Source organism: Bufo gargarizans, chromosome 4, assembly GCF_014858855.1.
Source record: "Bufo gargarizans isolate SCDJY-AF-19 chromosome 4, ASM1485885v1, whole genome shotgun sequence".
Lineage (NCBI taxonomy): Eukaryota > Metazoa > Chordata > Amphibia > Anura > Bufonidae > Bufo > Bufo gargarizans.
Window position 1 is genome coordinate 113,444,515 of NC_058083.1, and position 277,555 is coordinate 113,722,069.

General features: G+C 45.3%; 2 protein-coding genes across 3 annotated transcripts; both read right to left on the reverse strand.

Moving 5' to 3' along the window:
- Positions 1 to 57,051: 57,051 nt before the first annotated feature.
- ACSL3 (acyl-CoA synthetase long chain family member 3) lies at positions 57,052 to 190,282 on the reverse strand. Of its 2 annotated transcripts, none has more exons than XM_044291486.1 (15): positions 190,237 to 190,282; positions 134,051 to 134,446; positions 114,098 to 114,275; positions 97,525 to 97,634; positions 88,096 to 88,228; positions 83,978 to 84,128; positions 82,244 to 82,367; positions 81,691 to 81,762; positions 80,174 to 80,313; positions 79,172 to 79,344; positions 77,914 to 77,988; positions 67,887 to 68,078; positions 60,981 to 61,095; positions 59,369 to 59,526; positions 57,052 to 57,920 (listed from the first exon to the last, which is right to left on the reverse strand). In XM_044291486.1, the coding sequence occupies exons 2-15, from the start codon at positions 134,399 to 134,401 to the stop codon at positions 57,763 to 57,765; spliced, it is 2,130 nt and encodes a 709-aa protein (XP_044147421.1). In that variant the 5' UTR covers positions 134,402 to 134,446; positions 190,237 to 190,282; the 3' UTR covers positions 57,052 to 57,762. The 2 variants fall into 2 exon arrangements, with proteins under 2 accessions (XP_044147421.1, XP_044147420.1); XM_044291485.1 differs by lacking the exon at positions 190,237 to 190,282 and adding an exon at positions 178,579 to 178,691.
- Positions 190,283 to 236,351: 46,069 nt separating this feature from the next.
- On the reverse strand, positions 236,352 to 265,420 carry LOC122935739 (diacylglycerol O-acyltransferase 2-like). The gene is made up of 9 exons (XM_044291604.1): positions 265,291 to 265,420; positions 263,131 to 263,242; positions 260,659 to 260,749; positions 256,501 to 256,608; positions 255,695 to 255,765; positions 254,099 to 254,303; positions 252,131 to 252,305; positions 247,478 to 247,680; positions 236,352 to 237,080 (listed from the first exon to the last, which is right to left on the reverse strand). The coding sequence occupies exons 2-9, from the start codon at positions 263,212 to 263,214 to the stop codon at positions 236,926 to 236,928; spliced, it is 1,092 nt and encodes a 363-aa protein (XP_044147539.1). The 5' UTR covers positions 263,215 to 263,242; positions 265,291 to 265,420; the 3' UTR covers positions 236,352 to 236,925.
- Positions 265,421 to 277,555: the final 12,135 nt, after the last annotated feature.

The window sequence follows — 277,555 nt, forward strand, 5'->3', positions numbered from 1 at the left end:
AACTCTCTTTCTGGCCAGAACGCTTATTGCCTTGGGGTGGATGGATAGAAGATCCCCCTTCTCTTTACATATGAAGAAATATGGTGAATTATTAGATTCATTTTAATTTAATTGGGTATAAGGGCAGGGTGGTGCAGGAAAATTTAATACGGTCTGAGGCTTGTGATGTGCCTTTCCAATTACTCTTTCTATTGCTCAGTCCTTTTCTGCATCTCTGTCATCTATTTACATATGTTTTTCCTTCCTGTGATCTGACTTGGCATGGAATCCATGTCCTCTATGCGTTTTGTTTTCTCCTTTCTACTCATATGAGTTGCTTATTTCCAGGAACTTTGGGAATGACTATAAAAGGTTTGACACTGCATGCGTTCTGTCTATGTGTTCTAGTCTCTATTGTTAAAATTGTGCTTTCATGTTTCTTTACATGTGTGTACTGATATTATTTTGGTATTTGTACTGAATGTGACTATTGTAGGAAACAAAATATTTGGAGCCTCAGTATTTTATGAAAAACTTTAGATCTGGAATAGGATTCCTCTTTTATTTGGGCATCATATATCAGTTAATTAATTTACCAAAGGTACATTATGTTATTTGTAACAGTCCAACATGGACTCCAAATCATTCTTTTGATATATTAGAGGCTGCAATTTATGAATTTATACAGGGCGTTACAGTAGTAAGAGGAATATGGGGGATTAACCCTCCTCAATCTTAGGTTATCTTACATTGATGGACAGTTGCAATTATTAGTAGGATGATGGATTGATTTTCAATTTTTGTGAAACATGGGAGGAAGAAGTTGGGGCATTACAATATTTTTAAGGCCTTGGAATCAGAGGAGTTAGCTAAGAATTGATTCCCTATATGACGTATGAAGAATAAAGCAAAGGAGGCTTAGGGAAGAGATCTAGCACATCTAGAACATCTAGCACAAAACATACTGCATTGTGAGGTAAATTTACACAGCAGGAAATGATTACAACAAAGGCAGATTAATTTTGGTTAAAGTTTGGTGTTAGGGTACTTTCACACTTGCGTCAAAGTTTTCCGGTATTGAGTTCCGTCCTAGTGGCCCAATACCAGAAAAAAACTGATCAGTTTTAACCTAATGCATTCTGAATGGAAAGCAATCCATGCAGGATGCATCAGGATGTCTTCAGTTCAGTCCTTTTACGGTATTTGGACGGAGAAAAAACCGCAGTATGCTGCGTTTTTCTCTCCAGCCAAAAATCCTGAATACTTGCTGAAATGCCGGATTCAGCATTTTTTTCTATTGAAATGTATTAGTGCTGGATCCGGCAATAAAATTGCCGCATTGACGGATCCGGATTTAAAAATGTAATAAGAGGCGGATGCGGTATTGCAATGCATTTGTGAGACGGTTGTGCATCCGGATCCGTATACAAATGGTTTCCGATTGCATACAGATTGCCGGATCCGGAAGGCAGTTCCGGCGACGAAACTGCCTGCTGGAATCCAGCAACGCAAGTGTGAAAGTAAAGTAAAGTGACACAAGTAATGGAATCAAATAGGGTAAAGGAGTTTGAGATTCTTAAATACATGTATTCATTTTAGAATAATCACATATTTTAGGTTTTTTGAAAAAAGTAAACTGTAGGAAAGGGTTTATATCCAAGTAGAGATGAATGAACCACTCGATATTCGTTACAGGTCTATTTCACCGAATTTTTTTTAAAGTTTGGTTCGGGCCAGACCAAAGTTGCTCCAGTTGGCCTGAAAGTTGGTATACAACCCACTCTCCTATCTAGGACTAGTTTAAAAACACACCGCACAGGCACATGTGCTATGCTTTCTCATATTCCAAAGCTTCCAAAAATTGTCCCTTATCAGGGCAGATGATGTTTAAACACACATGGTGTTATGGGATAAAGAAAAAAAAAAGAAAAATCGTGCCTTGACAGGGTCGGAATGCGTGCCCGTATGACACGCACAAGTGTTGATTGTCAGAAGAAAAAGTTTCTTGTTGTGAATGAGTCAAAAAAAAAAAAATCATCCCTTTTAAATGGAAGCAGCAGAAGTGCAGTGTGGATATGGAAAGGGTACAGTACGGCTATAGTGGCCTGCAGCCACAGTAGTAGCGGCAGCAGAAGCAGCATAGCATGGAACATACAAGACAGTAGGTCGGCTGTCTATGGGTAGTAGTAAAAGTAGTGGTCATGGCAGTGGTAGTAGGGGCAGATGCTTTGCATTAAAGGAGGTGGCAATAGATGGTAGGCAGATCGCAGCAGTGGCATCATGGAGGTGGCAGCAGCAGATACAGAACGTGATGGTAGGCTGGTCGCACGTGATGGTAGGCTGGTCGCACGATGGGGCACCGACAGTAAGGCTAGTACTATTCATCGGAATCAGACGTAGAAGTGTGAAAATCCTCCTGAATCCAGGTTTTGTTCATTTTGACAAAAGTAATGTTTTCAACACTGGCAGAGGAAAACTTGGTCCGTTTGGGTGTCACTACGCCCTCAGCACCTCTGCGGTGCTGAAAACCCTCTCTGAGAGGATACTGGAGGCTGGGCAAGAAAGACGAAAGAGAGCGCGCTGTGACCGTTCGAGCCACTGATTCAGTCTGCCTGCCCAGAAATCTTGGACGTTGAGTCAGGAGCGGCTTTCCGCTGCTTCTACAGATGCTCAAGCATGTGCAATGTCAAATTCCAGTGAGTTGGAATGTCATAGATTAAATAGTGTAGCTGCAGGCATTTCTTACACCACAAATCCAGGAGAACGTTCCTCACTATGTGAGAATGGCTGAAAAGAAGGAAAGTCTCCTGGACATTGTCAGCACTTGCACAAGCCAGTGCATTTTTTTTTTTAGAAGGCCATGCAGGTAGCATGTGTTAATTCCCCCAAGTTCAGGGCGGCCAGGATGTTGCGGCCATTGTCGCTGACCTCCTTTCCCAGTTGAAGTTAGCAGGGTGACAGCACTACTACAATGGTAGTACAGCAATTACACCACCAGCAACATGGCCAGGTAGGGGTTCAGCTTGTAGACAAGCTAATTGCTGGCAGAGAAAAGTTTTTTCATGGCCAAACATTACATCACTATGGAGCCGAGGACAAGGGAGTCGTCTTAGCAGGAGAAGAAGAAAGTGATGATGACAAAGATTCAACATTGCTTGGTGATGGCGGTTGGCTGCTACAAAGACGACCAAGCGACAGACTTGTTATGATTGGGAATGCTGGCGAGTTGTATTTTTCCAGCTAGGAGGCACACCAACCACAGCTCCTCACTTGCTGACAACTTCCCTGCTTGTCCCTATCCTTTTCTACACACCCAATTCTTCTTCTTTGTAATTCTATTCCTATCCCTGGCAGTAGAATACAAGCTTGATTCATTTCTGACTGTCCGATAGTTTTTTCACTCTCCCTGACTCCCTAAGATTGTTTTTCTGACAGGATGTATGACCCAACCACCCTCGTTCACAGCCCAGCACAGAATGATGTTTTGCTTGGGCACCCCCCTGCCTGCTGCAGCACTGATTGGCTCCCAAGCTGACAGACAGCCTGGATGTACCAATCAGGGCAAACACCCCCCCACACTTTCTCTCAGGGTCATGTGAGAACCCAACTTCTTCCTCCCTAGTGGCTTTTTCACTCAGACATGTGCACTAGAATAACATTAAGCAGTATTTTAGTAGATTCGTCTGAAACTAACCTGAAAATTTTCTTGTTCGTCTGCCTTCCGAAAAAAAGCAACGTTCAGACTGAACCCAGTTTGGTCCGAACTGGTTTGCTCATCTTTATATCTAAATTATATTCCAAACTTGGAAATGTATGGATCGCGGTGGTTTCAAGAACAAAAAAAGTGTAGTGATGAAAGACGGACAGCACTCCAAGTAAAAAGCAAATGGTGTTTATTCACCCATGTGGATGGCAACGTTTCAGCTCATACAAGAGCCTTTTTCAAGCTTGAAATAGGCTCTTGTATGAGCTGAAACGTTGCCATCCACATGGGTGAATAAACACCATTTGCTTTTTACTTGGAGTGCTGTCCGTCTCTCATCACTATCTATATGGGGTAAGCTGCTACATCCCTGGACCTAGCACCCAAACTGCTTTTTTCCGGTGCCGCCATCATTTTCTTCATTTTATATATATATACAGTACAGACCAAAAGTTTGGACACATCTTCTCATTCAAATAGTTTTCTTTATTTTCATGACTATGAAAATTGTAGATTGACACTGAAGGCATCAAAACTATGAATTAGCGCATGTGGAATTATATACATAACAAAAAAGTGTGAAACAACTGAAAATATGTCATATTCTAGGTTCTTCAAAGTAGCCACCTTTTGCTTTGATTACTGCTTTGCACACTCTTGGCATTCTCTTCATGAGCTTCAAGAGGTAGTCACCTGAAATGGTCTTCCAACAGTCTTGAAGGAGTTCCCAGAGATGCTTAGCACTTGTTGGCCCTTTTGCCTTCACTCTGCGGTCCAGCTCACCCCAAACCATCTCAATTGGGTTCAGGTCTGGTGACTGTGGAGGCCAGGTCATCTGGTGCAGCACCCCATCACTCTCCTTCATGGTCAAATAGCCCTTACACAGCCTGGAGGTGTGTTTGGGGTCATTGTCCTGTTGAAAAATAAATGATGGTCCAACTAAACGCAAACCGGATGGAATAGCATGCCGCTGCAAGATGCTGTGGTAGCCATGCTGGTTCAGTATGCCTTAAATTTTGAATAAATCCCTAACAGTGTCACCAGCAAAGCACCCCCACACCATCACACCTCCTCCTCCATGCTTCATGGTGGGAACCAGGCATGTAGAGTCCATCCGTTCACCTTTTCTGCGTCGCCCAAAGACACGGTGGTTGGAACCAAAGATCTCAAATTTGGACTCATCAGATTAAAGCACAGATTTCCACTGGTCTAATGTCCATTCCTTGTGTTCTTTAGCCCAAACAAGTCTCTTCTGCTTGTTGCCTGTCTCTGCTGCTTGTTGTAGCAGTGGTTTCCTAGCAGATATTCTACCATGAAGGCCTGATTCACACAGTCTCCTCTTAACAGTTGTTCTAGAGATGTGTCTGCTGCTAGAACTCTGTGTGGCATTGACCTGGTCTCTAATCTGAGCTGCTGTTAACCTGCGATTTCTGAGGCTGGTGACTCAGATGAACTTATCCTCCGCAGCAGAGGTGACTCTTGGTCTTCCTTACCTGGGGCGGTCCGCATGTGAGCCAGTTTCTTTGTAGCGCTTGATGGTTTTTGTGACTGCACTTGGGGACACTTTCAAAGTTTTCCCAATTTCTCGGACTGACTGACCTTCATTTCTTAAAGTAATGATGGCCACTCTTTTTTATTTACTTAGCTGCTTTTTTCTTGCCATAATACAAATTCAGCTGTGTATCCACCTGACTTCTCCACAACGCAACTGATGGTCCCAACCCCATTTATAAGGCAAGAAATCCCACTTATTAAACCTGACAGGGCACACCTGTAAAGTGAAAACCATTTCAGGTGACTACCTCTTGAAGCTCATCAAGAGAATGCCAAGAGTGTGCAAAGCAGTAATCAAAGCAAAAGGTGGCTACTTTGAAGAACCTAGAATATGACATATTTTCAGTAGTTTCACACTTTTTTGTTATGTATATAATTCCACGTGTTAATTCATAGTTTTGATGCCTTCAGTGTGAATCTACAATTTTCATAGTCATGAAAATAAAGAAAACTCTTTGAATGAGAAGGTGTGTCCAAACTTTTGGTCTGTACTGTATATTATATATATATATATATATATATATACACACACACACACACACACACACACCAGTCTAGTTATTATGCTCTCCCCCACCTTCTGCGCAGGGATTGTTTATGACATGGGTGTGTGTGCTGCCATGGTGTATCTAGGGGGTGCTCTAATTTACACATTGGGCAGGAATTCCTTTCTATCTTTGTCTGTACAGATCCTGAGCTAGCCTCAGGGGGCCAAATGGCAGTTATCTGTTACAGTCTGAGTGCATGTATTCCACGCACAAGATGATGTCATATCCCTGCGCCTTAGGTTGGGGAGGGGGGAGGTGGGCTGCTATGGGCTTATATTAGCCCAAGCCAGGACAAAGGGTCTCTCTCTCTTTAGGGCTCATCACCAAAAACAGACTATGAAGTACTTCACACATGGAAGAGTGGACATGAGTTGAGCCCTGCAGCCCAAGCAAGAACCATCCCCTGGAAAACGAGCCCAAGCAAGGATCATCCCCTAGGAACGAGCATTAACCCCTTAAAAGCTGTCTGAGTATCTTTAACCCCTGTATCTCTGCATTTACCCCCACCTTGCTACCAACCCTGTGTTTACCCTTTCCCACTGCCACCAATCCCTGATTAACCCTTTCCCACATATATATCCCCATTGCATTGATGCCTACCTTGCCATTACAAACCCTTTCCCACTGCCATCAATACCCTTACCTTGCCCTGCATTTACCCCTACAATATCCCACAGTTACCCCAGCATTACCCTATACCACCAACACCATATCCCTTTAACCCCTGCCATCCTGGTAACCCCTGCATTGCCCGTATTGAATTAACCCCTTTTATCCCGTAAGTTTATAGCCAGGTGGGTGGGTGCTGCTATTACGTGTGTGTGTGTGTGTAAGTGTATATTTAGATAGGAAAATCCTGAATTCCACCTCAAAATCTAAGTCATTACGTAAAGTCATGATTTTATGAAAGATACGGAGGCGAGTATTTGCTTAACTCTTTCTTTACTGAACATATAGCAGCAAAGACAACTGAAGAAAAAGACATCAGTGTAACCATGGTCATAACTCCACCCCAATAGCCCCTATATAAGGCGCATCACCAGACGGACACCTCCTCTTTCTTTGTGGACTTCAACTGACGAGAACCTAGAACCTGGAACGGTCAACAAACAGCCCGAACTTCGACTGCGAACAACAGCACTGGATTGCAGCAAGGTGAACACCTGGAAACAGCTGACAGAGAGTGATCAACCTGAAGAGAAAATAAGACATCATGGTAATATGGAAACCAACAATCCGAGTGTGGACAACCATACACGGACTCATTCCCTGCGAAAACAATAAGGCATTAAATAAATACAAATAAGTAACATTCCATGAAGGTCACGAGACACCACAGACCAGATGGGTGGGGCATAAAAGCAATGGGTGGGAAATACTCGCCTCCGTGTCTTTCATAAAATCATGACTTTACGTCATGACTTAGGAAAATCCAGAATTTTATATCAAGACACGGAGGCTCATATTTGCTAGTTTAAAGCTGAGCAATCACGGAGGAAAAAGCGTGAGGAACAGGTCTAAAATAGAATTCCCGAAAGGTAGCTACTCGGGACCAATCCGCCAATCTCAATACATCCTCCAAACGAGCACCAGCCACAGACATAGAGGTAGCCGCTGCCCCGCGCACCGAATGCACGGTAAAGATGGACGTGTCGATACCAGATAGGGACAGGATCCATTTAACCCAACGGGACAGCGTGACGCTCGAAACCGGCGCAAAGGGGCGGCGGAAGGAAATGAAAAGCTGAGGATCATTCCCAGTGCGAGAAGCCAGCGTGCGAGCCTCATACTCCCGGAGACAAGCCACCGGACACAACTGCAGAGAGGAAGGGAAAGACGGATAAGCAACGGACTTAATGCCCGTCTTAGTGCGCCGAGAGATATTGAACAAAACCCCCTCCAGCGTAAAATAGCGAGCATCAATATCCAGAGCCCGGACATCAGAGACACGCTTACATGAAATTAAGCACAAAAGGGTCACTAACTTGGCCGAGAGCTGTCGGAGAGACAACATAGAGTTGGAAGGCAAACCCTCTAGAAACCTGAGAACTGTAGCCACGTCCCAAGTGGAAGAGAAGCGAGGTCGTGGAGGCCGCGATAAACGACAACCGCGCAACAACCTGCACACTAAAGGATGTTGGCCGGCGGGAACACCGTCAAAACCCGAATGCCTGGAAGAAATAGCAGACCGGTACACATTGAGAGTACGGTAAGCCTTCCCCGCCTCAAACAGAGATGTGAGGAACTGAAGAACGTCCGTCACAGGGGCAAGTACGGAATCCAAGTCCCGAGAATCACACCAACGACTCCAGACGTCCCATGCCGCGTGATAGGCTCGTCTAGTGCCTGGAGCCTATGCAGACTCCAACAGCCGTCTAGTCGCCGCCGAAAAGCTGGAGGGGTCCCAGGAACCCCTGAAATTCGACAGGCGAGAAGATGGAGCGATCTGTCCAGAAGTAGAGGGTGTGGACGACCGTAAGGGTCGAGCAGGAGGAGTGGAAAAGATGGCAAGAGCTTTGGTTCCTCCGACAGAAGGCAAAGTAGCTGGGGAAACCAAGACTGCGTTCTCCAGTAAGGTACTATCAAAACTAACTGGGCCTGCTGGCGACACACCTGAGCGAGTACTCGCGGGATGAGTGCGAACGGAGGGAAGGTGTAGAGTAGAGAACCGCCCCAGGGCTGGAGGAAAGCATCTACCGCTTCGGCCTCTGGGTCCGGACGCCAACTGAAGAACCTGGGGAGCTGTGCATTCAAACGCGACGCGAATAAATCGATGGACAACGGGCCCCAGAGAGATACAATATCCTGGAAAACCCTTGAATCCAACTTCCAGTCGCTGGAATCTGAAAGACAACAAGAACTCCAGTCGGCCAACGTGTTGTGTAACCCAGGTAGGTACTCGGCCACCACTGATAGTCCTCTGGACAGGCAAAACTCCCAAAAATCTTTGGCTAGAGAAGACAGGACTCTGGAACGCGTCCCTCCCAGGCTGTTCACATAACGGACAGCCGAGACATTGTCCATCCGTAAACGAACACACGCCCGAGCCGAACCGTGAGCAAAGCTGCGGATCGCAAAAGATCCCGCTAAGAGCTCGAGAGCGTTGATATGTAGATGTGATTCGTCCTGAGACCACGCTCCTCCCGTGGACACCCCCTGACAATGGGCCCCCCATCCCATGAGGCTGGCATCCGACTTGATGACAAGGTCGGGACTGGGGCCGAAAATGGCTCGGCCATTCCACACAGACAAATTGTGGATCCACCACACCAGTTTGTGTCTGGTCTCCAGAGAGTCCGAGAATGAAGCCCCCGCCCTGAGGTGAGCAATTTTGAGTCTCTGAAGGGCTCGATAGTGGAGGGGGGCTGGGAAAATCGCCTGAATGGATGAAGTTAGAAGTCCAATCAGGCGAGCCAGCTGACGGAGAGACACCTGCGGAAGGGCGAGAGAATGGCGGATCTCTTTGCGGATCGCCTTGACCTTGGTCGCAGGCAAGCTGAGCGTTTGACTCCCAGAATCTATGGTAAAACCTAGGAACTCTATGGAAGTGGCCGGCAAAAGGCAAGACTTCTCCAGGTTGAGAATAAACCCTAAGCCCTTGTCATGGAACCATGAACCAGACGTACAACAAGAGATAAGTGGAAAATAAGAAGGTTTTATTGAAGAGCAAGCCGTAGCAAAGTCCGAACGGATGGCTAAACCGAAGCAGGGTCTTGCGGAGACAGAGGTCAGGAACCAGAAGGGTAGTCAGACGAAGCCAGGAACAGGAACCAACGGGGTAGTCAGACGAAGCCGGAATCAGGAACCAACGGGGTAGTCAGACGAAGCCGGAATCAGGAACCAACGGGGTAGTCAGACGAGGCCAGGATCAGGAACCAGAAGCAGCAGCAGTCTTGGAAGCATGTGAACACAGGAGGACCAAGCAAGGAACTGAAGCCACAGACCTCCTATATATATGAGCTAGGCATCCAGCTCCTCCCAGTGGGAAGGAGGAGCCGCAGGGTGGGAGGCTACAAGAAAACCCAGAAACCAAGATGGCCGCCAGCACATGTCAAACGAAGGGAACAGCAAGGAGGTAAGACCATGACAGTACCTCCCCCTCAAGGGCCCCTCCTCCGCGGAGTAAGGAACGGTTTCTGAGGGAAGCGTGCGTGGAAGGCTCGGAGCAAGACAGGAGCATGGACATCTGCGGAGGGAACCCAGGAACGCTCCTCTGGACCATAACCACGCCAATGGACCAAAAACTGCACCCGGCCGCGGACCAGGCGTGAGTCCAGGATATTGCTCACCTCATACTCCTCACGATTGCCCACTTGGACCGGACGAGGCCGAGGAATCGAGGAAGTGAAACGATTACACACCAGTGGCTTCAACAGGGAGACATGAAACACGTTGGAGATCCGCATGCCAGGAGGAAGCGCAAGGGCATAGGCTACCGGGTTTACCCTGCGAAGCACTCGGAAGGGACCAACAAAGCGAGGCGCCAGCTTGGGAGTGGGCACTCGAAGGTTGAGGTTGCGGGTGGACAACCATACGCGGTCTCCGACCTGGTAGGAAGGAGCGGGCGCTCGTCTGCGATCAGCCTGGAGTTTCTGGCGCTGCGCAGAGACCTCAAGGGACCTCTGGATCTGTACCCAAGAAGCACGTAGGACGGAAAGGTGATCCTCCACAGCCGGAATATCCTGGGGAGAGAATACCTCCGGTAACACGGCAGGTTGGAACCCATAATTGGCCATGAAGGGAGACGTCCCAGACGAAGAGTTCACCGCCGTGTTCCTGGCAAACTCAGCCCAAGGCAGGAGGTCAACCCAATTGTCTTGGTGATCGGAGACATAGCAACGAAGGAATTGCTCCAAGGCCTGATTGGATCGTTCTGCGGCCCCATTGGACTGAGGGTGGTAGGCCGAGGAGAAAGAGAGATGAATCCCCAACTGGGAGCAAAAGGCGCGCCAGAACCTGGACACAAACTGACTCCCCCGATCCGACACAATCTCCTTGGGCAAACCGTGCAACCGGAAGACCTCCCTGGCAAAAATCGAGGCCAACTCTTGTGCAGAGGGTAACTTCTTGAGAGGAACACAGTGGCACATTTTGGAAAACCGATCCACAATCATGAGAATGACCGTATGGCCTCGGGATGCAGGGAGGTCCACAATGAAATCCATCCCCAGGTGTGACCATGGACGCTCCCCGGTGGCTATGGGTTGCAAAAGGCCCAACGGAAGGTGCCGAGGGGACTTACTCTGGGCACAAACGGAGCATGCCGCTACATATGCGGCGATGTCGGAACGTAGAGAAGGCCACCAGAACAGACGTGAAACCGCCCAGGACAGCTGATTCTTTCCAGGGTGCCCCGCGGCCTTGGAGTTATGGTAGGTTCGCAACAACCGAGTGCGCAACTCCTCAGGCACAAAACATCTGCCGTTGGGTCTCCCAGAGGGAGCACCAGATTGAGCCGCCAAAATCTGCTCACCCAGAGGAGAAGTCAGGCTGGTGCGAATAGCGGCCAGGATCTGATTCGGGGGTATGACCGTAGTCGGAATCGACTCCTCCCCGGACAGCTCGGAGTACTGCCGTGATAAGGCATCCGCTCTGATGTTCTTGGAGCCGGGTAGGTAGGAGACCACGTAATTAAAACGTGACAAGAACAGAGCCCATCTGGCCTGACGTGGTGTCAATCTCTTGGCCTCAGAGAGGTAGGTCAGATTCTTGTGGTCCGTCAGGATGAGAACCGGAACCACCGAGCCCTCGAGCAAGTGCCTCCATTCTTTAAGGGCCTGCACGATGGCCAATAACTCCCTGTCACCAATCTGATAGTTGCACTCCGCGGAAGACAGTTTCCGGGAGTAAAACCCACAAGGAAGCAGAGGACCCTCTGGTGTTCTACGCTGAGACAGGAGGGCGCCTACTCCCGTCTCAGACGCGTCCACCTCGAGGACAAAAGGCAACCCAGGGTTGGGATGCGACAGAATCGGAGCCGACACAAAGGCGGACTTTAGAGCCTCAAAAGCTCGGATGGCCTCGAGCGGCCAGACCTGAGGATTACTGCCCTTCCTGGTCAGATCCGTGAGAGGCTTGGCTAGCATGGAAAAGTCCCTGATGAACTTCCGATAATAATTGGCGAAGCCCAAAAAGCGCTGCAGGGCACGAAGCCCACTGGGCTGGGGCCATTGTAAGACAGCCGAAACCTTCTCAGGATCCATGGAGAACCCCTCAGCGGAAATGATGTAACCTAAGAAGGTTACCTGGGATCGGTGAAATTCGCATTTCTCAAGCTTACCGAACAGCTTGTTCTCTCGTAAGCGTTGCAACACTCGTCTGACATCCAGAATGTGGGCCTCCATGGATGCAGAATATACCAAGATGTCATCCAAATAGACCACCACACACTGCTGCAACAGGTCACGGAAAACATCGTTGATGAATTCCTGGAAGACTGCGGGCGCATTGCACAACCCAAAGGGCATAACCAAGGATTCATAATGACCGGTCCTGGTGTTAAACGCGGTCTTCCACTCATCGCCCGCCTTGATCCTTACCAGGTTATATGCCGCCCTCAGGTCGAGTTTGGTAAAGACCGTGGCCCCTTTGAGGCGATCGAACAACTCGGAAATCAAGGGTATCGGGTAAGCGTTCTTGATCGTGATGCGATTGAGACCCCTGTAATCGATGCAAGGCCTCAACTCGCCGCCCTTCTTTTTCACAAAGAAAAATCCAGCCCCTGCCGGGGACGAGGATTTGCGAATGTGTCCGCGTGAAAGCGCCTCCCTCACGTACTCCTCCATGGCCTCATTCTCCGCTACCGACAGTGGATAGACTTTGCCACGAGGAGGAACGGCACCGGATTGTAACTCTATGGCACAATCGTATGGGCGGTGCGGAGGTAGGGCAACCGCGCGCACCTTATCGAATACATCCCGGTACTCTTCGTATTCAGGAGGCAACAGAGAGTCCGAGGAAGTACACAGCAACTTGACAGGCCCATGGATGCAACTAGCCCCACACTGCGGTGACCACGAGAGGATCTCGACCGATCTCCAATCGAAAGTCGGATTATGCTTCTGGAGCCAGGGGTACCCCAAGACCACCGAGTAGTGTGGAGACGAAATAACCTGGAGACAGACCGACTCTCTGTGAACGGCACCAATGGCCATCCCCACTGGAAGGGTCTCATGAGTCACGTGTGGCGGCAGAAGGGGTCTGCCGTCTATCGCCTCAAGAGCCAGTGGGGAACCTCGAGGCTGCAGAGGAATGGAATTGGCGGCAACGAACACTCTATCAATGAACAAACCACCAGCACCAGAGTCCACCAACGCCTGGGTCGTCACCGAGCCCCCGACCCAGGAGAGGACAACCGTGATCAGTGGTTTGTCAACACGGGAAACCGGGGACGAGGAGACTCCACCCAAGATCTGCCCCCGACAGGACCTCAGGTGCGAGCGTTCTCCCGGACGGTTCGGACATGCCAACCGAAAATGCCCACCGAGACCACAGTACATGCATCGGCCCTCGCGTCTCCGGAGTACCCTCTCCCCCTCAGACAGGCGAGCAAACCCCCGCTGCATGGGTTCACCCCCAGACAAGTCATCCCCAGGAGGCGTGGGAGGAGAGGGAGGCACGGGTGGGACAGCAAACGTAGGCGCCAATCTGTTAGGAGACCTCCGCAGGCTCTCCTTAAAGGAAGGTCTCTCCCTGAGTCTGGTGTCAATCAAAATCAGGAAAGAAATAAGAGACTCGAGCTCCACTGGTAGGTCCTTAGCTGCAACCTCATCCTTCAAGGCATCCGAGAGACCATGAGAGAAAGCAGCGACCAGAGCCTCATTATTCCAGCCCACCTCTGCTGCCAGGGTACGAAACTCAATGGCGTATTCAGCTACGGATCGTGAACCCTGTCTGATGGACATAAGGAGCTTCGCAGCAGAGGCAGCACGAGCCGGCACATCGAATACCTTCCGAAGAGAAGCAACAAAACCGGAAAACTCGGCAACCACCGGATTGTTGTTCTCCCATAAAGGGCTGGCCCAGGCCAAGGCCTTGTCCGAGAGCAGCGAGATCAAGAAGCCCACCCTTGATCTCTCAGTAGGAAAGGCATGTGGCAGCAACTCGAAGTAAATGCCCACCTGGTTAAGGAAACCTCGGCACTGAGTTGGCTCTCTCCCAAAGCGCTGTGGAAGGAGGGCAGAACCGGTCATACCCTGAAACACCACAGGCGCAGCAACAGGTGTCAGGGTAGACTCTGGCGCAACAACCGGAGCGGCAGTAGGAGTGGGCCCAGGAGCGACAACCGACCCATCGGCAACGGAAGCTAAATGAGCCGTGCGTTCAAGCAGGGTTTGCAACGCCACAGCGAACCGACCCAACAGGTGATCCTGCTGATCAAGTCTGGCAACCAGCGTAGGTAGCGAGGGTGGCCCTGTACCGTCAGAATTCATGGCTTGGTCCTAATGTCATGGAACCATGAACCAGACGTACAACAAGAGATAAGTGAAAATAAGAAGGTTTTATTGAAGAGCAAGCCGTAGCAAAGTCCGAACAGATGGCTAAACCGAAGCAGGGTCTTGCGGAGACAGAGGTCAGGAACCAGAAGGGTAGTCAGACGAAGCCAGGAACAGGAACCAACGGGGTAGTCAGACGAAGCCGGAATCAGGAACCAACGGGGTAGTCAGACGAAGCCGGAATCAGGAACCAACGGGGTAGTCAGACGAGGCCAGGATCAGGAACCAGAAGCAGCAGCAGTCTTGGAAGCATGTGAACACAGGAGGACCAAGCAAGGAACTGAAGCCACAGACCTCCTATATATATGAGCTAGGCATCCAGCTCCTCCCAGTGGGAAGGAGGAGCCGCAGGGTGGGAGGCTACAAGAAAACCCAGAAACCAAGATGGCCGCCAGCACATGTCAAACGAAGGGAACAGCAAGGAGGTAAGACCATGACAGCCCTGAAGAAGGTCTTGGGTCAACTTCAGGTGACCAAGTAAAAGAGGCGGATCCTGAGCCATAATCAGGATGTCGTCCAAATAAATGATCAGACGAATTCCCCTCCCTCTGAGCCAGGCCACCGCCGGTTTCATGAGTTTCGTAAAACACCATGGGGCGGACGACAGACCAAACGGGAGGCAGGTAAAATGCCAGATGTGGTGGAGAAGACCCCTGGATGCAGGGGCCACTGGGACTGTGAGATATGCATCTTTCAGATCTAATTTGACGAACCAGTCTCCTGGTTGAAGCATATCCCTTAACAGATGGATGCCCTTCATTTTGAAATGTCTGTAACGAACGAAGACATTCAAGTGTTTGAGGTTTATGACTGGACGGAATTGGCCGCCTTTTTTCTGCACCAGGAAGATACTGCTCAGTATTCCCGTGTGAGGAACGGGGGATAACTCTATTGCCTCCTTCCGGAAGAGGGATGAAAGTTCTGTATCTAAGAGTGTCTACATCTGGTTCGAACAAGAAACCCTTGGGATGGGAGGAAGGTTTCTTGGGGCGGACACCAACTCGATGGTGAACCCCTGGACTGTGGAGAGGACCCACTGGTCTGAGGTGATCCTTGACCACGCACGGGAAAAGAAGCGGAGTCTTCCCCCAACCTGCAGTGAAATCGGATAAGACACACAGAGATGACTTACCATATGGGCGTCTGGATCCTGGAGCGCCTCGGAATCCTCTGGAGCGGAAAGAACCTCCGCGAGACGGGAAGAAGGTTGGCTGGTATTTGGGGTCCTGAAGGGACTGACGATAATTAAAGGAGCCTCTGCCCGTGCCTCTGGGCTGAAAATTGGAGCAGCCGGACAGTCGGCCCCTGAGACTGCCGGCCCTGGAGGAAAAACGAGGCTGGAAAACACGGCGCATAGAACTCTGCGCCTTATCAAGGGCCGTAAAGGCCCCAACATATTTCCCCAATTCTTTAATAAAGGGATCTCCGAAAAGGAGGCCCTGCGCCTCCTTGCCAGACTCAGATAGGGACAGATTAGCTAACTTGGGCTCTATCTTCATCAAGATGGCCTTTCTTCTCTCAATGGCAATTGTTTACCTTGCCCACTAAACCTTTGGGCCCAGCCGCTGAGATCCTCTGGGTCGACCTGCGTGCCAGCTACCCTAGCGGCCTCGGCTAAATCGAAGATTTTTGCCAGTGGGCCGGTCACATCAAGCAGTTTATCCTGGCAAGCCTTGAGCGCAGAATCAAGCCCTTTGCGTGGGTTGAAACCGATTTTTGCCAGGAATTGGACCACTTTAGGATCCACGGTAGGGGTTTCACATATCCTGTTAGGGATTAGGGGACGGGGACATTCCGCGCGCAGCTTGCTGCGAGCCTCCTTGGAAAGAGGCGTGCGGATCCTAGCCTCAAGATATTGAGTCACATGGGTGGCAGGAAGCCACTCAGAGGACCGTGGATGGTGTAATTGGTCAGGGTTAAACAGAGGATCCCCCATGGGGTCTATGATTGCGTCCTTGACGTCTTCATGCGGCTCAGAAATGACACCCGTTGTCAGAGACGGGTCATCTAAGGCAGTGTCAACTGCAATATCAACTAACTCATCCCCCGAGTGAGTGGACCAATTCTCAACTGCCTCCTCAACAGACTCTGCGTCTGAATCAGATACCGGATCCGGTTTTCCATGATCGCACCCTTTCTGCCGGGCGCGGGTTAGCCCTCTTACGCGACTTATTCGCGCAGTCAATGGATGGGCCAGAGCCATCATTCAGGAGTGTTCTGGAGGCAGGAGGGGGCATATCAGAAACGGGATGCGCCCTAAGGTCCTGTGATATCGACCGCGTCAGAGAAGCTGACATGGTCCCCATTGCAGCGACAATCGCATCAGAAATAGACTGCTGCAAATGTGTAGCCTTCACTACAGGAGCAGGAGCCTCATTAACCCTGTGAGGAGTGGTGGGGGCTACCTGAATTGTATGTCTGTCCTGGGTAGAAACGGCCGGAGAAGCTGGTACAGAGGACATGATGAACTTGAATCTGAAGGAGTGAGTCACCCCAACAGACAACAGGAAAAACGAAGAAGAGAGACAAAACAGTAATAAATGTGCGGCGCAGAGGAGGCACAGTAGGTACCGATAGCAGGGACACACTGAAAAAGCCCGGGAAGCAGAGGGGGAGTGGAAACAATAACAATAACAAATAAGGACCGAGGGCCACCTAATAGGGGAAAGAAAAAGAGGGGAAGGAAAGGAAATCCCACAGAGAAGTGTGAGACTAACGGGCAGACAAATGAGCCCTAACTAGTAAACGGTGAACCCTGCCTTTATAAAGGGTTAATAATAAAATACACTAGGTAATGAAAAATACAGATTAAAATCCAGTACAGAGCAAATAATAACCATGTACTTATCTGTGAAGCAGCAAAGAAAGAGGAGGTGTCCGTCTGGTGATGCGCCTTAAATAGGGGCTATGGGGGTGGGGTTATTACCATGGTTACACTGATGTCTTTTTCTTCAGTTGTCTTTGCTGCTATATGTTCAGTAAAGAAAGAGTTAAGCAAATATGAGCCTCCGTGTCTTGATATAAAATTGTAGATTGTATTTGTGTATTACTGTGTGCGTCAATATGTATATATATATTTTTATAACCATTGATATAAATATATATACAGACGTGGACAAAATTGTTGGTACCCTTTGGTCAATGAAAGAAAAAGTCACAATGGTCACAGAAATAACTTTAATCTGACAAAAGTAATAATAAATTAAAATTCTATAAATGTTAACCAATGAAAGTCAGACATTGTTTTTCAACCATGCTTCAACAGAATTATGTAAAAAAATAAACTCATGAAACAGGCATGGACAAAAATGATGGTACCCCTAACTTAATATTTTGTTGCGCAACCTTTTGAGGCAATCACTGCAATCAAACGCTTCCTGTAACTGTCAATGAGACATCTGCACCTCTCAGCAGGTATTTTGGCCCACTCCTCATGAGCAAACTGCTCCAGTTGTGTCCGGTTTGAAGGGTGCCTTTTCCAGACTGCATGTTTCAGCTCCTTCCAAAGATGCTCAATAGGATTGAGGTCAGGGCTCATAGAAGGCCACTTTAGAATAGTCCAATTTTTTCCTCTTAGCCATTCTTGGGTGTTTTTAGCGGTGTGTTTTGGGTCATTGTCCTGTTGCAAGACCCATGACCTGCGACTGAGACCAAGCTTTCTGACACTGGCTAGTACATTTCTCTCTAGAATTCCTTGATAGTCTTGAGATTTCATTGTACCCTGCACAGATTCAAGACACCCTGTGCCAGACGCAGCAAAGCAGCCCCAGAACATAACAGAGCCTCCTCCATGTTTCACAGTAGGGACAGTGTTCTTTTCTTGATATGCTTCATTTTTTCGTCTGTGAACATACAGCTGATGTGCCTTGGCAAAAACTTCGATTTTTGTCTCATCTGTCCACAGGACATTCTCCCAGAAGCTTTGTGGCTTGTCAACATGTAGTTTGGCATATTCCAGTCTTGCTTTTTTATGATTCGTTTTCAACAATGGTGTCCTCCTTGGTCGTCTCCCATGTAGTCCACTTTGGCTCAAACAACGACGGATGGTGCGATCTGACACTGATGTTCCTTGAGCATGAAGTTCACCTTGAATCTCTTTAGAAGTCTTTCTAGGCTCTTTTGTTACCATTCGGATTATCCGTCTCTTAGATTTGTCATCAATTTTCCTCCTGCGGCCACGTCCAGGGAGGTTGGCTACAGTCCCATGGATCTTAAACTTATGAATAATATGTGCAACTGTACTCACAGGAACATCTAGTTGCTTGGAGATGGTCTTATAGCCTTTACCTTTAACATGCTTGTCTATAATTTTCTTTCTGATCTCTTGAGACAGCTCTTTCCTTTGCTTCCTCTGGTCCATGTCGAGTGTGGTACACACCATATCACCAAACAACACAGTGATTACCTGGAGCCATATATATAGGCCCAATGGCTGATTACAAGGTTGTAGACACCTGTGATGCTAATTAGTGGACACACCTTGAATTAACATGTCCCTTTGGTCACATTATGTTCTGTGTTTTCTAGGGGTACCATCATTTTTGTCCATGCCTGTTTCATGAGTTTATTTTTTTACATAATTCTGTTGAAGCATGGTTGAAAAACAATGTCTGACTTTCATTGGTTAACATTTATAGAATTTTAATTTATTATTACTTTTGTCAGATTAAAGTTATTTCTGTGACCATTGTGACTTTTTCTTTCATTGACCAAAGGGTACCAACAATTTTGTCCACGTCTGTACATATAGCACAAATAATTGACTCTAGACTTGTAATAGTTTAATAAATACTTTATTGTTCAAGCACAGTTTATAGTCTTTTGTCGCCACCGTAATTCAGCGCATGCAGTTCAGGAAAAGGTAGAGCAACAGGTAGAATAAAGAATAAATAGGTGGAGGCAGCAATAGATGATTTACGCCTATTTATTCATATTAATGATTAATATTAACTCCAAATAATAATATTCCCTTTTACAAGAACTAAAAGAAATGTAAAATAAACTATACAATTTATGATATAACAGGCTATAATACACACCATAATTACTGTATAAAATAAAAAGAAGGGAGGATGATCTGTATCTGAAATGTATGATGCATGATTAAGACTTCATTCATTTATGATGGTACTGCCCCAAACTGAAGAGATATTCGGAGAATGTATTTTTTTTTATTACTAACCGATTTTTAAACTTAATATATTTTTATTCCTATAAGATGCACCTGCCCATAAGACGCACCTAGGTTTTAGAGGAGGAAAATATTTTTCATTAGACCTCAGATCAGACCAGTAATCAGACCCCCAATGTTAATCAGACCTCAGCTCAAACCCCCAATGTTTATAAGACTCCCAATCAGACCCCAATGTGAAAAAGACCCCCAATCAGTTGTCAAATCAGACCCCAATGTGAAAGACTCCCAGTCAGACCTCAGATCAGACCCAAATGTGAAAAAGACCCCCAATCAGATGTCAAATCAGACCCCAATGTGAATAAGAACCCCCATTTAGATCTCAGATTAGACCCCCATGTTAATCAGAGCGCACACAATTTTTTTTAATTTTTTTTTAACGAAATTACCTCTCCTGCTCGGGATGCTGCCGCCACTCCTGAAATCCAGCTCTCTTCCTGGTCTTCCTGCAGCACTGTGCTGTGGCCCAACATTGCAGTGTAAGGTCACCAAGCACGGCGACCTCCTCATGCTATGCACAACACAGCATGCGGCTGATGCAGACCAGGAATCGGTGAGTACAGAGCCTACATGGGAAGTGGTGAATTCACTGTTCCCCGGTCCTCCTGTGCTAATGAGTGCTTCCATAATCGAGCAGAATGCAGAACCATTCATTTCTATGGGTACGCAAAAAAAACTGAAGTAACTCCCTGTGCATTTTGTGTCCGTATGTCCTATTATTGTCCACATTACGGACAAGGATAGTACTGTTCTATTAGGGCCAGCTGTTCCGTTACTCAAAATACTGAATGCACACGGACGTCATCTGTATTTTTTGCGGATCCGTTTTTGTCATGAATTGGATGTCCTATCAGTCCCATTCTGCCTCTGCTTGAAAACCCCTGATTAATATGATATTTTTGCGAAAATCCATTCAGGTGATATGGGGGAAATGGAGTGCAGAGTTTTTCATGAAGGAAACCTCAAGGATATAAATCTTTATGGTAAAGAAAAAAAAAATTTTTTTTGGTCATATGACAGCTAAACTATAATTTAAAAATATACTTTCTCCCCCCCCATCCCCCCCTTCCTGCAGGCAGCTGGGGAGGGAAGCTGGATAGTGCCAAGCAGCAGGTGTGGACCCACTGTGTCAATTGAACAGATTTGGCTTGGGGCTACTCCCAAGGGTACTATGCATTGACTGGGGAAGAGAGAGTTGTGCGCTGGCCTTTAAGAGCTAAAAGAGTTAGCACATACACACCTACGGGCAGCAAGGACCAGTGCAGGCAACAAGCAGGCCGCAGCCTGCACAAGGAGCCTAGAAGCTATTCTGGTGGTCAGGCCCAGTATGAAGGAAAGGGAGAAGACTTGCAGATCCAGGCTGCCGAAAGAACAGAACGGGGGAATCAGTAACCCAAGCAGACAACATGCCCGAGTCAACAGAGTAACCGCCACTGTAAGAGATTAGAGAGGGTGGAGTGTATATTGTCACTTGAATTTGTTAATTGAGTTTACTCATGTAATTTGGATAACTGAAATGAAAAATAAATAATTTTTATAAAGTTAAGTAAGCCCTCAGTATCAGCTCAGTTTCTGAGGTTAGAACGGCTTAAGGACCTGTGATAACGTTATGATCACATGACCACAGGTCCTTCACCCAGTCAGCCATATAGTGGAGAGTTTGGAGGAAGAACAAGAAAATCTGTGCTTATGTTCTGCCAGGCTGAGAGGGGTGAGCAATTAAAATTGTAAAAGTGTTGCTACAAGTAATGGAGAGTTTGAAAGTTGGGGGAGTGATAGGAATGGTTACAATGCTGCCAGTGGGGAGACATGCAAAGACACAACGCTGTTGCCAGTGGGTGTACGAGAAGGAACAATGTTGCTGCCATTGGGAGGGGACGGGAGCAATGCTACTGCAAATGGGGTAGGGTGTGGGTGGGGTTACAGTGCTGCTGCCAGCGTTGCAGCACTGTGTATTTTGTGCTGTACTTTCTGATACACTGTGGTATTTTGTGCAGCACTGTATTTGTTTGGCACTGCTGGGGAAATATTTTGTGTTCCACTGTGGCATGTGGGCCTATTGGTGAGGGAACATCTGTCCTTGACCATATGATTAAGTGTTTCTATGTTCCACTTTTGTTTTTGCTTCTTTTATTCATGATGTGGTTTACACATTTAAGTGGTGATGGACACAACTTAAGGCATTGTCCACATTGCAGGTCTCCGTGATTTTTTTTTTTACGACCCACGGTCAGTAAAAAAAATATTGAAATGTGAACAGGCACATTTAAATCATTGGGTACGTGTGCTGTCCGTGAAAAATGCGGACAGCACACACCAGTAAAAAACAGAAATGTGGACGAAGCCTAAGTAAAGCAAAATCTGCAGCATGTGTTATGCGTCACTAATTTCCATGATATGGGGATGGTGGGGTTTCTATGCCAGGACTGTTTTTTTTTTTGTTTTTTTTTTAATACCAGTCTGACCCTGACATGACAAACTATACATAACTATAAAACTATGAAACTATAATATAGTATACATTAGTGGTGGACGATATGGCCTAAAATCTATATTGCAATATAATTTTAAGCATGTGCGATATGCGATATATATTGCGATATATTCTATATTTCGGGGGGTTAAACACTTTTTATTTAATAACTATTAGCCTCCTTAAGGGCTAGAACCCTTGTCCTATTCACCCTAATAGAGCTCTATTAGGGTGACTAGGACTTCACACTCTCCCTGCTGCCCTGTGCATAGTACACACAGCAGCAGGGAGCTGACTATGGCAGCCAGGGCTTAAGTAGATTTTTGATCAAGCAATCCCCCATCACCCCGGTATTATACATTTTACCTAAAGTGCACAAGACCCTTATAGACCCCCCTGGACGCCATATTGTGTCCTCAGTAGATTCCATTCTCAGTCCACTGGCCATGGTATTGGAAAAAGCCCTGACGCCACTTGTTAGAAATACAAAATCTTTTTTATTGGATACACCTCATTTTCTACGAATGACTAATGATTTAGGTCATATTCCTGAGGACAGCCTCCTTGTGACTATCAACGTTGTTAGTCTTTACACGTCGATTAGCCACAAGGAAGGGATTCAGGCAGTTTCTAAGATTTTGGAGACTAGTGAATATACTGCATCTTTTACGTGATTTTTTTTCTACATCTGTTGAGTATTGTTCTGATGGAAAATTATTTTCTATTTGGGGATAATTATTATCTCCAGAAGCGTGGGACCGCGATGGGGTCAAACGTGGCCCCGCCCTATGCAAACATATTTATGGCTGCATTTGAAGAAGCATATGTCTATACTAATGAATTATATAGTGAGAATATTTTGATTTGGAAAAGATTTATCGTTGATATTTTTTGCACATGGGCAGGGCCACATGAGACCCTGATGGCGTTTATGGATCATCTGAATGTAGCATGTGAGGGTCTACAGTTTACAATGACATGTGATAGAGATAAAGTCAGCTTTTTGGATACACTGGTCATAAAAAAACAGGATGGTCAATTATCCACTGACCTCTATAGGAAGGAAACGGATCGAAATAGTATTTTGCACTATTCAAGTGCACCCCCCCATCCTTAAAAAAATCTATACCTAAATCCCAATATCAGCAGGTGAGGCGGATTGTTACGGATCCGCTTTTACAGAACCAGAGGCTGGGGGAAATGACTACTAGATTTAAAGAAAGAGGATATCCCTCAAATGTATTATCTAATAGTGGTGCTGATCAATCAATTGTGAGAGTTAAACAAAAGAAAAAGGGATGATGCTAGGATAGCATTTGTTCATAAATTTCACCCTTTTAATACACAGATTGATAATATTGTAAGAAAACACTGGCATTTGTTAGGTAAGGCCTATCCAGAGGTCTTAGAATTTAAAAGTTTACCCCTGATCTGCAATAGGAAGAACCCCAGTTATAGGGACATGCTAGTCAAAGCGGATATAGGGGGCACTAAACATCGGTTGCGCCAAAGTGTATTATCGACACCACGTAGAGGTACGTTCCCCTGCCTGCATTGTCTCCAATGTTCACACATCATAAAGGGCCCTAAATTTTATCATCCACATACTGGGAATCAGTTTGAAGTAAAAGGTTTTTTTTACATGTGAGTCTTCAAATGTCATTTATCTGATTAAATGCCCTTGTGGTCTGTCTTGAGGCAGACAGGGAAACCAAGTCACTTTGAAAAGTGTAGACACTATTGCCCAGCTGAAATTTCAGGTTATAGAGCAGGTGACCAGACCACGGAGGGGGGGGGGGGGGGGGGGGGGGTGACATCAAAAAGATGTTGCTACGGAGGGAAGCCTTTTGGATCCATACATTGGACACATTGCACCCTAGAGGCCTCAATAGGGAATATGAGGTCATGCATTTATAAAGGAACAATTTTGTTACGCATTTACAATACATTATTTATTTTTCAGACATTGAATATCTGAACATTGTACAAGAGAATTATCTACAAATGTAAGACGAAATATCTATCTAGGTGCTCTTTAACTTTTTTTTTGGCTTGTTCATTATCAAATTGATTGCACCTTTATTTTTGTGGCCATTCCCCTTATGGGATGGACCTTAGCCCTTGTGGGTGGTGACTGTAGAGTATATATAGTTTGTTAAGATTGTATTTGGATATACCTGTTGACGAAGGCACATCGCCGAAACGCGTCCTGGTCATAGGACTATTTTCATTTATGGAATAAAAGATATCTGATTTGCATCAAGACACGACTGCTGGGTCTCTTCTTCATAGGGCTTGAGTAGCGTCCCGGCTGCCATGGTAACCGGTCGGAGCCCCGCAGTGCCATGGTAACCGATCAGTGATTACACTGCTGGGGCTCCGATCAGAAGCTGCCACCTTGGGGCCACTGCCACCAATGATTTAATCGTGTGGAGGGGGGGCCCGCAATTAACATAATACTTAAAAGAGGGGGAGTAGAAGGGAGGGCTGTGGCCACTGCGCCAATGAATATAGTTAAAGGGGTTGTCCAAGTTATATTTATTGATGACCTATCCCCAGGATAGGTCATCAATATCAGATCGGAGGGGGTCCGACACCCGACACCCCCTCCGATCAGCTGTTTGAAGAGGAGACTAGCACGGTATCAGCGCTGCCTCCTCTTCACTGTTTACCTTCTAGCCGTTGCATCTGCAGTGGTGAGCAGATGTCATTACACCCAAGCCTTCCTATTGAAATGAATGGGACGGCTTGGGTGTAATTACACCTGCTCACCACTGCAGATGCAACGGCTAGAAGGTAAACAGTGAAGAGGAGGCAGCGCTGACACCGTGCGAGTCTCCTCTTCAAACAGCTGATCGGAGGGGGTGCCGGGTGTCGGACCCCAGCCGACCTGATATTGATGACCTATCCTGGGGATAGGTCATCAATAAATATAACTTGGACAACACCTTTAATATGGAATAAATTGAAATGATATATTGAATATACGCCTATAAGTACAATAGAGCAAATAACATAGGGATAGGCGCTAAAACAAAATAATAATGTCTTTATTAATTGTCTGATTTAAGAAATAAGGGGTATCAACCGTCAGTATAATGTGCAAAACTGACTTTAACAATTGTGAAAACACTGATATATACCAAATAGCACCACCATCTGGATTGCCAGTGTAATCTCACAAGCTACTAGCATAAGGGGCTCATTCAACCACAGGGTTCAAGATGTGTATCCCAGGGTGAAAGGTATCAAGGGGATGTATTGGTATAGGAATTTCACCAAACACCACTCCAAAACAGTGAGAGCCAGCGCGCAGACTCTCACTGCACTAATAATCACAGGTGCTGGACTATGGCAGAGCAATAACAATCACTCCAGGTGGATTAAAGGAGCAATGGTTGCCCTGACATGTCCCTTATTGGCAACAGCTCAACGCTGCGTTTCCATGCATTGGGGATGCATTTCATCAGGAGCTATGTGCACCAGGTTAATACTAGAGCCCAGAGCCTCAGTGTTGTTTTAATGACCGAGGTAATGGACAAACAAACAGTCAGTGATAGAGATCCCTGCCTAGCACCGTTTTCCTCTAGTGTGAGGTACGGAGCTTTACAAACAGTCACTATCCTGCCTGAGCTAGCAACCTCTAGGCTGAGGTGCTGCGTGCTAGTGTGCATGTAATCCGGCACTGTGATGGCCGCAAAGCGGCCCACAGAACGCCGAGCTTTACAGGGTGAAGCCCCGCCCTGTTAGACACGCCTCCGTCAATCAGCCAATCCGGCCAGGAGGCACGGCACAAGGCAAACCAAAGGCTGAGGGGAGGAGGAACACGGTGAGTCACAGGGAAAGCGCAGCAAGCGCCACATAAACAAAACAAGGAATTTACAAAGCGGCTTTATATATTTATCGCAGCATGGACATCTTTATTGTAATTATACAGTAAAGGAGAGTCACTCCAAGAGAAGTGTGTAAAAACGGACAGACACATAGATTCATGTGTGTAGCCACTTGTATCAATGATCACACACATGAATCCACTTCTCATAGTGCATTGTACAGTAACACAAAGAAATCAGCCTGGTCACTAGATGAACGGGACGTATGAGATCGCATCATTGAGGCCGGATGGTTTGATGGTATTCAGAGAAAAAATCCATCTCGCCTCTTTTTGCAACAATATGCGATCATAGTCACCGCCCCTTGGTGACGGCTTCACAGAGTCGATCACTTGAAATTTGACCGATGATGTATCCCCCCTGTGAAGGTCAAGAACATGACGAGCAATTGGCGTATCTTTGAGATTGGTAATATCCAAAATATGCTCCCCAATCCGTCTTCTTAGCTCTCTGATGGTTTTACCCACATATTTGATGCTGCATACACATGTCATTAAATACACAACACCAACTGACTTGCAATTGTGGAAAGACTTAATGAAGAACGTTTTATCCGCAGTGCTGTTAGTGAAGCTTTTGGATTTTTTAATGAACCCACAAAATTTACAGGATCCACAAGGAAACGTACCTGTAAGTGGGTTTCGCAGCCATGACTGCGGACGGGGGCTGATGTACAGACTATGTGTCAACATGTCACGTAAATTATTGTTGCGGCGATAAGTGACTGAAGGGTTGGCTGAAATCATCCCACCAATATCCGGATCGGATTTCAAAATGTCCCAGTGCTCGTTAAGGACATGGCGCACCTCGTCATGGGCGCCGTCAAAAGTCCCAATGATCCTCACAATATTCTCACTATTGTCCCTCTTTTTCGGAGACAACAACCGATCCCTGTTAGTACTCATTGAGTGCTGGTAAGCCTGCTTTAGACACTGCTGAGGATAACCACGACACTGAAACCTCTGCTGGAGATCTTTAGCAGCCACCCTAAAATCACTGAGATGAGAACAATTCCTCCTAACCCTCAAATATTGGCCCTTAGGGATTCCTCTCCTAAGGGCTACAGGGTGCGCACTGTCCCATTTCAAAAGGTTATTGGTAGCTGTGGGCTTTCTGAAAACGTTGGTACTAATATGCCCATCAGCAGACAATGAAATGGACAGATCCAGGAAGGAAATGTTCTTCAAATCCATTTCTGAGGTGAAAAAAAGTCCCACGGTGTTATTGTTGAGGACCGCAACAAATTCACGGAACAATTCACTATCGCCCCCCCACAGGATCAGCACATCGTCGATGTACCTGATCCAGAGGGGGACAACATCCGTGAATCGCTCCATATCTTCACAAAACACTACCTCCCTCTCCCACCAGCCCAGGTAGAGGTTCGCAAAAGTCGGGGCACAGGGACTGCCCATTGCGACCCCCCTGAGCTGGTGGAAGATAGAGCCATCAAACAAAAATACATTGTGTGTGAGTATGAAACTCAACAATTCCATTACAAAGGCATTATGGGCCCTGTATTGTTCACCCCTCTGCTGAAGGAATGTTAGGATCGCTCCACAGCCCAATCCATGAGGGATTGAGCTGTAGAGCGCCTCCACATCCAAACTGGCCAGATAGGTACCACTGTCACATTGGACACCATCCAAGCGTCCCAGCACATCCATAGTATCCCTTACATGTGAGGGCAAGCTGTTAACAAATGGACGCAGGATGGTGTCAACATAAGTACTGATATTGGCTGTCAAACAATTGTTTCCAGACACTATCGGCCTCCCCTTTAGAGGTTCATACCCCTTGTGAACTTTGGGGAGACAATAAAAGGCCGCAGTGACTGGGTGTGAAGGTAACAAAAAGGCCAATTCAGTCTTGTCAATGAGTTTCTTCTCAAGGGCTTGGTTCAAAATACAGGACAATTCCACCTTATAAGTTGGCGTGGGATCAGACGGAAGTAGTTCATATGTAAGCTTGTCCCTGAGCACGCTCATACACATATTACGATATTGTTCGTGCCCAAGGACAACAATATTTCCGCCTTTGTCTGATGATTTAATCACCACTTCTTTGTCCTGTTGCAATAACCACAAGGCCCCTCTTTCTTGGTCATTCAAATTGTCACTGTTAAGTCCATGCATGTCAATCTGACTCAACTTATTAGACACTATGGACACAAAAGTATCAATTGGGGTGCAATCACCAATAGGTGGCATTTTTGTTGAGGGTAATCTAAGCTTGGTGAACGGACCATCACCTGGATCCCTTTGTCCCTCAGCAAGAAGATCTGATAAGATTTGGACATCTGGCAAGTCTGATATATCAATTCCTAGCTCTTCGCATTTCCTGCGGTCATTATTGACAAAAAAATTTCGCCACTTGAGCTTACGCGCAAATAAATTCAGGTCTTTGACCCACCCAAAACAATTAAACCTGCGCATCGGGACAAATGAAAGGCCCTTTTGTAGAACATGGGTCTCCATGGTAGTTAGAGTCCGTGAAGACAAGTTAATAACTTGTAACTCGTCCTTCACTGATCTAGATGGAAACAGGGATGTAGTTTGGGACGTACAGGGGGATGTCAATGTTTGTTCCTCAGTAAGTATTGGGAAATCAGCGGGGTATCGTCTAAAAAACCCCCCCTACCGTATTGACCTCTACCTCCTCGTCCTCTTCTACTACCCCGACCTCTATTCCTACCACCATACGGTCTTCTAGCAGACTGGGACCTTGTTCGCTTATCACCAGTAGCGTCTGAATCTATTTCACCCTCTGAGGAAGAGACTTCGGTATCTAACTCAAGAGCATCCGAATGTTTGATGCTATAATCAAAGATTTTGCCCTCTTTAAAGTCTCTGATATCTCTATTGAAAAGGGAGTGTTTCTTTTCTTTTAACTGGGCAGTGTATTTTTCCACAGAAATTTGGAGGAGTGACTCCTTTTTATTAAAATCAGTGTGACTATTGAATTTTTTTGTTGCCTCAATAGCTTCCTTCAGGTCACTTTCCAGAGATGTCACAACACTCTTTTCCTCCTCCAATAGGAGTTTCATCAATCTCAGAGAAGAATCTACGGACTCCTTCTCCGACTTTTTCAGGAAGTCCGCAGATCTCAATCGGACTGATGGTGTGATAGGATTCCTCAGGCCACGTGGGACAATTTTATTCCCAATATACGTTTCCAAAGACTGCACCTCCCACCAAGATCTAACAAAATTTTTGTAGATCTTAGTGACTTGTTTGAAAGCAGAAGAGATGGTAATTGTCTGAGAGGCAAAAGATATGTCTCGCTCAGAAAACACCTCACTAGGATCTCCCATCCACTGTGCGGTGTCAATGCCGCTAGATAAAAAGCCTGCCATTCCTTGTATAATAATTAAATGGAATAAATTGAAATGATATATTGAATATACGCCTATAAGTACAATAGAGCAAATAACATAGGGATAGGCGCTAAAACAAAATAATAATGTCTTTATTAATTGTCTGATTTAAGAAATAAGGGGTATCAACCGTCAGTATAATGTGCAAAACTGACTTTAACAATTGTGAAAACACTGATATATACCAAATAGCACCACCATCTGGATTGCCAGTGTAATCTCACAAGCTACTAGCATAAGGGGCTCATTCAACCACAGGGTTCAAGATGTGTATCCCAGGGTGAAAGGTATCAAGGGGATGTATTGGTATAGGAATTTCACCAAACACCACTCCAAAACAGTGAGAGCCAGCGCGCAGACTCTCACTGCACTAATAATCACAGGTGCTGGACTATGGCAGAGCAATAACAATCACTCCAGGTGGATTAAAGGAGCAATGGTTGCCCTGACATGTCCCTTATTTGCAACAGCTCAACGCTGCGTTTCCATGCATTGGGGATGCATTTCATCAGGAGCTATGTGCACCAGGTTAATACTAGAGCCCAGAGCCTCAGTGTTGTTTTAATGACCGAGGTAATGGACAAACAAACAGTCAGTGATAGAGATCCCTGCCTAGCACCGTTTTCCTCTAGTGTGAGGTACGGAGCTTTACAAACAGTCACTATCCTGCCTGGGCAAGCAACCTCTAGGCCAGTGTTTCCCAACCAGTGTGCCTCCAGCTGTTACAAAACTACAACTCCCAGCATGCCCGCAAAGCCAAAGGCTGTCTGGGCATGCTGGGAGTTGTAGTTTTGCAACAGCTGGAGGCACGCTGGTTGGGAAACACTGCTCTAGGCTGAGGTGCTGCGTGCTAGTGTGCATGTAATCCGGCACTGTGATGGCCGCAAAGCGGCCCACAGAACACCGAGCTTTACAGGGTGAAGCCCCGCCCTGTTAGACACGCCTCCGTCAATCAGCCAATCCGGCCAGGAGGCACGGCACAAGGCAAACCAAAGGCTGAGGGGAGGAGGAACACGGTGAGTCACAGGGAAAGCGCAGCAAGCGCCACATAAACAAAACAAGGAATTTACAAAGCGGCTTTATATATTTATCGCAGCATGGACATCTTTATTGTAATTATACAGTAAAGGAGAGTCACTCCAAGAGAAGTGTGTAAAAAACGGACAGACACATAGATTCATGTGTGTAGCCACTTGTATCAATGATCACACACATGAATCCACTTCTCATAGTGCATTGTACAGTAACACAAAGAAATCAGCCTGGTCACTAGATGAACGGGACGTATGAGATCGCATCATTGAGGCCGGATGGTTTGATGGTATTCAGAGAAAAAATCCATCTCGCCTCTTTTTGCAACAATATGCGATCATAGTCACCGCCCCTTGGTGACGGCTTCACAGAGTCGATCACTTGAAATTTGACCGATGATGTATCCCCCCTGTGAAGGTCAAGAACATGACGAGCAATTGGCGTATCTTTGAGATTGGTAATATCCAAAATATGCTCCCCAATCCGTCTTCTTAGCTCTCTGATGGTTTTACCCACATATTTGATGCTGCATACACATGTCATTAAATACACAACACCAACTGACTTGCAATTGTGGAAAGACTTAATGAAGAACGTTTTATCCGCAGTGCTGTTAGTGAAGCTTTTGGATTTTTTAATGAACCCACAAAATTTACAGGATCCACAAGGAAACGTACCTGTAAGTGGGTTTCGCAGCCATGACTGCGGACGGGGGCTGATGTACAGACTATGTGTCAACATGTCACGTAAATTATTGTTGCGGCGATAAGTGACTGAAGGGTTGGCTGAAATCATCCCACCAATATCCGGATCGGATTTCAAAATGTCCCAGTGCTCGTTAAGGACATGGCGCACCTCGTCATGGGCGCCGTCAAAAGTCCCAATGATCCTCACAATATTCTCACTATTGTCCCTCTTTTTCGGAGACAACAACCGATCCCTGTTAGTACTCATTGAGTGCTGGTAAGCCTGCTTTAGACACTGCTGAGGATAACCACGACACTGAAACCTCTGCTGGAGATCTTTAGCAGCCACCCTAAAATCACTGAGATGAGAACAATTCCTCCTAACCCTCAAATATTGGCCCTTAGGGATTCCTCTCCTAAGGGCTACAGGGTGCGCACTGTCCCATTTCAAAAGGTTATTGGTAGCTGTGGGCTTTCTGAAAACGTTGGTACTAATATGCCCATCAGCAGACAATGAAATGGACAGATCCAGGAAGGAAATGTTCTTCAAATCCATTTCTGAGGTGAAAAAAAGTCCCACTGTGTTATTGTTGAGGACCGCAACAAATTCACGGAACAATTCACTATCGCCCCCCCACAGGATCAGCACATCGTCGATGTACCTGATCCAGAGGGGGACAACATCCGTGAATCGCTCCATATCTTCACAAAACACTACCTCCCTCTCCCACCAGCCCAGGTAGAGGTTCGCAAAAGTCGGGGCACAGGGACTGCCCATTGCGACCCCCCTGAGCTGGTGGAAGATAGAGCCATCAAACAAAAATACATTGTGTGTGAGTATGAAACTCAACAATTCCATTACAAAGGCATTATGGGCCCTGTATTGTTCACCCCTCTGCTGAAGGAATGTTAGGATCGCTCCACAGCCCAATCCATGAGGGATTGAGCTGTAGAGCGCCTCCACATCCAAACTGGCCAGATAGGTACATCGGTCAAATTTCAAGTGATCGACTCTGTGAAGCCGTCACCAAGGGGCGGTGACTATGATCGCATATTGTTGCAAAAAGAGGCGAGATGGATTTTTTCTCTGAATACCATCAAACCATCCGGCCTCAATGATGCGATCTCATACGTCCCGTTCATCTAGTGACCAGGCTGATTTCTTTGTGTTACTGTACAATGCACTATGAGAAGTGGATTCATGTGTGTGATCATTGATACAAGTGGCTACACACATGAATCTATGTGTCTGTCCGTTTTTACACACTTCTCTTGGAGTGACTCTCCTTTACTGTATAATTACAATAAAGATGTCCATGCTGCGATAAATATATAAAGCCGCTTTGTAAATTCCTTGTTTTGTTTATGTGGCGCTTGCTGCGCTTTCCCTGTGACTCACCGTGTTCCTCCTCCCCTCAGCCTTTGGTTTGCCTTGTGCCGTGCCTCCTGGCCGGATTGGCTGATTGACGGAGGCGTGTCTAACAGGGCGGGGCTTCACCCTGTAAAGCTCGGCGTTCTGTGGGCCGCTTTGCGGCCATCACAGTGCCGGATTACATGCACACTAGCACGCAGCACCTCAGCCTAGAGGTTGCTAGCTCAGGCAGGATAGTGACTGTTTGTAAAGCTCCGTACCTCACACTAGAGGAAAACGGTGCTAGGCAGGGATCTCTATCACTGACTGTTTGTTTGTCCATTACCTCGGTCATTAAAACAACACTGAGGCTCTGGGCTCTAGTATTAACCTGGTGCACATAGCTCCTGATGAAATGCATCCCCAATGCATGGAAACGCAGCGTTGAGCTGTTGCCAATAAGGGACATGTCAGGGCAACCATTGCTCCTTCAATCCACCTGGAGTGATTGTTATTGCTCTGCCATAGTCCAGCACCTGTGATTATTAGTGCAGTGAGAGTCTGCGCGCTGGCTCTCACTGTTTTGGAGTGGTGTTTGGTGAAATTCCTATACCAATACATCCCCTTGATACCTTTCACCCTGGGATACACATCTTGAACCCTGTGGTTGAATGAGCCCCTTATGCTAGTAGCTTGTGAGATTACACTGGCAATCCAGATGGTGGTGCTATTTGGTATATATCAGTGTTTTCACAATTGTTAAAGTCAGTTTTGCACATTATACTGACGGTTGATACCCCTTATTTCTTAAATCAGACAATTAATAAAGACATTATTATTTTGTTTTAGCGCCTATCCCTATGTTATTTGCTCAACACCTTTAATATGCCTGAATACAAACTTAGCCTGCATGTGCCGGCCATATACCATACTTAGCCTCTATTACTGCGCGCCGTGATTGTGGCGGATCATGGCGCGCAGTAATAGAGGCCAGGTATGGGATATGGTCGGCAAATGCAGGCTACGTTTGTATTCAGGCATAGTAACTATATTTATTAGTGGCGCAGTGGCCACAGCCCCTCCCCTCCTCCTCCTACTCTGTTCTCATTGGTGGCAGAGTGGCCACAGTCCCTCCCCTCCTCCTCCTAGTCTGTTCTCATTGGTGGTCAGCGGCAGCCGCACACAGTGGGGAGGGAGGGACTCCCTCCTTCTCCAATGTGCCGGCTCAGGAGAACATGGTGCGCGCCGAGAGCGGCGCATGCCATGTTCTACGGCAATATAAATGAAATCTCTATCGTTGGCCAAATTTATATTGTTTATATGGCATATCGTCTATATTGCCCACCCCTAGTATACATTTGAACCTAAATATACTAGGATATTATTTATCAGGAGTCAAGGCACAGATAAAATAATCATCCTGTAGACAACAAATCTGAGCATTTATATATCACTGAAAGCATTGATACCCGGAGAAAATAAATAATATTATCACTGAGGGTTGCACACTGGTACAAACAAATATCCAGATATTAAACAGAGGACATGATAATCCAACACAATAATAGTCTTTTCTGACTTACAGTTTGATGAATTCAGGTAGAAAGAAGGAAAGCAGGTTAGCAGTGAGGTCAGGATTAAAAAGGACAAAGCACCCCTATTTTATCCCTGAAACTACCCCTGCCTAAATGGCGGAGCACCCGCCACAAAAGGGTCGACCCCACTTATCGTGGCTAAACCCTCACTATCACCTGATAAAGCCCTGAAAATGAGAAAAATTTTGTTCTTGGATGTAGATCTATCCCAAAACTGTCCCGACGCGTTTCCCCAATATATAGATATTCTGGTTCATCAGCGGACGATTTTATAATGTATAGAGATAAATAATGAGGTGGCCTCCAGAAAGCAAAAAATGAGCATAACACCTCACAATGGATGGTTGGAATCTTGACACGGAGTTAAGCAAGCAACAGACAATCTAATTGGTATAGCACAACTGTTCCTCAACACACTCCAATGGTGAAAACAAGGATAGGGACTATTTGGATTCTATTTGCCTTGTTGATAAATAGTGCTAAGTTAATTTAACTGCCGCTAAATTGTATATTAAATGTTGATTATCATTGGTGGCTCAGTGTGCCCTCCCCCATATCCCCAGTATTAAAAACAATGGTGGCGCAATGCACCCCCCGCCCTCTCCCCAGTATTGAAATCATTGGTAGCAGTGGCCATAGAGTTCCCTCACCTCCTCTCATTGTTGGCAGTGGCAGCTTCTGATCGGAGCCCCAGCAGTGTAATTGCGGGGCTCCGATCGGTTACCATGGCAGCCAGGACGCTACTGAAGCCCTTGCTTCCATGGTAATCTCCCTGCTGCTGTGTGTACTATGCACAGGGCAGCAGGGAGAGTGTAAGATCCTATTCACCCTATTAGAGCTCTATTAGGGTGAATAGACAAGGGATTAAAAAAAAAAAAACACGTTCGATCCCCTAAGGGGGAAATAGTTATTAAATAAACACACACCAAAATATTAAGTATAAATGACCCCCCTTTACCAATTTTACATATAAAATATATAAACAATAAAATATTACATATCGCAACGGCCGAAAAGTCCAAACTATTGAAATATAAAAAAATATCTCCTATGCGGTGAACCCCGTAAAAGAAAAATAAATAAAAACTGCGCGAGTCGCCATTTTTTTTTAGTCACCTTGTCCCCCCCAAAAAATAGGATAGGACTGTTCAATTATGGGCCGGACGTTCCATTTTTTTTCACGTGGTATCGAATGGTATCGAGTATCGCAATACTTTTTTATGGTATCGAAACCGAATCCAAATTTTGGTATCGACACAACCCTACTTCAAAATACTAAAAACACATACAAGGCCGTCCACAACCTGTCCCCTCCCTACATCTCTGAGCTACTTTCCCGATACATCCCCACATGCAATCTCCGATCCTCACAAGACCTCCTTCTCTCCTCTCTTCTTATCACCTCTTCCCACAATCGCCTCCAAGATTTCTCCGTGCATCCCCCACACTCTGGAACTCACTACCCCAACATATCAGACTCTCACCTACCGTGGAATCCTTCAAAAGAAACCTGAAAACCCACCTCTTCAGACAAGCCTACAACCAGTGACCCTGCTGCCTCTATACCGCCATGACCAACTTCACCCTCTCCTACTGTGTCCTTCTCCCATACCATGTAGATTGTAAGCCCTCACGGGCAGGGCCCTCTCTCCTTCTGTACCAGTCTGTAACTCATCTTGTTTATGATTAGTACAATTGTCTGTATTATGTATGTATACCCCTTATCATATGTACAGCGCCATGGAATGAATGGCGCTTTAATAATAAATAATTGTGTACAAGTCTCTCCATATGTGATATTTATGTCTTTCAACTATATTATCAATAATAAAAATAATATCAATATTTCCACACTATACCTATTTTTATCTTATATATGTAATATATATATATATATATATATATACACACACACATTTCTTACATGCTGACCATCAGCATTCGAACACTGCCACTTTTTCCTCTCTTTTGGGGGGAAAAAGTGTGTCTTATAGTCTGAAAAATATGGTACTTATCCTGTACAATAAACACTGTGACGGAAAAAATGTAAATATAGTCAACTCGGTTTTTTTGCCGCTTCACCTCCGCCTAAAAATTGAATAAACTGTTATCAAAAAGAGTATGGCAATGAGAAGAAAATATTTTCCAAAGCTCTTATTTTTGTCAGTATTAAGGAAAAAGTATATAAATTGGTATTACTGTAATTGTTCTGACCTGGAGAATGAAGCTTACATGTCAGTGTTACTGCATAGGAAACGACCTAAAAACAAAACCAAGAAAACTGTGGTGGAACTGTGTTTTTCCAGCCTCCCACTACATTGTATGCAATATTAATCCCTTGGTGACCTCCGCTGTATACGTACTAAAGGTTTTTTCGTTTTTCATTTTAATTCCCAGTCTTCATGGAGCCATAACTTTTTTTTATTTTTCCATTCACATATCTATAGGAGGGCTTGCTTTTTGCGGGACAAGTTGTACTTTCTAATGCCACCATTTAATATGGCATATGATGTAGTGGGAAGCGGTAACAAAATTGCTAATGGGGTGGAATAAAAAAAATTAAAAAAACATTTCTCCACAGTTTTATGGGTTTTGTCCCTACAGCATTCCCTTTACAGCAAAACTGACCTGTGCCCTTTATTCTCTGGGTCAGTACAATTACGATACCACATATGTGTAGGTTTTTTTAAATCTAAATACTAAAAAAATAAATTAAAACTTTGAAAAAAAATATTTTTGGGAGATGATCTGTAGTTTTTATTGATACTATTTTTGAGTGTTTGACTTTTTGGCCACATTTTATTAACATTTTTAGGTAAGAACCAATGAGAAAATGGCGAATCGGCCATTTTGATACTTTTTTCCGTTACACCATTCGCTGTAATATTGGAAGAATATTTTAATATCACGGGCGTTTTCGGGCGCGGTGATCAAGATATTTATTTTTTATTATGTATTTTTTTTTTTATTCTAAGGAAAGGGGGGGGGGGCGCAATTTACATTTTTTATATATTTTTTTTTAACATTTTTCGCAGCCCAAGAGGCTACATTGTTCACTACTTAGATTTTTATAGAATATTACTACACTCCAATAGGGAGTATAGTAATACATGGATTGCTGATCTCCTAAATTGGCCTGCAGACCAACATAGGTACTGCACCTCTAATACGCTGGGTCTCTTTCAGAGAGACCCAGCCTATTAGAATTAATGACCGGCATCCCCGATCGCCTTTTTTTTACCCTTTAGATGCCATGTTCACACTTTAACGGCATCTAAAATGAGGTAATGTCTGTGATCAGCATTACTGCCAGTTGCCGAAATTAGTCGTGGGCTACTGCTATTTGAAACAGCAGAGACACGCCGACTATGACGTCTGCTGCATGCGCGAGCAGGCACCATGTTTAAAGGTGTCGTACATGTAGGCTGATCGCATATATTTAACTCCGATGCCATGGTCACTGTTGTGTGAATTTTACTGTTAAAGATGTGTGAATTTTATTCTATGTTCTTGTATATCTAGGACTGTAATGAGTTAAACTTTTTCTTCTCCAAGTGCCTCCCTCCCACCTCTCTCTTTGTCTCAAGCAGGAGAGGAAAGGGGGGGGGGGGGCAAAGTGCTGCGGGCAGTGTCTGATTTCTCACCTTTCTGCAGGTGTCCCATGGAGTGTGGTGGAATGTGTAAACCAATCATATGACTTGATGATATATGTTGTTCACTGCCTATAGAGAAGCACCTCTTTGAAGTGTCACATATGACGTGTGCAGTAGTAGTGTTAGACCTCCACCATTACAAAATGGAGAACCTTAGATGTTTACAATTAGCTTAACATTCCAAGGTGGTACCCACTGCGCAGATGTTGAGTGTTATCTCTGTTTCTCTTATCTCTTTTTCCCTTTGACCAATGAAACAATGGTTTGTGTCTCAGTGAGGACTGCCCTCTTCTGAAGATATATATATGTCTACCTCATGTAATAAAGTTAGAGAGTGAGATTGCTTTGACCAACTTCTGTGTCAGTGTTCAGTCTTTCTACCACGCGTGGATATTAACCCCCTGAGGGTACATTGATTCGGAACACCAGAGTGTATCTTAAATGCCCTAATTAAGTGTGGCTTTAACAAGTGGCGCCCGAACAGGGACTCTGAGCTTAAGTAGCTTCCAAAAGCCGACAAGACGGGCCCTGAGCTTGACGAACGGTAGAGGGGAGAGGACTGCAGCCTCAAAGAAAGGTGAGAAAACTTTTATCTTATCTGCCTTTCTGCTATTTACTTCGTCATGCTCAGATAGCTCAGTCTGCTGTGGGGTGGTACTGATGTAAGTATAGTAGTCGGCTGTAATGCTGAAAGCTTAGAGTCTATTGAACCAATAGTCTGAAATCATAGATCACTCTGGTGTGTATATGTTTTGTGTGTGTCTGTGATTTATGTAAGGAGTGAGTGAAGCACAGACGGTAAAACCACAGACAAAGGGAGGGGACAATAACCTCCTGGTTTGGAAGGGGGCGCTGTAGCGCCGAAGGTGTGGGACAAAGGAACTCCGGCTGACCTGAACAGGAAGACGGTAGATCCACATGACTCATTGATCAAAGGGAAGACTGCGGAGACTACCTGACCCCAGGAAGACGCGACGGAGCCCGCCTGACCCTCTAGGGGGAAGACGTGCGGGGAGTCCCAGCTGACTAGTCAGACGTGATAGTCAGATTTGAGCAAACCAGTGGGGAGGGTGAATCCTTTGTCTGCGGAGGAAAGGGTTAAAGGTGCTGATCACTCCTCTGTTTCGGGTGTGTGTCAGTTTGAAATACTGTTGTAAAGATGGGCCAATCCCACTCACATGGAGGAGGAGAATATACTGCTCCTCAGATTGTAGCGAGAGAAGAAGGAAGTCAACATGTGAAAAGTTATAAGAAGTTAATGAAGATTGCAGGATGTGATATTAATGGAGAATTGAATGTTGAAATATTGAAACGGCTGATACAGCGATGTCGGGGAAAGTTGAATGATGAAGGATTATTAGGTGCAGCACAGGCATGGCACCGAGCGGCAAGTCGATTTATGGCAACTGGAGGGACAGAAAGATGGGATGAAAAAACAAAGATGTATATGTATGCTGTGGGACCAGATGAACCACCACCATATCATGGTGCTCACAGACAAAGGAACTCACAGCCCCTGTTGAAAAGTGCCCTCCCCCAACAGAGACCTGAGGGGTGGGTTTGTACTGGCTGCAGGCAGAAAAATCCAGATGCACATAACACTTGCCTGGCATGTGGAGCCCCCATGCTTCGTAACGCCTCCTCTCTGATAGCAGTAGCTGCAAACCACTCAGCCCCCCCCTTGTGGCTGCAGATAATGTACCGCCTCTCATCTCCCTTGGGGAAACAAAGGAGACAACTCAGCCCATGACCCCCCTGCCAGCGTCAATATATCCAGTCATAAATGCTGACGGCACCTACTACGTACCAAACAGGGGAGTGTCACAAAGGGAAATCAGTGGTGTGAATCATGATGGGGGCAGGAGAGGGGAGTGAAAAGAACAGGAGCTGCAAAATCGAACAGAACGGAGGATCAGAAAACAGACGATGAGGACAAAGGAGAGTACAGGTGTACCAGAAGATGTAGCAGAAGAGGAACCACCTGAGTTGGATGATATGTCCAGAGTAGAGAAAGGGAAGGAACTGGATCTGATGGTAGCCAAACTGTCTGACCAAATAGACATCCTAACACGACAAGCCCAGACCTCAACAGCCAGGTCCAGTGAGGAGTATAAAACAGGAGGAAGATATGTTACGTTTAGCCCCACCCAAGCCACAAACTTAGTGAACTGACTCCCGGATCCAGAACTGCACCCTATGCCTTTCTACAGAGCAAAAGAGCAGATAAGGAAGACGCATTCAGCTGCATGGAGGGACTTGTCTGGGCTGGTACAAATCAAAGCATGGGACTCCTTCAGGCCCACCATGCAGCGAGAATTGAATCTCCCACCGTATGCATCAGAAGAACATTTAAAGACATATGAGTCAGGGGAGGAGTTTAGTCAGAAATTGGAAGAATGGGCAAGGGGGAGATTAGCTGATCAAGCTACTCAGATACAAGATATGAAGCAGGATAAAAGTGAATCCGTAGCAAAATTTGCTAACAGGATGGAACAGATGTTCCGGGATCTAGGATTCAATCGCAATGATACAGTGCAAGTAAGAATGTTATCCAGTGCCTTTGTGGATGGGCTAAAAATACCTATCCAAAAAGCCTTAAAAATTGCCCGCCCTGAGTATCGGACGGTTGACCTGGAAACACTTGTAGTAATAGCAAAAAGCATTGAGGCGGCCCCTCGAACTCATCCTGTCATGGTTAGCAGGGTAGGGCCCAGGAGAGCAGAAGACAGATTTCAGGATCCAGCCTGGAGAGCCCGTATCACCTGCTATGGATGTGGACAACAGGGACATTTCAAACGGGAATGCCACCATCGGCCAAGGGAGGGGCAGAGGAGACCTTCCCAATTTCCTTGGGCACCGGCACAAACTGCCCAGGCAGTTCAACAAATGGGGGCACCCCCAAATCAACCATAGGACGGGGGCAAGCCAGATCCACAAGTCGTAGAGGCCATTAATACTATGGCTTTGTGTCCTCCCCAGTGTGGCCCTACACCAACTGTGCAGCTGCAGGTGGGGGGGAACCCACACACCTTTCTTGTGGATACTGGTGCAGCCAGAAGTGTGCTCTGACTTGAAGAGATCTATGACCCGTCCTTTCTGGACAATATTACTGTACAATGTATTGGCATTGATGGAGAGGCAAGAACATCTGTGCTGACTAAACCATTGCCTGTGTCCTCAGGTTTAGTCCTTTCTGCCACGGTCCTATCACATTTTGTAGTGTCTACTACCTGCCCTCTCAACCTCTTGGGGGCAGACCTACTCCAGAAAATGCAAGCAAACATCCAGTTCCATGAAGACGGAACAATTACACTTTCTTCCCTCCTACAACCAGAAGAGACAGTTATGCTTGCTGCCCTACAAATAATACAGGATGAGATATCTGGAACAGCTATCCCATCAGATGTAATGAAGCTGATACCTCCCCATTTATGGTCCTCAGGGCCACAAGATATTGGAAGACTAAAGGTCCAGCCAGTAGTAGTCACGCTCAAGCCAGGTGCCATCCTACCACGCAAACCCCAATATCCATTGTCAGTGGCACAAATAGATGCGGTGACTAAGCAAATCTTGGCATTCCAGGAAAAGGGAGCATTAATTAAAACAACCTCTCTGTGTAACACGCCCCTTTTCCCAGTTAAAAAGAAGGGGGAAAAAGGACAGCCACTTATTGTATGGTACAAGATCTACGGGCTGTCAATGTAGTTACAGTCCTGGAAACACCAGTGGTATCAAACCCATATACCCTTTTGTCATGTGTGCCTCCAGAAGCCACCCATTTTACTGTCATTGATTTGGCAAATGCCTTCTTCTCTGTGCCACTTCATCCAGACAGTCAATATCTGTTTGCTTTCACACATGCTGGATGCCAATATACCTGGACGGTCATGCCACAAGGAGCACAGAACAGTCCTTCTCAGTTCAGTAAAGCCATGTCTTCCATACTGGATGAATGGAGAATGGAGCATGATACAGTGACACTCCTGCAATATGTGGATGATTTGCTCTTGTGTGCTGACACTGCACAAATATGCAGAGAAGCTTCTGTTGCATTACTACTCTTCTTGGCACAACAAGGATGCAAGGTCAGTCTTGCGAAAGTACAGTGTTTGTCAGTACAAGGTGGTCTTCCTGGGCCATTGTCTCAGCCCTGGGGCTAAACACCTGACTGAAGATAGAAAGACAGCGGTTATGAAGATGACTGAGCCTACAACACCAAAACTACTTCAAGCCTTTCTAGGACTAATCTCATACTGCCGACCATGGATTCTGGATGCTTCAATCCTCATGCAGCCCTTGTATGATTGTGTTCCTACTCAGCCTTTCTACCTCAACTCTGAGGCCAAACAATGCTTTGAACTGTTAAAACAGGCAGTCATATCCTCTCCAGCCTTGGGTCTCCCGAACTACAACTTACCATTCAGACTCTACGTCATGGAACGTCAAGGATATGCCACAGGTGTGCTAACCCAACTACATGTAGGCCGCAGTCATCCCCTGGGCTACTACTCTGCCAGGCTTGACCCAGTGGCCAGAGGAAGTCCATTATGTTTCCGAGCCATTCATGCATGTCACTTGCTATTGGACAAAACGGCTGATGTTGTCCTGGGTCATTCACTTCAAATCCTGGCCCCTCATGACATATCAGCCATCCTTCAACAGACTCAGCCAAAACACTTGTCTGCAGCCAGACATCTCAGAATGCAGTGTTCTCTCTTACTTCCGGATACGGTCACTATCAGCAGATGCCATGTCCTCAATCCAGCCTCACTCCTTCCTTTCCCTCAAGGGGGGTCTCAAGAAGGAAAGGACGACAACATCGATGTCACATACTCAGATGATGAGTTTTATAACGGGGAAGCCCATGATTGCCTACAATTAATTGAACAAGAAACTGAGCCCCTATGGAACATCAAAGAAACTCCTATTCTGGACCCGGACTTGACACTGTTTGTGGATAGATCTAGATACGCAGATGAAACAGGAAAATTCCACACAGGATATGCAGTTACCTCAATGGAAACAGTATTACAGCAACAACGCCTTCCACCGGATAAATCAGCACAGGAGGCTGAATTAATAGCTCTGACTGAGGCTTGCAAGATGGCAGAAGGGAAAACTGCAAACATATATACTGATTCACGTTATGCCTTTGGAGTAGCCCATGACTTTGGACCAATATGGAGAAGCAGGAAGTTTCTGACAGCAGGAGGCACACCTGTGAAGAATGCGGAAGCTATGCAGGCCCTGATGGAAGCTCTGAGCCTCCCCATACAAGCTGCAATTTTGAAGATCAAAGCTCATTCAAAAGCGGAAACTCCAGAGGCCCAGGGGAATGCTCTAGCAGACAAGGCAGCTAAAGAAGCGGCAGTGAGGGAAATGAAGGATCTCAGCACCATAATGGCTTTCGCTCCGGGTAAAGTGGCCAGGAAAGACAGTGGAATTACAAAAGGAATCTTCCTCACTAAGGAGATCTTGGAAGACAGACAACGTGAGGCTACAGATGATGATTATGAGGTGTGGGCTCGGAAAGATGCTGGCCCAGATGAAGATCGAATATAGAGACTGGGCCACCTCCTGTGCCTACCGAGAAGTTTATATCCAAATGTAGTCTGTTGGGCCCATGGACCCACACATCTAGGGAAGACAGCCATGAACAATCTCATATCCTCGATATGGTTTGCAACTGCCATCTCCACTTACACCTCTCGATATGTGAACAGCTGCATGGTCTGTGCCAAGTGCAATCCAGGGAAGCTGGAGAAGGTTCCCACAAAGTGCCTAGCAAAACCCTTGTACCCTTTCCAAAGGATCCAAATCGACCACATCCAAATGTCCCCGACACAGGGGTTCCATTATGCTTTGGTGGTTGTAGACATGTTCTCTGGATGGCCAGAAGCCTACCCCGTGAAGAACCAGACAACAAAAACTACTGTGAAAAAGTTGTTGAACGAAGTGGTTTGCCGGTTCGGGGTACCTGAAGTGATCGATACTGATCAAGGGACTGCTTTCACTGCGGACATTGCAGAGGAAATATGGATAGCTCTGGGAACGCAATTGGCCTTTCATACACCATACCGACCACAAAGTAGCGGAAAAGTAGAGAGAATGAACAGCACTCTGAAACTAAAGATGCTGAAGATGGCCCAAGAGACTGGCAGACCATGGCCAGAAACCCTTCCAATTGCCTTGGCCAGTGTTCGCCATACTCCCAGGGGAAAAGAGAAACTATCCCCCTTTGAGATCCTATTTGGTAGTGCCCCATAAGCTAGGACAGTATTTTCCAGAACAGCTTGCATTACAGTATGACTGTCTAGCTGATTATGTGATTGCTTTATGTAAACATTTGACTGATCTACATTTTCGAGATTTTTCTTCAATTCCAGATCCTGAGCAGATTCCTGGAATACTTGTAAGGAACTTGGATCCAGCTCACCTGTCCGGTATATAATGAAATCCCGGCTCCTGGGGCCCAAGGGAAGTGTTCCCTTGGCAGGCTTGAAGTAAAAAAGGAAGGAAGGTCCTGGAGACAATTGAGATCCTCTTTTTAGCTCTTCTTTATTAAGCAATGAATAAAAACAGACATAGACCACTTCTTACAAGACAAATCGTTGACGCGTTTCGGGTGAGTACCCTTAGTCGTAACAGTTTGTCAGACCGTGACCCCACAATTTAAAAGGGATTGAAGAGCTCCTCCTCCAAATCCTGGGAGCGAGTCCTCAGTCCCATTGGTTGCCACACAATGACACACCTTTTACTCTCATTGTTTCAATCACAGGTGTAATAGGGAACACATTGAGCGACCATTCTCTGAGTATGTTAACCCTGGCATTGCCACAAGACATGATCATTGAACAGAAAAAAGTCGCAGAATGTGAACACTCTTTTACCTTCCAAATTAAAAACATATACTGATAGCAACGGATGGCCTTCAGTTCTGTCTCAAACTCTGAATCATAGAGTTGTAAAATGTTACATAGCATTTCGTTACAATACATTTCATGGTTGCAGTCTATAAATACAAGTACTTGATGTTAAATTGGACTATGGTTGAGATGGTTTGATACAAATATATCAGTAAATGATTATAACTAACTTTAAAGGACCACTCAAATGAACTTGTATGGCAGTTATCTTCCATTAACCCATGATGCACTATATAAGGGAATCTCCATTTTTGGGCCAGGGTAATGTGGACATATAGCTTATTTAAATTAGTGCCATGTATACAATCGGGAAAAACATATGTCTCCTGTTTGATCATGTTCACATATAGAATCATTGTAGATGGAAGGAAAATGAATAAACAATTATAAACCAGACCATTCCTATTTTACTTTATATAGTAGTATTGGTCTGAATAGGCAATGATTCACTGGTATATATACATTAATTCCTTCCTTAGATTGAGACCCATTGGAACTCTAGTTCCAAGTCTAAAAATCCAATAGGCCTCACGTAAAAGGATTTTTTTCCGATGATCCCCCCCCCCCCCCCCCTCCCCCGTCTGGATGTCAGGACTCTCTCAATGGCATATGCCTGGAAAAACAGATTCCTGGAAGTCACAAGTTGCAGCCCGGAGACTGGGTCCTGGTAAAGAAACACGTCAGAAAGACACTGGAACCCAGATTTGAGGGGCCTTACCAAGTACTGCTCACCACAGCTAGCTCAGTGAAACTTGAGGGAAAAAAGACTTGGATACACGCATCCCACTGTAAAAGAATCACGAATCCTGACCCACCTCCTGAATAATGATGATATCCATTTTCATTCTATTCATCATATGGAGGGGTTATGTAAGCTCAGACAAATGTTTCTACAAAGATGTGTGCCCAAAACCTCCACTGAAATGTCATTATTGGGAACCACATTCAGACAGAAGTCCTTTGGTCTTCTGGGTCAACTTAACCAAAGAACTTCCAGTATATGACTTTGATTACTGTGATGTTGCTGATTGCAGATGTTATGATTTGATGACCATACAGGAGTATAAACTGTTCCAATACTATATCTGTGCTACTGAAGCAGGTAACTCTTACTGTTCCTCCTGATCTAATGTCATCACTAACACAGGGGAAGATTGGGGATATAGGCCCCAAAAGGCTTTAAAAAGTAAGGATGAACAGGGAAAGAACCTAATACATAGAATGCGTTTATTTGACAGAAATGTGGGGAAAATTCGGCCCAGTGGTCGTCAGCTATATCCAAATACAATAACGTGCAAGGGTCCCCAAAAATGTTACCCCCTGACCCTAACATTGCAGAACCCAGGAACACATAGGGACGAGGGGAAAACGGGAGACTATTCCAGGTGGTAGTTTGGACGCCCATGTATATATAGATGCTATTGGAGTCCCGAGGGGGGTCCCTGATGAATTTAAGGCACAAAATCAAGTTGCAGCAGGATTTGAATCTATATTCCCAATAATTGTGGTAAACAAAAATGTGGATTGGATAAATTATATCTACTATAACCAGCAACACTTTGTGAATTACACTCGGGATGCCCTAAAAGGTATAATAGAACAACTGGGTCCCACTAGTACTATGGCATTCCAGAACAGAATGGCTTTGGACATGTTGCTGGCAGAGAAAGGAGGAGTTTGCAAAATGCTAGGGGAATCCTACTGTACTGTTATACCCGATAATCTAGGGCCCAATGGGCAGGTAATGAGTGCTTTAAAAGGGATTGACCTCCCTATCTGAAGAATTAAAAAGGAATTTGGGAATAGAAAATTCATGGGCAGAAGGGCTAGAGAACTGGTTCAAAAATTGGAAGCAGATGTTGTTGCAAATTGGTATCATCATCATTGTTGTTTTGATTTTGTTTGTTCTAATTATCTGCTGCATTATTCCCTGTGTAAAGAAATTCTTCAACAAGGCAGTTGATGAGGCCACACCAGAGATGATGATGGGAGAAGTGTAAGAAGGCTTCGGTCCAGAAAATCCAGAGCACTGATGACCTCCAGTCCTCCCATATAATGTCAACGCCCGTTAGGGAAAGATCATCTGACTTCCCCGTGCTCAAATCCAGTGTCACGGGAGGTTGTTCGCTAGGAATGACTTGTCGTGGAAGCTGGTGAAGAAGACGTCGGAGCATTGGGACAGATGGTTAGGTTTAGGGAGAGAATGAAATTCAAGGGGGGACTGTTAAAGATGTGTGAATTTTATTCTATGTTCTTGTATATCTAGGACTGTAATGAGCTAAACTTTTTCTTCACCAAGTGCCTCCCTCCCACCTCTCTCTTTGTCTCAAGCAGGAGAGGAAAGGGGGGGGGGGGGCAAAGTGCTGCGGGCAGTGTCTGATTTCTCACCTTTCTGCAGGTGTATGGTGGAATGTGTAAACCAATCATATGACTTGATGATATATGTTGTTCACTGCCTATAGAGAAGCACCTCTTTGAAGTGTCACATATGACGTGTGCAGTAGTAGTGTTAGACCTCCACCATTACAAAATGGAGAACCTTAGATGTTTACAATTAGCTTAACATTCCAAGGTGGTACCCACTGCGCAGATGTTGAGTGTTATCTCTGTTTCTCTTATCTCTTTTTCCCCTTTGACCAATGAAACAATGGTTTGTGTCTCAGTGAGGACTGCCCTCTTCTGAAGATATATATATGTCTACCTCATGTAATAAAGTTAGAGTGAGATTGCTTTGACCAACTTCTGTGTCAGTGTTCAGTCTTTCTACCACGCGTGGATATTAACCCCCTGAGGGTACATTGATTCGGAACAACAGAGTGCATCTTAAATGCTCTAATTAAGTGTGGCTTTAACATCACTGAAAAGTACAGATCTTCCTGCTAAAAAAATGACACACACAAAGCAGTACACATAACTAAAAAAAATTATACAAAAAAGTCAGAACATGGCAATGAAAAGAAAAAAAAAAAAATATATACATTTTTTTTTTTTTGTATTAAAATGCAAGAAAGACTATAAAATAGTGGTATTGTTGTAATCGTACTGACCTGGATAATGAAGGTAACAGGTCAATTACCACATAGAGAACAACGTTAAAAAAAAATCACTACATCATATGTAATATTAATAGATGCCATTAGAAAGTACAATTTCCCATAAAAAACAAGCACTCATATGGCTATGTAAACTGAAAAATAAAAGTTATGGCTCTGGGAAGGTGGGGAGTGAAAAACAAAACCACAAAAATCACAAGGTGTGACACATTTTATGGCTGAAGAAGGCAGGGATTGAAGAACCAAAATGCAAAAATGGAAAATTGCCTGGCTAGAAAAAAGGTTAAAGAATAACGGTGGTTTCATATCTTCCGTAAATCGATAGTACAAGTTGATAAAGTTTGCAATATATTTTGTTTAATAAAAAAAATATATATATACTTCCAACTTAGACTCCAATCCTCCTCATCCTTCACTGATCATTCATGATCAATTCACTGGTAAAATCAGTCTTCAGAGAAGCAGGGATGAAGAAGGATTATCAGCTCACTGAAGGATCAGGTTACAGTTGCTGCCCACAAAACTCTATGGAGGGTGAGGAGGGAACAGCAGCAGAAAAACATTCACCCTGATGTAAAAAGATGACCACCACACAACATTTATTCACATAGTTTATTTGAAAACCGCAAACCATTTACATTAAACCAATAAATAAACAAATTAATCCAAAAGTGACATTTGCCTCGATTCCTAGCAGATCCAACGCCTTCATATCCTTACACTGACAAAAGCTGTGAAATCAGGCAGCGACTGGGCTTGCTAAAAACAAGAGGTCATATGTAACAGATCACACTTAAGTAGTACATACGGTAAATATTAGGAAGGTGTTTCATATAAAAAGATTTATTGGTTTCATAGAAAGAGACACCACATCATGACCTCTGTCGTATAAAAACCATCCTGAATGTCAATCATCAGCCAGGATAATGGACCTGCTTCATAGAAGCATAAGATAATCTGAATACAATATACAGAACCAAATATAAATATAGTTTTTTTCCCTGCAGGTGATCTGGCAAAATAGTTTGCTCTAAAGAGGAGAGGCACTGAACAAGGGAAGTTCGGATCCAAGGAGACGTAGGATACTCCTCAATATGGAGATCAGGAGAATAATATTAGGGCTATGTTAATCCCATTATACAATATGAACCTTCCAGCGATTTAGTTACAGTGCACCAAACACAAGTCCACATTAAAGTGGCACTCCCTAAAAAAAAAATTTTAAAAAAATTCTCTGACTTGTTAGAAAGGTCCTTGATATAAACTGTAGTGATGGTAGTCTTCTTACCAGACTGTATTTGTGAGTTACCACCTCCCTTCTGTTCTTCATCTGTGTCATGTGACCAGCAATCAGACTTTCCAAATAACACAGCATCTTATGTGTGGGCAGAAATCCAGTTTCTCTTTGTATTCTTAAAGGAATGAACAGAGAAGTAACAGTCTTACTGTCCTGTGTCAGTTGGAGAGGCAGAGTGCTGGTCACATGACACAGCTGAAGATCAGAAGGGAGGTTATAACTCACAAATACACTACAATGTAGATAATGTACCTTTCTAACAGGTCAGAGAATAAACATTTTTGTGGGAGTGCTACTTTAATTCAGCTGGCATGGAAGATGTGCGCATTTTGCACATGCACTGTATAGGGATGGAGACCTGTACAGTGTGTGCACTGTACGCGCTCCAATGAGAGGTCAGGGCACAGTATGAAAATGTTTTCAGTGCGTGACCAGTCAGTCTTGGCTGTGCGGGCACGGCCCTTGTTGCACCCAAGGGCTTAATTATGCATTATAAAGCAGTGATTTTTTTCTACAGATTAAGGCCACCTAAAGAAATGGGACCAAAAGCATTATATTGCATGTCAGCTGGATTAATGCAGATAAATTCGGTGACAGATTGCCTTTAAATACTTTAATGGGATTGTCCAGAACTAGAAGAAAAAAAAAAAAAAAGTTGTGTAGTCCATTGGTTGGTTCTGGAATTATAGGCTATCCTCATTAAAGGGGTTGTCTGGGTTCAGAGCTGAACCCGGACATACCCATATTTTCACCCAGGCAGCCCCCTGATGTTAGTATCATCATGCTCCGATTTAGCGTAGGGCAAAGGAGAGCATCGGAGCATGAACTGCTCTTATGCTCAAGTCAGGGGGGCTGCAGGGGTGAAAATGGAGGGATGTCCGGGTTCAGCTCTGAAACTGGACAACCCCTTGATCCGGCTGTACCATACACAGTTCATGATGGAAATTAATTTTTTATTCTATTCCTGGACAACCCCTTTCGCAAGCTACTAATCCGCTTCTAAATGCTTACAGTTTAAAGAGATGGGTGTGATGAAAGGCTATAACATTTTACAGATTCAGGTTACCATATACTGTATATCAGCTGACCTGGTCTGTAACGGCTGAACATTCACATTTGGCATCAAAGGTTTCTTAAAACTATTCTCTTGTCATTATGGATGTCCCTTGGATTGCTTTTAAGACACAAAATACAATAGCAAAATACATTATCAACACGTAAAAAGGAAAAAACATACTTCATACCATCCACATCATAGGACCGATAACACCACTAGCGCCCTCTAACCTGGAATACAGATGTGACATAACGATCTAGAAGTTTCTCTACAGGTATGAGAATCATATATAAAAAGATGCTAAAAAAAAAAAGCTATCATGCCAGAAACTACAACTGACCACAGGACACGTGCCGTATTAAGGACAACAGGTATGCACTTAAAGGTTTATTGGGGGTTTTCATCATTAGTACTAATTCTTTGCTGATAGCAATAAAATAAATTCTGCCAGTGCGCAAAATGGAAATATGCAATTGGACGTGGATTTTACTGCAGACTTGCTCCAGATTTCACCCCGAGCATAGCAACGGATGAAATCAGCAATAAGAATTCACATGCTGCGGATTTCAAAATAACAATTCCTGCATCATCTATATTAGCGAAGTGCATAAAAAGCTTAAAGGGGTTCTATACTTTTTTTTGTTATTTCCTTTAGATAGGTCTGACTGGGGGATGTCCGACACCTGGGATCCCCGCCAATCAGCTTTTTGAGAAGGAAGCGACACTGGCAGTAGCGCTGCGGCATTCTCGCAGCCCAGCAACGTCACAACTATGTATTTGAAAAGAATGGGGCCGAGTTGCGCCCGGGCCAGTGAAATCGGCTTGACGTCACAGGCCTGTGGTAAGTAGTGTTGTGCGAACTTTTGTTTTAAGTTCGGCGTCTAAAGTTCGGGTAATCAAAGTATCCTGTTATGGATTCTAAATTCCGTTATGGTTCGTGGATACTTCGATAACCCGAACTTTAGACGCCGAACTTAAAACACAAGTTCACTCAACACTAGTGGTAAGCATAAAGTTACTGAGAGCGCTGCTGCTGCCGCCTTCTCAAACAGCTGATCGGTGGGGGTCTCAGGTGTCGGACCCCCGCCAGTCAGATGCTAATGACCTATTTAAAGGATAGATCACCAGTAAGAAAAAAGTAGCCACTTTTTTAGACATTTTAAACTATCCTACAATTTAGAGTTTAGAGCTCCTAGTAGACTACAAAACAAGCCCTGTGTAGACGGGTCTACAACAACACACGGGCACCGGCCATGTGCACCCCGCATCACGTATGTGGACCCATTTACTGGAATGGGTCTGCAATCCAGAAGGTCGGTGCGGAACGGAGGCGCAGTACCCCATGGAAGCACTACAGAGTGCTCCCGTGGGGTTTCTGTCAGAGCTGTCGCTCAGCAAAAACATAGTGCATGCGCTACTTTTTTTGCAGTGCGGACTGTCGGATGCGGATCCCATTCAAGTGACTGGGTCCACGATCTGCATGCGGTCCGCAGCACTAGCCTGGCTGGCACACGTTTGTGACAATTTGAACAAATTGCTCCCGATTTATTAAAAGGCAAATGAGTTGCATCTCTGGCACTCCTGTGCACAAGTCTACGCCGGCTAGGAGCCGGAGAAAAAGTTGCCGGCCTAAGTTCCAGTAAAGGTGGCGGGAAGCCTTGCTGTGCAAGTCCCAAACTATGGAGCACATATGGTGTGAACCACAATTTGTGACTTTTTAAACACCACAACAGTGACATAAAGGCTTTAGTAAAAATGACCCAATATACAGTATTTAATATAGTTTATCAGTATGAAAAATATATTTTTTTCTTTATAGAGGTGATCAATTTTGTTAAAAAGGTTTTGAGTGTTTGATCTTGATGATGACCTATCCTCAGCATCGGTCATGAATAGCAGATAAGCGAAGGTTTCAACACCGGAGAACACAGCGGCTTCCTCGCAGCTAACCAAGCACATCACCATCCATTGGTTAGCGGCTGTGCTTGGTATCGCAGCTCAACCCTTCACTTAAATGGGACTGAGTTTTTACCTAGGCCACGTGACCAATGAATGTGACATCCCTGGCCTAGAAAGAGGCCGCAGGGTTCCCCAAAGCGCTGCGGTCTCTTCAGACAGCTGGGGTGCCAGGAGTTGGACCCACTGAACGGATATTGATGAGCTATACCAAAGTCTTAGAAAACCCCTTTAAACCATGATCATATGTTTATCTGCTTGTAAAGTATAGTAGTTAAAGTGGCATATATATATATATATATATATATATATATATATACACATATACACTTGATGGTTGGAGCTTTGCAGTTTTACGGCCTCTCCACGTACGGACCTCTAAGTGGAAACAGGCATGTTGGGCAGGTGATGAAATTCACACTATATCAACCCCGTCACTGACTGGGCCCATGTTGCACTACAGTTAAAGTGCTAAAGTATACTTTATCATATTATAAAAGGTCAAGTCATGGAGAGCAAGTAAAAAAAAATATATATATATAAAACTCTGCATACATTTCTGGTCTGCACGAAAATCCACAGAAATTATCACTTTCTAGTAATCTCAAACATAAGAATCCGATGGAAATAAAAATCTACAGAACTCATGACGGGTCTTGTTGTGGCCATGACTCATACAAAGGCTATGGACTTCTTTGCAACTATTTTTATTGAATGTCATCTACGGTATTATATGATAAGTTAATTTTAAATAAAATAAAAAAATTATTAACTGTTTGTCTTCTGTAGCCTGCACATATTTTCGTACATTATAGCCTGTCGAGTCCATTTCAGTGTGAAGTCAGACACACAAGTTCTCGGACGGCTCTCTCTCTGCTCCCCTGAACGATCTGTTAAACGCAATTTATCGCGTTTAACAATCTCTCTTTATTTTCTGATTGTAGATTTTTTTATTCTATTTTCTGAACATGATTATGGGGTGATCATCTTGCCTGAGCTGCTGTTAACAGCATTTAGAGATACGCTTTACAACAGCCATATAGACCACAGGCAAAGTCTGGAAGAGGCTCACTGACTTCTATGGGAGAGTTTTCTAGGCATGCTCTGTAACCTGTGCAGAGATCAGGAGGGAACAGAGAAGCTGTGATATAACCTATTGTGAGCAGTGGATCCTGCATTATCTATACAAAGGTACTATATTTCATTGTAATCCTGCCTGTAATGATAATGAAATGACTGCTGAAAAGTAATCTTTACAGCACAGAAGTGTCAGCATATATGCTTAGTAGTCAGTGCTAAAACCGCAACATAAAAACTGGTCATTTTCTGATTACAAATTCCCATTAGGGCTCATGCACACGACCATTGCTTGTTTTGCGGTCCGCAAATTGACGATCCGAAAAACACAGATACCGGCCGTGTGCGGTTTTGTGTAACAGACCGTATGGTCCATAATAGAACAGTCCTATCCTTATCTGTAATGCGGACAAGAATAGAACAAGCTCTATATTTTTGCAGATGCCATGGAACGGACGTACACACAGCACATGGTATGCTGTCTGCATCTTTTGTGGCTCTGTTGAAGTGAATTGGAAAGCATCCGACTCGCAAAAAATGTGGATCGATGCGGACAAAAATAAATAAATTATTGTGTGCATAAGCTGACATTTTTGGTTAAAGTTTATTTTGTCAGGCTCTAAAGAAATCAGCAGAGATAAAAGCTACAAAGTGAGCTGTCTGACAGTTCTCATCCGACAGATTTCCCTCTGAAAGGGACTGCGCAGCCTGCAATGTACGTGATCACATGCAGGCTGCAGAAGACAAACGCTAAACATGTTTATTTAAGACCAATTACAAAAATTATTTATTGCATGAGATGTATTATTTTTTTTTTTATGATGCAAAGGGTGTCCATAAAACAGTTTTCTGGGTTAATACAGTAAAGGCTGAATAAATGGAGGCAACATAAAATATAAGTAATGTCCGTGAGCACAGATGCTTGTAGAATGGGACTGATACAGCTGTAAACTAACAAACAGTCAAGCTGTGAGAAAAGTCCTCATTTGACTCAATGGGAAAGCGAGTGTTCTTATCTCTGAATTACTCAAATTATATTAGCCATGAACACATATTGGATGCGACAGGCCCTCCAAAACTAAACAGGAACCAATGACATCAGTGAAGCATAGTGTTAATAGTGAACTGATGCATTACCATTGGCCCAGCAAGACAGCTGCTGTTGCTCAACCCATATCATGCAAGCCTAAAGTCAGTTTACTGTGCAGATGTGCTGTTTCCATAGGCATGAAACAAACTAATGACCATGGCAGATTACAGATTTACGGAAATAATGTCGCGCATTATGTCATAATCTAGCACTCATTCAGCTGTACAAAATCCTGCAGCACTGAAAATACAGGGTACACTTTGAAGGCAGCGGTCTATATAAAGTAAAGATTTGGTGAAGGAGCATTCCTTGGACGGGTTTTATTTTATACCCAACCTGACAGAAAGGACAAACCGCACACACGCTTTACAGTACACAACTCTTGTTCAAATAGGTCTTTTTAAAAAAAAAAAAAAAAATGACCTAGACCCCCTTAGTGGGCTTAATAAATTATAAATCTTTCCGATTTTTCATCAATGATTCAGGTACAAAGTTCATGTTATGCACTGTACAAAGCAAGTTTAGACTACAACATTAAAAAGGATTATTTAAAGCGGAAGCCCATGTAGAAGAGGACCAAGATACTTTATATGTAGTGTAACCGTGGAAGCAAAAGGAAATAAAAGCACTGTGCCATTCGTAGGTTTGACTTCTAGGAGCACTCGGTTATGTCACACCAAGCTGAAAGGTCATTCAGCCGGCCATCGTGAGAGGAAGGGAGATGTACTACTGTATTGTAGCAATCATATGACATTAAAAGCATACCTCCAATGAAAAAAAAAATTCAATTTCACAGTGCTCTTAGATACTCATGTACAGTATCTCATGTGAACTCCTTCCCTTCTACGGGCAGATATTCGTATTGCAGACAGTTCCTTGTTATTATTGTTTGCCATGTTACAGTGGAGTGGTAGTCTGGTCACGCTCACTCTCACTACTTCTATAAGCCTGCTGGCTCTCATTAACTTGGTCACCCCTCCCCTGTTGGTATACTCCTATAGTCAGACCCCTCCCACAGTGCAGTGATCACTTGAAACAGTGCTGATGCTGCTGTGATCACAAGGCATTCCTGGAAGATACAGACACACAAACAGCTTGTAATTCTCTGTACAGGCAACACATTCAAGTCATTATGTCCGACACTTTTGAGCACGCGCTGCAGTGTTTCACGTCTTCATCTAACTCTGCCGCATACTGATATGAATGGAACATGTAGCTTGTAAATCAATGGAGCTCAAGCAGCATATGGCAATATTCTAGATTACAAGCTTTCATTGACACAAGGAGATGCTTATTTTAGAGATTATTAGGTGGATCACTGGAAGTACAGATAACCGGTTTGCTGCTGGTTGAGCATGGTCGACAGAACATAAGATATTAATGCACTGACAGTATAGTCACACTAAAATATAAGCTCATTCCTTACAAAATGGTTTTCACTGAATGTAACTGCCTACAAAGATATTGCACGAAACGATGCTGTACAGGTCCTTCTAAAAAAATTTGCATATTGTGATAAAGTTCATTATTTTCTGTAATGTACTGACAAACATTAGTCTTTCATATATTTTAGATTCATTACACACAACTGAAGTAGTTCAAGCCTTTTATTGTTTTAATATTGATGATTTTGGCATACAGCTCATGAAAACCCAAAATTCCTATGTAAAAAAATTAGCATATCATGAAAAGGTTCTCTAAACGAGCTATTAACCTAATCATCTGAATCAACTAATTAACTCTAAACACCTGCAAAAGATTCCTGAGGCTTTTAAAAACTCCCAGCCTGGTTCATTACTCAAAACCGCAATCATGGGTAAGACTGCCGACCTGACTGCTGTCCAGAAGGCCATCATTGACACCCTCAAGCAAGAGGGTAAGACACAGAAAGAAATTTCTGAACGAATAGGCTGTTCCCAGAGTGCTGTATCAAGGCACCTCAGTGGGAAGTCTGTGGGAAGGGAAAAGTGTGGCAGAAAACGCTGCACAACGAGAAGAGGTGACCGGACCCTGAGGAAGATTGTGGAGAAGGACCGATTCCAGACCTTGGGGGACCTGCGGAAGCAGTGGACTGAGTCTGGACTAGAAACATCCAGAGCCACCGTGTACAGGCGTGTGCAGGAAATGGGCTACAGGTGCCGCATTCCCCAGGTAGAGCCACTTTTCAACCAGAAACAGCGGCAGAAGCGCCTGACCTGGGCTACAGAGAAGCAGCACTGGACTGTTGCTCAGTGGTCCAAAGTACTTTTTTCGGATGAAAGCAAATTTTGCATGTCATTCGGAAATCAAGGTGCCAGAGTCTGGAGGAAGACTGGGGAGAGGGAAATGCCAAAATGCCTGAAGTCCAGTGTCAAGTACCAACAGTCAGTGATGGTCTGGGGTGCCATGTCAGCTGCTGGTGTTGGTCCACTGTGTTTTATCAAGGACAGGGTCAATGCAGCTAGCTATCAGGAGATTTTGGAGCACTTCATGCTTCCATCTGCTGAAAAGCTTTATGGAGATGAAGATTTCATTTTTCAGCACGACCTGGCACCTGCTCACAGTGCCAAAACCACTGGTAAATGGTTTACTGACCATGGTATTACTGTGCTCAATTGGCCTGCCAACTCTCCTGACCTGAACCCCATAGAGAATCTGTGGGATATTGGGAAGAGAAAGTTGAGAGACGCAAGACCCAACACTCTGGATGAGCTTAAGGCCGCTATCGAAGCATCCTAGGCCTCCATAACACCTCAGCAGTGCCACAGGCTGATTGCCTCCATGCCACGCCGCATTGAAGCAGTCATTTCTGCAAAAGGATTCCCGACCAAGTATTGAGTGCATAACTGAACATAATTATTTGAAGGTTGACTTTTTTTGTATTAAAAACACTTTTCTTTTATTGGTCGGATGAAATATGCTAATTTTTTTAGATAGGAATTTTGGGTTTTCATGAGCTGTGTGCCAAAATCATCAATATTAAAACAATAAAAGGCTTGAACTACTTCAGTTGTGTGTAATGAATCTAAAATATATGAAAGTCTAATGTTTATCAGTACATTACAGAAAATAATGAACTTTATCACAATATGCTAATTTTTTTAGAAGGACCTGTATGTCTGGGTTAAAATTAATAAATTATCAATATATTAAAGGCCTCATTTTACAAACCGAATACATTTTTTTTTAAAGTTTTCTGACTGGCTCAGTGAGGCGATCATCCCAGAAGCTCCTTGTCTATCACGTTCAAGTACCTTGAGCAAAGAAATAAAGAGCATGTGCTTACCCGAGAACCCAGAGGAAATACTTTAAAGAGAAATAGGTTTAAGAGAAGGAAAAAAAATACTAATGTACTGAACTGCCGCTTTAAATAATCCACCTTAAAAACAAAACTAACATATCTATATATATTATATACACACCCACATAGACCAAGGACATCTCCCACACCATATTACATAAGCATGGGCACATCATAATAGATTTACAGCATGAAGACTTATGTTGTAGAGTTCCTGGTGCCAACATTCATTCCAACTGCATGGTGGACAGTCAGATCTCTAATGGACTTTGATAAATAGGACTACCAACTACTAAAAAAAAATAAAAAATAGACCAAGGTCCGAGTCTCGCAGATACATTTAGATACAGGAGAGATATTCAAGCTTTTCCATTAATCCCAGGTCTTGTTGCAGACAGGCTCTTAGTCTAATCTACTGCAGCAAGGTCTAGAAGTAACTGTTTGTTCCAAAGGAAGAAAGGAGAAAAGAAAAAGTTGGTAGAAAGCCTTCCAAGGCTTCATTTCCCCCCATACATCCTCTCAATATCTTCCTGGTAATGACTCTTAAGCTCCTTGCGTTTCAGCTTGAAGGCATCGGTCACCAATCCTGTCTCAGGAGTCCAAGGCTCAGAAACAAGGCGGAGCTTAGCAGGGATCTCAAACTTTTCAAGGGTGGCTGAAAACAAAGAAAAAAGTATTATAAAGCGTTCAGTATAGACTCCAAAATGTTGTAGCAAACATCCAAATGGACTGCTGCATATGTAAATAGGAGATAGGAATAGTTATAGTCCCCGGGAATACCATGATATTCCATTAATGGGGTTGTCATCGTGTAGATAAAATTACTACAAGGCACTTATTAATGTACTTTGATTGTCCATATTGCTTCATTTGCTTGCTTGATTCATTTTTCCATTGCATTATACACATCCCGTTTCAATGGTTATAACCACCCTGCAATCCAGCAGCGGTGGCCGTTCTTGCACACTATAGGAAAATCTCCCAGCCTCTCTGGTGGCCGTCATCATGGGAACGCTCATAGGACAGCCTTTTCTCCTACAGTATGCAAGCACGACCTCCACTGCTGGAATGCAGGGTGGTCGTAACCATGGAAACGAGAGGTGTATAATGCAATTGAAAAATTTATCAATAAAGCAAAGGAAGCAATATGGACAATTAAAATATATTAGAAAGTGTCTTGTATTAACTTTGTCTACATGATAAATGCAATTTGCTGAAGTGAGAGAACCCCTTTAAATGCAACATTTATGAGGTTTTCATGCGATGTATGTGTGATAATATCAAAACACATGATAAAACAAAATGTGATTCATGAAACCAAGTTGCATTGTAGTTCCCATCGCAGTGCACACTGACGAAAGCTTTCCTTTATACTGTATGTCTCCTTTCCTTGCATGTGATGAAGTATTGAGGCATTCAGGTTAAGGTTTTGCAATTAAAGTATAGCTTTATTTTACATAATCTGCATCATCCATTTGCCCAGGGGTACATGTCAATAACAGAATATTTTTGACCGGACGTTTCGGTCACGATGGACCTTCATCAGCAGTCACATTATCTGTGAAGTGGGTAAAGGCATCCAGCCAGCACCCCAAGAATGCCTTTACCCACTTTACAGATAATGTGACCGCTGATGAAGGTCCATCGTGACCGAAACACCGGTCAGAAATATTCTGTTATTGACATGTACCACTGGGCAAATGAATGATGCAGATTATGTAAAATAAAGCTATACTTTAATTGCAAAACCTTAACCTGAATGCCTCAATACTTCATCAATTGGATGGTGGCTTAACAGCCCTTGATTGGCACCAGGGACACTTTGATATAGTGCGGTTCCTCACTTCACTACAGATCCTTTCCTTGCATGACCTTGGTCCTTTCTAGATGGCGTCACCTGATATCAAGGTGGTCAGGTGGACACACTGATTGATTTGGACCTAAATCTAGGACTAAAATACAATATCCCATCATAATGCACTGTACCCACTTAAAAGTGCAAACCTCAGCACATAACCTGCTAGATTTTGTCAGAATCTGTGTAACAGATAACATGAAGAACCAGTGTATGTTGAAAAGTTTAACCTTGAGTAAGTGACATACCTGCTGCGGGAGATTCTGCCAAGACTCTGAGCACTTCCTTCTCCATTACTGGGTTATTGCACAGAGACTCAAAGCTTCCTTGCACTCCTTTCTTCTCCGCTAGCTTTAATAGATCCTTCTGATTTGGCACCACAAAGCCAATCACATATGACTGATCGCTGGAACAGAAAGCAAGCATGAATATTAAACAGGGAGATCTAAAAAGTCTTATTACATCCACCATTACTTACATTTTCTCAGTTACCCCTCATTTATTGTGGTTGCTAGCCCATTTTTTTTTTTTAATAGCACGAATTCCCTCTGCTCAAGTGACACCGCTCCAATCTGCCCAGGATTTGTTAACAGGACTGCATTGGTGATGTGCCCTTATACCGCACATGGCTGTCGCAGGTAATCAATGGTCTCACTGGTCTTGTTCCGTACATAGTTGAGACCAGTTAATGGCTGGAGTGGTCACATACACTTCTTGGGCGACAAGGGTCACATTTGGTATATGGACAGTCACCGCCACAGCCAAGAACATGACACATGGCTTTTTACACCAAAAGAAAAAAAAAGAAGAAAAAAAAGACGCAAAACTGTTGATAAATGCCACCCCAACCCTCGTGTACGATGGTTCTAAAAGACATAAAAGGCATGATCTTTGCAGGGCTACTCCAACTATTCTAGAAAATAATTAAAATGGTTGTTTTCTGGAGGAGTGAGCCTACAAAGATAAAAAGGATCAAGGACCAACAAACCTATTCACCAGCAAGAATGCCCTGCTCAGAATAACGCATTTTATAGTCATCCATCGCATAGAGCATTTATCATCTAGACGTAAATATCACAGAAGAAGTCAATTGTATTGGAAAGCAAATGACTCATCTGCATGCAGGAGAAGAAGAGCATGACGCAATACTAGCACAAGGAGAACATTCACAACCCAATTCTAGATCATTACTACTTGGAAATGTTTCAGAGGTTATTAGATCAATGGAAAGGATGACTCTTCTACCAGGAAGGATGGGAGGGGAGAAAACAGACAGGGAGTCAATGAACCATGCAGCCTAAGAGCTACATTTTCTAAATGGTAGATCCATAGAATTCAGACAGTCACTTATGGCTTTGATTGTCATGACGCAAAATGTCTACATCAGGACACTGAAATATAATAAGATCAGAAAGAAACTACTTAAGATATATATATATATATATATATATATATATATATATATATATATATCTCTTCTAAACTAGGTTTCCAAAATGAGGATCAATCTGACCAAAAATAACACCTGGAGGCTGGACCTTGTGTGGTGCATTAGCCCTGGAGACAACCTATGAGATGCATTAACTCGTTAAACAGTCCGTACGCTGCAGGAAGGTATCTGTATTCTGCATAAAACCAGTAATGACATACACTGGAGCAGGCCACAAATTCTTTTTTCATGGACTTATATGAATTCTGTAAGGAGAAAAACCCGCATGCAACCTAATATAGGGAAGCGTTTTTAAGATGATAGTAGGTGCCTGTGCATCAGCACATCATACATATAAGTCGGCACCTGTGCCCACCCCACCTAGTAAACCCCAGAAAACTCCAGCCATGTCAATAAAGAGGTGCTCTCACCTGTTTGCATACGCACAAATGTTGTCCACAATGGAGAGATTCTTCAAGGCCGCTTCCACCTTACCAAGGGAAACATATTCACCTGCTTGAAGTTTTACCAGGTCCTTTTTCCTGTCTGGAGAACATAATGGAGAATATTAGAGCAACATCTACCATCCTTTCACCTGGAGCAGTTAGATTAAGGCTCTTATGGTAGAAACCATAGGGCACTGTTGGATCAGTTGTATGAGACACCACTGACTTAGGCTACATGCACACGAACATTGTTAGTTTCCATGTCCGTTCCCTTTTTCATTGCGGATAGGATGCGGACCCATTCATTTCAATGGGTCCGCATCAGTATGTCCGTTCTGTTGCCCCGCAAAAAAAATAGTGCATGTCCTATTTTTTTTTGTTTGTGGACAAGCATAGGCATTATTACAATGGATCTGTATAAAAAAAAACAAAAAAAACGGATGCCATACGAAAAGTCATCCTTTTTTCGGCCGATCCGCAATTTGCAGACCGCAAAACACATACGGTCGTGTGCATGTAGGTTTAAAATAAGGTTCTTAACTGGAGTAATAATGCTGCAAGCGACACCACTGAAATATGGCAAAATCTGTGCTAGAGTCCCTGATGTAGATGTGAACAGGGCCTACAGGAGACAGTTATGAGCGCCATCCTGAAACACACAGACCCCAGATTTCTTCTCTAATGCTACAAAACATTAGAAGTTGGGAAACATAGCAAAAAAAATGCAATTGAACGCAAGATAAAAGTCCATCACTTTGTCAAGGACCAATGTCTTGGGGAAATCACTAGTTCCAATAGAAATGGCCGCAGCCTCTGTGTGAGCATTATGCAGGTTACTTAGCTGATTACATAGTTACATAGTTAATACGATTTAAAAAAGACATAAGTCGATTAAGTTCAACTGAGGGTTAGGTGGGGACGCGGAATCCAGAAGGAAGGGAGACTCAGATTTATATACCTTTCATAAGCATTAATGTTGTTTACTTTTAAGAATTCATCTAAACCCTTTATAAACCTGTCCACTGTTCCTGCTGTGACCACGTCCTGAGGAAGTCTATCCCACAGATTCACTGTTCTTACAGTAAAGAAGCTTTAACGCTTCTGGAGACTGAACTTTTTCTTCTCCAGTCAGAGGGACTGCCCCCTTGTCTTTTGAGGGCATTTTACATGGAACAGCTTTTCACCATAGTTTTTGTACGGCCCATTTATATATCTGTACAGGTTATTCATGTTCCCCCTTTGACGTCTCTTCTCAACACTAAATATATTTATTCTTTTAATCTTTCTTCATAACTAGGACACTCCATGGACACTAGGACCCTTATCATTTTAGTCCCTCTCCTTTCTATGGACTGGTGCCCAGAACGGACCTGCATATTCCAGATGAGGCCGCACCAGCGCTTTGTAAAGTGGTAATATTACATCCCTGCCCTGCAAGTCCATGCCTCGTTTAATGCATGGCAATATCCTAGTGGCCTTAGAAGCAGCTGATTGACATTGTATACTATAATTTAATCTACCATCCACAAGGACACCCAAATCCTTCTCTACAAGTGACTCTCTCAGTGTTAGCTCCCCTAGGACATATGAAGCACAGAGATTATTACTACCAAGATGCATAACTTTACATTTCTCCACATTGAACCTCATTTGCCAAGTTGATGCCCAATCACTCAGAGTATCCAAGTCAGCTTGTAGTATATGGACATCTTCCATAGACTGTACAGTACTAGAAAGCTTGTGTCCTGTGAAGGACCTAGATCCTTTTTTGAATATGGGCCCCACGTTTGCCTTGCGCCAATCACTTAGCACTGTAGCAGTACCTAGAGAATCTTAAAAAATTATAAACAGGAGCACAGCAATGACTGAACTGAGCTCTTTAAGAACTCTTGGGTGTAATCCATCTGGACCCAGAGCCTTGTTCACATCTACCACATTTAACTTCTCTTGGACCATATCTACAGTTAGCCAATTGAGTATATCACTGGATGTACTAACAGCCCCAGCACCACAGGTATCAGCTCATTCATCTTCTTTTGTATATACAGAGCTAAAAAAACAATTTAGTAACGCTGCCTTTTCCTTATCTTTAGTGACTACACCCCCCCCCCCCCCCTTACCATTATTTAGGGGACCTACCTGCTCGGACCTTGTTTTTTTTAGCATTTATATATTAAAATAATTTTTGGGGATATTTTTTGCTCTCTCTTGCCACCTACTGTTCGTTTTGTATTTTTGCTAATTTTATCTCTATTTTACAGATTTTATTAAGCCCTTTGTAATTTTCAAATGCTACAGCTGACCCCTCAGGTCATTACTGTTATAATTACATGGTGTACAGGAGAGGTTACAGGGCTCGGGAACGGGTCAGTGTGTTTGATGGACCGCTCTGTTAGTAGTGACTGGTCAACTTATCAGTTACATAGAAGCTACAATTATAAGAGGGCTAAAAGGAGATTACAGGAATTCTACGATAGGCTTCTTGAGTAGTACACAGACTACTGGAAGAGCTTAGGACGTGTTAATAGGCATTGGATAGTAATTGTGGAAACTGGTACCTTGACAGTGTCGCCGTATATTCATATATACATTTATTTGGGTTTAACATCACGCTAAAAACAAGAGAGAACCACTATCACCTTACTGACCGATACGTCTCTGTGAATATGTTGATTATATGCTGTCCATCTCTTACAACACAAAACTTCTACTTGAGTGATACTGCTATATGTATCTTGTCTAATGAGACAACAGAGTATGTCAAATCACGACAATTATTCTTATTATAATATTAAAGCCGTCCAGTGATCAACTTATCACAAAGCGTCTGGTCTCTGAACCCGGACGATCAGCCATACTAGACGAGGAAGATCCAGCTGGTCAGACATTTTCCCTAAACAGCAGGCTATGTAATAAATGATCAGGCAATTGCACCAGAGTAAAGGACCACGTTCTTATATAGATAATACTGTGGGCGAAACGCTCCGCTATGGCTTCCATATTATATTATCGCAATGAGCCAACCACTTTAACCACTTCAGCCCCGCTAGCTGAAACCCCCTTAAATGACCAGGCCACTTTTTACACTTCTGCACTAAACTACTTTCACCGTTTATTGCTCGGTCATGCAACTTACCACCCAAATGAATTTTACCTCCTTTTCTTCTCACTAATAGAGCTTTCACTTGGTGGTATTTCATTGCTGCTGACATTTTTACTTTTTTGTTATTAATCAAAATTTAATGATTTTTTTCAGCTGTAAAATTTTGCAAAAAATAAATAAAAAATACATCCATATATAAATTGTTCGCTAAATTTATTGTTCTACATGTCTTTGATAAAAAAAAAATGTTTGGGCAAAAAAAAAAAAAAATGGTTTGGGTAAAAGTTATAGCGTTTACAAACTATGGTACAAAAATGTGAATTTCCGCTTTTTGAAGCAGCTCTGACTTTCTGAGCACCTGTCATGTTTCCTGAGGTTCTACAATGGCCAGACAGTACAAACACCCCACAAATGACCCCATTTCGGAAAGTAGACACCCTAAGGTATTACACTGATGGGCATAGTGAGTTCATAGAACTTTTTATTTTTTGTCACAAGTTAGCGGAAAATGATGATTTATGTTTTTTTTTTTTTTTTCTTACAAAGTCTCATATTCCACTAACTTGTGACAAAAAATAAAAACTTCCATGAACTCACTATGCCCATCACAAAATACCTTGGGGTGTCTTCTTTCCAAAATGGGGTCACTTGTGGGGTAGTTATACTGCCCTGGCATTCTAGGGGCCCAGATGCGTGAGAAGAAGTTTGCAATCAAAATCTGTAAAAAATGACCGGTGAAATCCGAAAGGTGCACTTTGGAATGTGTGCCCCTTTGCCCACCTAGGCTGCAAGAAAGTGTCACACATCTGGTATCGCCGTACTCAGGAGAAGTTGGGGAATGTGTTTTGGGGTGTCACTTTACATATACCCATGCTGGGTGAGAGAAATATCTTGGCAAAAGACAACATTTACCATTTTTTTATACAAAGTTGGCATTTGACCAAGATATTTATCTCACCCAGCATGGCTATATGTAAAATGACACCCCAAAACACATTGCCCAACTTCTCCTGAGTACGGCGATACCAGATGTGTGACACTTTTCTGCAGCCTAAGTGGGCAAAGGGGCACACATTCCAAAGAGAACCTTTAGGATTTCACCGGCCATTTTTTACAGATTTTGATTTCAAACTACTTCGCACACATATGGGCCCCTAAATTGCCAGGGCAGTATAACTACCCCACAAGTGACCCCATTTTGGAAAGAAGACACCCCAAGGTATTTCGTGAGGGGCACGGCGAGTTTCTAGAATTTAAAAATTTTTGTCACAAGTTAGTGGAATATGAGACTTTGTTAGAAAAAAAAATTAAAAATCATCATTTTCCGCTAACTTGTGACAAAAAAATAAAAAATTCTAGGAACTCGCCATGCCCCTCACGGAATACCTTGGGGTGTCTTCTTTCCAAAATGGGGTCACTTGTGGGGTAGATATACTGCCCTGGCATTCTAGGGGCCCTAATGTGTGGTAAGTAGTTTGAAATCAAAATGTGTAAAAAATGACCTGTAAAATCCTAAAGGTGCTCTTTGGAATGTGTGCCCCTTTGCCCACCTAGGCGGCAAAAAAGTGTCACACATGTGGTATCGCCATGTGTGGGGAATGTGTTTTGGGGTGTCATTTTACATATACCCATGCTGGGTGAGAGAAATATCTTGGCAAAAGACAACTTTTTCCATTTTTTTATACAAAGTTGGCATTTGACCAAGATATTTATCTCACCCGGCATGGGTATATGTAAAATGACACCCCAAAACACATTCCCCAACTTCTTCTGAGTACGGCGATACCACATGTGACTTTTTTGCAGCCTAGATGCGCAAAGGGGCCCAAATTCCTTTTAGGAGGGCATTTTTAGACATTTGGATCCCAGACTTCTCACGCTTTAGGGCCCCTAAAAAGCCAGGGCAGTATAAATACCCCACATGTGACCCCATTTTGGAAAGAAGACACCCCAAGGTATTCAATGAGGGGCATGGCGAGTTCATAGAAATTTTTTTTTGGGGCACAAGTTAGCGGAAATTGACATATTATTTTTTTTTTCTCACAAAGTCTCCCTTTCCGCTAACTTGGGCCAAAGTTGGGCCAGACTCCCTGATCACCCCCCTGTCATTGATCACCCCCCTGTAAGGCTCCATTCAGACGTCCGTATGATTTTTACGGATACACGGATCGGATCCGCAAAACACATACGGACGTCTGAATGGAGCCTTACAGGGGGGTGATCACCCATACAGACTCCCTGATCACCCGAGTCAATGATCACCCCCCTGTAAGGCTCCATTCAGACGTCTGTATGATTTTTACGGATCCACGGATACATGGATCGGATCCGCAAAACACATACGGACGTCTGAATGGAGCCTTACAGAGGGGGTGATCAATGACAGGGGGGTGATCAGGGAGTGTATATGAGGTGATCACCCCCCTGTCATTGATCACCCCCCTGTAAGGCTCCATTCAGACGTCCGTATGTGTTTTGCGGATCCGATCCATGTATCCGTGGATCTGTAAAAATCATACGGACGTCTGAATGGAGCCTTACAGGGGGGTGATCAATGACGGGGGTGATCAGGGAGTCTATATGGATAATCACCCCACTGTCATTGATCACCCCCCTGTAAGGCTCCATTCAGACGTCCGTATGCGTTTTGCGGATCCGATCCATGTATCCGTAAAAATCATACGGACCTGAATGGAGCCTTACAGGGGGGTGATCAATGACAGGAGGGTGATCAGGGAGTCTATATGGGGTGATCAGTGGTTCATAAAGGGTTAATAAGTGACGGGGGGGGGGGGGGGTGTAGTGTAGTGTAGTGGTGTTTGGTGCTACGTTACTGAGCTGCCTGTGTCCTCTGGTGGTCGATCCAAACAAAAGGGACCACCAGAGGACCAGGTAGCAGGTATATTAGACGCTGTTATCAAAACAGCGTCTAATATACCTGTTAGGGGTTAAAAGAAAATCACATCTCCAGCCTGCCAGCGCGAACGATCGCCGCTGGCAGGCTGGAGATCCACTCGCTTACCTTCCATTCCTGTGAGCGCGCGCGCCTGTGTGCACGCGTTCACAGGAAATCTCGGCTGTCGCGAAATGACGCACGGATGCGTCCAGGAGGAGTAAATCAACCACCTTCCGGACGCATCCGTGCGTTAGGCGGTCCGAAGGTGGTTAAACGTAGTTTGTCAGTACTACTAACCATCCTACACAGATGACAGAGCTAGGTAGGGGCTGGGGAGAGCAAGACAAACATACCTTTTGTGGAGCTTTTATCACTGGGAGTAGTGCAAATATGAAGTTTTATTCTGCCAGATTATGCTCCTGCAAATGCCCAGGACGGGCTCCATTTTAACTTACTTTTTGCTCACCGTCACGCAGGGTGGAGGGGCTGTGAATCAGCTCAATGCAGACAATACTTCACAGTGAAAATCAACCTCCAGTGCACTTGCAAGAGCAGAACCTGGCAGAATAAAACTTCATATTCACACTACTCCTGATAATAAAAGCTCCTCAAAAGGTATGTTTGTCCTGCTCTCCCAAGCTCCTACCTAATGCTGTCAGCGGTTTAGCACAGTTAAAACTGCTGAGAGATTTCCTTAAAGTAAGTAGTAATAGGCATACACATTGCACATAGCATAATTTGCATATGTATCAAATCGTTTTTTTTACACAATAAAAGCACACAAAAGCTATGGGGACTGGGTATTGCAGATGTGCTAGCGGCCATCTAACAACCCATGTCCTCAGCTCTATACACAAAATCCCTTCAACATACATCAGTAGTTAACACTCACCAATTATTTTTAAGCAGCCATCTGAGTGGAATTCTCCAATATCCCCAGTACAGAACCAGCGCTGGCCATTTTGATCCACTAAAAAGTCTTCTTTGGTCTTCTGCTCATTTTTGTAGTATCCCATCGTCACATTGGGACCACCAATCAGAATCTCTCCCCTGGGACAAGGCTTGTCAGTATTGAAGTAGCCACCTAAGTAATGAGTTTAGTAATACATTAGATGGCAAAGAATGCAGGAACTAATTACCAATATGACCTTTATCCTCAATACATAGCGGAGTAAAAAATAATTTGGGAAAATGACATCAATAGGAATAAGCATTTAAATAACTCCCACTGAGATCCGCCATTTTAAGCTTAAAGGGGTTACCCGCGTTATTTTTTTGTTCTTTCTATGTTCCTAACTTTCACTTACTTTATCCCCAGTGGCTGGTTTCTCAGATTTCACTGAAGGTCACATGGCCTGTGATGTCAGCTTCTTTCCCTGCTCTGATAAAGGTCGTTTACTAAAAGAGATGTCAATGTGCTGGCCACGCCCCCCCTTCACTGCAGTCTACGCTCTGCTAGGATTCTTAACCCCTTCAGCTGCACAGCTCTGCAGGCAGTGAGGAGACTATGCTGGGCACTGGAGCTGATATACTAGAGAGAGCGTTGCACAAGAAGGTAGGGGGAAGATCCTGTGTGTATTAGTAGTGTCATTACACAGCTGGGACTTATAGTCCTACACTTACAACATGCTGCAGAGTCTCCCAGCAGGCAGACATGTCACTCAGGGCAGCTCTTGTATCCACAACCTTAGCAGAGCAGGGGGAGGGGCAGAGATAGTTTTTATTGCATGTAAACAAAGGGCCATAAAAGAACCAGGGAAATGAGGAAAAAACGAGATTTTTGTGAACTCACCTGTAAAATCTCTTTCTCGCGTAGTTCATTGGGGGACACAGACCGTGGGTATAGCTGCTTGCTGCCACTAGGAGGCGACACTAGGCTAAGAAGTGATAACTCCTCCCCCGCAGGCTATACCCCCTCCAGCCTGGAGAGAGCATATCAGTTTGTGCCCAAGCAATAGGAGTAGGAGAAAAAAATCAATAATGAAAATACAGTACACAACCCACAACTGACAAACATCAGTCGGAATGCACCAGAACTGAGGACCATACTGGCCCACAAACCGCCAATATGTGCGGCAAACCGAAACTGGGTGGGAGCTGTGTCCCCCAATGAACTACGCGAGAAAGAGATTTTACAGGTGAGTTCACAAAAATCTCGTTTTCTCGCTAGTATCATTGGGGGACACAGACCGTGGGACGTCCTAAAGCAGTCCACGGGGAGGGAAAAAAAATCACACGCCCCTGGAGAAAAAACGCCCTCGAGGATGCGGCATCCGCTGCCGCCTGCAAGATCTTGCTGCCTGGAGCAGCAACAGATGATGGCTAGGAAAGACCCCCGAAACACTCGGTGAACTTGCCGGAAGACCAAGACGCTGCCCTCTAGAAGCGATGTCTGGAGTAGATGAACCCGAGAAATGACGACCGCTGGACGGCCAGGCCATCACTCCGCTAGGAAGCAACCGACAGGCAGACATCCCAGGAAAAAAAGCATCCCGTTGGAAGACGCCAGCTATGACAAGGACCTCCAAGAAAATCAGGCAGAAAACCCATACAGCGGAACGCGCCAACGCGCCAGATATGGACCAGCAAATCTCCGAGGCCAAAATAGATGGCTGATGGAGAGCCCGCCCTTAAAATACGAGGGAGAAAGAAGAGAAAAACCATGTCCGAGAAGACCCGAAAAGCGGTGACCTTCCGCCAGAAAGAAAATTCTGGCGGAGCACTGCCTGATGCCAATGACAAAGGACAAATGGACGTACAAAAAGAAGAAGAAGAAGTCCCAGAGGGGGGGCTTGTTTGTTCCTGAAACGCCCCCAGCGATATACCGATCGTCGGGGCGAAGTCGGTTGTAGACCACAACTGTGGGAGCGGAACCAAAATCCAGGTTCGCAGGATCCTCCTCTGGTTAAAAGAAACCGGTAATGGAAAAAAACCCATAATTGACATATATTGACTTCCGGGCAGAGACCAAGATAAGAGAATACTCTCCGTGGAAAAAAATAGATCCCGGATTCCATAGCTATACAACCCATTGCCACCGGTCGAGGAGACCGAAGGGAAAAGGTGGTCAGCAGTCCAGCTAGAGGAAGGACAGGAAAGAAAAATAGGGGTGTTCCGTTCAAGGAACGAAATCCCTACCAGTGGTGACAAGGTGAGACAGTCACCCGCTCAGCCTGGCTTGGGGGGACCGTAGTCCACCCCCGGAAGGAGCAGTGAAAGGAATGACCACCATCGCTTGATGTGACACAGAAGTAACCATAACTGAAGGAAGGAATCACTGTAGTGGTAGACGAGTGCCACAGGGACCAAGTAAACATATCTGACGGACAGTATCACCGTAGTGGTAGACGAGTGCCACAGGGACTAAGCTACCCAGTCGAGCGCGCCCAAGTAAGGTGCTGATAGCTATGGCACTGACGCCAATGCAAAACCCGAGTTGACGACACAAGAACAATAGTCGTCAGAGCAACGGACAGTTAACAGTAATGAAGACCAATGAGAGGTCAGGGCAAGCCCATTGCCATCAGGGACTGACACTGTACAGATCTCTTGGTAATGAAATACACCCTTGAGGAGGAGCCCATACAAAGGAAGCTGCCAGAGTAACGCAAAGGCCACACTCCAGTTGAGGAGGATGCCACACCGTACAGGATACCAATCCCAGAGTCGGAAGAAACCGCCGTCTGACGAAGGAACTGTGCAATAGGAATGTTCAGTAGGAACCCTAGCATGTAGTGGAGATGCAAATACCCTTTGTACAGTAATAGCTACCGCCTGCTCCTCCCAGCGTAAAACTGAGGGAGAGGCCTAAGGACACCCAGAAGTAGCATGGAACCAAGCTAACTCAGTCAACCAGAGCCATTCTGAGGCATTCCATCTAAAAAGGGGGCAAAACCAGAGCAACCGCCGAAGCAGTGTCAGGGTAGAACCCCTACCTGAGGGGGATGACCCTCTGCCATGAGTTCGATCTCCGGCCCTTGTGAGAACTACCCTTGCTTTTTTTTTTTTTTTTTTTTTGTTTTTGTTTTTGTTTTTGTTAGAAGTGGGATCTGAACCCACACCTCCATTTGGAGACCCGAACACCCATACACGGAAGAGATTAACTCTTGAGTCTGGCACATTAGACCACTCGGCCATCCTGACTTAGAGAACACGCTGTAGTAGTCAATGCAGAATGCCAGCAAAACACCCTCACCTAATGAGGAAGAGTGGTGGCCCAGAATACAGAGTCAGTGCAACCTTGGGCTCGCTGGGTCGTAATCCCAACATTTGTATAATGGCGTGCACCCACACGCTGTAGAGGACCAAGTTCTGACCGACCTGAACGGTGGAGGCCCATAGGGATGGGAATCTAGGGCACCTGAAGAGCTGCTGAGCGACTCCCTTAAGAGAACAAGGAACGACCTATCTGCGCCAACCACCAGTACCAGAAGAGACGGGAGGATACAGTATGGGAGCAGTCCCAGTATCCATATACCTCTAGATGAAGAGTACCAGGCACCAATGGCAACGACTGTTGCTGCGGCCCACCCGTGAAGGAAGCCACGGCATCTAGTGCGGAGGCTTAGTTGAATTAAAGCATGCATAGATGCTCAGAGATTTCCCGTAAGATGTAGAAGGGGGTAATGCCACGACTGTTGACTAGTATTCAGTGGTAGCGCAACCCTCCGTCAAGGAAGGAAGGTAGGGAGATAAACAGAACCGCATCCAACGGTAGTGTAACAACCCCCTCCCTGGAGGGGGTAACGCGTACTGTAAGCACTACCCTCAATGGAAGTGCAACCACTCCACCTATGAAGGGGAGAAAAATATATAGGGAGTACTGTATCCTGAGGTTAGCGCCAGTACCTAACCTATGGCAGGGGGTAATGCACCCAGTAGGAATTGACCCCTATGGCAGAGAATTACACCCCTATCGAAGAGGATAATGCATACGAATAGTCCCGTTCCCGGTGGGTAAAGAATTCCTCCACCTAAGCAAGGTGGTAATACTTACAGCAAACATTGCCACCCGCGATAAAGCCATAACGCCTCCTATAAGAGAGGCTAATGCATAACGCCAGTACTGTACCCAGTGGAACAGCAATCCGTCAACAACCGAAAGGGGAGACGCAAATGGCTGGCACTGACCAGTGCAAGTGCCGTCAGTCCACCTGTGGAAGGAGGGAATACAAAGGGTAAGTACTGTATCCAGTAGCAAAGCAAATGCCGCCTAAGGAAGGGGCAATGCAGACAATCAGTACTGCCGGTAGCATGGATGCAGTCTAGAAGGTTCATATCAGAGTCCGCAGAACTGTTCCCTGTTCCCTCAGAACCAACCCCTGTCAGAAGGGAGGGTTCTGAATATCACCCTAATGAGGAAGGATGGAGGTGCGGAGGAGACCGAGGAGGAATGTCCTGCTCGTGCGCAGCTCTACCTCTTAGCATCCAGCCATGGCAGTTGCAGGCTGTGACAGCGGTGATATAACCATCAAAACACCCAGGAGGTGGAATCGGCATCCCTACCTGACCGCTCACAGGATTGTGTGGGCGGTACTCAATCGACCCACAATCCAGGAGGGTGGATTGGGAACTGCCAGAGGTCCTCCATTGGATTGCGCATGTGGATTAACAACCAAATGACCCAAGAGGGTGGATTGGGAATCCAGCAGCTGTGTTCCCCTGGCTTGTGCAGGTGGAGCATTATCAACCAAACGGCCCCGTAGGGCGGATTGGGAATCCTGCATCTGTGTTCCCCCCGGATCCGTGCAGGTGGAGCATTATCAACCAAACGGCCCCGTAGGGCGGATTGGGAATCCTGCATCTGTGTTCCCCCCGGATCCGTGCAGGTGGAGCATTATCAACCAAACGGCCCCGTAGGGCGGATTGGGAATCCTTCAGATGTGCTCCCCCGGATCCGTGCATGTGGAGTATTATCAACCAACGGCCTCAGCGGGCGGATTGGGAATCCTCAGATGTGCTCCCCTGGATTTGTGCAGGTGGAGCATTAATCAACCAAACGACCCCGTAGGGCGGATTGGGAATCCTTCAGATGCGCTCCCCTGTATTTTTGTAGGTGGAGTATTATCAACCAAACGGCCCCAGCGGGCGGTTTGGGAATCCTCCAGATGTGCTCCCCTGTATGTGTGCAGGTGGAGTAATATCAACCAAACAGCCCACGGGCGGATTGGGAATCCTGCAGATGTGCTCCCCTGCATTTGTGCAGGTGGAGCATTATCAACCAAACGGCCTCAGCGGGCGGATTGGGAATCCTTCAGATGTGCTCCCCTGTATTTGTGCAGGTGGAGCATTATCAACCAAACGGCCCGTATGGCGGATTGGGAATCCCTCAGATGTGCTCCCCTGGATTTCACCTGTGGTGGCCTATACGCCAGACGACCCAGAAGGTGGTCTGGGAATTCTTCATGTGTGCATTCTCAACTAAACAGCCCCGGAGGGCGGAATGGGAAACTGTGAGCAATCCTGCCCTGTCCAGATAGGACATGGGCCCAGCCCCATACCCCACCACCAGGGTGGACATGCCGGCAGGAAGGGGTTAGGGTTAACTTCCTAATCTAAGGTAATTGGCATGCAGAAAGGGGACACTCAGATAATGCAGTGACGGCTGCAAACAAACGACTTGCCACAAAGGGTTAACCCAGCTCAGAGGACCAGATGCGGAGCTCAGCGGGGCACCTGGGGGAGGAGCGACAGCTAGTCGGGGAGAATCCGCGCCAAAAGGACGGACCCGCCCCCTCCATAACTGGAATGAAAGTTGCGGCCTAGTAGGCCGCAAAAGCCGGGACATAAAGTTCGGCGCACAGCCGACCGGGCGGTACTGCCAGCCGGTTACCACAGCGGGGCCTGAAGAGCAACCGCCGATGTCTGCCCACTGATTTGGAGGGGGAGTGTCCACTCTCGCTGCGGGAACCCATCCCGTGCCGCTAAAACAACTGCACGGGCTGAATCCCGGTAGGCCCGAAGTGGAGCCAGGGGCTAAATTTTTGGCGCCGGCCAAACGAATAGCCGGCCGGGAGTGGAGTGACCGGAAGCGGCGCTCTGTAAGTGCCCTGGCTGAACATCAGCCGCGGGAGCTCACCCCGCAGGCCGTACTGAGGAGAACCCAGGCCCCCCGTATGGACAGAAACCCAAACCTACATTGGGCCTGAGGTAATGTGGGGCCCTCACCATGAATGGCCCACCTGAGGAAAAAGGTCCTCCATCTATGATGAGGTGACCGGGGGGGAAGGGAGAAGGGGGAGGGGAAGGGCCGAGGTACTTACCCAATACGGACTACTCACCCCATCTTCATCCTCTTCTCTTCACCCTTTCTCAGAGTACCAGCAGGGTCACCTCTTCAGCCGCTGGCACACGAAGTGGCAGGAGACTGGAATGGCGGAGGGTCTCGCCGGATTCAGGTGACCCCCTTGGCTGGCGGGAAGCAGGGGAGCTGGGCTGCCCTGGTCCACTTTCGTTTCTTGGGGAGGGCGAGCGGTGAGGGATTCCGACACCGGCCTTGCTCCCGGGGTAGAGAGAGTGGCTAGGCGACTCTGTTTCCCCAACCTAAAAGAGGAAAAAAATAAAATAATAAAGGTAAGCCGCCCTGCAAAAGCAGGGAGGTCTGCCTCCTACGACACTAAGCTAAAAACTGATATGCTCTCTCCAGGCTGGAGGGGGTATAGCCTGCGGGGGAGGAGTTATCACTTCTTAGCCTAGTGTCGCCTCCTAGTGGCAGCAAGCAGCTATACCCACGGTCTGTGTCCCCCAATGATACTAGCGAGAAATATATATATTTTTTTGCATAAAACTTGCTTAGCTCAGTTATACATCAGATTTTCAGTGCTATATTATACAGTCTATCATGGGAAACTGTATTAATGACAATAAGAGTGGTAAGTCCCCTGGTAAAGAAAGAAAATCTTGTCATTTGGTGACAGAGCCGTGCTTAATGGATGTGTGGTCTTATGCCCACTGCAGTGTCTGAGGAAGTGGCGTATGACACAGGGGTCTTCCAGTTCCAGACTCCTCAGATCTTGCACAGGGCATGACATTTTGCCCAGAATGTTTTTTTTAAAGTACTGAATTTTGTGTCTTCTAAAACTGTCCTCCGGTACTCAAGTACTTCCTAACTGGTCATGTTTTCATCACCACCCTTGTACTGCACCAGGAATAGGATCATCATCAGTGAACAGGAATTAATGGGGTTCTCTCTACAGGATATTCCGAAATCATTACCAGACTGGAGAAGTTGCAGAATAGACCTGAGAAAAACTGGTCTAAAACATTAAGACATACTTTGTGGTGCTTAGACGGATATTTTTGTATTTAATCTTCGTCTGGCCAATGATAACTTTTTATTCTGGGCAAGCACCGGGCTGCTTTGGGCTCTGGTAACAAGGTATTTGGTCTATTTGATTGAGGTATATATCAGGTGTATTCTCTGGTGTGAACTGTACGTGACTGAAGTTTTACAGGAGCAATATGGTTAGCCTCACTACTTAAAGGGATTTTGTCACCAAGTTTTAGGCTATAGAGATACAGACATGCACGGCTAGATCGCCGCTAGCATGTCCACAATAGGGCTGCAACGATTAATCGATTATATTCGATAACTGGATTCGTTGTCGACGAATCCAGTTATCGAATAATCGCTGATTCGTTGCTATGCGGGCGGGCGGGCGGTCGCTGCATCTTTATTTTACCTTTTTACAATGACGCTCCTGTAACAGCCAGGCAGAGCGGACGGCGGCGTAACGTCACTCACTCACGTGACACGCCTGCTCCGCCTCCTTCATTCATGAGGTGGGCGGAGCAGGTGCGTCACGTGAGTGAGTGACGTTACGCCGCCGTCCGCTCTGCCTGGCTGTTACAGGAGCGTCATTGTAAAAAGGTAAAATAAAGATGCAGACGTGATTAGTCCGACTTATAAGCATCGGGGCCGGGGCTGTTATGGGGAGGGGGGGAGGATCTGTCTATGGCACTGCTATGGGGAGGGGGGTCTGTGTATAGCACTGCTATGGGGAGGGGGGAGGATCTGTCTATGGCACTGCTATGGGGAGGGGGGGTCTGTGTATGGCACTGCTATGGGGAGGGGGGGGTCTGTGTATGGCACTGCTATGGGAAGGGGGATCTGTGCACTGTTATGAGGAAAGGGATCTGTGCACTGTTATGCCCATAACAGTGCACATATCCCCCTCTCCATAACTACGCCACCCACAGATCCCCCTCTCCATAACTGCGCCACCCACAGATCCCCCTCTCCATAACTGCGCCGCCCACAGATCCTCCTCTCCATAACTGCGCCGCCCACAGATCCCCCTCTCCATAACTGCGCCGCCCACAGATCCCCCTCTCCATAACTGCGCCGCCCACAGATCCCCCTCTCCATAACTGCGCCGCCCACAGATCCCCCTCTCCATAACTGCGCCGCCCACAGATCCCCCTCTCCATAACTGCGCCACCCACAGATCCCCCTCTCCATAACTACGCCATCCACAGATCCCCCTCTCCATAACTGCGCCACCCACAGATCCCCCTCTCCATAACTACACCACCCACAGATCCCCCTCTCCATAACTACGCCATCCACAGATCCCCCTCTCCATAACTACGCCGTCCACAGATCCCCCATAATAGTGTCGTCCACAGATCCCCCATAATAGTGTAGTCCACAGATCCCCCATAATAGTGTCGTCCACAGATCCCCCATAATAGTGTCGTCCACAGATCCCCCATAATAGTGTCGTCCACAATTTGTTTTAATATGGCCTTTGAACATATTTTTTCAAGTAAGATCATATAAACCTCTGTTTTGTAATTTTGTCGTTTTTGCCGATTAATCGATTAATCGTAGAAATTAATCGGCAACTAATCGATTATTCAAATAATCGTTAGCTGCAGCCCTAGTCCACAATATACCTTCCCTGTGCTGGCATCAGCCTCAGGGAAGGAACTGCACATCGCGAGATTACGGCAATCTAACTGTGATGAAAGGAGGAGATTCGTAGGACATAGGCAGTGTTAGGCTCCTTCACAGGGGGGGTGTGGCTGAGCACCAGGAAGGTTAGTACAGCCCCTTGGGCACCTTACAAAGCTCATTTACATATCTCTAAAATAATTTTTTTAAACAAAATAAAAAGGACAGAGCCCTATAGGACCGGTATATTGCAGACATGCTAGCGGCGATCTAGCCGTGCATGTCCGCAGCTCTATAACCGAAAATGAGGTAACAAAATCCCTTTAACTGAGCTCTGATAATGCACTGCTTTACAGTGACATGAGGCCTACAGAATTCAGGGTTTTGCTTTTAAACTGAATAGGGAAAGGAAAGATTAACGCATTTCCTCAACTGCTACAAGAGGACATAGTTTTAAATTAGAGGGGCAAAGGTTTAAACGTAATATCAGCAAGTATTACTTTACTGAGAGAGTAGTGGATGCATGGAATAGCCTTCCTGCAGAAGTGGTAGCTGCAAATACAGTGAAGGAGTTTAAGCATGCATGGGATAGGCATAGGACCATCCTTCATATAAGATAGGGCCAGGGGCTATTCATAGCATTCAGTATATTGGGCAGACTAAATGGGCCAAATGGTTCTTATCTGCCGACACATTCTACGTTTCTACTTTATGTGAAGGTTAATTGTGTGAAATGTTGTAAAGTAATCAAAAGTTGAGCCCACCCCCCCAAATATGCAAACTAAAACGCCACACAATGACCCTCAAACATGCCAGCTGAGCCATGGGCTGAAATGACCGCGGGCATCTGACTGGTTGCTAAAGGTGTAAAAACCCATTTTCTACCTCTGTTGGCAAAGTACTTTCAGAGAACATTCATGGGAAAACATTTCACAGTTATTCCAGTGTGAGAAGATTAAAATCGTTGAAATGATTTTGTAACCGCACATTTGTACAAATATAATCTCAGTGGAGCTGAAATTACCTTCTTCCCAGTTCTTAAGTCTTATCTCACAACAGACCAAAGGTGCTCCCACTCTGCCCGTACTGTAGTCCCACACTGAAACAGAAGTAAAGTATAGGTTGGTCACAGAACTATTACCATAAAACCACAATAAAGCTCACAAATTCTAACGTCAAACCCAAATTAGGGTCAGTTTACACCACATTTTGATCACAATCTTACTTTTCATCAATGAATCCATTTCACTTTAATGAGGGAAGCCGAGGCCAAAATGTAATCCTCTGGTCTCCGTTTGAGTCATTCAAGTGAACAGATTCTTTGCAGTACATGCCCAAATACTATTTTCAGGTATTTAAAGAGGACCTTTCATCACAATAAAAAATCTAAACTAAGTATGCTGACATGGAGAATGGCACCCAGGGATCTCCCTGCACTTACTATTATCCCTGGGCGCCGCTCTGTTCTCCCGGTATAGGCTCCGGTATCTTCAGATTTTCGGCTCAACTGGGAAGAGCCTGCTCTTGTTCTCCTGGGTGTCTCCTTCTCCCAGGCTGGAGTGCTGGCCAATCACAGCACTCAGCTCACAGAGAGGTTTTTTCTCCCAGGCTATGAACTGAGTGCTGCGATTGGCCAGCACTCTAGCTTGGGAGAAGGAGACGCCCAGGAGAACAAGAGCAGGCTCTTCCCAGTTGAGCCGAAAATCTGAAGATACCGGAGCCTATACCGGGAGAACGGAGTGGCGCCCAGGGATAATAGTAAGTGCAGGGAGATCCCTGGGTGCCACTCTCCATGTCAGCATACTTAGTTTAATATTTTTTTTATTGTAATGAAAGGTCCTCTTTAAGGGTATAACCCCAATGGACAGTCCAATGGAGGTCTAAACATTACGTGAACTAACACCTTAAACGTCATGGGTGTCGCGCTGCTGGGACGGACAGCAATATGCTGCAAAGTGTGGAGGAACCTGGGAGCTAGAGTTCATTTCCCCTACAGAGCCATGACAGGACAAATTTAACATTACACAGATCTCATGAAAATCAATGACGTGCTTTGTCCTCCAAAGTGTGAGGATCACCTCGATTTACTCTGAATTACCCAAGTCTGAGGCACAGATTCCTGTAAAGAGGTTTGCTACTGACTGCACAAGATGCTCCACCTAATATTACACTAATGTAATATTACAGAGGACACTTTCTAGGCAGAGCTATTTTAATATTAAACTACAATTTAGGAGTAACTCGTACCCCAAGACTTTTGTCATAGCAAAGTCCATACTCACTTTCTGTTATTGTGCCAGCACCACATGTTTCGGTAAGACCATATCCTTGGCCAACTGGGCAGCAGAAGCAGATGTTCATAAAGCGTTGGGTGGCAGCTGAAAGAGGTGCCCCACCAGAAAGCAGGACCCTCATCTTTCCCCCTAATAATTTTCTCACTTTCCGAAAAACAATCCTGTAAATACAATGAATTTGCTAAATGTTAAAAGAAGAGGAGAACTTAAGGCCTTCTATATTTTTGGTAAATGTACCTGTTACTAAATTACACAGCATAAGCGTTTGGACCAGAATTTCTGATCATTTGTTACTTCAGAAGGCAGGTAAAATAGGTATATGGATTACATGGTACTAGAAATGACCAACATGTTTGCACTTCTATAGCGAGAGAACACAGGATTTAGAAGCCCCCGATGCTGGAGAAGGTTTATTCACCCTGCAGGGTGACACTGCCAGACAACAGCTGCAAGAGGCCACTACATAGCAGAAAGCAGAAAACACAAGGAAATGCAGATGATGGAGCATGCTCCATCTTGTGAACTCCAGACTCAACTCTAAGCCATGAAGAGATCCAGGCTGAGATATCCCACTTCCTAGAAAGCAAGTGAGGTCTTTTAGGCTGACATCTTTGCTTACAATTTAGGTCACGCCATACTGTACCTCTCCGTGGCCTCATTTTTCTAGCTTAGCTAGACTGGCCTTAGTGAACCCATATCATTTATTTCCTGCTGGTCAGATAGAATCCTTTTCAGAATAACTTCTCTGTTCACAGCTAGGAAAATAACAATAGCTATTGTTTTTATCAGATGAATAAATGAAGTAGTCCAGGTATGTGGACTAGGATCAAGATGGGCTATAAATGCAAAGATACATAAAATGTACTGAGATTCTGCCAACTTGGGAGCCTGAAGCACACAAAGGAAGAGGAGGACTGAAGGACTGATGAAGGATAAAAGAATATGAAATCACGACCTCTCACTCAGTATATTCTGGAGGGAGAGAATTACCTGTCACTCAGTGGCGTGCTGTACCCTCTCGAGATCTGCTTCATTTTGTAGTTGTATGCAAGGGAGAAGAGACCTTTCTGAACAGGACTCATAGCGGCGACTTTACTCATGACGTTCTTATAAATGCGGTCCATGATTTCCTAAAAAGACAAAGGGGGGATTTATTACTAGGGTAATATTTGAAGTTAGTTTTGGTCAAGTCAGTGCTGGTGTACTTTGCGGAAAATGTTATCAAATGTTGCACGAGCTTTTCTTTACCCAGCTGCAGTGGTGACGTCACAGACCACACGTGACCGCTGTGGCCAATGAGTGGTCTAAAAATGCTACTTCAATTTAAGGGCTCTTTCACACTTGCGTTTTTGTCTTCCGGCATAGAGTTCCGTCGTCGGAGCTCTATGCCGGAAGAATCCTGATCCGGATTATCCTAATTTATTCTGAATGGAGTGAAATCCGTTAAGGATGCATCAGGATGTCTTCAGTTCCAGAACGGAACGTTTTTTGGCCGGAGAAAATACCGCAGCATGCTGCGCTTTTTGCTCCGGCCAAAAATCCTGAAGACTTGCTGCAAGGCCGGATCCGGAATTAATGCCCATTGAAAGGCATTGATCCGGACTTAAGCTAAACGTTGTTTCGGCACATTGCCGGATCCGACGTTTAGCTTTTTTAGAGTGGTTACCATGGCTGCCGGGACGCCAAAGTCCTGGCAGCCATGGTAAAGTGTAGCGGGGGAGCAGCATACTTACCGTCCGTGCGGCTCCCGGGGCGCTCCAGAGTGACGTCAGGGCGCCCCACACACATGGATGACGTGATCACATGGCACGTCATCCATGCGCATGGGGCGCTCTGACGTCACTCTGGAGCGCCCCGGGAGCCACGCGGACTGTAAGTATACCGCTCCCTCGCTCCTACTATGGCAGCCAGGACTTTAATAGCGTCCTGGGTGCCATAGTAACACTGAACGCATTTTGAATGACGGATCTGTCTTCAAATGCTTTCAGTACACTTGTGTTTTTCCGGATCCGGCGTGTAATTCCGGCAAGTGGAGTACACGCCGGATCCGGACAACACAAGTGTGAAAGAGCCCTAAATCATGCCAACCTCCACCCCCAATCCTAGTTCCAGACTTAGGCCCTGAAAGTTCTTGTAGAATCTCTTCTACCCTAGAGCAGGGAACCTCTCTGCATCCATCCCCTGTAGGGACAGGAAGAACACTGGTGGGTGGAGGTGGGAGGGATCTTTTAACCTCTGTTTCCTGTCCCAAGAAGGTCAAAGGGGAACAACCTCCCCTGTTCTGCTGTCATGAGGGATGAGCTGGAAAATCTCACAAAAGGTGACATGAAAAGGGTCACAAGACGCTCGCTCCGGTCCAATCACTCATATCAGAAGCATGCAGAAAATTGGGATAAATATTTGTACCTAGATGTCTTCACACAAAGTCCTGCAGCTCTGAGTCAGGCGGCCTAACGTCAGGGCAGACAGTTTACTTACAGTAAAGAGCACAAGATGGGCAAACCTACCGGGACAGCGGCCATTAGAGTTGGCTGCAGTTCTGATGCATCACCCTTGCTTCCTTTCTTGATTTTAGTGGACTGCAGGATATAAAGAGAGAGTTTTTCTATACGTTTCATAGACTACGGCATTACAGATCTAGATGTATACATAAGGCTGACAGGGGCCATCGATAACGAAAATATACACAGACGGTAGTACATGGCTTGCGTCACTCCGGTGTTCTTGTCATCCAAATTACAAATGCCTTACACATTACTTAGGTCAATATACCCCTCTCCCCCATGGGAGCGACATTACCAGCAGATACACTCAACTCTATATTGTGTGTGATTTATGGACTACTGTACTGAGTGAACCAGTCGGCAGTTTCATAATGCACAGACCAGCAGTGACAGGGGCCTCATTATAAGGGGCTAAGGTTTAGACGAGCCCCAGACCAAACCCTTCTGTACACCCCGGAGCAGCCTCTGTCAGGTACAGCGTACAGATGATAGAAAGAGCTGCCGGGCCTGGCCTTAGCATATTTTATATATTTACCACGATTAAAGAACTACTCACCTGATCAGAAAGTGTCTGCGGTGAAGAATAGCCGACACGGCAGCCACGTGACAAGCAAACCAACTCCGCACTTAGCTCCAGCACATGAGCCAGAGGTAGGTAGCCAATGTATGTATCCGTCTCTCTGCAAAAGAAGATACTGGATTCAATGCGGAAGTACAAAGCTTTCCAAAAATGGGTCAGTAATTGTTGCAGTGTATCTAAAGGGTTATTTCGGAAATATTATTTTACCCCTTAGGCTACTTTCACACCTGCGTTAGGTGCGGATCCGTCTGGTATCTGCACAGACGGATCCGCACCTATAATGCAAACACTTGTATCCGTTCAGAACGGATCCGTTTGCATTGTTCATGGTAATGCAAACGGATCCGTCCTGACTGACACTGAAAGTCAATGGAAGGCGGATCCTTTTTCAAATGCACCATATTGTGTCAGTGAAAACCGTCCCCATTGACTTAGGCTACTTTCACACTTGCGTTCGGAGCGGATCAGTCTAGTGTCTGCACAGACGGATCTGCTCCTATAATGCAGACGGTGGGATCTGTTCAGAATGGATCAGTCTGCATTATATTTCTGAAAAAATTCTAAGTGTGAAAGTTAGTCAGACGGATCCGTCCAGACTTTACATTGAAAGTCAATGGGGGACGGATCCGTTTGAAATTGAGCCATATTGTGTCAACTTCAAACGGATCCGTCGCCATTGACGTTCGGGTGTCCGCCTGCTGAGCGGAGGCCAAACAGTGCCAGACTGAGGCATTCTGAGCGGATCTGCATCCACTCAGAATGCATTGGGGCCGTACGGATCCGTTCGGGGCCGCTTGTGAGAGCCTTCAAACGGAACTCACAAGCGGAACCCCGAACGCTAGTGTGAAAGTAGCCTAACATTGTAAGTCAGGATGGATCCGTTTGGCTCAGTTTTGTCAGACGGACATCAAAACACTGCAAGCAGCATTTTGGAGGCTGAACGGAGCCAAACTGATGCATTCTGAACAAATCCTTATCCATTCAGAATCATTGGGGCTAAACTGATCCATTGTGGACCGCTTGTGAGAGCCCTGAAACGGATCTCACAAGCGGACCCAGAAACGCCAGTGTGAAAGTAGCCTTATCCTGTTATTGGATTGTTGCAGGTCCTACCGCTGGCACGCCGACCAATCATAAGAAGGGGGCCCCCCCCAAGATGAAAGGAGCGGCCAGTCAGTCATGTGCTGTGCTTAGCTGCTTCATTCATTTCTATGACAGTTCTGGAGATAGAGTGAAGCGCTGACCAATCAGCCACTCTATTCATTTCGGGAGGCTGCACTGGGGCCTGTGACTGTGGGGGTTCCAGTTGTAGGGCCGCCATGATCTAAGTCAGGGGTGCACAACCTGCGGCCCGGGGGCCACATGCGGCCCTTGATAACATTCTGTGCGGCCCCCAACCATCTGGTAAAAGACATGTATGTCTATGTCTTGTGGCTGCTCACATGTATTTTTCATGTATTTCTCCCATTAGATGGGAGTCCTGGAAGTGTAACTAGACATTAATGTTATATAATGTGTGTTCAATATGCCATAAGTACAATATTTCAGTTGTTAATACACCTTTAAATTTTAATTTCGGCCCTCGGCATTGGTTCAGTCTGGCAATGTGGCCCCCAACCAGGAAACGTTGTGCACCCCTGATCTAAGTGATAACTTGATATAATCAGAATACCTCTTTAACTCAATACAGTTACCACCATAAGAACATACCCCAGATTCGTTATCCTCTGTGCCATCCCAGTTATACCAGCTATGATGTTGCTGTGAGAGATCATCACTCCTTTAGGTATCCCAGTGGATCCGCTCGTGTACATGATGACGGCAATGTCGTGTGGTAGCGGGGACGGCCGCGCCTTGTTTGCTGTGGAAAAATACCTCGTCACTTATGAAATCATCATGACATTGCTCAGATCTGTAGTGTGCATAGGCCAAACTCTATTGAAAATAACGCTAGAGTATAGTCAGGGGCATTGTACAAAATTACCAGTTAGGGTACTTTCACACTTGCGACAGAGGATTCCGCCAGGCAGATCTGTCGCCGGAACTGCCTGCCAGATCCGTCAAAACATATGCAAACTGATAACATTTGTCAGACGGATCTGTATCCTGATCCGTCTGACAAATAGATTTAAAATGCTGGATCCGTCTCTCCGGTGTCATCTGGAAAAATCGGCTTTTTTTTTTTTTTTTTTTTTTTTAACTGATCCGTTTTGCCGGAACACTCGGGGCCGGATCCGGCATAAATGCATTTCAATGAGAAAAAAATGCTGCAGTATTATCTCCGTCCTGATCAGTCAAAAAGACTGAACTGAAGACATCCTGAACGGATTGCTCTCCATTCAGAATCCATGGGGATAAAACTGATCAGTTATTTTCCGGTATTGAACCCCTAGGACGGAACACAATACCGGAAAAGAATAATGCTAGTGTGAAAGTACCTTACTCCTGTGCAATTGGAGTGGTGGCAAGTGTCACCCTAGCTCTATTCACTTTAGCTATGTCCACTAGTACCATAGAAGTGAATGGAGCAGTGGTCACGTATGACTCAAGGTGGGATTTCAGTACAGGTAGTATTTAATGGGGTTTTCAGAGTTTTTTTTTTTTTTAACTGATGACCTAAACTCTGTATAGGACATCAGTATCTAATTGGTGGGAGTCCAACACCTGGGGCCCCCACCAATCAGCTGAAGGCATCGGCGGCCGCAGCAGCACCGAGCCGTACATATGATAGCTTGGTATCACAGCTCTGCCCCCATACACTTCAATAGGGCTGAGCTGTGCCTAGGCCATGTGAGCGATGAACATGACGTCACTAGAGGGATTCGAACCTCACGATCAGATACTCATGACCTATTGAGAGTAAAGTTAATCAGTAAAAAAATAAAAATAACCTTGTGTAAAACCCCTTTAATTCAGTCATTCCACAGATAAAAGATTTATTTATCAGTGTACATCTACATTGTGTACTACGAGTACAACATATAAGAGGAATAATACCCACATAACACCATACCCAGCCATAACACACACATTCAAAATGTCAAACAACGTACAAAACACACAGAAACAAAAACGATGTACCACACATCCTAAAATTCTCTTAGACCCATCTATCACTCCCGGGTTCATTGCCGATAGAGGACCAGAGAGGTGATGAGAATACAATTACAGCATCTAAAACCTCGGCTCCACCAAATGAACATGTGTGGTAAGTGTGTCAGGCACCAGTTGGTGCTGGGAATAAAGGCCATGAATGACTTGATTATGATTCTATAATCTGTACCAGATGTTTGGGTCCTGAGACTGCGGCATCTGTTCACATGGAGAGAGAATCCTCCATACTATGGTGGGGGGGATGGGTGGGATGTACCCAGTAGATCATACTTATGAGGATTCTGGATTTCCTGCTCTGTGTGAGGAAGACCAGCCCTGGGATGTCCTGGCGTTTAAAGCTTGGGAATGATTACTAACAGAACATAGAAAAGCAGCACATACAGTAGTGTTCAAAAAAATAACAGCGAGCTTAAAAAAAAAAAAAATAATCGCAAAATTATAATAACTTACTTCCATAAATTCAAATGCCCTGGAAATACTACACGTTTAATTCAAAATCAAAACAATAGCAAAATGTATCCAGAAAGTAAAGAAAAAGAAAAATTAGGCCATTTTCACATCAGCGTTTTCCTCTCCAGTATAGAGATCCGGCACAGGATCTCCATACCGGAAGAAAACGCTTCAGTTTTGGGGACAAAACTGATCTGAACAGAGTGCACCAGAATGCATTCCGTTCTGTTTAGTTGCGTTTCCATACCGGACATAAAAGCGCTGCAAGCGGAGCAAGACAGATCCGGCGTTAAACACATTGTAAGTCCATGTCAGTTTTCTTGGATGGTTTCAGTGCCGGATCCGTCTTGGTCATTTCAGAGATAAGACAACCGGACCTGTTCAGAACAGATACAGATAGTTGTATTAGCATAACAGAAGTATTTTTGCTGATCCATGGCGGATCCAGCAAAAACGCTGATGTGAAAGTAGCCGTAGGCGGTTTATAAAAATAGCAATACCAGCACTTTTCTTTAAGAACGCAACATTTTATGTTTCAACTGTAAACATGTTTGAGATTTCCCTTTACTATGAATTGCTGAACTAATATTTAGTGGCATACCCATTGTTTCTGAGAACTCCTTGACATCTGTGCATGGATTTGACCAACTACTGGCCCCTCAGAACAGGCATTCCAGTCCAGGACGACTGGACTACATTCCACTCTATTGTTCTCTTACTGGTGTGTTTTGGGTCATTATGAAAGATCTGCAGCGCTCTTCCAATTAAAGTATGGATAACTTATTCATCAACAGGCATCAGAGCATAGCTTTAATTGGAAGAGCGCTGCAGATCTTTTGGGTTTATACATACTGGGATTCTAACCCAATATCCAATGCTACGTACACCCAGTACCCTGGGAATATTTAGCAGGTACCCTACTAGTGAAGACTGGCTTACCTACTTGTGGATTCGGATGCTGCTTGCCTGTAAACTTTCAGGTTTTGGTTGCCACTTCAAGGCATGAGATCATTTTAGCTAAGCAGCCTATAATTTGCTGCACTTCCCTATATGTTTTTCCCTCTCTAATCAACGTTTTAATCAAAGTATGTTCTTCATCAGAACAATGTCTGGAACGACTCATTTTCCCTAGTAGTTCAGAAGGAAATGCAAAATAACCAACATCTGCCACCCTCCTACCTTAAATAAGGGTCAAAGCTGACACCTGTTATTCCACAGAATTAATGACTTCACCAATTTAAAGAGGTTATCCAATTCTAAAAAAGCCTAGGCCCTTCCTATAGATCATACTTTCCCCACTCCCCAGCACCCACGTCACTCCGGATCTCTGCACGGCCGCCGCTGCATTGCCCCATGCGGATCAAAACATCCGGTGGGACGTCACCCACGGCCTGCTATCGGCTGCACCCCCCGTCACCGGATGTTTTGATCCATGAGACGGGGGATCTGGAGTGACGAGGGTGGGATAAGTATGATCTATAGGAGGGGTATTGAGGGGGGCATTTTTAGAATTTGATAACCCCTTTAACTCCTCACTGCTATTATTTTGAGTACCATTCTATTAATAAATCAATTACTCTGAATGAGCGGCATGCCTGTCCTAATGGTTGGGTCTGGTTTTTTCTATCATTCTACTACACGTGCAAGTAAATTATTTGCCATGTAGAAATATCACTTCTACCAAAAACAGCGATCAGGTTAATAATGTTGGGCTGCCGCTATATTTTTAACACCACTGTAGACACAGATTACAGATAGACTGCAGAAAGTGTAATCTCTTCATAGATGACACATGAGGAGGGTGTGTGGGGGGGGGGGGATGACATGCTATTGGGGCCTAGTTTGCACAGGAGATGGTGCTGCACCACTTTACAATGCAATATCGCTTTCTTTTTCCTGCTACTGAAGTAAATGCAAGGGGTGACGGAAACTGAGAGTCCAGACTTTTCCTATAAATGAACATGTTCTAAAAATGAAGAAAATGTCCCCCAGTCGCACCAAGACCTGCTACTTTTTAGATTCAAAGTAATTCCAAATGCTGCAGTAATTTGACCTAAATCTGCAGCAAAATCTGCATAAACTACATGTGGATTTTGCTGTGGAGTCATTGCAGATCTCATCCCTGCTACGCTGAAAGCGATGAAATCCACAATGAAAATCCATGGCGTTGCCACAAAGAAAGTGGCTGGTACTGCAATCCACAGCACATTTTACCACCATGTGAATTCCTAGTAATATCTATTATTCCCCAACTCCCCACTTACCCTGCCTGGCTCCCAGGGCCTGCACGGAGGCCATACTGTGCACGGTGACATGGTCGGGGTAAGCAGTTTGCTGGGTGCTGCTGCCATCCACAAGAATAATATGCCTTAACAAGGGAACCTGAGGAAGGATGTTCTATAAAAGAAAACAGAAATAACTGCATTAGTACTCACAGACAAATACAAGAAAATCTGATTAGCACAGTGCCCACTGTGCAGACTCTAAACGGTTCTCTCCTACAAGCACCTGGCTCTAGCGTCACTGATGGCACATGACACTTTTACACTATCCTGTCAGTCAGCCCCCCCGACGTGTCTGTCTTAGGGCCCTTTCACACTTGCGTTGTCCGGATCCTAATGCGTTCTGAATGGAGAGAAATCCGTTCAGGATGCATCAGGATGTCATCAGTTCCGGAACGGAACGTTTTTTGGCCGGAGAAAATACCGCAGCATGCTGCGCTTTTTGCTCCGGCCAAAAATCCTGAAGACTTCCTGCAAGGCCAGATCCGGAATTAATGCCCATTGAAAGGCATTGATCCGGATCCGGCCTTAAGCGAAACGTCGTTTCGGCGCATTGCCGGATCCGACGTTTAGCTTTTTCTGAATGGTTACCATGGCTGCAAGGACGCTAAAGTCCTGGCAGCCATGGTAAAGTGTAGCGAGAGCGGGGGAGCAGCATACTTACTGTCCGTGCGGCTCCCGGGGCGCTCCAGAGTGACGTCAGGGCGCCCCAAGCGCATGGATCACGTGATCACATGGAACACGTCATCCATGCGCACGGGGCGCTCTGACGTCATTCTGGAGCGCCCCGGGAGCCACACGGACTGTAAGTATACCGCTCCCCCCTAGAATAAGGATAATAGGGGGCTAGGATTTAAGCTGAATCCATACTGGCTTACTATTATGGATAACCCTCAGCCTATTAAACTATTGATATCCTCCTTTTGGGAGGTGAACTTCCCCTCTGCTGACATCAATATAGTATGGGACGCCCTGAAAGCATATCTGAGGGGGGTGTTTATAAGTGAGATTGCTGCAGCAAAGAGAACATTTAAGAAAAAAGAGGAGGAACTGGTCAAGGTTGCTGCAGACACAAGTGAACGATTTACCAGCCAACCTTCCGAGTATAACAGGGAAGAGATGCAGAAGGCCAGTTGTTCTTTGGAGAAATATATAATAGAGAAAGCAAACCATAGAGTATTCTTTAAGGGTTTAAAATATTTTTCGGAGTCCGGACGCCCTGGTAAGCTTCTAGCCAGGATAATTACACAACAAGATAAGAAAAATCAATCTATTGTCTCGATTCGTAACACAGTGGGGGAAATTATAACAGACCCAGAAGGAATTAGAGATGCCTTTTTAAAATATTTCTCTCATATATATAGCTCCTCTCCTGGCTTGTCATCTGATCTGGCGACGCAGTTCTTGAGGAAGATTCCACTTCCTACTTTAAGTGAAGCCCAAATAGAGTATCTGGAAGAGGAGTTGTCTCTTTCGGAGCTCCAGGAGGCCTTGGGGTCTATCTCGGGGAACTCGTCGCCAGGGATGGATGGCCTTCCATACGAGGTTTACCGCAAATACAGCGATGTGATTCTCCCTCAGCTACTAGAGGTTTTTTCCCAAGCAATACAGGGAGGGGGTTTACCCTGCTCTATGATGGAAGCTCTTATTGTTCTAATTCCCAAAAAGGATAAAGACCCTATAGAAATGAGTTCCTATAGACCAATTTCTTTACTAAATACTGACGCTAAGCTACTATCAAAAGTTTTGGCTAGGAGGCTTTCGCGGGTTATGTCCACTATTATCCACCCAGATCAAAACGGCTTTATGCCAAAGAGAGGCACCCATCATAATTTGCATAGGTTATTTATGAATATTCAATCACCGGGGTGCGGTTCCCGCTCCATCCTGTCGCTGGATGCTACTAAAGCCTTCGACAGGGTGGAGTGGATTTTTCTCTGGGAGGTGATGAAAAAAATGGGATTTGGTCCGAGATTTATGTCAATGGTGCAGTTACTATATGGCTCTCCAGTTGCCAGGATTAGGATCAATGATACGATCTCTGAGAGTTTTTCCCTAGGAAGAGGTACCCGTCAAGGATGTCCTCTTTCCCCCCTCTTGTTTAACATTTATATTGAACCCTTAGCAGTTAGCATTAGGCAAGACTTGCAGGTGTCCGGCTTTGGTGTAATGGGAAAGCATGATCGTGTATCCCTCTACGCAGATGACATCTTGGTTTTTGTCCATCAAACAGAAACCACTCTCCCTCGAATAATGGATTTGGTGGGTTCTTTTTCTGCTCCGTCTGGTTTGCAGATTAATTGGGAGAAGACTGTTCTCCTCCCTATAGATGAGCTGCGAGGCGACTGGGACAACCAGCTAACAATTTCCGATTCAATAAAATACCTGGGGATTTCAGTCTCTGCCGAACCTCAGGAATTCTTACAACTCAATTTGATTCCCCTTTTGAAAAAGCTGAGGCTAAAAATTAAGATATGGCAAAAAATTCTGCCCGCAAGAGCGGATAGAATCTCTCTAATAAAAATGGTAGTGCTGCCCCAGGTTCTTTATGTCCTGCGCAACTCGCCTGTATGGATCACGGACAAGTATTTTAGATTGATAGAGCGGATGATTAATGATCTATTATGGGGGAGGAAGCGCGTGAGACTGAAGGCACTCTATTTTTCTATGCCCTATAATCAGGGAGGTCTTAACCTCCCTTATTTTAAGGGCTATTTTGTGGCCTCTCAACTTTGTTTTTTTAATGATTGGGAAAGTAGCCATTTCTGCAACAGAGTGGTGAAAGACTCAGGTTTTTCGGATTTTTTTACTGTATTGGAGTCCGATTATTTAGCAAACCCACAGACTGGGTATACACTTTTTTGCAGAATGGCTATAAAGACGTGGTTAGTTATAAGGAGCTGGTGTGGAGTCAAGGCATCACTTATTTGTACTCCACTGTGGCATAACTCAAAGCTCTTGGAGTTAGGGGACTTGCGTTGTTGCCAGTATTGGAGGACTAAGAATGTTCAGTACTTATATCAGGTGGTCAGCGGCGGACAAATCCTGTCTCTGACGGAGCTAAGGCAAAGATCAAACCTGGGCGAGGTGGCTTGGTATGCATACTTTCAATTGAGGTCAGCACTTTCTACTACTTTGAATAGCCACCTTCTTTCTATAGATACTCCGCAATTCTTACATGATTTATTCTGTAAAAAAACTGTCACGAGAATTAAAATATCACATTGTTATAGACACTTAATGAAAGAATTTTTTTTGGGTGTTCTTTCTCCAGGACAAAGATCCTGGTCTTCTGTACTTTTAGATATGGGTCCCCCAGATTGGGAGAATATAGGGGAAAGTTTAAAATCCGTTTCACACAACTTTAATCACACTGTTGTACAATTTAATATTTTGCACAAAATATATGTGACACCTAGGTGGTTATATAGGAGAGGACTTAGAGCCTCCTCTGACTGCCCACGCTGTGGCAATTCCGAGGCAGATCATTTACATTTGTTTTGGGATTGCCCAATGGTGAGCAGCTATTGGAGATCGGTCCAAATTAATTTGGCTCGTAAACTCAATATTGATGTCCCTTTGTCCCCCAGGATATGGGTCCTGGGAGATTTATCAGAGGTTAATTACCAGCCTATAAAACGCCAACTATTGATCAAGGTAATGTTTTTGGCCAGGCTTCTCATTTCCAGATTATGGTTTTGCTCTTCTGCTCCAGACTGCAACCACTGGTTAAGCTTGGTCGAGAAAGTGAAAAGTTACGAGAGGATTTTGTATAAACAAAGAGGATCCTATCTAAAGTGGGGCAAATTGTGGGCAGACTGGGACAAGCCTAAATAATTAATTTTTTTTTTTTTTTTTTTTTTTTTTTTTCCTGCAAGGTGGGGGGGGGGGGTTTGGCGGGGTGGGCTGGGGATGATCCTATTAGTCCGGCCCCATCTATATGAATCATAAATAGTTAAGGAGGTGAAGCTGCATTTGGGTACTGGAGTATCTCTAGGAATGCTGGGGGATGGCGGTACCTTCCGGCATTAAACTATGATTTTTAATCGAACCACATTACCGTGCCGGTTATGGGTGGGGACCCGGAGCCCGGGATATTGGGCAGCCCGGCGACTGGGTGTGCCCTGGGACGCGGCTCTCTCTGTCAGACATGCGGCTCGACTTCAGGCAGGGATATGACACACGTTGTATGGGCACCAAGAGGTGTTTTCTCAGCGGGACAGAGCCGGTTTTAGGTAGTGCTCATGTTTACATCTTCCCTAAATGCCGGTGATCACCGAGTGATACTCAAGTTGAGTCCCTTTATATGTGAGACACTAAGGTGGATATATGTGTGGTACGGTTAAGGCGGGCATTAAACTCCTAAACTAACTATATGGGGATGAGGCAGCAAAATATGTAAGAGTTTTCTTTTCCACTGCGAAAGAAGACTGCTGGACCCCCAAACTTGTTTCATGAAATGCTTGCGATCAAAGATTGCAGTAGGCCCGCTACGTACGGTTAATGTGAGTATCGGATGAATGGTGATATGGCTGTCAATCCTGTCAATTTCTTGCCCATGATCGGGGGAGAGAGCGCGGGGCACATGCTCGCTCCCCGGAGGCCGCCCGGGCTGCGGGCCCCTTACCTTTTTTTTTCCCCTGTATAGACAACAACATGTCAAGTGGGATGTTTTGTGTGTTTGTTTTGCCGTATTAGGCTGTGGATGACGGACGTATCCCGCATTTCCCCCAGCAAGTGAGATCTCCATTTGTATTCTTGATGTCTCCATAAGCATGGATACTTGTATGAAATTGTTCTTAATCATGTTGTAAATTACAAATTTCACGGACTGTAGGATTTTATAATATTATAATTGTAATATGGATATGAATTTTTGTATTATAAACTAATAAAATATATTAAAAAAAAAAAAAAAAGTATACCGCTCCCCCGCTCCTACTATGGCAACCAGGACTTTAATAGCGTCCTGGGTGCCATAGTAACACTGAACGCATTTTGAAGACGGCTCCATCTTCAAATGCTTTCAGTACACTTGCGTTTTTCCGGATCCGGCGTGTAATTCCGGCAAGTGGAGTACACGCCGGATCCGGACAACGCAAGTGTGAAAGGGCCCTTAGCATAAACTTGCATTCCACACTAAATTCCACTTTGGTGTCACCTTTATGTAGAATTCTGCGTTGTGTGGTTCCTCTGTTATTCCTCTTGGAAGTGTATGACTAAGTAAAAGGTTTATCCAACACTATAAACTGCCCCCCCCCCCCCCCAATATGCCAGCCCCTCACATAGAATATACTTAACCCGCTCCCTGCTGCGCTGCTCCTGGTACCCGCACCGCTGCACAGGGGGGCAGGACACAGAAAGTAGAGGAGAATCTACTTCCTAACCTTCTCTAAGGCTACATTCACACGTCAGTATTTTCCTATATCCCGATTTTCGGTCCGTTTTTTGCGGATCCGTTGTTCCTGAAAGTGTTTCCGTATGTCATCCGTTTTTTGAGGATCCGCAAAAAACTGAAACATGTATAAAGTTCAATAATCAAATAAAGTTGTTTGGATTTCTTTGAAAGAAAATTGAAAAAAAAAATATGAAAAAAAATTTGTTATGTGTTTCCAGGAACGGATTCCGCATAAAACGGATGACATACGGAATGACATCCGAATGTCTTCCATTTTTTGCAGGACCCATTGAAAATGAATGGGTCCAGATCTGTTCCGCAAAAAAAGGAACAGATCAGGAAAGAAAAAAACGGACGTGTGAATGGACCCTTACTCAGAAGCAACCCCAGGATCAAGGAGCACATGGTGCAGGAAACCTTTTAGAGGAGATGTATGGTATGATTTGCTGCAGTTTCCCCATGATCATCTGGCCTGAGGGGAGGCCAGGTGCGATAATCACTTGGGGATAAAGGAATCCTCAGAGTAAGGCCTCATGCACACGAACGTTTTTTTTTCCCCCGTTTCCGTTCCGTTTTTTTGCATTGCATATACGGAGCCATTCATTTTAATGGTTCCGCCCAAAAAAGGAAGGTACTCCATATGCCTTCCGTTTCCGTATTTACGTTCAAAGATAGAACATGTCCTATTATTGTCCGCATAACGGACAAGGATAGTACTGTTCTATTAGGGGCCAGCAGTTCCGTTACGCAAAAAACGGAATGCGGCCCGCAAAATACTAAAAAAAAAAAAAAAAAAAGCCATACGGTAGTGTGCATGAGGCCTGCAAAGGGTCTGTGTGGTCCAAGCCAGGAGGGCTGGGCAGCCACAAGGCTGAGGAAGCCTGAATTTGGGGGGCCCAGCGACGCCTGAAGAAAAGAGGTGTCGCAAGATCAGGGTCAGGAGGACTGCTAGACCATATCCCACCCAAGGTATTTCACTGCTTCCACAGGAGGACTGGTGGGTTGCACTGGTTACAGCTAAAAGGCTGTCTGACCGAAGCCGAATACCACAGTGTGAACACTGAGCTAGAGAGACCTCTGTATAGTGAGCACCTAGGCGGGCAAGAGTTATTGTTTTGTGTGGATGTAACACGTTGTGATGTATAGCTGCGACTTCATTGTGCCAAGTGATGCTAAACTTGGAAGTGTGATGTGCGGTGTGACAAATAAAGCACTGTTTGAGCTTGAAAACTCCGTCTGATGGGAAGTCTGTCATGGCCGACCCCTGAGAGTGATCAATCCCTTACATCGGATACTTGAGCGGAACTCATTTCTCCTGGAAGGTTTCAAGACAAATTTTTAACAAAAAGGCATTTAGAGGGGAAATAGGTGGTGGTGGTGGGTAAGAGAGAAATTTCTAGTTCTCCTGTTAAGCTATATTACAAAGTTTCTTATGGTCGCTTGTACTATTGTGCAAAGTTGTGAGAAAAGTTAGTGACAATTTAACAACTGAGTAGTAGCATACTGCTCCTACACAGCACCGATTAGGCAGTGCCTCCATGGAAAGGGACACATTGACAACTGGGTATGGTGGCACCCATTTGTCAATATAGTCATACATTTCAAGGAGGAATAACAAAGGAAAATGTCTCATGGAGAATATACATATTTAACAGACATGTTAGAAGTGGTGACAGGTCCCCTTTAAGCTAATGTTACAACTGAGAACACTTCTTTAACATAAACGTTATCTAGTCAGTCTTAGAAAACTCTGTTTGCACTGGTAAGCTGCCAAAATATACATACAATACACAAAGCAGGAGGCTGAGAATCCCCTGGCTGGAGTAAGAAGATAGGATTTGTATATATGGGCTGCCAGAACTGGCAAGCGCTCCGCTCCAGAGGACAAGAACACACAAAGCAGCACCTTCAGGTCTGGGCGCTCCGCACACAGATAATGCTCCTGTTTACTTTATTAAAATACGTCAATAATGAGCTAATTCTAAACATGGATCCATAAACCTGGATTTTAATAACTGAGATGAAAATATTTACACCAATATGAAGGAAGAAATCAGAAGCTACAATTCATTTTCATCATGTAAATGTGTGAAACCTAAATGTTTGCAGCTTTATTTGGATGCTGCCTGCGAGGCCGGGTACTTGGAGGAGCGATTCAGTAGGGAGTCTGTAAGGACAATGCCAGCAGACACTGTAAGATGGCCAAATGTTATACATCTGTTGGCACAAGCCGCCAGCTTCAGTGCTATCTGCCACTGATGGATTGTGCTTGCCTCCACATAGCTGTATTCTTCACCAAGATCAGTGGTGAAATAAAAAATGGTGTCATTCATGCGTTTTGAAGATAACTTACCATCCACCATCCCACCCACACCGAGCATGTTCAACCAAGCTAGAGGTGCACAATTATGGAGAAATCCAGCATGTCAATATAAAAAGGCACACTTTTTTGCTTGCATCAGCAGGAGGTCTGGTAGACGGTAATGAGACCAATAGGACAATAGACCATGTAGCTAAGAGATATGAAAATCTCAAAATCTGAGTGGATGCATTACAGTGCCACCGATTTCAATAAAGATGAGGTCTACAAAGACATCTTTGGGCAAAAGTCAAAAGGGTCTGAGCTTGATCAACCGCCAAAGATCCTTTCGTTGTAGTGAGCCTTGAAGGTGCTACTATGAAATGTCAGAACACTGAAGATGAACATTTACTTTGAAGGATGAAGAACCGAATGGCTGTGATCTGCTAATCTAGATCGCAATACCTGTGCAGTGAACAGTGGAGCACTTACAGTATAATAAATGACCCCCTTAGTATCTATAATACGCTTATATTATGCGTATTTTAGGCACAGATAGTGGCGCAATTCGACACACTCACAATAGGACTAAAATTGTGGGCAGGGAAGGGAAGAGGCCGGCAGGCCCATCTCATTTACCATTTTATACGCTTGTTTCAGGTGTAGAAAAAGGTCTAAATGTAAGACAGCAAGGAAGCCGTCTTACATATAGAAGCGGCAGAAGATGCGCTGTAATTATGGAGAGGCCGGGGACCATTCACCACCAGCGCAGAGGCTTTATTATAAATGTGCACAGAGATGAAACCTGCTAGTCACACACACAAAGAATTCACAAATATAGTAAAGGTGGCCATACACTTTATATTCCTCCAGACATGCCCTATGGCTGTGATGGCTAACCTCCGGCACTCCAGCTGTGGTAAAACTACAACTCCCAAGATGTACACTTGCTTGGCTGTTCTTAGAACTCCATACAAATGAATAGAGCATGCTGGGAGTCAGTTTCACCACAGCTGGAGTGCCGGAGGGTAGCCATCACTGCTTATGATATTCTTGGCTTGAGCCAGCATGCATGTGAGAGAGAAGGTAGGAGGCCATGCAAGACAACTATGGAAGCGGGATATTTTCCTTGAGAACAAAGAATTGGGCAAGTTGAAAACCAAAATTCCCCCGTCTTCTGCCTCTGTTTGAAGAGTTGGGATATCCACCACACACATTAGGTGGTTAGCCGGTTGCGCTGAAATCTGCGGGTTTGGCTCACATTCATCTAATTTGCATGGCCACCATAAAGGGGTTGTGCAAGAATGGTTGAAGGGGTTTTGGAAAACCAGAAGACTTGGCAGGACCTGTAAAGGGAAGATTACTTATGTGCTTCCTGGTCTGGCTCCCTACTCCTCCTTCTCCTGACCTGAGATGATCCATTAGGCTCCCTTGCTGAAAACATCCGGTCTGACATCACCTCAGCCATTCACTGGCTGCAACGGAGACCAGATGCCCTTGCATCATGTGACCATTTATCATGACGCAAGGGGAGCCCATCACCACTGCAGTCCATGATTGGCTGCAGCGATGTCAAAGCAGATGTTTACAGTGAGGGAGCCCGGCGCAAGCTGCACAGCCCCTTTAGGACCAAGCCCAAATTAATGCCTGCACTAGTTCTGAGAATATTAACTGTCATTATAAGTCATGTAAATGCATATAACATCATCCTTACCCTCAGTTTGGTTTGCAGGAGTTCCTTGCTGGTAATGATGTGGGTGATTTCTGTTTCAATAAGTCCATGGGCGATTGCAGGACCACCAAGAGTTGAATATAGTGTAACAACTGAAAAAAAAAAAAAAAAAGCACAAATCAAGACATCAGTACCGGTCCTCAAATTCTAGCGTCCCCTCCTCAGGACATGTTCCCCTACAGACGTAACCGCACGCAACCAAAAGCCATGCCCACATACGGCTGTGTGGTTTAATGGGTAAAACTGGCCTTTTACCTGCACAATCACACAGTTGTTAAACTGTTTGGAAAGCATGCCCACATGGTGGGACGGTTTTTAGTTACTGCTCTGGTTAACACATGGTCCACGTGGGACCAATTTCTTAAAAAGTCAAATGTGGTACTATATATAAAGTTGCCTTGTTTGAATACTAAAGTGTCCTGGCCTAGGGCAGAAGAGCGAGACCCATCAAATCATGGCAGGTGGCCGTCAGTGTAGCCTAAAGACTGATGCTTCAAAGGTCCTAGTCTCAATAATGGGCCCCAAAAGGTACAAAAGAGGAAAACCAACTTTGGAGCTAACTTTGGAGTCAACCCCTCGCCTTTTGGGTCATTATGAGGTCTTACTGATAAGTCCTAAATGGATGTAGACAGGTCCTGTACAGACTGATGGTGGGCTTTCTTCATATCACGCATCTGACAGCTCATTTATATCACATCTTGCCATTAATGGTACTGTTAACCGAATGCCGTGGTTTGGACAACCCTGCATGTATTATGAAAGTGTTGAGTTAGCACGACTTTCTCTGAGAAGCATAAATCAAAAAGGTAAAATGCAAAGACAATGGCTGACTAGAACGGTTCGTGATTCTCGTGGTTAACAGATATACTAAGCCGTCAAGTCCATTGGAAAGTGTTCTATTTTAACCTTGTCTTGTAAAACCTTGGGAATGGGGCGTCAGGCCACGGTCTAAGCACTGTGCTGGAACATATTTAAGCTAATGCAGACCAGCTGCTTGAGTTTCCAAGCATGGAGGAAAAGTTGAAGGCCTTTTATGCGCCCTTTCCCCAACTGAATGCAGAGCTGTTCCTTCTCCCCCACAGAGAGGAAGACACAGGGGGACAGCAGCTGCACTCCTGCCTGGGAGCTACAGACGGGTGTGGGAGAGGATGAAGAACACGCAGTGCTTTTCCTGGTCCTACACTGCTGGAAGTCACGGGCTACAGGTATTACAAGGGAGAAATGCACAGGCTGCGGCTTCGATTTTGGCTTGAAGTCAGCATCTTTGTGGTAGTCCGTGCTCTAAAACATTAAAGGGGTTCTGCAGTTTGTTTAAACTGATGATCTATCTTCTGGATAGATCATCAGCATCTGATCGGCATGGGTCCGACACCCGGGACCCCCGCCGATCAGCTGTTTGAGAGGGCAACGGCGCTCCAGCAGCGCTGCGGTCTTTTCACCATTTACCGCAGGACCAGTGACGTCACGACTAGTATCACTGGCCTGGGTGGGGCTAAGCTCTGTTCACTTGAACGAAGCTTAGCCCCGCCCAGGCCAGTAATACTAGTCGTGACGTCACTGGGCCAGCGGTAAACAGTGAGAAGGCCGCGGTGCTGCCTTCTCAAACAGCTGATCGGCGGAGGTCCCAGGTGTCGGACCACCGCCGATCAGAGGATAGATCATCAGTTTAAACAAACTGCAGAACCCCTTTAAACATGGACAGCAGAGACGCGGAGCATTAACATGATTCTTTTTACTACAAAATCACGGTGACAACTTTATCTCATTGTGATTTTGTAGTAAAAAGATCACAGAGAGGCACGGAGCATTATCAATCATGTTACTGCTCTGTGTCTCTGCTGTCCGGAACGGGATTTGGCTCTCTTTCACGCAGCAGATTACCCGCACGGCAGCCGCTCGTGTCAAACAGCCCTAAGGGACCTAATGCTAGGACCCCACTGATGCATACCCTGCAGGGCCTCGTAAAATGAACAGAGGAGCAGATTGATTTTGCAATGTGCATGCCCAATCATCACAATGGGACATGGCAGAAATAGCCAAGCACGCGGTCCCGTAGAGATTAATGAAGCGGCAGTGCACGAGCCCAATGCGTTTCTCTCTTCGGGTGGCCCTGCAGGGTAGGGACTCCCGTTCTAATGAACGGCTGGGGTCCCATCCATCTAATTGCTATCCCCTATCCTGTAGATAAGGGATAACTTAAAAATTTTAAAAATACCCTTTTGGGGGGTAAACCCAGGACCTTTAATAAAAGGTTAACTTCTTAAAGGGATTGTGCCATGAAAGATTTTATTGGTACTATTGTGTAGTACATACATTTTTATATATTTTTTGATGGTGAAACCACAAGAAATCCATGTATTTTTCTATACACCTTGCACCCTGAAGTATAAATAACTAACTTTTTTCTAGATGTACAAAAAAAACACACACAAAAAAAACTATGCACTTTTATTTTTGATGGACTTTATTTATTTTTATTATTATTATATTTTTATATTATATTTCACTCTCCTTGTAGACTCGAAGCAGCTTTCTCGTGATTTCTTAAAATGCAATAGAATACATACTATTCCTAAGCATTATTGCCTACCAGCGTAGCAGACAGGCAGTCTATTAAAGGGATTCTCTCACTGCAGTAATTGGCATTTATCATGTAGAGACAGTTAAAGGGGTTATCCAAGACTATTAAATGTCCCCTATACTGAATATACTTACCTGGCTCCCAGCACCGGCGCTGCTGCTTCTCCCCATGCGCGGATAATAACATCCAGTGTCGGGGGGGGCGCAGCCAATGGCAGGTGGGGACGGGAAGGAGCCTCCCTAGCATCGCGGGTGACACTAGGGAGGCTCATCCCTGTTCCAGCCTGCCATTGGCTGCTCCCCCCGACACTGGATGTTTTCATCCATGTACAGGGAGAAGCAGCAGCGGCGGTGCGGGGACCAGGAGCAGCGCAGTGAGCTGGGTAAGTACATTACCTGTGAGGGGCCCGGCATATAGGGGGTATTTAATGGTCTTGGATAACCCCTTTAATACAAGGCACTTACTAATGTATTGTGATTGTCCATATTGTTTCCTTGACTAATTTTTCTATCACATTATACACTTGTCGTTTCCATGGTTATGACCACCCTGCAATTCAGCATTGGTGGCCATGCTTGCACACTGTAGGAAAAAGCTCCGGCATATGTGCATGAAAATGGATCAAGTCAGCAAAGGAGGCAATATGGACAATCACAATACATTAGTAAGTGGCTTGTATTAACTTTCTCTACATAATAAATGCCATTTGCTGAAGTGAGACAACCCCTTTAAGCCATGCCTCCAGGCGGATATCAATGGCAGACCTAGGTGGCCATGTCACACAGAACAGCGGTGACCAGTCTGATCTTCACAAACAGGTCACTTGTTTCACTGACCCCCACCAATCATCATCATTTGGGAGTAGAGAGGACGCAATGGTGCATAACGTGAAAAGCTTTGTCTCAGTCTTGCCTAGCGCACAGCTCCACAACTTGACTACTGGTATTAGCGGCTGCCATGTTTTTATTCATGTGGGTTCTTTGGGTCAAAGGCAAGCCGAGTCTCAGACAATAGGGAAATGCTCTGTTGATATAATGGGATATAAAGCCACATCTGAAGATGAACGCATGTGATGAAGTCGGTAACCAACTCCAAGCAAGAAGTGAGCGGCCATGGGAAAAAGGATTACGGACGACCTTCTGCCCTCTTATTTTCTGCCTGATTAATAAAAGCCTCAACGTTGGGAGATATGCCATAATTTAATCTGAAAAAAAAAAAACTTCTCGAAATTGACTCAGTAGGATTGACTTTTTCAGTTATTCTTGCAGTTCGGCAAACTCGTTGAAAAAACAAAAACCAGTATGACTGGAGAGCACAACAACGAGCGTAGTTTTTCATGGAAGCACACAAAGAAATCCTTTGCCATGTGACGGAAGATGTCACAAAATAATTTTTCACATCTGAAGAGTTCATTCCCACATGACATGTATTCAGTGCCCTATAAACTGACATGGGAATTAAGGCCTCATTCACACAACTGTATCCGTTCTGGGTTCTGCAAAACACGGATACCAGTCGTGTGCATGCCACATTTTCCTCTACAGCTGCAAAACAGACAAGAATGGGACATGTGTGTGACGTGATGTCAAAGCCGGAATTAACAACGCAAGTGTGGACAGCCTGCCTCCCCTACTGAAAGGGTCATACTTACCTGCTTCTCGGCATGGGCACTGTCAGCTCAGCCTCTCCAGCCAACTACTGGCTTCAGCAGTGACCTGTCTCTTGTGGACACATTGCTGATGAAGCCAGCGGTCAGCAGGTTTATAGAGACTGATGACCAATGGGAAGGATAGGTCATCAATAACAGATTTGTGAGGGTTTGATGCGTGGCACCGCCGCTGATGAGCCATTGGCTCCGCAACCAACGCAGAATGGTAACTGAGCTGCTGCTAACTGATAAGTGGCGGGTTGCTGGAAGACAGACCACGCTGATCTGAAATGGACGACCTATCCTCAAGAAATCCCTTTAAAAGGAACATACCATAAAAAAATGAACTATTGTTAAACCCCTTCCCACTCCATGCTGCAAATATACAGAATGGCAAGCATAATACTAACGCATCATGCCGTATATTTAGGACATGGAGATGGCAGCGGCTGAGGAACTGAGCTGCCGTCATCAGCAGCAGCTGTAACATACCGAGATTGGTGCTGGCACGGATCCCGTTTAACCCCTTAGATGCTGCATACAGTAGTGACCACGGCCTCAAAAGTTATTTACAGAGGGAGCAATCTCCCGCTCCGGTCCCCGTGATGTGATCACAGGGTCTTGATGGTTGCTATGGCAGCCAGAGGCCTTACGTACCAAACCCTGCCAGAGAATGTCTGATAGGGCCAAGTGTCAGTGTAAAGCCAAGATGCTCAATACACTGCAATAGATGACTACTGCAGTGTACTGTACCAGCGAGCAGACTACTGAATCTTCAAGTCCCCACAAAGACAAATACCCGGTATTGCCATATTAATCAGTAACAACAAATATTTCAAGACCTCCTGTTCTTTAAAAGCAGCCACATGGGTCATAGACACAGTGGACAGGAGGGGCCCTTTATTTTGAGAGTTTTCTAGGCATGCTCTGTGACCTGTGCAGAATTCAGGAGAGAGTAGATAAGCCGTGATATCAAAATCCGAACGGTGGATTTTGTGTTATCTATACAGAGGTGTTACTTGTCATTGTAACTGTGCCTGTGATGCTAATGCAATGGCTGCTGAAAAGTTACCTGCTCAGAACCTGTTTTAGATTTTTTAAATAATGTCATGAAAAATGTGTAAAAAAAAAAAAAAAAAACACTATTTGCCAAAAAAAACATGATTTAAACAATGGGTAATTTTCAGATAACATATTCCCTTAACTTTTGAAATTTACTATCCATCCTATCTCTGAAAAAGGTAGCTTGAACGATGCTTAGATGGGACAGGAGACGGTCTTCCGTTTTGGCTGCAATTAAAAAGAATTATCCAAGTACGGGACTAGGAGGATACCTTGCATATGAAGATGAGCTGTTACCTCTGCGACTATTTTTGTAAAATCTATGGAGCCGATGATAGGCCAAAGGGGGGAGCCTGAAACTGGAAATGACCGAGGTGGCTTTGCATGAAGACTGCAATTTTCAGGACTCTCTGCTGGTCCTCAAATATGGGCACATGATAGTATGCATCTTGTAAGTCCATTGTCAACATATAACAAAACTGAGGCAGTAGGTTTACAGTCAACCTGATCGTTTGCATTTTGAACTTCTTGTAGGTTAGGCACTTGTTTAGACTTTTCAGGTTTATGATCAGCCTGAAGGAGCCTCCTGGTTTTTGAATCAAAAACACTGGGGAATAGAATCCTTCCTGATGCTGGTCTTTTGGAACGGGAAGCAGGACTTTTCTAAATCAGGCTGGTTATCTTGGATTCCAGAGACAGTTGCCCTTTTCTTTTGGCCAGTGGTTTGTTTACGACTAAGTGATTTGGTGGCAAGAGTCTTATTCCAGTTTGAACCCCTCTTGAATGGCGGCAAGAATCCAAGGGGAGGCTCCCATCCTTTCCCAGCTTGGAGCAAAAATGTTTAATCTTGCTCCTACCCGACCTCTGGCGTCATTGGGTAGACTTTGATGCCTTATCCGGATTGAAGAGGAATCCTTTACCTCTTCCTATTGAAGGCTGCTATCTTCCCGAGAATTTCATTATTTTTCTCTGGTCCACTCTAGGTTTGTTTTGGGAGCGAAAGGAACGTCTTTGGGGAAAATATTTGGGTTCAGAAGGAAATCCTTTTTTCCTGTCCGACGCCTTCTCTAATATGTCGTCCAAGACTGACCCAAAAAGTCTGAAGAATGAAAGAAAACCGGCAGCTGCTCACTTCTTGTTTGAAAAAGGCACCTGTGAGTGCCGAAACGCCGTGCGTCATATGAGTGACCAATAAATCCATCACCAGCAAAGATTTTTTTGGGAGTGCCGGTTTTCTTTCATTCTTCTGATTTTGGGATTACCTCCACACAAACCGAGCACCCCTCAACCAGTACGCAGTGCCGCCTGACTTTATTACACAGTGACCCAAAAAGTCTGTCGCCTTCGCAAGGGATAGAACAAAGAAGTTTTTGGGACTCCACTGCTGCATTGACTTCTTCCTTAAGAATGCTCTGCATGGAGTCCAAAAGAGAGGGAGACTCTTTGGACACAATCTTCTCTGTACACTTAGTGCATAGGGCTTTCTTGGCCTTCGAGCAAAAAGATTTTCGGCAAATAGCGGATTTCTTGCGGCCTGAAACAGCCCCAGGTGCCTTGGCTGTGGAGGTTTCTCTACCCCATAAGTAATCAAATTTATGAATTTTAGTAGGATCCAAATCCATACAAAAAATTCCTTCCAGCACCAAGCACCCAGGGTGAATGAAGAGAACCACAACCCCACCAATATAATCCACTGACATTTTGGAGAGGAAGCTGCTACTTTCACACTTGCGTTCAGAGCGGATCCGTCTGGTATTTGTACAGACGGATCCGCTCCTATAATGCAAACGATGGTATCCGTTCAAACGGAACCGTTTGCATTATATTTCACTTAAAAGGTCTAAGAACAATTTGTATTCAGACGGATCCGTCCAGACTTTACATTGAAAGTCAATGGGGGGCGGATCCGTTTGAAAAATGCACCATATTGTGTCACCTTCGAACGGATCCGCCCCCATTGACTTCCATTGTAACTCTGGATGGATCCGTTTGCCTCCGCACGGCCAGGCGGACACCCGAACGCTGCTTCGGGTGTCCGTCTGCTGAGCGGAGCGGAGGACAGACGGTGCCAGACTGATGCATTCTGAGCGGATCCGCATCCACTCAGAATGCATTAGGGCTGGACGGATCCGTTCGGGGCCGCTTGTGAGAGCCTTCAAACAGAACTCACAAGCGGAGCCCCGAATGCTAATGTGAAAGTAGCCTTAATGGGCTGAGGGCGACTGAGGCAGAATTCATAGGCTTGCGGGCAGCTTCCAGATCCATAGGAGCCGACATCATAGGAGCAAATAAGACACCGCAGAAAACAGCGTTCCCGGCTCTTTTAACGCTGGCATTGGCGTGACTCTGACGCCATGACGCACACGCAGCCACGTGACGCACCGCGACTGCGCAGATAGTAACGAGACTCCCTTCCCGATTACCCGGCGTACTGTGGGCGGAGACTCCCCGGACTAAGACATTTCTTCCTTGCTCAGGAACCAGGAGCAAGTGACTGGAGCCCGGGGCCGCTTTCCAGCGAAGGACTTAGGCCAAAGGATGGGGAAGGGAGGGAGCGCGTCCCCGAGGCACGGCCCTCCCAGAGACTGGGGAAAAGGCCAGGCGGTGCATCTAGAATCCTGGAGCACACAGGAGGAGCTTCCGCGCGACCCGGGGACAGGAAACAACACTGATTTAGGTAAGAAGAGGCCTTTTAAACTTCAGCTTCCGTGTTGTTTCCTGTCAAGGGGGCGGGGACACCCTCTTGTCAGTGCCGTTGGGGAGGCGGCGAGAAAAGCCCATGAATATTGAGGAGCCCAGGAAGATCATGACTGACTGCTTTTGGGATAATCTAGTGACTGTTCCACACAAGGTGGGGGATGTGGATGATGGTGCTGAGCAGAGATTAAACACACTTGATGAATAGCTTGCACATAACATGTAATGTATACTAGCCCATAAGTACCATCTGCACACATAAATCACTCATACGGCCCATGCGCGCACACACTTCACGTCTATTTATTTTCATGTCCATTACAAGAAGCCTAATGAGATGAGAACCAAAGGCAGACGCACATGTACGGATCTTTTCCTGCTGAAGTAGTGGGACCCTGCAAGTGGCTGGGCCGGTTCCCACAAGCTGTCCCATCTCACTCCAGTGACCCCAGTTACATAAACATGAATGGCAGGGGAAGCCTGCATCTATGGCTCAGCACATGTGCTCTGTGCATGTCGTGCACCCTTTACACCCCGGACTCTTCCCATAAACCCATGACTGTTTCTGATGCTAAAAGGCCAAGCAACGAGGAAGCTGAAGCCTGGAGAGGCCATAGAATACATGGAATTATATCCAGAAATCCATTCACCTGGTTTTAAAGTTTAAAAAAATAAAATAAAAAAATGCACAGAAAAATTCACATGTAGGCTGTTAATACGTGAAAAAGAAACTTTTCAAGGGTAAAGGCGCAAGTTCAAATAAGATTTTAGGAATATACTGACTACACAGAAAGCCCTTTACTCTAAAAAAAAGCTGCCATTTTAAAGGACATTTAATTCCGATCACTACAACAGGAACACAGAAGCGCTCAGCCAAGAGCCATCATCAATATCAGATTGGTGTGGGTCCGACTCCCAGCACGCCTGCCGATCAGCTGCTTGAAGGGGCTGCAGCTCTCATCTGAGCATCGCTTCCTCTTTAAAATTACCCGGGCACCATCCCCTTTGTAGCAGCAGTCAGTGCAATTGCTTGTCCCATTCAAGTGAGTGGGTGGAGCACTGTGACCTCTTCAAACGGCTGATTGGCGGGGATGCCGGAGTCGGACCCCCACAGATCTGATATTGATTACTTGGGGCTCATGCACACGGGTGCTGGAGGTTTAGCAGCCTGCACAACAGTTCTATCCTTGTGCGTTTTTTTTTTTGTGGTCCCATTGAAGTGAATGGTTCCACATATGGGCTGCAAAAAAAAATTGAACGGACAGACAAAAAAAATATGTTTTTGTGCATGAGCCCTTATCCTGGGAAGAAGTCATCAATATTACGCCACGGCACAACCCCTTTATTGTATATTTCTGAGGAACCTTTTGGTCAACATCTGCAATCAGCTGCTTCAGGGTTTCAGAAGTGCTCAGTGGTAAAGTGTATTTATTATTTGAATGAGCCACGTATTTTTATTTTCAGTTTGTTAAAAAGAATCTCTCCCGTCTATGTCTCAGCATAAGCTGAGAGACCAACTTCTACTCAACCACAGTTCAACTTCTCCTACAGCTTGAACCTTGAGGACCACCAGACTGGCAGCATCGGGGCAGTATGCGCAACAGCTGAGTATTGGATATTTTAGCACTGAAGATTTATTTACTTTGCTGGACATCCAATTTTAAGACTGGAAACACGTGTGCAGTTTAGGCTCCATTCACACGTCCGCAATTTCGTTCCGCATTTTGCGGAACGGAATTGTGGACCCATTCATTTCCATGGGTCAGCACATCGTGCTGCCCGGACACGGAATTGCGGACCCGCACATCCGGGTCCGCAATTCCGTTCCGCAAAAAAATTGAACATGTCCTATTCTTGTCCGCAATTGCAGACAAGAATAGGCATACTCAATTAGTGCCGGCAATGTGAGGTCCGCAAAATTCGGAATGCACATTGCCGCTGTCCGTGTTTTGCAGATCCGTAAAAAAAACGTTGCGGACGTGTGAATGGAGCCTTAGGCTGAGTTCACACCAGTTATTTGATCAGTGATTTCCATCAGTTATTGTGAGACAAAACCAGTAGCGAAGCCTACTCAGAGATGAGGCATAAGGGAAAGGTTCACTCCTGTTTGTGTTTTTGACCTGAAACTGGTTTTGCCTCACGATCACTGATGGAAGTAACTGAACAAATAACTGAAGTGTGAACTTGGCCTTTTTTGAGGAGCTTATTTTGAGAAATGCCAGAAGTGGATCCAGCAAGAAGTCCAAATTTGATATTTCCTATTCATTTCGAATCTACTACTGGCTTTGGCCTAAGGAAACTGTCATAAGGAAGAAAAAACTGCAGCAAACACTTCATGTAGGATTGTAGCCTAAACCCAACTTGCAAAAGGATTGCTTTCAGCAGTATGACTCAAATACACTCGGACTAGATGATGGTGGAAGTTCTCCGACAGCCTGACGATTTCAGGACTAGTAACATGGCTGGAAAATATGTCATTAGATAAATACTTAGAGACGTGACGCTCCCAACCTAACAATGGCCAAGGGACCTACTTCTAATTGATTCGAAAAGTCTGTCCTGGCCCGGTGAAGTTAAATCATCTGAGAATCCTGTACATTTGCCAAAACCCCACACTGACGTCAGGGGGAAAGTAGAGGAAGCAGCTGGAAGAAGCCGGAGCTGTGGAGCCCTGACGCCTCGATGGACTCACTGATGACAGTCCTACCGGAGTTCATGGGACTGGCGTACACAGGTGGAGCACCGTGGGCTCCCAATCGTGTCAGGAAGAACAGGATCTCTGTGTCCTGCCGTTTGTTCACACTACACCAGGCAATAAACGTGACAATGGCACAAGGGCAGCTCCACATGTTGCTACTGCACGGTTCTGACAGGAAGCTTTATAGAGGGACTATAAACCACTAAAAAGGTTCTTCTATTAAGGATTTGTGTGTGTAGATGACCCCATAATCTACCATACATCTGACACACAGCTGGAGGCACAGGAACCAAATATAAGAGAATAACAGTGTTCACCATCTCTGTATCAAGCTGACAAAAAACAGGACATGTCCGATTTTGTCCGTTTTCAGAGACAGACAGACCCTGTACAATTCAAGGGGGGACATTTTTAATGGCAGTTTTTCAGAAAGGCATCCATGAAAAAACGGGCAATAAAAATATGCCGTTTTCCACCGATTCGTTTTTTCCCCCTCCAGTGTCTTGTGAATGAAGCCTTAGACACTTCACTCAGATTTTTTTTTTACCTCCTAGGACAAGGAGTCCTGTACTGAAAATAGGCTGAACTGCTGTGAATGGAGGTTCCCATCTCATCCCCAAAACCTAAAAGTGCCCATACACCTTAGATAATGGTTGCTGGGCTTCTCCGAGGGTGCATGAGTTCTCAGTGGGAAAGTGGGAGTAAACCACTGCTAAACACCTCTACCGGCGACTTATCTCCCCTTAGAACAAAAAGATTGGGCATGCTGGAATCAAACAGCAGCCTGCCCCCAACATCTATCTTCAGGGAAACATTGGGACACCACCATATTTTTTTTGAGGACAGGGCCAGGCTTCCGAATTCTGCTCTACCTCCAGACCAGGAGCCAAGTCCCCGTACCGCGCATGCGCCGATGCAGTAATTCACTATGCAGCCACAAGATTACAGGTCCAGGTGAGAGCAGGATTCAGATACCTTGCCCTGTCAAAAATAGGAAGGAGAGGGAAGCCCACAGGGGCAACGTACACTATATTATAAGTGCTGTGTGATGACATTACAAGGAGAGGCATAAGCTTGTACTGCATTGTAGTTTATGAAGTTACGCAGAGCGGGAGGAGTGTATCATTACACACATTTTCCTACTTTTAGGGCTGTTTCACACGAGCGGATGCCGTGCGCGAGATCCGCTCCGTGAAAGAGTGCCAGAACCCGATGCAGACTGCAGAAGCACGGAGCAGTAACATGACTGATAATGCTCCGTGCCTCTCTGTGACCTCTTTACTACGAAATCACAGTGACAACTTTATCTCACTGTGATTTCGTAGTAAAGAGATCACAGAGAGGCACGGAGCATTATCAGTCATGTTACTGCTCCGTGCCTCTGCTGTCTGCATCGGGTCTTGGCACTCTTTCACTGAGCGGATGTCACGCACGGCATCCGCTCGTGTGAAACAGCCCTTACACTGCCGTTTGGTGTGGATCAGACATAGATCCGCACAGACTGATCCGTTCAGATAATACAACCGTCTGCATCCGTTCAGAACGGATCCGTTTGTATTATCTTTAACATAGCCAAGACGGATCAGTCTTGAATATAACTGAAAGTCAATGGAGGACGGATCAGTTTTCTATTGTGCCAGATTGTGTCATAGAAAACGGATCTGTTCCTATTGACTTACATTGTGTGCCAGGACGGATCCGTTTGCAAGCAGCGTTTTGATGTCCGCCTCCAAAGCGAAATGCAGACGTTTTGGACCGCTTGTGAGAGCCCTGAACGGATCTCACAAACGGAAAGCCAAAACGCCAGTGTGAAAGTAGCCTTATAGGCAGGGGGTACGTCAAAGCAAAATTCATCTGGAGCGACACTTTACAATATTCCATAGATCAGGACTACAGAAAAAGTACAAGACTGGCTACTCAGACAGAAGGGTAAATGCAGAATTCAGTCGGACCCCTACTACTGGAGGATGGGGCATGGCGGGAGATCAGGTGACAAATCCCATGTCAGTGAGAAAAATGGCGCAAAAAAAAGGGAAACATTAGCAAATATTGAATTAAAGCGATACAAAAAAGGAGAGGAAAGTATTGAGAAAGTTAAAGTTTCTTTTATTAGATTTTAGCTGTGAAAGATTCATTGGAGATACGTTTTATTATGTGGACTTTGACTCTATCATGCACAGGCTTAAGTGACACGTTATAAAATCCCCATGTTTTATGGCCAGGCGGTTGCCGTGTTGAGGGAAGAGGCCAGGAGTGAGAGAGAGCACGTTTCAAGAAGTCAGCACAGACTTGAGACCTTATGCCCCGAGCACTGTGCGCTCCCCCTCACATCCTGCAGCACGGCCCTTGTAAGACCGTCCAACATGGTGGGAAAGCTGCGGCAGGGGTGACGAGGGGACTACGGGTTATTTACATTACATGAAAAGCAGTCATGTCGCAGGGAGGGAGGCGGATGGGATATTCCGGGTTTCTTTAAGTTGACTTGAGTCCTATAGCAAGAATTAAGACACTGAAAGAAGGTTGGAAATTGCATCATGACTAGATAAGGGGAAAGAGCGATGGAAAATTGTGGCAGTCGATAAAAGTGACAGCGCGTCAGCGGGTCTGTTTAGTGTATATGACATCAACATGGAGGGAAAGTACAGGATTGCATGGATTTAGGGAAAGAAAGTGCTAGGAATGATAGTATAATGGTGATAAACATCAGCGGTTTCACAAAACCTCTTGGCCATGAGCGCGATGGTCAGATTATAGGCTATAAAAACATTACAAAAAAACTGCATGACGTTGATTGGTGGAAAACCGTAAAAGAGATCGGAAACTACATGAACCGGGCCAAACCTTCTCCAAACTTACTGTAAATGACAGCGTCACATAGCTAGGTAATGCGGCATGGAAAAATGTATCTCATCACAACAATGGGAGTCGTCATCTAGAGCAAGACACTGATATGTACCATGTGAACAGTGACAGAAAGCACCCCACATCTGGGATCTGTTCCAAGCACTGGCGGAAAAGCAGGCGCGTCCATCTCCAGCATCGAATATGAGACTTTGGGTCAGGAAGATAGGCTTTCATGTTAGACGTGCGAGTGTCATGCAGTTTATAGTCTTAGGTGGGATGTGTCGGTATGAAATGGCGCAGTAGAGCACACTGCTCCATACAGCTGGAAAATAAAGGGTCGGCTAATATACCAACCCGATGGAAGCCAACAGAACACTATTTAGACCCTCATGAGGTGAATGGGGGCATATGGATATATTTGACATAAGTGGTGGCAGGTTTTCCAGCACATGACAGACAGACACAATGTGAATGGAGCCTTAGTAGGTATTGAGGCCCCAATGGCATTGTGCCTTTTGAGGTATGTGTGCTCAAGGTAAGGTCACAGACCTAGGACACTGCAACAGCCTGCTCTGAAGAGCCTTAAAGGGAATGTGTCATGAGAAACTGAACTACTGTTAAAATCGCATAAACTTTTTTTTTTTTTCACGTAGATCTATATTTAAGGCTACTTTCACACTAGCGTTTTTCTTTTCCGGCATAGAGTTCCGTCCTAGGGTCTCTATACCGGAAAAGAACTGATCAGATATATCCCCATGCATTCTGAATGGAGAGTAATCCGTTCAGGATGCATCAGGATGTCTTCAGTTCAGTCTTTTTGACTGATCAGGACGGAGATAATACCGCAGCATGCTACGTTTTTTTCTCCTGTCAAAAAAAAAACCTGAAGACTTGCATGAATGCCGGATCCGGAATTTTTTTTTCCATAGGAATGTATTAGTGCTGGATCCGGCATTCAAAATACCAGAATGCCGGACACAGACCAGACAAAAAAAAAAAGTCAGATCAGTTTTTCCGGATGACACCGGAAAGACGGATTCACATTTCAATGCATTTGTAAGACTGATCAGGATCCTGGTCAGTCTTACAAATGCCATCAGTTGGCATATGTTTTGATGGATCCGGAAGGCAGTTCCAGCGACGGAACTGCTTGCTGGATCACTCTTCCGCAAGTGTAAAAGTACCCTAAAAGGTGTATATACTGCTGCAGTTTTCACACCGGCCACTAGGTCTAATAATGGGAAACAATTCCTGTTCTGAACAGGTAAGGCTACTTTCAAACCTGCGTTAGGTGCGGATCCGTCTTGTATCTGCACAGACGGATCCGCACCTAGGATGCAAACGCTGGTATCCGTTCAGAATGGATCCGTTTGCATTGCCATGAACAAAAATGCAAACGGATCCATTTTGACTTACACGGAAAGTTAGTGGGAGGCGGATCCGTTTTCAATTGCACCATATTGGGTCAGTGAAAACGGATCCGTCCCCATTGACTTAGGGTCCATTCACACGTCCGTTGTTTCTTTCCTGATCTGTTCCGTTTTTTGCTGAACAGATCTGGACCAGATCTGGACCCATTCATTTTCAATGGGTCCTGAAAAAAAACGGACAGCACAATGTCAGATTTTTTTTCAGGACCCATTGAAAATGAATGGGTCCAGATCTGGTCCAGATCTGTTCAGCAAAAAACGGAACAGATCAGGAAACAAACAACGGACGTGTGAATGGACCCTTACATTGTAAGTCAGGACGGATCCATTTGGCTCCGCATCGTCAGGCAGCGTTTTGGTGTCCGCCTCCAGAGCGGAATGGAGGCGGAACGGAGGCAAACTGATGCATTCTGAACGGATCCTTATCAATTCAGAATGCATTGGGGCTAAACTGATCCGTTTTGGGCCGTTTGTGAGAGCCCTGAAACGGATCTCACAAGCGGACCCAGAAACGCCAGTGTGAAAGTAGCCTAACATTTCAGTAGCTACCTTGTTATCACAGGCAGAATTACAATGACAAGTAACACCTCTGTGTATAGATAACACAGGATCCACCATTCCCAATAAGTTATATCACAGCTTATCTTCTCCGTCCCGACCTCTGCCCAGGTCACAGAGCATGCCTAAAAAAACTCTCCAATAGAAGTTAATAGGGTTCCCTCCTGTACATTGTGCCCATGACCTATGGAGCTGCTCTCAAAGGACAGGAAGTCTTATAGGGGTTGTCTCATCATGGACAATGGGGGCATATCGCTAGGATATGCCCCCATTGTCTAATAGGTGCGGGTCCCACTGCTGAGACCCGCACCTATATCGAGAAGGGAGCCCTGCAAGGTGGTGGCTGGAGGACTCCGGTCCGACCACCACCAAGCCGGCTCCCCATAGAAGTGAATGGGAGCGTACCGAGAATGTGCGGCCCCCGCTACCATTAATTTCTACAGGTCTGACGGAAATAGCCAAGCCGAAGGCTATTTACGCCGGACTCATAAAAAATAAATGGAGGGCGGCTGCGAATGCACAGTGCACCCTCCTTTACTTGCGGGGCTCTGTTCTCGATATAGATGCGGGTCACGCACCATTATGGCCACCCTGCCGGTGGCCAGGCAGGTTGTCCATAACTGTCCTAGGACCTTAGGTACATACTATTGAAGTCATATTCCACAAGATAGTAACTGGTCTTCTGTACATTCTGCTATAATTATGCACTATGAGGAAGAGTGACATTTTTTGAGAATGGTGTCCAACGTCGCTTCATAAAATTGAAATTTAACTGGGCTTTCCACCTTTAAAAAAAATAACAATAACCCATTCTGTAGTATTGTGAATCCCAACTGCAGCACTTCTGCTAACAACTGTGTGCAATCTCTACATGAAGTCAAATAAAAGGCCAGATACTAACAGAAAGCAGATGGACTTGAGGCAGAGGACAACATATTCCAGCACAGAAGAGGAGCGAGGAGTGCAGCCTGTTCATCTTACAGGACACAGAAGACATTCCCAGACCAGCAGTCAATTCCCCCAAGATTATTACTCACGTGGGAAATTGTACATGAAGCAGGCCTGCGCTGAGATCATCCACTCTGCTCTCGTCTCGCAAAATATGGCGATATTAGACCGGGGTTTTTGGCCCAGGGCAGAAAGTCCACCTCCAAAGTTAGATGCCACCAAATAGGCCTCCTCGTATGACATCCAGTTGTAGTTTCCCAAGATTACCTGGTAAAGACATAAGCATGTAGAGCATTAGTGAAGCCAGGGCGAGCAGATACCTGCGGATCTGGACCAAATGCTGTCAAAATGACCCCTACTCCCATCAGCTAATCGCAAGAACCAGGAAGATGAGATACGGGGATGTGTCTGCTTGGGTAATCACTGATGGCCATTTAAGGTATAAAACCGGGTAAAAACCTCAAGAGCTACAAGGGCTTCGTACGGTGGGCCAGGACACTATGGAGCAAGGCTGAATGAGCCAGGAGTCACCGCCATGAAACACATTATAATGCCAGGGCTGGGGGTTATGCCGGAGGTTTTTAAATGGAGAGGTCACCTTGACTGTGAATACGAGATTCAATGCTGATCGTTCTGGATTGTGAAGAAAAATCTACAGAAATAGGAACTATGTCTGGTAATAGGAAATGTCATTGTAGATTTAAGTTATTAAAGGGGTTGGCCCATCTCACACACTGGTGGCATATCCTAGCGATAGGCGTGTGTCCCACCTCTGGATCATCTCTAGAACACAGAGTGAAGACCACCCTCTGGCTCAGCTAGTTCCGTCAGCCCCATAGAAGTGAATGGAGCAGTGGTCGTGCTTGCGCAGTGCACTTCCCATTCACGTCAGCCACTGCTTGGCTATTTTCAGCACTCCCATAGAAATGAATGTAGGTCAGCTGCGCAAGCGCTGTGCACTCTCCTTCACATTGTGGGCTCTGTTCTGTAGATAGGACCTATCAGACACTGGTGGCCTATCCTAGTGATATCTTACCAAGGTTTTAGATGGAACAATCCCTTTAATGGGGACTTTCATAAACTCTTAGTGACAGGATGATTGGATTCCTATGAAACTGGCTCTGGTGTGTGTCTGAGATTAGAGGGCAAGCCCTATTGGGGACAGGGGACTGATGGCAATCTCTGTACAGTGATATGGAATATGTGACTGCTACATGGGCACTTAGACAAGGGTTGGTCAGAGATTTTAATGTTTGTAGAGGCCATGCAGCCTCTCCCTAGGCAGGTGATATCACATTCATCAGTCACGTGGTCCAGGCGAAGCACAATCGCAATCAAGTGAAAGGGCCTGGACTGCAATACCAAGCACAGCCACCATACAATGTGGGGCGCTGTGCTTGGTTAGCTGTGAGGAGACCGCAGCCTCTTTAAATAGCTAATAGGCGGGGTGCCAAGGATAGGCCATCAATATCAAAATCCCGGAAAACCCCTTTAATCCTATGACAACATTAGAGCACAGAAGTACTGTGGCTGCGGGCACTAAATTTGCTGTATGATTTACTGCAGTACTGCCTTCCACACACTCAGTAACACACTGACGTCGGCGGTGGAGGCGAGCAGCACGTGCACAGAATTCCTCATCTAGGACTATTTATCTAGTGAACACGACTGTCGCTCAGCGCGCTGCAACGCACATAGCAGGAGGCTCCCTAATGACCCCAGCAGTGGATGAGCGAAGTCTCCAGCGTGCTCTCTATTCTCTCAGGACTTGTCCCTCTGCACGTCACCGCCGGTCACATAGCTGTGATGCTGGATGACAATCTGTACCATAGTATCCGTCCAGCTGTTGTAGAACTACAACTCCTAGCATCTCCTGGACAGAACGACAACTCTGCAATATGCGCACAGCACTGGCTTGTAACGCGAGAGTGTTATTTAGAAGCAGGAAAAGCGCCAGTCGGCAATGACAGGATGCTCCAGGCTCTTCAGGTTCACGACCAACTCTCAGCGCATGTATACAGTAATAGTTTATATTATTACCTACCAACATGGAAACACTGCCATCTGTTGGCAGCACATAAAACAACTTGACTTTTTTTTGTCAGAGAAATTGTCACCAGGATCAACCCTATTAAACCAGGCATAAAGACAGGCAGGGTTGACCCTTGCGAGTAAAGGGGCACTTTCTTTCTGTATTTCAACATATTTCTGGTTTTATTCTTATGCAAAATTAGCTCCTGCCCTGCCCCTCATGCCATTCCTCCATGCCCCTTTGATTGACAGGGCCAGATGTGGGGCAAATACAAGTTTAAATATACATTGGTGGCAGTGTGACACAGGAAATATGCAACCATTGCTTATCCATGATCTTCTACACCGCCCTCAGGTTCACTGGGCTGGGCGAGCATCATGATTGTCCCTGCCGCTATAAGTAACTCCTCCATGCAAAGATAGCGCCTCCGCTTCTGGGTGCCCAAAGACGTCAACGGCACAAGCGCAGTAGGCATCTGCACTGCTGAGGAAGCAGATGCCCTGTGCATGCGCCTATAGAAACATAGAATGTGTCGGCAGATAAGAACCATTTGGCCCATCTAGTCTGCCCAATATATCTGAATCCTATGAATAGTCCCTGGCCCTATCTTATATGAAGGATAGCCTTATGCCTATCCCATGCATGCTTAAACTCCTTCACTGTATTTGCCGCTACCACTTCTGCAGGAAGGCTATTCCATGCATCCACTACTCTCTCAGTAAAGTAATACTTCCTTATATTAGAAATAGAAGTATAGTGGGCACTCTATATCCGGCACTAAATAGTGGGTACTAAATATTGGGTACAACAGATTTATTTTGACAAACAATATTATCAATCTACTTCACAAATAAAAATAAAATAAAACTTGCAGAATGTTCCCAATTGTATGACAGTACAATTAATAAAAAGTCATAAGATATTCCTAAAAATATATATAAAAATAAAAAATAAAAAATGATATAACAATATAATGCTCCTAGATAGGGATGAGCGAACTCGAACTGTATAGTTCGGGTTCGTACCGAATTTTGGGGTGTCCGTGACACGGACCCGAACCCGGACATTTTCGTAAAAGTCCGGGTTCGGGTTCGGTGTTCGTCGCTTTCTTCGCGCTTTTGTGACGCTTTCTTGGCGCTTTTTGAAAGGCTGCAAAGCAGCCAATCAACAAGCGTCATACTACTTGCCCCAAGAGGCCATCACAGCCATGCCTACTATTGGCATGGCTGTGATTGGCCAGAGCACCATGTGACCCAGCCTCTATTTAAGCTGGAGTCACATAGCGCCGCCCGTCACTCTGCTCTGATTAGCGTAGGGAGAGGTTGCGGCTGCGACAGTAGGGCGAGATTAGGCAGATTAACTCCTCCAAAGGACTTGATTAACTGATCGATCTGCAGCTGTGGATCATTGAGCTGCTGATCCTCAATTGCTCACTGTTTTTAGGCTGCACAGACCGTTTGTCAGTCTCATTTTTCTGGGGTGATCGGCGGCCATTTTGTGTCTTGTGGTGCGCCAGCACAAGCTGCGACCAAGTGCATTTAACCCTCAATGGTGTGGTTGTTTTTTGGCTAAAGCCTACATCAGGGTGAAGCTGTGACACCAAGTGCATTTAACCAGCAATAGTCTGTTCATTTTTTGGCCATATACAAAATCAGGGGCAAGCTGCGCCTGTCACCAAGTGCATTTAACCCTCAATGGTGTGGTTGTTTTTTGGCTAAAGCCTACATCAGGGTGAAGCTGTCACACCAAGTGCATTTAACCAGCAATAGTCTGTTCATTTTTTGGCCATATACAAAATCAGGGGCAAGCTGCGCCTGTCACCAAGTGCATTTAACCCTCAATGGTGTGGTTGTTTTTTGGCTAAAGCCTACATCAGGGTGAAGCTGTCACACCAAGTGCATTTAACCAGCAATAGTCTGTTCATTTTTTGGCCATATACAAAATCAGGGGCAAGCTGCGCCTGTCACCAAGTGCATTTAACCCTCAATGGTGTGGTTGTTTTTTGGCTAAAGCCTACATCAGGGTGAAGCTGTCACACCAAGTGCATTTAACCAGCAATAGTCTGTTCATTTTTTGGCCATATCCCAGTCTAATTCTGTCACTAAATCCATACCGGTCACCCAGCGCCTAAATACTAGGCCTCAAATTTATATCCAGCTAAATCTGTCCCTAGTGCTGTAGCTGGGCGAGTTATTTAGTGTCCGTTCAAGCACATTTCTTGTTCTGGGTTGAAATACAATTCCCAATTTAGCAATTTCATAATTTAGTGGTTCCTGCTATATCAGAGCTATTTGAAATCTATCCCAAAAAGGGTATATAATATTGAAGGTGCACATAGGGTCATTCAGAATAACTTCACACACACCCGCTACTGTGTATTTCCAAGTCTAATTCTGTCACTAAACCCATACCTGTCACCCAGCGCCTAAATACTAGGCCTCAAATTTAAATCCCTCTAAATCTCTCGTTACCGTTGTCCTGTTGTAGCTGGGAAAGTTATTTAGTGCCCGTCAAAGCACATTTTTTGTTCTGGGTTGAAGTACAATTCCCAATTTAGCAATTTCATAATTTAGTGGTTCCTGCTATATCAGAGCTATTTGAAATCTATCCCAAAAAGGGTATATAATATTGAAGGTGCACATAGGGTCATTCAGAATAACTTCACACACACCCGCTACTGTGTATTTCCAAGTCTAATTCTGTCACTAAATCCATACCGGTGACCCAGCGCCTAAATACTAGGCCTCAAATTTAATTCCCTCTAAATCTCTCGTTACCCACCGGTGTACTGTTGTTGCTGGGCAAGATATTTAGTGTCCGTCAAAGCACATTTTTTGTTCTGGGTTGAAGTACAATTCCCAATTTAGCAATTTCATAATTTAGTGGTTTCTGCTATATCAGAGCTATTTGAAATCTATCCCAAAAAGGGTATATAATATTGAAGGTGCACATAGGGTCATTCAGAATAACTTCACACACACCCGCTACTGTGTATTTCCAAGTCTAATTCTGTCACTAAACCCATACCTGTCACCCAGCGCCTAAATACTAGGCCTCAAATTTAAATCCCTCTAAATCTCTCGTTACCGTTGTCCTGTTGTAGCTGGGAAAGTTATTTAGTGCCCGTCAAAGCACATTTTTGTTCTGGGTTGAAGTACAATTCCCAATTTAGCAATTTCATAATTTAGTGGTTCCTGCTATATCAGAGCTATTTGAAATCTATCCCAAAAAGGGTATATAATATTGAAGGTGCACATAGGGTCATTCAGAATAACTTCACACACACCCGCTACTGTGTATTTCCAAGTCTAATTCTGTCACTAAATCCATACCGGTGACCCAGCGCCTAAATACTAGGCCTCAAATTTAATTCCCTCTAAATCTCTCGTTACCCACCGCTGTACTGTTGTTGCTGGGCAAGATATTTAGTGTCCGTCAAAGCACATTTTTTGTTCTGGGTTGAAGTACAATTCCCAATTTAGCAATTTCATAATTTAGTGGTTTCTGCTATATCAGAGCTATTTGAAATCTATCCCTAAAAGGGTATATAATATTGAAGGTGCACATAGGGTCATTCAGAATAACTTCACACACACCCGCTACTGTGTATTTCCAAGTCTAATTCTGTCACTAAACCCATACCTGTCACCCAGCGCCTAAATACTAGGCCTCAAATTTATATCCAGCTAAATCTGTCCCTAGTGCTGTAGCTGGGCGAGTTATTTAGTGTCCGTTCAAGCACATTTCTTGTTCTGGGTTGAAATACAATTCCCAATTTAGCAATTTCATAATTTAGTGGTTCCTGCTATATCAGAGCTCTTTGAAATCTATCCCAAAAAGGGTATATAATATTGAAGGTGCACATAGGGTCATTCAGAGTAACTTCACACACACCCGCTACTGTGTATTTCCAAGTCTAATTCTGTCACTAAATCCATACCGGTGACCCAGCGCCTAAATACTAGGCCTCAAATTTAATTCCCTCTAAATCTCTCGTTACCCACCGCTGTACTGTTGTTGCTGGGCAAGATATTTAGTGTCCGTCAAAGCACATTTTTTGTTCTGGGTTGAAGTACAATTCCCAATTTAGCAATTTCATAATTTAGTGGTTTCTGCTATATCAGAGCTATTTGAAATCTATCCCAAAAAGGGTATATAATATTGAAGGTGCACATAGGGTCATTCAGAATAACTTCACACACACCCGCTACTGTGTATTTCCAAGTCTAATTCTGTCACTAAACCCATACCTGTCACCCAGCGCCTAAATACTAGGCCTCAAATTTAAATCCCTCTAAATCTCTCGTTACCGTTGTCCTGTTGTAGCTGGGAAAGTTATTTAGTGCCCGTCAAAGCACATTTTTTGTTCTGGGTTGAAGTACAATTCCCAATTTAGCAATTTCATAATTTAGTGGTTCCTGCTATATCAGAGCTATTTGAAATCTATCCCAAAAAGGGTATATAATATTGAAGGTGCACATAGGGTCATTCAGAATAACTTCACACACACCCGCTACTGTGTATTTCCAAGTCTAATTCTGTCACTAAATCCATACCGGTGACCCAGCGCCTAAATACTAGGCCTCAAATTTAATTCCCTCTAAATCTCTCGTTACCCACCGGTGTACTGTTGTTGCTGGGCAAGATATTTAGTGTCCGTCAAAGCACATTTTTTGTTCTGGGTTGAAGTACAATTCCCAATTTAGCAATTTCATAATTTAGTGGTTTCTGCTATATCAGAGCTATTTGAAATCTATCCCTAAAAGGGTATATAATATTGAAGGTGCACATAGGGTCATTCAGAATAACTTCACACACACCCGCTACTGTGTATTTCCAAGTCTAATTCTGTCACTAAACCCATACCTGTCACCCAGCGCCTAAATACTAGGCCTCAAATTTAAATCCCTCTAAATCTCTCGTTACCGTTGTCCTGTTGTAGCTGGGAAAGTTATTTAGTGCCCGTCAAAGCACATTTTTTGTTCTGGGTTGAAGTACAATTCCCAATTTAGCAATTTCATAATTTAGTGGTTCCTGCTATATCAGAGCTATTTGAAATCTATCCCAAAAAGGGTATATAATATTGAAGGTGCACATTGGGTCATTCAGAATAACTTCACACACACGCTTCTGTGCATTTCCAAGTCTAATTCTGTCACTAAATCCATACCGGTGACCCAGCGCCTAAATACTAGGCCTCAAATTTAATTCCCTCTAAATCTCTCGTTACCCACCGCTGTACTGTTGTTGCTGGGCAAGATATTTAGTGTCCGTCAAAGCACATTTTTTGTTCTGGGTTGAAGTACAATTCCCAATTTAGCAATTTCATAATTTAGTGGTTTCTGCTATATCAGAGCTATTTGAAATCTATCCCTAAAAGGGTATATAATATTGAAGGTGCACATAGGGTCATTCAGAATAACTTCACACACACCCGCTACTGTGTATTTCCAAGTCTAATTCTGTCACTAAATCCATACCGGTGACCCAGCGCCTAAATACTAGGCCTCAAATTTAATTCCCTCTAAATCTCTCGTTACCCACCGCTGTACTGTTGTTGCTGGGCAAGATATTTAGTGTCCGTCAAAGCACATTTTTTGTTCTGGGTTGAAGTACAATTCCCAATTTAGCAATTTCATAATTTAGTGGTTTCTGCTATATCAGAGCTATTTGAAATCTATCCCTAAAAGGGTATATAATATTGAAGGTGCACATAGGGTCATTCAGAATAACTTCACACACACCCGCTACTGTGTATTTCCAAGTCTAATTCGGTCACTAAACCCATACCTGTCACCCAGCGCCTAAATACTAGGCCTCAAATTTAAATCCCTCTAAATCTCTCGTTACCGTTGTCCTGTTGTAGCTGGGAAAGTTATTTAGTGCCCGTCAAAGCACATTTTTTGTTCTGGGTTGAAGTACAATTCCCAATTTAGCAATTTCATAATTTAGTGGTTCCTGCTATATCAGAGCTATTTGAAATCTATCCCAAAAAGGGTATATAATATTGAAGGTGCACATTGGGTCATTCAGAATAACTTCACACACACGCTTCTGTGCATTTCCAAGTCTAATTCTGTCACTAAATCCATACCGGTGACCCAGCGCCTAAATACTAGGCCTCAAATTTAATTCCCTCTAAATCTCTCGTTACCCACCGCTGTACTGTTGTTGCTGGGCAAGATATTTAGTGTCCGTCAAAGCACATTTTTTGTTCTGGGTTGAAGTACAATTCCCAATTTAGCAATTTCATAATTTAGTGGTTTCTGCTATATCAGAGCTATTTGAAATCTATCCCTAAAAGGGTATATAATATTGAAGGTGCACATAGGGTCATTCAGAATAACTTCACACACACCCGCTACTGTGTATTTCCAAGTCTAATTCTGTCACTAAATCCATACCGGTGACCCAGCGCCTAAATACTAGGCCTCAAATTTAATTCCCTCTAAATCTCTCGTTACCCACCGTTGTACTGTTGTTGCTGGGCAAGATATTTAGTGTCCGTCAAAGCACATTTTTTGTTCTGGGTTGAAGTACAATTCCCAATTTAGCAATTTCATAATTTAGTGGTTCCTGCTATATCAGAGCTATTTGAAATCTATCCCAAAAAGGGTATATAATATTGAAGGTGCACATTGGGTCATTCAGAATAACTTCACACACACGCTTCTGTGCATTTCCAAGTCTAATTCTGTCACTAAATCCATACCGGTGACCCAGCGCCTAAATACTAGGCCTCAAATTTAATTCCCTCTAAATCTCTCGTTACCCACCGCTGTACTGTTGTTGCTGGGCAAGATATTTAGTGTCCGTCAAAGCACATTTTTTGTTCTGGGTTGAAGTACAATTCCCAATTTAGCAATTTCATAATTTAGTGGTTTCTGCTATATCAGAGCTATTTGAAATCTATCCCTAAAAGGGTATATAATATTGAAGGTGCACATAGGGTCATTCAGAATAACTTCACACACACCCGCTACTGTGTATTTCCAAGTCTAATTCTGTCACTAAATCCATACCGGTGACCCAGCGCCTAAATACTAGGCCTCAAATTTAATTCCCTCTAAATCTCTCGTTACCCACCGTTGTACTGTTGTTGCTGGGCAAGATATTTAGTGTCCGTCAAAGCACATTTTTTGTTCTGGGTTGAAATACAATTCCCAATTTAGCAATTTCATAATTTAGTGGTTTCTGCTATATCAGAGCTATTTGAAATCTATCCCTAAAAGGGTATATAATATTCAAGGTGCACATTGGGTCATTCAGAATAACTTCACACACACACGCTTCTGTGCATTTCCAAGTCTAATTCTGTCACTAAATCCATACCGGTCACCCAGCGCCTAAATACTAGGCCTCAAATTATATCCCGCTGAATTTGAATACAATACATTGGGCCAAATAATATATTTGTTGTTGTGGTGAACCATAACAATGAGAAAAACATCTAGTAAGGGACGCGGACGTGGACATGGTCGTGGTGGTGTTAGTGGACCCTCTGGTGCTGGGAGAGGACGTGGCCGTTCTGCCACATCCACACGTCCTAGTGTACCAACTACTTCAGGTCCCAGTAGCCGCCAGAATTTACAGCGATATATGGTGGGGCCCAATGCCGTTCTAAGGATGGTAAGGCCTGAGCAGGTACAGGCATTAGTCAATTGGGTGGCCGACAGTGGATCCAGCACGTTCACATTATCTCCCACCCAGTCTTCTGCAGAAAGCGCACAGATGGCGCCTGAAAACCAACCCCATCAGTCTGTCACATCACCCCCATGCATACCAGGGAAACTGTCTCAGCCTCAAGTTATGCAGCAGTCTCTTATGCTGTTTGAAGACTCCGCTGGCAGGGTTTCCCAAGGGCATCCACCTAGCCCTTCCCCAGCGGTGAAAGACATAGAATGCACTGACGCACAACCACTTATGTTTCCTGATGATGAGGACATGGGAATACCACCTCAGCATGTCTCTGATGATGACGAAACACAGGTGCCAACTGCTGCGTCTTTCTGCAGTGTGCAGACTGAACAGGAGGTCAGGGATCAAGACTGGGTGGAAGACGATGCAGGGGACGATGAGGTCCTAGACCCCACATGGAATGAAGGTCGTGCCACTGACTTTCACAGTTCGGAGGAAGAGGCAGTGGTGAGACCGAGCCAACAGCGTAGCAAAAGAGGGAGCAGTGGGCAAAAGCAGAACACCCGCCGCCAAGAGACTCCGCCTGCTACTGACCGCCGCCATCTGGGACCGAGCACCCCAAAGGCAGCTTCAAGGAGTTCCCTGGCATGGCACTTCTTCAAACAATGTGCTGACGACAAGACCCGAGTGGTTTGCACGCTGTGCCATCAGAGCCTGAAGCGAGGCATTAACGTTCTGAACCTGAGCACAACCTGCATGACCAGGCACCTGCATGCAAAGCATGAACTGCAGTGGAGTAAACACCTTAAAACCAAGGAAGTCACTCAGGCTCCCCCTGCTACCTCTTCTGCTGCTGCCGCCTCGGCCTATTCTGCTGCTGCCGCCTCGGCCTCTTCCTCCGCCTCTGGAGGAACGTTGGCACCTGCCGCCCAGCAAACAGGGGATGTACCACCAACACCACCACCACCACCTCCGTCACCAAGCGTCTCAACCATGTCACACGCCAGCGTTCAGCTCTCCATCTCACAAACATTTGATAGAAAGCGTAAATTCCCACCTAGCCACCCTCGATCCCTGGCCCTGAATGCCAGCATTTCTAAACTACTGGCCTATGAAATGCTGTCATTTAGGCTGGTGGACACAGACAGCTTCAAACAGCTCATGTCGCTTGCTGTCCCACAGTATGTTGTTCCCAGCCGGCACTACTTCTCCAAGAGAGCCGTGCCTTCCCTGCACAACCAAGTATCCGATAAAATCAAGTGTGCACTGCGCAACGCCATCTGTGGCAAGGTCCACCTAACCACAGATACGTGGACCAGTAAGCACGGCCAGGGACGCTATATCTCCCTAACTGCACACTGGGTAAATGTAGTGGCAGCTGGGCCCCAGGCGGAGAGCTGTTTGGCGCACGTCCTTCCGCCGCCAAGGATCGCAGGGCAACATTCTTTGCCTCCTGTTGCCACCTCCTCCTTCTCGGCTTCCTCCTCCTCTTCTTCCACCTGCTCATCCAGTCAGCCACACACCTTCACCACCAACTTCAGCACAGCCCGGGGTAAACGTCAGCAGGCCATTCTGAAACTCATATGTTTGGGGGACAGGCCCCACACCGCACAGGAGTTGTGGCGGGGTATAGAACAACAGACCGACGAGTGGTTGCTGCCGGTGAGCCTCAAGCCCGGCCTGGTGGTGTGTGATAATGGGCGAAATCTCGTTGCAGCTCTGGGACTAGCCAATTTGACGCACATCCCTTGCTTGGCGCATGTGCTGAATTTGGTGGTGCAGAAGTTCATTCACAACTACCCCGACATGTCAGAGCTGCTGCATAAAGTGCGGGCCGTCTGTTCGCGCTTCCGGCGTTCACATCCTGCTGCTGCTCGCCTGTCTGCGCTACAGCGTAACTTCGGCCTTCCCGCTCACCGCCTCATATGCGACGTGCCCACCAGGTGGAACTCCACCTTGCACATGCTGGACAGACTGTGCGAGCAGCAGCAGGCCATAGTGGAGTTTCAGCTGCAGCACGCACGGGTCAGTCGCACTACAGAACAGCACCACTTCACCACCAATGACTGGGCCTCCATGCGAGACCTGTGTGCCCTGTTGCGCTGTTTCGAGTACTCCACCAACATGGCCAGTGGCGATGACACCGTTATCAGCGTTACAATACCACTTCTATGTCTCCTTGAGAAAACACTTAGGGCGATGATGGAACAGGAGGTGGCCCAGGAGGAGGAGGAGGAGGATGAGGAAGAGGGGTCATTTTTAGCACTTTCAGGCCAGTCTCTTCGAAGTGACTCAGAGGGAGGTTTTTTGCAACAGCAGAGGCCAGGTACAAATGTGGCCAGCCAGGGCCCACTACTGGAGGACGAGGAGGACGAGGATGAGGAGGAGGTGGAGGAGGATGAGGATGAAGCATGGTCACAGCGGGGTGGCACCCAACGCAGCTCGGGTCCATCACTGGTGCGTGGCTGGGGGGAAAGGCAGGACGATGACGATACGCCTCCCACAGAGGACAGCTTGTCCTTACCCCTGGGCAGCCTGGCACACATGAGCGACTACATGCTGCAGTGCCTGCGCAACGACAGCAGAGTTGCCCACATTTTAACCTGTGCGGACTACTGGGTTGCCACCCTGCTGGATCCACGCTACAAAGACAATGTGCCCACCTTACTTCCTGCACTGGAGCGTGATAGGAAGATGCGCGAGTACAAGCGCACGTTGGTAGACGCGCTACTGAGAGCATTCCCAAATGTCACAGGGGAACAAGTGGAAGCCCAAGGCCAAGGCAGAGGAGGAGCAAGAGGTCGCCAAGGCAGCTGTGTCACGGCCAGCTCCTCTGAGGGCAGGGTTAGCATGGCAGAGATGTGGAAAACTTTTGTCAACACGCCACAGCTAACTGCACCACCACCTGATACGCAACGTGTTAGCAGGAGGCAACATTTTACTAACATGGTGGAACAGTACGTGTGCACACCCCTCCACGTACTGACTGATGGTTCGGCCCCATTCAACTTCTGGGTCTCTAAATTGTCCACGTGGCCAGAGCTAGCCTTTTATGCCTTGGAGGTGCTGGCCTGCCCGGCAGCCAGCGTTTTGTCTGAACGTGTATTCAGCACGGCAGGGGGCGTCATTACAGACAAACGCAGCCGCCTGTCTACAGCCAATGTGGACAAGCTGACGTTCATAAAAATGAACCAGGCATGGATCCCACAGGACCTGTCCGTCCCTTGTCCAGATTAGACATTAACTACCTCCCCATAACCATATATTATTGGACTCCAGGGCACTTCCTCATTCAATCCTATTTTTATTTTCATTTTACCATTATATTGCGATGCTACCCAAAGTTGAATGAACCTCTCCTCTGCCTGTGTGCTAGGCCTAAATATATGCCAATGGACTGTTGCAGTGGTGGCTGACATGAAGCCTGATTCTCTGCTATGACATGCAGACTAATTCTCTGCTGACATGAAGCCAGATTGTCTGTTACGGGACCTCTCTCCTCTGCCTGGGTGCTGGGCCTAAATTTATGACAATGGACTGTTGCAGTGGTGGCTGACGTGAAGCCTGATTCTCTGCTATGACATGCAGACTGATTCTCTGCTGTCATGAAGCCAGATTGTCTGTTACGGGACCTTTCTCCTCTACCTGGGTTCTGGGCCTAAATTTATGAAAATTGACTCTTACAGTGGTGGGTGACGTGAAGCCTGATTCTCTGCTATGATATGAAGACTGATTCTCTGCTGACATGAAGCCAGATTGTCTGTTACGGGACCTTTCTCCTCTGCCTGGGTTCTGGGCCTAAATTTATGAAAATTGACTCTTACAGTGGTGGGTGACGTGAAGCCTGATTCTCTGCTATGATATGAAGACTGATTCTCTGCTGACATGAAGCCAGATTGTCTGTTACGGGACCTCTCTCCTCTGCCTGGGTGCTGGGCCTAAATATATGCCAATGGACTGTTGCAGTGGTGGCTGACGTGAAGCCTCATTCTCTGCTATGACATGCAGACTAATTCTCTGCTGACATGAAGACAGATTCTCTGTTACGGGACCTCTCTCCTCTGCCTGGGTGCCGGGGCCTAAATATCTGAGAATGGACTGTTCCAGTGGTGGCTGACGTGAAGCCTCATTCTCTGCTATGACATGCAGACTAATTCTCTGCTGACATGAAGACAGATTCTCTGTTACGGGACCTCCCTCCTCTGCCTGGGTGCTGGGCCTAAATATATGCCAATGGACTGTTGCAGTGGTGGCTGACGTGAAGCCTCATTCTCTGCTATGACATGCAGACTAATTCTCTGCTGACATGAAGACAGATTCTCTGTTACGGGACCTCCCTCCTCTGCCTGGGTGCTGGGCCTAAATATATGCCAATGGACTGTTGCAGTGGTGGCTGACGTGAAGCCTCATTCTCTGCTATGACATGCAGACTGATTCTCTGCTGACATGAAGCCAGATTCTCTGTTACGGGACCTCTCTCCTCTGCCTGTGTGTGTGCTGGGCCTAAATATATGCCAATGGACTGTTGCAGTGGTGGCTGACGTGAAGCCTCATTCTCTGCTATGACATGCAGACTGATTCTCTGCTGACATGAAGCCAGATTCTCTGTTACGGGACCTCTCTCCTCTGCCTGTGTGTGTGCTGGGCCTAAATATATGCCAATGGACTGTTGCAGTGGTGGCTGACGTGAAGCCTCATTCTCTGCTATGACATGCAGACTAATTCTCTGCTGACATGAAGACAGATTCTCTGTTACGGGACCTCCCTCCTCTGCCTGGGTGCTGGGCCTAAATATATGCCAATGGACTGTTGCAGTGGTGGCTGACGTGAAGCCTCATTCTCTGCTATGACATGCAGACTGATTCTCTGCTGACATGAAGCCAGATTCTCTGTTACGGGACCTCTCTCCTCTGCCTGTGTGTGTGCTGGGCCTAAATATATGCCAATGGACTGTTGCAGTGGTGGCTGACGTGAAGCCTCATTCTCTGCTATGACATGCAGACTGATTCTCTGCTGACATGAAGCCAGATTCTCTGTTACGGGACCTCTCTCCTCTGCCTGTGTGTGTGCTGGGCCTAAATATATGCCAATGGACTGTTGCAGTGGTGGCTGACGTGAAGCCTCATTCTCTGCTATGACATGCAGACTAATTCTCTGCTGACATGAAGCCAGATTCTCTGTTACGGGACCTCTCTCCTCTGCCTGTGTGTGTGCTGGGCCTAAATATATGCCAATGGACTGTTGCAGTGGTGGCTGACGTGAAGCCTCATTCTCTGCTATGACATGCAGACTGATTCTCTGCTGACATGAAGCCAGATTCTCTGTTACGGGACCTCTCTCCTCTGCCTGTGTGTGTGCTGGGCCTAAATATATGCCAATGGACTGTTGCAGTGGTGGCTGACGTGAAGCCTCATTCTCTGCTATGACATGCAGACTGATTCTCTGCTGACATGAAGCCAGATTCTCTGTTACGGGACCTCTCTCCTCTGCCTGTGTGTGTGCTGGGCCTAAATATATGCCAATGGACTGTTGCAGTGGTGGCTGACGTGAAGCCTCATTCTCTGCTATGACATGCAGACTAATTCTCTGCTGACATGAAGCCAGATTCTCTGTTACGGGACCTCTCTCCTCTGCCTGTGTGTGTGCTGGGCCTAAATATATGCCAATGGACTGTTGCAGTGGTGGCTGACGTGAAGCCTCATTCTCTGCTATGACATGCAGACTGATTCTCTGCTGACATGAAGCCAGATTCTCTGTTACGGGACCTCTCTCCTCTGCCTGTGTGTGTGCTGGGCCTAAATATATGCCAATGGACTGTTGCAGTGGTGGCTGACGTGAAGCCTCATTCTCTGCTATGACATGCAGACTAATTCTCTGCTGACATGAAGACAGATTCTCTGTTACGGGACCTCCCTCCTCTGCCTGGGTGCTGGGCCTAAATATATGCCAATGGACTGTTGCAGTGGTGGCTGACGTGAAGCCTCATTCTCTGCTATGACATGCAGACTAATTCTCTGCTGACATGAAGACAGATTCTCTGTTACGGGACCTCTCTCCTCTGCCTGGGTGCCGGGGCCTAAATATCTGAGAATGGACTGTTCCAGTGGTGGGTGACGGGAAGCCAGATTCTCTGCTATGGAACCTCTCTCCAATTGATTTTGGTTAATTTTTATTTATTTAATTTTTATTTTAATTCATTTCCCTATCCACATTTGTTTGCAGGGGATTTACCTACATGTTGCTGCCTTTTGCAGCCCTCTAGCTCTTTCCTGGGCTGTTTTACAGCCTTTTTAGTGCCGAAAAGTTCGGGTCCCCATTGACTTCAATGGGGTTCGGGTTCGGGACGAAGTTCGGATCGGGTTCGGATCCCGAACCCGAACATTTCCGGGATGTTCGGCCGAACTTCTCGAACCCGAACATCCAGGTGTTCGCTCAACTCTACTCCTAGAGGTTAATGCTATAGATATATATATTCACATTCATAAAAGTCCCTTTAAAATCTTCCGCAATACTTTGTGCGATTGATATGATAGATATCCTGAGTTTTGGCAATGTTCTATGCACTCATACGTTCAAATTTGTAGGTCTCACTTCAATGGAGGATTATAATGGTGGCTATTCAGGGGTTAGTTACATGCAGTATAATAATTAGGTTTGACTCACTGCTTGATGTTCGTTGGTTTTTCTGACTTTCGTGGCGTCCCACTACTGGTCAGATCACTCACCCCTCTTCTTATATGCTGTGCATAAGCTGCGCTTCCATTTAGCGGTAATATTGCGATGTCCGCGAGGTTTCCTCTTGGTCTCTGTTCAGCGTCCCACGTGTAGATGGTTTGTCACGTGATCGGAGCTTCAGAGCGTTTGTCACGTGATCGGAGTTTCAACACGTCACATAACCTGAATCCAATGTGGTTGGGTTAGTTCAAATTCCGGAGGCGGTACCAACCTCCGTTTTTACAGCTTTCTAGCGATAATCTTGCTGTTTTTCCGCACAAGTTTGTTACTGGTTATAGTAATATAAGACGTCTCATTACTTTAAGGATCTCATCCACTCCCGCTATACGCGTTTCGAGGTTGCTAACCTCTTCCTCAGTAGCTCTTCCTTAGGAGCTACTGAGGAAGAGGTTAGCAACCTCGAAACGCGTATAGCGGGAGTGGATGAGATCCTTAAAGTAATGAGACGTCTTATATTACTATAACCAGTAACAAACTTGTGCGGAAAAACAGCAAGATTATCGCTAGAAAGCTGTAAAAACGGAGGTTGGTACCGCCTCCGGAATTTGAACTAACCCAACCACATTGGATTCAGGTTATGTGACGTGTTGAAACTCCGATCACGTGACAAACGCTCTGAAGCTCCGATCACGTGACAAACCATCTACACGTGGGACGCTGAACAGAGACCAAGAGGAAACCTCGCGGACATCGCAATATTACCGCTAAATGGAAGCGCAGCTTATGCACAGCATATAAGAAGAGGGGTGAGTGATCTGACCAGTAGTGGGACGCCACGAAAGTCAGAAAAACCAACGAACATCAAGCAGTGAGTCAAACCTAATTATTATACTGCATGTAACTAACCCCTGAATAGCCACCATTATAATCCTCCATTGAAGTGAGACCTACAAATTTGAACGTATGAGTGCATAGAACATTGCCAAAACTCAGGATATCTATCATATCAATCGCACAAAGTATTGCGGAAGATTTTAAAGGGACTTTTATGAATGTGAATATATATATCTATAGCATTAACCTCTAGGAGCATTATATTGTTATATCATTTTTTATTTTTTATTTTTATATATATTTTTAGGAATATCTTATGACTTTTTATTAATTGTACTGTCATACAATTGGGAACATTCTGCAAGTTTTATTTTATTTTTATTTGTGAAGTAGATTGATAATATTGTTTGTCAAAATAAATCTGTTGTACCCAATATTTAGTACCCACTATTTAGTGCCGGATATAGAGTGCCCACTATACTTCTATTTCTACTTTCACTTCATATTGTGGTTTGGGTGAACCACAACTTAGTGAGAGCACCGATCTATGTTAGCAGGAGGGGTGAGCCACTATATACCTCTATTATCAAGCACTTCCTTATATTACTTTTAAACCTTTGCCCCTCTAATTTAAAACTGTGTCCTCTTGTGGTAGTTTTTCTTCTTTTAAATATGCTCTCCTCCTTTACCAAGTTGATTCCCTTTATGTATTTAAAAGTTTCTATCATATCCCCTCTGTCTCTTCTTTCTTCCAAGCTATACATGTTAAGGTCCTTTAATCTTTCCTGGTAAGTTTTATCCTGCAATCCATGTACTAGTTTAGTAGCTCTTCTCTGAACTCTCTCTAGAGTATCTATATCCTTCTGGAGATATGGCCTCCAGTACTGCGCACAATACTCCAAGTGAGGTCTTACCAGTGTTCTGTACAGCGGCATAAGCACTTCACTCTTTCTACTGCTTATACCTCTCCCTATACATCCAAGCATTCTGCTGGAATTTCGTGCTGCTCTATTACATTGTCTTCCCACCTTTAAGTCTTCTGAAATAATTACTCCTAAATCCCTTTCCTCAGATACTGAGGTCAGGACTGTGTCAAATATTCTATATTCTGCCCTTGGGTTTTTACGCCCCAGGTGCATTATCTTGCACTTATCCACATTAAATTTCAGTTGCCAGAGTTCTGACCATTCTTCTAGTTTTCCTAAATCCTTTTCCATTTGGCGTTTCCCTCCAGGAACATCAACCCTGTTACATATCTTTGTGTCATCAGCAAAAAGACAAACCTTACCATCGAGGCCTTTTGCAATATCACTTATGAAGATATTAAACAAAATTGGTCCCAGTACAGATCCCTGTGGAATCCCACTGGTAACATGACCTTGTTTTGAATGTTCTCCATTGACTACAACCCTCTGTTGTCTGTCACTCAGCCACTGCCTAATCCACTCAACAATATGGGAGTCCATGCTCAATGACTGCAGTTTATTGATAAGTCTTCTATGTGGGACAGTGTCAAAAGCCTTACTAAAATCTAGATATGCGATGTCTACTGCACCTCCACCGTCTATTATTTTAGTCACCCAGTCAAAAAAATCTATAAGATTTGTTTGACATGATCTCCCTGAAGTAAACCCATGCTGTTTTTCATCTTGCAATCCATGGGATTTTAGATGTTCCACAATCCTATCCTTTAATAGGGTTTCCATTAATTTGCCTACTATTGATGTCAGACTCACTGGTCTATAGTTGCTCGATTCCTCCCTACTACCTTTCTTGTGAATGGGCACGACATTTGCCAATTTCCAATCTTCCGGGACGACTCCTGTTACTAATGATTGGTTAAATAAATCTGTTAACGGTTTTGCCAGCTCACCACTAAGCTCTTTTAATAATTTTGGGTGTATCTCATCAGGCCCCTGTGACTTATTTGTCTTCACTTTAGACAGCAAACTTAGAACATCTTCCTCTGTAAAAACACATGCATCAAACGATTTAATAGTCATCCTTTCTAGTGGAGGTCCTTCTCCTTCTTTTTCTTTTGTAAAAACTGAACAGAACTTCAGTGCAGGCTTGAGATTAAATCATGCCTGGCCTTGTCAATCAAAGGTAATGGGGGAGTGACACGAGGTGGAAAGCAGTGGCCGTCTAGTGACCCAAGGGGTTCAGCGTGCCCCTCGCTGCACCAAGGAGCTAATCTGCATAAGAATAAAAATAGGGGTTTCTAAGCAACTGCTTCGCAGACATTCATGAAAATATCATTTTAGCCAGCAGGGTCAACCCTTATCTGACTTTATGACCGGTTTACTTCTGCTGACAGATGCTCTTTAACATCTACGTTGCCTAGAGAGTGCCATGCAGCATGCACACAGTGATATACAGCACCTATAGAAAGCCAAACAGAGTAAGGTCCGACATGGTGGATAACTTCAACATCACGTTACATCCAGATTCATCACAGACTTCACCCTGAGCACTGAAAATGGTAAAATATGCTATGAAAAACAGGCAAATCGCCAACAGAATTGACAAGGACGGACTTCCCTGCATTGTGACTGTAGAGTGATGCTGCCCTCTGCTGGCAGCAGCTGGTAAAGCTAATAATTTAAGTTGACCATACTGCAGGTTTTAGAGACCTAAAGCTTTCTCCAGTTTCGGGTCACATTGGGACAAATCACCCCCCACCATCACCGGGCTCCATCAAGCCCCATAGAAAGTGATGACTGGTGGCAGTGTTATGGCTACCTCCGGTCTTTCCATCTATACATTTGGGCAGCATATTATGGCAAAGACAGTCCGTCTCATTCAAAATTATTATGAAGATAATTTAAACATTTAAAAACAAGATAACAGTATTTTCCGTCACCTTTTTGAAGACCTTCCCATTGGGCTGGACTTCATCCTCCTCACTGAGCACCTCTCTGGTCCCCAGGCATCCCTTGGCGTTGAACAGTTTGGTGGCGTGCTTGAAGACCTTGTCCAGGGTATCACAGTCGGGGTACAGGGAGGACGCCAGGCTGGAGAAGCTGTCCACCGATCGGAAAGGGCTGCATGGCTCTTCATTCAGAGGCTTGGCCTTCACCCGCGCTGCTCCCCTCTGCCTTTCTATCGCACCAGAAAGCAAGAACCACGGCACAAAGGTGATCACTCCATAGAACCACATGAAGAAATGGAGGACGTACCGCAGCACTGGATTTAGGTCCTCTTTTATATGCATTCTGTAGTCAAGGGAGGAAACCCGGCGGGGGAAAACTTAATTTACCTGCAGAACAAATAACACAATAAGAAAGTGTAAAGACGACATGACAAACATACGAGGAACCCGAGGTGCCCGGCATATGCAAAACCCAGCAACCAGTACGGTGAATCAAATAGAAACGTTAAAGGCCAAATGTTATTTTGTTGGGATTTTGGGAATATCAAGAAAAAAATAAAAAATGCAGCATCACAGAATTGGCATTTTCTCTACTCTTACACACATATCCTATTCATACGGTAAAACAGTAGCGCATCCATAGCATGGCCACCGACGGGAACTGAACATGGACCTAAAAACAGGGTATTCTCCTCTATAAGCATATTAACAACAAAAATTACTGCATGTCATTTGAAAAAAATAAAAATAAAATAAAAATAAAAAAAAAAACACTTCTCATGTCAGAGTGCACTTCGATTCAGAGGGTCTGGGTGCCAAGACCCCCCACTGATCGCAGAAGCCAAGGGTGACATCACTCAGTCTGCCCCCTAGTGTCAGAGATCAAACGCTGCAGTCCCGCGGCTACGTGCGGCACCACGTGGCTGATACACTGGGGCAGTGATGGCGAACCTTTTATTACAGACCGAGTGCCCAAACTGCAACATAAACCCACTTATTTATCGCAAATTGCCAACACACCAATTTACCTTCAATACTATAGTCCAATATAGAATATCTTCCATGTACTTTATCATTTATCTACAATATCCTGCCTACAGTCAGTCCGCTGCCTGTGCTGTTCATAGTGCGCCCTGCGCTGCTGAATGGCAGGAAAAGTCTAAGGCATATTGGTACACCATAGACTTTTTCCAGGGTGTGGGTGCCCACAGAGGGGGCTCTGAGTGCCGCCTCTGGCACCCGTGCCATAGGTTCGCCATCACTGCACTGGGGGGTTCTCACAGCAGGACTGCAGGCAGAAAATGCACTGCATGTACAATGGTATCTTAGAAAATCTCATCCACAGGGGGAAGGAGACCCCCAGCAAATGCAAGTATGTCTACTCTCAAAATCGTGAAAACCTATCACATTGTAACGTCACTTATATGGCAGCTGGCTCGCCCCCATTCCTGTTACCACTATGGCTGCATAACAAGACAGGCTTCCAGGGATCTGCAAGGTTGGATGAGCGTTTTTAAGGAAGGGCAGGGATTTTGGCTGCCATCCTTTACGGATACAAACAAGTTTATAGAGGAAAATGGCTTAAAAGGGGGTTATCCAGCTTTAAAAGGGCATCTGTCAGCAGTTTTGTACCTATGACACTGGCTGACCTGTTACATGTGCACTTGGCAGCTGTGTTGGTCCCATGTTCATATGTGCCTGCATTGCTGAGAAAAATGGTGTTTTAATACTTGCAAATGAGCCTCTAGGACCAACGGGGGCATTGCCATTACACCTAGAGTCTCTGCTCTCTCTGCATCTGCAGCGTCCTCTCTACTTTAATTGACAGGACCACGCAAGATAACATTTTTTTTTTAAGATTTTCCATTTTAACAACAAAGACAGAACATTGTCCCCCCCCCCCCCCCCCATTCCCTCCCCCCTCCATAACCCATGGGACAAGAGCAATTGTACAACATCACAATGTAAGATGCATCAAATCATTACCGTAATTGAACATATCACAGTACTTTAACTCATTGTCGTGCAGCCGTAAACAAAGTGTTACCTTCTAGATGAGTATGTGGATATGTACGCAAGATAACATTTAGGCTCCATTCACACGTCCGCAATTCTGTTCCGCATTTTGTAGAACGGAATTGCGGACCCATTCATTTCTATGGGGCCACACTATGTGCTGTCCGGATCCGGAAATGCGGATCCGCACTTCCGTTCCTGAAAAAAATAGAACATGTCCTATTTTTGTCCGCGATTGCGGACAAGATTAGGCATTTTCTATTATAGTGCCGGCGTTGTGCAGTCCGCAAATTCCGGTGTCCATGGATTCGCAAAACACATACGGATGTGTGAATGGACCCTTAGGCTCCATTCACACGTCCGCATAATGTGTCCGCATCTGTTCCGCAATTTTGCGGGAACGGGTGTGGACCCATTCATTCTCTATGGGGACGGAATCCCCTTTAAGGACTTTATATTAATTTTACATTACACGATGTGCAAATCTCAAATCTTTTCTCTGACGCATTCTGGATACTAACCATGAGGTGGCAGTAAGGCCCCTTTCATGCGAGCGTGACGGATTAGGTCCGGATGCTTTCAGTGAAACTCGCACCATTTTGCAAGCAAGTTGAGTCAGTTTTGTCTGCGATTGCGTTCAGTTTTTTCCGCACGGGTGCAAGCGATTTGATGCGTTTTTCATGCGTGTGAAAAAACCTAAAGGTTTACAAACAACATCTCTTAGCAACCATCAACGAAAAACGCATCGCACCTGCACTTGCTGCCGGCTGCAATGCATTTTTCACTGATGTCCCATTCACTACTATGGGGCCAGGGCTGCGTGATAAAACGTAGAATAAGAACATGCTGCATTTTTCACGAAACCCAGAACTGATGTGTGAAAAAAGCTCATGTACACAGAGCCATTGAAATGAATGGGTCCGGATTCAGTGCGGGTGCGATGCGTTCACGTCACACATTGCACCCGCGCAGAAAACTTGGTCGTGTAAAAGGGGCCAATGGCAGCAGATAACCAAGGTGAAGTAAGCAGTAGACCTCACCCTAAGTGTACGGAGATTATTTATGTAGAATTTTTGTCTCACACAAAATATATTATATATACAATACATACACTATATATCTTATCTCCTATGGACCGCATGCATACCAAAGTGTACGGGTAGGGGGTATGTAGTGCACAGTCGAACATAAAAATTATATATCTGTAGCCGAGAAGGGTGATGCATACAACAGGTGTGGAAAAAAAAATTATAATACTTGTCGAAGGACTAAAGCGGGGGCTCGACCTACTTGTCCCGATACAAAAAATAATTTTAAATCAAAACCATATTTCTATGCACCGCCACGCTTCCTTATGCAGGGAGGTGGCTGGCTTGTGTTCCAGCCTTTGTGGTGTGAAATGACCCTAAGTTTAGTCCTCGTTCACACCAGATGATTCTGTCCAGAATGCACTACATCGCGGCCGGCTCACTATGTTGTGGGGCAGGAGGGGGCGCGACAATCCATTGAAGTGAATGGCACCGTAGCCACAGCCGCAGGCGATCGTATGAACGGGATCGCAAGGAACAATTATGCCCGAGTTCCGGTCAAAATGCATGGTTATGGCGCCAATCACTTCAACAGACCACTACGCCTCCTCCTGCCCCACAATATAGTTAGCCGGCCACAATGCGGTGCAGTGCATTCTGGACAGAATCAGGCCGGAACGCACTGCCTGGTGTGAACGAGGCCTTAATGTGATCACAGCTCCCTGTCAGAGGTCGGGTGCCGGGAATGTTTGCATTGGTGGGCAGTGCGCCCCCTCCCCATCATTGGTGGCAGCGGCAGTTCCGATTGGAGTCCCAGCAGTGTAATGCTGGGGCTCTGGTTACCATGGCAGCCAGGACGCTACTGAAGTCCTGTCTCCCATGGTCAGTTACTCTGCAACATTATACTTACATGCGCTGTGGCTGCCTGGCGCTCCTTCTTGTAACTTACAGGTCTGTGCAGCGCGTTGCTTATGCTTATAGCAATGCGCCGTACAGACCTGTGAGTTACAAGAAGGAGCGCCAGGCAGCCACAGCGCATGTAAGTATAATGCGGCCACCAATGATGGGGGAGGGGGGGGGGCGCACTGCCCACCAATGATTTTAATACCGGGGGGGGGGGGGGGGGGGGAATGGGCGCACTGCCTAATGATTTTAATACGGGGGGGGGGCGCACACTGCCAACCAATGCAAACATTGTAGAAACATTCCCGGCACCCGAACATCTGATAGGGAGCTGCCATCCACCCAATTGACCCCTCAGGTGCCGAGGATGGCTGCGCCCTGTCAGAGGTGCGTTCCCATCACCATGGGAACGCCTCTGGTTTAGAATATACCATAAAATCAGAGTTTTCTCTAATCCAATGGTATATTTTAACTTCAAGCGTCCCCATCACCATGGGAACGCCTCTCCACGCCCAGCTCGTCACCGATCCACTGCATCCACTGCTCCGGTAAACAAAGCCATCTCAGCCCTGCTAATTGCCCGCAGCAGGGCTAAGCTACTGAACAAACTACCTGCCCGGCGCCCGGAACTGCATGTCCCGGGCATCGGGCGATACGATTTCCACACCGCTGATACAATGTATTTTATATGGTTGCAAATATTCGGTACATATGCACGAATACATTTTAGGAAAACAGTGGGAACAGTACTGTACACCCATTCTGTTTTCTCAGTATATGGTGGGACCCATTCCTTTCTCACTGCCCCCCCCCCCCCCCTCTCATCACTTTTTCTACTTACTTGAAAAGCCCAATCTAATTTTACACAATAACTCCAATATTCTCCCCTCGACACTCCTGGTCAGCAGTTTGTTCTTTTCTACGGTCGCAATATTCCATATATAATGCATTAGATACCACCCAGCCATAAAGGAAGCCTCACGCTCCCACAGCTCCTATTCTCTCTAGCATATGTCACAGCAGCCGATTCCCATACGTTCATGTAGATCGGGGGCAGCAATGGCTTTATAAAGCTACCTCCCTCCTCGGATAGCAGTCAGCGAGATGGTCTGCAGTGCTGTATATACCTGGCAGACTATTACGCCAAAGAGTAGAGTAAGAAATGCTGGCAATATACTGCAATGAAAGAAAACCCAACCATCACTACAGTAATACAAGAAAACGGATAGAGGTGTGGGGAACAGACATGAGTGGAGAACTAATGTGGTCCCTGGAAGGACTTGTCACAAGCACTGCATACTGTTATATTAACCCTTAGGATACCAGAGGTTTTTGCATTTTTCTTCCCTATCTTCCTTGAGCCATAACTTTTTTATTTTTCCGTTCACATAGCTGTATGAGGGCTTATTTTTTGCGGGACAAGTGGCACTTTCTTATGCCACCATTTAATGTGGTATACAATGTAGTGGGGAGCGGGGGGGAAAATTTCCAAATGGTTTGGAATTGGGGGGGGTGAGAGACGCAACTCCTCCACCGTTTTGTTTTGTTCCCACGGCGTTCCGTTTGCAGCAAAACTGACCTGTGCCCTTCATTCTCTGGGTCAGTACAATTACAACCATACCACACATGTATAGTTTTATGTCTAAATATAATGTAAAAATAAATGTAATTTTTACATAACTTTTTTTTTATAGTTACCGTATGTCTACTGAGCTGTGTGGGGGCTCAAGCTTTGCAGGTGGATCTGTAGTTTTTATTGATACCATTTTGGAGTGTGTGAGATTTTTTGATCACATTTTATTTTTAAAAAATTGGGTAAGAGAAGCAATGTAAAAAAAATTAAAATTTGCAAATTGGCCATTATGACAACTTTTTCCGTTACGCCATTCACCATATTGGAATATTTTTATATTTTAAAAAGTACGGGTGTTTTCAGTCAATTATGTTTATATTTTTTGTTATTTTAATCAAAATATATTTATATTTTTTATGCTTTATGATTTTGAAGCTCGTATTTTAGCCTACAAAATCCTGAACAATTATGGATTTTTTTTAGGGTACTTTCACACTTGCGGCAGAGGATTCCGGCAGGCAGTTCCGTTGCCGGAACTGCCTGTCGGATCCGGCAATCCGGACGCAAACGAATGGCATATGTTAGACAGATCTGGATGCAGATCCGTCTGACAAATACATTGGAATACCGGATCCACCTCTCCTGTGTCAGCCAGAAAAACGGATCCGGTATTTATTTATTTTTGCATTTTTAAAAGGTCTGCGCATGTGCAGACGGGAAAACCGGGTCAGTTTTGCCGAACACAATGCCGAATCCGGCATGAATACATTTCAATGGAAATTAATGCCGTATCCGGCATTCCGGCAAGTGTTCAGGATTTTGGGCGAAAGAGAAAACGGCAGCATCCCGCCAAAAAATCCTGAAACATGCTGCAGTATTCTCTCCGGCCAAAAAACGTAAGAGGGACTGAACTGATGCATCCTGAACGGATTGCTCTACATTTAGAATGCATTAGTTTTTTTTCCGGTATTGAGCTCCTCACCCGAAAAGAAAAACCACTAGTGTGAAAAGTACCCTTAGATCCGTTATTTGTACAGAATTGCTCATTTCTTGTTTTTTCCTGCCACCTGCTGGCCAAAATAAGAATAGCAGCTTCAATGCCCTTCAGAGAGACCCAGCGCATTGAAATCAATTACTGGCATCCGTATTGGCCGCAGACGATACCCGGTAAGAAGCCCGGAAGTGCGTGCTTCTGGGTTTTTCACCCTTTAGATGCCGTGATCTCACTTGAACACGGCATCTAAAGGCTTTTATGACCGCGACCGGCAATAATGTTGATTGCAGTCATTAGCCGCAGATCTCTGCAGAGGCCCCCCCCCCGGACTTTATGCCTGCTGCACCAGCGATTGGGCGCCATGTTTACACTTAGTAGCGAAGTTAAAGGCTATGTACATCTTCGGAGGCAATTTTTGTTTATGATTGCATGTTACTCATTTTTGGCTAAAAATCATATTTTCAAATTGCCTTTATTAAAAAATATTCAGCCGTTTCATTCACAAAGGGTTAACAGTTTTTCTAGCTGTGTGACTGCTACTTTCACTTTGTACTGGTCATCTAATAAACCTCATCTGTAAATTACTACTGTAAGAGGTCAAACACTTATTTAAGCCACATTCTTATCAGTAATATAAGAACTGGGCTATAATGAGTGTTTATAACGTCAGAGAGCAGAGATGACGGAAAAGAGAGAAATTCCACAGGCTGCTGCTACAGCATCTTAGCTATGTACACAAAAAAAGGATTCCATGTTTTTATCCTACAATGGCGGGCCCAGCACCGGGAGATGGAAAAACCTGTACTATCATATATGTATCCTCCCAAGAGAGACTGAAAATAAATGAAGCATAGTAATAATACATACAAATATCACCATTAATGTGCATTTTACAGTTATCAGAAGCAGCGCAACACAGTGATTCTACACCACCATGTAGGGCAAGACCACACGGAGTGGCTGAACGTATATTGCTAAGCTGCCCCCATCCACAGGATTACTGACAGTGATTTGCTCCAATCCTCCATGTGGTGGCAGAACGACACTGAGCTATGAGAGACATACTGAGCTCCATTTTATCTATATGTATGAATGGTACACTGACTCTACAGCTAACATCTGTATTTATGCCAATATAAACACCTAATAAACAGATATACATAAAGTGAAAGTAAAAAAATACCAAGACTAAACCAGGCACTCAATGTGGAGTAGATTGATCAAACTATTTATTAAGGGAAGGTTCCCACAATAACAATAAAATGTACCAATACCAATAAAATAATAAAATACCATAAAATCACATAAATTCACGTGAAAGAAAACACTGATCAATAGCAGCAATGGTAATCACATCAACGTGGCTGGACAGTGCAATGCACACACCCCATCCCTGTATAAGGAATGATGAGTCATGTCCATTGTCTGATCAGCCAGGTGGCCGCCCATCCCCCACCACTGTCAGCATGGATCCCATTCAACACTGCTCAAAGCGACCAGTATCTAGTGAAGATCATTCTACTGGTTCTTATAGGTTTGAGATTATCTGCGAGACATTGCTACGGCTATTGTCAGTATACGGTACGAGTATACCGACAAGGCAGATATGCATGTCTTAAAAGCAGATATGTATCCAGAAAGGGATAGCGAAGCCGCAGCAGAGGTATAATATGTATCTCTCGTTATGCAGACTTCACATCTCTAATGTGTATAGACATTTGAAGGGAAGAAGCCCAGTGCATTGCACTTAGTGCTCATGTAGTATCCCACTAGGTAAATGTGGGCACTACACAAGGGTCAATTGGGCGACGTTGTCCTCCTACTCCTAAGGGACAGTGGCAGTGTATTTCTCAGTCCATTTTAATATGTATTTATATGTATTCTCCCCTGTTAGGCCTCTTTCACACTTGCGTTGTCCTGATCCGGCGTGTACTCCACTTGCCGGAATTACACGCCGGATCCGGAAAAACGCAAGTGTACTGAAAGCATTTGAAGACGGATCCGTCTTCAAAATGCGTTCAGTGTTACTATGGCACCCAGGACGCTATTAAAGTCCTGGTTGCCATAGTAGGAGCAGGGGAGCGGTATACTTACCATCCGTGCGGCTCCCGGGGCGCTCCCGAGTGACGTCAGAGCGCCCCATGCGCATGGATGACGTGCCATGCGATCACGTCATCCATGCGCCTGGGGCGCCCTGACGTCACTCTGGAGCGCCCCGGGAGCCGCACGGACGGTAAGTATACTGCTCCCCCGCTCCCCGCTACACTTTACCATGGCTGCCAGGACTTTAGCGTCCCGGCAGCCATGGTAACCACTCTAAAAAAAGCTAAACGTCGTATCCAGCAATGCGCCGAAACGACGTTTAGCTTAAGGCCGGATCCGGATCAATGCCTTTCAATGGGCATTCATTCCGGAGACGGGCTTGCGGCAAGTCTTCAGTTTTTTTGGCCGGAGCAAAAAGCGCAGCATGCAGCGGTATTTTCTCCGGCCAAAAAACGTTCCGTTCCGGAACTGAAGACATCCTGATGCATCCTGAACAGATTTCACTCCATTCAGAATGCATTAGGATAATCCTGATCAGGATTCTTCCGGCATAGAGCCCCGACGACGGAACTCTATGCCGGAAGACAAGAACGCATGTGTGAAAGAGCCCTTAGCTGTGTAGCAGGCCTATTAGGGTGTAGTTTATCATCCTAGACACTAGAGGGAGCTAGGGAACCCCTAGTATATATATTCAGGCTCAGACAGGGAGGAGTTAGGGCTCTTTCACACTTGCGTTCTTTTGTTCCGGCATAGAGTTCCGTCATCGGGGCTCTATGCCGGAAGAATCCTGATCAGGATTATCCCAATGCATTCTGAATGGAGTGAAATCCGTTCAGGATGCATCAGGATGTCTTCAGTTCCGGACCGGAACGGTTTTTGGCCGGAGAAAATACCGCAGCATGCTGCGCTTTTTGCTCCGGCCAAAAATCCTGAACACTTGCCGCAAGGCCGGATCCGGAATTAATGCCCATTGAAAGGCATTAATAGGATCCGGCCTTAAACTAAACGTCGTTTTGGCGCATTGCCGGATCCGACGTTTAGCTTTTTCTGAATGGTTACCATGGCTGCCGGGACGCAAAAAAAAAAACTACAACTAATCCTGCAATTAAAGTTATCACTGCTAGAACACAAAGGGGGAAATATTATTGGTCCTTAAAGAGGACCTTTCATGGGTCCAAACATTGGAAACTAACTATCAGGATATGTAGTGCGGCGCCTAGGGATCTCACTGCACTTACTATTATTCCTGGGTGTGGCTCCGTTCACTCGCTGTGGCCCCCGGTATATTCTCCCGCTCTGTATGCCAATTGCTAGCATCGGAGCAATACGGAGGAGACTGCCCTTTTTCTTAATGGGCGTCACCTTCTCTCTGGCTGAAGCGCTGTCCAATCAAAGGGCACAGCCATGGAGTTTTTTTCTCTCCCTGGCTGTGACGCTCTGCGCTTTGATTGGACAGCGCTACAGCCAGGGAGAAAAAGGGCAGCCTCCTCCCCATTGCTCCTATGCTAGCAATTAGCATAGAGCGGTAGAATATACCGGGGGCCACAGCGGGCGAACGGAGCGGCGCCCGGGAATAATAGTGAGTGCAGGGAGATACCTAGGCGCCGCACTACATATCCTGATAGTTTACAATGTTTGGACCCATGAAAGGTCCTTTAAGGCTAAAATTATGTAAGGGGTTAAAAATGCAATAGTGTCCCCTGAGTTGTGCGTCAACAACGTTAGTGCAGACACACATTAAAAATCTACATTAAAAAAAGTGACATTTTTGGGAGGGTTTTTCCAATTTTAACGTGACTGTTAGGAGGTTAAAAACTGTTCAGTTCCCCATGACATGGCAGCTTTTGACCAAAAGTGAAACCAACTTCAATTCCTTGTGAATTACTTGGAAGCAGTACTACACATTTTTTTCCTAGAAAAACTGTAGAAATTCAAGTACCACGTGTGAATGAACATGAAGCAAAACCTTCTTTAAGGGAATGCCCACACTGGGCGGATATGCTGCGGCGTTAATATTACACGGCCATCGATTGCTGTGGCGGGTGCGGCTTGGCAGCACGTGGCCAGCCGCAATGTTGGGCCGAACGCCGTCAAGTCGGGATGCAGGGTGTGTTAATGGGCCGATGAAACCAAGAAGCACACCATGGTGGAGTCATACAGGCACTAAGAACAACATATCTGTCAAAAGCAGCTTGAGGACAGTTTCCAGGGAACCTAAAAAACGTTAAAAAAAAAAAAGTTACACAAAATTCTAGATGCGGACTTCAGAGCCAGCGTGTAACTGCATTTCTGCCCCCTGCAAGTCCCCGTCACAGATCTGGAGGATTATTCTGGTGTCACGCTCCTGTAAATCAGGCAGGGGACTTCAGCAGGAAGGATTTGCTGTGATTAAAAATAGGAATGAGCTTGCACAGCCATGAGTAAATGAATGGAAGGCGCTCACCAAGGTCTTCTCCTCTCCATCATCAGGACGTCAGCAGCATCATATGATCTGGGAGCAGCATACGTCGCCTATCCTCATCAACAACTCCCATTTTACTCTAAGGATGGGCTCACACACAGCACCAGGGTTTGAGACTTTTTTTGTTGGCTTTTTTAAAGGGGTTTTCCGGTCCTTTAGTATTGCTGGCTTTATAGTCAGGGGAGGTAATTCATATCTGATCGGAGGGTGGAGAGGCAAACACCCCGCACCCCTGCCAATCAGCTGTTCTGTAGTAGTGCTGGAACTACACAGCACAGAAAATTACCTATTGTTAAATCAAATTTTTTATATCAAAGGGGGTTTTCAAGATATTTTAACTGATGACCTATCCTCAGGATAGGTCATCAGTATCTGATCAGTGGGGGTCTGACACCTGGGACCCCTGTCGATCAACTGTTTGAGAAGGAGTCAGCACTCACTGTAGCACCACTGTCTTCTTATAGCTTCCCCTAGGCCATGTGACACCATGGTCATCGGTCACATGACCCAGGCACAGCTCAGCCCTATTGAAGTGAATGAGGCTGAGCTGCGATACCACTGAACTATGTGAGGCGCTGACCTTGGTGAGCAGGGAGAAATGGCGGTGCTACTGTGATTGCCGATGCCTTCTCAAACAGCTGATCGGCAGGGGTCCTGGGTGGGCCAGAGTATAGGTTATCAGTTAATATATCGAAGAAAACCCTTTTAAACATTTTCTTTACAATTTTGGGCTCTCCCCCCCCCCCCTTCATTTTACATTTTAGTATTTATAGTTAGGGCTCTTTCACACCTGCGTTCTTGTCTTCCGGCATAGAGTTCCGTCGTCGGGGCTCTATGCCGGAAGAATCCTGATCAGGATTATCCCAATGCATTCTGAATGGAGAGAAATCCGTTCAGGATGCATCAGGATGTCTTCAGTTCCGGAACGGAACGTTTTTTGGCCGGAGAAAATACCGCAGCATGCTGCCCTTTTTGCTCCGGCCAAAAAAACTGAAGACTTGCCGCAAGGCCGGATCCGGAATGAATGCCCATTGAAAGGCATTGATCCGGATCCGGCCTTAAGCTAAACGTTGTTTTGGCGCATTGCCGGATACGACGTTTAGCTTTTTTTAGAGTGGTTACCATGGCTGCCGGGACGCTAAAGTCCTGGCAGCCATGGTAAAGTGTAGCGGGGAGCGGGGGAGCAGTATACTTACCGTCCGTGCGGCTCCCGGGGCGCTCCAGAGTGACGTCAGGGCGCCCCAGGCGCATGGATGACGTGTTCGCGCGGATGGTAAGTATACCGCTCCCCCGCTCCTACTATGGCAACCAGGACTTTAATAGCGTCCTGGCTGCCATAGTAACACTGAAAGCATTTTGAAGACGGATCCGTCTTCAAATGCTTTCAGTACACTTGCGTTTTTCCGGATCCGGCGTGTAATTCCGGCAAGTGGAGTACACGCCGGATCCGGACAACGCAAGTGTGAAAGAGGCCTTAGAAGAAACAAAAAGGTATCCAATTCTGCAATTTTATTACTGGCCACTAAGTCTAATAATAGGTCACGATTTCTTGTTCTGTACAGGCAACTTTCCAGCAGCCATCTTATTATCATCATAGGCAGGATTACAATGACCGATATCACCTCTGTACAGATAAATCAGCATCCACTATTCAGATGATATCACAGTAAGTCAATGGCATCTCCTCCTGTCCATAGTGTCTAGGGCCCATGTACCTGTCTAAAGGACAGGAAGTCAACATATGTTAGGCCTAGAGGCCAATGCAAAAAATGCACGCGTTTAGGATATTATTTATTTATTTTTTATATAGTGAATGGAAAAACAAAAAAAAAAATTACCAAAAATATGAAAAAACAAAAAAAATGTCAAAAAGGTGATTTAAACAATGTCATTTTCTGATGACACATTCCCTTCAAGTAAGTAATGCTGATGTCAGCTGTCACTTTAAAGTCTACATACACATCGTATTTGTTTTTCAAATCACAGCAGAAGCCAAAAAACAAAAATCAGAAACATTTATAAAATAAGGCTACTTTCACACTTGCGTTCAGAGCGGATCCGTCTCAGACGGATCCGCTCATATAATGCAGACGGTGGCTCCGTTAAGTACGGATCCATCTGCATTATATTGTTAAAATATTTCTAAGTGTGAAAATAGCCTCAGAAGGATCCGTCCAGACTTTCAATGTAAAGTCAATGGGGGACAGATCCGCTTGAAGATTGAGCCATAGTGCGTCATCTTCAAACGGATCCGTCCCCATTGACTTACATTGTAAGTCTGGACGGATCCGCACGCCCCCGCACGGCCAGGCAACACTGGGGAAAAAATGGTGCTTGGCCTAAAAACAGTCACCACATTTGGCGGGTTTAATACATCTACAGTACAACAACCTGTAAAACCAGTGTAAACTGTCACCAGTCAATGGTAATGACAGTCACAGCAAAACCTTAACTCTTAATAATCATCCTTTATCCTTTACCTTTATCCTGCTTTATAAATGATACATAGGGCAGGATTTAACGAATCTCAATGGGAAACCGCCCGCCCCGCCCTGACCATGAGACACATGTACCTGAAGAGGAGATTTCTCACCTCTACTCAACTCCAGAAGAACAGGAATGTACATTTATTTTCTGTGTCATGTGGGAAACACATTCTCATGGAAAACTGGCAAAATTGGCCTGCACTGGTATGGTTTTGAGGCCAATATACGCTGTTCAGTATCATGTAAGGTGCATGACCGTGCACAAGAAATAAAAAAAAGAAGATAGGTGTCAATCACTGTGAGGGCCGCCCACTGGACTCTTAACCACTTCAACCCCGCTAGCTGAAACCCCCTTAATGACCAGGCCACTTTTTACACTTCGGCACTACACTACTTTCACCGTTTATCGCTCGGTCATGCAACTTACCACCCAAATGAATTTTACCTCCTTTTCTTCTCACTAATAGAGCTTTCATTTGGTGGTATTTCATTGCTGCTGACATTTTTACTTTTTTTGTTATTAATCGAAATTTAAAGATTTTTTTGCTTAAAAAAAAAGACATTTTTCACTTTCAGTTGTAAAATTTTGCAAAAAAAACAAAAACAACACGACATCCATATATACATTTTTCGCTAAATTTATTGTTCTACATGTCTTTAATAAAAAAAAAAGCGTTTGGGTAAAAAAAAAAAAAAATGGTTTGGGTAAAAGTTATAGCGTTTACAAACTATGGTACAAAAATGTGAATTTCCACTTTTTGAAACAGCTTTGACTTTCTGAGCACTTGTCATGTTTCCTGAGGTTCTACAATGCCCAGACAGTACAAACACCCCACAAATGACCCCATTTCGGAAAGTAGACACCCTAAGGTATTCACTGATGGGCATAGTGAGTTCATAGAACTTTTTATTTTTTGTGACGAGTTAGTGGAAATCAAAATGTGTAAAAAATGACCTGTAAAATCCTAACGGTGCTCTTTGGAATGTGTGCCCCTTTGCCCACCTAGGCGGCAAATAAGTGTCACACATGTGGTATCGCCGTACTCAGGAGAAGTTGGGAAATGTGTTTTAGGGTATCATTTTACATATACCCATGCTGGATGTGAGAAATATCTTGGCAAAAGACAATTTTTCCAATTTTTTTTTACAAAGTTGGCATTTGACCAAGATATTTATCTCACCCAGCATGGGTATATGTAAAATGACACCCCAAAACACATTGCCCAACTTCTCCTGAGTACGGCGATACCACATGTGTGACACTTTTTTGCAGCCTAGATGCGCAAAGCGGCCCAAATTCCTTTTAGGAGGGCATTTTTAGACATTTGGATCCCAGACTTCTTCTCACGCTTTCGGGCCCCTAAAATGCCAGGGCAGTATAAATACCCTACATGTGACCCCATTTTGGAAAGAAGAGACCCCAAGGTATTCAATGAAGGGCATAACGAGTTCATAGAATTTTTTATTTTTTTTGGCACAAGTTAGCTGAAATTGATTTTTTTTGTATTTTCTCACAAAGTCTCCCTTTCCGCTAACTTGGGACAAAAATTTCAATCTTTCATGGACTCAATATGCCCCTCACGGAATACCTTGGGGTGTCTTCTTTCCGAAATGGGGTCACATGTGGGGTATTTATACTGCCCTGGCATTTTAGGGGACATAAAGCGTGAGAAGAAGTCTGGAATATAAATGTCTAAAAAATTTTATGCATTTGGATTCCGTGAGGGGTATGGCGAGTTCATGTGAGATTTTATTTTTTTACACAAGTTAGTGGAATATGAGACTTTGTAAGAGGAAAAAAAAAAAATATTTCCGCTAACTTGGGCCAAAAAAATGTCTGAATGGAGCCTTACAGGGGGGTGATCAATGACAGCGGGGTGATCACCCATATAGACTCCCTGATCACCCCCCTGTCATTGATCTGTAAGGCTCCATTCAGACGTCCGTATGATTTTTATGGATCCATGGATCGGATCCGCAAAACGCATACGGACGTCTGAATGGAGCCTTACAGGGGGGTGATCAATGACAGGGGGGTGATCAGGGAGTCTAAAGGGGTGATCAGGGAGTCTAAAGGGGTGATCATCCCCTTGTCATTGATCACCCCCCTGTAAGGCTCCATTCAGACGTCCGTATGCGTTTTGCGGATCCGATCCATGTATCCGTAAAAATCATACGGACGTCTGAATGGAGCCTTACAGGGGGGGTGATGAGTGACAGGGGGGTGATCAGGGAGTCTAAATGGGTGATCACCCCCTTGTCATTGATCACCCCCCTGTAAGGCTCCATTCAGACGTCCGTATGCGTTTTGCGGATCCGATCCATGTATCCGTAAAAATCATACGGACGTCTGAATGGAGCCTTACGGGGGGGGGGGGGGTGATCAATGACAGGGGGTGATCAGGGAGTGTATATGAGGTGATCACCCCCCTGTAAGGCTTCATTCAGACGTCCGTATGTGTTTTGCGGATCCGATCCATTAATCCGTAAAAATCATACGTACGTCTGAATGGAGCCTTACAGGGGGGTGATCAATGACAGGGGGGTGATCAGGGAGTCTAAATGTGTGATCACCCCCTTGTCATTGATCACCCCCCTGTAAGGCTCCATTCAGACGTACGTATGCGTTTTGCGGATCCGATCCACGAATCCGTGGATCCGTAAAAATCATACGGACGTCTGAATGGAGCCTTACAGGGGGGGTGATCAGGCGTTAATAAGTGACCGGGGGGGTGTAGTGTAGTGGTGTTTGGTGCTACTTTACACAGCTACCTGTGTCCTCTGGTGGTCGATCCAAACAAAAGGGACCACCAGAGGACCAGGTAGCAGGTATATTAGACGCTGTTATCTAATATGCGTCTAATATACCTGTTAGGGGCTAAAAAAATCGTATCTCCAGCCTGCCAGCGAACGATCGCCGCTGGCAGGCTGGAGATCCACTCGCTTACCTTCCGATCCTGTGAACCTTCCGTGTTCACAGGAAATCTCGGCTCGCGCGAGATGACGCATATATGCGTGACTCTGCGCAGAGCTGCCGCCTCCAGAACGCGAATCTGCGTTAGGCGGTTAAGAAGAGATTTAAAAGGGGTTATTCCATGACTAATGTAAAAAATGAAAACCATATATAATCTGGTACATAACAGTCTCTTTCTAACAAAGCTAGAACCAGCCCTGTACCCCACATGGGTCCAGAGATCTCCCCAGTGATTGCTCTGCTAAATTTATAGCAAGCTACTAGCTCAGGGGGCGTGTCTTTTCTGCTGCAGCTCAGGGGGCGTGTCTTTTCTGCTGCAGCTCAGGGGGCGTGTCTTTTCTGCTGCAGCTCAGGGGGCGTGTCTTTTCTGCTGCAGCTCAGAGGGCGTGTCTTTTCTGCTGCAGCTCAGGGGGCGTGTCTCAGCTCTTCCTATCACAACTGAGGAGGATGATACTGAGCATGTTCGGCCTTCTTAGTGATCCAGACAAAGAAATGAAAAAGAAAAAACAAACAGCAGGTGGCGCTATACAGATCCATTTTATTTGATAGCACACTGGCTATACTACATTTTTTATTCCATGCAATTACAAAAGTATTCACACCCAGGTGCTGGTTTGAAAACTGTAGAATAGGCTTTGTGGGACAACCCCTTTAATGAATAAAATATAACCTATACCGAGTCTTTTCCCAAAAAGTTAAATATCCATCTGCTCTATACAATGCTGCCGGCAGATTACACTGCATTCCATGCTGACAGGTTCCCTTTAATGTATACAAAGGCACCAAACGTCTTCATCCTCCCAGACGCCCGTGAATGAAGAGCGATCCGAGCTGTGCAGCTGTGTAACAATATATTCCTTCCAAGTCACTGGACTGGAAGATGGGAGTGCCTGCCATCAGGGCGATTATGTAATGCCTGAAATATTTGATAGCAGAGCCCACGTGAGTTGCTTCAATGAGCTGCTGACTGAGATTTTACAGCGATCTCCACCAAGGTAAGCCTGGAGACCACACCCCGGCTCCTCACGTGTGCCCACGGTAGCACAGGAAAAACCACTGACCGCAGCCGTGTAGAAAATGTAGGACACGTCTGTGCAATCCCAGCGAGATGTGCCAGGGGGTTACAGGAAGCAGAGGCGCGCCTCATGTGGTGGCAGACAGGGGCTTTCTTCTTACGTTAGGACAGAATATAAGGAGGGTCTACGCCTCCAATTCCCACATATTCCTGGGTCTATAACAGGGCTGGACAAATCCAGACACTGGACCCTGGCACCCATGTTCTTATTCTCTGGTCGCTCCATTTAGAAGTTTGTGATGGCAGCAGAATATGGTGGGTAACCTTAAATAATAAAGGGGGTCTGTCACCTGCAACCTTTCCATCCAAAGACATGGACATATAGCTGGAGTCCATAGGATTAAAACACTGGTCCATATTTTGTCAGCGCCAAAAATCTGCTCTGTGTTCCTGTGCATGCGCCGCTGGTTCCCGTATTGACGCATCCACCGCATAGCCATGATTCTCTGCAGGGCTGAAAACAAGTGTACTGTGCATGCATCGATGGCACAGGCCAGGGGTGGCCAACCTGCGTCTCTCCAGCTTCTGTAAAACTACAATTCCCATCATGCCATGCTGTAGGCTGATAGTTGTAGGCTGTCTGGGCATGCTGTCTTGTAGTTTTGCAACAGCTGGAGAGCCGCAGGTTGGCCAGCCCTGGCATAGGCCTCCACCCTGTCCTCTGCCCATCTGGGTAGGGGCTTATGTCTTCGGTGCATGCACAGTAATCAGCGCAGTACTGCACATGAGCCAATATGCGACCTATGGCGCGTGTGTGAGAACACAGGGCAGGCAGGGTTACATTGCCATTGGCTGACACTGTCAATCAAAACAGCCAGGGAAGGGCTGGCCACAGAAAGGAGCGAAGCTTGTGGGCAATAAGAGCAATGGTGACACCTTGGTTGCACCTCAGGATAGGTCATCATGGTCACATCAGGGAAGGGGGGTCTGAGTCCAGGCACCCCCACCAATCATCTGTTTCAGGGAGGTGCAGCTCTTACTGCAGCAGTTTCCCGGCAGGTCACCAAGCACAGCGCCGTACATTGTATAGTGGCCAAGCTTGGTATTGCAGCACAGCCCATTCACTTCAATGGGGCTGAGCTGCAACTAAGCCATGTGACTTATATACAGTGACGTCACATGGCCTAGGACAATGATGGCTAACCTCCGGCACTCCAGCTGTGGTGAAACTACGACTTATAGCATGCTCCATTCATTTCTATGGAGTTCAGATAACAGCCAAGCAAGGGGGCATTTTGGGAGTCGTAGTTTTACCACAGCTGGCATGCCGGAGGTTAGCTCATCTAACAGCTGATCAGTGTGGTCCCGGGTGTCGGATCCCACTGATGACATATCCTAAAGATAAGTCATCAATATTAGTTACTGGATAACCCTTTTAAATGACAGGCAACATTTTTAGGCTTCCTCTGATTTTCAATTTTGCAAAAAATTGATCCTTGAAAAACGGATTTTTTTTATTTTATTTACCCTCATTAAGAGAAAAGGCAAAAACGGCCAAGAACATGACCTATGGTGAGAATGTTAGAGAAGGACACATGGATCTGTGAAAATGATCCAGAGGTGTGCACATTGACTCCTATGGGTAAGAGTGCGGTGGCTTTCACCAACGGACTACACACTGAAAAAAATACAGTTGTGCATGAGGCCTTAGGCCGCATTCACATCTCCGTCAAGATGTCCCGACTGCCTGCTCCGGCATAAATGCCAGGTGTTGGTCGGACCAAAAACCACTGCATGCACTGTTTTTGACCAGCCAAAAACTGGCATTTATGCTGGAAAGCAGTCCGTGATCTATTGAATCTGGCAATGCCGGATCCAGTGAACTCCAGCAGGCTGTTCTCTGCCAGAAACATTCACTGGAGATCGTAACGTGGCCAAATACAAAGATGCAACTCAAAAAAACTATTTTAAAAATGTCAACATTAGGGCTCATGCGTATGAATGTGTGCCATGCATAAGGGCAGGGCTAAGGAGTCGGTAGATAAATGCTCCGACTCCTCTGTATTTAATATGCGAATGTATTTTATACATTCCTTGAAGGAAAGAAAGGCAACATACGGCTGTTCCACCAAGTTCTTCTAAGCTCTTATAGCAGAGAGAGGTAGTTGGGCAGAAGCTGCTGCCTTCTCCTTTGTGTGCCGATCTTCTGCTGAAGATAGGATCCAGGAAGGGACATTTATTTTAAAACATGATTTCCCTAGTAGAATCACATAGTTATGTTTAAGCTAACAATCTGCGTTTCCAAGTATGTATAGCCTTAGCTGAATGACAGAAGTTTTTCAAATGGTTTACAGCTTCAGTCTTGAACTATTGACTATCCATTCCCTTCACTTACACAAGTGTCTCTAGTCCTGCAAAAAACATATTTACTTAATCAGTTATCAGTGAGAGGCTCGGTTAACCATGGGCGTTGCGTTCGCTGTACTAGCGGAACACAACACAATGGAAAGTATAAGTATTGCCGCTCCTTAACTGTGCTTTGCGTGAAACATATGAAAAGCATGCTTCTTCATGGTCACTTAACGTGTTCGTTTTGCGGTAACGTGACGCACTGCATGCATTGGCCAAAAGTGGGGGGAAATAGCAGTGCGTCTTATGGGCGACAGTAGGGTCAATAGGCTGAGAGAAGGGAGGGCATCTGTTTCTGTAATGGCAGCGGGGTCCGGTGCAGTCACTGTATTCTACTACACCGGGCCCTGCTCACTGTAGTATACGGTAATCATATCTAACTTGTGGGTATCGTTATTGCGGGCGCTCGTAGCGTAGCTCACTACGCCACGCACCTGCTCCGCCCACTTTATGAATGAAGCAGGCGGCGCAGGCGCCTGACATAGTGAGCTAAGGCTACGAGCGCCTGCCCTCCTGACTGCCAAGAAGTTAGTAGTAAGTAGTACAGCGCTAGATTTAAGATGATTGGAATACTTTAACAATACCCACAAGTTAGATATGATTATACTACAGTGAGCGGGGCCCGGTGTAGTAGAATACAGTGACTGCACCGGGCCCCGCTGCCATTACAGAAACAGATGCCGGCCCCCATTCACTACACAGGGACACTGTTATGGGGGAATCTGTGGATGACACATAAGATAAGATGCCCCCATAACAGTGCCATCCACAGATGCCCCCCATAACAGTGTCCCTGTGAGACTCCGTCTGCAATCTCCTCACACCCCATCATAGGCCCTACTCTACTTCAATTCTGCAAATACCAACATATTCCCACAATCTTCCCAATCCTGGGACACCCGGACTTCCCGGCGAGTAGTTTGGGAGGCCCATTTGTGCAGTGGAGACGGAGTGGGAAGTGCCGTGCGCCTTTCTTTAGAACCTCGGGACGCTGGTTCACTCACGCTGAACTCTTGGGGCAATCTGAGCCCTGTACTTTCGGCCCATGGAGAACTAGGCAACTTCACCACTTCCTTTCCTCTATTCCCTCTTCCCCGGGCTTTGATAGAGCTCTTACTTCCTTTGAAAAAATGTGCATAGGCTCAGGAGTATACCGCCACTCTCTCGGAGTTTTATAAAACGTTGGTAACGCCAGATGTAGATTTCCACCCTTCTTACTCAGACAAGTGGACTCAGGATCTGCAAATTGATATCTCTTCCGACCAATGGCTCAAAATATTTCAATTAGCTCATAAATCTTCCATCGCCAGTAAGTATCAAGAGGCCAGTTACAAAATACTGTCAAGATGGTACTATGTTCCGACCCGTCTCCAGAGAATGTTTCTGACAGCGTCCCCTTTGTGCTGGCGTTGCGAAACGTCTCAGGGTTCGCTTCTCCATATTTTCTGGCAATGTGACAGAATCAGGCATTTTTGGGACTCAATTCATAGGGCCTTGACATCCATTTTCTCTTTCTCCATACCAAACACGCCAGGATTTTTCTTATTGTTTCACTCGGATTTATCACAGAGTTTATTCCGACGCTCCTGTTTGCGCCATCTGATAACTGCGGCTAGATCTTGCATCCCGGTGAAGTGGAAATACTCTACTCCACCATCCATTGAGCTGTGGATTCAAAAAGTGGAAGAGATCCGGAGAATGGAGGAACTAACAGCGTCCTTGAAAAGCAACAACAAAGCTTTTGTTACTACTTGGACACCCTGGTTTATCTTTCAGGATTCAACAGAGTACCAATCCTTACTCACCTGATGATGTCCTCTCCGCCTAACCTTCCTCTTGGGTCTTCTTTAACCGTATATGTCCTTCCCTTCCTTTTGTGGTGTGTCCTGTCCCTTCGCCTGTTATATTTGGTTATATTTGGTCCTACTAGTACACTGTGATGTGCCACTTTTAGAGTTTTTTCTTCCCCTTATTTTTATGTTACTCAGTCACTATTATGGCCATCATATGAGATATATATATATATATATATATATACATACACATACACACACAGATTTTATTGTCCGAATATCAATATGTTACTCATAACTGCCGGACTGGTTTCATCTTTGCCATTTTGTTATATGTGATTTAACATATTACAAGTTTCGTCATATTCTTGAAACTTAAATAAAGTAAACTAAATAAAGAATAAAAAAAACAACAACTGTGTCTCTGTGTAGTGAATGGGGGCCGGCGTCTGTTTCTGTAATGGCAGCGGGGCCCGGCCCTCTCCTTTCTTCCTCTTTGAGGACCTGGGAGGAAAAGGACCTTTGGCTTTTCCTCCCAGGTCCTCAAAGAAGAAAGAAGAGGAGCCGGGCAGCGCGAACAAGTGGATGAGATGAGTTTAATTATTTTTTATTTTATTTTTTTAACCCCTCCATCCCTAATTTAAGAATGCTATTATTTTCCCTTATAACCAGGTTATAAGGGAAAATAATAAAATCTACAGCACACCTAACCCAAACTTCTGTGAAGAAGTCCGGGTTCGGGTCTGGGTACAAAACATGCCGATTTTTCTCACGCACGTGCAAAAATTAAAACGCTTTGCACTGGCGCTGAAAAATCACGCACGCACCCACATCTTTTCCCGCAACGCCCGTGTGAAAGAGGCCTTAGAGTAATGAAAAATATCCACCATTTACAAATAGTCCTTGGTTGTCTCACTTTAGACCGTGACTTACACAGGACCCACCTTAGGCTTACACCCTTGTAATGTTCAGGGAGTGGACCTTAAAGAGCACCAGAAATGGGAGCAAGTAATTGTGAGAAGAAAAGCAGTCCCTATTTATAGCCTTGCTTAATCTGCGCTTCATGGACACTCAGACGTAAATTTGGGACAGATGGCAAGTAAAACCCATCTAATTATTCTAAAACTGGCAGAAAATCTACAGCATGATTTGCTGGCTAATAATCATGTTTATGTACTGCATGCCGCCAGCGAGCCAATGACCAGGTACACGTGGTGAACCGCCTCCGATGTGCACCTCGTACCAGCAGGACGAGAAAATGCAAATAATGGAATAGAATGGCCTAGAATTAATTTTTTTTCTACGTAGTTCTCCACCTTTCAGATACTGATCAGATTGGTGGGGAGCAGCTTCACCGATCAGCAGATGAAGTCATTGTGCAGTGACCGTGCCGGTATACTGCAGCTCTCAATCTAGTGGGAAATTCCTCCACATTATTTTTTTTTGCACTTTAAATGTACAATGTTCACCATGTGGCATGACCCTATAGGAAAAACCAAGCACGACCACTACTGGTGGATTGCAGGGTGGTCATAACCATGGAAACGAGCAGTGTATAATGCCATGGAAAAATGAATCCAGCCAGCAAAGGAAGCAAAATGGACAATCACAATACATTAGTAAGTGCCTTGTATTAACTTTCTCTACATGATAAATGCAATTTCCTGAAGTGAGACAACCTCTTTAACGTCCATTCACACGTCCGTAGTGCACTGCGGATCCGCAATACACCTGGCAGGCACCCCCATAGAACTGCCTATTCTTGTCCGCAAAATAGAACATGTTCTATTTTTTTCGGGAGCCGCGGACCGGAAGATCGGGGTAACGCACCGGAAATGCGGACAGCATACAGTGTGCTGTCCGCATCTCTTCCGGCCCCATAGAAAATGAATGGGTGCAGACCCGTTTTGCGGACGTTTGAATGAAACCTTAAACAGCTGATCGGCGAGGTGCTGGGAGTCTGACCCCCACCCACAGGAGAGGTCAGCAATACTCTAACCCCGGAAAAACCCTTTAATCATGCAGCCCCAACTACTACCTTCAGAGTTCTCCCCAGGCAGGTGAATGGGAACAGACTGCATACTTACTGTATATACTGGCGTATAAGACTACTTTCTAGAAAATATTTTCTAGAGTGGGGGGTCGTCTTATACGCCGGGTATGGCGGGAGCTGCAGTGCCAGGACGCCCGAATTATCAACAGAGAGAGCCCGGGCTATTGCCTTGTATCCCCAGCAGCTGAGAGCTGCGATGTAACCCACGGCATATGCCCCCCCTGTGCTGTACCTTGTATACCGCCCCCTGCTCTGTATCTTCTATGCCTCCCCCCTGCTCTGTACCTTGTATGCTCCTTGTACCGCCATCCTCCCGGCCGCTCGCATCTCGCTCCTACGCATGTGCAAGATTTCATGCGGCGAGCGTGGATACACGGGATCCTCACGGCCGCTCGCATCTCGCTCCTGCGGGAGATCTCCGTGCGGCAAAAACAAAAACATGTTCAGGGTATAGGTGGCACATGTTTAGGGTCTGGGAGGCAGGGAGGGAGGACAAGGAAGGTGGTGGGATGCAGGGATGGTGGTGATACCATGGGATGGCGGTGGTACCTAGGGATGGTGGCGGGATGCAGGGATGGCAGTGGTATCTAGGGATGGTGGTGGGATGCAGGGATGGCAGTGGTATCTAGGGATGGTGGTGGGATGCAGGGATGGCAGTGGTACCCAGGGATGGTGGTGGGATTCAGGGATGGCAGTGGTACCCAGGGATGGTGGTGGGATTCAGGGATGGCAGAGGGATGCAGTAATGTACTGCTGTGTGCTGAAAAAGGGGTAGTCTTATACGGCGAGTATATCCCAAACTATATTTTCAGTGTAAAAGTTAGGGGTCGTCTTATACGCCGGCATACACGGTATTTTCATTGGCTCTTGAAATGGTCATTACCACACCCCACACTGCTAGATTTCCTCATACCATGACTGCCTCACTGGTCAGTATTGTGCATCAGTGTTTGTAGGTTTCACTCCCGGTTTTGGCTTACAGAGAAATAACAGAAAGGGACATATAGTAAGTACCTGATCTTGGCTCACTGATGCAATATACAGGTGAAACTCGAAAAATTTGAAACTCGAAAAATTTAGAATATCGTGCAAAGTTTACTTATTTCAGTAATGCAACTTAAAAAGTGAAACTAATATATGAGATAGACTCATTACATGCAACGCAAGATATTTCAAGCCTTTATTTCAGGCATCCTTAAACTGGGCCCTGCTGTAGGCTGTTCAGGCATGCTGGGAGTTGTAGTTTTGCAACAGCTGGAGGGCCGCAATTTGAGGATGCCTGCTTTATTTGTTATAATTTGGATGATTATGGCTTACAGCTTATAAAAACCCCAAATTCTCAATTTTGAGGTCCCCTTTGCTCAGGGGGTATGGATATATTAGCTGACTAGTGTGACACTTTGAGCCTAGAATATTGAACCTTTTCACTAAATTCTAATTTTAAGCTGCATGTATGCAATTCCTTTTAATTTGCATTACTGAAATAAATAGACTTTTGCACGATATTCAAATTTTTCGAGTTTCACCTGTATGGCTGTGTGAATGAGGTCTGCAGTTAATATGTCATTGTATAGGAAAAAAAGTGACAAAAAATAAAAATAAAAATAAAAATAAAAAAAATATATGTTTCTCATTCTTCCATGTTCTGTGTTATGGGAATTTGTTCAATAAATAACATTTAACCCAAAAAAGAATTCTCCAGAGGACAGAAAACGTCAAATATGTGCAGGGGAAAGAACAGACAAACGAGTGGCCAGCAGAGGTAATTACTTAAAGAGGACCTGTCACCACTCCTGAGTCTGACAGGTTTGTTTTAATAGCTTCATACATTCCCCATGTAATAACAATTCTGGAACATCTATTCCTATTTCTTTGTGTTGTACTATTCCTTTATTACTTCTGCTAGACGTTATGAATGAATTGCTAGCAGTCCGCAGTAAGGGTACAGAGGGGTGGTAACCAGTTGGAGGAGGGGGGGGGGGGTGTACCTGTACAGTTGGAGGGGGGGGGGGGGTGTACCTGTACAGTCCGACAATGGCAGCACTGATTGGATAGTCAGTCTGTGCAGGTACACGGATAGTCAGTCTGTGCAGGTACACACCCCCCCCCCCCCCACTTATGGCTGCAGCTAACAATTATTTTAGTAATCGAGTATTCTACCTATTAATCGAGTAATATAATAAGAAAAAATTAACAGACTGTTTTTCTTTATAAAAACTCAGACCCCCTGCCATCAGTCCCCAACACCCTTCGTTTCCCCCTGTGCGATCAGCCCAAGTGCATCAGCTCCACTATCCCCCAGTGCCATTAGCTGCCACCCCCCTACCAGTGCCATCAGCTAAAACTAAGACTCATCAGATGAAATGATGATCGGACACGTCCAGCATCCACCTCACATCAGGTCAGAGAAGTCTGCGGACAGATCTATAAAGCATCCTAAGCCCTTTGGGACTGCTCAGGGATTGCTGACACCATTCCTGGCATATCTCTATAGGGCTGAGTGGCCTCTGCATGGGCTGTGGTTTCAGGTAACCTATAGATAGGGCCAAACAGGTTTAAAGGGGAACTCCAGCAGAACGATCATGCAGCGATGGCCTGGAGCCACACCATAAGCTCCATTCATTCTGTAAGTCAGGTTGTCACACTGGAGGACCCCGCACACATCTTTGACAGAAAGTCGTTCAGGCCGGATCCCCCCTTTAATCAGGATGCTCTGAGGAGCCATTAACATGTCAGACCCGGTCCTCTGGCAATGTGCAGGGAGTGTACACAGCCTCCCTGCATCGCTGGTACCTGGTTCCCAGTCTCCGGTCCGGTGTCCCAGAATCCCGGCCGGCTTTGTTGTCTCTGTGAACCCAGCTAGCCAGTCAACGGTGGGCTCCGGTGTGGACTGCTTCCCTTCCAGTATAAGCCCCAGTGCACGAGTCGCACCGCCCTTTCACTGCGTCTCTTTTCTCTCAGGATGCGGTTGTCAAGCGGAGCTGCCGGTAACCAATCACAATCCGGAGCACCAGGACCCCAGGCAGAGCTGGCTGCAGATTTGCCTGGGAGGCTGTGGTACAAATTATGGGGATGTGAGGCAGGTCATGTGACCACTGCAGTGAGCAGACGCGGGTGACCGCGGAGCGGTGAGTAATAGCAAGCGCTTTACTTCAGCTCTGTGGTCACATGACACAAACAAAAATGTTTGCATCGAGGATTTCTTTGTGTCTATTTACTCAATTCAATCGAGTAATCGTTTCAGCCCTACACCCAATTTCTTACCTCTGTACCCTTACTGCAGACTGCTAGCAATTAATTCATAACTTCTAGTGGAAATAAAGGAACAGCACAACATAAAGACATAAGAATAGAGGCTTCAGAATTGGTATTACATGGGGAATGCATGGAGCGATTAACATCAGGAGTGGTGAAAGGTCCTCTTTAAAGTTTGGGATTACTTACATTCTGCGAGATATGAAGACCACTACTTTAAAACACAACCTTTAATATCTAGTTTAATACCAAAGACCCAGATAGATAGATAGAGAGAGATTATATATATATATATATATATATATATATATATATATATATATATATACACACATACATACATACACACACACACACACAGGTCCTTTAAAAAAAAATTTGCATATTGTGATAAAGTTCATTATTTTCTGTAATGTACTGATAAACATTAGACTTTCATATATTTTAGATTCATTACACACCAACTGAAGTAGTTCAAGCCTTTTATTGTTTTAATATTGATGATTTTGGCATACAGCTCATGAAACCCCAAATTTCCTATCTAAAAAAATTTAATACAAAAAAAGTCAACCTTCAAATAATTATGTTCAGTTATGCACTCAATACTTGGTCGGGAATCCTTCTGCAGAAATGACTGCTTCAATGCGGCGTGGCATGGAGGCAATCAGCCTGTGGCACTGCTGAGGTGTTATGGAGTCCCAGGATGCTTCGATAGCGGCCTTAAGCTCATCCAGAGTGTTGGGTCTTGCGTCTCTCAACTTTCTCTTCCCAATATCCCACAGATTCTCTATGGGGTTCAGGTCAGGAGAGTTAGGAGGCCAATTGAGCACAGTAATACCATGGTCAGTAAACCATTTACCAGTGGTTTTGGCACTGTGAGCAGGTGCCAGGTCGTGCTGAAAAATGAAATCTTCATCTCCATAAAGCTTTTCAGCAGATGGAAGCATGAAGTGCTCCAAAATCTCCTGATAGCTAGCTGCATTGACCCTGCCCTTGGTAAAACACAGTGGACCAACACCAGCAGCTGACATGGCACCCCAGACCATCACTGACTGTGGGGACTTGACACTGGACTTCAGGCATTTTGGCATTTCCCTCTCCCCAGTCTTCCTCCAGACTCTGGCACCTTGATTTCCGAATTACATGCAACAGTCCAGTGCTGCGTCTCTGTAGCCCAGGTCAGGCGCTTCTGCCGCTGTTTCTGGTTCAAAAGTGGCTTGACCTGGGGAATGCGGCACCTGTAGCCCATTTCCTGCACACGCCTGTACACGGTGGCTCTGGATGTTTCTACTCCAGACTCAGTCCACTGCTTCCGCAGGTCCCCCAAGGTCTGGAATCGGTCGTTCTTCATAATCTTCCTCAGGGTCCAGTCACCTCTTCTCGTTGTGCAGCGTTTTCTGCCACCATTTTTCCTTCCCACAGACTTCCCACTGAGGTGCCTTGATACAGCACTCTGGGAACAGCCTATTCGTTCAGAAATTTCTTTCTGTGTCTTACCCTCTTGCTTGAGGGTGTCAATGATGGCCTTCTGGACAGCAGTCAGGTCGGCAGTCTTACCCATGATTGCGGTTTTGAGTAATGAACCAGGCTGGGAGTTTTTAAAAGCCTCAGGAATTTTTTTTCAGGTGTTTAGAGTTAATTAGTTGATTCAGATGATTAGGTTAATAGCTCATTTAGAGAACCTTTTCATGATATGCTAATTTTTTTTTTGTGTTATGGGAATTTGGGGTTTTCATGAGCTGTATGCCAAAATCATCAATATTAAAATAATAAAAGGCTTGAACTACTTCAGTTGGTGTGTAATGAATCTAAAATATATGAAAGTCTAATGTTTATCAGTACATTACAGATAATAATGAACTTGATCACAATATGCTAATTTTTTTAGAAGGACCTGTATAGGGTGTGAGGCGATATCCCTATATTAAAGGGCCCTGCCTACAAATGGAATAGCCGCCCCGATAGGGGCGATCCAGTGTCTTGTGCCTTCTGGTGACAACCATATGATAACGAAATATATTGACAATTTTTGAATATTATTTCTTTTTTCATATATATGAGAAAAATGGCGGCACCAGCTGAATGAGAACAATGTGGGTGCACGTTCTCAAGAAAAGAGACTTCTTACCCCAATAATAGTCCAGAAAATGAACGGCACTCCTTTAGATGATAAAAAAAAACAACTCCTTTATTCACCCGTCCGGTGCAATGTTTCGGCTCAGCACTAGAGCCTTTTTCAAGCCTTGAAGGGTCAGGGTCAGGTTATGTTTTCTCGACTATATATATATATATATCTGGGTCATTGGTATTAAACTAGATATTAAAGGTTATGTTTTAAGGAGTGGTCTTCAGCGATTCCCATAGTTGTCTACCACTATCTATAATTGTACCCACTGACGGGTTACGGTCTAAGTTTTATTCTGTGAGATATGAACATTTTACAAGGCGCTGTCTTGATGAGCAAGCCCACGACCACTAGGTGCGCTGGAAGCTCCACTGTTTCAGTAGCATCCATTGCTGTTCCCACCCACCTGGTGATCGTGGCTTAGTCTCATCTCACCTTCGTAACGACGAGACAATGCAAAATCCATTCAGGTCTTTTTACCATGTTACAATGTACTATAGTTTGTTCTCTTTTTATTACTGGGGCTCAGGTAAGCAGGGAACACATGATCTGTGTGCTCCCTGCCATCCTGATAACAGTGATATTAGGAAAATGGCTTGACCATCTCCAACATTCCGATTAAAAGCAATAGAGCGGTGGTTATGGACGATTTACACAATGGTTTCTGGTACCCCTATTCTTCTGATTGGTGGGGGTTCCAGTGGTCAGACCCCTCCAGATATACATTTATCTTTAGTTCTGCGGATGGGTGATGATAAGTTTTGTTTGTGGGCCAACCCCTTCAAGCGTATACACATAGGTAGTAGGGTTTCCGCAAGAGGCCTTTGCAGTTTTCCACTCAGACTCCGCCGCAGGACAGCCATGTTGTAGACTTCAAAACTTTCTGTATGAACTGCATTCTGCATGGATTTTACACTGGGTTTTGAAACCCCCAATTATATGTGGAAGCTGCTTATTATTGGGGCCCAGCAGTCTGAAACCTCCATAATCAGCAGAATAAGGCCCCTTTCACACAGGAGAGTTTTCCGCGCGGGTGCAATGCGTGAAGTGAACGCATAGCACCCGCACTGAATCCTGACCTATTCATTTCAATGGGTCTGTGTACATGTACGTTTATTTCACGCATCAGTTCCGCAAGCAAGTGCGGATGCAATGCGTTTTTTCACTGATGGTTGTTAAGAGATGTTGTTTGTAAACCATCAGTTTTTTTTATCACGCGCGTGAAAAACACATTGTATCCGCATGGAAAAAAACTGACCACAAGCTTGCAAAAGGGTGCGAGTTTCACTGAATGCATCTGGAGCTAATCCGACACGATTGTGTGAAAGAGACCTAAGGTATCCAACAGCAGAAACCGCTGCTATTTCTGCAGTGGCTTTCCATTTTGAATTCTGTGGTCCCGCTCTCGGTTTCTCTCCATTAAATGGCGCTAAGCAGTGAGTGTGCTCCCCCCTAGGCTTTCTGAGGTGTCCACGCCAAGAATACACATAGACATCCTAGGCGTGCACTGGAAAACCACACAAGAAAAATCCTTGGCTGCACGAACAATGGTAGGTGGTTTCAGCACAATTTTCTGCTCCAAATCCGAGCTGAAACCCAGGCCAAAAATCCGTCACATGACCATGACCTAAGGGCCCCTTCACACACGGCAGATTTTGTTGCAGAAAATTTCTGCAACTGAAAATTCATTCCATTCACCTGAATAGGGATTGCAGAAATCTACTGAAGGTGCTATCACTATGTATGGGGCTCTTATGAGGGCAGGAGGGCACTGTGTATGGTGGAGACTTCTAGGGATACTACCCAAGACGAAAGTTCTAGCTCCCCAGAATTGTGGCCTGTGACTAACCATGTGCACAGATCCCACCCCAACTATAAGGCGCACATAGGAAATGCCAACAAAGGGTCCCGCAGAAAGTAAAAAAATCTTTATGTTTGAAACGCGTCTGACACTGGCAGTCATTAGAAAAATGCGTTCTGGTGTATTATAATCTGATTTGGAAATAAAGTGAAGGCTAAAGGTTTCTATCCGATGCTGGACGGTTTCTTGAAATGTCCAGTGGGTGACTAAACTGAGGGGGACACATTATGCTGGGTGAAGGCAATAAGGGAGATTCTCTAGGGGCACCATGGCACTAAGGGGGTTATCTTTACTGTGTAGGGGGACTGGGCAGGACAGCGGTGTTGCCTTCAGAGATGCAGCAGTGTGGTAAACATGCTGCAGGAGTTGTGTCTCTACTTTCTATCAAAGCTTGGAGTTATGAGTAATGGGGTTGTCTGAGATTTTGACACTGCTGACCTCTCCTCTAGATAGGTCATCAATATCAGATCAGCAGGGGTCCGACTCCCGGCACCCCCGCTGATCAGTTGTTTGAAGAAGCTGCGGCACTCCTGTGAGCGTTGCGTCCTCTTCCTATGTCAGTGACATCACGTTCATTAGACACATGGCCTAGGCTCAGCTCAGTCCTAGTCAATGAATAGGGCTGCGATGCAATACCAATGGATGGCACTGTGCTTGGCATGCTGCAAGGAGGCCGCCAGGGTCCTCCTCAAACAGCTGATCGGAGCTGGACCACCACTGATCAGATACTTATAACCTACAGTCATGTGAAAAAATTAGGACACCCTTTGAAAGCATGTGGTTTTTTGTAACATTTTTAATAAAAGGTTATTTCATCTCCGTTTCAACAATACAGAGAGATTAAAGTAATCCAACTAAACAAAGAAAACTGAAGAAAAGTCTTTTCAAGATCTTCTGTAAATGTCATTCTACAAAAATGCCTATTCTAACTGAGGAAAAAGATAGGACACCCTCACATGTATTCCCTCTTAAATTGGCTCAGATCTCACACAGGTATATCACACCAGGTGCACATAATTAGTAGATCGTTACTCTGCATGTTGAATGAGGCTTGCCCTATTTAAACCTCAGACATTTAGTTTGGTGTGCTCCTGACTGTTGAAGTGAGAGTGAGCACCATGGTGAGAGCAAAAGAGCTGTCAGAGGACTTCAGAAAAAAGATTGTAGCAGCCTATGAGTCTGGGAAGGGATTTAAAAAGATCTCAAAAGATTTTGAAATCAGCCATTCCACTGTCCGGAAGATAGTCTACAAGTGGAGGGCTTTCAAAACAACTGCCAACATGCCCAGGACTGGTCGCCCCAGCAAGTTCACCCCAAGAGCAGACCGCAAGATGCTAAAAGAGGTCTCCAAAAACCCTAAAGTGTCATCTCGAGAACTACAGCAGGCTCTGGCTACTGTTGATGTAGAAGTACATGCCTCTACAATCAGAAAGAGACTGTACAAGTTTAACTTGCATGGGAGGTGTGCAAGGAGGAAACCTTTGCTTTCCAAGAGAAACATCGAGGCCAGACTGACATTTGCCAGAGATAAAGTTGACAAAGACCAGGACTTCTGGAATAATGTTCTTTGGACAGATGAGTCCAAAATTGAATTATTTGGACACAACAGCAGAGGACATGTTTGGCTTAAACCAAACACAGCATTCCAAGAAAAGAACCTCATACCAACTGTGAAGCATGGAGGTGGAAGTGTCATGGTTTGGGGCTGCTTTGCTGCAGCAGGACCTGGTCAGCTCACCATCATAGAATCCACGATGAATTCTACTGTGTATCAGAAGGTGCTTGAAGAACATGTGAGACCATCAGTTAGAAAATTAAAGCTGAAGCGGAACTGGACCATGCAACATGACAATGACCCAAAACATACTAGTAAATCAACCAAAGATTGGCTGAAAAAGAAGAAATGGAGAGTCCTGGAATGGCCAAGTCAAAGTCCAGATTTGAATCCCATTGAGATGCTGTGGGGTGACTTGAAAAGGGCTGTACGTGCAAGAAACCCCTCAAACATCTCACAGCTGAAAAAGTTCTGCATTGAGGAGTGGGGTAAAATTTCCTCAGACCGATGTCGAAGACTGGTAGATGGCTACAAGAACCGTCTCACTGCAGTTATTTCAGCCAAAGGAGGTAACACTCGCTATTAGGGGCAAGGGTGTCCTATCTTTTTCCTCAGTTAGAATAGGCATTTTTGTAGAATGACATTTACAGAAGATCTTGAAAAGACTTTTCTTCAGTTTTCTTTGTTTAGTCGTATTACTTTAATCTCTCTGTATTGTTGAAACTGAGATGAAATAACCTTTTATTAAAAATGTTACAAAAAACCACATGCTTTCAAAGGGTGTCCTAATTTTTTCACATGACTGTATACTCAGGATAGGTTATCAGTGTCAAATACTCCGACAACCCCATTAAAGGTCCATGTGAGCATTCCTGATGCATGGGCGCACTAGATGTATTCAAGCTGCAGTCCAACACTTTCCTAATTTACTGTACAAATACCTTACCTGTATGCTCACATACAATATCTTCAATTTACAGACTGCACTACTGAAAGATTATATGTCCTGTTCCAATTTCAGAAGCAATGGTGTCCATTCATGGGACCCAAAACACCCACCAGATTGATGTCCCCTCAACAACCACAACTATAGTATTCAGAAAAGGTAGGAAGCAGATACTGATGTGCTTGATGTTTTACATCCACATAAGATCCCCATAACTGTTCAGAACAGGCCGTGTCCTCACTCGAACCTCAGTAATGAAACCTCAAGTGACCTTATTTTAGCATGGAGATCTTAAACAGTTTTCACTGTGCACTAAAAGGTCTTTTCCTCTGGTAGGTGGCCTCCTGTAAGGGTTTCTATTTCTAGATGGCCGGCTGCACTCACACAGGTATATCTTTGTCCATGTAGGATCAGTATATTTGCCCTAGGACTGGAAGACGATCTCAGACATGATCCATACACTGGGGACAACAAAAGATATATACGGATCCTACATAGATAGTGTGAATACCGCCGCAACAAAAAGTTCTTCACAAGGGACAAATGACTGCAGGACCCTGAAGAGACAAACAGCAGAACGGGGGCTGGGGAGCCAGTGAAATACATGCCCCAGGAGACCACAAAGAGATTGTTAATAGAAGGATTACATTACAAATAAAGCCCCCTAGAAGTGCTAGAAGACAACTTCCACAATCCTCATCTCTTCGACCCATGGGAACGGACTCATTCTATTCCATGTTCCTTCCGATGGTATCTCTATGAGGCATCATACAGTACAACCCCTTGAAGCACTACCATATGGCTTGTGATTTTTTTATTTTTACCCCCACACCGATGCTCATGGAAACAAAACAAAAAACTGTGTAGAGTTAGATGCGACTCTGGTCCAACAGCAGGACATGAGTTCTATGTTTGTGAGGCGCGAGTTAGGCTGGGTTCACACGGGCGTGTCCGGATTAGGTCCGGATGCGTCCCGGTGTATTGCGGCAAACCCGCGCGATTAGGTAGGCAATTGCAGTCAGTTTTGACTGCGATGGCGTGCCGATGTTCAGTTTTTATCGCGCGGGTGCAATGTGTTTTGCACTTGCGTGATAAAAAACCGACTGTGGTACCCAGACCCGAACTTCTTCACAGAAGTTCAGGTTTGGGTTAGTTGTAGTGTAGATGGTATTATTTTCCCTTATAACATTGTTATAAGGGAAAATAATAGCATTCTGAATACAGAATGCTTAGTAGGTGGTCAATTGAGGGTTAAAAAAAATAAAAAAAATTAACTCACCTTCTCCTCTTGATCGCGTAGTTCCCGGTCTCTTCTTTAACTTCTTTAATGATGAACTACCGGCTAGGACCTGTGGTGACATCAGATCACATGCTCCAATCACATGGTCAATCACCACGGTGATGGACCATGTGATCTGACGTCACCAAAGGTCCTAGCCGGTAGTTCATCATTAAAGAAGTTAAAGAAGAGACCGGGAACTACGCGATCAAGAGGAGAAGGTGAGTTAATTTTTTTATTTATTTTTTTTAACCCTCAATTGACCACCTACTAAGCATTCTGTATTCAGAATTAGGGATCGACCGATTATCGGATTTACCGATATTATCGGCCGATATTCAGGATTTTGAACGTTATCGGTATCGGCATTTATTTTGCCGATATTCCGATAACGTCCTGGGAACACAGATCGCGCTGCTGACAGCGCTCTCCGTGTTCCCTCTGCAGCAGCACAGGGGAGAAGGAGCAGTGTCTCCTCCCCCTGTGCTGCTGCTGCCGCTCCAGCCAATAGGAGGACAGGGGACAAGAGGAGGGGAGGAGCTATGGCCACTGCGCCACCAATGAAGCTTAATCTCACATTAATTCATATACAGGAGGCGGGAGCTGCAGGATCACATAGCCGGCTCCTGGCCTCTATGAGCTGTAGCTGCGATCTGCGGTAGTTAACTCCTCAGGTGCCGCGGATCGCAGCTACAGCTCATAGAGGTCGGGAGCCGGCTATGTGATCCTGCAGCCAGCTCCCGCCTCCTGTATATGAATAAATTAGAGATTAAGCTTCATTGGTGGCGCAGTGCGCCCCCCCCCCCCCCAAGCCCCCCAGTATCAGACATTGGTGGCGCAGTGCGCCCCCCCTCCCCCCCAATATTAGGCATTGGTGGCGCAGTGCGCCTTCCCCCCAAGCCCCCCCCCAGTATTAAGCATTGGTGGCGCAGTGCGCCCCCCCTCCCCCCCAGTATTAAGCAGTGGTGCGCCCCCACCCCAGTCGCAGTGCGCCCCCCACAGGATTCCCTCTCCCCTGCTCCTCCGATCGGAGCCCCAGCAGTGTAATGCTGGGGCTCCGATCGGTTACCATGGCAGCCAGGACGCTATTGAAGCCCTGGCTGTCATGGTAAGCTCCATGCTGCTGTGTGCACAAAGCACACAGCAGCAGGGACAGTGTGAGCTCCTATTCACCCTGATAGAGATCTATCAGGGTGAATAGGACAAGGGTTCTAGTCCCTAAGGGGGCTAAAAGTTAGTTTAAAAAAAAAAAAAAAGTAATAAAAATAAAAACACCAAAATATTAAATATAAATGAAAAAGAAAGATTTACAAAAAAAATAAAAATACACATTAACAATAAACATTAATTTTCAGCAGATTTGTGGGAATTTTAATTTTTTTTTCAAAAATGAAAATTCCCAGAATATCGGTATAAATTATCGGCTATCGGCCTGAAAGTTCACAAATTATCGGTATCGGCCCTAAAAAATCAATATCGGTCGATCCCTAATTCAGAATGCTATTATTTTCCCTTATAACCATGTTATAAGGGAAAATAATACAGTGACTAGACTGTCACCTAGCAACCATGCGTGAAAATCGCACCGCATCCGCACTTACTTGCGGATGCTGGCGATTTTCACGCAGCCCCATTCACTTCTATGGGGCCTGCGTTGCGTGATAAACGCACAATATAGAGCATGCTGCGATTTTCACGCAACGCATAAGTGATGCGTGAAAATCACAGCTCATGTGCATAGCCCCATTGAAATGAATGGTGCCGAATTCAGTGCGGGTGCAATGCGTTCACCTACCGCATTGCACCCGCGCGGAAATCTCGCCCATGTGAACGCAGCCTTACAGATCCCAGGGGATGATGAGCGATTCCACTAAGTGCACCCTGCTGTGGATGTGCTGGGGTCTTTCATCAGATTGTTTAGGGGTCCAATCCTCGGCACCCCTGACAATCAGATGTTTGAAGGGGTCGTGGCGTTCGCTTAATGGGCTCGACGCCGATACCAGGCATGGTTCCACGCTATCAATAACTGCATCTGGTTATACAGCTTACTACAGCTTTGTTCAAGCAAAGGAATGAATGAGTGTGCTGGATCCAGATATCAATGACGGAGAGGCATCGTTCAGGGGGTGGGGGGACACTGCTGCCCCTTCAAACAGATGTTCACTTGGCCAATTCATATTACAGGCTCGGATAACCCCACATTGTGGGGATATTATTTAACATACCTTGAAAGAAGACATTAAATTAAAGGGCTGTCCGCTTTCTTTCTGAATCAATGACTGATCCTCAGGATAGGTTATCAGAACAGTGGGGGGCAGACTCACAATAGCCCCACCGATCAGCTGTTTAAAGAGACTGTAGGGATCGTATGAGCACTACCTCCTCTTCATTGTTTACTCACTTTAAAGGGGGGGGGGGGCCGTCTTATTGGAGTGAATGCCGGGAGTCAGCCACCCAAAGTGATATGGATGACCTATCCTGAGTATAGTTCATCAATAATAAAAAGATTTTAAAAAGCGGACAGCCCCTTTAATGGGGGTTCTCAGGGTTTATTTAAAATGGCCACCAGCAACTTGCCCTAGAACATGAGCAGGACTGGTTGCCTCCACTTGCAGAGCTGTCTTGGGGGGTGAGGGAGCAGAGCCTCACTACACATTGGTGAGTGTTCCTATCAGGCTACTCAGACATGATGGCATACCATAGGCAGGATCACATCATTGCCATCTATCGAAGAGAAGTGTAGTGAGGCCTAGCTCCTTCAGCCCTCTAGGCAGTTCTGCAAGTGGTGGCAACCAGTCCGCCTCACATTCTAGGACAGGTTGTTTGGCAGCCATTTTCAATCATTCACAGAGAACCCCTTTAATGAACTGGTCAAATCTTGGGCCGGCTATGCACACCTTTGGTGGCAAATTTTTTTTTTTTATTACAGCATTGTACTCATTTTGAGCTATAAAAAAAAAAAAAATCTTTCAATTGGTCTTTATTAAAAATGTTGAGCTGTTTTCCCTGCACAGCTTTGAGTTTATCTACCTGCAGGATCTGTTTCCTCTCTGCCAGGCAGGCTTCCTTATTTCTGCTCTCTGACCTTATAGACCAACCTAAAGTGAAAGTACCATTCACACAGCTAGACCGTTAACTCTTTGTGGTAGAACAGCTCAATAGTTTGAATAAAGACCAATTAAAAAAATTATTTTAGCCCAAAATGAGTAAAATTCTATAAAAAAAATAAAGAAATAATAACAATCCTCAAAGGTGAAAATGGCCTTTAAATCTATGCCTGCTATGAGCAAGTGTAGAAATCTACTCTAATCTGCACCAATTTCTGGTGCAAATTATAGTAAATTCTGTCTGCAGGAGGCATTGGCCCATCCCCTCCACCCTACTTTTCTCATCAACGTCAAAAGTGACAAGTGAAGCGTAAAATGGCAACGAGCCACAAATTACCATGCAAACGTACGCCTAACGTGCAAATTTCAGAGCCAGGAATGTGGTGCAAAGTGTAATAACAAGACGGTAGTTATTGGCACTGTATATCACGTGTGTAATAACTTATGGAACCCTTCCAGATAATGCTCAGTGCAGCCGTGCAAGGCAGGTCCTTCCAAATCCACAGAAACCCTCTGATAACACACCGACCATGGCATGCTGCCCTCTTTCCATTACATCCAGCACGTGCACAAAACTATTTATAGGAGGAGGGGCACAGGGAACTCGGCTTGGGTGGCATCATAGGACGGTAAGGTTTACTGTTACTACAGTCAGACGCTTTCAACACAAAGGCTCTGTAGTGGCCTCACTAACGGAACAGGAAGGACGGCGATTTCCCCACCGCAGTCATCACTAGAGTAATTCTATAGACGTAGGTGCAGGCCTATATACATAGGGCTGAACAGGACATTGTCATATTATATGAGACCATGCTACAGACATGGGGGGGGGGGGGGGGTGTCATTTACTGGAGACTGGCATCTCACACACCAGTGTCAGTAAAAAGCCCTGTGGTGTAAGATGCGACCAATTTATTAAAAGGAGCAGTCCTCTTGTGCCCCAGAAAAAGAATCCTATGCCACCTAGGAGACTTCAGTTCCAATTAGCGTTAATTTTCTAGTACAAGTTATAGTGCATCTGTATGGCACCTTTTCCGCTAAGCGCCACCCACTTTTAGAAAGTGACAAGAGGAAGCTAAAACTTGAGAAGTGGCTAATTTATGTGCAAAAAGCAGTTTGCTTAAAAAAAAAAAAAAAAAAAAAAAAAAAAAAAAAAAAAAAAAAGGAGGACAGAAAACTGGCTTAGGCTACTTTCACGCTCGCGTTTGCTGCGGATCCGTCTTGTATCTGCACAGACGGATCCGCACAGATAATGCGAACGCTTTCTATCCGTTCATAACGGATCCGTTTGCATTATTCATTTTAAAAAAATGGATCCATCTTGACTTACATTGAAAGTCAATGGGGGACGGATCCGTTTTCAATTGCACCATATTGTGTCAGTGAAAAACAGATCCGTCCCCATTGACTTACATTGTAAGTCAGGACGGATTCGTTTGGCTCTGCATTGTCAGGCGGACATCAAAACGCTGCAAGATCCTTTTCCATTCAGAATGCATTGGGGCTGAACTGATCCGTTTTGGGCCACTTGTGAGAGCCTTGAAACGGATCTCACAGGTGGACCCAGAAACGCCAGTGTAAAAGTAGCCTTACATATTTCAGCTCGATTCACATGACCATGTTTGGTCTAAAAAAACATGGCCACATCTCCCAGACTGGCCGCAGCTAGCCCGACCCGAAGTGACTGTATCACAGTGAGTTATATGATAATCGCTGGTCTGCTGTACTGTGCTCACATGAGAATATGAGTGCCGCCTCTGGCACCCGTGCCATAGGTTCCCCACCACTGCCCTAAACCTATAAATTACACTTTTTCTTCATCTGCAGAAGAATTGGGCTTCTTTCACACCTGCGTTAGGTGCGGATCCGTCTGGTATCTGCACAGACGGATCCGCACCTATAATGCAAAACGCGTGTATCCGTTCAGAACGGATCCGTTTTGAATTACACTGAAAGTCAATGGGAGGCGGATCCGTTTTCAATAGCACCATATTGTGTCAGTGAAAACAGATCCGTCCCCATTTGACTTACATTGTAAGTCAGGACGGATCCGTTTGGCTCCGCATCGTCAGGTGGACATCAAAACGCTGCAAGCAGCATTTTGGCGTCCGCCTCCAGAGCGGAGTGGAGGCTGAACAGAGGCAAACTGATGCATTCTGAGTGGATCCTTATCCATTCAGAATGCATTGGGGCTAAACTAAGCCCTGAAACGGATCTCACAAGCGAACCCAGAAACGCCAGTGTGAAAGTAGCCTTAAAGGGTTTCTGTCATCAGAAAAATTGGTATTAACCTGGCTGACATTAGTGATGTGCTAATGTCAGCTGAACATAACTATATTAGTCCCATGACGCCTGCGCCGTCCATTCAGTATTCAGCGCAGGCGCAGAAAGGAAGCGAACGTCCTTCCCTCACTCCGCCGAATACTGAATGGGACGAGATTTCCCCGGCAGACACGAGACCAACGCTGGCCTGGTCCTGTCAATCAAGTGTAGAAGGGCGTGGAAAGACGCAAGCGAACAGAGAGAACGCCCCCCCCCCCCCCCAGAGGCTCATTTGCATATTATAAGTTTGTTTTTCTAAATAACGGCGGCACGCAGCGAGATGGCACGCACTAATATAGTTATGTTCACATCGCTAATATCAGTCAGCCTTATACCCATTTTCCTGATGACAGAAACCCTTTAAAGATAAGTATGATGCATTTTTGTTTTTCCCGCCTTTTATGCAAATTAACATAAGACTCATCTCTTACTTGTGTGACCAGAGAAGAGTCATTCCCTCAGAGTCAAGCTCCTCAGCTCCGCCTAAGAAACACCCCTGTAGATAAAATCTCACGCATGCGCAATACCGGCAAGACAACATTGCGTAAGTATTTCCGTGATATCGCGTGATCTACGTAGTGCCTGCAGTAATGCGCACTCCCTAATTACTTCCCCTGAAGCGGAGCGACTTCCTCCAGTACTTTGGAAGTTTGCCCAGCCGTGGTCCTTTGGGACAGCCTATGACCAGTGGCGTGCCAAGGGGGGGAGAAAGGTCCGCCCCTGGTGTCAGATATACAGGCGGTGCAGTGCCACGGCATCAGGCAGCCAACTGTCAGTGGGAACTAACTATGCGCCATCTTCTGTCGCAGGGGGAGCGGATAGGTGCGAACATTCCAGCACGTAGCGGCGTGAGGGGGAGGGGACATACTTTAGTGTATCTGATTGGCCTAACTAAGAAAAGGGCAAGTGCGTGATTTCGGGTGATTTTACAAGCAATGACAGAAGATTTGCTGTCAAAGTCTAGGGGGAGGGAAATGGGCTCTGATGGCGTGAGGGGAAGGAATTATTTATGGAAATGAGCAAAACGGCGGTAAATCTTTAGAGGGCGATTATAATAGGACATGTCAGTCCTGAGAAGGTTATGGATGGGTCGCTAGGATCTATCAAGGTAGACAAGCTTGAAGGTACTTTCAGTTTTATAGGAGCTCTACAGGTCCTTCTTAAAAAATTAGCATATTGTGATAAAGTTCATTATTTTCTGTAATGTACTGATAAACATTAGACTTTCATATATTTTAGATTCATTACACACAACTGAAGTAGTTCAAGCCTTTTATTGTTTTAATATTGATGATTTTGGCATACAGCTCATGAAAACCCAAATTTCCCATCTTAAAAAATTAGCATATTTCATCCGACCAATAAAAGAAAAGTGTTTTTAATACAAAAAAAGTCAACCTTCAAATAATTATGTTCAGTTATGCACTCAATACTTGGTCGGGAATCCTTTTGCAGAAATGACTGCATCAATGCGGCGTGGCATGGAGGCAATCAGCCTGTGGCACTGCTGAGGTGTTATGGAGGCCCAGGATGCTTCGATAGCGGCCTTAAGCTCATCCAGAGTGTTGGGTCTTGCGTCTCTCAACTTTCTCTTCCCAATATCCCACAGATTCTCTATGGGGTTCAGGTCAGGAGAGTTGGCAGGCCAATTGAGCCCAGTAATACCATGGTCAGTAAACCATTTACCAGTGGTTTTGGCACTGTAAGCAGGTGCCAGGTCGTGCTGAAAAATGAAATCTTCATCTCCATAAAGCTTTTCAGCAGATGGAAGCATGAAGTGCTCCAAAATCTCCTGATAGCTAGCTGCATTGACCCTGCCCTTGATAAAACACAGTGGACCAACACCAGCAGCTGACATTGCACCCCAGACCATCACTGACTGTGGGTACTTGACACTGGACTTCAGGCATTTTGGCATTTCCCTCTCCCCAGTCTTCCTCCAGACTCTGGCACCTTGATTTCCGAATGACATGCAACAGTCCAGTGCTGCGTCTCTGTAGCCCAGGTCAGGCGCTTCTGCCGCTGTTTCTGGTTGAAAAGTGGCTTGACCTGGGGAATGCGGCACCTGTAGCCCATTTCCTGCACCCGCCTGTACACGGTGGCTCTGGATGTTCCTACTCCAGACTCAGTCCACTGCTTCCACAGGTCCCCCAAGGTCTGGAATCGGTCCTTCTCCACAATCTTCCTCAGGGTCCGGTCACCTCTTCTCGTTGTGCAGCGTTTTCTGCCACACTTTTTCCTTCCCACAGACTTCCCCCTGAGGTGCCTTGATGCAGCACTCTGGGAACAGCCTATTCGTTCAGAAATTTCTTTCTGTGTCTTAGGCCTAGTTCACACGAACGTTTTTTTTGCGGGTGTACGGGCCGTTTTTTTGTGGTCCGTATACGGTCCGTATACGGAACCATTCATTTCAATGGTTCCGCAAAAAAAACGGAATGTGTTCCGTATGCATTCCGTTTCCGTATTTCCGTTCCGTTGAAAGATAGAGCTTGTCCTATATTTGGCCGTAAATCACGGGTCGTGGCTCCATTCAAGTCAATGGGTCCGCAAAAAAAACGGAACACATACGGAAGTGCATCCGTATGTCTTCCGTTTCCGTTCCGTTTTTTCTGAACCATCTATTGAAAATGTTATGGCCAGCCCAATTTTTTCTATGTAATTACTGTATACTGTACATGGCATACGGAAAAACGGAACGGAAAAACGGAAAGGAAACGGAAACACAATGGAACCCAAAAACGGAACAACGGATCCGTGAAAAACGGACCGCAAAAAACAATAAAAGCCATACGGTCGTGTGAACTAGGCCTTACCCTCTTGCTTGAGGGTGTCAATGATGGCCTTCTGGACAGCAGTCAGGTCGGCAGTCTTACCCATGATTGCGGTTTTGAGTAATGAACCAGACTGGGAGTTTTTAAAAGCCCCAGGAATCTTTTGCAGGTGTTTAGAGTTAATTAGTTGACTCAGATGATTAGGTTAATAGCTTGTTTAGAGAACCTTTTCATGATATGCTAATTTTTTGAGATAGGAATTTTGGGTTTTCATGAGCTGTATGCCAAAATCATCAATATTAAAACAATAAAAGGCTTGAACTACTTCAGTTGTGTGTAATGAATCTAAAATATATGAAAGTCTAATGTTTATCAGTACATTACAGAAAATAATGAACTTTATCACAATATGCAATTTTTTTTAGAAGTACCTGTATTAGTGTCATCACCTTAGGGTCTGCCATGGTCCAATCTCTAGGGCCTTAGTGCTGCTCCCCCAGCCACCTGGCTATAAAGGGGACTGCAGCTAGCCCAACTGTCGTAAACAGTCCCTTGTACAGCGGGTGGCTGGCGAGGAGATATAGCGAAGGGGATACAGCATATATCCAGCACTGTGCTCCATTTATTGTCAGGATCAGTGAGGGTCCCAGAAGGCAGACCACCTGGGATCACACAGTGATGGTGTATCCCAGCGACCTGCTATGACAGCTATACCCACTTCCAATTAAGCTGATCCACGACCAGTAGGTAATAGATAAGTTAGGCTGTATTGACATTGTGCATATTTGTGAAAAACTGCACCAAAAACAGCAGATGTGAACAAAGCCATAAGAGCCTTTGAGAATAATTGTAATGTTTATTAAAGGGGTCATCTGATCTTGTCATATTGATGGCCTGCCCTCAGATCAGCGGGGGTGCTGTTGGAGGAGGTCAGTGACATCACATGGATCCTGGGCTACAATACCACAGCTGCTATCCAATGAATGGTACCGTGCCGTCACTGCGCTCACAGCTAATCGGCGGGGCCCACCATTCAGATATCCTGATCATAGCTCATTAAAATTAAACACCTTGAATACCCCAAGTATGCCTGGCCTACAACATATGGAGAGCTGTCAAGTGGACCAGCGAGCCTCCATCGGGCCCCACTACTAGAGAAAGCACATGGTAGATGGGGGCCCTGTTCCAGATTTAGCATAGGGGCCCAGGATCCTCCAGCTGTACCTCTGAGTACACAGATTACAACCGACAAGCTCATTTTTAATCTCAAAAGATGGATTACCGATGATGGATGAGAGGAACGTCACATATACATACACGTAGACCGATCAAGGGGTGTGGCACAGACAGGACCCCAGATAAGTCACCCATGACCCTCATTCTGGGTCCCCACATGCACAATGCCGACCCCCGGCATGAATAATGCAGCGTGCTCCCAGCCTGAGCAGCGTGACCGCTAGTTACCTCCGCAGGCTCACTGTGTAATTGGTTTCCTTGGTGACCGGGGCTGGAGGTAATAAAAGGGGGAGAGAGGAAGGGCAGTAACTCACCCTGGTGACGGGAGGACCGGCCGCTGATGGACGCTACGTACGAGGTGCCCGCCGCTGCCGGTATCACCGCCGTGAACACGCACTGCAGCCTGCGACGCCGACACCACGTCTGCAGCAGCCAATCAGCGGCCGGAGGTGCGACCAACACGCCTTGCCCCGCCCCCTCACATCCTTCCTCTACAGCCATTGAAGATAGAGAAGGCGACGAGCTGATTGGCTGCGGGAAAGTGGCGCGTTATGGGGATCTGTTTGCGGACGTCATGCGGGGCGGGGCCGAGGTTATTAGAGGTCAGAAAAGGCAGCTGGAATGTGAAGTAATATGTACATGTGTAATAATAATACAGAGCGCCCACGTTACCGCCTGTCACCGGGAGCCCGCCACACGGGCACGTGGTCTAGGGGAATTCACGATTTTCTACATAAAGCTGATGATCGTATTAAAAGGGGATGTGGAGAAATCGGGACTTCCAGAATCTGCACCGCACTTCTCAGTCAGATCAGGGGTGCATTTCAATGCCTTGATCTTTAGGGTTCAGGTTACTGATGACCCAGTCAGCACAGGCCATGGGGATCGGCTGATGGGATGAAGCTGCACAAGAGCTTACAATCTGTTACCATTGTTTGTCCCCAGGCCTTCGGTCATGTGGCGCCCTGTGCGGCAAGTCTTCACAACCATTGTAGGGAATGAAATGCACTCAATTAGTAGCATCAAATTTGATATGAAACAACTTAATGGAAAAACAGAACGCACAGCGAATTCTTAGAGGGGTCGTCCCACCTGGGACATTTCTGACATCAATAGGATATGCTGTACATGTCTGACAGGTGCAGGTTCCACCTCCGGGGGACCTTCTCCTATCTCAAGAACGGGGGCCACAAAGAGGATGGAAAGCAAGCCGCCCCTGCTTCACTGCCATGTGACTTCTAAAAGACAGCTGAGCTCTGCCCAGGGTTGTCAGCCAGAATTTCTCTTTTTTCTGGACAACGTATCTCAAAATCACGGGCAGCCAACCTTTTTTTACGGTCAAATTGGAAAATCATAATAAATAATATAGCTCAATATACTGATGATAACTCATTACCACCAAAATAATCTAATCAAATACCCCCAGCCTCAAAAAAAAATAAAAAAATAAAAATATCACAGACATCTTTTTTTCCCACAGTCACCTATTTTAACGAACTGTCCAGAAATGTTTGGACAGTTGGCAACCCTGGCTCTGGCTAATTCCCATAGCAATAAATGGAGAGGATGCAGTGCATGTGCAGTGTGCTTTTCTAAGATGCAGTGGAAGTGGTGCCACATCAAGCTCATTGTACTCATACAGTACCAGAACCAAGAGCATTACATAAATACAGCATGGTACAGTGTAAAACTACAGCTCCCAGTATGTCCTAAACAGGTGTAAAGGTATGCTGGGAGTTGTTTCACAAAAGAGAATGCTACCAGTACCACCCATCATAATGCTATAGACCATGGATGGCCAACTTGAGTGTAATGACCGGCGTCACGCAAAGGGAGGGAAAAGGGAAGGCCCTGCCCAAGGGAGAGGGAAAGGTGGTGACCCCTGACTCACCTTGCGGCTGGCACCTGACGTCCCTAGACGGGTTCCTCACCCGTGCGGCGATCACGTGCCTAAACCCTGGCTTTCCCTAAGATGAGCCCTAGGTAGTGAACGGGGCGGTGGGATCACTAGTCCGCACCAGTGACACTAAGAGGAAAAACACCAAGGAGAGGAAAGACAATACAGACAACATATAATCCCAGGTGGGCGACAACAGCAGACCACAAAGGCCCAACAGGGATCCGGAGGGTAACGTTCTGGAACAACAACCAGGGAACGCAGCAACACAGCTCCAGTGGGTCAGTATAGAAGTCCAGGCAGGAAGCTCTATATCTGGCAACCAGAGAAGTGGGAGAGGGGAATATAAGGAGGTTGGGAGTGCTGGACAAGGAACAGCTGAGGAGAAGGAACTACGGATCCCTGAGTGAGACAAAAAGGATTGCAAAGCAAACCCAGAAAGCTACCATAAAGAAACAGCCCTATCTTTCTACATAGAGCGCGCAGCCAACCGCTGCGACTTCCTGACCCCGGGTATAACGGAGTCAGGCGTGGTTCTTGACACCCTCGTGACATTGAGGCTCTCCAGCTGTTGCAAAACTACAACTCCCAGCGTGCCCAGAGTACCTACAATTATCAGCCTACAGCAGGGCATGGTGGGAGTTGTAGTTTTACAACAGCTAGAGAGTTGCAGGTTGGCCATGCCTGCTATAGACCAAGCAAGAGACTACATCACTGATCAGACACATTCAGTAACAGAATCAGAGCTATGGAGTTAGGGCCCCTACAGCATGCAGTACTTTTTGCTCCTTTTTTTGCCAAAAATCCTGAACACTTGCCGCAAGGCCGGATCCGGAATTAATGCCCATTGAAAGGCATTGATCCGGATCCGGCCTTAAGGTAAACGTCGTTTCGTCGCATTGCCGGATACGACGTTTAGCTTTTTCTGAATGTTTACCATGGCTGCCGGGACGCTAAAGTCCTGGCAGCCATGGTAAAGTGTAGCGGGGAGCGGGGGAGCAGCATACTTACAGTCCGTGCGGCTCCCGGGGCACTCCATAATGACGTCAGGGCGCCCCAGGCGCATGGATGACGTGATCGCATATACACGTCATCAATGCGCCTGGGGCGCTCTGACGTCATTCTGGAGCGCCCCGGGAGACGCACGGACTGTAAGTATGCCGCTCCCCGCTCCTACTATGGCAACCAGGACTTTAATAGCGTCCTGGCTGCCATAGTAACACTGAAAGCATTTTGAAGACGGATCCGTCTTCAAATGCTTTCTGTACACTTGCGTTTTTCCGGATCCGGCGTGTACCTCCGGCAAGTGGAGTATACGCCGGATCCGGACAACGCAAGTGTGAAAGGGCCCTTAGAGTATTGGAGTCAGAGTCAAAGCTAGTTTTCGGTGGAGTCAGTAGAAATGTACCGACTCCAGCGTAAAAAATATCTGTTATTAATATTGTATAATGAATTTATTAACTTTCATATAAATTGTGAAACGTTTAGGAATCTTAATCATAAATATATTATGTTCTATCGATCTGAAACCCTTATTTATCCAAAATAATGATAAGCAGGGTGTTCTAGTGGTGATAGATGATCAGTTCTCATCTCTTCTGTGTGCTCTCCTCTCCGTTGTACTATAAACAGTGATAAGCAGGGTGTTCTAGTGGTGATAGATAAGAAGTTCTCACCTCTCCTCTGTTCTCCATTATCCTTATACTATACACAGTGATAAGGAGGGTGTTCTAATGGTGATAGATAATCAGTTCTCATCTCTTCTGTGTTCTCCCCTGTCCTTATACTATAAACAGTGATAAGCAGGGTGTTCTAGTGGTGATAGATAATCAGTTCTCATCTCTTCTGTGTGCTCTCCTCTCCGTTGTACTATAAACAGTGATAAGCAGGGTGTTCTAGTGGTGATAGATAAGCAGTTCTCACCTCTCCTGTGTTCTCCATTATCCTTATACTATACACAGTGATAAGCAGGGTGTTCTAGTGATAGATAATCAGTTCTCACCTCTCTTGTGTTCTCCCCTGTCCTTATACTATAAACAGTGATAAGCAGGGTGTTCTAGTGGTGATAGATAATCAGTTCTCATCTCTTCTGTGTGCTCTCCTCTTTGTTGTACTATAAACAGTGATAAGCGGGGTGTTCTAGTGGTGATAGATACATAAATACAGGACCAACCAGGGCAAGGTTAATCATACACGTATTTACAAATGCCTATGCAGGCAATAGAAACCTATCTTGGCCCGAGTTAAATTAATACTTCACTTTTATTAGACAAATCATTAAAAAGTGTCACTGATAATTGTGATTCACATCTGAAAGAACACAGACAACACACAAAATAACCTGCTGGGGTATTAAAAACACAGTTTATGGCCCACTGTGAGAGATGGTATATATCATCAATTGGAGGCGATATATATAATCACTCACTCCAATGAAAGTGAGAACAGCAGAGAAGCTGCCGCATGCCCACAAGGTGTGATGTTAGTAAGTGCTGGCTAGACTTGATTGATGTAAACAAATGTCAATGGTGGGAGACTGATGTCATCATCACACCATATACATTAATGGGCTGTTTGACAGTCTACTATTTGCCAGCACACAGGGCACTTATCATATGTGCCCTGGACTAGAAAGTGTGAGCTACTGTTGGTGCCAATGAAATACCAGTGAAACGACCCCAGCCACTATTAATTGTTGACTGGGTGCGTTACCACGTCTCTGAATGCTATTACCAACGCAAGTTGGTTAGCAACAAAAGGCAACAAAAGGCAACAAATTACACAAATTGTTGCCCTTTATTTGTGTGGGGGGATTTGTGGCATCCACCCTCTACACAGTTAGACGTGCTCTGGGGCAACTGACCCTAAGATAATGGCAATGGCTGCACTGTTGATAAACTGAGTGTGCGAGCTGCTGGTAAATACCAGACGGTTCATATCTGCACAATCAGGACTTGCTACTAGTGCCAGTAAGGATGCCAGTAAACGAGCCCAGCCACTATTTGTTGCTGACTGGGTACGTTAACACGTCTCGGAATACTGTTACCAACAAGAACTGGTTAACAGCAAAAAGGCAACAATTAAAGCAAAATGCTGCCCTTTATTTGTGAGGGGGGATTTATGGCATCCACCCTCTACACTACCAAAACGTGCTCATAGGGCAGCTGACCCTTAAACAGAGGCGATGGCTACACTGTTGGTAACCTGAATGTGCAGGCTGCTGGTAAATCCAGACAATTAATGTCAGCACAGTCAGGACTGATATGATCTATGTCTGACTTGAAAGGCAGCCTGTTAATGGTGTTAGACAGGTCTAATGACATATGCAGGGCTAGCAGGGCTGCTGTCCTCCTGAATATGTGACCAGTCGTGAACGCTGGACGGGTCACTACTGATGATCTTCAACTAGGGGCCACATGTCTGCTAATTAAAACCTAAAACTGCCCCCCGACATGTTTTGCCAGTCTCGCTGGCTTCCTCAGGGGTAACGGGCAGCACTGAATGAAAACCTGCACCGGAAGACTAAATGGTGTCTCCGTGATTGGCAGATACAACTGGCCCATCGGTGATGGAGGCGGAACCTACCAACACCCAATCACAGTAATCGGTGGTGGCTGACATCATCTCCCTGTGCCAAGCCTCTCCGTTACCTCCCACTTGACGTCATCGCGGTGTCAAAATGCCTCAGAGAGCATGCGCCGGAACTCCGGCATGAGCTCTTCAGCAAGGCGGCTCAATGCGCATGCGCTGCGCAGTGGATGGATGCGCGCAGACTCTAAGCCGACCGGATCACCCCGCAGGGCCCAACACATCATATCTCCTATCGCAAGAAAGGGAGGTGATTTTAACTGTCATTGTGGGAAGAATGAGGTAACAAGTGATATTACAACTGTTAAATGTTAGCCTGAAGATATGCTGGTGATTTATATCGATCAAAGGACATCTTTTTAACCACCTCCCGACCGCCTAACGCACCGATGCGTCCGGGAGGTGGTTGATTTACTCCTCCTGGACGCATCGGCGCGTCATCTCGCGATAGCCGAGATTTCCTGTGAACGCGCGCACACAGGCGCGCGCGCTCACAGGAACAGAAGGTAAGCGAGTGGATCTCCAGCCTGCCAGCGGCGATCGCTCGCTGGCAGGCTGGAGATGTGATTTTTTTAACCCCTAACAGGTATATTAGACGCTGTTTTGATAACAGCGTCTAATATACCTGCTACCTGGTCCTCTGGTGGTCCCTTTTGTTAGGATCGACCACCAGAGGACACAGGCAGCTCAGTAAAGTCGCACCAAACACCACACTACACTCCACCCCCCCCCCCTGTCACTTATTAACCCTTTATGAACCACTGATCACCCCATATAGACTCCCTAATCACCCCCCTGTCATTGATCATTGATCACCCCCCTGTCATTGATCACCCCCCTGTAAGGCTCCATTCAGAGGTCCGTATGATTTTTACGGATACATGGATCGGATCCGCAAAACGCATACGGACGTCTGAATGGAGCCTTACAGGGGGGTGATCAATGACAAGGGGGTGATCACGCACATAGACTTCCTGATCACTTCCCTGTCATTGATCACCCCCCTGTCATTGATCACCCCCCTGTAAGGCTCCATTCAGACGTCCGTATGATTTTTACGGATCCATGGATACATGGATCGGATCCGCAAAACACATGCGGACGTCTGAATGGAGCCTTACAGGGGGGTGATCAATGACAAGGGGGTGATCACGCATATAGACTTCCTGATCACTTCCCTGTCATTGATCACCCCCATGTCATTGATCACCCCCCTGTAAGGCTCCATTCAGACGTCCATATGATTTTTACGGATCCACTGATACATGGATCGGATCCGCAAAACACATACGGACGTCTGAATGGAGCCTTACAGGGGGATGATCAATGACAGGGAGGTGATCACCCATATAGATTCCCTGATCACCCCCCTGTCATTGATCACCCCCCTGTCATTGATCACCCCCCTGTAAGGCTCCATTCAGACGTCCGTATGATTTTTACGGATCCACTGATACATGGATCGGACCCGCAAAATGCATACGGACGTCTGAATGGAGCCTTACAGGGGGGTGATCAATGACAAGGGGGTGATCACGCATATAGACTTCCTGATCACTTCCCTGTCATTGCTCACCCCCCTGTCATTGATCACCCCACTGTAAGGCTCCATTCAGACGTCCGTATGAATTTTACGGATCCACTGATACATGGATCGGATCCGCAAAACACATACGGACGTCTGAATGGAGCCTTACAGGGGGGTGATCAATGACAGAGGGGTGATCACCCATATAGATTCCCTGATCACCCCCCTGTCATTGATCACCCCCCTGTCATTGATTACCCCCCTGTAAGGCTCCATTCAGACGTCCGTATGATTTTTACGGATCCACTGATACATGGATCGGATCCGCAAAACACATAGTCTGAATGAAGCCTTACAGGGGGTGATCAATGACAGGGAGGTGATCACCCATATAGATTCCCTGATCACCCCCCTGTCATTGATCACCCCCCCTGTCATTGATTACCCCCCTGTAAGGCTCCATTCAGACGTCCGTATGATTTTTACGGATCCACTGATACATGGATCGGATCCGCAAAACACATACGAACGTCTGAATGGAGCCTTACAAGGGGGTGATCACGCATATAGACTTCCTGATCACTTCCCTGTCATTGATCACCCCCATGTCATTGATCACCCCCTGTAAGGCTCCATTCAGACGTCCATATGATTTTTACGGATCCACTGATACATGGATCGGATCCGCAAAACACATACGGACGTCTGATTGGAGCCTTACAGGGGGGTGATCAATGACAGGGAGGTGATCACCCATATAGATTCCCTGATCACCCCCCTGTCATTGATCACCCCCCTGTCATTGATCACCCCCCTGTAAGGCTCCATTCAGACGTCCGTATGATTTTTACGGATCCACTGATACATGGATCGGATCCGCAAAACACATACGAACGTCTGAATGGAGCCTTACAGGAGGGTGATCAATGACAGGGAGGTGATCACCCATATAGATTCCCTGATCACCCCCCTGTCATTGATCACCCCCCTGTCATTGATCACCCCCCTGTAAGGCTCCATTCAGACGTCCGTATGATTTTTACGGATCCACTGATACATGGATCGGATCCGCAAAACACATACGGACGTCTGAATGCAGCCTTACAGGGGGGTGATCAATGACAGGGGGGTGATCAATGACAGGGAAGTGATCAGGAAGTCTATATGCGTGATCACCCCCTTGTCATTGATCACCCCCCTGTAAGGCTCCATTCAGACGTCCGTATGCGTTTTGCATCAGTGGATCCGTAAAAATCATACGGACGTCTGAATGGAGCCTTACAGGGGGGTGATCAATGACAGGGGGGTGATCAATGACAGGGGGGTGATCACGGAATCTATATGGGTGATCACCTCCCTGTCATTGATCACCCCCCTGTAAGGCTCCATTCAGACGTCCGCATGTGTTTTGCGGATCCGATCCATGTATCAGTGGATCCGTAAAAATCATACGGACGTCTGAATGGAGCCTTACAGGGGGGTGATCAATGACAGGGGGGTGAGCAATGACAGGGAAGTGATCAGGAAGTCTATATGCGTGATCACCCCCTTGTCATTGATCACCCCCCTGTAAGGCTCCATTCAGACGTCCGTATGTGTTTTGCGGATCCGATCCATGTATCCGTGGATCCGTAAAAATCATACGGACCTATGAATGGAGCCTTACAGCGGGGTGATCAATGACAGCGGGGTGATTAGGGAGTCTATATGGGGTGATCAGTGGTTCATAAAGGGTTAATAAGTGACAGGGGGGGTGTAGTGTAATGTGGTGTTTGGTGCGACTTTACTGAGCTGCCTGTGTCCTCTGGTGGTCGATCCTAACAAAAGGGACCAGGTAGCAGGTATATTAGACGCTGTTATCAAAACAGCGTCTAATATACCTGTTAGGGGTTAAAAAAATCACATCTCCAGCCTGCCAGCGAGCGATCGCCGCTGGCAGGCTGGAGATCCACTCGCTTACCTTCTGTTCCTGTGAGCGCGCGCGCCTGTGTGCGCGCGTTCACAGGAAATCTCGGCTATCGCGAGATGACGCGCCGATGCGTCCAGGAGGAGTAAATCAACCACCTCCCGGACACATCGGTGCGTTAGGCGGTCGAGAGGTGGTTAAAAAGATGTCCTTTGATCGATATAAATCACCAGCATATCTTCAGGCTAACATTTAACAGTTGTAATATCACTTGTTACCTCATTCTTCCCACAATGACAGTTAAAATCACCTCCCTTTCTTGCGATGGGAGATATGATGTGTTGGGCCCTGCGGGGTGATCCGGTCCGCTTAGAGTCTGCGCGCATCCATCCACTGTGCAGCGCATGCGCATTGAGCCGCCTTGCTGAAGAGCTCATGCCGGAGTTCCGGCGCATGCTCTCTGAGGCATTTTGACGCCGCGATGACGTCAAATGGGAGGTAACGGAGAGGCTTGGCACAGGGAGATGATGTCAGCCACCACCGATTACTGTGATTGGGTGTTGGTAGGTTCCGCCTCCATCACCGATGGGCCAGTTGCATCTGCCAATCACGGGGACACCATTTAGTCTTCCGGTGCAGGTTTTCATTCAGTGCTGCCCGTTACCCCTGAGGAAGCCAGCGAGACTGGCAAAACATGTCGGGGGGCAGTTTTAGGTTTTAATTAGCAGACATGTGGCCCCTAGTTGAAGATCATCAGTAGTGACCCGTCCAGCGTTCACGACTGGTCACATATTCAGGAGGACAGCAGCCCTGCTAGCCCTGCATATGTCATTAGACCTGTCTAACACCATTAACAGGCTGCCTTTCAAGTCAGACATAGATCATATCAGTCCTGACTGTGCTGACATTAATTGTCTGGATTTACCAGCAGCCTGCACATTCAGGTTACCAACAGTGTAGCCATCGCCTCTGTTTAAGGGTCAGTTGGCCTATGAGCACGTTTTGGTAGTGTAGAGGGTGGATGCCATAAATCCCCCCTCACAAATAAAGGGCAGCATAAAGGGGAGCATTTTGCTTCAATTGTTGCCTTTTTGCTGTTAACCAGTTCTTGTTGGTAACAGTATTCCGAGACGTGTTAACGTACCCAGTCAGCAACAAATAGTGGCTGGGCTCGTTTACTGGCATCCTTACTGGCACTAGTAGCAAGTCCTGATTGTGCAGATATGAACCGTCTGGTATTTACCAGCAGCTCGCACACTCAGTTTATCAACAGTGCAGCCATTGCCATTATCTTAGGGTCAGTTGCCCCAGAGCACGTCTAACTGTGTAGAGGGTGGATGCCACAAATCCCCCCACACAAATAAAGGGCAACAATTTGTGTAATTTGTTGCCTTTTGTTGCTAACCAACTTGCGTTGGTAATAGCATTCAGAGACGTGGTAATGCACCCAGTCAACAATTAATAGTGGCTGGGGTCGTTTCACTGGTATTTCATTGGCACCAGCAGTAGCTCACACTTTCTAGTCCAGGGCACATATGATAAGTGCCCTGTGTGCTGGCAAATAGTAGACTGTCAAACAGCCCATTAATGTATATGGTGGGATGATGACATCAGTCTCCCACCATTGACATTTGTTTACATCAATCAAGTCTAGCCAGCACTTACTAACATCACACCTTGTGGGCATGCGGCAGCTTCTCTGCTGTTCTCACTTTCATTGGAGTGAGTGATTATATATATCGCCTCCAATTGATGATATATACCATCTCTCACAGTGGGCCATAAACTGTGTTTTTAATACCCCAGCAGGTTATTTTGTGTGTTGTCTGTGTTCTTTCAGATGTGAATCACAATTATCAGTGACACTTTTTAATGATTTGTCTAATAAAAGTGAAGTATTAATTTAACTCGGGCCAAGATAGGTTTCTATTGCCTGCATAGGCATTTGTAAATAAGTGGTGATAGATAATCAGTTCTCATCTCTTCTGTGTGCTCTCCGCTCCGTTGTACTATAAACAGTGATAAGCGGGGTGTTCTAGTGGTGATAATCAGTTCTCATCTCTCCTGTGTTCTCCCCTGTCCTTATACTATTCACAGTGATAAGCAGGATGTTCTAGTGGTGATAGATAATCAGTTCTCATCTCTTCTGTGTGCTCTCCTCTTTGTTGTACTATAAACAGTGATAAGCAGGGTGTTCTAGTGGTGATAGATAAGCAGTTCTCACCTCTCCTCTGTTCTCCCCTGTCCTTATACTATTCACAGTGATAAGCAGGGTGTTCTAGTGATGATAATCAGTTCTCACCTCTCCTGTGTTCTCCCCTGTCCTTATACTATAAACAGTGATAAGCAGGGTGTTTTAGTTGTGATAGATAAGCAGTTCTCACCTCTCCTCTGTTATCCATTGTCCTTATACTATACACTGATAAGCAGGGTGTTCTAGTGGTGATAGATAAGCAGTTCTCACCTCTCCTCTGTTCTCCCCTGTCTTTATACTATACACAGTGATAAGCAGGGTGTTCTAGTGATGATAATCAGTTCTCATCTCTCCTGTGTTCTACCCTGTCCTTATACTATAAACAGTGATAAGCAGGGTGTTCTAGTTGTGATAGATAATCAGTTCTCATCTCTTCTGTGTGCTCTCCTCTCCGTTGTACTATAAACAGTGATAAGCAGGGTGTTCTAGTGGGGATAGATATACAGTTCTCACCTCTCCTCTACTGATGATGGATGAGAGGAACGTCACATATACATACATGTAGACCCGATCAAGAGGTGTGGCACAGACAGGACCCCAGATAAGTCACCTATGACCCTCATTCTGGGTCCCCACATGCACAATGCCGACCCCCGGCATAAATAATGCAGAGTGCTCCCAGCCATGAGCAGCATGACCGCTAGTTACCTCCGCAGGCTCACTGTGTAATTGAAAAAATAGTGCTGGTTGCAGTGTGCGATTGCATTTTGTGTTTTTGCGTTTGTCACTGTGTAATTGGTTTCCTTGGTGACTGGGGCTGGAGGTAATAAAAGGGGAGAGAGGAAGGGCAGTAGCTCACCCTGGTGACGGGAGGACCGGCCGCTGATGGACGCTACGTACGAGGTACATGTTATCCATTGTCCTTATACTATACACTGATAAGCAGGGTGTTCTAGTGGTGATAGATAATCAGTTCTCACCTCTCCTGTCATACTATAAACCAGGGTTTATCAACTCCGGTCCTCGGGACCCAGCTACAAGTCATGTTCCAGGATTTCTTTAGTATTGAGCAGGTAATATAATTAGTGTCCATGCATCAGGACTTACCACAGGTATTCATTCTGTGGGATATTCTAAAATCCTGACCGGTAGGTGGGTCCCAAGGACCGGAGTTGAGAAACCCTGCAAACAGTGGTAAGCAGGATGTTCTAATGGTGATAGGTAATCAGTTCTCACCTCTTATGTGTTCTCTCCTGTCCTTATTCTATAAACAGTGATAAGCAGGGTATTCTAGTGGTGATAAAAAGACAGTTTTCATTTCTCCTGCGTTCTCCCGTCCCTTATACTAGTGATAAGCAGGGTGTTCTACTGGTGATAGAAAATTAGTTTTCACCTCTCCTGTGTTCTCCACTGTCCCTTATGCTAGTAATAATCTGGGTGTTCTAGTGGTGATTGATAATTAGCTCTTACCTCTCCTTCTCTTCTGCCCATTATACTATAAAAAGTGATACGCAGGATGTTCTAAGAGTGATAGATAATAAGTTCTCACCACTCCTGTGTTCTCACCTGTCATTTTACTATAAACAGTGATAAGAAAGGTGTTCTAGTGGTAAAGAAAGAAAGTTCTAATTTCTCCTGTGTTCTCCCCTGTCCCTTATACTAGTAATAAGCAGGGTGTTCTAGTGGTGATATAAAATCAGTTCTCACCTCTCCTGTGTTCTCTCCTGTCCGTTATACTATAAACAGTCATAAGCATGGTGTTCTAATGGTGATAGATAATCAGTCCTCACCTCTCCTGTGTTCTTTCCTGTCCATTATACTATAAACAGTAATAAGCACAGTGTTCTAGTGGTGGTAGATAATCAGTTCTCAACTCTCCTGTGTTCTCTCCTGTCCATTATACTATAAACAGTGATAAGCACAGTGTTTTAGTGGTGATAGATAATCAGTTCTCACCTCTCCTGTGTTCTCCCCTGTCCCTTAGGGCTGTTTCACATGAACAAGTCCGTCGCAAGAATCACGCTCCTAGCATTGTAAATCAGTATAATGCCATGCACTCCTGCAAGTCCAGAACGGAGGATCACGCTCAGATACGGAGCGTGATTCCCGCGATGGACTCACTTGTGTGAAACAGTCCTTATACTAGTAATAAGCAGGGTGTCCTTGTGGTGATATATAATCAGTTCTCATCTCTTCTGTGTTCTCTTCTGTCCACTATACTATAATCAGTTATAAGTAGGTTGTTCTAGTAGTGATAGAAAATCAGTTCTCATCTCTTCTGTCCACTATACTATAAACAGTGATAAGCAGGATGTTGTATTGATGATAGAAAATCAGTTCTCACCTCTCCCTTATACTATAAACAGTGATAAGCAGAGTGTTGTAATAGTGATAATCAGTTTTCACCTCTCCTTTCCCTTATACTGTAAACAATGATAAGCAAGGTGTTCTAGTGGTGATAGAAAATCAGTTCTCACCTCTCCTCTGTTGTCCCCTGTCCATTATAGTAGTAATAAGCTCCAAAAATACCCCATGCCATCAGGTCATTTGTACCTCATTGTTACTGGCTATGTCCTCCAGTATCTCATTAGTTCACAGGAGGAGCATGCATCTTCCTCCTCCTGTTTCACTGCGCATGCATGTTTTCTTCATGCTCCCTGTGCAGGGTTAGCATTCCCAGGCTACACAGCAGTGAGCCAGGAGCAATTTGCTTGTGGGAAATGTAGTTAAATAAATAGGCAGTATTTTGGGAAAGTTTTTTGAGCCAGAGACGATGTTGGTTGGAAAGGAATGGAAAATATAAAGGAAGGACTTAAAGGGATTCTGTCACCTCCCCTAACCCAAAATCCGATTTTAAAGCAGCCATGCAGCACAGCTTACCTTGATTAGGCTGTGCTCTTCTATCTTGTAATCCGTCCAGTAGTTTCTGTAAAAAACGACTTTTATGGTTATGCAAATTAGCCCTGAAGGTGCCCAGAGGGGCGTTTTGTTCCCCTTAGTGAGCCCAGTAACGCCCCTCTTACAGTGCCCAACCCGACTTCCTTGCGACTGTCTAACCGCCCCCAGCCTCTCCTCCCTCTCCTCCCCCTCCCTCACAGCCGAACGAACTCTCGCACAGGCGCAGTACCCACTGAGTCAGCAGGGAAGAGTGAGCATCGGACGTCACTGGGCTCGGCGCATGCCCAGTGACGAGGATGAAGCTCCTGCCCTCAGTCTCCTGCAGATCGCACTGGCGCAGCCCTCAGTGGGTACTGCGCCTGTGCGAGAGTTCGTTCGAACGTGAGGGAGGGGGAGGAGAGGCTGTGGTAGGCTGGGGGCGGTTAGACAGTCGCAAGGAAGGCGGGCTGGGCACTGTAAGAGGGGCGTTACTGGGCTCACTAAGGGGAACAAAACGCCCCTCTGGGCACCTTCAGGGCTAATTTGCATAACTATAAAAGTTGTTTTTTACAGAAACTACTGGACGGATTACAAGATAGAAGAGCACAGCCTAATCAAGGTAAGCTGTGCTGCATGGCTGCTTTAAAATCGGATTTTGGGTTAGGGGAGGTGACAGAATCCCTTTAAACGTCTGCTTCCCGCTGGGTGCACTTCTGGCTTTGGCTCAAAAAACTGCAAGAAAACCTACCGTAGGTGTGAACTCACCCTAAAGGGGTTATATGATTTAGAATGGGGCTGACACATTCCACATAGAAGATGCACTCTTTTCCATTACATGACTTGCAGAACATTTTTTCTGTTATAGTTGTATTGTTGTATTTGCTTTGTGGGTGTTACTATAAATGAAGTCAGTGCTAACCACAAATGATTTTATTTGTTGCGGGCCTCAAACAATGGCTATTTATCTACCACTATTTGATTATGTATTGCATCACTAGCATTATGATTTGGTGGGTGAGGTAAGTAGGTATGATATAATGTTAAATGGTTATGAATAGGAACCCAGAGGTGGGACCTGATCTGACATATAGGGCTTATCTTAGAAATATGCCACACATGTTGAGATAGGTCAACCCTTGGAGATGTTCTATACAGATTTTAGCAAATAAGCAGAGTCAGTTCAAGTAAGTGACCTAGTTTTTTGCTAAGGGTATCAGGCGGCACAGGCTGAGAGAGCCTATACTGGGAGTTGTAGTCCTACATTGGCTGAACAAAAAGAGAGACCAGTCCCTCACTCACGTTTACAATCTGAAAAATACAATGAACTTACAGTGCTGTGCCCTCTGTATAGACTACAAGACTAAGCATTACCCTTCTGACTGTCCGGGAACAGTAATTCAAGAAGCGCTGACAGCCGCTATGTATATGGATCTGCTATAAACTACCATCTCCTTGAGAGTGTGCAGTGCTCACCTCCATCCATGACGCCCAGTTGGCAGTTTAGTTATTACATTTCCTGGATGAATAAAAGAGGAATAGAACACCACAGAATTGATCTTCTTCAAAGCTTAGCTGTTGTTTCAGGTGACTTTTAAGATTAAGCTGTTATGTGTGAACATCATGAGTTACACTGCACATGGCATTTATATGGCTTATATTCTGTATTTAGCACTCAGTTCTAGAGTGGGTGGACACTAGCTACGAAGATGTCTCCCATATGTAGGACACAGAGAGAAGAGGAGATCTTGTTCCTCCATCTCTCTGTAGTGCATCTGTAGCAGCAGCATGAAGCACGTTATGTAGCAGCACTGTGTGGTGTAGATGTCAATCCAGCACTAAGGTGAGGTAGCTACTAGATGATGCTGCAGCAGAATCTTTGTGTGTCTCTCTGTCTCTTTCCAGCAGTTTTCTCCCACCTCCATAAACTTCTATGGTCAGCATGTAACATGATCCCTCAGATGACAATTAATTTTGTCTCTGAAGTTGGCTTTTATCCATCAATTCAGATTGAATTAACTGTTATGGACGTTTTCCTACTAAAACACACTTATCCTTTATTCTCAGTCCAATGTCACCCCATGTACATTCCATCACTTGACTTCACCACTTAGATAAACAATGACTTATTTTTCTTGACGGTTTCTTCACAACTTGAGAAATATTTGTACCCCTATCAACTTATTTACAAGATCCACTTAAAACGCGATACCAGGATGCCTTTTTTTTTTTTTTATAGGACTTTGTTCTTTGTTCTGTTTTCTTATGCACTTTATGTGCAGCGTCACCAAACGCTTCAGTATTCTGTCCCTAGCAATCACTGGTTACATCTCCTACACATATTTGCCTAGGGTGAATGTGTGTAGCTGGCATTATGTGATTACAGCATTATAATTTATATAAAGGTATAATGCGTACAATAAAATAGAGAAACCTGCCCCACCCCTGCCAGTGACACTATGCCAACTAAAAGCTGATGAACAAGATTAGTCAGTGGGTGGGTAGGCAAAGAAGCATAATTAAACTACAGATCTCTAACCTTTCTGAACATATTTTTAAAGAATTTTTGGTGATGTTATTTTTAATTTTCCATGTCATCTATATTTAAACAAAACCCATAAAATCCTGCAGTTTTTGTACAGGCCACTAAGCCTAATAATAGGTGTTACTTCTTAGTCTGTACAGATCTCTTTACTGCAGTTTTCTGCTTATCTATACACAGATGTGATATCATTACAGGCAGGACTAGAATGACAGGTGAGACAGGATCCACTATTTGCAATAGGTGATTGTCAGAGTTTATCTATTCTTTCCTTGTACAATGACCTCTGCACAGGACATGTCTAGAAAACTCTCCCATATGAGTCAGTGAGGTCCCCTCCTGACCATTGTCTCTATGGGCCATGGGGCTGCCGTAAAGCAATCTTCTTAATGCTTTCTAAACGCTGTTAAGAACAGCTCAGGCAAGATGGCTGCCCCCATAATCATGTGCAGGAAATAGAATTAAAAAATCTACAATCCGAAAATAAAAACAAATTAGAAAAAAAGATACGTGTCACCATCTGGTTTTAACTGACAGAAACATAGTGACATATTTCCTTTAAAGTTGTAAAATGAAAGTTCAATAAAGTATTCAGATAAAAAATCCAATCCTAGGATAAAATGAATGTGTCATTTATCCCATGCAATGAACACCATAAAAAAGCAATGGCAGAATTTCCTCCTCCCACAGAAAGGAATAAAAGTTAAAAGGGTATTCCGAGATTTAGTTTTTTATTATTTCATGTTCTGCTCCTTGATGAGATTAACAACTTTTTCATTTATAAATATTACAAATTGCCTACCAGGCCAGTGCAGCGCTCCCGTCAAATGATGCTCCTAGCACACCTGAATCACGTGTAGTACATTGTACACGTGATCCTAGCCATGATACAACCCACACTGAATGTGTCAGTCATCACTGACGACATGTTCCTGGCCTGCCCCCGGCGCTCCATCACCACAACGCTAGCGCTGTCAGATCATAGAATTCTATCCCGCCCATTAGGTAGGCCATCTGCCTTTGCACAGTCAGACAGACTAGGGCGCTGACCTGCATGACGTCAGCAGTCAGAGTCTGAAGCTAGCTTGACCGGGGAGTGCAGCTCTGGCCCAGAAGGCAACTTTTAATTAGTATTAATAAAAAAAACAGTTAGGATCCATTCATACATCCGTGTGTGTATTGCGGATCCACGGATCCAGAAAACACGGACAGCGGCAATGTGCATTCCGCATTTTGCGGACTGCACATTGCCGGCACTAATAGAATATGCCTGTAGCGGAGAGGCAGGGTGAAGTGCAGTATCTCCGCTGGTAGACAGGAACCATCAGAATGAAATGCAGGTAGCGTGTATAAATCCCATCCCTCCAAGAACTAGACGACACATAGCTTGGAGGTGAACTACCTGGCTGCTAGCTTGCAGCCCTTTTTATTACATGCTCCCCTGAAGGGGAGGGACACACACATTATCATACATTACCCGATAACATTGTAGTTACAACCCACACATATTCCTCCCCTCTGTCTAGGAGATAATTGAATCAATCACTGTATCTCCCCCATTATCTCCTAAACTGAAAAGTTACTACACAATGGGACAATAGAAACACACCCAGCATGGTACAAATGAATCCATTAAGCCCAGAAACAGGGAAATAACATGCAATATGCCCAAGTTCTGTATTTAAAGGGCCAAATCGCCCAGGGCCCATAGTCACAGGGATTGTCACGGATACAGTCCAACAGTTCTCATCGTGGCTGGATTTGCCACAATGCTCCCCCAGAACCAAGCCGGCATACACAGTCTGATCCAAACGGATCGGCTTGGGGAGGTCCGGAAGAGTACCCAACGATCATTGTTCAAGGTCAGTTTGTCTGGACAACCCGTCAGCGTTACCATTCTGCTTCCCAGGGCGGTAGTGAATTGTCAAGTCAAACGGCTGCAGCGCCAAACTCCAGCACAACAGCCGGGCATTGTCTCCAGACACCCTGTTTAGCCATACCAACGGGTTGTGATCGGTGAGTAGCGAGAACTGTTGTCCATAAATGTACGGCTGTAATTTCTTTAAGGCCCACACCACGGCCAGGCATTCCTTTTCGATGGCGGCGTAGCTTACCTCTCGGGGTAACAATTTCCTGCTTAAGTAAGCTACAGGATGCTCGCCGCCATCAGCTCCGACTTGGCTCAGTACTGCTCCCAATCCAAACATTGAAGCGTCTGTGTGGACAAGAAAACGTTTAGTTGGATCAGGAGCGGCCAAGACAGGAGCATTTATCAAAGAGTCTTTCAGTTTTTGGAATGCCTGTTCACACTCTGGGCTCCAGGTGACAATCTTAGGGAGATTTTTACGGGTAAGGTCAGTGAGGGGTTTTGCTACGGCGCTATAATTGGGTACAAATTTCCGGTAATACCCAGCGGTACCTAAGAAAGCTAATACCTGGGTCTTGGTGCGGGGGGTTGGCCATTTGGCGACAGCCTCAATTTTAGCGGGTTCTGACTTCTGTTTCCCACTACCCACCCTGTGTCCCAGATACTGAACTTCTGCCATCCCTATATGGCACTTGCTGGGTTTTAGGGTCAGGTTGGCTTCCCGGATCCTATCTAGGATAAACCCGATATGGGTTAAATGTTCTTCCCAGGAGCTGCTGAATATGGCAATATCGTCTAAATATGCGCACGCAAACTCCTGGGATCCTTCCAATAGCCGATCTACCATCCTCTGAAAGGTAGCCGGGGCGTTCTTCATCCCAAATGGCATGACCTTAAACTGGTACAGGCCAAATGGGGTGACGAACGCCGACTTGGGGATGGCATCCTCGGATAGGGAAATCTGCCAGTACCCCTTACACAAATCTATCGTCGTGAGGTACTGACCACGGGCCATCTTATCTAAGAGTTCATCTATCCTGGGCATAGGATAGGCGTCTGATACCGTCTTGTCATTCAACTTCCGGTAGTCTACGCAGAAACGGGTCGTGCCGTCCCGTTTCGGCACTAGAACTACCGGGGAAGCCCAGGGGCTGTCGGAGTGTTCTATCACCCCAAGCTCTAACATTTCGTCAATCTCCTTACGCATGTGTTCCTTGACAGATTCAGGGATGCGGTAAGGGGGTTGACGCATGGGCAGCTGACCAGGGGTCTCCACTCGGTGAGTGGCTAGGGGGGTATACCCTGGTACATTAGAGAAGGTTTCGCTTTTCTCTCGTAAGAGATCTACAATCTGGTCCCTTTCCTGCGGGTTTAATCTTTCCCCCAATTGTACCTCTCCCAGGTCTTCGTTCCGGTTCTCCATTGCCAGGAGATCAGGGAGAGGTAAATTGTCCATATCTTCTGCAGCAGAGGCGCAAATAGCATTTACCTCCTCTGGGCGTTCATGATATGGTTTTAACATGTTAACATGGAGCATCCGCCTAACTCCTGCTCCAGTACATGGACCGATCACATAGGTGGTGTCACAGACTTGTTCCATCACCTTGTATGGGCCCTGCCAGGAAGCCTGCAGTTTATCATTCTTAACAGGTTTAAGGATCAACACCTTTTCCCCCACTTGAAAACCGCGGTCCCTGGCACCTCTATCATACCATCGGCGCTGCCGGCTCTGGGCCGCCCAAAGGTTAGAGCGTACGGTCTCGGTTAGCTCCTCCAAGCGGTCCCGAAACTCCAGCACATATGGTACAACAGGGGTACCCTCTATCGTGACTTCCCCCTCCCAATGTTCCCGGATTAAATCTAAGGGGCCCCTTACCCTCCTTCCGAACAATAACTCGAAAGGTGAGAACCCAGTGGAATCTTGAGGCACCTCCCTGTATGCGAACAACAGGTGGGGCAAAAACCGCTCCCAGTTCTTCTGGGTCTCCATGAACGTACGGAGCATTTGTTTAAATGTTCCGTTAAACCGTTCACAGAGGCCATTAGACTGGGGGTGGTAGGCCGAGTTTATAATCGGCTTTACCCCACATGTTTTCCACAACTGGCGGGTGACTTCAGCGGTGAACTGGGTGCCCCTATCAGAAATAATCTCTCGGGGGAAACCCATGCGAGAGAATATTTTAATAAGGGCCTCGGCTACGGTCTCGGCATGAATATTAGTCAATGCCACTGCCTCAGGGTAACGGGTGGCGTAATCTACCACCGTCAGGATAAACCGCTTCCCCGAGGGGCCGGGTTTAGCTAGGGGTCCAATAATGTCAACAGCTACCCTACTGAAGGGTTCTTCAATTATAGGGAGGGAGTGTAACTTAGCCTTATATTTATCTCCTCGCTTCCCTACTCGATGGCAAGTGTCACACGTTTGGCAATACTGCCGAATGTCTTTGGAGATACCGGGCCAAAAGAAGGTCTGCGTTAACCGGTGTTTAGTCCGACTAACCCCTAAGTGTCCTGACAGGGGGATGTCATGAGCAATGCATAGTAACTCACGTCGGTATCTCTTAGGTACTACTAACTGTCGCATAGATACGGGAACTGTACCGGCTACTGTCTTATCTGCATATCTATACAGTAACCCCTTTTCCCACCCATATCTCTCCCCCTCTAACCCAGTTTGGCTTCCTGCTACTTTATCTTTATATACTTGCAAGGAAGGGTCATTAGCTACCTCACTACCAAACTCTAATGGGGGGGCCCAAGGGATAACAGGGGTATTGTTCTTTACCTGAGCCTCAGCGTGATTTGCCGGTGGGTTGGTGTGGGCCTGCTGCCTGGTAACCACAGGTAAAGCGTCCTGGAGGTTCCGTTGTGGCACAAACGCCGAAGTCAGCTCCCCCAAATCGTTGCCCAAAATAATATCCGCTGGCAAATCTTGCATGAGCCCCACTTCCACATTTCCAGACCCCGCTCCCCAATTCAAATGTACCCGGGCAGTAGGAATCTTGTAGATATTACCCCCGGCTACTCGAACAGCTACACATTCACCGGTGAGCTGGTGAGCAGGGATCAAGTGATTCTGAACCAAGGTGATGGTGGCGCCAGAGTCTCGTAATCCCTGGCGGCTCCTGCCATCTAGGTGGACGGCCTGGCAATGGCCTTGTCTGTTGTCAGAGGCTGCCTGTATCGGGTTGGCCTAGTGTAGAATGCCCAAGGGTTCCCCTGGAGGCATTGGCACCAATTGCTGCTGGGAAAACTCATTTTGGAAGCAGTGTACTGCCGCTGGACGATGAATCTGCTGGCTAGGGTTTCCCCAGTTGGAACGGTTTCGGTTCCTGGGACAATCTTTCTGGATGTGCCCCTGCTGCTTGCAAATATGGCATCTGACCTGCGGGCGAGACTGGTATCTGGGTGCTTGTTGGTAGTTGCCCCCGCTCGATCTGTAGGGTGCTGGACTGGATGCTGGAACGGGGTTAGTTGTAGGGGCCCCGGAAAGGGGTCGTTGTGCAACCTTCTGTGCCCGCCGGGCATCTTGGTACTCGTCTGCCATAGTAGCTGCCACATGTACGGTATTGGGTTTGCGATCCCGTAACCAGTTTTGTAATTCGTCAGACAATCCTTGAAAAAATTGCTCCAGTAATAACAATTGTAACAGCTCTTTCAGCTGGGTTACCTGTGCTGCTTGTACCCATCCTTTAGCAGCACGGGTCAATCTATGTGCCCATTCCGTGTGGGTATCTCTCTCGGCTTTCTTTAGCTCCCGAAAGCGCTGGCGGTATGCCTCAGGGGTAATGGCATACCGGGTCAATATGGCTTGTTTTACCTTTTGATAATCTGTACTGTCCTCATCTGGCATAGTCCGGTATGCTTCCGCTGCCCTACCTGATAATTTGCCGGCCAATAGGGGTACCTTATCCGCAGGATCGAATTTATGCAGCTGGCATAATCTTTCGAAGTCCTGCAGGTACCCATCAATGTCCTCGGTTTCCACATAGGTTTTAAATGCATGGTGCGGTAATTTCTGTTTTTCTGATATTACCGGATATGCAGGAGGGTTTGCTCCCCCAGGTGAAGTGAGGTTTGGTCGGGTGGCCGCTAGATATTCATTAATATCAGCTGATGTCTTTTCCAGAAATTCCTGGGAATGTGGCAATGGAAAAAATGCCAGCCTTATCCTCATTTCGTTGGCCCATGCTGAGCTATATGTTTCCGTGGCTGCTGGTGTAACTGCTGCTTGATCGCCCTCCATGAGTTCCGCAATAATGACTCTTTTCGCTTTGTTACTGGCAATAATTCCTCTGGCTTCCAGTAATGCCTTTAGCGTTTCTCTTTTCAGCCTGGTATAATCCGTCCCCATTCGTCATCTGTTCGCATAAAATCTGCATACTCAAGAACGATGACTTTGTACGGATGAGGTCCCTTTCCGTTCGTATCAAATAAAACAGCTGAACGGTCTTCTGCTGTGAGATTCGAATCCCGTCGCTTGCCACCAATTGTAGCGGAGAGGCAGGGTGAAGTGCAGTATCTCCGCTGGTAGACAGGAACCATCAGAATGAAATGCAGGTAGCGTGTATAAATCCCATCCCTCCAAGAACCAGACGACACATAGCTTGGAGGTGAACTACAGGTCCTTCTAAAAAAATTTGCATATTGTGATAAAGTTTATTATTTTCTGTAATGTACTGATAAACATTAGACTTTCATATATTTTAGATTCATTACACCCCAACTGAAGTAGTTCAAGCCTTTTATTGTTTTAATATTGATGATTTTGGCATACAGCTCATGAAAACCCAAATTTCCTATCTCAAAAAATTTGCATATTTCATCCGACCAATAAAAGAAAAGTGTTTTTAATACAAAAAAAGTCAACCTTCAAATAATTATGTTCAGTTATGCACTCAATCCTTGGTCGGGAATCCTTTTGCAGAAATTACTGCTTCAATGCGGCGTGGCATGGAGGCAATCAGCCTGTGGCACTGCTGAGGTGTTATGGAGGCCCAGGATGCTTCGATAGCGGCCTTAAGCTCATCCAGAGTGTTGGGTCTTGCGTCTCTCAACTTTCTCTTCCCAATATCACACAGATTCTCTATGGGGTTCAGGTCAGGAGAGTTGGCAGGCCAATTGAGCACAGTAATACCATGGTCAGTAAACCATTTACCAGTGGTTTTGGCACTGTGAGCAGGTGCCAGGTCGTGCTGAAAAATGAAATCTTCATCTCCATAAAGCTTTTCAGCAGATGGAAGCATGAAGTGCTCCAAAATCTCCTGATAGCTAGCTACATTGACCCTGTCCTTGATAAAACACAGTGGACCAACACCAGCAGCTGACATGGCACCCCAGACCATCACTGACTGTGGGTACTTGACACTGGACTTCAGGCATTTTGGCATTTCCCTCTCCCCAGTCTTCCTCCAGACTCTGGCACCTTGATTTCCGAATGACATACAACAGTCCAGTGCTGCTTCTCTGTAGCCCAGGTCAGGCGCTTCTGCCGCTGTTTCTGGTTCAAAAGTGGCTTGACCTGGGGAATGCGGCACCTGTAGCCCATTTCCTGCACACGCCTGTACACGGTGGCTCTGGATGTTTCTACTCCAGACTCAGTCCACTGCTTCCGCAGGTCCCCCAAGGTCTGGAATCGGTCCTTCTCCACAATCTTCCTCAGAGTCCGGTCACCTCTTCTCGTTGTGCAGCGTTTTCTGCCACACTTTTTCCTTCCCACAGACTTCCCACTGAGGTGCCTTGATACAGCACTCTGGGAACAGCCTATTCGTTCAGAAATTTCTTTCTGTGTCTTACCCTCTTGCTTGAGGGTGTCAATGATGGCCTTCTGGACAGCAGTCAGGTCGGCAGTCTTACCCATGATTGCGGTTTTGAGTAATGAACCAGGCTGGGAGTTTTTAAAAGCCTCAGGAATCTTTTGCAGGTGTTTAGAGTTAATTAGTTGATTCAGATGATTAGGTTAATAGCTCGTTTAGAGAACCTTTTCATGATATGCTAATTTTTTTAGATAGGAATTTGGGGTTTTCATGAGCTGTATGCCAAAATCATCAATATTAAAACAATAAAAGGCTTGAACTACTTCAGTTGGTGTGTAATGAAACTAAAATATATGAAAGTCTAATGTTTATCAGTACATTACAGAAAATAATGAACTTTATCACAATATGCTAATTTTTTGAGAAGGACCTGTACTTGGCTGCTAGCTTGCAGCCCTTTTTATTACATGCTCCCCTGAAGGAGAGAGACACACACATTATCATACATTACCCGATAACATTGTAGTTACAACCCACACATATTCCACCCCTCTGTCTAGGAGATAATTGAATCAATCACTGTATCTCCCCCATTATCTCCTAAACTGAAAAGTTACTACACAATGGGACAATAGAAACACACCCAGCATGGTACAAATGAATCCATTAAGCCCAGAAACAGGGAAATAACATGCAATATGCCCAAGTTCTGTATTTAAAGGGCCAAATCGCCCAGGGCCCATAGTCACAGGGATTGTCACGGATACAGTCCAACAGTTCTCAATGTGGCTGGATTTGCCACAATGCCTATTCTTGTCCATTACATCATGTACCTTTCTAACAGATCAGAGAATAAAGCATTTGGGGGGAGTCTGTCTTTAAGAAGCTGCTCATATCTTGGGATCAGTCTTGTTTAAAAGATGACATTTCAAGCTTTCAGACAATACCAGAATCACAGCATTATATCCATTACATCTGAAGATATAGCTGTTAGAAATCGAGTCGGGAGTGAAATCTGTGAAACCTGTTTTTACTTTCACTTTCAACTGCATTCTCTAAAATCCTGAACAAAAACAAATTCTTTTTTAAATAAAGAATTTTTTTTTCACAAAAGTAGAAAACCTGAAGAACTACTGTAAATTAATTTCATATCGGTGTAATCATACTGACCCACAAAAAAGTCCAAACCCAAAATAGTAGTACAACGAATCCTGCAGAAAAAGAAAGCAAAAACAAAAGCAAGACATTATATGGCTATGTCAACAGAAAGTAAAAAACAGTTATGACATTTTGAAAGATGGAGATGAAAAAGACAAAACAATTGCCGCATCATGATGTGCAAAATGGGCTGCCTCCCTAAAGAAAATCTGTCACCAGGAAGATCACAGCACATACATACCTATAGCTACATCTCTCTCTCTCTCTCTCTAAGGGCTCATGCACACGACCGTATGCCCTCCGAGACATACGGTCCATGAGTGGGCCATATGTCCCGGAGCAGCATACATTGTGCGCACGGGAGCGCACAGCATCATAGGTTACTATGATACTGTGCGCATTGGGCCGCCCGCAGGGCTATTCATATGGTCATATGAGTGCAGGAACAATAGTCCCGCGGGCGGCCCGATGTGCACAGTATCATAGTAACCTATAATGCTGTGCGCTCCTGTGCGCACGATGTATGCTGCTCCGGGACATATGGCCCGCTCATGGACCGTATGTCTCGGAGGGCATACGGTCGTGTGCATGAGCCCTTAGAGAGAGAGAGAGAGAGAGAGATGTAGCTGTAGGTATGTATGTGCTGTGATCTTCCTGGTGACAGATTTTCTTTAGGGAGGCAGCCCATTTTGCACATCATGATGCGGCAATTGTTTTGTCTTTTTCATCTCCATCTTTCAAAATGTCATAACTGTTTTTTACTTTCTGTTGACATAGCCATATAATGTCTTGCTTTTGTTTTTGCTTTCTTTTTCTGCAGGATTCGTTGTACTACTTTTTTGTGGGTCAGTATGATTACACCGATATGAAATTAATTTACAGTAGTTCTTCAGGTTTTCTACTTTTGTGAAAAGTGCATGAGCCCTAAAGGTGGATTTAGATGGGCCGACTGAGTGGCTGATTGTCGGGAAGGAAGCGTTCCTTTCTGACAGTCGGCTGCTCATTAAGTGAAGGAGACCGCTGCATTTACAATCTTCATGGTATGAGTGTCTGTACACAGCGACGTATCATCTACAACTTAAATTCTATGGCAGCAATCTCTGCACACGCCATACTGAATAGTTTTCCAGTTTTAGGGTACTTTCACACCAGCGTTATTGTTTTCCAGCATAGAGTTCCGTCCTTGGGGCTCAATACCGGAAAAGAACTGATCAGTTTTATCCCCATGCTTTCTGAATGGAGAGCAATCCGTTCAGGATGCATCAGGATGTCTTCAGTTCAGTCTTTTTGACTTTTCAGGACGGAGATAATACCGCAGCGTACTGCGGTTTTATCTCTGTCCAAAATTCTGGAACACTTGGAATGTCAGATCTGGCATTTTTTCCCATTGAAATGTATTAATGCCGGATCCGGCCCCGAGTGTCCCGGCAAAACGGATCTGGCATTGCGGTCTGCGCATGCTCAGACCGCCAAAAATGTAAAAAAAAGACGGATACGTTTTTACGGATGACACCAGATCTGGCATTTCAACGCATTTGTCATACGGATCAGGACCCTAAGGCCTCATGCACACGACCGTTGTGTGCATCCATGGCCGTTGTGCCGTTTTTCGTTTTTTTTCGCGGACCCATTGACTTTCAATGGGTCCGTGGAAAAATCGGAAAATGCACAGTTTTGCAGCCGAGACCGTGATCCGTGTATCCTGTCCGTCATTTGTCCTATTTTTTTGACGGACAACGGTTCACGGACCCATTCAAGTCAATGGGTCCGTGAAAGAACACGGATGCACACAAGATTGGCATCCGTGTCCGTGATCCGTGGCCGTAGGTTACTTTCATACAGACGGATCCGAAGACCCGTCTGCATAAAAGCTTTTTCAGAGCTGAGTTTTCACTTCGTGAAAACTCAGATCCGACAGTATATTCTAACAAAGAGGCGTTCTGCACACTGCCACCAATGTATTAAAACAATAGAGGGAGGAAGGGGACGGGCGGGGGCGCACACTGCCACCAATGTTAATGCAATAGAGGGAGGGGGGGCGCACACTGTGCCACCAATGCTATTATTACAATAGAGGGAGGGAGGGGAGGTGGGGGGGGGGCGCACACTGGCCACCAATGCTATTATTACAATAGAGGGAGGGGGGGCGGGGGGGCGCACGGGCCACCAATGATATTCAAACTGGGGAGGGGGGGGTCTGCCCCCTGCTGCCTGGCAGCCCCTGATCTCTTACAGGGGGCTATGATACGCACAATTAACCCCTTCAGGAGCGGCACCTGAGGGGTTAATTGTGCTGATCACGGCCCCCTGTAAGAGATCGGGTGCTGCCAGGCAGCAGGGGGCAGTCATGTATACAGTTTGTAGTATATTCTAACTAGAAGCGTCCCCATCACCATGGGAACGCCTCTGTGTTAGAATATACTGTCGGACATGAGTTTTCATGATGTAACTCATATCCGACAGTATATTCTAACATAGAGGCGTTCCCATGGTGATGGGGACGCTTCAAGTTAAAATATACCATCGGATTGGAAAAAACTCAGATCAGATGGTATAAAGGGACTCCAGACTTTACATTGAAAGTCAATGGGGACGGATCCGTTTGCAATTGCACCATATTGTGTCAACGTCAAACGGATCCATCCCCATTGACTTGCATTGTAATTCAGGACGGATCCGTTTGGCTCCGCACGGCCAGGTGGACACCAAAACTACTTTTTTTTTTATGTCCGTGGATCCTCCAAAAATCAAGAAAGACCCACGGACGAAAAAACGGTCACGGATCACGGACCAACGAAACCCCGTTTTGCGGACAGTGAAAAAATACTGTCGTGTGCATGAGGCCTAATTCGTCTGACAAATGCCATCGGTTTGCATACGTTGTGACGGATCCAGTGGAACTGCCTGCCGGAATCCTCTGCCGCAAGTGTGAAAGTACCCTTAGAGTATTTTCAAACATGTCAGACTTGCAAATTGTAATCTGTCATGGATTTTACTCCAGGATTTTTGGCAGACATCAGAGGCGTGGATAGGTAGCTTGACGTGCCGTGAGGATTAGGCCTAGTCAATACGGCAAATTTACTGGCTTTTCACTGGAATAAAGAGCATGCTACTTAGGCCTCATACAAACAAGCGTATTTTGTTTCTGTCTGTTCTTTTTGCATGCAAAACCATTCATTTCAATGGGTCCGCAAAAAATAAATAAAAGTTACTCCGTGTGCATTCCATTTCCGTATGTCCGCATGTCCGTTCTGCAAAAAAAATTAACATGTCCTATTATTGTCCGCATTACGGACAAGGATAGGACTGTTCTATTAGGGGCCAGCTGTTCTGTTCTTTAAAATACAAAATGTACACAGACTTCATCCGTATTTTTTGCGGATCCGTGTTTTGCGGACCACAAAAACATATGGTCATGCGCATTAGCCCTTATTCTCACATATTTTCATTGGTGGACACTTTCCATAGCATGTGAAAAGGGCTGCCGAAACCATATTCACATGGATGACACGAGGATTGTCATGAATTGGGGCATGGAATCCATAACAAAATGCTAATCACATTCGACAGGCGCTTATTGTTTTATAGTGGTTGTCCCATGAAAAATATTGTAACTACCATCTGTTACGACACTCACCGCCAGGTAGATGACGCCGCTGGTTAGTAAATAAGCCCCTTTCTCCAGGAATGCAGTTTTTAATCCAGCCGATCATCAAACCCCCGAATAGAGCATACGAACGTGGCAACTCCCGATCAGCAATTCAGTCGAGCTCCTTCCACAGCTAGCAATATACGAAAGCGCTGTCCCAATAATAAATCCCTCCATAAACGAGACCAAGCTCCGTCTTGAAAGTCAAACAGGAAATGTTTTATTGAGGGCTACCCGCCCATTTTTATGCAGGTCCCCATCTGGTGGACACGCCCCTAGGGGACCAGAATGGAGACTGGGACACAGGACAGACATGCAGCACTACAGAGACAATACATCCCCACAATGCATTATGGTTTTCTCCTCTCTGCCCTGGTGACACCCGAGGAATAATCCAATTATCTCTCAAGACAGAGGGAAATCACCAATACACATGTGGGGACAACAGAACAGACATCACCATTTAAACATACAATGTCCCAACCCTGTTCAATACACAGACATTTAGCGTCCCACAGTGGCACGAATTAGACCAGGAGTTCAAGTTGGTTCAAGTCCTTTGTGAACAATGAGGCCATTTAGGTTAACTAGCAGCACACTCCTCTCCTGGGTGGCCGTCCGTTCAGTAGTTCCAATCGGTATGTGGGGAAACACACGAACAGGGGCATACGGACAGGAAATCCAGCGAAATGAAGGCAAACAGACGAACCAGCAATATAGGTCTATACAGATGGATCTGTCACACTGCTCCCCCCTTGTGGGACACTCCGGCAGACCCGGCTTGACCCTTTAGCAGGTCAACCTGGGGATGACCGGACTAGGAGGTAGCAAGAACGTCAGTTTGCCGGGACAATCCATCTGCATTCCCATTCTGCTTACCGGGTCGGTAGCTGATGGTGAAGTTATACGGTTGTAAAGCTAAACTCCACCGCAGCAGTCTCCCATTGTCTCCTGAGACCCGGTTAAGCCAGACAAGGGGATTGTGGTCCGTCACAAGGGAAAATTCCTGTCCATACAAATAAGGGCTTAACTTTTTCAATGCCCAGACCAGGGCCAAGCATTCCTTCTCCACTGCCGCATAAGGGCTCTTTCACACTTGCGTTCTTGTCTTCCGGCATAGAGTTCCGTCGTCGGGGCTCTATGCCGAAAGAATCCTGATCAGGATTATCCCAATGCATTCTGAATGGAGTGAAATCCATTCAGGATGCATCAGGATGTCTTCAGTTCCGGAACGGAACGTTTTTTGGCCGGAGAAAATACTGCAGCATGCTGCGCTTTTTGCTCCGGCCAAAAATCCTGAAGACTTGACGCAAGGCCGGATCCGGAATTAATGCCCATTGAAAGGCATTGATCCGGATCCGGCCTTAAGCTAAACGTCGTTTCGGCGCATTGCCGGATCCGACGTTTAGCTTTTTTAGAGTGGTTACCATGGCTGCCGGGACGCTAAGGTCCTGGCATCCATGGTAAAGTGTAGCGGGGGAGCAGCATACTTATCATCCGTGCGGCTCCCGGGGCGCTCCAGAGTGATGTCAGGGCGCCCCACGCACATGGATGACGTGATCATATGGCACGTCATCCATGCGCATGGGGCGCTTTGACGTCATTCTGGAGCGCCCCGGGAGCCGCGCGGACTGTAAGTATACTGCTCCCCGCTCCTACTATGGCAACCAGGACTTTAATAGCGTCCTGGCTGCCATAGTAACACTGAAAGCATTTTGAAGACGGATCCGTCTTCAAATGCTTTCAGTACACTTGCGTTTTTCCGGATCCGGCGTGTAATTCCGGCAAGTGGAGTACACGCCAGATCCGGACAACGCAAGTGTGAAAGAGGCCTTACTCACTTCTTGGGGTAACAGCTTTCTACTGAGATATGCTACAGGGTGCTCTCCTCCATCTTCCCCGACCTGGCTCAGCACAGCCCCCAGTCCATACATGGAAGCATCTGTATGGACGACAAAAACGTTTGTTAGGGACTGGGGCAGCTAGGACAGGGGCATTTACAAGAGCCTGTTTGAGTGCTTGAAACGCAGCTTCACAAGCCGGAGACCACAGTACCTGCTTAGGGAGATTTTTCTTGGTCAGGTCAGTCAGGGGCTTAGCAATAGTGCTGTAGTCTGGGACAAAGCGTCTGTAATACCCTGCTGTCCCTAGGAAGGCTAACACCTGGGTCTTAGTGATAGGTGTGGGCCAGTTAGCTACTGCCTCTATCTTAGCCGGCTCTGGTCTCTGGCTCCCACACCCCACTCTGTGACCCAGGTATTGCACTTCAGCCATGCCTAGATGGCACTTCTCTGGCTTCAATGTCAGGCCAGCAGCCCGGATCTTGTCCAAAACTACCCCTACATGTACTAGGTGTTCCTCCTAGGACCCACTGTAGATCGCAATGTCATCCAGGTATGCACAAGCAAATTCCTGGAATCCATCGAGAAGTCTATCCACCATACGCTGAAAGGTAGCCGGGGCATTCTTCATCCCAAATGGCATGACCTTAAATTGGTACAAGCCAAATGGGGTGACTAAGGCCGACTTGGGGATAGCATCCTCGGCCAGGGGGATCTGCCAATAACCTTTACACAGGTCTATGGTGGTCAGATAGCGTCCCCTGGCAATACGATCTAATAATTCGTCTACCCGGGGCATCGGGTAGGTGTCAGTGGTGGTCCGCTCGTTGAGCCGCCTGTAGTCTACACAGAACCGGGTGGTCCCATCTTTCTTAGGCACCAGGACTACAGGCGAAGCCCAAGGGCTATCGGAGTGTTCGATGACCCCAAGCTGGGTCATCTCCTGTATCTCCTTCCGCATTCCTTCTCGGACTGCTTCAGGGATACGGTACGGGGGCTGTCGCAGAGGGTTCTGTCCAGGGGTCTCTACCTTATGTACAGCTAGGGTAGTGTAGCCAGGCTCTTGGGAGAACGTCGCCTGCTTCTCCCACAGAAGCTGTCTTGCCTGTTCCTTCTCTGTGGGGCTTAATCTATCCCCTAGCTGTACAAGACTAGTAAGGTCAGTCTGGGAGTCCCTCTCTAACAAATCGGGTAAGGGTAAACTCTCTGTATCGTCTGCAGCAGGGGCACATACTGCAGCGACATCCTCCGGTCTCTCCTGATACCCCTTTAGCATGTTCACATGAAAGGATCGCTGAATCCTTTCATCTGAACAGCTGGCTATACGGTAGGTAGTATCACACACCTGAGCTAACACCTTATACGGGCCCTGCCAAGATGCTTGCATCTTGTTCGCCTTCACAGGTTTGAGCACTAGCACTTTCTGCCCAACCTGGAAGACTCGCTGCTGGGAACCCCGATCGTACCATCTCTTCTGTCTCCCCTGGGCCACCTGGAGATTCTCTCTTACCATCAGGGACAGTTTCTCCATGTGGTCCCGGAGTTTCAGGACATACGGCACTATGGGGGTCCCTTCCTGCTCTGTCTCCCCCTCCCAGTGGCCTCTAATGAGATCTAGGGGTCCGCGGACCCTCCTCCCATAGAGCCTCTCTGTAAGAAAACAACAGATGAGGCAGGAATCGCTCCCAGTCTCTGCAAGTGTCAGAAAAGGTCCTCAACATCTGTTTGAGGGTGCCATTAAATCGCTCGCAGAGGCCGTTAGTCTGTGGATGGTACAGGGAACTAAGTATCGGTTTAATGCCGCACACCCTCCACAGTTGCTGGGTGAGCACAGCGGTAAATTGGGTTCCCTGGTCAGAGAGAATCTCCTTAGGGAACCCGACCCTAGTAAAAATCCTAACCAGGGCATCAGCAACTGTGTCTGCCTCTATATTAGACAGCGCTACTGCCTCTGGATAGCGAGTGGCATAGTCCACCACGGTGAGAATATACTTCATACCGGATGGACTAGCCCTGGCCAGTGAACCCACAATGTCAACGGCTATGCGGGCAAAGGGCTCCCCAATGATAGGCATAGACATAAGCCTAGCTCTTGGGTGGTCCCCTCGCTTTCCTACCTGTTGACAAGTGTCACACGTACTACAATATTTCCGCACAGCCTGATTAAAATTTGGCCAAAAGAAGTTCTGCATGATCCTATAGGCTGTGCGGCGGGACCCTAGATGTCCGGCTAATGGAACATCATGCCCTATCCGCAGAATCTCCTGCCGGTATTTTGCGGGCACCACCAGCTGTCGATTCGGCGGATGGGCAACACTTTTCTGGGACGGTTTAGGGATCCTATATAACCTGTCCCCCACCCATTCATACCGCTCCCCATCTACTCCTTCCTCTCCAGTATCTGCTCTGTCTCTATACTTCTGGAGAGTCGGATCTGCCTGAGTTTCCCTCCCAAACTCCTCTTGGGAATCCCAGCTAGCAAAGGTCTGTCCTAGGGTATCAGTTGGGGAATCGGGTCTTACCTGGGTCTCGGCGGCAGGTGGGCTGGTTCCAGCAACACGGGTCTGGGTCCGGGTAGTCACTGGGTGGACATCAGCAGGTCCCATTGGAGCATAAGCAGAAACCAAAGGGGCCAGGTCATTCTCGAGCAAGACATCAGCCGGCAAGTCTTTCATAACCCCCACATTCACATGTCCAGAGCCCACTCCCCAATCCAAATAAACCCGGGCAACAGGTAGACGGAACACGGCGCCTCCTGCTACCCTCACTGCCACAGTAGTTCCAGTGTGTTGGTGTTCCGAAACAAGGTTCTTTTGGAGCAGGGTCATAGTGGCCCCGGTGTCTCTCAGACCAGTGACCACTTTGCCATTTAGTCTAACGGTCTGCCTGTGCTGCTGCCGGTTATCCTGCTGGGCTGCTTGTACTGGATCCGCCTCATGTAGTATACCCCAAAATTCCTCCTGCTCAAGACAGTGAGCGGAAGGCTGGGGTGGCTGCTGATTTCCGCTGGCTGGTTTTCTCCACGACTGCGCTTGGTTGGCATTGTTCAATGGGCACTCAGGTCTCTTGTGCCCCAGCTGTTTGCACCCATAGCACCGGATAGGCTGAGAGTAATCCCGGGCGTTGAACCGAGCTGGCTGAACATAATTGTTCGCTGGTGGTATTGTGGGGGTGCGTTGCGCTGGGGGGTGATACACAGTAGTGGTTGGAGGTGCTGCCGGTTTGTACTCCACTCGGGTAGGGACCTTGGCTGCTGTCTGGTCTAGCCTTCGTGCATCTGTGTATTCATCGGCCAGCCGAGCAGCTTCAGGTAAGGTAGCGGGTTTGCGGTCCCTAACCCACTCTCTGACTCCTGCAGGTAACCGATCAAAGCAGTGCTCCAACAAAAATACTTGCAGCACCTCTTCCCCAGTTACCGCTTGGCACCCTGCCATCCAGTGGGCTGCAGTGCGGTGTACCCTGCATGCCCACTCCACATAAGAATTGCCAGCCTGCTTGTTAGTGTCCCGGAATCGCCGCCGGTACACCTCAGGGGTGACAGCGTATCTGGCCAAAAGGGCATCTTTTACTGCCCGGTAACTTGTAATTTCCTCCTCTGGGATGGCCCGAAAAGCCTCACTGGCCCGGCCGGATAATTTCCCAGAGAGGATAGTGACCCATTCCTCTGCAGGTACCTGGTGTAAGGCACACTGCCTTTCAAAATCGGCCAGGAACCCGTCAATCTCTCCCTCCGTTTCCACAAAATGTCTAAATGCAGCAAAAGGTACCTTTCTCCTTCCATTATTATTATGGGGTACCTCTGCTGCTGCAGCTCCTCTTCCCTGGAGCGCCTGGTGTGCTGCTACTGCTGCTTGCACCTGGACCACAATATCTGCTGCAGGGTTGGGGCCAAGGTGTGCCAGCCTTATCTGGACTGCCCGGTTAAATTGTACCTCCTCGGGTGTTAAATCCAGTATGCCAGGCACATTAGCTCTCTCCGTTCCCTGTGCTGCATCCATCTCCAATAATATAGAAATAATCTCTCTCTTCTTGAGATTACTCGCTGATCGTCCTCTGCGTTCCAATATATCTTTAAGGGTAGCACGCCTTAATTCATCATACTGCATTTCCACACTGGGATTTGTAGCTGGCCTTCTGGGCGGTGGGACTCATCCCGTTGCTTGCCACCAATTGTTACGACACTCACCGCCAGGTAGGTGACGCCGCTGGTTAGTGAATAAGCCCCTTTCTCCAGGAATGCAGTTTTTAATCCAGCCGATCATCAAACCCCCGAATGGAGCATACGAACGTGGCAACTCCCGATCAGCAATTCAGTCGAGCTCCTTCCACAGCTAGCAATATACGAAAGCGCTGTCCCAATAATAAATCCCTCCATAAACGAGACCAAGCTCCGTCTTGAAAGTCAAACAGGGAATGTTTTATTGAGGGCTACCCGCCCATTTTTATGCAGGTCCCCATCTGGTGGACACGCCCCTAGGGGACCAGAATGGAGACTGGGACACAGGACAGACATGCAGCACTACAGAGACAATACATCCCCACAATGCATTATGGTTTTCTCCTCTCTGCCCTGGCGACACCCGAGGAATAATCCAATTATCTCTCAAGACAGAGGGAAATCACCAATACACATGTGGGGACAACAGAACAGACATCACCCTTTAAACATACAATGTCCCAACCCTGTTCAATACACAGACATTTAGCGTCCCACAATGGCACGAATTAGACCAGGAGTTCAAGTTGGTTCAAGTCCTTTGTGAACAATGAGGCCATTTAGGTTAACTAGCAGCACACTCCTCTCTTGGGTGGCCGTCCGTTCAGTAGTTCCAATCGGTATGTGGGGAAACACACGAACAGGGGCATACGGACAGGAAATCCAGCGAAATGAAGGCAAACAGACGAACCAGCAATATAGGTCTATACAGATGGATCTGTCACAACATCTAATTATACATTTATTATAGCTACTGTGTAAGGGCTCTTTCACACTTGCGTTGTCCAGATCCGTTGTGTACTCCACTTGCCGGAATTACACGCCGGATACGGAAAAACGCAAGTGAACTGAAAGCATTTGAAGACGGATCAGTCTTCAAAATGCGTTCAGTGTTACTATGGCAGCCAGGACGCTATTAAAGTCCTGGTTGCCATAGTAGTAGTGGGGAGCGGGGGAGCAGTATATTTACCGTCCGTGCAGCTCCCGGGGCGCTCCAGAATGACGTCAGAGCACCCCATGCGCATGGATGACGTGTCCATGCGATCACGTCATCCATGCGCGTGGGGCGCCCTGACGTCACTCAGAATCGCCCCGGGAGCCGCACGGACGGTAAGTATACTGCTCCCCCGCTCCCCACTACACTTTACCATGGCAAACAGGACTTTAGCGTCCTGGCAGCCATGGTAACCATTCAGAAAAAGCTAAAAATCGGATCCAGTAATGCGCCGAAACGACGTTTAGCCTTTCTATGGGCATTAATTCCGGATCCGACCTTGCGGTAAGTGTTCAGGATTTTTGGCCGGAGCAAAAAGCGCAGCATGCTGCGGTATTTTCTCCGGCCAAAAAAACGTTCCGGTCCGGAACTGAAGACATCCTTATGCATCCTGAACGGTTTTCTCTCCATTCAGAATGCATGGGGATAATCCTGATCAGGATTCTTCCGGCATAAAGCACCGACGACAGAACTCTATGCCGGAACAGAACAACGCAAGTGTGAAAGAGCCCTAATTCAATAAAACATATCTGTATGTCCCCACCTGCTGTTTGCTCTTTTTCTAATTTCTCTGTCCTGCTCGCTGAGGTGGCCACACATGCTCAGTTTCATCCTTCAACTGCCACAGGCTGCAGCAGACAGGAAGTGCCCCTGAGAAAGCACACTCCCACTAAGCTGACAACTTGATATAAATCTAGCAGAGCCGTTGGAGCAATGAACCTGGAAATCCCTGAATCCATGTAAGGTACAGGGCTGGTTCTAGCTTTGTCTTGTCCTATATGATGGCTGATTTGAATGTTTTACATTAATCATGTTCAGGCATTTGCTTAGATACAGGACACAACATTTAGGTAATGATTGGATTTCAGCCATTGTTTTAAAATTTTTGAAGGAAGCGACAACGACCCAGCAGTTGAAGATGGGTTTCTAGATTTTATTTTTGCATGTCTTAGGGTAGGTCAGATTTCTTGATGCAGTTTTGGAAGCCAAAATCAATAAATGGAGAGAAAATATAAAGCACAGATATGACTTGATATGACATGTGACCATACCATAACATTAAGCCTAATTTTTAGCTTCCTCTACGTTTCAGGTGATTCTATGAGTAATGGCCTCCGGGTTTTGACTTCTAAAACTGAGAGGACCTTTCACCAGAATAAAACTTCTAAAGTAACTATACAGGCATGTAGAGCGGCGCCCAGGGACCCCCCTGCTCTTACTGTTATACCTGGGCGCCGCTCCGTTCTCCCGTTATTGCCTCCGGTATCTTCATAGTTAGGCTCCACCCATTGGAACCTGCCGGCGTCTCATTCTCCCATGCTGTAGCGCTGGCCAATCACAGCGCTCAGCTCATAGCCTGAGAGAGAAAAAAGCCTCTCGGGCTATGAGCTGAGTGCTGTGATTGGCCAGCGCTGCAGCATGGGAGAATGAGACGCCGGCAGGTTCCCCTGGGTGAAGCCTAACTATGAAGATACCGGAGCCTATACCGGGCGAACGGAGCGACGCCCAGGTATAACAGTAAGTGCAGGGGGGTCCCTGGGCGCCGCTCTACATGCCTGTATAGTTACTTTAGAAGTTTTATTCTGGCGAAAGGTCCTCTTTAAGGAACCTGAATGTATGGCTGTACACGTAGGGTGGTGTCACACACAACTTTGTGCAACAGATTTTGATGCAGTTTTTTGAGCCAGGGAATGAGAAAGATAAAGGAAGAACTTCCACTTCTCCTCTTGGATCCACTTCTGGCTTTGGTTAAAAAAATAAATAAAAATGCATCAAAAACTGCCACAATAAGCTGTGGGTGACAGCACCCTTTGTGCAGCTAATTTCAGATAGATGGTCTGCAGCCTTGTGCACACATTTCAACAGAGAAGACAACCACTATCACAACCATCTGTACTTCCCTCTTTAAACCTGGTGCCAGAAAGGACATCTCCTGTAAACCTGATCTGGATAGCGGTCAAGGCGCATACAACCACATGCCTTTTATGAAAAGAACATTTCACAAAATAATAACGTAATTAGTGTATAAACATGAAAGGTATTGGGGCAGATTTCCTAATAAAGTCGGATTTTTAGACAGTGTAAGCTTAAATTAGTCAAAAAATTCACCAGATTCATCACAGTGCCTGATGCTGGATGATAAATCTGGTATACCTTTAGACTAAGTTTAAACCGCTATACAAACTACAAATTGGCGTGGTATTTAAAAGCAGGAAGTGCTCAACCTCATATGCAGTGGTGCATCTTTACAGGGGGGGGGGGGGGGGGGGGGCAGATCCTGGACTTGTGGTCCCCAACAAAAATGCATACAATGGAGGATGCCTGCAGCGGACCACAAGTACCACAATGGACATCCTACACAGGATAGCAAATGTGTGGATGTGATGAATAGTAAAAATAATATAGCAAAAACAAAGACAAGTGCACTCTGCGGTCTTCTAACCCTCCTACTGGTGTAAAATTGAGAGATTAGCCAACATATCCTGCTTGGAGGACATGTCTGAGCCTGAGCACCGCACCAAGGTTTCTCAAGTAGCTTGGGACCTAATGCTAAACCTACCTGGGCCATATGGGCAATACCAGGAGACAGTGGTATTTTACACCAGTATGAGGGTTAGAAGACCGCAGAGTGTACCTGTCTTTGTTTTTGTTATATTAAGTTTAAACCACCTATTAGGCGGCTTGCTTTAAATCAGAATATTGGGTGCACATTACTATCTCTTAAGCCCCCCTTTTTGTAGTTTAAGTCACACCTCTTGTTGGAGGAGTCTAAAACAATAAATGTGGTGTAAAGCATGTACGCCATTTTGATTAGTAAATCTCTTCTATGTATAATTGATATAAAGAAAGGGGGACCTGACAGCAGAGCATACAGTGCTATTGGGCCAAATTCCATTAATGCAAAAGCCAGCACGGAGGTGCAAATAAGTGTGATCATTTCTAGAGATGAGTGAATCGAAGTTGATGAAGTGGAATTCGATCTGAATTTCAGGAAAAAGTTGATTCGAACCGAATCCGAATTTCCTGACGCTTCGTGGTAACGAATCACATTTTTCCTAAAATGGCTGCTGCACATGTTAGGATATGGAGCAACGAACTCTGGGAACAAGGCATCACCCACAATGCCATGCATGCAGCCAATCAGCAGCCAGCCAGCCCTGTGATGTCACAGCCCTAGCCCTATAAATAGCCTCAGCCATCTTGGATTCAGCCATTTTCCAGTGTACTTAGTGCAGGGAGAGATGTGAGCAGGCGCTAGGGACAGTGTTCGGAAAGACTTAAAAACTTATATTTTGCTCAATAGAAGTTCAGGGAAAGATCATTAGAAGTGTAGGGAAAGGATAGGGAGGAATTATTCCACACTATAAAAGGAGAACAGGGTCCAATAGGGGAGTGTACAGCCTGGGTAATAGGAGCAATCCTATTACACCTTGCTGCACTGACTGCAGATCCAAATTGTCATTATACTGCTGCTTTCAGCTTTGTAATAGATGATACCTCTGTAATTCCAGCAAACCATTCTTGTTATTGGAGTGCACGTGCTGTGTGATACAGCCATTAACAGGGTGTATTACTAGGAAATATTTCTACATCTTATTAGCGGTGCAGTTATATGTTCTAAAGCCTTTTTTAGGGTGTATTAGTCGAAAAAATAAGGGCTTATTTGCCATTCAGCGGTGCAGTTATATGTTGTAAAGCCTTTTTTTGTGTGTACTAGTGGGGAAAAAAGGGGGCTTATTAGCCGTTTTGTGGTGAAGTGAGAAAATTACAGCATTTTTTAGGGTGTATTAGTGGAAAAAAACAAGGGCTTATTTGCCGTTCAGTGGTGCAGTTATATGTTCTAAAGCCTTTTTTGGGATGTATTAGTGGGGGGGGGGGGGGGGGGGCTTATTAGCCGTTGTGTGGTGAAGTGAGAAAATTACAGCCTTTTTTAGGGTGTATTAATTTCCTTTTTATTTATTTATTTGATCTAACAGTATGTCAGACAGAGAAGTGCCAGGCCCTGCACAGGGGAGGGGCAGAAGCCTAAATGACGAGTAAGAGGGCGTGGCAGTATCATCTAGTGGTCGTGCCTTGACCAGCAACCCAGCGGTTCTTGAATGGTTGACTCGGCCATTTCGTCCCAAGTGACATCAGACACCCCCAGCCAAAAGTCAGTGGGTTCATCAGACACAACCCTTAGTTGGCATGGCCCGGGAGCAGGCCCTGTGCCCTCACTTATCCTCAACCTGCCTCTGTCTTTTTCTGTTCCCTCAGCGAGAGAAGTATTATATGCTGTGGGGCTCAGCTTCACTATACAGCGAGGACGAGCTACTAGAGGACAGTCAGCAGCTACTGGCCAGTCAAGATCTGGATGAGACATCAGCCGCTTCCTCCGGTAAGCAGGCAAGTAGTTATGAGGACAGTGGCGTGGGAACTGGTGTTGAGAGCAGTCAGCCTCCTGGCTCAGAGACTGTTGAGGAGGACATCAGTGACGTGCAGACAGTCCTCGATGATGATGTAGCCGATCGCAATTAGTAGCCGGGTGACGAAGGGGCTTCTTTATCATCGGGAGAAGAGGGTGGCAGCTTGCACGTGAACCAGCGGCAGAACCAGCAAGTTGTTGGCGTGGCCGGGAGTCAGCAGGGTGGCAACCGTGGGAGGTCGGGAGCCAAACTTGCCCGGGGTAGACTATCCGCTTCGTGGGAGCCTACCAGCCCGGAAAGTAGTGGTGCAGCGGTTAACGGAGGCAGCAGCGGTAACAGTCAGTCAGTGAGGAGTGTTGGGGTAAAATCACCTACTCGGCCGTGTGGCAGTTTTTTGTTAAGCCGCTGGAGGAAGTGAACATGGCCATTTGCCGAATCTGTGGGCAGAAGGGGAAGCGTGGCCAGTGTTCCAATGTTGGCTTCACAGCCACTGCGTCAACATATGCAGCATCACCATAAAGTGGCCTGGGAGAACTGTGGCCCAATGTGGTGGTCCAGCCTGCCGCAGCAATCGCTGCATCACCCAGTCGCACGCAGCCGATTTCAGGCAGTCAAGGCTCCACAACCTCAGCTGAAGGGAGATGTCTGTCCTTCCCATCATCTACCGATCCTGATGCTCATGCTCCTCGCCCTCCTACTTCTCGTCAGTTATTCTGTAAGCAATCGATCACTGAAGCGATTTCCAAGAGACAACAGTATGCAAGTACTCATCCAATGGCGCAGAAGCTGAACGTGCTCCTGGCCAAGTTTCTGGTTCTACAGTCCCTCCCTTTCCAAGTGGTGGACTATGCACCCTTCAGAGAACTGATGGCTTGTGCCGAGCCGAGGTGGAGAGTCCCAATCTGTCATTTAATTGCCAAAAAGGCAGTACCAGTCCTGCAAAATATGTAGAACAGAAGGTGGGCCAGTCCTTGAGCCTGTTGGTGTCTGCCAAAGTGCACAGCAGCGCCGACGTGTAGAGCTGTAACTACAGTCAAGGACAATATATGTCCTTTACGGCCCACTGGGTAAATGTGCCAAACCAGCAACTTGGCCAGGTGACGCCGCTTCCGCCTCTAGGTTCTCACGCCGTTGGTCCTGCCACTCTGTCCGCCTCCTTATTCTCCACCGTGTCCTCAGCCTCCAGTGCAGGGACAATTCACCAGCATACCACAAGTGTAGGGCACGGAGGTGTCACGCTGTTGTGCACCTAGTTTGCCTGGGCAAACGGAGTCACACAGGGGAGGAACTGCTCCGTGTCCTTCATTAAGAAATCAAATCCTGGCTTTCTCAGTGACAACTCAAAATCGGAACCATGGTGAACGACGACGGGAAGAACATGGTGTTGGCGCTGCGTCAAGGAGGGATGAGCCATGCGCCCTGCATGGCGCACGTGTTCAATCTGGTTGTCAAGCGTTTCCTGAAGTCTTCCACCCATCTGCAAGACATCCTAAAAATGGCCAGGAAACTTTGCATGCACTTCAGCCACTCGTACACCGCAAAGCACACCCTCCTTGAGCTGTAGCGGCAGAATGGCGTCTCCCAACATAGGCTGATATGCGACGTTTCCAACCGTTGGAATTCCATCCTCCATAAGTTGGACCGACTATATGAACAGAGAAAGGCCATAAATTATTTCTTGATGATACAGGGGGACAGAGATACTGCCCTGTGTAAGTTTGATGTTAGCCAGTGGCAGCTCATACGTGACACCTACCGTTTGCTCGTGCCCTTTGAGGAGGCCACTTTATTTGTCAGTCGCCAGGACTACGGAATGAACAACGTCATTCCCCTGATTCATGTTCTGGAAAAGATGCTGGTAAATCTGGCTGGTCAGGGGACTGGAGACGTGACACCTACATCTCAAGGCCACATGAGCCCTGTGGCGGCTGAAGTGGAGGAGGAAATTGGAGCACAAGCAATGTTTATGGAAATGGGTGGTTTTTCTACACAGGTGACAGGAGAGGAGGAGCAACCGGAGGAGCAAGAGGGAGATGAGGAAGCAGAGGACCCAGACATACCGTGGCAGTATGCAGTGGAGATGGAGGCAAGGAATCCCTCCGAGTCACTTGCACAAAAGGCCCGATGCATGGGTAGTGACAGCCGATTTGTCACCATTCGGCAGAGAGCTGACTACTGGCTCTTCACCATGTTAGACCCTCGCTACCGGTCCAAAATCGGGGCCTTTTTTACACCTGCTGAGAGGGAGGACAAACTGAACTACTATCGAGACATCCTATGTAGTCAGTTGGCCGCTGCCTATTTGCGCCATTTTCCATTCTCTCGCAGGTCTGACTGGGGGGCCCTCTGCACTCACATTCCACTGCCATGGCTGGTGGAGGGTAGTAGCAGTACCAGCTCCATCACCAGCAACCTGAGTCTAGAGTAGCTGATGAGCAGCTTTCTTCACCTGCCTAGTGAAGAAACTACTCACCAGCAGCAGCAGCTAGATATGGATCAGAACCTGAACCAGCAGGTGGTGGCATACTTGGACAGCACCCTGCCATCCCACATTGGAGATTTGCTGGACTACTGGGCAGCCAAATTGGATTTGTGGCCGCAACTGTCCGAGTTTGTCCTTGAAAAGCTGTCCTGCCCGGCCAGTAGCGTGGCATCAGAGCGGGTGTTTAGTGGAGCAGGGGCCATAGTTACCCCAAGGAGAACTCGCCTGTCCACCCAAAATGCTGTCACCTCACCACTCAGGTCTTCTCATGCTGCTGTTGCCACCTTCACACTATGTCATTGTGCCACTCTTTACTCTCCTCATGCTGCTGCTGCCACCTCCACACTCTGTCATTGTGCCACTTTGTGGCCTCCTCATGCTGCTGCCACCTCCACACTATGTCACCTTGTCACTCTGTGGTCTTCTCATGCTGCTGCCAACTTACAACTCTGTCTCTGGGCCACTCTGGGGTCTCCTCATGCTGCTGCCAACTCACAACTCTGTCTCTGGGCCGCCCTATGGCCTTCTCATGCTGCTGCCACCTCCACACCATGTCAGCTTGCCAGTCTGTGGCCTCCTCATGCTTCTGCTGCCACCTCCCTGCTCTGTTATTGTGCCACTCTGTAGTCTCCTCATACTGCTGCCACTTTACCACTCTGTGGTCTCCTCATGCTGCTGCAAATTCACCACTCTGTGGTCTCCTCATGCTGCTGCAACCTCAACATTATGTCACTGGGCCACTCTGTGGCCTCCTCATGCTGCTGCCAACTCACAACTCTGTCTTTGGGCCACTCTGTGGTCTCCTGATGCTGCTGCCACCTCCACACTATGTCACCTTGCCACTCTGTGGTCTCCTCATGCTGCTGCCAACTCACAACTATGTCTCTAGACCACTCTGTGGTCTTCTCATGATGCTGCTAACTCAACCCTATGTCACTGGGCCACTCTGTGGCCTTCTCATGCTGCTGCTGCCACCTCCACACTACGTCACCTTGCCAGTCTGTGGCCTCCTCATGCTGCTAACTCAACACTATGTCACAGGGCCACTTTGTGGCTTCTTCATGCTGCTGCCACCTCAACACTATGTAAATGGGATACTCTGTGGTCTCCTTATGCTGCTGCTAAATCAACACTATGTCACTGGGCCACTCTGTGGTCTCCTCATGCTGCTGCTGCCACCTCCCCACTATGTCACTGGGCCACTCTGTGGTCTCCTCATGCTGCTGCTACCTCAACACTATGTCATTTGGCAACTCTCTGGACTTCTCAAGCTGTTCTCCCACCCTCCCCACTCCATGACTGGGCCACCATTTTGCCTTTTTGGCCTGCTTGACATCATCATTTAATTGACCCTTCTTCTGATCTGTCAGAAGAAAGGAAAAATGAGACGCACAACGGATCCTGTCTGTGTAGCAGCTGTAAGGCCTGTATGGTCCTATCAGAATTGGCTTTTGATTTGGTAGCCAAAAGCAGGAGTGGGTAAAAAGCACAGAAGACAAAATATTTGATTTATGTGTCATCTCTGTTTTGGATCCACTCCTTTTTTGGGGGGGCTTTAGCAATACTGATGGATTACTGACCAAATGCTGACCGAGTGAAGGTGAATGCTCAACAGACAGGATCTGTTTTTTGGGGGGTTATTGTTCTGATGGATCAGAGGAAGGGCAAAATAATCTGTGACTCCAACACAAACTTATTGCTGACACCCTCTCCACTCTGTCAGGGAGGCTCTACTTGTATAAGCGTTTAATAGAAAAGGTTCTGTAGACATCTATGTGGGATCAGTAAATCTGTGTAAAAGGAGTGCGCTCTTTCGCGCTATAGTAGGATCTTGGGCCTCAGCACGGTTCTTTATATCTGGCGCTGACATCGACCTGTAAGGCTGAGTTCACACTTGAGTTATTTGGTCGGTTTTGGCCCCGTAACTGCCCAAATAAGTGAAGCGTGCAGTGATTCTAAGAGCGACGCTTGTCATCTGCGTATCATACTGACTACCATACTAGACTCACTATGCATGTTACTGCAAGGCACAGTGTTCTACACCACTATACAGGCTCTCTGCAGCCAGCAAATAGCATTTTTGGAATCGAATATTTTCGGAAAATCTGGCAAACCAGCCGAATATAATTTTTGAGAAATTCGCTCATCTCTAATCATTTCAGTAGGACAGGCAGGCAGCTAGAAGTAATGTACTCCTGGAAAACACCTCTAAGCCTCAGCTACACAGGTGATCTTTAGTAACTTGATTAAAAATTGATATTGTTTGCTTTTTTCAATTTTTTTAAGTGTACTGTACTTTCAGTAAACTTTTAAAATGTCATAGGAACATAACAAAAGTTTAGATCGGTGGGGGTCTGAATTCTGAGACTCCCACCAATCTCTAGAATGATAGCAGAGAAGCGTAGTAGACGCCCTACTTGCTGGTAGACAGGTAATTAACATATTATAAAAGTATGTTTTTTTCCTTATCTACAGAACAAAAATGATTAATAACATAATGTATAGATATATCGCAGGATAGGGATTATAAGTACCCCCCAAAAAAATATATAGAGTTTAGTGGGGTGACAGAAGACCTTTAAAGCACATTTAAAAGAAGCCGTCAGGGGCCGTTCCAGTGACTTACAGTTGACCTCACTTTCCTTTTGTTCTCTATTTGGTCTACCATCTGTGCAGCCCCTCTGCTATATAAGAAAACACCAGTATTACTATACGCCACATGTACATGACTGTTACAGATTTTGCAGATCAGCCCCCAAATTTATACAGACCCATCCTGCTGCTACCACCAATACTGTGCCCACTGTGCTCCCCCATGCCCACAATACTGTCAGAAATAACAGTACCATACAGATAGCCCCCTGTAGTAATAGTGCTCCCAGAATGCCCTCATTAGAAATAGTAACCCAAATAGTTATAATACATAAATTAGTAGCAATGCCCTCTATATTGTGCCCAGTAATAATAATGCTGCCACAGTATCCCTAGTAGTAATAATGCCACCAGTGCCCCAATATTTATAGTACCCCCTGTATTATATAGGTCCCCCATAGTTACAGTATATAATACTTCTCTCCGCCCTCTCCTTTGTTGTGCTAGTATATATATGCCAGTATATACATGTATATGCCCCCATAGTGTCAGTATATATATGTCTCCCCGTAGTACCAGTATATAATGCTCCCCCCACCCTAGTGCCAGTATATATGATGCTCCCCCCATCCTAGTGCCAGTATATATGATGCTTCCCCCCACCCCAGTGCTAGTATATATGATGCTCCCCCCACCCCAGTGCCAGTATATATGATGCCCCCCCCCTACCCTAGTGTCTTCCTTGGTGCCCCCAGTACTACTAGTGCCATTGCTGAAGGTAAAAACAAAAACACCTCACTCCCGTTCCCCCACTACCATCTGTCTGTGGCCTGTGTTGCCGCGTTCTGGCGCAAGCAGTCCACATGACATTCTGCATCAGGTCTTGCGCGATGACGTGATCATGCGAGACCTGGCACAGGAGGTTGCAGCCTGAAGTCTGTGAGACTGAACAGTCGCAGATGCAGCCATCATTGGCTACTCCTTGACCCAGCCCTGGGAACGGGTACTTGTAATTCCACTATGCTGCCACTCCACGGGAGACGACACGTAGTGAAATGGCGTAATAAGTCTCCAAGTGTATTATATTTATGTATGGAAAATATATCAACCTGATTTGGTAATCCTCTCTAAATTTAGTGTATGTTTATTTGGAGTAAAGAACACCTGGAGGACTCATTACCAGGATTCAACAAGAGTTATATAAAAAATGAATAATGCGATTTATTTTCAGTCTTCATAAGAGTTGATTACTTGCAGAAATAGTTTAGGAAGAGTCTTAATGTCCTTGAAGTATAATTGTTGAAGGTTAGGAATCTTCATAAGGGCTCCCCCCCATGACACTTGCTGACTTTAACGTCCTGTATTGACTCTGGAGATTTAATTTGTGGACGTTCATACAGAAGAAACTATTTATTGTGTGGCACAGTGTATGCTATATGTGTATAACAAACATATTTCACATGAAAACTTACAATTACTTGGCTTGGCCCTTGGGGATCTCGGACCCCACTTCAACACTTGGCTAGGGGGCTCGGCGGAGCTGATCTGTTTTATCCTAATGAGAAAGATTTCATAATAAGGATTTGGGGAAGGGGCAGAGGGATAGCAGAGCAGGGAGAGGCTGGTGCTGCTACTAGGGGGTCATACCATGGGGGAGTAATAAAGCCCACCATAATGCCCCCCCAGTATAAATAATCCTCCTTATAATGTGCAAAACATACCCCCTTGTAATGCCCCCAGTTGAGCAAAATAGTGCCCCCATAATGTGCCAGTATAAAATACCCCTATATAGTGCCCCCAGTAAATGCCCCCATAGTGCTCCTCTCCCCCCTCCCTCCTAGTGCCTCCTATAATGTACCAGTAGATGCCCTCAGTGTCCCCCATAATTTGTAAGTATAAAATTCCACTTCTTTGTGCCCCCCGTAGATGACCCCATAGTACTCCTCTCCCACCTTCCCCATAGTACCCACCATAATGTGTCACAGTATAAAGTGCTATGGTACAGAGCCCCCCATATAACATACCCCTTCTTTTTGGCCTCAGTAGATGCCAGCCATCAGTGCCCACCAGTAATGTGCCAGTAAGAAGTGCCCCCATAGTGCCACCCAATAATGTGCCAGTAATAAGTGCCCCCATAGATGTCCCTCAATAATGTGCCAGTAAAATGTGCCACCATAGATGCCCCCCAATTATGTGCCAGTAATAAGAGCCCCCCACCATCTTGTGCCAGTAGCCAGAGGCCCCCCATATTATGTGCCAGTAGCCAGAGCCCCCCATATCATGTGCCAGTACCCAGAGCCCCCCATATCATGTGCCAGTAGCCAGAGCCCACCCCATATAGGCCCCCCATCATGTGCCAGTAGCCAGAGGCCCCCAAATCATGTGCCAGTAGCCAGAGGCCCCCACATCATGTGTCAGTAGCCAGAGGCCCCCACATCATGTGTCAGTAGCCAGAGGCCCCCACATCATGTGTCAGTAGCCAGAGTCCCCCCATCATGTGCCAGTAGCCAGAGGCCCCCCTATCATGTGCCAGTAGCCAGAGCCCCCCATATCATGTGCCAGTAGCCAGAGCCCTCCCCTCATATCATGTGCCAGTAGCCAGAGCCCCCCTCATGTCATGTGCTAGTAGCCAGAGGCCCCCCATATCATGTGCCAGTAGCCAGAACCCCCCCATATCATGTGCCAGTAGCCAGAGCCCCCCTCATATCATGTGCCATTAGTCAGAGCCCCCCTATCATGTGCCAGTAGCCAGCGCCACCCCCCTATCATGTGTCAGTAGCCAGAGGCCCCCCCATCATGTGGCAGTAGCCAGAGGCCCCCATATTATGTGTCAGTAGCCAGAGCCCCCTCATATCATGTGCCAGTAGCCAGAGCCCTATGTTCCAGAGGCCCCATGTTCCAGTAGCCAGAGGCCTCCCAATCATGTGCCAGTAGCCAGAGCCCTCCCCCCATATCATGTGCCAGTAGCCAGAGGCCCTCCCCCATATCATGTGCCAGTAGCGTTCAGGACGTTGCGCGGCCCGGCCGGGAGAAAAACTTCAGTCTTCTGCGCAAGCGCGGCCTAGCTGGGAGAAAACGTCAATCAAGCACCGCCGAATCCAGCAAGTGAACGTCGTGCTGGACAAAGGTAAGTATGAAAACTGAAGATGGGAATACCCCTTTAATGGAAGCGCCGCCCCTGTGAATCTTCAGGCTCCATGTGTCTTCATCTCTAGCCAGCAAACACCCCTAACATAGTGGGTAAGAAGAAGACCCCTTGTCTATCTCTGTCAGTCATTTATACCATAGATACAGGCGTGTCCTAACCAATGTATGTGCTTCTACATAGAGACTTATAGGTCTTGACGTCCTCATACAGACCTCCCATCGTCCATGAACTTTACTATAGATAGTGTCAGTGCGTAATGTAATACATACTTTATATTAAATACCAATTAATATTATATCACATATTATTTAACAAATGGCCAGGAAACAGCACTAGCATAGAACACTACCTCCTCTTCAAACAGCTGATCGGCAGGGGTTTCGGAAGTCTGACCCCTGCCGATCTGATATTTATGTCCTATCCTGACAATAGATCATCAATATAAATGGCAGGACAACCCTTTTATTTGCATCCTCAAGAGTGTGCCACAAAATGATTGAATTAGTAACGCATCATATAAGCATACATACATTACAAATTGATCACAAGAGAATTTAGTCACATGATTAATCTCTTGGGGACACAGGGCATACAGGTACGCCCTGATGTCCCGGTACTTAAGGACACAGGGCGTACCTGTACGCCAGGTGTATTCCCGATCACCACTGCAAGGCGGGCGGTGATCGGAACAGAGTGTCTGCTGAAATCATTCAGCAGGCACTCTGTGACAATGCCGATGGTGGACCTGTGACCCCCCCGTAACGGCGATCGCTGCAAACCGCAGGTCAATTCAGACCTGCAGTTTGCAGCGCGTTCGGAAGTTTCTGATCCCTGCGGTCACTTCAAAATGACAGATCTTTAAATTTTTAACCCCCCCTGCAGCCCTCATTGTTATGTGCCGGCGGGCTGTGTGAGGGCGCGTGATCATCCCGCCCGCCCCCTCTCATTTCCAGGATGGCTGAGCGGTTTTAGCAGAGTGTCAGCACACTCTGCTTCAAACGGCTGACATCCGTGCTGTGATGTCAGCCATTTAACCCCTTCCATGCGGCGATCTGTAGGGACCGCTGTATGGAAGTGGTTAACAGGGAGGGAGCTCCTGCCCTCTCCAATCGGGGGCTGCTGTGCCGTTTCAGCCCCCGATTCTTGACGGTATCACAGAGGGAGGGGGCCCCCCTCCCTCCCCATCACCCGCTGCTCTGTTGTGGCAGCAAGTGATGGTTACCATGGCAACCAGGCGCCTTCACAGGCTTCCAGCTTGCCATGGTAAGGCTAAGTCTGATCAGACTTCTGCTAAAGACAGAAGTCTGATCAGACTAAGTGTAAAGTGAAAATACAGTACAGTACACTATATAGTGTACTGTTTTATATTATACGGGCATCAGATCCACTGGATCTTCAAGAACCAAGTGGGTCTGGGTTAAATTCTTTTTAAAAAAGTGAAAAAAAATAATATAAAAAAACACATTTATCACTGATTAAAAATTAAAAAAATAAAATGCACTACACATGTTTGATATCACCGCGTCCGTAATGATCTGATCTATGAAATAGTCATGTTACTTTCCCTGCACAGTGAACGCCATTAAAGGGAACCTGTCACCTGGATTTTGGGCATAGAGCTGAGGACATGGGTTACTAGATGGCCGCTAGCACATCCACAATACCCAGTCCCCATAGCTCTGTGTGCTTTTATTGTGTATAAAAACCGATTTGATACATATGCAAATTAACATAAAAGAGTCATATCTTACTTGTGTGATCAGAGAAGAGTCATATTTTCAACCTCTGACTCATCTCAGGGTAATTTGCATATGTATCAAATCGATTTTTATACACAATAAAAACACACAGAGCTATGGGGACTGGGTATTGTGGATGTGCTAGCGGCCATCTAGTAACCCATGTCCTCAGCTCTATGCCCAAAATCCTGGTGAGAGGTTCCCTTTAAAAAAAAAAACTATGATGAAATTGAAATTTTGCCCACCTTACTTCCCAAAAAAGGTAACAGAAGTAATCAAAAAAGCCGTATGTATTCAAAAATGATACCAATCAAATCGGCACCTCATCCCGCAAAAAATGAGCCCCTACATGAGACAATCGCCCAAAATTTAAAAAAAATTTGCTCAGACTATGGAGACACTAAAACATGATTTTCTTTTTCTAAAATGCTGTTATTGTGTTAAAGTTAAATAAATAAAAAAAACTATACATATTTCCGCGTCCGTAAGAACCTGCTCTATAAAAATATCACATGACCTAACCCCTCAGGTAAATACCGTAAAAATATTCAATAAAAACTGTGTCAAAAAAGCCATTTTTGTCACCTCACATCACAAAAAGTGTAATAGCAAGCAATCAAAAAGTTATATGCCTCCCAAAATACTACCAATCAAACCGCCATCTAATCCCGCTAAAAATGAACCCCTACATAGGACAATCGCCCAAAAAAATAAAATAAAATATGGCTCTCAGACTATGGAGACATTAAAACATGATTTTTTTTTGTTTCAAAAATGATATTAATGTGTAAAACTTAAATGCAAAAAAGTATATATATATTAGGTATTGCCGTGTCCATAAAAGCCTGCTCTATAAAAATAACACATGACCTAACCCCTCAGGTGAACACAGCAAAAAAATATATATAAATACGGTGTCAAAAGCCATTTTTGTCAACTTACATCACAAAAAGTGTAATAGCAAGCGACCAAAATGTCATATGCACCCCAAGATAGTGCCAATCAAACTGACATCTCATCCTGCAAAAAATGAGCCCCTACATAAGACAGTCGCCCAAAAAATAAAAATAAAAATATGGCTTTCAGAATGTGGAGACACAAAAAAAAATCCTTTTTAAAAAAATGCTTTATTATGTAAAACTGAAAAAAACAAACCCAAAAAGTTGTCATATTTGGTATTGTCACGTCTGTAACAACCTGCTCTATAGAAATAGCACACGATCTAACCTGTCAGATCAACGATGTAAATAACAAAAAAAACAATCCCAAAACAGCTATTTATTTAGCAAATTTTCCATTTTAATCCATTTTTCCAGTAACAAAGCAAGGGTTAACAGCCAAACAAAACTCCATATTTATTGCCCAGATTCTGTGGTTTGCAGAAACACCCCATATGTGGTCATAAACTGCTGTATGGCCAAACGGCAGGGCACAGAAGGAAGGGAACGCCAGATGGTTTTCGGAAGGCAGATTTTGCTGCACTGTTTTTTTGACATCATGTCCCATTTGAAGCCCCCCTGATGCACCCCTAGAGTAGAAACTCCAAAAAAGTGACTCCATCTAAGAAACTACACCCCTCAAGGTATTCAAAACTGATTTTTACAAACTTTGTTAACCCTTTAGGTGTTCCATAAGAGTTATTGGCAAATGGAGATGACATTTCTGAATTTCTATTTTTTTTTTACCTTGCCTCAAAAAAAGTGTAATATAGAGCAACCAATAATCATATTATCCCTAAAAATAGTACCAACAAAACTGCCACCTTATCTTGTAGTTTCCAAAATGGGGTCACTTTTTTGAGTTTCTACTGTAGGGGTGCATCGGGGGGCTTCAAATAGGACATAGTGTAAATAAACCAGTCCAGCAAAATCTGCCTTCCAAAAACTATATGGCGTTCCCTTCCTTCTGTGCCCTGCCTTGTGCCCGTACAGCAGTTTATGACCACATATGGGGTGTTTCTGAAAACTACAGAATCAGGGTAATAAATATTGAGTTTTGTTTGGCTGTTAACCTTGCTTCCCTACTGGAAAAAATGGATTAAAATAGAAAATGTGCCAAAAAATTTAAATTCTGAAATTTTATCTCCATTTTCCATTAACTCTTGTGGAACACCTAAAGGGTTAACAAAGTTTGTAAAATCAGTTTTGAATACCTTGAGGGGTGTAGTTCCTCGAATGGGGTCATTTTTGGGTGGTTTCTATTATGTAAGCCTCACAAAGTGACTTCAGACAAGATTTGCTTCTAAACTTCTAAACCTTGTAACGTCCCCAAAAAATAAAATGGCATTCCCAAAATGATCCAAACAGGAAGTAGACATATGGGAATGTAAATGAATAACTATTTTTGTAGGTATTACTATGTATTATAGAAGTAGAGAAATTGAAACTTGGAAATTTGCTAATTTTTCCAAATCTTTGGTAAATTTTAATTTTTTTTATAAATAAAAATGAAATTTTTTTTTTACTCCATTTACCAGTGTCATGAAGTACAACATGTGACGAAAAAATTATCTCAGAATGGCCTGGATAAGTAAAAGAGTTTTAAAGTTATTCACGCATAAAGTGACACTGGTCAGATTTGCAAAAAATGGCCTGGTCCTTAAGGTGAAAATGAGCCCAATCCTTAAGGGGTTAAGCGGCTCAAAATCTTCCACATAACTTAGGTGTCTCATAAACTATTTCTGCTCAGTATTACCGTCTTTAGCCATTACATTTGATCATTTCTTTTACTTCCCATAGTGCTCAATCATTCCCATCAAACCAGAAGAACATCTGTTCGTTAGTCCCTGCTGAGACACTTGTGGTTCCTATACACATGAGAAGTTTATATACTAAACATGCTGCGTATAGGAATACAGCCAAGAAAAGGTCAGCTTTTAAATCCACCAGAGTTTTTTAACCTTGTGTTGTAAACCCAGCTGTTCCTATTCACTGGAAGCCAACAGAGTTTGAAAGTAGCGTGGAACTGAAAATATTATTTGAAAATATAAAAAATGGTGCTAACGTTTATTACTCTGGAGGACTGTCCATTGACTGCACTGGTCTGTTGTAGTGATCAATTTCTTTCTATTTATTTATTTTTTCTTTATAGCAGATTAGGCCAATAGGACACTTTTATAAAATAAACTTTATGGCAATGAAACACATCGGGGGTGTACAGTTGTTTGGATCTGTGAAAGCTAGGAGCCTGGTGTGATGTGGTCTCGCTCATTTCAAGTAGGACTTCATTCCAAGACAAAAAATAAAATAAAAAATGCTGAATTGAAGTTTAAAGTAATCATGTAACTTACATATCAGAGACACAGATACATCTAATGAATGCTGGGCCAATTAGCCCTCAATCATGAATACCTTAGAAATGATACAGTAGATGATCCAGGAAGACAGGGGAGGATTAATCATTCTACATTAATCATTTCTTGTATCTAATTATTCACACCTTGTTTCAAATGGATTACATGTGTAACACTGAGTCTATCTCCAATGTACGTAGAAGTAAAAGCTTTCCTCATAGGAGCTGGCAAAAATCTAGTGAAGCAATAAAATGTTCATTTGTGACTTTAAAGGTTCTATATTTCTATCATATCCCCACTAGGCTAATAAGGTTCCTCTGGTCCATGTATGACAGGGGTGAGCAACCTGCAGCTCGGGGGCCACATGCGGCCCTCAATACCATTCTGTGTGGCCCCCAACTATTTGGTAACAGACATGTATATGTCCCGGAAGTGTAACTAGACATTTATGATATACAGTGGATATAAAAAGTCTACACACCCCTGTTAAAATGTCAGGTTTCTGTGATGTAAAAAAATGAGACAAAGATAAATCATTTCAGAACTTTTTCCACCTTTAATGTGACCTATAAACTGTACCACTCAATTGAAAAACAAACTGAAATCTTTTAGGTAGAGGGGAAAAAAATATATAAAAATAAAAGAATATGGTTGCATAAGTGTGCACACCCTTAAACTAATACTTTGTTGAATCACCTTTTGATTTTATTACAGCACTTAGTACTTTTGGGTAGGCGTCTATCAGCATGGCACATTTTGACTTGACAAGATTTGCCCACTCTTCTTTGCAAAAACACTCCAAATCTGTCAGACTGCGAGGGCATCTCCTGTGCACAGCCCTCTTTAGATCACCCCACAGATTTTCACTCAGATTCAGGTCTGGGCTCTGGCTGGGCCATTCCAAATCTTTAATCTTCTTCTACTGAAGCCATTCCTTTGTTGATTTGGATGTATGCTTTGGGTCGTTGTCATGCTGAAAGATGAAGTTCCTCTTCATGTTCAGCTTTCTAGCAGAAGCCTGAAGGTTTTGTGCCAATATTGACTGGTATTTGGAACTGTTCATAATTCCCTCTAGCTTAACTAAGGCCCCAGTTCCAGCTGAAGAAAAACAGCCCCTTGGCATGATGCTGCCACCACCATACTTCACTGTGGGTATGGTGTTCTTTTGGTGATGTGCAGTGTTGTTTTTGCGCCAAACATATCTTTTGGAATTATGGACAAAAAGTTCTACCTTGGTTTCATCAGACCATAACACCTTTTCCCACATGCTTTTGGGAGACTTCAGATGTGTTTTTGCAAAATGTAGCCTGGCTTGGATGTTTTTCTTCATAAGAAGAGGCTTTTGTCTTGCCACTCTACCCCATAGCCCAGACATATGAAGAATATGGGAGATTGTTGTCACATGTACCACACAGACAGTACTTGCCAGATATTCCTGCATCCCCTTTAATGTTGCTGTAGGCCTCTTGGTAGCCTCCCAGACCAGTTTTCTTCTCGTCTTTTCATCAATTTTGGAGGGTTGTCCAGTTCTTGGTAATGTCACTGTTGTGCTATATTTTCTCCACTTGATGATGTGTTCCATGGTATATCTAATGCCTTGGAAATTCTTTTGTACCCTTCTCCTGACTGATACCTTTTAACAATGAGATCCCTCTGATGCTTTGGAAGCTCTCTGTGGACCATGGCTTTTGCTGTGGGATGCGACTAAGAAAATTTCAGGAAAGACCAACTAGAGCAGCTGAACTTTATTTGGGGTTAATCAGAGGCACTTTAAATGATAGCAGAGGTATGCTGACTCATATTTAACAAGAGGTAGACTTTTTATATTCACTGTATACTGTATGTTCAATATGCCATAAATATAGTATTTCAGTTGGTAATACCCCTTTAAGTTTTATTTTCAGTTCTTAGAATTGGTTCAAGCTGACAATGTGGCCCCCTAACAGAAAAGGTTGTGCACCCCTGATGTATGTGCCACATAAACTTGAATAATGCTGCCATATTTATCCAACAATCCTGAACAATCATTTAGCTGACGGTTTTCTCTCCCTCTGCTTTTTACCTTCTACTCAGTAACCCCAACCCTGAGTGGAAGTTAAAAAGGATGAGAAGAAGAGGGGAAAAATATAGCAATATGAACCCAGTTCTAGGTAATGGCAATAATGGGGCACATGGCCGTGTCCATGTTGTAAACCACAAATCACGGATCCGCAAAACACAGACACTGGCCGTGTGCACCCCGCATTGTGGTGCAGCCCCATTGACTTCAATGAGTCATACGATCTGCAGGTTGCGGCTAAAGATAGGACATGTGCTATCTTTTGTGGAGTGGCCACATTGACCCAGAAGCTCACAGAAGCCCTTCCATGTGCTTCAAAGCCAAACCAGACAGTGATCTGTAGGCAGCTGTTAACGGGTTCTTGCTCCTTGTCAGTACAGAGCAGTGTACTGGTTCGCTGGATACCTATGATTCAGCTTGTAGAAGTGGGGAAGGCTGGGGCTGCACAGCAATTTTAGGTGCTACAGCTGTTGTGTGTGAACAATGGTCATAGTCTAGCCATAGAAATGAATGGGGTTGCAGTGCAAAGCTTAAGTCACCATGACCCCAGGATCACAAAAAGTCTAACAGGGTAGTACTGATTAGTACTTTGACAGTAGTATACAGCCGTACATAGGCTCATAAATTGCTCATCACTTCTCATAGATATGTTTTGGTGATCATCTGATTAGAGTGCAATCAGACATCAGTGATGAACAAGCCAAGTGTCAAATGCTGAGGACCAGTTTGATCGTGTACAGGACATGTGCTGCAGACAAAGTCAGTCCAAAATGTAGTCAGCTTTAGGGTACAGAAAATAGTGTCATTTTGGGATTTCCAACCTTAAAGGGGTTCTCCAGGAATTAAGAAAATGAACATACTTAAATATTACTTCATTATAAATATATTACCAAATACGTTCTATTAGTTATAATATCTCATTTTGTCATCATTAGGAGAAATAAAATGGCCGCCATTCTACTAGTCCACACAAAACCTGTCCTGATCACACAGGAGGAGAAGTTAAAGAGCTGTGCCATCTTCCTCTCTTACTTGTCAGGGATTATGATCCTGAATACAGTTTAATATGATCTTCAGATACATCTCTGTAGGAATAGAAACACAGAGAGAGAATATGCACCAAACAGATATAACACTGACTATGCTGGCAAGACATAAATGAAGGTATTAAAAGCTGAGACTTTTGCCAATATATTCCAGTCATGGAGATATCGGAGCCCATCATGCACCACGTCACGGTTCTCAGCATGGCAAGGGGTCCTAACCGCTGCTCTAACTGTGGTGTGAACACGGTCTGAAGGTGATATAATTCAGCTCGCAGCCAAGCTCCCCACAAATGCCCAGCATGAATGCTGCGGTTGTACAATGTGAATGAAGCCAGGCCGCGAGCCACACCCACACCAGACCATGTAATGGAGGCTACCAGGTGCAAAAGAGTGTTAGAATGCCAAGTAAAGGCAAACGCACTCAAATCTAACAAGGCAGAAACCAAAAAACAAAAAAATATAGTGGCAACTCTGGAGGAGCTGCCAAACCCCTGACACTGTGGCGTGTCTTCTATTGGGGGAGCAGCCCGACCGCATGTGGACCGCAGTATACGACTAACCCCAGCAAAATATGCATACAATGGAGGATGTCGGCGCGGTCCACATGCACCACAAGAGCAAACTACACAGAATGTAGCAATCATATGAAACACAGAGAGAGAATATGCACCAAACAGATATAACACTGACTATACTGGCAAGACATAAATGAAGGTATTAAAAGCTGAGACTTTTGCCAATATATTCCAGTCATGGAGATATCGGAGCCCATCATGCACCACGTCACGGTTCTCAGCATGGCAAGGGGTCCTAACCGACATCCTCCATTGTATGCATATTTTGCTGGGGTAAGTCGATTACTGCGGTCCACATGCGGTCGGGCTGCTCCCCCAATAGAAGACACGCCACAGTGTCAGGGGTTTGGCAGCTCCTCCAGAATTGCCACTATATTTTTTTGTTTTTTGGTTTCTGCTGCCTTGTTAGATTTGAGTGCGTTTGCCTTTACCTGGCATTCTAACACTCCTTTGCACCTGGTAACCTCCATCACATGGTCTGGTGTGGGTGTGGCTCGCGGCCTGGCTTCATTCACATTGTACTACCGCAGTATTCATGCTGGGCACTTGTGGGGAGCTTGGCTGCGAGCTGAATTATATCACCTTCAGACCGTGTTCACACCACAGTTAGAGCAGCGGTTAGGACTCCGATGGGTCCAGATTCTCATACCATAGTGGGCTTCGAGGACCATGAGTTAAAAAAACATTTGGAGTTGCCTTTGGAGCCAATAACGTGCCACTAGGGTCTATTCTTTTTAAATCTAAGCCTAATAGACTTTATTGATGACACAGAGTTTGGGCTAAATTTTTCTGGTGGGCCCAAGGAAAACCAGTCCAACCTTGAACAAGTTATTTTAATTTCTGTTCTTGCTTTCAAATCGAATAATTATTTTGAAAGCAAAAAATATTTACCTGCGTTAGGATGAAAGATGACAACACGGATAGACAGTGCATTACAACATGAGGTTACATTCATTCTTAATGTCAAAGTTGATTATAGAGAACATTTGATCATACACATTACACTCTTCCTATTACACATGTCCTCCTAACCCAAGTAATTGTCCATGGGCAATAGGGTTACAACACTGGTATAAATTACACTGCTTCCTGGAAGACTTGTCATGGGTCGTATGGGCAGTGTTTCCCACTGAACCATCAGATAGGTTTCTCAGTATTTCAGCTTTCCTTCTTAAGGAGTGCAGCAACCACCCAAGGATGTCTTAGTTATCAGGTGTTACGGAGTATAAACCCCTAATATATTCTGATGCTACTGGCAGTCCAATCCAGCATCACTGCTCTGTTGGCTTTTGGTCCAGTTAAACTTCTGTTCTCATATGAGCACCAAAGAGTCACTTTGTTGAAGACCAAAACGTTCCTTGTGAGCATTGAAAAGGTCTTGTAGACTTTTTATGTAGAGACCATGGTACGCGTCCACCTGCTGCTCAGAAGGATTCTCCATTTTAGGCACAGGGATAGGTTTACCAACTGAAAAGAAAAACAAGAGAGTTCAGTGCAGGATAACCACCACAACAGTCTGAGGTGCCACCTAATGCCAAGGTACGATCCCCTTGATATGAAACACACCCTATGATTCACCCTCTATCCTTTCTCAATGTGTTAATGATAGTCTGGGCAAACCCTCAACATTAAATCCTATGCACGTGTGCAACAATTTTTTATTGCTCAAACTAATGTAAAAAATAATTGAGCACTTTGCATATACTATAGTCTTTATTAAGATATGCAGTCATCGACCATCCCTGGTCCTAATGTACTCTAGAGCAGGTTAATGTTCTTCACACACAACATGCTCCACTTTCTTGAAGAGACTTTTGAGCTGCATTTCAGTTTACACAGCCATGTCAATGTGAGGGAGAAAGGGGGACGATACAAAGCATACAGTCTACAGAACTCAGACCAGGGAGGAGGAGAGAGCATTCTTCATGGGGAACTTCCACTGAGACCTAAACTTGCAGCTCCACAAGTAGTGATGAGCGGCAGGGGCAATATTCGATTTCGTGATATCTCACGGATATTTGGGCGAATATTCGTCATATATTTGCAAATTCGAGAATACGCCATTATTTTCTTGATTGCGAAAATCGGCAATGTAATATGCGCATATTGCATGCGCAATACAGGCGTGGGTCACTTTTGCTACATTTTTCAGGCTGCTAGAAGTTTCCCAAGACTGGAGAAAATGTTTGGCACGGTAGAACATTACAATAGCTTTATATGCAGATAGAGTGCTCCAATATATTCGCGATTGCAAAATCTTCACTAATGATGCGAATATTTTGGCGCAATATGTGCAACTTCACATTTGAGCAGATCTGACTACATATTACTGATTGGTGCACTAAGTATTGTTGTGACATCACAGCACTGTGTCTGTAGCATGTATGTATGGACAGCAGAACCTATCACACTACCTAACACCCTGCACTGGACCCTATCAGCTACACTATATCACTATCTAACCTACACTAACTATATCTGTATTATATATATAAGCTAACTAACTATCTAATGTAATGACACAGTGAAGCACAGAGCACAGCAATGACACTGCTGTCTCTCTATTAGATCTGCAAAATACTGCAGAAAATGGCTGCTGGGGAGGCTCTTATATAGTAAGGGGAGGCAACTTTCCTATTGGTTGCTAGGGATGTTGCTAAGGTCAGACAAAGACATTGCAGCCTTCTCATTGGCCCACAAGTAAGAAGGGAGGTTACTGATGAAAACAAAAACTATAATATTAAAGAATATGAATATATAGCACTATATTCTAAATCTTTGCAAATTCTCAAAGTGGCGATATTCGCGATTAAAATTCGCGATTCGAATATTCGTACCCAACACTATCCACAAGCAGGCAGTTGAAATAGTAAAATTAAAACAAGCAACAGCAAGAACAACAACAGTGCAGCTTCAGCCTGTTTTTTAAAAAAAAGATATTCACCTAAGCATTAAAGGTGTATTCCGTTTTTTATTTGTTTATGTAATAGGAAATTATAATATTTTCAAATATACATCTATTTAAAATTTTGCCTAAATACCTTTCTTATATTAGGTTGTGACCCCTATCTGCACAGTAGAATGGTATAGCCCATGAATCAGACAGTCCTGTGTAATGTATCCATTACCTGATTCCAGGTAATTTGTAAAATGGCTGCCTGTCTCTAGGTGATTTTGTCATGCTATTAATTAAGTTAACGGTGAAAATAAATTAAGAACACAACACATATTGGGGAGACAGGGAGAACAATGTAAGGCTACTTTCACACTGGCGTTTCTGGGTCCGCTTGTGAGATCCGTTTCAGGGCTCTCACAAGCGCCCCAAAACGGATCAGTTTAGCCCCAGTGCATTCTGAATGGATAAAAATCCGTTCAGAATGCATCAGTTTGCCTCCGTTCAGCCTCCATTCCGCTCTGGAGGTGGATAACAAAACGCTGCTGGCAGCGTTTTGATGTCCGTCTGGCGATGCAGAGCCAAACGGATCCGTCCTGACTTACTGAAGGGATACAAGTGTTTGCATTATCAGTGCGGATCCGTCTGTGCAGATACAAGATGGATCCGCACCTAACGCAGGTGTGAAAGTAGCCTTAGATGTGCTTCTACACAGACAGACATGAAATGCTGTTGCAAGCAATAAACTACTATTCCCCTGTTAGATACTTAGTTAAAGGGGTTATGTCATGACTGATGTACAAAATACAAATCAGACATCCTATAGCACATGACAATACCTTTCTAACAAAGCTAGAACCAGTCCTGTACATGGGTTATGAGTAGAGATGGCCTTGCGGTTCGCCCGGCGGTCGTTTCGCGGCAAACTTTGCGCGTTCGCGGTTTGCCGAACATGTGGCGATATCCACGGGCACAATATTTTTTTGCATTGCGCCGAACTTTGACCCATGACACATCCATCAGGTGGGACAGGACAGCCAATTGAGACGTTTCAGCACATACAGGACACACCCCACCCTATCAAAGAACCCGATCTGGCAGCCATTTTACATTGCAAAACCGCAGCCAAAAGAGGGACAAATGCTATTGGAACAACTAATTGCAACGGGTGTGATGTACCTGTTGCCCCCCAAAAAACTAATTGAGGGGTGTTATATGCCTTTGTCAACAAAATACTGATTGACGGCTGCGATATACCTGTTGCCCAAAATAAACCAGCTGGTGTGATATAACTGTTGTGCCTCCAAAAAAATTGAGGGGTGTGATATACCTGCTTCCACAAAATACTGATAAAGGGGTTCGATATACCAGTTTCCACCAAACATTGAATTAGGGCTGCGATATACCTGCTTCCACAAAATACTGATTAATGGGTTCAATATACCTGTTTCCACCAAATATTGATTGAGGGCTGCGATAAAACTGCTTCCACAAAATACAGATTAAATGGTTTGATATACCTGCTTCCACAAAATACTGATTGAGGGGTTTGATATACTTGTTTCCACAAAATATTGATTGAGGCCTGCAAGATACCTGCTTCCACAAAATACTGATTGAGGGGTTTGATATACCTGTTTCCACAAAATATTGATTTAGGCCTGCAATATACCTGCTTCCACAAAATATTGATTAAGGGGTTTGTGTCACGGATGGTGTTGCAGAAAACTAGAAGACAACAAATGAAGATCCGACTGACTTGATCCCAAACTAAGGAACATAAGGGTGAGCCCTGTAAAAGCCCTCACGCTCTCCCTGACTTCTCAGCCCATGCAAAGATCTCTATGATAGATAATTGCATGCCCTCGTGCCTCGACTGTATGACACCTGAACACCCTATAATAGTGAGGGGACACGACCACCAGCTCCCTACACTTAATACGGAGAGAGTCAGGGTCACCTAGGATCAAGCCAACAGGAAAACACAAATAAAGGAACAGACTTATCTGTAGAAGCATCAGTTGCAGCATCCAGCATGCGTACAATCCAGGAAGTTGTATAAACCGCAAAGTGATGCAGTATGGGAGGGGATTTAAAGGGATGCAATCAGTGCCACTAGATGACAGCTGAGAGAGGGAAACGAGATGACAAAACGAAAGCAAAACAAAAGAACCTCAAGCAGGAGGTTCTGAAGAACGTCTGTCAGAGCTTCTCAGATATCTGGCGGTGACAGTTTGATATACCTGTTTCCACCAAATATTGATTGAGGCCTGTGATATACCTGCTTTCACAAAATACTGATTAAGGGATTTGATATACCTGCTTCCACAAAATACTGATTTAGGACTGCAATATAACTGCTTCCACAAAATACTGATTAAGGGGTTTAATATACCCTTTTCCACCAAATATTAATTAAGGCCTGCGATATACCTGCTTCCACAAAATACTGTTTAAGGGTTTGATATACCTGTTTCCACCAAATATTGATTGAGGCCTGCGATATACCTGCTTCCACAAAATACTGATTAAGGGGTTCGATATACCTGTTTCCACCAAATATTGATTGAGGCCTGGGAGATACCTGCTTCCACAAAATACTGATTAAGGTGTTCGATATACCTGTTTCCACCAAATATTGATTGGGGCCTGCGATATACCTACTTCCGCAAAATACTGATTAAGGGGTTCGATATACCTGTTTCCACCAAATATTGATTGAGGCCTGCGATATACCTGCTTCCACTGCTCTTCTCTAAGGACTTAGGCACAGGGTCATTTAGAAAATGGGAGGCTTTTCCGCAGGGGTGGTAGGGGTCAGGCAGGTGCACCAGGCTGAAGCCTAAGTGGGAAGTTGGAGAAGGCTCGTGCGATTACTTTAAAGGGCGTATTAGAGTTGGTTGAGTGGCTCACTCACCATTCCGCTTCTGCACCATCCTCATCTTCTGTATCTGCACCCTCCTCACTCTCTGCTGTGTGCACCCCCAAATACACCACCACCACCATAGCCCCTCCACTTGAGTTAGAGGAATTATTTTTCCCATCCATTCTCAGACCTTACAATGCGCAGCCATTCTTGACATCGGATGAGGAAGAGGAGGTAGCAACGGCCGCCACCCAGCGGTCTGACGACAGTACCCAGATCAGCCCAAGGAGGGTGGTCCCCGCTGTTGCTGCCTACTCCGAGATCTCAAATGTCAGTGGTAGTGAAGGTGACGATAATGACGTGTCGATGGACGTCACTTGGGTGCCTACAGGAGAGAAAGAGGAGGAGGAGAGTTCATAGGGAGAGATGGAGCAGCAGAGAGGGAGGAGAAGGAGGAGAAGCAGGCAGAGCTCGCAGGGCACAGGAGGCAAAAAGCAGACTGCAAATGTATCTGGAGCGAGCCATCCACCATGCATGGTCACTTTTGGCGCTTCCAGGACACTGGCACATAGCTCTGCAGTGTGGGCTTTTTTTTAACGTGTCAGCTGCTGAAAATAGTGTTGACATCTGCAGCCTGTGCTGTCAATGCATAAGTCGTGGTAAGCCCAACACTCACCTAGGGACGACCGCCTTAAGAGGACACCTGGCCTCCCATCACCGAGTCCATTTTGGAAACTAGGGGATAAGGTGCCAGTTTTATTGATACTATTTTGGGGTACATATGATTTTTAATTGCTCTATATTAAAAAAAATTGTGAGGCAAGGTAACCAAAAATGGCTGTTTTGGCACGGTTTTAATTTTTTCTTTTTACAACAATCACCTGACAGGGTAGATCATGTGCTATTTTTATAGAGAAGGTTGGTAAAGAGGCAATGATATCAAATATGTCTACTTTCTTTGTTTATTTCAGTTTTACAAAACAAAGCATTTTTGAAAACAAAATGATGTTGTTTTTGTGTCTCCATTTTCTGAACGCTATATTTTTTTAATTTTTCTGCTGATCGTCTTGTGCAGGGGCCCGTTTTTTGCAGGAAGAGTTGACGTTTTTATTGGAACCATTTTTGGGTTCCAGAACTTCCATTCAGAGATAAACGTCCAGCCCAAGTACATTTATAGTCAGTGGGCGGTAGTGAGGTGGTTAAGAAAGGCAGGGTGCAGAAACCTAAAGGGGTTATGACATGGTTGATGTACATAATGAAAATTAGACATCATATAGTACATGACAATCTCTTTCTAACAAAGCTAGAACCAGCCCTGTACCTCACATGGATCCAGAGATCTCCTCATTCATTGCTAGACTGTTTTCAGACTGGCAGCTCTAGGTTTGTGCCCTTTCTGCTGCAGCTCTCTCCCTGTAACTTTCACAGCTTGTAACAGTAGATATGGCTCGTGGAATTTGAAGGATGGAACTGAGCATGTGCAACCACCTCAGTAGGTGGACATGTACATTAGTATACAAAATAAAAAGAGAAAATCAAAGAGAATATCTTACAACTGGATCATTTTTATAGTAGAAAGTAAATTACAAAAATTATTTATTTTTCTAAATTATATTAAAACAACATTTAATGGTGACACGGCCGCTTTAACTGATGTTGAGAATCAATTAAGTCTATTTATAGAACTGGAATTTGCATATCCTCTAATTTAGAGATTCCTAATTAGCAGGAAAGTTGTCTCCACAATTTTAAACTGTTCAATTACAAGGTCTACTAAATATGAACTAAATTAAAAAGTGAAGGTTTGGGAGTGAAACACACAGGATCTTACTAGTGTGGGGCGAGCATGCTCTGCCGAACACCTTTTTCACTCGAGCATCACGATGCTCGACACATTGCAGTGTTTGGCCGAACACCGCGTGTGCTTGAGCGCGATGCTCGAGTCTCCTTCTTGCACGTTTGTTGGCTGCTAGGCAAACAATAACCATGCAGAAAGGCAGTGCCACTCACTGTAATGCAGTAGCCATGTTGGTTACTGGCATTACAGTGATTGGCTGGCCGAAACGCGCCATCGGGTGCTATATAGCCGATGACACGTGGTTTGGCTCAGACTTAGTCAGGGACAGATAGTGTAGGGAGAGGAATTGTGTTTTTTTTAGGGAGTTTTGAGAGTTGAAAGGTGTGAGAGACCCAACAGTCCCTTTAAGGACTATTGTTTTATCTGGCTGCAAAATATATTACAGCAACGTGCACTTAATTGCATGTAATTGTTTGGCTACTGGTGACAGCAGCGACATTACTTGCGCTACATCTCCTGTATAACGTTAGCCGCTGGTGACAGCAGCGACATTACCTGCGCTACATCTCCTGTATAAAGTTTGCGCATCCTAAATATCTGTGACATTCAGTGTAATTTATTTGCTCATACACTTACAAAACCTGCGCTACTGTACGTGTGACATACTTGCAAGCATATATACCATTTAATATGCTCAAGGCGAACAGTAAAGGACGGGGAAGTGGCTGTGCTGCTGATGGTGCACGCAGAGGCCGTAGTCCTGGGCACAGTGAAATTGTGCCTGCTGCCATAGCACAAGAAACACACTCATCCACGATAACTAGCTTCATGTCCCAGTCTCGAAGTCACACCAATCCGACCAGGTGGTCGGTTGGGTTGCAGCAGATAATGCTTCCAGTCGGTTAAGCACCACCCCGTCTTCCACAAAGTCCAGTATCAGTAGCCAAGAGTCTGGTGAATTCTCACCCTAATCCTCCTTCCTCCCACCATGAAGAGTCCTGGCAAACAAGTGATCCCACACTCTGATATTCCGAGGAGCTCTTTCAGCGCCGTTCCTTGATTTGGCCCTCTCACAAAGCCCACTTGAAGAGGGACATGAGGAGCTCTTGTGCACCGATTCCCAAACTCTTGAGAATCCACAGTCAGAAAAAGACGATGGTAGGGAATGGCAATTAGTGTTTCACGAGGTGGATGATGATGATGAGAAACAGTTGCCAATAAGTCAATGTCAATTAGTGTCTCAAGAGTTTGATGATGAGGATGAGACACAGTTGTCAATAAGTGAGGTTCTTGTTAGGTCAACAAGTCAAGAGGATGACCCCGAACCATTTCAGTGGTGTTTCCATCAATTTCTGACCTTTTCCTATGAACCAGACACCCTCCCCTCTTCAGAGCATGGGGTGCCTGGTTTAATGCTTGGGTTCTCCCATTGCCTTCTATTGTGCTGTAGAGCACCCGAGCATCCCAAAGTGTTCTACTCGAGCACCCAAGCACTTTGGTGCTCGGTCAACACTAGATCTTACCACTCATGTTTGTAGCTCACCTAGTTAAGCTAGCACTCTCTGCTCTGCACTGATGAGGGGCAGTCAACCTGAAACAGTTGTCTGCAGATGAGGTGCTGGCTTATTTAATATCCGAGTCATGTGTCAAGGCCTATATAAAGGGTCGAACATTGAATTATAGACTAGCTGCCTTACATCTAGTGGCATTAAAGGCAGAGCTTGCTAAGAACTTATTTGCATCCCTTTCTTCCCAGAATTCCAGAGGAGCATGTATGGCCTATAAGTCTCCTCATGCCAACTAAGGCGTTCTCTCCCCAAGGAGAGATAATACCTCCCTAAGTCATTTTTGTATTAGTCAAGAAACTCACTGTCCAAAGCTCATATATGCAGTACAGGGTGGCCCACCTAAAAGTTATCAAAATGAAAATCCCCTGTCCTTGTGTGGGTTCACTCCACAACATACCTCTATTCCTTGTAAGAGGTGAATGGTTTCTCTTTCTTTGAAAGAATGAAGTGATCTCTGGGTAGACGACACTACAGGTGTTCACACTGACTATGTGAAATAGGATCAATGTAAACTGTGGCTCCCAACTCCAGAAGCCCCGTAACAGCTCGGTGGTGCTTTTCATGTGAATATATCACACCCTACAAAAATTTGTAGTTTTAAGTAATTTTTTTTTTACAGATTTCAGATTTCTGCTTCTTCAGTAGAAGTAAAGCCAAATGTGTCACAGCTGCAATCATTTTAATACCCTTTCCATTATATAGTGGCAATCAACAGCAGCTCCAGCTATGGTGAATTCTGCTAGACCACGTGTTAGATGGTACCCATTCATTTGAATAGGTGACTGTTAATACTTTATTTTCCCAGATGTTGGGGGAAAGAAGGTTTATGGAGTTGGATTTCAAAACATCTTATCCTTTTGTTGAGGAGAGTGGCATAAAAGTAATGATGATGTTGGTGGGTTATAACCGCCTACAACACGTATGAAGTTCATAGAACATTCCTTCTGACTAGAATGTCTCCAATTGTGGAAAATTGTGATTTGTCTTGGCTGTATCATAGTAAAGCTTACATACAGTCAGGTCCATAAATATTGGGACATTAACACAATTCTAACATTTTTGGCTCTATACACCACCACAAAGGATTTGACATGAAACGAACAAGATGTGCTTTAACTGAAGACTGTCATCTTTAATTTGAGGGTATTTACATCCAAATCAGGTGACCGGTGTAGGAATTACAACAGTTTGCATATGTGCCTTCCACTTGTTAAGGGACCAAAAGTAATGGGACAATTGGCTTCTCAGCTGTTCCATGGCCAGGTGTGTGTTATTCCCTCATTATCTTAATTACAATGAGCAGATAAAAGGTCCAGAGTTCATTTCAAGTGTGCTATTTGCATTTGGAATCTGTTGCTGTCAACTCTCAAGATGAGATCCAAAGAACTGTCACTATCAGTGAAAAGAACTGTCACTATCAGTGAAGCAAGCCATCATTAGGCTGAAAAAACAAAACAAACCCATCAGAGAGATAGCAAAAACATTAGGCATGTCCAAAACAACTGTTTGGAACATTCTTAAAAAGAAGGAACGCACCGGTGAGCTCAGCAACACCAAAAGACCCGGAAGACCACGGAAAACAACTGTGGTGGATGACCGAAGAATTCTTTCCCTGGTGAAGAAAACACCCTTCACAACAGTTGGCCAGATCAAGAACACTCTCCAGGAGGTAGGTGTATGTGTGTCAAAGTCAACAATCAAGAGAAGACTTCACCAGAGTGAATACAGAGGGTTCACCACAAGATGTAAACCATTAGTGAGCCTCAAAAACAGGAAGGCCAGATTACAGTTTGCCAAACGACATCTAAAAAAACCTTCACAGTTCAAACAACATCCTATGGACAGATGAGACCAAGATCAACTTGTACCAGAGTGATGGGAAGAGAAGAGTATGGAGAAGGAAAGGAACTGCTCATGATCCTAAGCATAGCACCTCATCAATGAAGCATGGTGGTGGTAGTGTCATGGTGTGGGCATGTATGGCTGCCAATGGAACTAGTTCTCTTGTATTTATTGATGATGTGACTGCTGACAAAAGCAGCAGGATGATTTCTCAAGTGTTTCTGGCAATATTATCTGCTCATATTCAGCCAAATGCTTCAGAACTCATTGGACGGTGCTTCACAGTGCAGATGGACAATGACCCAAAGCATACTGCAAAATCAACCAAAGAGTTTTTTAAGGGAAAGAAGTGGAATGTTATGCAATGGCCAAGTCAATCATCTGACCTGAATTCGATTGCACATGCACTTTACTTGCTGAAGACAAACCTGAAGGGAAAATGCCCCAAGAACAAGTAGGAACTGAAGACAATTGCAGTCAAGGCCTGGCAGAGCATCACCAGGGATGAAACCCAGTGTCTGGTGATGTCTATGTGTTCCAGACTTCAAGCTGTAATTGACTGCAAAGGATTTGCAACCAAGTATTAAAAAGTGAAAGTTTGATTTATGATTATTATTCTGTTCTGTGTATATTACTTTTGGTCCCTTAACAAGTGGGAGGCACATATGTAAACTGTTGTAATTCCTACACCGTTCACCTAATTTGGATGTAAATACCCTCAAATTAAAGCTGACAGTCTGCAGTTCAAGCACATCTTGTTTGTTTCATTTCAAATACATTGTGGTGGTGTATTAGAGCCAAAAATGTTATAATTGTGTCCATGTCCCAATATTAATGGACCTGACTGTAGATTCTTGCAATAACCGTAAACCAAATGGAATATATTAAGACACTAACCCACGGTGTTGATGGCTTTATGAAGTGGCATTATTCCTTTAGAAGCACTGGAAAAGATTCCTTGTCCAAAGAAGATACAGGGAGCAAAACCAATCCATTGCCGGAATGCTTCTTGTAGGGCTCTTTTCCAGCTGCCGGGTTCAAAATGATATTGCTCAAGTACTTCATTCTCGCCAAATGAGTACACAGGAACCAAGGATGCTCTACAAGAAATACATATATTCACAGTAATCACAGATTCACAGATACATTGCATTTATTAGATCAATCATGGCAATACGGAATGTCACATGCCTATGATAACTTCACTGCTACTATTAGATAATCGTCCACTACATGTGGCAATACACTGTGAAAGGGGGCGATCTGCTTTTTCATTCTGTACATAAATTGACCTGCCGTACAGATTTGGAAATCTTTTGTGACAAACAAAAGAGAAGAAATACATGCCACACAGAGGATGCACTCCAAGTGATCACAAACATTGAGTCAATTAAAAACACAAAAAAAAACTTTCAACAAGTGAAAGAAAAATCTGGGAATGCTGGTACAGGGAATCCCTCCTAAGGATCACAGCAACACTCAAATTTTAATATTTTTTTTTTCGGGGGGAGGGGTGGGCTGTACCAGTTTTCCATGATTTAGCTTTCCCTTGTGTTTTTAATTGACTTTGTAATCTTGGAGTGCGTCCTGTGTGTGGCATGTATTTCTTCTCTTTTGTTTGTCACATTGGTCTCACATTGGTCTTTGTTATTGCATGCCGGACAGCACTCAACCATGTTCATTTTCTTATTCGGTGGGCCTGCTCCACTCTTCCTTTTCAATTTTGAAGTCTTCAGCATCTCAATTGTTTTTGAACGGTTCTTTCTTGCAGATTTTCAAAACTGCGTGAAATCTGCACCAAAAACTTCAAGTAACACATGAGTATTTGGGGCAGAAACACGCAATGTCCGCATGAATTTCTGCAAGACAGCCCGCACTCATGTGCAGGTTATGTTCACACATTGCTGTGTTGTAAGTGTATTTTAAAAGAAATAATTGGAATTTGATATACATAATTAAGTACTAATTTGTTCTAGCCCTTTAATTATTACATCACTTTCTATATTCCTTGTAATGTATTGAGTTAGGGATAGTTAGTTAACATATACAAAGACATTGTTCTGTGTTAGAGGACTACCAAACTACATTCCACAGTGGTTAAGACATGAGTACTCCACACGGGACATTCTTAGGAGAAGGGCCTGAGGGTAATAAACCTTTGTCCACAAATACAAAAAACTTAGCTCCACTGAGAACATCATCCAGGTAGGTGTAGATCACTATCTCTCTCTTGTATTACCATGGGGCGTCAGCCATGTGCTACATGGGTAGCATGGCAACAACAGCTCCCGCATTGTGTAGGCCAGGTGATTGATTGTTTATTCTATATGTGATTTGTCTGTTTTACCTTATATTTAGTCACGCTTAATAAATATTTTTATCACTTAGCCTGTGTAAGCCTAATTATTGTCAAATCTTCGAATTAATGTTAAAACAATGGCAGATATGGCACAGCGGTGCTGTGGATTTTTAATGCAGCGAATGCGCAGCAGTGTACAGTACCAGCAAATTGGATGAGATTTTAAGTAATGCTGCATAAGAAAACCTCAGCGTAGATTAAGCTGTGATGTGGTATGAAATCTACAGCATTTCAATTTATTCTGCAGATCTCCATCATGGATTTCACCCTTTGCAACGGAGAGGATGAAATCCTCAAATTTCTATTTTAAGTGATACATATACGTTTTTTTTTTTTGCCATGGATGCACTGCAAATCTGCAGCGGACTCTTTCCTTGTATTTTGTGTCATGTGTGGACATATCCTTTATCATTTTAAACTTCCTTGTCTTGCTGCTTATAGCATCTGGGAGGATCTTGAGAAAACTGAGTGATAACTTTATTACATAGTTTATATAGTATGTATAACAAAAATTTGGCAAATCGTTTTAGTGTCATAATTCTAATTGTATTCCTTGATAATTGTAATATTTGTAGGATGCAATAGCCTGAAGAACTAGTCAACTAGTAATTTCACATAGAAGCTGCTCTTCCACATTCCTTGTCCATATACTTCTACAAGGCCTCTTGCACACAATCGTTTTTTTCTGTTCCGTTCAAAGATAGAACATGTCCTATTATTGTCCGCATAACGGACAAACATAGTACTGTTCTATCAGGGGCCAGCTGTTCCGTTCCGCAAAAAACGGAATGCACACAGACTGCAAAATACTGAAAGCGCTATACGGTCGCGTGCAAGAGGCCTAAGGTCTCATGCACACGACCGTGTGCTGGCAGGGCCCGTGCTGCGGACAGCAAATTGTGCGTGGGCACCGACCGTGGGGCCGCCGCATGCGGATTGCAGACCCATTCTCTTGAATGGGGTGTGCGATCTGCATCCGACGGTCCGCACCGCAAAAAAGTAGTGCATGCACTACTTTTTTGCGGTGCAGAGGCACGGACAGAAAACCCATGGAAGCACTCTGTAGTGCTTCCATGGGCTTCCAATCTGTGCCTCCGTTCCGCACCGCATCTCCCGGATTACGGACCCATTCAAGTGCACATGGCCGGTGCCAGTGTATTGCGGACCCGCTGTATGCTGGCCGCGATACGGCAACGGCCGTGTGCATGAGCCCTAGGCCAGAGCAGAGCCACTATCTTACCTGCTCTGGCAGAATCTAGTCATCCGTTTATTAAAGGTCATCTGAATGGCCCCTGCAGGTGAACTGTCTGGCTGGCTGCTGCTTCTGATATAGCTGTACTGTACATGTCTCTAAGTTCCTCCACAGATTACAGCTGAACACTGTGGGTTCCATAAATGGGTCATTCTTTGATCACCATATTTTTGTTGAGCCCTTTCAACTCAAAAGGAATTCTCCAAAGTAGACAACTCCCTAAAGTGGTTTTCTGATGTCGTGTAATCATTTTCTGTGGTGTGCAAATGCAAATATGCTAAATAAAGAAAAAATGGCATATGCTCAGTGGCCCACCCTTCCTAAATTAAATCTGCATCAGCCGTGATGGACAAGGGGGCTGATGAACTGAGCAAAACATACAGCCCCCTTCATCACGCCAGTGAGACAAAAGGAAGTGATCTGCATTATGGCTAACAGGGACTGCAATCTGGCCAGCTGAAGTTCAGAAAAGTAAAGTATTTTTGTACACCACATTTAAAAATGTCTTATTTATGAAGATAGGATGACTCTGTTAAAAAAAACATTAAGACTACGTTCATATTGCTTGAAATTACAGTAATCTGTCCACCAGGTTCCCCGGCATGTATATTGGCATTCTGCCGGGCAAAATACAGCTGCAGTGGTCCCATTATAGTGAATGGAATCCCTTGGGCGCGGCGGTGTCAGGCATGTGCTAGATCCGGCAATTCCAGTAGTCCATTCCTATGCCGGAACAAAATACTGGTGTTTCAGACGCCGATGTGAACCTAGCCTAATCTGCAGTTTACTGCCACTAATCTGTTAACATCATACAAACAATATGTACAAACATCATAAAAGAAAGGACAGTGTTTATAAGGTTGTAGGTAGCTCTTTACATAAAGGTGGTGATATCACCACCAATTCTCATTAAAGGGCACCTGCTATCACTCAGCCCTCTCTGGAACTGCCACGACCCCCTGTGGCACTTTGATTGACTGGGCCAGGCAGTAAAAAGATCATCACACCTGGACCTGTCAATCAAAGGGGAGAGGGTCCAGCAGTTGCAGAAAGAGCAGAGCCTCTAGGTGTAAAGGCAACACCCCTGTTGCTCGTAGAGGCTCGTTTGCATATATTAAAACATCATGTTTCTCAGTAATGTGGGCACATATGAACACGGGACCAACACAGATGCCTTCAGCTGTGAAGCACACATGTAACAGGTCAGCCATAGGTACAAATCTGCTGACAGACGCCCTTTAATGTGCACAGTTGGATCAGCCTAGGAAAGGTTAGGCACATAGATCTGGATGAAACGGGTGATACTTGGTTCACTAGCGGCCAAGTCTGGAGGTCTGTACAGACCTTGAAAGGGTTTTCTAGGCTTTTAATATTGATGACCTATCCTCAGGATCATCAATATCAGATTGCCGGAGGTCCGACACCCAGCACCCCTGCTGATCAGCTGTATGAAGAGAAGGCATGTGCCGTGCACGTTTACCGTCTCCTGTCTCTCCTTCTGTTCGTTGCTGCTATGTCTATGGCAAGCAGGAAGAGAGACAGGAGACGGCTCATGCGCACTGCGCGTGCTGTCGGAGTGCCGGATGTCGGATCCCCACTGATCAGATGATGATCCCGAGGATAGGTCATCAATATTAAAAGCCTGGAAAACCCCTTTAATGTTCAGTCAGGTGCTAAGCTAAGGAGAGATGCGGTATGCCTATACTGAAAATGATTACAGGCCTGTATGTCTTATCAGATCTTCACTGGTCTAGTCTTGATATACAGTAATACAGCTGGATATTTATCTACTTACAGATTAGCTTCCACATTTATTTTTCAAGGACACAAGCCGAGTTGTGTGAGTAGCTAATGTAGCACGGGTCAATGGGTTCCTCCCCGGCATTAATGTTTACACTGGAATGGAAAGATTACAAGTTTGGCACAAGTGGTCACTTACCCGTTAGTGAGGGCCTTCCTGATGAAGCCTTTTCTCCCTTTTAAGGTCAGTATGTGTTTATTCCTGGCGCAGTTTAATGCCTCAGCTGCTCCACCTATGACGATCACTACTGCATTACCAGGACGTTGGCTGGAGAGCAGGTAGTCTATGGAGGAGTGGGCCACTGAGCACATCCCTGTCATCAAAGTCAACATATAAGGTCATAACAATACATACCAGTAGGCAACTAACAATGTTCGCCCCCATCAGAAATAAAGCAAGGTTACCTTGATAGAAATAGGTCACTTGTGCCATCTAAGAGGACATTATACAAAGCACATTCAACATATACTTTCCTATATTCAATAAAATTAGCATTTAACAATATCGCTTCTGCCATAAACCAATCAGTGCATGTAAATGTAATACCATATTTCATAAGGAGACAAGAGAATTTTCCTTGAAGCTGCCAGGTCAGAAAACCAAGGAGTCAGGAGTTGGCAATAAACAATAGGTAGACGAGCCCTAAAAGATATGATCCTTCCTCCACAACAGGAACAACTTTTTATTCTTATTGACCTTCCATGGAGGATATGGTGCTCTCTTCTATTTTGTCCTCTCAGGTTATACTTTCTCCTTCTCATTTTCTCTTTTGGGACTATTCTCATTCCAGCTTTACATATGTTAGTAGCACCAGATTAAAGTAGAGAGAGGGGCTGAGAGGGGGCATTATATATACTGCAGAGCAATATGGGCGCCTTATATATACAGGGGAACACTATGGGGTGCCTTATTTATACAGGGGAACACTATGGGGTGCATTATTTATACTTGGAGGCACTACTGGGTACATTATGTATATTGGGGGCACTATGAGGACCATTTGATGTCCAGGCATTAGATATACTGGAGAGCATTATGGGGTGCCTTATTTATACAGGGGACCACTATGGGGTGCCTTATTTATACTTGGAGGCACTACTGGGTGCATTATTTATATTGGGGGCACTATGAGGGCCATTTGATGTCCAGGGAGCACTATGGGGGGGGGGGGCAATTGGCATTATGTATACCTAGGGCACTGCAGGGGTTGGGATGTTAAAAAAAAAAGCCTATGAAATCCATTTATTTTTAACAGCAGTAATGGATGCAAAATGGACATTTAAAATGGACAAATTGTGAGAAAATGGATGCACACACTTTCTCCTGGAAAGCAGCCCTCCATCAGCGCGAACTGTATGTGGGGACTGTATGCTGCTTCCTTTAATACAGCCATTGCACCCATACATCCATAAGGGGTGTGACAGAGCCTTTTTGGAAAGGTGTCCATGCCCTGAATAAATTTGGTGCTTTGTTGCTGGAGTGTTAGGTTGCTGTGGCAGTTGGCTCTTTACACTGACAATGACAGTCAGTCTATGTAAAAGGGGAAATTGATTCTACCTCTGTCTGCAGTCTGAGATACATCCATACCTGGCTCTTGTTGCTGATTGCTACTCTAATACTGACCCTGACATTGGCTTTGTCTTCTGCATTAGGTTTTTGTCATACCTGTTGAACTGGACACCTGCCATGTCTTGTTCTTCTCCAAGCTTTGACCCCTGGCCCATCCTCTGATTACATCTCCACCTCCTCATTCTTGGTGACAATGCCTCACTATATTCCTGACTACCTCCTGCCGACAATTGGTAACTTGTACTGGGGACTGTGACCTGGGAATCCAACCGGGAAACTCTGTATCTTTTTGCGAGGTTTAAGGGTGAAGAAGGGGGAGATTCCTTAGATTCCGCAACCAAGCCAAACTGATTACAGCTTAGAAGATGTACATCTCTGGTACAGAAACCATAATAACACTATGTGATAAGAGTCCAGGAAGCTGAGATGTCACATGCTTTAGTATTCCCAATCTCTATTCCTAACTGGGGGAGAAAGCAGGTTCTTGTCATTTTCTTTACAATACTTTGTAGCACAGTAGTCAGTCGGTACATTTACCTGCAGCCAGTAGGTAATCTCGGTATAAAGGCAACTTAAAGTTTCCTGCTAATGTGGTCAGATGTGGTTTCAAGTTGGGAAAGATGTGGGAAAATCCTGTACTATCTGTGCCAAAATTACAGAATGCTCCAATGCTCATGATGCCGTGAGGGTGGTATGCAAAGATGTAGTTGTGTTTCGGGTCTAGATCTGCAGTTTTATGGAGCTAGAAATGAACACAGAAGACCATAATTAATGTCTATTTCATTTTGTGTTATAATCTGTTTACTGAGACCATCTATATAGCAGGAAGATGATGTAAAGAGAAAAACTGCGTAATAAAGGTAATGTGGATGGTTAGTCTGAACATAGCCCTACTTTGTAATGTATCTCGGTGGGAGGAAAGGGAATAATATGATCTTAAAGGGGTCCTCTGGGCATTTCATCTAATTAGTACTTGCCAATCACCTGTGGAAGAAAGATGTTTTATATAGTACTTACCTGTCCTTTGCTCCGCTGATGCTGCCGTCTCCACCATGCCGTCATAGGCTGGGGGCTCTTCCGCTTGGGTTCCAACCAGATGTGGCTTCTTCTTTTCCTGTTCAGCTTTGTCAGTGGAGACGGCGGCATCAGCAGAGCGAAGGACGGGTAAGTACTATGTAAAAGTTCTTCCACAAGTTATTGCCAAGTACTAATTAGATGAAATGCCCAGAGAACCCCTTTAAAATAATATTATTCCCTTTCCTTCCACAGAGATACATTACAAAGGAGGTTCAGACTAACTGTCCACATTACCTGTATTACACTGTTTTTCTCTTTACATTATTATCTTGCTATATAGATGGTTCTAGCATCTTTGTGAACCTATATCATACTCTTGGTGGGTACTTTGGGAGGAAGACAGTAGACTAACTGGTGCACGTGAAATTGATGGGCATCCTTTTACATGCAATCCCATAAGTTTAAGTTTACAGAGAATCTTTTACCAAGAAATCCACTGTTAGGGTAATGCACACAAAGGTTTGCCAGCCATTCCATGCATTGGGGACTGCAATTTGAGGTCCTCAATACACGGGCACCATCCGTGCGGTTTCCACAGACGGATCCAGACCCGTTTAACTTGAATGGGTCTGTGATCCGTCCGCACTACAAAAAAATAAAACATGTACTATTTTTTGCGTTGCAGAGGTGCGGAGAGAAACCCCACGGAAGCACACAGAAGTGCTTTTGTGAGTTTCCGTGCCTCCATTCTGCACTGCTCCCTCGGGATTGCGGACCCATTCAAGTGAATGGGTCAGCATTTGTGAAATAGTGTGCACACTGCTGGTGGCCGCATATTGCGGACCCACTGTTTGTGGGCCGCAGTATGGGCACTGCCGGACATTAAGTTGCGTTAGTCCTACAAGGCATTGTGCCTGGTTTACCAGTGAATTTCCTAATGACAGTGGGCATCTTACTACTGGTAAGACGTATTCTATAGGTAGCACAGTAGTTAGGTGACCACATCCCACATGTTCCCTAATCAACACCCCAATACAACAATTCAAATTTTTACATTTTTTTTAAAGTGTTTCTGCAGAACATATACACCTCTATACTCCTTATATTCCCACCCACCTTTATTGGGAAATAATCTCTAAAATAATTCCACACGGTCCATTTACTCATCCAAAGAGACCTCCTTCCACCTGAAATATAGACACCATTAATAAGATGCAGATATGATAAAGGGGTTGAATAATAAAATGACATATTGTTGGATTAATACAACTATCTAATATGTAGACATAGATAAGCTCTGAAGAATACCGAGTCCTTCATGACGGGGTAGCCGACAAGTAGGGGGAAGAAAGCATATTGGGCTGCTCTGACTGTCCACTATTATTTCTGTTTTTCGGTCCCTTTGTAGTGTAGGAACCATTAAATGATGGACACCAATGGTGACTGATGGATCCCATTGACTATAATGGGGTCCTTTGGGTTTCTGTCATTGCTTTCATCATTCTATAGGTAAAATAATGCAGCATGTGTTCTATTTTCTCCCACCAAGTCTAGGATGGAGGCTCCTAACAGAACCTTTAACCCAGATGTGAATATAGCCTAAGACAGAAAAACCAATGTACTGGCAATGTTGTCTTCGCTTCCATATAAGCAAGCCCTGACTGAAAGTGGTCTGTGCCATGGGCAATAGAGGTCACAGATCCTGACCAACCACTACAGTTATTATACACATGATATGGTTTTAGACCATAAGCCCCAAATTGACAGTTTAAAAATTAGATTATGGAAAAGTGAGTTAATTCTGTAACCACCAGTGAAAGAGCAACAATATGGAGCATAGAAGGAATTCTAGCCAGTATTCGGGTAAGGCGCGTAGAATGGGGCCCGACTGTTGTACTTATGATGCACATTTTACTACTTACCTCTCGCTGGAGTTTTCCAGTCAGAGATCATCCAGATGATATAGATGGTAAACAATGTCCATAGTTGGCTGTATATAACCCAGCTGATCAGGAGAGCACACAGTGGACCTGAAAACACAAAATGGGGCAGATGTTCAATGGAAAATGAACCTTAATTCTGATGCGGTTTGTGCCAAAGAGTTTAACAAACCTTTCATCCCCGATCATAATTGGAGGTGAGAGCTGCATTTACATGGAGCAATCACCTCCGCTGAAAGGGGAGGAATGATCACTACTGCAATCATTCATCCCCACACAGATTCATTGTTTCAGGGCAGCAGACCGCAGATGATCTGCTGCCTAGGTATAATAATTTTTCTTGTTCATCGGGTGATCGGTGGCACCTTTACACTGGCCAATTTTTGGGATTGATCATTTGTACAAACGTTTGTTCCCTATAATCAGCCTGTGTAAAAAGGGCATCAAAAATAGTAAATTTACCCCAATTGTCATTACTGAAAAGACCTGATAAAAGGAGCAATGGCACATACAGTTGAAACGTTATCTTACATTTTCTGCCAATAAAAACTTCATAGACAGACAGTCACTGTATTATCTTTGAGTGCAAAACACAGAAATATACTGTAGTATAGGCCTTATCTATAGGAGGTTAAAACTGTATATATTAACTGCAGGGGAATTTTGGGATTGACTTGCGTCTGCGTGTGCAAAATGTGACTGTGTAAAAGCCCTTTGAAATGAATTTTTATTACAGAATGAGAACTGTAAGCCCTTGGAGAAGAAAAAGTGTGACTTTTGTCACCTGGGTACAAGCTACAAAGAATGGGCACATGGACATGTGTCTATCCCAGCTAAGCATCCCCCCACCACCACCCCATACAGAGGGATGAATTAAGAAACCACATACAAATTAATATTCCTTGGACTTGTCCTCTTAATAATCTTCTGTCCAGTCACCGACGAGGGATTTGAATAGTGATCCAGAAGGGGCGGCTGTGAAACCTGAGCCAAGGGCCGAAATGATAAAACATGAGTCTGACCATATGAACGGTGTTACACATGTGGGGGTCAGCCAAGATCTGAGTGTGTGCCTTTAATTTCCTCCTACCCCCAAGGAATCAGAACAACTATAATTTGTAAAGTAGGTTTCCTGTCTGTTTTGCTTGTTTTAGGTCCTTTTATTTTGTCTTTTTTGTATCTTTTTGTAAGCGCTGAAACCTTTTGTATTAAAGGGGTTCTCTGGGCTTTTAATATTGATGACCTATCCTCGGGATAGGTCATCAATATCAGATCAGCGGGGGTCCAACATCTGGCACACTGCACATGCCTTCCTTTCAAACAGCTGGTCAGCGGGGGTGCCAGGTGTCGGACTCCTGACCATCTGATATTGATGACCTATCCTGAGAATAGGTCATCAATATTAAAAGCCCGGAGAACCCTTTTAAAGTGTTTGCTTTAATGTAAGTCCCTGCATGCTCCATGGATCCATTGTCTTTTAAACGGCGTCTTGCTGTCTGACTGCTGGAGAGCAGTGACTGTGTGTGTTTGGGGTACCTAATGGCCCAGAATTCAGTAGGTGGTGGCAGCGTGTATCTGGGGTGCCTGGACTGTGTTGGGGTGTCATTTATGCTCAGTTTTCAACTTAAGTAAAAGTTGAGCACAAGATTGAGTAAGTGGAGTATATTAACCCTTGGCAGTCACACCCACGTCACATGCTAGGACGGACAGAAGCATGGCTTCAGCCAAGAGAACTTTTATTGGAGTGATTGTACAGCTCCATTCGAAGTTTTTTTGGGACTGACCAGTGCAGCGTGTTCTTGCTTCTGTCAGCCCCGTAGACACTTATTGCAAGGTTACTAGGTAGATACGGCTTTCATGACTATATGTGATAAGTGTGAACTACGGTAACTGTGTGACAGACTGGTACAGAGGAGGAGAGGACCTTGCCTGGGCTACGAGCGCCTACAATTTACAAGAAAAAGGAGAAGGACACAGTCTAGTAGTAAATCGAGGTGTCACAATTCCTTACTGGATCTACTACTAGACCTTGCCCAGTTTAGGCTGGCACCTATGTGAGCCGCAATGTTTCTCAATGTCTAAATATTTATACTTGACTCTCTGTTTCAGTGATGATGCCAGCATGAAATGACTCATTCTATGTCAGCAAGCTTAGACCAATAAGAAATTCCCCAATGGAGAAACACAGCTTTCATAAGGAAGGCCTGTACATGACAGTATGAAAGTCATCATTTCTGGGAAAACAGGAGGATCAGGATCTGTATGCAATCAGTTACTGAAAAAATGACTGTAATTATGACAAAATTCATCTTTTGTCTAGTACGTGCACCCGTGTTGTTATTTTCATACCACTTTATATCTTCACCTCGCTATATGTCTAAATGTGGAAAAATCCTTGAAGGTAGATCGTAAGCATCAATGTGTTCTGATTCAGAATCAGAAAAAGAGAGAAAGTATAAAGGACAGATAGAACTTTTTCTCTTTTTTGAATTTACTCCTGGTTTAGGCTTCAGAGACTGCATCAGGAATCCTGACCGTGTGGCTGTAGCCTAATGCTGCTGTCCAAAGGGTTGGGAGACACAGAGGCTTAGCACAACTTTGCCCAATCTCCCTTGGCCACAGACTGTGTAAATCTCCATAGAGGGACACAGTTGACCTAGGGCAAGGCCACCATTTTTATTTTATTTTTTGTGGGGTGGGGGGAGGGGGGAAATGAGACCCTCATTTTATAAATTGGGAGGCTGTCGAAGTATTAACCAGCACTAGATAGGGCTTCCCTTTCATACTTCGAGCTTTGTCCAAAGTGTGCTGGAGTAACATGCGGCAAGGACACATCTTTACCTTTTCATGTGCCATAAAATCAAATCCCCACCAGCTTTACATGGGACAATGATAGGGAACAAACTTTTGTATGTACATCTGTAAACACATCACTAGTATTCACGATTGGATCTTTTATGTAGAAATAAAAATCATCATTTTTTTGGCAGCATGTCTCCTTGTGTAATCCGGGGTAGGGGGGGGGGGGGGGGGTGCCCCTGACACATACACTGTATAGGGAAGACTTTTTTATTTTTTTATTAATGCTGAGAGCATCAGATAATTATGTACCGGGCCAGCTGCAGTGAGAAGAGCCTGGGGAGTCCACTGGACATCGGCCCACCAGGAAAACTCCTTGAAGGGTCTATAGGCAGTCAGCCCCCGAATGTATGACTGGGGTTTCCATCAGACAACCTGCTTACAACAAAGCTTACCTGTGGCTCTCATCATTTCTCCTCATACATCAAGTGAACTCCTAATTATGAGTCCACTGTATTCAGTCTTAGGGTATGGCCCGATGGCATGGCTAGCTGCATGTAGCAAAGACACACCCGTCTGCATCAGCCAATGGCCGCTCGATTATACCACAGTCATTAGGCACTTTGAGGCTTCATTAACCAAACAGCACTGTATTTGTAGTACACTGGTCCTGTGCCCATATTATGTTGCCCTTAATTAAGTCAATATATTCAGGTGACAGATCCACTTAAAGGAGTTATGCTGTCATTGATGTAGAATTTGAAAATAAGACATCAAATAGTACGTGACAATCTCTTTCTAGCAAAGGGAGAACCAGCCCTGTACAGCCCATAGGTCCAGAGATCTCCCCATTCATTTCTGCTATTCCTTTGCTCATTTTTTTCAAGCTGGAAACTCAGGCATTTGTCATTTCTTAAGGGCGTGCCCTCTGTGCTGCAGCTCTATCATATATCAGCTTAGGGGGTGTGTTCTCTTGCTGCAGCTCTCTTCCTATCACAGCTTAGGAGGGAGTGTTCTTTCTGCTGCAGCAATCTCCCTGTAACTGTCATAACTTCTAACATAGGTCTTTTGGAAGTGGAAGGACGGAACTGAACATGTGCGACCACCTCTGTAGGTAGAGGTGTACATTACTATACAGATACACCAGGGTGAACCATTATAATGAACTAAAGATAATATCTCATAACTATAGTGTTTTTGGAAGTAAATGACAAGTCACTAGTTTTTCATGCTGAATTAACTTACAATAACATTTAATGGCGGCACAGCGCCTAAAAGACCACGTTTATGGACCAAGGAATCAAATCAAATGTAGATATTAATAAATATTATTATACTTACCTAGTAGCAAAAAGGTCAGTATCCACTGCAATACACTAAGAGTCTGCAGGAGTTCATGATATGTACTGTTGTGTTTCCTCCTCTCTTCTCTCTGCAAGAACAAGAAGACACATTTTTAGAGGCCATGATAAAATCAAAAGTACGAATGATCTACAGTGCCTTGAAAAAGTATTCATACCTCTTGAACTTTTCAATTTTTTTTTACACCAACCAAAAGTAGCAAGCATGTGTGAAGAGAAAAGAAAATGATATATTTGATAATTTGTATTCAGACCCTTGTACTCCAAAACCCCTAAACAAAATCCAGTGTGGCCAATTATCTTCAGAAGTCATCTAATTAGTAAATAGAGTCCACCTGTGTGTAATTTATTCTCAGTATAACTAGAGCTGTTCTGTAAAGGCCTCGGAGGTTTGTTAGAGAATATTAGTGATCAAACAGCATCATGAAAACCAAGGAACACACCAGACAGGTCAGGGATAAAGTTGTGGAGAAGTGTAAAGCAGGGTTAGGTTATTAAAAAATATCCCAAGCTCTGAGCATCTCACAGAGCACCGTTCAATCCATCTTCCAAAAATGGAAGGAGTATGGCTCAACTGCAAACCTACCAAGACGTGGCCGTCCACCTAAACGGACAGCCCAGGCAAGGAGAGCTCTAATTAGAGAAGCGGTCCCCTGGTCTTTCTGGAGGAGCTGCAAAGATTCACAGCTTAGGTGGAAGAGTCTGTCCACAGGACAACTATTAGTCATTTGCCACAAATCTGGCCTTTATCGAAGAGTGGCAAGAGGAAAGCCATTTTTCAAAGCAAGCCATAAGAAGTCCCGTATGCAGTTTGCCACAAGCCATGCAGGGGACACAGCAAACATGTGGAAGAAGGTGCTCTGGTCAGATGAGACCAAAGTTGAACTTTTTGGCAACTATGTGTAGCAGAAAACTAACACTTCACATCACCCTGCACACACCATCCCCACTGTGAATTATGGTGATGACAGCATCATGCTGTGAGGATGCTTTACTTCAGCAGGGACAGGGAAGCTGGTCAGAGTTGATGGGAAGATCCAGGAGGAAGACCTGGTAGAGGCTGCAAAAGACATGAGACTGGGGTGGAGGTTCACCTTCCAGCAGGACAACGACCCTAAACATACAGCCAGAGCTACAATAGGATGGTTTAGAGCAAAGCATTTTCACGTCTTAGAATGGCCCAGTCAAAGTCCAGACCTAAATCCCATTAAGAATCTGTGGCAAGACATGAAAATTGCTGTTTACAGACGCTCTCCATCCAATCTGACTGAGCTTCAGCTACTTTACAAAGAAAAATGGGCAAACATTTCAGCCTCTAGATGTACAAAGCTAGTAGAGACATATCCCAAAAAACTGGCAGCTGTAATTGCAGCGAAAGGTGGTCCTACAAAGTATTGACTCAGGGGGGCTGAATACAAATGCACGCCAAACTTTCCAGATTTTTATTTATTAAAAACTTTGAAAACCATATATAATTTTATTTTCACTTCACACATACTTGTTACTTTGTGTTGGTCTATCACATAAAATCCCAACAAAATACGTTAGTTTGTGGGTGTAATGTGAAAAAAATGTTGAAAAGTTTAAGGGGTATGAATACTTTTTGAAGGTATTGTAATTATTTAGAATGCTGTCAAACTAGGATAGATGTTCTGCAGCATTTATAACTTGATTTTGGGGGGAGGGACGAGAAAAAAAACTGCACCACGTCCACGTGTAACAATAGCTTTGGTTCTACATTTTGGAGGGGCAGTAACCAGGACTACAGCATTGTCCATGTGGGTGGCTGTGCTTATAGCTCTGTTCACACCATGCTTCGGCTTTACTTCTGATGTTCCCACAGATTTATAAGGGGCTGAACGGGTTAAATGGACACCCTTTCAGCATACTGGACAGAATCCTTATTACTCCGTATCACAGAGCCATAGTGCCACCACGTAGGGCTTTCGTATAGCACCATAATCTCCTCTAGTACCAATGCTTTTTGGGTAGAATACTTCTGCAATACATCATGTAATGAACACTCCACAATGTTTCTCACAAAGTCCATATCTATCCATGAAAAAAACAACAACTATGTAGCGGTATAAAACATGGGCCCATAGATTTCTTTCAGTGCCATATAAGGCCATGTTCACACTTCAGTTATTTGGTCAGTGATTTCCATCAGTGATTGAGAGCCAAAACCAGTAGTGATGCCTACACAGAGATAAAGTATAAATGGAAAGATCTGCACTTCTTCTGCGCTTTTGACTCGCAACTGGTTTTGGCTCTCAATAACTGATGGAAATAACTGACCAAATAACTGAAGTGTGAACTTGGCCTAACAGATCAGTACAAGGCAGATCCATAAACGCTAGGCGAGCATCAGCCCTAGGTGAGTTTGTAGTTTACTTGTTGGAACCACTAGAAACCAGTTATGAGACATGTTTTTATGCCGTGTAACACTCACCTCCTGGTGGGAATCCATCTGACAGGCAGCGGTGGCTTTGATCACACATCTGCACATGCAAAGATCCACATAGGAGTCCAGCATTAAGGAAGCCAGTAAATGATACCACCTACTGCCGAAAGAAAGCAAACACTAGTGTCCATTGTGGGGGCATTAAAGCAAAACAAAAGCCACCATACACTTTAATGTCAGTGGGACTGGCCAACCGTCTAATGCAGGGATCAGCAACCTTCACTCCAGCTGCTGTGAAACTACAACCCCCAGTATGTTCACTTACTCGGCTGTTCTTATAACTCCCAAGAAGGATTCTGAGAGTTCTAGAACAGCTGGAGTGCCGGAGGTTGCCGATTCCTGATCTAATGTGTATGAGTGCCTTCAACTTCCTCCCAACAGCAGTGATGCTGGGGAGAAAAGGATGGGACACTTGATTTCAACATGTCCAACTGTCAGCAGCTTACTCTCCTCTCGCCATTCAGAACAAAAGCATGTTTAGCAGAATGTGTATGGGCGAGTCAGAAGGAATAGCTGTGGGCCGAAGTTATCTGAGACTTCTGGCCAGCTTTAAAGGGTGTATTAGGGTCTATTCACACATCCGCAAAACATGGACACCAGCAATGTGCCGCCACTTAATAGAAAATGCCTAATCTTGTCCGCAATTGCGGACAAGAATAGGACATGTTCTATTTCTTTTCAGGAACGGAATTGCGGACCCGGAAGTGCGGATATACGCAATTCCGGATCCGGGCAGCACATAGTGCGGCCCCATGGAAATGAATGGGTCCGCAATTCCGTTCCGCAAAATGCGGAACAGAATTACGGATGTATGAATGGAGCATTAGACACCCCAATCAGACAGATGATTGTCAGGAGGGAAGAGTTCCTTCCCGGCAATCGCCTGCTCGGTAGTGAAGGAGACCACTGTTGTTACATGCAGCGATCTCCTCCGCAGGGAGGAGCGATCGCTATGCCATTGCTCATCCCCATGCTGTACAGCGGTTTGCCGGCAGCAGATTGTAATTAGCTGAAAGATCTAAATTGCCCTTTCATTGGGCAGCATTAAGGTCCAGTCACACGTCTGCAATTTTGCGGAACAGATGCGACCCATTCATTTTCAATGGGGACAGAATGTGCTGGCCGCATCCGCATTTGCGGATCCGCAAAAAAATAGAACATGTCTTATTCTTGTAAATTCTTTTATTTAGAAAAAGTTTAAGATTACAAACATGAGAGTTATGTCACTCTCCGTAAACTACAGGGACACAAATATATAAATGATGAAAATCACATAATAAATAAAAAAAATAGGTCAAATGTACGAACATAAATTAGCATTGCATAGAATACAAAATTGGACAAGAAAAGGCATTTTCTATGAGAGCACCGGAGATGTGCGGTCCGCAAAATGCGGAACGCACATTGCCGGTGTCCGTGATTTGCGGATCCGCAAAACACATATGGACGTGTGAATGGACCCTAACACTGCAAGATGATCACAACAGCACTCTGCAAACACAAATAATAAAGTAAATACAATCGTGCCCGACCCACTATAGAAAATGTACTAACGCTAATACTACGTTATAAATGTAAAATTCTTGGCAAATACATTTTGTACAAAATTATTTGTGCCTGTCCTCCAAAGACAAGGCGGTTTCTTTAGGACAGGAACCTACACTAAATACTCTCTCCGCTGGTGCCATACTGGCCTCCATAAAATTCATTCTCTGAGACAAATACCCAAAATTGTAGTATAAAATGAGTGGTCGTCTTAAAGGGGTTTTCCAGGTTGCTGATATTGATGACCTATCCTCAGGATAGGTCATTAATGTTGGATTGATGAGGGTCCGACAGCTCTACCCCCCCCCCCCCCCCTTCTTAGCTTCCTATTTTTAACCCACTATTATCTAGTCATGGGTCATCTCTCAAAGCTATGTACGACACTTGGTCTTGCATTAAGCTGACCTATTTTTCTGATCTTACCGACCCCCATAAATGATAATTCACATGAATAATAAAATTCTATGTACAAATGTTAAACTCCTCCTGTGTACTAATAAGTGTCTAGCTCGGGCCTCCAGTTCAATATATTCTATTGCCCAGGATGATTGTGAAGTAGTCCACAGGCCACAGCATTAGCTTGTCATCCATACAGAAACCTACCTTCCCCCCAGTAGGTTAGGACGCTGGGCTGGGGACCTCTGAGGGGGTCATCCACAGCTGTGCACAGAATGGATCTCACACATGGTCCTGGGCTCAGGATCAGGGCAGATGCAGCGTCTGGTACCCACACACGCTCTCACACACAAGATGCAAGGCGGATCCTCATTTGCTGCTTTCTGCGGTTTCTGATTGGGCAAAAGGTTTCTTTTTTCTACTCCCGAAATTCATCAGATGCTATGATGTAGCAGGAACAGGAAAAGAATTAACTCCTGTCTGGCCAAAGCATGAAATAGGAAATGAAGGCTGAACGGCTATTCTTCTGACTTGTAGCCAGTTACATGCGGAAATCTGATCAGCTGCTTGTGTACATTTATACCATGAGGAGGTTTTTCTACCTTGTTTGTTTGAGATTTGACAAATAAAGTTAGTTGAATACACATTTGGGAATTAATGTTTTGTATGTTTTTCTAGTAAATTTTGTGCTGCACAATTGATCTAAATTGACTTCAAAACGAATAACAAATTGATATTTTTTCAGTCCTTCACTCATTGACCTCGAGGATTTAAAAAAAAAAGGAAAAATAATGACTGATGAAGACTGATACGAGGTGATGCCCAATTGTAATAGGCTGGGTACACATCAGAGGCTCCATTAGGACAGAGTGGCGCTCTAAATCCACAGCTCTATTTGTCGTGATGAGGGTACGTTCACATCTGCATTATGAAATCCGGCATCTCTGGATACTGCCGACCGCCGCTGGTTCTCCATTGACTATAATGGAATCCAGACACTTTTTGGCATAAATGTTGGATTTCGGACGGAGAAATACCACTGCATACAACATTTTTTTTGTCCAGCAGACAGCCAGGATTTATGCCTGAACAGCCTACCGGAACACCGTGTGAACCTAGTGTAACTTGTACATTTTACAAGGTACTGCTCCTGAAAAATCAGCACTGTGTGAATGCAGCCTAAGGCCTATTGCACACGACCGTATGGCCTTTTCAGTGTTTGCGGGCCGCAAAAAATACGGATTACGTCCATGTGCATTCCGAACGGAACAGCTGGCCCCTGATAGAACAGTACTATTCTTTTCCGTTATGCGGACAATAATAGGGCATGTTCTATCTTTGAACAGAACGGAAAAATGTAAATATGGAAACAGAATGCATACGGAGTACATTCCGTTTTTTTGCGGACCTATTGAAATGAATGGTTCCATATACGGAAAGCAAAAAAACAGAACGGAAAACTGCAAGAGGCCAATATTCACCCGACATATTGAAAGAAAATGGCCATTTTGCATCCGTTTTTCACAGCATTTGAAAATTGGTGAATTTCATTGTGTTGTTTTTTTTTTAAACCCTCAACTCCACAGTGCCCACAGTATTATAAATGGCCCCCACATATATAATGCCCGCCCATCCCAGCTGTGCTGATAAAGAAAAAAAAAAAGAAATAAAATGTACTGGAGGCAGCAGGACCTGAAGCTCCCAGTGTCGTGACGTCACATGATCACGCCTCCAGTCTGCGTACCTGTGGTATTTGTTTTTTCATAGTGTGCCTGTTTTTTTTAACAGCCATAAGGCCTCATGCACACGACCGTTGTGTGCATCCGTGGCCGTTGTGCCGTTTTCCGTTTTTTTTAACTGACCCATTGACTTTCAATGGGTCCGTGGAAAAATCGGAAAATGCACCGTTTTGCAGCCGAGGCCGTGATCCGTGTATCCTGTCCATCAAAAAAATATGACCTGTCCTATTTTTTTGACGGACAACGGTTCACGGACCCATTCAAGTCAATGGGTCTGTGAAAGAACAAGGAATCACACAAGATTGGCATCCATGTCCGTGATCCGTGGCCGTAGGTTGCTTTCATACAGACGGATCCGAAGATCCGTCTGCATAAAAGCTTTTTCTGATCTAAGTTTTCACTTCGTGAAAACTCATATCCGACAGTATATTCTAACACAGAAGCGTTCCCATGGTGATGGGGACGCTTCTAGTTAGAATACACTGCAAACTTTGTACAAGACTGCCCCCTGCTGCCTGGCAGCACCCGATCTCTTACAGGGGGATATGATAGCACAATTAACCCCTTCAGGTACGGCACCTAAAGGGGTTAATTGTACTATCATATTCCCCTGTAAGAGATCAGGGCTGCCAGGCAGCAGGGGGCAGACCCCCCCCCCCCTCCCCAGTTTGAATATCGTTGGTGGCACAGTGTGCGCCCCCCATCGGGCCCCCCCTTCCTCCCTGTAATGTTAGAAATCGTTGGTGGCACAGTGTGCGCCCACCATCGCCCCCCCCCCTTTATTGTAATAAATCGTTGGAGTTCTTTTATATCATCGGATTGGAGTTTTCTCCAATCCGATGGTATATTTTAACTTGAAGCGTCCCCATCACCATGGGAACGCCTCTATGTTAGAATATACTGTCGGATATGAGCTACTTCGTGAACCTCAGATCCGACAGTATATTCTAACACAGAGGCGTTCCCATGGTGATGGGGACGCTTCAGGTTAGAATACACTACAAACTTTGTACAAGACTGCCCCCTGCTGCCTGGCAGCACCCGATCTCTTACAGGGGGATATGATAGCACAATTAACCCCTTCAGGTGCGGCACCTAAAGGGGTTAATTGTACTATCATATTCCCCTGTAAGAGATCAGGGCTGCCAGGCAGCAGGGGGCAGACCCCCCCCTCCCCAGTTTGAATATCGTTGGTGGCACAGTGTGCGCCCCCCATCGGGCCCCCCTTCCTCCCTCTAATGTTAGAAATCGTTGGTGGCACAGTGTGCGCCCACCATCGCCCCCCCTCCCTCCCTCTATTGTAATAAATCGTTGGTGGCACAGTGTGCGCCCACCATCGCCCCCCCCCTCCCTCCCTCTATTGTATTAAATCGTTGGTGGCACAGTGTGCCAACCACCATCGGCCCCCCCTCCCTCTATAGCAGTAACAACATTGGTGGCAGTGTGCGGCCTCCCATTCCCCCCCCCCCCATCATTGGTGGCAGCCGAGTTCCGATCGGAGTCCCAGTTTAATCGCTGGGGCTCCGATCGGTAACCATGGCAACCAGGAAGCTACTGCAGCCCTGGTTGCCATGGTTACTTAGCAATAGTACAACAGTATAAGATTCATACTTACCTGCTTGCTGCTGCGATGTCTGTGAACGGCCGGGAGCTCCTCCTACTGGTAAGTGACAGTTCTTTAGCAATGCGCCGCACAAACCTTTCAGTTACCAGTAGGAGGAGCTCCCGGCCGTTCACAGACATCGCAGCAGCAAGCAGGTAAGTATGAATCTTCTACTGTTGTACTATTGCTAAGTAACCATGGCAACCAGGACTGCAGTAGCGTCCTGGTTGCCATGGTTACCGATCGGAGCCCCAGCGATTAAACTGGGACTCCGATCGGAACTCCGCTGCCACCAATGATGGGGGGGGGGAAATGGGAGGCCGCACACTGCCACCAATGTTGTTACTGCTATAGAGGGAGGGGGGGCCGATGGTGGTTGGCACACTGTGCCACCAACGATTTAATACAATAGAGGGAGGGAGGGGGGTGCGATGGTGGGCGCACACTGTGCCACCAACGATTTATTACAATAGAGGGAGGGAGGGGGGGCGATGGTGGGCGCACACTGTGCCACCAACGATTTCTAACATTAGATGGAGGAAGGGGGGGCCTGATGGGGGGCGCACACTGTGCCACCAACGATATTCAAACTGGGGAGGGGGGGGTCTGCCCCCTGCTGCCTGGTAGCCCTGATCTCTTACAGGGGAATATGATAGTACAATTAACCCCTTTAGGTGCCGCACCTGAAGGGGTTAATTGTGCTATCATATCCCCCTGTAAGAGATCGGGTGCTGCCAGGCAGCAGGGGGCAGTCTTGTACAAAGTTTGTAGTGTATTCTAACCTGAAGCGTCCCCATCACCATGGGAACGCCTCTGTGTTAGAATATACTGTCGGATCTGAGGTTCACGAAGTAGCTCATATCCGACAGTATATTCTAACATAGAGGCGTTCCCATGGTGATGGGGACGCTTCAAGTTAAAATATACCATCGGATTGGAGAAAACTCCAATTCGATGGTATAAAAGAACTCCAGACTTTACATTGAAAGTCAATGGGGACGGATCCGTTTGAAATGGCACCATATTGTGTCAACATCAAACGGATCCGTCCCCATTGACTTGCATTGTAATTCAGGACGGATCCGTTTGGCTCCGCACGGCCAGGCGGACACCAAAACGACTTTTTTTTCATGTCCATGGATCCTCCAAAAATCAAGGAAGACCCACGGACGAAAAAACGGTCACGGATCACGGACCCACGGACCCCGTTTTTGCGGACCGTAAAAAAACTGTCGTGTGCATGAGGCCTAAGGCTGGTGCAATTCTGCCTAACCGTTTAAAAAAAGGCCCATTGCTTTCAATGGGGTCTATCTGGCTGTCAAAACAGTCAAGAATAGGACATGTCCTATTTTTGGACGTCCATTACTTATCGGTCTTTAAAAAAGAAACTGCCGTGGGAATAGCCCCATAGGCTGCAACGCTTCTAAAAACAGCTATTAAAAGAAAACCAACCCTTTCCCCTGTAGTGTGAATAAAGCATTTTTTGCAGACCATTCACCTCAATGGGGGCGAAAAAGATGCATAAATATATATATATAACATTTCCTATTCTTGCCTATTTTGCAGACAAGAATAAGACGTTTGTTCTCAGCCAGTATTGGAGTTTGGCAGACTGCAAAAACTGATACAGCACTCATCCACTTAAAATCTACCTCCCATTGTATTTAATGGCACTCGATATCCACATGGTGGTAAAATATAAACATGTCCTAGTTACTGCAAAGCCGTGGCAGAAATCCAAGGGTCAGTTTTGAATGGTGCAGTCCATCCACTGCGTGCACCTACCCTGGAAAATCCAGCAGGTGTAAGGTAATTCTACCGCATGTATACTATTCCTGTAGCACGAGGACAATGAGGCGGTGAACGCTACAGCTGTGTCATAAGGGATCTGGAGGCAGAAATTGTCATTTTCCTTCTGTTTCACATGTTTAATTTCCAAAATTATAAAGTGTATGCAACATTTTCAGTGTCAGAAAAAAGTAGCTGAAAAGCCAGGTCAGAGCAGGAATACACAAGCAAAAATTTGCAGTATGACATTTCCATATGGAGGACGTTGTAGGCTTCAGTGAGAATGCTAAAAGAGAATATATAGGTCTCCAATAATAGAGGGGTTATCCAGCTTTTTTTTTTAACTGAAGGCCTATCCTCAGGATAGGCCATCACTAGCTGATAGGCGGGGGTCCGACACCCTGCACCTTGTTCAGGTGTAGCTGTGTCAACCTTGTAGCGGAGGGAGCTCGTCACTGCAGCTCTGCACTGACGAGCGCTGTCTACTACACCTTTGAGAGACCTGTGTAATTCTGGCACCGACTTCCAGCAATAGAGCTACACCCAAACGGGAGATCAGCAGAGGTGCGGGGCGTCAGATCATCACGATCAGCTACTGAAGGCCTAACCTGAGTAACAGCTGGACAACTCCTTTAAAGTATTTTTTCTTACTGTATGCCTTTTTCTTATAGTAAGATCTCATGCACCGTGCCCGTTTTGTGGTCCACGAACCGCAAAATATGGATGTGGTTCCTGTGCTGTCCACATTTTTTTGGGCGGACATATTTCTATATTTTTGCGTAATTGATGTTTTCCACATCCATATGTCCGTTACACAAAAGGACAGAGCACGTCTTATTTTTACCTTCAAAATTCAGACCATAAACCCGTCAAAGGGTCTGCAAAAAAATAGCAGATGCAACATGGATGGTATTCTCATTTTGCGGATGTGCAATTTGCAAAATACATAGTCGTGTGCATGAGGCCTAAATAGAAAAGAAACAGTAATACACATTGGTATGAAAAATGGAAGAAATAACATGGGCCATTTACACTGCTGATGATCGGTGTAGCAAGTGCTCGTTCCTGATCACCACCGCGTGTAAGCAGGGTCTTCAGCCGACAAACTAGTAAATGCTCACGTATCGGCTGATCTGATCGTTTGTGCAAGCAGAAGAACGCTTGCTTGTTGGCAGCACATTTCCCTTTGTACACAAGCGATGTGCTGCTGACAATGTGAAGTGTATGGGGGACGGACAGTACACACAGTATCCATCAGCCAAGTGCCGGTAGATCATCCATCAGCACTAGGTTAGGGCCAGGCATCAGCCTATGTAATACCTACCACCCATAGTCAGATAAACCATGTAAAAACACATGAGATAGCAAGAGAAGGACAATTAAATCCCAGACTGAAGCTGACAGTGTAAATATACCTAACAACTCAGGGCATAGGAGGAGTAGGGCGTAGGAGATAGAAATTACAAGACAGGAGAGTAAGAACACCCAAAAAATATCAACGAAAAAAAAAAGCCAGAGGGCAGGGCACCTATTAAAGTAGTTAGTGAGGTAGGGTAATGTAAATTAAATAAAAAGAAGGGTGGCAGTAACTTGGCCTGTGTACAGACACACTAGTATACATGTAGATGTTTTTAATGCTTCTTCTTTACAATGTCCCATGTCTTGACTTGAAGACTCAGCCTTTCCAACTAGGAGTAACAGCTAAAACACAGAAGGAATAGCCATGGATCGATTCTAATATCTGTTTATTACATACTATTCCTATGCTTTCTGTTGTCTGAGCAATAGGAACCTGAACACAAGGGACAGGAGGGGACCTCATTGACTTTCAGGGGAAAGCTTTCTAGACATGCTCTGTAACCTGTGCAGAGGTCAAGAGGGAGTAGATAAGCTGCGATATCACCCATTGTAAATGGTGGATCTGGTGTTATCTATACAAAGATGATATCCATCATGGCAATTCTGACTGTGATGATAATGCAGTGGCTACTGAGAAGATACCAGGACAGAACAGGAAATCTCAACATATTATTAGGTCTAGTGGTCAGTGCGAAAACTGTAGAATTTTAGATTAAAAAACAAACAGATTCAACATAAAAATGTGACTAAATGAGACATTCCCCTTAACAGCATGCAGAATCAACTGAATGGGAAGCACCAATAGTACGCACACACATACGCAATGCCTGCAATTATATACTAAGCTGCACTACTTATCTATTTAGACGTATTTCTAATATGGTTGCCATATTGCTACACACTATTTACATGAGGCATATCCCGTATAGTGTCTGCGTGCCATGATCCATATACTCTGTGCCACATTGCACATTATGTATTGTGTCATCAGAAACTGCATATACCATGACCCTCTATGCACCTAAAACCTGGCTAATTGCCAGGACCTGTATTTATACCACGTGGGGTGCCATACTAGAATTTGAACGCTGCAGAATATGGCGATGGTTATAATTTATAACAAGTGAAGCTACATAATTTTCTCATACGTACCCTACTATAGTAATTATGGTGATCAAGCATCCATCAGACCATAACCTGCATCGCATTACCTTGACGTATTCTCCTGCATTGTATTACCTTTATGTATTCTCCTCCTTTAGCATTTATCATGTATCCGACGTGACCCGACTCCTTTTCATCCTGAGACGTCTGCAACATGTTCATTCTCTTTTTTGTGTGTCAATCATGTACTGTGTAACATATTGGATAACCACATATATATGTATGCATGTATATGAGAAATTATCCCTTTTTTACGTTAAAGCATATGTATTTCAGTCATTTTCATACCAACTCATGTCTTGTACCATGTATTATTTCAGATAAAATATGTGACCACTGATGAAGGTCTATTATGACCGAAACGTCTGGTCTTTAACCACTTCAACCCCCCTAGCTGAAACACCCTTAATGACCAGGCCACTTTTTACACTTCTGCACTATACTACTTTCACCGTTTATTGCTCGGTCATACACCTTACCACCCAAATGAATTTTACCTCCTTTTCTTCTCACTAATAGAGCTTTCATTTGGTGGTATTTCATTGCTGCTGACATTTTTACTTTTTTTGTTATTAATCGAAATTTAACAATTTTTTGCAAAAAAAATGAAATTTTTCACTTTCAGTTGTAAAATTTTGCAAAAAAAACGATATCCCTATATACATTTTTCGCTAAATTTATTGTTCTACATGTCTTTGATAAAAAAAAATGTTTGAGTAAAAAAAAAAATAAAAAATAATGGTTTGGGTAAAAGTTATAGCATTTACAAACTATGGTACAAAAATGTGAATTTCCGCTTTTTGAAGCAGCTCTGACTTTCTGAGCATCTGTCATGTTTCCTGAGGTTCTACAATGCCCAGACAGTAGAAAACCCCCACAAATGACCCCATTTCGGAAAGTAGACACCCTAAGGTATTCGCTGATGGGCATAGTGAGTTCATAGAACTTTTTATTTTTTGTCACAAGTTAGTGGAAAATGATGATTTTATTTATTTATTTTTTTTTATTTTTTTTTCTTACAAACTCTCATATTCCACTAACTTGTGACAAAAAATAAAAACTTCCATGAACTCACTATGCCCATCATGAAATACCTTGGGGTGTCTTCTTTCCAAAATGGGGTCACTTGTGGGGTAGTTACACTGCCCTTGCATTTTAGGGGCCCAGATGCGTGGGAAGTAGTTTGAAATCAAAATGTGTAAAAAATGGCCTGTGAAATCCAAAAAGTGCTCTTTGGAATGTGGGCCCCTATGCCCACCTAGGCTGCAAAAAAGTGTCACACATCTGGTATCGCCATACTCAGGAGAAGTTGGGGAATGTGTTTTGGGGTGTCATTTTACATATACCCATGCAGGGTGAGAGAGATATCTTGGCAAAAAAGACAACTTTTACAATTTGTTTTATACAAAGTTGGCATTTGACCAAGATATTTCTCTCACCCAGCATGGGTATATGTAAAAATACACCCCAAAACACATTCCCCAACTTCTCCTGAGTACGGCGATACCACATGTGTGACACTTTTTTGCAGCCTAGGTGGGCAAATAGGCCCACATTCCAAAAAGCACCTTTCGGATTTCACAGGCCATTTTTTACAGATTTTGATTTTAAACTACTTCTCACGCATCTGGGCCCCTAAAATGTTAGGGCAGTATAACTACCCCACAAGTGACCCCATTTTGGAAAGAAGACACCCCAAGGTATTTCATGATGGGCATAGTGAGTTCATGGAAGTTTTTATTTTTTGTCACAAGTTAGTGGAATATGAGAGTTTGTAAGAAAAAATAAAAATAAAAAAATAAAAAAAAAAATCATCATTTTCCGCTAACTTGTGACAAAAACTAAAAAATTCTAGGAACTTGCCATGCCCCTCACGGAATACCTTGGGGTGTCTTCTTTCCAAAATGGGGTCACTTGTGGGGTAGTTATACTGCCCTGGCATTTTAGGGGCCCAGATGCGTGAGAAGTAGTTTGAAATCAAAATCTGTAAAAAATGCCCTGTGAAATCCGAAAGGTGCTCTTTGGAATGTGGGCCCCTTTGCGCCCCTAGGCTGCAAAAAATGTGGTATCGCCGTACTCAGGAGAAGTTAGGGAATGTGTTTTGGGGTGTCATTTTACATTTAGCCATGCTGGGTGAGATAAATATCTCAGCAAAAGTCAACTTTTCCCTTTTTTTTTTAATACAAAGTTGGCATTTGACCAAGATATTTCTCTCACCCAGCATGGGTATATGTAAAATGACACCCCAAAACACATTCCCCAACTTCTCCTGAGTACGGCGATACCACGTGTGACACTTTTTTTGCAGCCTAGGGGCGCAAAGGGGCCCAAATTCCTTTTAGGAGGGCATTTTTAGACATTTGGATCCCAGACTTCTTCTCACGCTTTAGGGCCCCTAAAAAGCCAGGGCAGTATAAATACCCCACATGTGACCCCATTTTGGAAAGAAGACACCCCAAGGTATTCAATAAGGGGCATGCCGAGTTCATAGGAAAAAAAAAAATTGGCACAAGTTAGCGAAAATTGATTTTTAGTTTTTCTCACAAAATCTCCCTTTCCGCTAACTTGAAACCAAAATTTCAATCTTTCATGGACTCAACATGCCCCTCAGCGAATACCTTGGGGTGTCTTCTTTCCAAAATGGTGTTATTTGTGGGGTGTTTGTACTGCCCTGGCATTTGAGGGTCTCCGCAATCATTACATGTATGGCCAGCATTAGGAGTTTCTGCTATTCTCCTTATATTGAGCATACAGGTAGTGAGATTATTTTTTTCCGTTCAGCCTCTAGGCTGAAAGAAAAAATGAACGGCACAGATTTCTTCAATGTGGATGAAAAAATCTCTGCCAAAAAAAAAAAAAAAAAGGAGGGGAAAGGCGTCTGCCAGGACATAGGAGCTCCGCCCAACACCCATACCCACTTAGCTCGTATGCCTTGGCAAACCCGATTTCTCCATTCACATCAATCGATGTGGATGAATAAATCGTTGCCGGGATTTTTTATATACAAAGTGTTTGCCAAAGCATATGAACACCGCCTCCTCCTCAGCTCATATGCCTCGGCAAACGTATCTTTTACTGCAGAGGAGAAATCTCATCTTGCAGCGCCGCATACACAGACTTGTGTGTAATCTGACAGCAGCGCAATGCTTCTGTCAGAATGCACATCAGTGCTGCAGCTAGTCGATCGGTTGGTCCACCTGGAAGGTAAAAAAAACAAAACAAAAAAGAAAAAACCAGGCCGCAATGCAATAAATTTTTATTAACTTTATGATAACTTTAGAACAGAATATATAAACTTTATTTAACTTTTGAAACTGAACGTTAACTTTTTTGCTTACTGGTGTTTTTTTTTTGTTTTTGTTTTTTTACCTTTATAGGACAAACCTCTCCTTCCCCATGGGACAATGTGCAAAGCGCAAATCGCCCAAAGATGTGGCGAAGTACATTATGCACGTTGTCCCAGGTGAAAGGAGAGGTTTGCAGCAGCTCTGTGTGTGAATGGGCCCTAATAGCCCTGTGTGCCTGTCCTGGTGAGATGTGATCCCTATTCTAGGTGTACCTGTGTGTGGTACTTCCGGAAACACTCTCCAAAGCATAGGGCAGGGTGGTCAGGGCAGTCAGGACAGAAATAGCGGGTGTCACGCCTTATTCCACTCCTGCTACAGACACAACATCTTTTTCGGGGTGACTGTTGGGTTGAGGTACCAGGAACGACACTGGGGAAATGTCGCTCGTGTAGACGGCTAACTACACTGGTGGATGAGGCCACGGAACCTCCTGGGTACAGGAGGTTCTCGATGATCTCTTCCTGAAATTTGAGGAAGGATCCTGTTCTCCCAGCCTTACTGTAGAGAACAAAACTATTATACAGAGCCAATTGAATCAAATATACAGACACCTTCTTATACCAGAGTCTGGTGCGTCGGGAAACTAAATACGGAGACAACATCTGGTCATTGAAGTCCACCCCTCCCATGTGAAGGTTATAGTCGTGGACCGAGAGGGGCTTTTCAATGACCCTGGTTGCTCGCTCAATTTGGATTGTCGTGTCTGCGTGAATGGAGGAGAGCATGTAAACATCACGCTTGTCTCTCCATTTCACCGCGAGCAGTTCTTCGTTACACAAGGCAGCCCTCTCTCCCCTTGCAAGACGGGTGGTAACGAGCCGTTGGGGGAAGCCCACGCGGTGCCACAGCAGCCAATCTGTTCTAGAAACAAATGCCTGAAGAGGGCCACACTTGTGTAGAAATTGTCCACATAAAGATGGTACCCCTTGCCAAATAAGGGTGACACCAAGTCCCAGACTGTCTTCCCACTGCTCCCCAGGTAGTCAGGGCAACCGACCAGCTCCAGGGTCTGATCTTTTCCCTCATAGATCCGAAATTTGTGGGTATAGCCTGTGGCCCTTTCACAGAGCTTATACAATTTGACCCCATACCGGGCGCGCTTGCTTGGGATGTATTGTTTGAAGCCAAGGTGCCCGGTAAAATGTATAAGGGACTTGTCTACGCAGATGTTTTGCTCAGGGGTATACAAATCTGCAAATTTCTGGTTGAAGTGGTCTACGAGGGACCGAATTTTGTGGAGCCGGTCAAAAGCTGGGTGGCCTCTGGGACGGGAGGTGGTGTTATCACTAAAGTGCAGGAAACGCAGGATGGCCTCAAATCGTGCCCTGGACATGGCAGCAGAGAACATGAGCATGTGATGAATTGGGTTTGTGGACCAATATGACCGCAATTCATGCTTTTTGGTTAGACCCATGTTGAGGAGAAGGCCCAGAAAATTTTTAATTTCGGGAAGTTGGACTGGTTACTACCGG

Bases quoted from the DNA above. Each gene is read 5' to 3' on its own strand.
- ACSL3 (XM_044291486.1), bottom strand. From the start codon at position 134,401: ATGCATATAAAAGAGGACCTAAATCCAGTGCTGCGGTACGTCCTCCAT. The intron at 97,635-114,097 runs GTGAGTAATAAT...TTTTTTTTTCAG, and splicing joins CTTCATGTACAATTTCCCAC to TTGTTACACTATATTCAACT. The intron at 61,096-67,886 runs GTGAGTGTTAAC...TATGTTCTCCAG, and splicing joins TGGCTGCTTAAAAATAATTG to ACAGGAAAAAGGACCTGGTA.
- LOC122935739 (XM_044291604.1), bottom strand. From the start codon at position 263,214: ATGCTGGACTCCTATGTGGATCTTTGCATGTGCAGATGTGTGATCAAA. The intron at 254,304-255,694 runs GTGGGTGGGAAT...GTTCATTTCTAG, and splicing joins GAGATTATTTCCCAATAAAG to CTCCATAAAACTGCAGATCT. The intron at 237,081-247,477 runs GTTAGTGTCTTA...TTTTCTTTTCAG, and splicing joins TAAAGCCATCAACACCGTGG to TTGGTAAACCTATCCCTGTG.